The 288,358-nt window shown below is 43.0% G+C and overlaps 1 protein-coding gene across 1 annotated transcript; it reads right to left on the reverse strand.

Moving 5' to 3' along the window:
* Positions 1-42,695: 42,695 nt before the first annotated feature.
* On the reverse strand, positions 42,696-228,459 carry MAN1A1 (mannosidase alpha class 1A member 1). Its single transcript, XM_044291436.1, has 12 exons — positions 227,581-228,459; positions 168,177-168,273; positions 144,211-144,326; positions 129,721-129,801; positions 110,090-110,184; positions 81,518-81,641; positions 79,180-79,273; positions 72,699-72,814; positions 55,114-55,333; positions 52,598-52,770; positions 46,664-46,779; positions 42,696-43,050 (listed from the first exon to the last, which is right to left on the reverse strand). The coding sequence occupies exons 1-12, from the start codon at positions 228,139-228,141 to the stop codon at positions 42,927-42,929; spliced, it is 1,917 nt and encodes a 638-aa protein (XP_044147371.1). The 5' UTR covers positions 228,142-228,459; the 3' UTR covers positions 42,696-42,926.
* Positions 228,460-288,358: the final 59,899 nt, after the last annotated feature.

A 288,358-nucleotide genomic window follows, 5' to 3' on the forward strand; every position in this document is an offset into this window, starting at 1 on the left:
CCGGTCACCCACCCTCACGCAGAGCAGGGAATGAACCAGCTATCGCTTCCTGACCGATCGCAATCGTTCAGCCAAGCAACGATCAAAATGACCTTTCTCACACAATATGGTAATGTTACTCTCTTCCGAGACAGGATTCGTTAATTCCTTTGCTTAGAACAAGGAAGACTTAGCAAATAAGATTTTTCAATCTTTTAATAAAAGGTGAAAGGAAAAACAGTGCATATATATATATATATATATATATTTACACAAAAATTACTATTCTACATAATAATTCAAGGTAATAGTAATTCACAACAGTTAAAATAAAAGGGATAATGAATGAAAAGTATACTTAAGTTCCTCTGTTTCAGTCCTTGAAGCCGTTGTGCAATCTGATTGGTATAATATCAGTGGACCCTGAGCACTGACATTCAGAATGCGATACAAATCCAGGTGTTAAGGCAAAGCAGGGTTGCCATACAATGCCCTGACAGCATCTTATAACAGTTCTAAAACAGGAGGTGCCATCAGTTTTGCCCACCAAGGAGGTGTCAGCAAGGTTTATGACCCAGCTAAGGTCAGCCCAGAATGTCCTTATTCAGGCTGAGCCCACAGTTTTGTGGAACCACTAAATACAGCTATGACATTCATGTATTAATGACCCTTATGATTGTACGAGTCTAACAAGCTAGCTTTTCAGCCTTCCAAGGGCACAAGAACATACTGTTTGATATCTCCGTGATCGCACTGGTCCACAGAGGTTGCATGGCCTTAGCCAGTGCAGAATATGCCAATGACCAGTGATATGAAAAATGACTATGTTTGAGTCCCTCAAAGGTTCAATAGGTCGCTTTCCCATCTCTCTCTGGTCCCCTGCTGGGACTGTAGTCAGAATGTCTGGCTAATGTTATCCCAGGATCCAGTATTTTACGATGAGCCTCGGCAGGGGTGCTTTTGAAGCTCCCATCCTTATCTTTATGACGGGGGGAAGTGTCATTTTCAATTACTAGGACACAGCTCCAAGCAAGGGAATATTTCCATTTTAAAGCAGAATAAAGGGGGCTCTAGGCCTGTGAGTGTGTGTGTATTTAAAAAGGGGACTCTACTTGGGGTACCCTCGTCACAGAGTAGACACCTCAAAAACCAAGAAAGGTCTCTGGCTCCTCCTGCTTCCTCTTCTGCTGCAGTCTCGGCCTCTTCATCCCCCTCTGGAGTGGAGTGACAGTGGCACCTGCCACCCCGCAAACAGAGGATGTGCCATCAACACCACCACCTGGGTCACCAAGCATCTCCACAATGTCCCATGGACGCGTTCAGCTGTCTATCTCCCAAACACTGGAGCGAAAGAGGAAGTACCCCCCTACCCACCTGCGATCCCTGGCCCTGAATGCCAGCATTTCAAAATTCCTGGCCTTTGAAATGCTGTCATTCCGTCTGGTGGACATGGACAGTTTTAAGAATCTGATGGCGGTGGTTACAGGCAAGCCATCCCTTCCCTGCACAACTAAGTGGGGGACAAAATCGGGTGTGCACTGCGCAACGCCATCTGTGGCAAGGTCCACCTAACTAAGGATACGTGGACCAGTAAGCACGGTCAGGGACATTATATCTCCGTAACAGCACACTGGGTAAATGCTGTGGCGGCTGGGCCTGAGGCGGATAGCAGTTTGGCGCATGTCCTTCCACCACTGAGGATTGCAGGGTGTTTCTCTTTGCCTCCTGTTGCTTTCTCCTCCTACTCCGCTTCCTCATCCGGTCAGCGTAACACCTTCACCACCAACTTCAGCACAGCCAGGGGTAAATTACAGCAGGCAGTTTTGAAACTTATCTGTTTAGGGGACAAACCCCACACCACGCAGTAGCTGTGGACAGGCATGGAACAACAGACTGATAAGTGGTTGGTGCCAGTGTGCCTTAAGCCCGGCCTGGTGGTATGCGATAATGGGCGAAATCTCGTAGCAGCTTTGGGCCTAGATGGTTTGACGCACATCCCTTGACTGGCACATGTGCTGAATTTAATTTAATAACTTGTCCCGCATTTCCGCCAGATCACATTTCAGCCATTGACCTCCCTTGGATGTGGTATCCCTTTCTCAGGCTCCCTCTCCGGCATGAAACCTTGATTCCCCGTTACCTGTGATTACCATGGTAGGCGCATAAAAGAACATCGAAAGTTGATAGGAAAGATATCCAATTGGATCGTGGCCGTCACAGGGACGTGCGATCAGGCAGAAGTTATCTAGAGTCAACAAAGCGGCAGCAGGGCCTCTCCTGTATAATGTTTCCTAATCCAAAATACCGCAGTGACATTCCCTGTAATTTTTTAATACTCAATCCAATAACAGGGCATCTTAAAAGTCCTGTATTGTTATTTATCATCACTACCTCCCCGAGTCAGGAGTGGGTAATTGCCGCGCCCCCTCCTTTCATTCGATTCTTCCGCTTTAATAACTTGCCCCACATTTCCGCCATTGACCTCCCTTGGATGTGGTATCCCTTTCTCAGGCTCCCTCTCTGGCATAGAACCATGATTTCCTGTTACCTGTGATCACCATGGTAGGCGCATAAAAGAACATCGAAAGTTCATAGGGAAGATTTCCAATTAGATTGTGGACGTCACGGGGACGTGCGACATAGTGGAGCAGTATGTGTGCACACGCCTACACATACTGACTGATGGGTCTGCCCCCTTCAACTACTGGGTATCCAAATTGGGCACATGGCCTGAGCTTGCCTTTTACGCCTTGGAGGTGCTGGCCTTCCCTGCAGCCAGTGTATTGTCTGAACGTTTGTTTAGCACGGCAGGAGGGGGTTATCACAGACAAGCGCAGCCGCCTGTCCACAGCCAATGTGGACAAGCTCATGTTCATTAAAATGAACCAGACAGGGATCCCACAGGACTTGTCCGTACCTTGTGCAGAATAGACATGTATACCGGCCTCACCCAGCCATTGCTGTACTCCAGCTCACTTTCTCTTTGTTTTATTTTTTATATTTCCCAATGTTTTGGGGTGTACCCAAATTTAAACAAAAAAAAACAAACAAACAAAAAAAAAAAACTGTGTTGGCTACCTCCTCCACCACCGCTTCCACCTACACCACCACATCCACTGCCTCCTCAACCTCCTCCTCCTAGATCAAGATAATTTTATTTTTTTTTTACATATTTTATGTTATTTTAAGTCATTTCCCTATCCACATTTGTTTGCAGAGCACTTCCCATGCTCTTAACCACATTTAGCTGCCTTTTGCAGCCCTCTAGCCCTTTCCATAACTTTTTTTGGGGACCATTTTAGTGCTCCAAAGTTCGGGTCCCCATTGACTTCAATAAGAGCCGGGTTCGGGGTCAAGTTCGGGTCCCGAACTCGAACTTTTTTGCGAAGTTCGGACGAACCCGAACATCCAGGAGTCTGCTTAACGCCATCTGTAAGCCATAATCATCCAAATTTTACCAAATAAAGGCTTGAAATATCTCACTTTGCATGTAATGAGTCTATCTCATGTGTTATTTTCACTTTTTAAAGGGAACCTGTCAGCGGCAAAACCCATCCAAAACCGCCAGCAGTACCTCCAAGTAGCCAGCAGTGAGGTTCGAATTATGATTTTCTTACTGCATTCTGATGAGACAGAAGTATGAAAAACGATCTTTTATCCTCCGTCTGCGCTATTTTCCAGTCAGACTTGAAGTCAAGGGGGCAGCGATCTCTTTGCTTCTAGTCAAGGTAACTGCGCCCCCTTCTCCTGTGACTGACAGCCGGCTGTTCGGCAAAGCCAGCCAGCTATCGGGCATAAGCGCCGTCAGTCACAGCGAAGGGGCAGGAAAGGGGGCGCGGTTACCTTGACTTGATGCAAAGAGGCCGCTGCCCCCTTGACTTCAAGCCTGACTGGAAAATAGCGCGGACGGAGAATAAAAAAAACATTTTTCATACTTCTGCCTCATCAGAATGCGGTAAGAAAATCATAATTTGAAACTCACTGCCGGCTACTTGAAGGTAGTGCTGGCGGTTTGGGATGGGTTTTGCTGCTGACAGGTTCCCTTTAAGTTGCATTACTGAAATAAATGAACTTTGCACAATATTCAAATTTTTCAAATTTCACCTGTATGTTTTCTCTTGAGTTATCAAAATCATCAAATATAAAAGCAATGTTTTTGATGAAAAGTGTAGTCTAAAAACTGTAAATAAGGAATTTGTCAAAAGATGCATGGTTACTGCCCTCCTGCCATCTCCAGTATGAACAAAAATGAAGGAATGTTCATAACTGAGAAGTGATTCACTTTTAATCTAATTTTTATTGGGGAATATTTGCAACCTGGCAGTCCATGAGTCACGAAAAGAGAAGTGGCACAAAGGTTTAGTGTGCTGGAAGGTAAAGTGGCAAATTGCCTTCCTCATGCTTCAAATAGTGTGATACATAGCAGGGAGAAAAAGGGGCTTTACACCTCAGGACATGGACATATCTAGAAATAACATGTCTAGAAGGGGTGCCATATTATGTGCTATAGTAAACAGGTGCTTGTGCAAGTACTAAGCTGCTCGCTCTGTCACTAGGAAGGTTTTGTCTCCCACGCGGTTTTCTTTTGATGCAGTTCTTGAATCCAATACCAGGAACTCATTGTAAAGGGAGTAGAAACACATTGATAAATAGAATTGCAAAAATGTGATTTCTCTCTTTAAGCCACTACTAGTTCTAGCTTAGAAATCCTATATGTAAGAATGCACTCTAATGAATGTATAATGCAAAACAATGGGGACTACGCTTTAAGACTATGGACGCCTTTAAATGTATTTTTTATTATTTCATTGCACTAAAAAAGTCAGGCCGGACAGGAGCGCAGCGGTGGGGGAGGACGCGCATGAAGAGGCGTGGCGGCGAGGGAAAGGTGAGGTAAGGGTTAATATGTGCGGGGGGCGGAATCCAGTGGAGGCGCGAGTTGCCGAGGCAGCGGGGGGTGCGGCCGGAGCAGGGAAGGAGGAAGTGGGCGGAGCGGTGTGCAGTGCGGCCAGGGGAGCGAAACGGACGGCAAGATGTCTGCGCCTGTCCTGTCGGTCGATGCCATGCTTGAGCGGTTGCGGCGTGAGGCGGAGGTGCGGGGGCCTGGCTGGCTGCAGGAGCAGGTTGGTGCCTGTTTGGTGTCTCCTGCTCCTGAGATTACCCCCACAGTTCGGGCTGCCCGGCCGCGGCGTGGTGTGGTGTACCGCCGGCGCACCTAAGCCCTGAAGTCACCCCACGGGCCCGGCGCCGAGTAGGGAGCCCCTCTGTGGACCCTTCGCGGCGGAGAGCGGCCGCTCGGCCTTCTGCGAGTCGCTCACGCCGCAGGAGGAATCCCGTCACGCGGCGGGGCCCTGAGCGGAGCGGGACGCCCCTTCCCCCTCTCCCTGCGGCTGTGCTGGTGGATTCCGGACCGGGAACGGCGGACCGGCCCTGTCCCTCCTTAAGCGGGCGGTCCGCTCGGCTTCTGGACGACGTCGTGGTTCCTCGGGTTGCGCTGGGTGGTGACGGATGCCGGCGCAGGTCCAGAGAAGATGGGAGCAGCGCAGATGAGGATCCCCTTGCCGTGGGGGGCGCCGAGGTCTTTGCCCGGGGCCCGTCCAGTGTTGTGCAGAGGGTCGTGCAGGTGGTCCGGGATGAACAGCTGTCGACGTCCAGGATCCATGACGGTGAAGTGTCCGGTCGGCGGGAGTCAGGATCTGCGGCAGCAGGAGTCACAGCGCCCGCAGTGCCTGGTGATATTGCGTGGGGCTCCATGTTAGCGCAGGGTTTCCCGGTTGCTGGGGGGGGGGTCCATGGGGGAGTTTGGTAGGAGTTTGGGGCAGTTGTTGGGGGGTTTGGCGGGATGGTTATCGGGTATGGGGGCTGGTGCTGGGTCTCCGTTGCCGGGGTGGGGGGTGGTACCGGGGGCCGTGGCGGGGTCGCCGGGGGTTGTGGGGGGGGTTGGTGTCAGTGGAAACGCAGGCGGGGGGAGAGGAGGAGGTGCAGAGGTTGGATGATAGGGCGCGCAGTGAGGTGTACGTCTGTTTTGAGGGGCCGTTGGGGGCTCATTTGAAGCAGGAGGTGAGGGAGAAGATTTGGAAGGGGGAGTATGTGGAGATATTCTCGCTGCTTCCGTTGGAACGGTTTAACCTGGATAGGGGTAAGAAGGACGAGGGGAAGAAGGAGGATGAGGATAAGCGGCGGCATCGATTGATCCCGCGTACTTTTGCTAATTGGTTGCAGGCGTTTGCCATATTGGCGAGTGTCATTGGGGAGCGGTCGCCGGATTGTTGTTCGGCGCTGTTTTGCTACCAGGACGCAATTGGGGAAGCGTATAGGGTTTATGGGGGTATGGGTTGGCTCCGGTATGATGAGCAGTTCCGGCAGCGGAAAGCGGTTAGGCCCGATATCCGATGGGATCATAAGGACATTGGGTTGTGGTTGAGGGTGACGGCGCCTCCCAGGACTGGGCAGTCCTTTCGGGGGGAGTCCGGGGGGTCATCCCCGGGTGCCTTGGCAGCGGCATCGGCAAAGGGGTTGTGTTTCCTATTTAACGAGGGAAATTGCAGATTTGGGGCCAAGTGCAAATTTAAGCACGAGTGCACGGGGTGTGGGGGGGCCCATGGCGCTAACCGTTGCTTCAAAGGGGGCAGGAATAGGGGGGGGGATAGTGCTGGAAAAGGGACGGACGCCGGTGCGGTTGGAAGAGATGCAGGGGTTTCTAGATAGGTACCCGGATCGGGTTGCGGCTGTTTTGTTGGGGGATGGTTTTAGTTTTGGTTTTCAGATTCCGTCGGTTGTTACTGCGGGGCCTATTGTTCATAAGAATCTTAGGTCTGCGCTTGTTCATGCGGATGTGGTGACGGAGAAGTTGTGGAAGGAGGTGGAGTTGGGGCGGATGGCGGGTCCATTCAAGGAACCGCCGATCCCGGGGTTGAGGGTGTCTCCGCTGGGAGTGGTGCCGAAGAAGGAGCCGAATAAGTTTCGGCTCATTCATCACTTGTCTTACCCGAAAGGGGCGTCGGTCAATGATGGTATAGCTCCTGAACTTTGTTCGGTGGTCTATACGTCCTTTGATGCGGCTGTGAGATGGGTAAGGCGGTTGGGGCGGGGGACGTTGATGGCTAAGGTTGATGTGGAGGCGGCGTTTCGTTTGCTGCCGGTGCACGTGGAGAGCATGGGTTTGTTGGGCTGTTTTTGGGATGGGGAGTATTTTGTGGATAGGTGCTTGCCGATGGGGTGCTCTCTCTCATGTGCATATTTTGAGACTTTTAGCTCGTTTCTGGAATGGGTGGTGGTGGATGTTTCCGGTTGTTCATCCGTTATCCATTACTTGGATGATTTTTTGTGTTTGGGGGCGGCGAATTCACGGGTGTGTTCTTTGTTGCTGCACACGGTGCAGTCAGTTTTTGCGCGTTTTGGGGTACCGTTGGCGCGGGAGAAGACGGTTGGTCCGGTGACGGAATTGTGTTTTTTGGGGATTGTTATAGATACGGAGAGGATGGAGTGCAGACTTCCCCAGGATAAGTTGGTGGATTTGCGTCAGGAGATTGACAGGGCCATAGGGGGGGAGAAGATTAGGTTGCGGGCGTTGCAGTCATTGTTGGGAAAATTGAACTTTGCTTGTCAAATTATGCCAATGGGTAGGATTTTTTGTAGACGGTTGGCCGCGGCTACGGCGGGGGTGTCAGCGCCGCATCATTTTATCAGGTTGCGTAAGGAGTTGAAAGGGGATTTGAGGGTGTGGGCGGAGTTTTTAGGTCAGTACAATGGTAGGTCGTTGGTGATGGAGGAATTGTGTGATAGTGTGGAGTTGGAGTTATATACTGACGCGTCGGGGGGGGGTGGGTTTTGGGGCTTATTGCCAGGGTCAATGGTGCGCGGGCGTGTGGCCGGAGTCGTGGGTCAGTCGGGGGTGGGTGAGGAATGTGGCTTTGTTAGAGCTTTTTCCCATTGTGATGGCGGTGGTGTTGTGGGGGGAGATATTGGGGAACAGGAAGGTGCGCTTTCATTGCGACAATTTGGGGGTGGTTCAGGCTATCAACAGTTTGTCTGCATCTTCTCCGCCGGTGGTGCGGCTGTTGCAGTTTTTTGTGTTGCGCTGCTTGTCGATTAATGTGTGGGTGGTGGCGGAGCATGTGGCTGGTGTGTCTAATTCAGTGGCGGATTCTCTTTCTCGTTCGCAGTGGGAGCGGTTCCGGCTTCTAGCGCCAGAAGCGGAGGCGGAGGGTCTGGAGTGTCCGTCGTGGCTGTGGGGCATCTTGGAGGAGAAGTGATGGGGATGTTGAGGGATTCGTTGAGTCCGGGTACGTGGAGGGAATATGGTAAGGCGTGGGCGATCTGGGAGTCTTGGAATGGGGCTTGGGGGGCTGGGGGCGGTGATGGGGATGTGAGGTTGTTGATGTTGTTGGGGCAGCTGAAGGGCGAGGGGTGGTCGGTGTCAAAGGTGAACCATTTTATTGCAGGGGTCGAGTTCGGTTTTCGGCTGCGGGGGCTGCGGGATTTGACTAAGGAATTTTTGGTACGGCAGGTTTTGAAGGGTTGGCGGAGGGGCGCGTGCAGGGTGCCGGATTGTCGGAGGCCGGTGTCTTTTGAGTTGTTGGGGCGAATGGGTGACCAGTTGAGTGGGATTTGCAGTTCCGGGTGGGAGTTGGGGCTGTTTAGGGCTGCGTTTGCGTTGGCGTTTTTTGGCGCCTTTCGCTTGGGGGAGTTGGTGTGTGACAGTGTTCGTCGAGCGGGGGGGCTTAGGAGTGAGGATATCGAGTTGATGGGGGATAGGTTGTCTGTCCGGATTCGCAGGTCGAAAACGGATCAGGAGGGCAGGGGGCGCCGTTTCATGTTGTTTTCGGTGCCGGGGTGTAGTATGTGCCCGGTGCGGTGTGTGCGGTCTTATGGGGCGGGCCTGGAGAGGGATGGGGTTCCTTTCCTCAGGCATGAGGATGGTTCCTTTTTGTCTAGGTTTCAGTTTCTGGCGGTCTTTAGAAAATGTTTGAGGGTGTTGGGGGTGCCAGTCAAGGATTATTCTGGTCATTCGTTCCGGATTGGTGCGGCGACTGAGGCCGCCAGGCTGGGCGCCAGTGAAGAGGTGATTAGGAGGATTGGGGCGATGGGAGTCGGTGCGTTTTAAATCCTATGTGCGGCCTGCTTTGTTGTAATGGTACTGGGGGTGGTGGTTTGGTGTTAATTTTGTTCTTTTGTGTTCACAGGTCGGACGGCGGCGGCGTTGGTGTGGATTTTGGGGCACTCTTATGTGTTTTGGGGTGCGATCAGAGCGGATGTGCGGCCGAGTGGGCGACAGTTGGGTTTCAGTCCGGAGTTGGCTACGGTCAGGTGGTTAGGTGTGAGAGGTATGTTGTGGGGCGGGGTGATGAGGGAGGTGCATCATTTTGTGCGGTTGGACCGGCCCCCGGATGTGTTGGTTTTGCACGTGGGGGGGAATGACTTGGGCAAGCGGCCTTTTAGGGAATTGGTTCGCGATGTTAAGTTTGACTTGCTTAGGATTTGGGCTTTGTTTCCGGGGGTGATCACGGTCTGGTCTGACATTGTTCCGCGGAAGGCTTGGAGGGGTGCGAGGTCGGTGGAGAGTCTTAATAAGGCGCGGATCAAGGTGAATAGGGCGGTGGGCCGGTTCATGGCGCGGAATGGCGGGGTGGTGGTGGTGCAGCATGAGGTACTGGAGAAAGGGGAGGGTGCATTTTGGAGGGCTGATGGCGTGCACCTGAATGCGGTGGGGACGGATTTGTGGTCTCTGGGGCTCCAGAGTGGTGTGGAAATAGCGTTACGTATGTGGGGGGACGCGCAGGGTTGAGGTGGTCAAGCTGCGCGTTGTTGGAGGCGGGGGAGGTCCTTGAAGTGGAGGAATATGGTGGTACCTGAGGATGGGAGGGCCCCGCGGGAGGGGCTGGACTCTCATTGAGGAGCTGGTAGGAACTAATTACGCGTCCATCAGTTGCTGCCTCCGAGCTGGGTTCAACGGCTGGGGGTAAGATGGTGACGTAGGTGTTCCAGTGTTATTAAGTTATTGGGGCTTCTAGGACCTCCCTCGTCATTGGTTAACTTATGTTATTTAATTTGTATGTATTTCAATAAACGACTGCTGTGGCCGATTAAATCCAAGCAGTGGTGTGGTGTGTTTATTTCTTTGGGATTTGGGGGGAGGGGCTCGGTGTAAGGTGTTAGGTAATTGGGGAGGACCGAGCAAATAGCCAATGCCCTCTTCATGTTTATGCAATTTCTTTTCCAGTTGGCTTGCATTTACAATTTTCAACAGTTGTTGAAGGCATGAGAGTAAAATGCGCTTGTGGGGTAACTCCCTTAAAAGGGTTTTCTGGTAGTAAGATATTGATTGCCTATCCTCAGGCTAAGTCATCAATATCCTATCAGATAGGTTGGGGACCAACACCTGGCACCCCCACTGATCAGTGGTTTCAAAAAGCCACTGGTGCTGGGGTACAAAACACAATTGTCTCACTTCTACAAATAGCATTTATTATGTAGAGGAAGTTAATTCCCAATGTATTGTGATTGTCCACATTGCTTCCTTTGCTGGCTGGATTCATTTTTCCATCACATTATACACTGCTCATTTCAATGGTTACAGCCACCCTGCAATCCCAGCAGTGGTGGTCGTGCTTGCACACTATAGGAAAAAGCATCGGCCTCTCTGGTGGTTGGGACTGTGGGAGCGCGCATAGGCTACTGCTTTTTTCTATAGTGTGCAAGCACGGCCAATACTGCTGGATTACAGAGTGGTCGTGACCATGGAAATGAGCAGTCTATAATGTGATGGAGAAATGAATCCAGCCAGCAAAGGAGGCAATATGGATAATCACAAAACATTAGTAAGTGGCTTGTATTAACTTTCTCTACATGATAAATGTCACTTGCTGAAGTCAGACAACCCCTTTAAAGGGAACCTGTCACCGCCAACAAACATCCCAAGCCGGCAGCAGTACCTTAGAGTAGCCAGGGAGCTTGGGATGTTTGTTGGAGGTGACAGGTTCCCTTTAAGTATTTACACTGTTTCTATACAGCTATGTACATGTCTCTCCTCTACCGCTAGAAGTGCCCTAAACCAGGTGCAGTCCTGTGTATAGGTAGCTGTGCAGGCATATATGACCATTCCTATTTCCCCATGTAGTCTCTATAGATATTGCTACTACATCCATCCTCCCAATTGTCACTCAAAATTAAATTTTCATATGTGTTATTGCTGCTGTGGTGATAATCCATAATCACTAATTATTGTTTACCACTTGTTTAATAAGATTCCGTCCATAGCAACCGCTCCTCACAAGACTTCTTTCTATCTTCTCAAGATGGCCGCCGATGCCCTTAGCCCTCCTGCACACAAATGTGTGCCCCCCGCAAAATGCGGGCCGCAATGCACGAACACCGACCATGGGGCAGCCGGAGCAGATCGCGGAGCCATTCACTTTAATGGGTCTGCGATCTGGCCATTCCACAAAAAGATAGGACAATATCTATCTTTTTGCGGAACGGAAGTATGGGACGAAACCCCATGGAAGCACTCCGTAGTGCTTCCTTAGGGTTCTGTTCTGCACCATTCTGCATCTCTGGATTTGCGGACCTATTGAAGTGAACGGGTCCGCATCCGTCATGTGGAATGCACACGGAACGGTGCCCGTGTATTGCGGGTCCGCAATACGGCCATGGGACACCTACGGTCGTATGCAGGAGGCCTTCCCCTACGGCTAAGACCTCCCTCCCTAACTACCCACAATTCATTAGCTCATCTCGCGAAGGCGCAGCCTCACCCCAACCAATCGGCTTCCTTCTGAGTAGTTGATCGCAAATATTGTAATCGTGAATTTTTATCGCGAAAATTCTAATCGATAATTTTTATCACGAATATCAGCACTATCCCAGCCCGACGAGAGCACACACGCAGCGTTCGGGACTGCCCACTACTACGTCCTCCGTCCTCTGTATATAGAAGGTAGGAGGACACCTAGCAGCGCTGTTTTAGCCGCACCACTGAAATGCCTGGGGGAGGAAAGAACATGCGGCAATTACTAGGTAATTCAATACTTATACAAAAGAATTAACTAGGGAACTAAGGTAAACTTAGTCAGACCAATCAAATTACATAAAAAAAAAAATAATATATATATATATATATATATATATATATATATGAGTTACCCTTTAAGCCGCTGTGCTGGAAATCCCTCTAGCTCTGATACTATGTAGGTATTTGTACAGTGGAATAATTGGCATGATTGTGCAGCCCAGATGGACACAGCATATGTAGAACTTTTTATTTGTTCGACTGTTAATGTGTTTGTGTTGTTGTTTTTTGTGACTAATGCATATTTCTTTTCTTTTTATACCGTGTTCATACTAGAATTTTTAGTCTTCACATGAGATATGGATTGTTCGTGTTAAGAATAACAATCTACATCTAGCAACCATCCGTAAAAAAATGCATTGCATCCAGATGCCTTCTGTTTTTCCACACAAGCCCCATTCATTTCTAAGTGGCTGCGTGAAAAATGCACAATATAGAACATGCTGCGATTTTTACTGATCGCAGAGATAATGCATGATAAACGACGCTCATGTACACAGACCATTTGAAATAAATGGGTCAGGATGCAGTCCGGATGGTATGCATTCGCTACATGCATCCCATCCGGATGGAAAACTCGCTCGTGTGAAAGAGCCCTTAGGCTTTTAGTTATTAATTTTAGTAATATTGTAGTGTTGCACTAGTGCAGGCATGGCCAGCCTGTGGCTCTCCAGCTGTTGTAAAACTACACCTCCCACCATGCCCTGCTGTAGGCTGATAGCTGTAGACTGTCCGGGCATGATGGGAGTTGTAGTTTTGCAACAGCTGGAGAGCCTCAGGTTGGCCATCCCTGCACTAGTCTTAGACTTTTCATTTGTGTTCGTCACACATTTCATGTCTTTTCTAGGTTAATTGGTTCAGGGCTAATGATCAGGGATCATTACGGCAATGATTGGTGGAGTGCAGCTATTTTTGGGGAGTAGAGTAATTTCTCAACTTTTTTTTTTTACAGAACAAATGTTTTTTTCTTTGACTTTATTTTTATAGCCTGTCTCTCGAAACTGAAAAAAGACTACTGGGGGATCTAGTTAGGCCCATCAGCAGTCTCCTACTACACTTATGGTAAATATATAAGATTTGATAAAGATGTAGTAATTTCCATATTTAAATCAGTTAAAATAGCCTTATGAGAAACAATTAAAAGTTAAAGTTTATTAGATACACTAAGAAGTAGGTGATCAGCCAGGAATCACTTGGCATATATAACAAGGGCTACATACAGTTGTGTTCAAAATAATAGCAGTCAGACATCACTAACCTGATAAAACACTGTTTTTGGTCGAAATAATTTACTAGCAGGTGCAGTGGAGTAATAAAAACCCAACAGTTATGACATGCATGCTGCTGATTCTCTGTAATTCAATCACTTATTGAAAGGGACATGTTCAAAATAATAGCAGTGTGGAGTTCAATGAGTGAGGTCATTCATTCTTTGAAAAACAGGTGGCAATTATTGCCCTTATTTACGGAAGGAAGGCAGCAAATGTTGTACATGCTGGTTACAGTGCATTTCTCTCAAAAATGGGTTGTTCCAGACATTGTTCAGAAGAACAGCACTAGGCTGCTCGGCTAAAATGATTGCAAATGCTTTAAAATGGCAACCAAAACCTGAAAGACGTGGAAGAAAGCGAAAACCTACCATTCGAATGGATAGAAGAATAGACAAAATGGCAAGGACTCAGCCAACAATCAGCTCCAGGAAGATCAAAGAAGGTCTAAAGTTACCTGCGAGTACTGTTACAATTAGAAGACGCCTATGTGAAGCCAAGCTATCTGCAAGAAGCCCCCGCAAAGTCCCACTGTTGAAAAAAAGACCGACTGGCTTGAAGGAGACATTTTGTGGACTGATGAAAGTAAGATTGATCTTTTTGGGTCTAGTGGCCGGAGACAGTTTATCAGACAACCCCCAAACACTGAATTCAAGCCACAGTACACTGTGAAGACAGTGAAGCATGGTGGCACAAGCATCATGATATGGGGATGTTTCTCATACTACGGTGTTGGGCCTATTTATCGCATACCAGGGATCATGGATCAGTTTGGATACATCAGAATACTTGAAGAGGTCATGCTGCCTTATGCTGAAGAGGAAATGCCCTTGAAAGGGGTGTTCCAACAAGACAACGACCCCAAACACACCAGTAAACGTGCAACATCTTGGCTCCAGACCAACAAGATTGACGTTATGGATTGGTCAGCCCAATCCCCGGGTCTTAATCCAATAGAAAACTTGTGGGGTGACATCAAAAATTCAGTTTCTGAGGCAAAACCAAGAAATAGAGAAGAACTGTGGAATGTGGTCCAATCATCCTGGGCTGAAATACCTGTTCACGGGTGTCAGAAGTTGGTTGACTCCATGCAACACAGATGTACAGCAGTTCTCAGAAACAGTGGCTATACAACTAAATATTAGTTAAGTGATTCAAAGGAAAGCAAAATCTTCAAGCATTTTTCAGATTATACAGTGAATGTCTGAGTTTGTAAAGAAGAATACAAACACTGCTATTTTTTTGAACATCTCTAATATTCACTTTTTTTTCTCTCACAAATTTGATCTATTTTTCTTCATGTTTTGATTTGGAATAGAATGTGTAGTGTTCCCAATGCATTTGTGTGTATGGAAATAAAAGCTATTAGAAGGAGTTTGAGCTTTATTCACTTTTTAAACACACTGCTATTATTTTGAACACAACTGTATAAATGGGACAGACAAGCAATTGGTGTTGGAGACTTCAATGTCATACAGTATATTACAGATGTAGCAGAGCTAAAATTGACCGATAACATGTCACAGTTTTATCTTGTGACAAAAGCCATTGAAATACATTGAAATAGTTAACCTTTTTGTGTCATTTTTTTAATTAAAGGGGTTTTGTCACTTCAGTAAATAACTTTTTCTACAAAATAAATGCTAATACAAAAGACAGTTACCAATGTATTGTTATAGTCTATATTGCCTCCTGTGCTGGCTGGATTCATTTTTCTATAACATTATACACTGCTCATTTCCATGGTTACAGACCACTCTGCAATCCAAAGCACCAGCCTATGTGCACTTCTCAAGGTCCCGGTCACCAGAGTGGCCGACCATTTTTCCTATAGTGTACAAGCACAGGCCACCTCTGCGGGATTGCAGGGTGGTCATAACCCTGCAAACGAGCAGTGTATAATGCGATGGAAAAATGAATCCAGCCAGCAAAGGAAGCAATATGGACAATCACAGTACATTAGTAAGTGCCTTGCATTAATTTTCTCTACATGATAAATGCCACTTGCATAAGTGACAAAACCCCTTTAACGCATTAACCATCAAGTTTAGCTCAGCTACATCTGTACACTGAAATACAAAGTGAAATGGACACTTCCATACAACACAACAAGCATCTATTGCAGCACAGTAGTGCTAGATAATATTGTTGCACCTAACGGCCGAGACAGCAATTTACAAGGGGTTATGGAAAGTGTTGTCTAAATAGATAGGCAATGTTCATACAAGTTAGTTGCAGTCATTTTTCATACAAGCACTCATGGGAGTAAGAGGAGTCAACCAGACCCTCACCACTGGTGCAGCTTTACAACCATCAAGTAAGGGAGCAGGGACAATAAGGGGAGCATGCCTGGGGTTACTTGGGGGGATCCTTAGGCGGAGATGATGCCAAAAGAAATCCCTGACCATGAGAAGAAATAGAAATCACTGACATAGAACAATTAAGTATTTTTATTGGCATCAAAAATATACAGGATAATGAATACATCCATAAAAAGATTGCCAGATGAATCAAGTCCAATCCAATAATTTATATAGTGGCATCTAAAAACCCAATAATTATCCAGACGCGTTTCCCCAGTACAATTGGTTCATCAGGAGATTGGTACAATGTGGAGATTACTATATACACAATTAGCCATTCTGACACACACAATTGTAAGTATTAAGAGGGACTCAGACTCGACCTCCTTATTTTATATATATATATATATATATAGATATATATAAAACACAAATAATGCAGCAGCACAGTCAGAGCCAGTGGACTGGGTGCAAATCCCCACAGAGGCAGGCCGCTCCTCCACGGTATATAGAAAATGAAAGAACGAGGCAGCACTTCCAGCTTTTGGTGTACGGGTGAAGACCCCAAACTTTAATCCAAGCGACGTTTCGGCCTACTCAATGAGGCCTTTATCAAGCTACATAACAGTGCAAATAACTGGGTATATATACCCACACTACAATACAAGTGAGTGACAATCAGTGGTTACACCTGTTAACAATCAAGTCACATGACCTAAGACTACATCGTCACATGGTGTTCCAACGTAATAAACATAATACTTTTGCTCCTTTTTGTGCATCAAAAAGTGTTCATCTTATTAATAAGAACATAAGTAATGTGCGCAACAATTACAGTGCATATACAATACATCATATATAGAGGATCAAAGCCCCTTTTATAAAGTGAACCATTATGTAGTGCAGTACATAAAGAGTTAAAATCATCTGCTGCAGTTGCAGCTGTACCTTATTAAAAGTTGGACGGAGCTCACCATCTAAAGACATTTCACTTGTCCACATCACCATGCTGTCAGCGTTGGCGTCCCCCAGTCGGCGGTGCGCATGCGCCGGACCAGACGGCTCTGGCCCCGCCCCCGACAGCACCACGCCCCCACGTCACGCTCCAATGGACCGCAGCGTCATCCACCGGAACGCACGCAGGAGCCGCAGCTGCTGGGGGAGGGAGGCCAGACCATGTGGCTCAGTGCACGTCACATCGCAGGCGGGACCCAGCCGTCACCATGGCGATGTAAACAAGCTTAGACAGGCGGACGAGCCCAGCGCGGCCGTCTGGTCCGGCGCATGCGCACCGCCGACTGGGGGACGCCAACGCTGACAGCATGGTGATGTGGACAAGTGAAATGTCTTTAGATGGTGAGCTCCGTCCAACTTTTAATAAGGTACAGCTGCAACTGCAGCAGATGATTTTAACTCTTTATGTACTGCACTACATAATGGTTCACTTTATAAAAGGGGCTTTGATCCTCTATATATGATGTATTGTATATGCACTGTAATTGTTGCGCACATTACTTATGTTCTTATTAATAAGATGAACACTTTTTGATGCACAAAAAGGAGCAAAAGTATTATGTTTATTACGTTGGAACACCATGTGACGATGTAGTCTTAGGTCATGTGACTTGATTGTTAACAGGTGTAACCACTGATTGTCACTCACTTGTATTGTAGTGTGGGTATATATACCCAGTTATTTGCACTGTTATGTAGCTTGATAAAGGCCTCATTGAGTAGGCCGAAACGTCGCTTGGATTAAAGTTTGGGGTCTTCACCCGTACACCAAAAGCTGGAAGTGCTGCCTCGTTTTTTCATTTTCTATATATATATATATACCAGTATTTTTATGTAGAAGGATTCTCTCATAGTCCTATTTAGATGAGAGAAGATGGAAAATATTCTTTAAAAGTAGTTCGGGCTGAAATCCCAAAACATTTCAATTGAAGAACCAAATTTGTGTTAAAAAAAAAAAAAAAAAAGTGGTAAAGTCTCCTCCAAGATGAATGCTGAAGAGCAGGGAAGTCTAAGACGTTGATTCATTAAATGTTGTACTTTGTGATAATACGTTTCAGGGCCGGACCAAAGAGCAACAAAATGAATACCACCACCAAATAGAATGCATGTATTAGCAACCAGCCAAATTGACAAAATCAAACATTAAGACCAACATCAACACTGTCCAGTCGGTAAGGAGATGAGGCAAGATGAAAAGACTATGCAGCAGCCACCATGGAGCCGGTGTGGACACTTCTTGGCTATTTTTGATAAAAGGGGTGCTCGACCTAACAAAGGCTCAGAGCTACAGGTCGATGCCATGGTAATTTGTGAGGAAACACAGTGGGTAGCAGAGGATGAAAACTACTTTTAGAACTACTGAACGGCAAATATGCGAAACTTACATTATATTAGGTAATTAAAGCTAGTAGAGAGGGGTCATTGATCCAGGGAGTTATCTGATTGCCTGAATGGAGTCGGGAAGGAATTTTTTTCCCCTTAAGTGAGGAAATTTTTATTTATTTTTTCTGCTTTTCTCTGGATCAACTTGCAGGATGATAGGTCAAACTGGATGGACAAATGGACGATTGATGATGAAGAAGGCAAGTTTCACACTAGCGGCAGGGGAGTCCGGCAGGCTGTTCCAGTGGGTGAACAGCCTGTCGGATACATCCTGCCGCTAGTTCATGTGTGCCCCTGGACTACCGCTCTATCCCCATTGACTATAATGGGGGCGGGGGCGGAGTTCCGGGCAGCACGGTGAGGGGCAGCCGGACTAAAAGTACTGCTGTCGTAGTTTTAATACAGCCGCCTCTCGACGTGCGCTGCCGCCGGAACTCCGCCCCTGCCCCCATTATAGTCAATGGGAACGGAGTAGCAGTCCGGGGCACACGTGAACTAGCGGCAGGACGGATCCGACAGGCTGTTCACCCACCGGACTCACCTGCCGCTAATGTGAAAGTACCCTTAGTCTAAAACAAGTTATATTTAGGGTAACCGGAATACCCCTTTAATGCCCCCATTTGCAGCCCCCCCAGAATTTTTTGTGCCCCCATTAGAACCCACCTGTAATATTAATGCCCCCTTCTCTGCTTGTGCAAAAAAAAAAAAAATCACCTTATCCATTTGCGCCGCAGGTGAATACTCGCTGCTCACTGGAAGCTCAGGACAAGACCTGCACGCCAGCACTTGGATGTTTCGCAGGTCCTGCTGCTTCCAGTCAATGCTGTGAAACGTCATCACGCTGGAGCACAGGTCCTGACCCCAGTGCTATCAAATTAAATTATGGGCTTTGCCGGGTAACCCTAGATCAGGCATGTCCAAACTGCGGCCCTCCAGTTTGGACATGCCTGCCCTAGATACTTCTGAGGGTCACATGGTTGCTTACATGAGTGACTCCATGTTTAGTCCTTCCCTTTCATTAGAGCCGCCTACCTCAGTTTATCACTGCCTCTCTAACGTCCGCTCTCCTCAGCCAGATCCCGCGCGTGCGCACTAGGTATACCATGAGGAAAGCGGACGATTTCAGAGGCGGCGCTGATGTTAGAGAGGCAGCGATGAACTGAGGTAGGCGGCTCTAATGAAAGGGAGGGCGGCGATTTCAATTCAGAAGGCGGCACTGAGCACCGAAAGGGGATGGCTGTAGCTGGGCACCCTGTATCATGAGACATCCCCTTGGACACATTTGTGACGCGAGTGACAGGTTATATAAACCTGTTTTATATGATTATAGAGCCACAGGCGCATTTGATAAGGTCACTTTAGGATTCTGTGTATTAGTAGGGACCTCGCCAGATGTTTAGGTTATAGGCCTAAATTCTGATGACAGAATCCCTTGAATAGCAAAACAAACTTCAAAATGTATTACCCTGATTCTGCAGTTTACAGAAACATCCATTTTGTTACATAATTTTTTCCAGAGTACAAAAAAAATGCCAAGTGTGGTCATAAACTACTGTTTGGGCACACGGCAGGGTTCAGAAGAGAAAGACAGTCACTAGCATTTGAGGCTTAGTTTGGAGATTTAACCACCTCCGGACCGCCTAACGCACATGTGCGTTCCGGAGGTGGCAGCGCTGCGCACAGTCACGCATATACGCGTCATCTCGCGAGATGACGCGACTATGCGCGCGCGCATGCGCAGTTCGCGCCGGCATTTCGCACAGAAGTATTTCGTCAGCAACCTGCCAGCCAATGATCGTGGCTGGCAGGTTGCTGATTTTTAAAAAATCCAATCAAAGTGCCAGATAGCAGATCATATTAGTAAATATGATCTGTTATATGGCTGCCTGCTCCTCTGCTGGTTCTTTTCGTCGGTTGGATCCAGCAGAGGAGCAGGCTTCACAGTGAGTACACCAAACACTACACTATAGCCCCTGATCACCCCCCTGAACCCCAATTAACCCTTTGATCACCCCTGTCAATCACAAGTGAAAAGAAAAAAGTGATCAGTGCAAACTGTCACTTTTTTTTTTCACTGTTATTGACCGTTAGGTTTTAGGTATAGTTTAGGTCCCTTGGTTAGGTAGTTAGCGATCAGTTAGCGCCCAGCCCACCGCACCGCAGTCCGTTATTCGCTGATTAGCGTATCGCTAATCAGCATTTGTACTTTTATAGTATCTGGAAGTGATCAAAACTGATCACGGTCAGATCTATAATTGTATTAGTGTCACTTTAGTTCGCCCTCCACCCAAAACGCAGTGTTTGCCCGATCAGGCCTGATCGGTCGCCCACACCCGCCCCACCGCAGTGACAAAAAAAAAAATTTTTTTTGATCACTGCACATTCACTTTACACGCACTGCGGCGATAAAAAAATCAGTTTTGATATTTTTTATCAACCGCAGCGGCCTCCGGTACTTCGCTAGCCTCCCCTTTGTAAGACAGGCTTGCTTTTTTTTTCTTGGGTAGTCTCAGGGAATACCCCTAAATTTAGTTGCCCACATGTCTAACAGGGGGTATTCCTCTGAAGAGGCCTACAGGCTTCTGACCCAGTCGGATGAGGAGTGGGAACCCTCATCTGATGAATCCAGCGGGTCAGAATACGAACCTGTAGAAAGCAGTGGCTCTCTGACCCAAAGTTCGGACGAGGAGGCTGAGGTCCCTGATCCCACCAGGCGTACCCGGCCCCGTGTCGCTAGACCGCAGGTTGCGCAGGATCCGCTTCAAGAGCAGCAGAGTGGGGCTGGTGCTGTCGGATTACGTGGTGAGGCATACACCAGCAGCCCAGCCCTCCCTGGACCTAGTACCAGCACTGCCGTACAACCTGGTGAAGTAGCGAGCACCAGAAGGGCAGTTGAAGCTGGTACGGTGGCACGTGCAGTAGTGACCCCGTCGCAGCCACCGCAAAGACGTGCCCGTAGAGCCCCTAGAATCCCAGAGGTGCTGGCAAACCCTGATTGGCAGTCCCCAACTTCAGCCGCACCTGTAGTTTTCCCTTTCACTGCCCAGTCTGGAGTTCGGGTTGAGACGGCTCAGATCGGTTCGGCCCTGGGATTTTTTGAGCTGTTCTTGACTGCGGAGCTTTTAGACATAGTTGTGGCCGAAACAAACAGGTATGCCACACAATTTATCACCGCTAACCCGGGAAGCTTTTATGCCCAGCCTTTCCGGTGGAAACCAGTCCAAGTTTCCGAACTTAAAACTTTTCTGGGCCTCCTCCTCAACATGGGCCTGACAAAAAAGCATGAATTGCGGTCATATTGGTCCACGAACCCGATTCATCACATGCCCATGTTCTCTGCTGCCATGTCCAGGGCACGTTTTGAGGCCATCCTGCGGTTCCTGCACTTTAGTGACAACACCGCCTCCCGTCCCAGGGGCCACCCTGCTTTTGACCGGCTCCACAAAATTCGGCCCCTCATAGACCATTTCAACCAGAAATTTGCAGATATTTATACCCCAGAGCAAAACATCTGCATAGACGAGTCCCTGATACATTTTACCGGGCGCCTTGGCTTCAAACAATACATCCCAAGCAAGCGCGCCCGGTATGGGGTCAAATTGTATAAGCTCTGTGAAAGGGCCACAGGCTATACCCACAAATTTCGGGTCTATGAGGGAAAAGATCAGACCCTGGAGCCGGTCGGTTGCCCTGACTACCTGGGGAGCAGTGGGAAGACAGTTTGGGACTTGGTGTCACCCTTATTCGGCAAGGGGTACCATCTTTATGTGGACAATTTTTACACAAGTGTGGCCCTCTTTAGGCATTTGTTTCTAGAACGGATTGGCGCCTGTGGTACCGCGCGAACTAGTCGCGCGGGCTTCCCCCAACGGCTCGTTACCACCCGTCTTGCAAGGGGGCAGAGGGCCGCACTGTGTAACGAAGAACTGCTCGCGGTGAAATGGAGAGACAAGCGTGACGTTTACATGCTCTCCTCCATTCACGCAGACACGACAATACAAATTGAGCGAGCAACCCGTGTCATTGAAAAGCCCCTCTCAGTCCACGACTATAACCTCCACATGGGAGGGGTCGACTTCAATGACCAGATGTTGTCTCCGTATTTAGTTTCCCGACGCACCAGACGCTGGTATAAGAAGGTGTCTGTATATTTAATTCAATTGGCTCTGTACAATAGTTTTGTTCTCTACAGTAAGGCTGGGAGAACTGGATCCTTCCTCAAATTTCAGGAAGAGATCATTGAGAACCTCCTGTATCCAGGAGGTTCCGTGGCCCCAACCACCAGTGTAGTTAGCCGTCTACATGAGCGACATTTCCCCAATGTCGTTCCTGGTACCTCAACCCAACAGTCACCCCGAAAAAGATGTCGTGTCTGTAGCAGGAGTGGAATAAGGCGTGACACCCGCTATTTCTGTCCTGACTGTCCGGACCACCCTGCCCTATGCTTTGGAGAGTGTTTCCGGAAGTACCACTCACAGGTACACTATTAGCATAGGGATCATCTCACCAGGATAGGCACACAGGGCTATTAGGGCCCATTCACTCACTGCTGCTGCAAACGTCTCCTTTCACATGGGACAAAGTGCATAACGCACTTCGCCACATCTTTGGGCGATTTGCGCTTTGCACATTGACCCATGGGGAAGGAGAGGTTTGTTCTATAAAGGTAAAAAAAAACAAAAAAAAAAAACACACCAGTAAGCAAAAAGGTTAATGTTCAGTTAAAAAAGTTAAAGTTTATATGTTCTGTTGCAAAGTTAATAAAATTATTGCGTTGCGGCCTGGTTTTTTCTTTTTTTTTTTTCTTTTTTTACCTTCCAGGTGGACCAACCGATTGACTAGCTGCAGCACCGATGTGCATTCTGACAGAAGCATTGCGCTGCTGTCAGATTACACGCAAGTCGGTGTATGCGGCGCTGCAAGACGGGATTTTCTCCTCTGCAGTGACAGATACGTTTGCCAAGGCATACGAGCTGAGGAGGAGGCGGCGTTCCTATGCTTTGGCAAGCACTTTGTATATATATATATATATATATATATATATATATATATATATTAAAAAATAAAATAAAAATCCCGGCAATGATTTATTCATCCACATCGATTGATGTGAATGGAGAAATCTGGTTTGCCAGGGCATACGAGCTAAGTGGGTATGGATGTAGGGCGGAGCTCCTATGTCCTGGCAGATGCCTTTCCCCTCCATTTTTTTTTTTTGGCAGAGATTTTTTCATCCACATTGATCGATGCGAATGAAGAAATCTGTGCCGTTCATTTTTTTCTTTCAGCCCAGAGGCTGAACGGAAAAAAAAATCTCATTACCTGTATGCTCAATATAAGGAGAATAGCAGAAACTCCTAATGCTGGCCATACATGTAATGATTGCGGAGACCCTCAAATGCCAGGGCAGTACAAACACCCCACAACTGACCCCATTTTGGAAAGAAGACACCCCAAGGTATTTGCTGAGGGGCATATTGAGTCCATGAAAGATTTAAATTTTTGTCCTAAGTTAGCGGAAAGTGAGACTTTGTGAGAAAAAAAAAAATCAATTTCCGCTAACTTATGCAAAAAAAAAAATAAATTCTATGAACTTGCCAGGCCCCTCATTGGATACCTTGGGGTGTCTTCTTTCCAAAGTGGGGTCACATGTGGGGTATTTATACTGCCCTGGCTTTTTAGGGGCCCTAAAGCGTGAGAAGAAGTCTGGGATCCAAATGTCTAAAAATGCCCTCCTAAAAGGAATTTGGGCCCCTTTGCGCATCTAGGCTGCAAAAAAGTGTCACACATCTGGTATCGCCGTACTCAGGAGAAGTTGGGGAATGTGTTTCGGGGTGTCATTTTACATATACCCATGCTGGGTGAGAAAAATATCTTGGTCAAATGCCAACTTTGTATAAAAAAAATGGGAAAAGTTGTCTTTTGCCAAGATATTTCTCTCACCCAGCATGGGTATATGTAAAATGACACCCCAAAACACATTCCCCAACTTCTCCTGAGTACGGCGATACCAGATGTGTGACACTTTTTTGATGCCAAGGTGGGCAAAGGGGCACATATTCCAAAGTGCACCTTTCGGATTTCACCGGTCATTTTTTACAGATTTTGATTGCAAAGTACTTCTCACACATATGGGCCCCTAAATTGCCAGGGCAGTATAACTACGCCACAAGTGACCCCATTTTGGAAAGAAGACACCCCAAGGTATTCCGTGAGGGGCATGGCGAGTTCCTAGAATTTTTTATTTTTTGTCGCAAGTTAGTGGAATATGAGACTTTGTAAGGAAAAAAGAGAAAAAAAAAAAAATCATTTTCCGCTAACTTGTGACAAAAAATAAAAAATTCTAGGAACTCGCAGTGCCCCTCATGGAATACCTTGGGGTGTCTTCTTTCCAAAATGGGGTCACTTGTGGCGTAGTTATACTGCCCTGGCAATTTAGGGGCCCAAATGTGTGAGAAGTACCTTGCAATCAAAATGTGTAAAAAATGGCCTGCAAAATCTGAAAGGTGCACTTTGGAATATGTGCCCCTTTGCCCACCTTGGCAGCAAAAAAGTGTGACACATCTGGTATCGCCGTACTCAGGAGAAGTTGGGGAATGTGTTTTGGGGTGTCATTTTACATATACCGATGCTGGGCGAGAAAAATATCTTGGTCAAATGCCAACTTTGTATAAAAAAATGGGAAAAGTTGTCTTTTGCCAAGATATTTCTCTCATCCAGCATGGGTATATGTAAAATGACACCCCAAAACACATTCCCCAACTTCTCCTGAGTACGGCGATACCAGATGTGTCACACTTTTTTGCTGCCAAGGTGGGCAAAGGGGCACATATTCCAAAGTGCACCTTTTGGATTTCACCGGTCATTTTTTACACATTTTGATTGCAAAGTTCTTCTCACACATTTGGGCCCCTAAATTGCCAGGGCAGTATAACTACCCCACAAGTGACCCCATTTTGGAAAGAAGACACCCCAAGGTATTCCGTGAGGGGCATGGCGAGTTCCTAGAATTTTTTATTTTTTGTCGCAAGTTAGTGGAATATGAGACTTTGTAAGAAAAAATAAAAAAAATAAAATCATCATCATTTTCCGCTAACTTGTGACAAAAAATAAAAAGTTCTATGAACTCACTATGCCCATCAGCGAATACCTTAGGGTGTCTACTTTCCGAAATGGGGTCATTTGTGGGGTTTTTCTACTGTTTGGGCATTGTAGAACCTCAGGAAACATGACAGGTGCTCAGAAAGTCAGAGCTGTTTCAAAAAGCGGAAATTCACATTTTTGTACCATAGTTTGTAAATGCTATAACTTTTACCCAAACCATTTTTTTTTTTTGCCCAAACATTTTTTTTTTATCAAAGACATGTAGAACAATAAATTTGGCGAAAAATTTATATATGGATGTCGTTTTTTTTGCAAAATTTTACAGCCGAAAGTGAAAAATGTCATTTTTTTGCAAAAAAATCGTTACATTTTGATTAATAACAAAAAAAAGTAAAAATGCCAGCAGCAATGAAATACCACCAAATGAAAGCTCTATTAGTGAGAAGAAAAGGAGGTAAAATTCATTTGTATGGTAAGTTGCATGACCGAGCGATAAACGGTGAAAGTAGTGTAGTGCCGAAGTGTAAAAAGTGCTCTGGTCATGAAGGGGGTTTCACCTAGCGGGGCTGAAGTGGTTAAGCAGCACTGGCCGACAATTGCAGAGGCTCTGAGGTTGAATAAAAAAAAAGAAACACATAGAAGTTACCCCTTTTTTTTTTTTTTTAAACCACACCCTCACAAAAATTACCATGGGGTGTTGTGAGCATTTTGACTTCACGGGTGTTTAGAAAAAATGCACAGATGGTGCAATGTAAAAATTGCAGTTTTTTCACTTATATGGCCTTGCCCAATATATTGTTTCTATTGTGTGCCAGAGTGAAATGGAAGCCCTCTTTCTTATGCCGTTTCCTGGTTTTAGAAACACCCTACATGTGACCCTAATCTTTTGTCTGAACGTATGAGAGGGCTCAGGAGCAGAAGAGCACCATGCACATTTTGACAGCTATGGAGGCACTGGGGTGAAATAAATGGAACCCCTGAGAAGTGACCCCATTTTGTAATCTCTGCCCATCAAGGTATTAAGGGGTGGAGCGAGCATTCCGACGCATTAAGTATGATGCAGAAGTTAATGTACAGTGGATCATGCAAAATGAAAATTGCAATTTTCAAATATGGCATTTCAATCCCCAATTTGTTGTGTCCACCTCATGCCATCTGAGCCCTCATACCACTCTACCTGAATTCATAAGCAGGTTCTGATTGTAATGGTTGTGCTACAAATGTGGATGCTGTATGGGCACATGGTAGGGCTCAGAAGGGAAGGGGCTTTTAGAGTGTGTATTTTGCTGGAATGGTTTTTGGGTGCCACACCTAATTTGCAGAGCCCCAGAGTTACCTGTACAGTGAAATCCCCCCCAATAAGTGACCCCTCAAGTTATTTATCAAGGGGTGGAGTGACTATTTTGACACCACATGTATTCTGTAGAATGACTGTGAAAAATTAAAATTTTTAAAGTTTTACACACATGGCATTTGCCCAATATGCTATGCCCAGCTTGTGCCATCTGAGACATCCCACTCCTTTAGATAGACAGGTTCTACTGGGTATGGAAAGGCCATAAATGTGGATGTAAACTGCTGTTTGGGTACACCACAGAGCCCAGAAGGGAAAGACTACCTTTTGGCTTTTTGTAGTGCATATTTTAATGGATTAATTAACCAGCACCATATTGCTGTCAAACAGCCTCTGATATACCAGTACACCATTTTCTGACAAATGTGTGTGTCAACTTCAGTTTATTGTGTGCAGCACCTGGGGGGTTAATTGTGCGGATCACAGCCCCCTGTAAGAGATCGGGTGCTGCCAGGCAGCAGGGGGCAGTCATGTACACAATTCTTAGTATATTCTAACTTGAAGCGTCTCCATTACCATAGGAATGCCTCTGTGTTAGAATATACTGTCAGATCTGAGTTTTCACGATCTAACTCAAATCCGATGGTGATGGGGACGCTTCAAGTTAAAATATACCATCGGATTGGAGAAAACTCCGATCCGGTGGTATATTAATAGGAACTCCTGACTTTACATTGAAAGTCAATGGGGGACGGATCCGTTTGCAATTGCACCATATTGTGTAAACGTCAAACGGATCCGTCCCCATTGACTTGCATTGTAAGTCAGGACGGATCCGTTTGGCTCTGCACGGCCAGGCGGACACCAAAACGCTGCAAGCTGCGTTCGTGTGTCCGCCTGCTGAGCGGAATGGAGGCGAAACAGAGCCATAATGATGCATTCTGAGCGGATCCACATCCACTCAGAATGCATTGGGGCTGTACGGATCCGTTCGGGGCCGCTTGTGAGAGCCTTCAAACGGAACCCCGAACGCAAGTGTGAAAGTAGCCTAAGCTGTACGCTCCATAGAGTTGGGCTTTATGGCAGAGTTGCCAGAAGAAAGCCATTACTTTCAGCAAAAAACAAAAAGGCACATTTTGAGTTTGCGAAAAGGCATGTGGGAGACTCCCAAAACGTATGGAGGAAGGTGCTCTCGTCTGATCAGACTAAAATTGAACTTTTTGGACATGAAAGAAAATGCTATGTCTGGCGCAAACCCAACCCATCACATCACCCAAAGAACACCATCCCCACAGTGAAACGTGGTGGTGGCAGCATCATGCTGTGGGGATGTTATTCAGCAGCCAGGACTGGAAAACTGGTCAGAGTTAAGGGAAAGATGGATGGTGCTAAATACAGGGATATTCTTGAGCAAAACCTGTATCACTCTGTGCGTGATTTGAGGCTAGGACAGAGGTTCACCTTCCATCAGGACAATGACCCCAAACACACTGCTAAAGCAACACTTGAGTGGTTTAAGGGGAAACATGTAATTTTGTTGGAATGGCCTAGTCAAAGCCCAGATCTCAATCCAATAGAAAATCTGTGGTCAGACTTAAATATTGCTGTTCACAAGCGCAAACCATCCAACTTGAAGGAGCTGGAGCAGTTTTGCAAGGAGGAATGGGCAAAAATCCCAGTGGTAAGATGTGGCAAGACTTATCCAAAGTGACTTGGAGCTGTGATTGAATGCAGCGAAAGTTGGCTCTACAAAGTATTGACTTTAGTGGGTAAATAATTATGCACATTGACCTTTTCTGTTATTTTGTCCTATTTGTTGTTTGCTTCACAATAAAAAAAAAAAAAAAAAAACATCTTCGAAGTTGTGGGCATGTTCTGTAAATTATGCAAATCCTCAAACAATCTGTTAATTCCAGGTTGTGAGGCACCAAAATACAAAAGTTAAGGGGGCGAATACTTTTGCAAGGCACTATAATATATATATATATATATATATATATATATATATTTTACACTCACTGGTAATCCGGTTTCCTGGAAGTCTCCATGACACCACATCCTGAGGTTTAAAACCCCACCCCTTCCCTCCATCACCAGTGTATTTTAACGAGACAACCCGAGGACGAAGGTATAATGTAGTTTATATTAATGGAAAATTGTTTATCACTTCCAAAATTCATTTTGGCATGCTTGATGCAAGCGTTTCCATGAGATGAGTGGGAACATTTCTCCAAGTGGTGAAGACTGCTGCACGAAGGCCATCTACTGTCTGGAACGGTTGTGCATTTTTGTAAACTTCCCTTGCCATCCATCCCCAAAGGTTCTCAACTGGATTTAGATCAGGGGAACACGCAGGATGGGCCAAAAGAGTGTTCTCCTGGAAGAAGTCCCTTGTCCTGCGTACTGTAGCGTTGTCCTGTTGAAAAACCCAGTCGTTACCACACAGACGAGGGCCCTCAGTCATGAGGAATGCTCTCTGCAACATCTGGACATAGCCAGCGGCCGTTTGACGCCCCTGCACTTCCTGAAGCTCCATTGTTTACTGAAGGAAAAAGCACCCCAGACCATTATGGCGCCCCATCCCCCACTGTGGCAAGTAGAAAACATCTCAGGTGTGATCTGCTTGTCATGCCAGTAACGTTGAAAACCATCAGGACCATCAAGGTAAAACATTTTCTCATCAGAGAATAAAACTTTGTTCCACCTTTGAATGTCCCATGTTTGGTGCTCTCTTGCAAAGTCCAAACAAGCAGTTTTGTGGCGTTCAAGGAGACTAGGTCTTTGAAGACATTTTTTGTTTTTGAAGCCCTTCAGTCTCAGATTCAGTCTGATGGTTATGGGGCTGCAGTCAGCACCAGTAAGGGCCTTAATTTGGGTCGAGACTCGTCCAGTGTCTTGACTGACAGGCAATTGGATCCGCCGGCTCAGTGCTGATGAAATGTTTTTGGGTCTTCCACTCAACTTTTTTGTTCTATAACCCTCAGGATCATTTAAGAAATTCCAAATGACTGTCTTACTGCGTCCCACCTCAGCAGCGATGGCACGCTGTGAGAGACCCTGCTTATGCAGTTCAACAACCCGACCACGTTCAAAAAAGGGAGTTTTTTTGCCTTTGCCATCACAACGTGTGACTACCTGACAGAAAATGACAATGAATCCACATCTTTGCACAGATTTGGACTTTTAAAATGCATATGGTCCTAAAATTTGGATCAGCTGAAAAACAGCCCGTTTCAGTTTAATCGTTATTTTCAATTAATTGAATGCTCCAAAAAAATTTTGTCTCACTCATTTTTTTCTTGTTGCATGTTGAAGCTCTAACTTGGAACCTTGTTAAGATCCAACAATGTAAAATATGATTTTTTTTTGCCATTTTTCAAGTGCTCTTAAAGGGACACTGACAGGGCCAATAAGCATATTGAGGTATATATATGGCAGTACAGGTCTTATAATGGGTATTACAATCATATAAGTATCCCCCCTGTCCACATTATACATACAGTAAACTTTAAGTTTTATAACCTGCTCCAACGGTCTTCAATCTGCCCAAGGGGCGGCGTTTCACCTCTCTTGTGCCCAGCCAGCCTCCCCAACTGCCGCTTTGAAGCGCCGCCCAGCTCATGAATATTCAGTTTGCTGGGCGGCTTCTGCGGTCCCCGCTCTGAAGCGCTTCGCTTAACAGTGCCCGGCGCATGCGCCGGATCTTGTGAAGTCCGGTACAGTAAGCGCCGCCCAGCTCATCAATATTCACTTTGCTGGGCGGCCCTTACTGTCCCCGACTTCACAAGATCCGGCGCATGCGCAGGGCACTGTTCAGAGCAGCGCTTCAAAGCGGGGACCGCAGAAGCCGCCCAGCAAACTGAATATTCATGAGCTGGGCGGCGCTTCAAAGCGGCAGTTGGGGAGGCTGGCTGGGCACAAGAGAGGTGAAACGCCGCCCCTTGGGCAGATTGAAGACCGTTGGAGCAGGTTATAAAACTTAAAGTTTACTGTATGTATAATGTGGACAGGGGGGATACTTATATGATTGTAATACCCATTATAAGACCTGTACTGCCATATATATACCTCAATATGCTTATTGGCCCTGTCAGTGTCCCTTTAAACTTATGATCAGGACTGTATTTGGATGAGGAATGGCGCCTTGGTGTAGTAGATCCGACCTCAGAGGCAAAAGAAAGGGGGCTTCTAGGCTGAGTGACTTCATTAAAGCAAACCAGCTCCTTTTGGGCCAGAAGGGGGCCACCAAGATCAGGGTGCATTTATCTTTCAGGAATTTTTGAAGGAACCTGGGAATTAGAAGAATGGGTGGAAACGCATAGACTAGGCGTGTTGTCCAGTCTTGATTGAATGCGTCCACTGCTGTTGGGCAATCCCTCAGGTTGAGAGAAAATAATTGATTCACTTGGTGGTTTCCTCGTGATGCAAATAGATCTATTGGTGGCCTGCCCCACTTGTGTTATCTTCTGGAAAATCTTTGGGCATAAACTCCATTCCTCCTCTGGATCTAGAGTATGACGGCTCAAATAGTCAGCTTTTATGTTTAATGAACCTTTTAGGTGAACTGCTGATATTGACTGTATATTTTCCTCTGCCCACAAAAATATTTAGTTTGACAGATTTCTGAAGTAAATGATGTCTCATCCCTCATTGGTGCTGAATGAAGGACACTGCTGTTGAGTTGTCGGAGTAAATTTGGACGTGACGATGTGCTAACAGATGTTGTGTTTTCTTCAGAGGCTCGCAATTCCCTGAAATTTGAGGATTGCGGTCTTATGGAAACTGTCCATTTTCCCTGGTAGGTTTCGTGTTGAGTCACAGCTCCCGAGCCCTGAAGGTTGGAATCCGTTGTGATCACGAGGGGTCCATCTTAAATCCAAAATACAGAGTTTTAGATTGTTGTTTCCGAGTCACCAGTTTAGGGAATTTTTCACACTTACAACCAGGAAGATCTGTTTGTCCATAGTTGTCTGAGATCTGTTCCATCTGGATAATATGAGTTTTTGAAGGGGTCTTGAAATTGAGCCCAAGATACTGCCGGGATACATGAAGAAAGACCGCCTAGAACCTTCATTGCTGTTCGAATGGAGCAGAATTTCCTCTTTTTGAATAATTTTAATAGGTTTTGTAGCTTTTTTATTTTTTGCAGGTGGGAGGAACGATCTCTGAGAAAGAGTCGAGGGATATCCCTAGGAATGTTTTTTTGACTGCTTAGAGATAGGTCTGATTTCTCCCAGTTGATGATCCATCCTAGGGACTGGAGATGGTTTAGAACTATTTGTATGTGGTTCGACAATAGAACTTTGTTGTCTGCAACAACCAGAAGGTCGTCTAAATATGGGATGACGCTGAACTTTGTAAAGATTCTTGGCTCTGAGGAAATCTTGAAGGGGAGACACGTAAATTGGTAATGCAGAGTGTGATCCTTTGACTGGATTGCAAATCTCAGGAATTACCTCCATTTCCTGTGTATCAGGATGTGGTAGTACACATCTCTTAAATTGATAGAGGCCATTACTGCACCTTTTTATTAGTTTTACCGTCAAGCTTAGAGTTTCTATCTTCAATCTTTGATACGTGACGCATTTGTTTAAGGGTTTTAAGTTTATTATGACCCATGATTTCCCGTTTGTTTTTTCACTATGAATAAACGGGAGTAATAGCCCTGTCCTAGCTGATTTTCTGGGAACAGTTCTATTGCAGCTAAGTTTAGTAAATCTTGTATGTCTTCTTTTAAGGTACATAGCTGGGGGGGGGGGGGAGGAAAGGGTGGTGATGACCATTTTTTTTTAGAGGGGAAGAATCTAACTAACCCTCTTTTATGATGTCTAGCACCCATATATTTGATGTTACTTACTCCCATGTTTTTAGAAAGGAGCCGAGTCTCCCCCCCCCTACCTGTCTGGTGTCATTGTTTGGGGTTAGTAGAGGAGGATTCTCCTCTGTTGGGTTTGAAAAGAAAATTCCTTTCTCTCCCCCCCTTTTGCATAACCCCATCTCCCAGTTTTCGTTTTATTCCTCTTATTTTCCGTTTGATACTGTCTGTCACGAAAATGTTGTCTTTTTGACCAATATTTTTCTTCTGGGAAACCTTTCTTTTTATTAGTGGCAACATCTAAAATTTTGTCTAGGTCTGGTCACAAACATATTGGCCATGGAAAGGAAGGGAAATAAGCTTGTTTTTGGAGGACATACCCCCAGAACTTACCTTAAGCCATAAAGCCCGCCTCGCTGTGTTGGATAAGACTGTCGTACGGTCTGTGTGTTTCACGGATTCCGCAGCTGCGTCCGCTAAAAAACGTTGCCATTTTTAACAAGGGAATGCTCAAGGATTTGAAGCCTCTGTGTTTTATTGACCAGGTGAATTTCAAGTTGTTCTAACCATAAATTTAAAGGTTCTGGCTACGCATTTAGAGGCCATCCCAGGTTTAAGAAGGGCCGCTGTAGCCTCCCAGGTTTTTCTTAGAATGCTTTCTGCCTTCCTGTCCATAGGGTCCTTGAGTTGATTCCAATCTTCAAAGGGTATGGCAGTATGTCTTGCAACCTTTGCTACTGGGTTGTCCACTCTGGGGATAGATTCCCAATCTGTGCAATCTTCAACACTAAAAGGATATCGCCTCTTAATCCCTCTGGGAATAAAAGAACCCTTGTCTGGTTTTTCCAATTCCGATTTGATAAATTTTTGCACATTATCTGGTACCGGCAATACAAAATTTCTCTATCCCCCCCCAGCCCGCCAAATATTCCTTCCTGTGCAGTCTTTTTTTTTGGCACTTCCATTTGTATCATAGCTCCGATAGCTTTTATGAGCTCATCAATGTCATCCGGATTGAATAAATATATCTTTTATATTCAATGTCTTCGTCCGAAGATGCATATGGTTTTTGCATAGATTCAGAGTCTGAGCCGTCTAAGACCTCGGAGTCTAAGTCGGAAACCAGATTGCGTATCACGGATGCTTTGAGGAGGAATCCTAGTGGTTGCTGGATCCCTAAATGCTAAAGCGGACTGAACCTCCTCAACTAGTGTTCTGATATCTTCAAGTGTCAAAATACACTTTTGGGTCTGTTCTGGGGTCTAAATTCATTTTGGGGTGTGATAAAGAAGTTGTGTTCACGACTTGTGATTTAATTAGTGTTTGTGATATATGTAAATAGGGGGCATAGTGCATTACCTAACACATTATGAGCATCAGAATCTCCTTGATGTAACTAATGAATGATTGTGTGTGTGCGTTTATGCAGCAATTTACTCTACGCTCAGGTGCACCGAAGCCTTTCTGCTGCCTGAGGCAGCCACTCTGCCATTGCTTTTTGGGTTTTGTTATTGTGGCATACACCATGTTCCCATTGAAAGCAGCCTGTGCCATGTACAGTAGCCCATGCCCAGGACACCCTTTATATAAAATAAATAAATGGATGTTTTACATTTTATCGAATGGATTTGTTACACAGCAGTTCTGCAGAATAAAAAAAATGAAAAAAAGTACCAACATACCGGGACAGAACATAAATACTGTTATTTTTATAGTACCCTAAAGAGAAGACAATCAAGACATATTAACATTAACATAAAACATTAATAAAGACTTTACAAGTATTTCATGTAGAATAAAAGACTTTATTCACAATAGAATTTTACAAATATAATTATTATAAATTGTGCATTTTAGTCTATTTCATAACCCTCAACTTTAAGATTCTTATAAAGATGAAATGTAAAAAACTAATTTCAATGCAAAGAAAGACCCATATGGTGCCACTACCTAAACGGATTTGCCATTAACGGGAAAAAATAAAATGCTTAGTCATTAGTTTCAAATTCACTTACAAATTTACGGCCAAAAGATGGCAGCACTCCCAAAAGTTATTTCAGTGCAGCAAAGCTGGTAGTTTATTCACCAATGTGTGGGCAATGTTTCAGCTTGCACAGAGCCTATAGACTAGAAAAAAAAAGCTCTCTATGAGCCGAGATGTTGCACATATATAGGTGAACCAAGTACCAGCTTTGCGTCAAAATCATTTTTGAAGTGCTGCTACCTTCTGGGTTTTTTTGCACACTTTTTTCATATGTATGGTGCTGCTTTCTTATGCTTTCCACTTACAAATTTATGTAGGACCATACTTGGTTAAATTCAAAAGCAGTAAAAATAGACTTTGTGGCCCACTCTAATGTCTTTTAGGTCTGCCTCCTGTGTAGTTTTTGGGAAGTTTACATTTTATTAAAGGCCGTGCTCACATCACTCTCATGGTATTCATGAACTGTAGGATCACCCTGCCCTCCAAATGCTGATTGACAGATTTTTCTGTATGTGCAGTGGTAGGGAAAAAAAATGTCACTCAGCAGTGGAAGGGTGGGATAAGCAAACAATTCATGACGACCGCTATGAGCGCTGCAACTACTAAAGTGTTAACTGCTCATAAACTATACAACAGGCAGATATACGTGAAGGAGACAATACTGCAATCAGTGTCTGACACTAGAGCATGCTTAAGAGGAAAGCATAAAAGTGGTGACCGATTCCCCTTAAAGGGGTTGTTGATATTCCGGGGGTCTTTTGGCTGCCCCCCCATCATAGTCAGACCTAAGGTGTGAAGCATACTTGCCTCTACCCCAAACCACTGGGACCTTGCTCCTCCTCTTCCCGATTAATAGAACGCAAGGGGGGGGGGGGGGGGGGGTAGGTCAATGCTGCAGCAAACGAGAATTTGACAGCAAGGAACTCGAGCGCTGCAGTGACGGCAGGGGAGCAAACGAGCCTTACCCAAATTGGGGTGCAGGCAAGTATACTTCTTTCTGCAGGTCCAGCCATGAGGACGGGCCTCCCAAAAGAACCTCAGAAGATGAACAACCCATTTAATGCCACGCTGCTGCCAACCCAGAGATTGATGGCATTGAAACAAATATACATCCTTATATACTGTATTTGAAAAGGTTGCTGCATCAATTTACAAATTTTCTTTTGAAGGAAAACTATTTCATAAATGGGAGTATTAACGTGCAGAGCGGTGACTGCACGAACATCCTCCGTCAGAAATACAATGCAGGCTACCAAGATATGCTGGGGTATACATGAAACCGAGTCTGCAGTGAGAGGTCATTTCAGACAAGAGCATGAATCCTCCTGACAAGTCCACCAGGGAGAATGTTCAATAATATCACATGAAGAAAAATTCCTCTTTGTAAACTTTAAAGGGTAGACAATTTGTCATAATGTCACCGATTAGTCAGGCTTCAATTTACAGCGAAACCAAACTATTAAGTTAGTAATGTAATGCCTGGGGATACAATTATGGGATCTTGGACACTACTACTTGCAGATGACAAATCTAAAAGTACTTGTGCTTGTCATTTGGTTTGTTATAGCACTGAAGCAAGTAAACCATATATAGTTAATGTATAATAGACTAAAGTTCTATGCAAGAGCTACATACATCATGCCAAGAATCCGATCCCACCCTATGCCTTCTTGGCTCTAGGTATGTACAACTCATGCACTGAGCCATAATCCAGTTGTGTACACCAAGAAGACTAAGCATTATAATAAACAGCTGCTGCAAGGTAGAACATAAGCAGCAGAACCATTATAGAAGCGTATTACATGCCTCCTGCAGATTCTGTGAAGAGAGGTAAAATACCTCCCGAGGAAATCTTCTTTACACAATACAATCTTATTTCAGCTGCTATCACACAGAGCATGTTTCACAGACTGAACACTGACCTAAGGGTGTCTGCCCGCCATGCAGATTTATGTGCAGAAAACCCGCATGAAATCTGCACGAAACAAAAAAATACAAAAAATTTGGTATGGTTTTTGGTGCAGATTTTCTGTTTGATCTAACCCTTTCATTAAAAAGGGTGAAATGCGCACAAAAAATTATCCAACAACTGACATGCTGCAGATTTTGTGTTTTTCTGCATTGAAAAAATATGCGTAATCAACAACGGGTGCAGCCACCCTAAGGGTGGTGCCATACACAGCTTTTAGTGGAAGTTTTAGGGTACTTTCACACTAGCGTTAGAAGAATCTGTCAGGCAGTGCCGTTGCCGGAACTGCCTGCCGGATGCAGAAATCCGTATGCAAACGGGTATCATTTGTTACCGGAGCCATCTCTCCAGTGTCATCCGGAAAAACTGATCCGGTATTAATTTTTTTCACATTTTTAAAGGTCTGTCAACGTGGCAATTTCCTGAACACTTGGTACCAGATCTGGTGCACAATTCAATGGAAATTAATGCCGTTTTCTGGAATTTTGGACGGAGAAAATACTGCAATTTTTTCCGGCCAAATACCGTAAAAGGGACGGAACGAAAGACATCCTGATGCATACTGAACGGATTGCTTTCCATTCAGAATGCATTAGGACAAAACTGAAGTGTCCCCCCCCCCCCCGGTATTGAGCCCCTATGACGGAACTCAATACCGGAAAACTTTAACGCTAGTGTGAAATTGCCCTTAGATGCAGTGTTTTGAGCCCAAACCAGAAATGCGTCAATAGGGAATGAAAAAGATAAAGGGAGGGCTTCTCCTTTCCTGCTGGATCCAATTCTGACTTTGGCTCAAAAAATTGCCTCAAAAATTTGGACACCTCCATAAAGGTGCGCAAATATGGAGATGTCTGTAGGATTGTATTGCAAGTTGAATTTTACATGTAGCTCAATGCGCATTTTACAGCAATCCTGTGACCGTTGCACAGGAAATGAAGCGAATGAGACCACAGGACATGCCAGTCTTTTGACACAGATGGTTTTCTGAAACAGAAAAACAGGTCTGTGCCTTAATAGTCGGGACCTCATTGAATGGCATTGCAGGCCACAGGCTGTGCACCTCTGCTCTAGAGAAATAGGTTATATAACTCAAATCAAGAAACGGTCACATTGGTGATGAAACTCCGCACCTGGCCATAAACTGTCTTGCTAGCTGCTTATGATTTGGAAATACCAGAGCCTAACAGATCCAACCACAATATCATTTTATACAGGTTTCATTTGTGGAATGGATTGTACAAACTGATGGATTTTCATTTTTTTTTTTTGCATAATTTTTTTCTTTATTTTAGAAAAACACTGAACACCACCGAAGCCCATCGAGAATGTTTTGGGAACTGATTTGCCAGTTTCATCTGGCAAAAATGCCCACTTGGAGGTGTAAAGTAACATCAGCATGCTATAAAGGCAGGCTATAAAATAACTGAAGACAAACAGACATGACATTTGGAGCTTTCTTCTTTAAAGGTTAAGTTAATCATCACCAGCATAATTTGTATTAATATAAATTGAGGTAGAGGGGCAAGTCTCAGAAGGCAAAAGGGACCTTTCTAATATTGACCCCCCATCGATCAGATATTGATGACCTTATCCTAAACATAGTGCAAAAGAGAGTTAGGCTGGAATTAGACCAGCAGATGTGGCTGCTGGATGTTGGAAAGGAAACCTTGCTTCCCGCTCATCAGTGGAGGAGACCAATGCCATTATATGCAGCGATCTCCGCCACAGTATAGCCCGATTAACGAATGTTTGAACGTTCATTGGGTAATTGGCGGCACTTTTAGGGCTGTATTACACAAGCAGATCATCGCCAACGACTGTTACTACAAATGCTTGTTAGCGAGGATCTTCCGATCTGCAGGTGTAATACAGCCCTTAGACCAGCAACTCCATTCCATCTTTGTGCATAAAGCAGTGTGCTGTTACTTGTAGTCCTTGTTTGCTATCCTAAGGATAGGTCATCAATATTCTACTCCTGAAAAACACCTCAGGGTCCATTCACACATCCGTGTGTTTTGCGGCTCCACAATTGCGGACAAGAATAGGGCATGTTCTATTTTTTTCGGGAACAGAAATGCGGACCCGGAAGTGCAGGTCCACATTTCCGGATCAGGGCCGCACATCGTCCGGCCCCATAGAAATGAATGGGTCCGCAATTCCGTTCCACAAAATGCGAAACGGAATTGCAGATGTGTGAATGGAGCCTAAAGAAGGGGCTATGCATCCAATCACTTATAATTCTCTTGATTGATAAGACATATGGGGAGATTTAGGATCTCCCTTGTGCCTGAAAAGCAGCATTAAAGGGGTTATCTGACACCTGAAATGTCCCCCCATATGCCTGGGCCCTCACACACATTGTACTTACCTCGCTCCCAGGCACCTGTGTCGCTTCTAATGCCCGCACGGTCGCCACTGTGTGTGGATAAAAAAAATATCTGGCGTCGGGCGGGGTGCAGCAAATAGACGGTGACAAGCTACTCTAGCATTACCCGCTGTTGACCGCCACATTTCCCTCCCCCTTCTAGAGCCATGCGGGATCTAGAGGAGACATGGATGCCAAGGAGAAAGGTCAGTACATTGTGTCTGAGGGGTCCGGGTATATGGGGGGTGGGTGGCATTTCACTTTTTAACTCGGACTGCCGGAGGATAAATTTGGCGCATCCTCCACCAGTGCAGAGGATATCAAGATCGGCACAGAAAGCATAAGTCTTGATAAATCTCCCCCATAGTTTCCAAAGACAACTGGACTAGGTTAGCAGCAGTGTGTACTTTTGAATTCAAAGCATGTCACTTTCTGCCACAGATTTCACCCTTTTCAGTGTAGAGGGGGTAAAACCCACATACAGATTTTGCTGTGAAATCGGCTGGTGAATGTGTTGGATTTCTCCCCTGCGTGTCGAGATACGCTGTACAGAATGAAAACACAGATTTCAAAATACAATAAAGAGATGGCAATTATATTGCACAGCTGCTTCTTATGAATGTGGAAGTAATGAGATCACCCAAAAATTATCTATAAATTGTAAGGAATTTCATTAGATATTACTTTCTGCAGCTGATCCCATATCCCTATAATATAACTCCTTTAATAGATACACAAGATGATAACTTCATTAATTCAGTCTCCACTTAAAAGGGTTATCCGACTTTTTTTTTTTTTTTAAATCACCCTGCCGGCAACTGTGAAAATATTTAAAAAAGTATACTTGGGTGTTTTTTGCCCACTGCTCCAATCCTTCCTGCTGTTGCAGCTGTGATGTTATATTTGGTTACAGTGATAACATGCCCTTATACACTGAACCCTGCTGCAGCCAATCACTGGCATATAGCACATGACACAGAGGACAGTGATTGGCTGCAGTGGTCATGTGGAGTATACCAGCATGTCATCACTGCAGTCCAACAAACAAAGCTCATGCGGGGTGATCAAAGTGGAAACGTGCGAATCAGAGGATGATGAAAAGGGCAAGTATACAATTTTGAATTTTTGTCATAACTGCTGGCTGGAGGGATTTTGGTCAGTAACTCCAGGAGCCCCTTTAATATAAGTAAAAAAAAAGTGCATCACTCAATTTGGGCATCACTCTCCAATTTCAAGAACATATAACCTGATATTTGGGAGTATGCAGAGATTATCAGTTTAGCCAATAGCAGGCCGCGATGGGGACGAACTTCCCTAGCGCCAGAAGTGATGCAGGTGCCGGGTTAAGTATTACCTGTATGAGGTTCCCGGACATTTTGGGGGCCATTATAGGGGTTGGATAAACCCTTTAAGTAGCTACGATACAGAAATATTGCTTTTTCATTAGACTTAAGAACAGTGTGATAAATGAATAAGTAATCAGAGAAACTAATCTCACATTCTTTATGCAATTCATTGGTGTTAGGCTAACAGTGTTTAATAAATGAACAAAAAAGATGAGACAATCCATGGCTGCTGAAGGAAAAGGCTCTCCGCAAAGTTTATGTGCAGTGGTACTCTATTCTGTGGCTACCGTAGGGAGGGACACAGGCATGTTTTAATGCACTTTATATTGCAAAGCCCACTTATTCTTCAAGAACAAGAGGACTATACAAAAAATATAAGACCCAGAAACCCCTTTAATGGTTCAATGGAAGTTACACAGTAGCTGACTAGATTGCAATATATGCTGACAGAGGTTTAGGGTTTCTATTGTAAAGTGAAAGGGCCATGAGACAGTCTTAGGCTACATTCCCACGAATGTGTGCTATCCGCATCCGTATGTCTGTTCCGTAGCCTCGCAAAAAAATAAATAAAAATAATACGTCCTATTCTTGTCCGTTTTGCGGACAAGGATAGGCATGGTTACAATGGATGCGCAAAAAATTGGATGCCATACGGACGGGCGGATACTCTGGATTTTCCATTAAAATTTGGAAGGTGGAAAATGTGCAGCATATTACTAGTGATGACCGGCAGGGGCAATATTCAAATTTGCGATATTTCATGAATATTTGGTAGAATATTCGTCATATATTCGCGAATTCGAGATTATTTTCTTGATCGCGAAAAATCTGCAATATTTTATTCCGCGTGGGTCATTTTTGCTAATTTTTTCAAGCTGCTAGAAGTTTCCTGAGAATGGAGAAAATAGTTGGCACGGCAGAACATTAAAAATGGCTTTATATGCAGATAGAGTGCTCTGATATATTCGCGATTGCGAAATCAGCACTAATGATACGAATATTTTGGTGCAATACGTGCAACTTCACATTTTAACAGGTCTGATTACTTATTACTGATTGGTACACTAAGTATTGTTGTGAACTTGTGACATCACAGCTCTATGTATATATGTATGGACAGCAGAACCTATCAGCTACACTATATCACTATCTAACCTACACTGACTATCTGTATTATATATATTAACTAACTATGTAATGTAATGACACAGGAAAGCAGAGAGCACGGCAATAACACTGCTGTCTCTCTCAGATCTGCAAAATACTGCATACAAGGGCTGCTGGGGAGGTTCTTATATAGTAAGGGGTAGGCAACTTTCCTATTGGTTGCTAGGGATGTTGCTAAGCTTAGACAAAGACATTGCAGCCTTCTCATTGGCCCACAAGCAAGAACGGCGGTTACTGATGCAAAAAAAAATTGAATATTCAAAATTACGAATATATATCACTATATTCTAAATATTCGCAAATTCTCGAAGTGCCGATATTCGCTTTTCAAATATTCGTGCCCAACACTACATATTACAGTAGCAGCAAAGCAGATGAGATTTTAACTCTGCAGCATGTCAATTATGTTGCGGATTTTCACCCTTTGCAAAAATTTAACTCATGTGGATTTGCCACTCGATTTACATCTCTTGTGGAGTACCTTCTTATATAGTAGCAATGGTACTTACTCTCGAAGAGAGAATGGGCCAGTTGTACATCCACACCAGAAAGGACAACAGCCAAAACATAGTGGTTGAATTGGGATTACAATTTGTGAGAATGTTGCGACTATCCCTGACTCCCTGGTGACCCAGTTTCACTTACCCTTCTACAGTATTTAGGACACTATGGTGGTTTAGTTTTAACAGCTTCTATTGCCTCTGCTTCCTTCATGTACTAGAGAAAGTGAATATTCCCCGCTTCAGTAGAAGCACCTGCCAGCCCAATGACTGAAACAAATGCTTTTTATTCTATAAAGCAAATCAATATCACGGAAGCTGATTCAATGACACCAATGAGCGGTCAGTGAAAGGGAAAAATTCCCTTAAAAACATAATACAGACAGACATTTGGTTTCAGTAAGGCGGACATACTCGTCCATGGAATGTGGTCATGAAATTACCCAGATATTCGGCAAATCTGCAATACATATGTGTTCCGAAAACACCCCAGAACATAACCTCATAAACCTGGTTTACAAACTGTGAAAAATCACATGAAATAGTCTACTAGAAAGGACAAGCGACAGTTTGCCCTAAGAAAATAATCTGAACATTTTATTTTGCAACACCTGGATTGTCTATAGATCAGATATATATATATATATATATATATATATATATATATATATATATCTAGTCTTATAATCAAAATACTTTAAGAACAGCTTCATTGAACAGATTAGATGGCTATTAATTTAACACAGATTAATAACAAAAAAAAAACAAAAAAAGTTGGACCACTGCCAAAAAAATAGTCATGTCTGCATGGAACAAAGTCATCTCTATAGAAATTACAGTTCGGAATATTTTACCAAAGAAAACCCGCATAAGAGGAAGATGTCACAGTTACACAATTTGTCCTCCGTGAGACAAATCAGATTCACATATAACTGGAAAAGGAAAAGAAATCGCTCTTTATACTAATCATTATGGCTTTTTGCAACATGGCAAAATATTACAGCTTAAAGCAGACAATCTCCTCACAGAGGAGGAAGGATCTTTGCAGTCAAATGAAAGGAAAAAGGAGTTGGTAAAGAAAGGTGCAGACTGTTCTATTCTATATGGCCAAGGATGGTTGTCTAACTCTAAATGGAATGTCCAAGAAGAAAGGTGCTTTTAATTCACAGCAACTGGTTAGGTCACAAAGGAACGGCTCTAGAATCCCCCAGGAGTCCTAAAGTAAACGTGACAGACTGCAAAAGGTTTCTTCACAACTTCAGAAGAAAAATAAATGGTTAATAGACATGAAGAGTGCTCTGTCCTGATCGGACTGTTGCAGGAATGCAGTGAATTTCCGGTATATGAGGCAATTCGTGTCTCTTATTACTCTAGGGTTTCTATCGTTCTGTCAGCCTTTTGGATAATAGGGAGTGGATGTGCCTCAGTATTGAAAATCCAATGTTCTAACGGAAGAAGATCATCGTCGGAAAATAATAAGTAGAGATACCTGAAACGGCAAAGAAGGTTGTACATGTTAAGAGTGCCTCTATATATTTACATGGCATAATATAGAACGACTACCAATTCATAAACTACTGTATACAAATGCCATAATGGAACACTACACCATCAAGGGAGGCAGAGACAGGCTGAGAAGCTGGCCTCTACAATAAGCCATATTCAATAAAAGTCTAAAGACAGATTATTCTTAGCAACGCTCAATTTGAGTGTTGCTATGAGGACACTTTAGAGGCAGTTTTTATTTTATTAAATAAAATTACACAATTCTCAACCCCAATTGCAAAAATGTAGGGGTAAAATGTCAAATGCTGAAAAATTGAGACATTTTACCATTTCATGAAAAAAATGAACTCCTTTAGAACTTGATGGCAGAAATACATTAAAAAAAAAAAAGGTGTGAAAGGGCCGCATCTACCATTGTATAGCATTCCCTCTTTTGACAACCGTCTGCAAACATCTGGGAATGGAGGAGGCCAACAGTTGGAGTTTTGGGAGAGGAATATTGTCCCCTTCTTGTCCGATTTAGGATTCTAGCTGCTCAATATTCCTGGGTCGTCTTTGATGGAGTTCTTGTTTCAAGATGCAGAAAATGTTTTCTCTTGGTGAAAGGTCTGGACTGCAGGCAGGCCAGATCAGCGCCCAGACTCTTCTACTGCGAAGCCATGCTGTTGGGTAGGACGCAGTATGTGTTTTAGAATGGTCTTACTGAAATATGTAAGGCCTACCTTGAAAGAGACATTGTCTGGATGGCTGCATATGTTGTTCTAAAACCTCTATATATCATTTAGCACTGATGGTGCCTTTACAGATGCCCAAGCCAAAAGGCACTATTGCAACCCCATACCATCAGAGATGCAGGCTTTTGTACTGTGTGCCAATAAGAAGCTGGATGGTCTCTCTCCTCTTGATTTGAAATTTGAGAATTTCACATTTTGATCCAGTTTACCACTTTGCCTCAGTCAATTTTAAATGAGCTCTGGTCCAGAGAAGGTGGCAGTGTTTCTGGATTGTGATGACATATCTTTGCATTATACAGCTTTAGGCCTCTTTCACACAACATTTTTTTTTTTGTTTTGTTTTGCAGGCCGTTTTTTGCGTTCCGTATACAGAACCTTTCATTTCAATGGTTCCGGAAAAAAAAAAAAAACGGAATGCCCTCAGTCTGCATTTCGTTTCCGTATTTCCATTGCGTTGAAAGATAGAACATGTCCTATTATTGCCTGCAAATCATGTTCCGTGGCTCCATTCAAGTCAATGGGTCCGCAAAAAAACTGAACACATACGGAAATGCATCTGTATGTCTTCCGTATCCGTTCCGTTTTTGCGGAACCATTTATTAAAAATGTTTTGCCCAGCCCAATTTTTTCTATGTAATTACTGTATATGCTATACGGAAAAACAGAACGGAACAAAAAGGCAACGGAAACAAAAAAGCGGAAAGGATCCGTGAAAAACGGACCGCAAAACACTGAAATAGCCATACGGTAGTGTGAAAGAGGCCTTAGCTTGCATTTGTGGATTGCAAGTTGAACTGTGTTCATAGACAATGATTTCTGGACAGTTCCTGAGCCCACGCAGTGATTTCCAGTACCGAAACATGCCTGTTTTCAATGCAGTTCCACCTGCAGGCTTCCAATATTGACCATCAGCCGTTTGCATACATGTTATTCTCCAGATTCTCTTAATATTTTCATATCATGTACTGTGGATTGTAGGATATTGTCAGTCTTCTCAATTTTACATTGAGGAACATTTTTCTGAAACTCTGCCTCTCTAACATGCTTTTTTTATACCCAATCATGACACGCAGTTGCAAATAGCTTTTTTGTTGCCCCCTTTTTTTTTTTAGATACGTTGCTGCCATCAAGATCTAAATTAGTAAAAATGTTTTATGAAATGGTAAAAAGTCTTAATTTTCAACATCTGATATGTGTTATATGTTCCACTGTGAATAAAACATGGTTCTGTGAGATTTGCAATTCATTGGATTCGGTTTTCTTTGATTTACATTTTACATTGTCTCCCAACTTTTGGAATTGGGGTTGCATATTAAAAAAATTATTAACATGACCGCCCCCATTTTTTAAGTTGAAAATGACAGTTACAAGGTTGACCATCTCCCACAGCAATTTTACTTAAGGTCCCTCAAACGCTCAGCCTAAAAAAAAAGAAAAAAAAAGCCACTTATCCACTCACCAGCACTCTGTTCCAGCACTAAGGGTCCCATCCATCACATGCACTGCTACAGCCATTCACTGGCCTCCGCAGTCATGTGCTGCTTGGGGTCATATAATCGCTGAGGCCAATGAATGGACGCAACTATGCTGTGACTAGAAGCCGTGGAGGCGGGAGTCTCGGTGTTGAATGGCGCACTGGTGAATGGCTTATTTTTTTTAGGCTAAGCACTTGAAACTCACTTTATAAAGGAGAGCGTCACATTTGAACTTGACCACCTAAATGTTACATTTATATTGATTCATTAAATGGTGTGTTCCTAAACATACCTTATAGGACACAATCTAAAATACTGATGTAAAATATGGTCAGACTAACCACAACTCATAAAAGGGGGGTGGGGTGGTCATTCCATCAGATACCTTGCATTGGTCAAATGTGAGCATTTTCCAGGAAAACTGACAGGGACAAAAATGAAAACCACTAACTTTAATGCATCCTATTGTGAAGACCTGATTCTGACGGAATTGAGACTGCTCTATGCTGGAACCTCCCAGTATTGTCCTATTATCACATGTATGTGACCATCACACTCCATTGCAACCAATGCTGATCAAAGCTTGTAAGATAGCAGGAAAACCCCTACCAGGAAACAGGAGTTTGAGCTGTGTAACAGCTACAACTTCAGTGACTTATGTGGTTTTATCCTACCTACTGCAGCTGTGCTGTCGCCTAAGCTTTCTGATGTACAGGCATATTGTACATTGTCAGGCTATTCTTAGAAATGTCCCCTGATAAACGGTAACCTTGAGAAACTAATCAGGATGTAGGATTTACTGGAATATTGAGATCTGTTTTGTTGGATTTTTAATCTTGAATTGGACAGCCCAATTTTTTTTTTTTTCGGCCCTATATTGCACCTCTCATCATTCTTGCACGTGATAAGAGGGTCTATCATATGTCCACTTGGAGGTTCTAGCACGGGGCCATCCTCATCTGAAAGCACACTCCATCAGCATCAGGGTGCATTAGGGCCAGTGGTTCTCCATAGTTTTTGGGGACAGCAGGGGTTTTTAGATTAACGTTTGTGTCCTATGGTTAAATTTAAGAAATCAAAATAAATGATGTTTGCCAGTCAGTGCTTTAGCTGCATCAGTGATGTGTTACATTTGAATATATTTTAAAATTTGCTGTTTAAAATATAGAAAAAAAAAAAAGAAATACACAATTGACCTCCAATTAAAATGATTGCGAATACAACTTGTGCTGTCACCACGCTCAGTAGTCAATTGCTTCACATTATTCAACCCTTTTCCGCTCTAGTGTCATGAAACACTATTAGAATGTCAAGAGTGTTAATGGTCTGTGTTCATCTGCGCTGCTGCTTAGCATTAATTACCCTCTTGATCACTGTCCGTACTTACTTGAGGGTCTCCGCAAGGTAAAAACTTTGCTGCACATCATCATGAGCAGGATGGGGAGCATAAACATCCCGGATGCCAGAATAGCCGCCTTCCACTCTGCAGTACTTTTCCAATGCCTGACAAGCACAAGAAGACAATCACACTGCAGCACATGAATCTACTGTCAATGTTTCGATTAGCCTGAAAATCCAATTACCTTGCACATTTCTGCCAATTGAAAGCACCTTGTTGCAATGAATATGGGCATGGTTTCAATTTACAAAGACGGATAAGAAAGAGAGGAAGATGTATGCGGCTTCACTTTGGGCAGTGAGTCAATTAACATTGCCAGGTTTCGGTGACACTTTGGATTTACAGCTGTACATATTAGAGCATTAGTATAATAAGATTCACTGAAACGCATACAAGTTCCTATTAAAAAGCTAATTTTAAAATATTGAATCTCAATTTATGCACATGCCTATTGCTGAATATTTTGTCGTATGATTGAGAATATGTACCTTTACTTTGTACACAGTAAAATTTCACTCCAATTCTACAGCCTTATTTGTGCAAGACAAATAGAATTGCCGTTATAAAGGGGTTGTCAGTTATTTTTTTGTTCTTTGAAGGTTTCCAACTAGGAAAATGAAAGGACTTTACAATTGACTTACTTTATCGCCAGTTGCTGGTTTCTCAGATGTCACATGACCTGTGTCAGCTTCTCTCCCTGCTCTGATGATGTTTCGTGCACAAAGCCTGAGAGATCAGATGTGTCTGTACACCAGACCTCACTGGGCTGGCCACGGCCCCCCTGCTCTGCAGTCTGCTGCTCTCTGCCCTGCGTCTCCCTCCCACTGGATACTTCAGGAAAAAGATTAACCCCTTCAGGAGCACAGACTCAGGGCTGAAGGCTTTACTGAGTAGCTGCAGGCAGTGAGGAGACTAATGCTGGGCACAGGAGCTGACAGACTAGATGAGTTCTGCACAAGAACAAGTAGGGAGAAGATCCTGTGTGTATCAGCAGTGTCATTGTACAGCTGGGACTTGTAGTCCTACAAACACAACATGCTGCCGAGTCTCCCAGTAGGCAGACATGTCACTCAGGGCAGCACTTATATTCACTCCCTTTGCAGAGCAGGGGGAGGGGCAGAGATTGTTGTTATTGCAGGTAAACAAATGGCCAAAAGAGAACCAGGGAAATGAGGAAATATAATTGTTACCTAAAACCTGCTTGGCTTAGTTATATATTGCTGCCCATCAGATTTACAGTGCTATATATTTTTTCTTAACTCGGACAACCCCACTAACAAAAAAAGGGAAAAAAAATGAATGCTCTGTAATGCGAGTTAAAGGGGTTTTCCAGGAATGGTTTAAAATGGCCGCAAACAACCAGTCCTAGAATGTGAGGAGGACTGGTTGCCTCCACTTGTTGAGTTGCCTAAAGGGGGGAGGCAGCTGGCCCTCACTTCACAGCTCTACAATAGATGGTAATGTGATCCTGCCTGTGATATGCAATCATGGCAGAGCAGCCTGGAAATCTTACCAATAGGTAGTATATGCAACTGCCAAAGGGTAGTGAGGTTCCACCCCCTCACCTCGCCCTAGGCAGCTCTGAAAGTGGAGGTAACCAGTTCTCACATTTCTAGGACCGGTTGCTGGTTGGCATTTTAGATAATTCTTGGAGAACCGCTTTAACATTCTATAAACTATCCACTGCATCTATGATGGCACTTTAATAGAAAGCACCATTACAGACAACATCCAACATAATTAAATGGGCTACTCAGTTACTTCCAAAACAAGCAAATAAACTTGTATTTTATGTGTTGTAGAATATAAGTAAGCACTCAAAAGGTAGCACTTGGAGCTCTAATATTAGGATGAGCTTAAAGTGCATATTTTTTGGGGGGGACTTTTGATGTTAGAACCTGATGAATATGCAGTGATGCTACATAGGCACTGCTCATCTCTTCCTGTAGACGGGTTATCACCACTTTTGTAGGCTTTTAGTTCCTCTCTTTTGTTAGGTCTAGCAATAAACAAACAGTAATTTTGAACATACAGTATGCAATCTACTCAAAAGCACTAGGGTGCCTTTTCACATCTGTTCTAGTGTTTAAGAACATTAGGTTTATATAGGGAAATAGTCTACATAGAAAGTTGAGCAACCATGTACATTGTATTACTTATCTTGTGCTTCATTATTAATGTATATGGACACTTTGGGACAATTTTTATTGCCTTGCCTGTGTTATATGATAAAAACATAGTTGCATTCGTTTTTATTACAAATTATGCTCCATTTGTCTTCTGCAGCCTGTATGTATTGTTGTATGTATACATTGTAGGCTGCTCAGTCCTGTTCAGTGTAAAATCCATCAGAAGAGCTTACTGCTCAATCTGTAGCCTTTACTTCTGCTCTCCTGACCACATATCTCAGCTGACATGTTTATAACCAAATAAAATAAACCTAAAAGGGATGGCAACTTTATTAATATTCAGGAGAACAGAGAGGGGGCTGTCAGAGTTTGTATCAAAAAGTCACACTTAAAGAGGGTCCAGACACTATAAAATAAGTAGGGGTGTGTGTTGGGCATAGTTCCCCGCTGTGCCCCCCTTTTACTTTTCCCGCCTGGTATGGAAATGAATATAAATCGGTACAGGGTGGAGGAGACTGCCCTGTTTCTCAATAGGTGTCTCCATCTCCCTGGCTCGCTCTCCTCTGTGATTGGACTGCGCTACAGCCAGGGAGAAGGAGACACCTAGGGCTGCAACGATTACTCAATTAAATAGAGCAATTTAAAACAAAAAAATCCTTGATGCAAACTTTTCGCATCGAGGATTAGCTTGTGTCACGTGACCATGGAGCGAGAGTGAAGCGCTTGCTAATACTCCCGCTCCGTGGTCTCCCGCTGGCCCACAATGCGCTCGGAAAACTCGTCTTTCCAGTAGGGGGCCTCCGGACACTCCACAGCAGATCCATGTTCCCGTGCTGCACTGACCTCCTGACGTACACATGCCGTGACCCGACGCGCTGTGTGATGTCAGGCCCAGAGCAAAGCTATGTGTAGGCAGCTCCCCAGCTGGAAACACAAGTTGGTGACACCGAGGGAGTGGGTGCATCACTACGGCCGGGCGCTCGGAGTGCAGGCTGGGCTTTCACGGACCGTGTGTCCGTGGTTTAAAGTGTGGCCCGGCTTACGGGGACAGATGGCACAAGGGTGGGGGGGGACAGAGTTGATGCCACTGGGGGGGGGGCAGAGTTGATGGCATGGCACTGGGGGGGGAACGGAGTTGATGCCACTGGGGGGAACCTGATGCACTTGGGCTGATTGCACAGGGGGGAACAAAGGGTGTTGGGGACTGATGGCATGAGTTTTTATATAGGAAAACAGTCAATAAATTTTTTCTTACTAAAGTACCGAATTAACTAATAATCGGTAGAATACTCGATTGCTAAAATAATAGTTATCTGTAGCCCTAGAGACGCCAATGGAGAAACAGGGCAGTCTCCCTGTACGGGTGATATTCATTCCCATACCAGGTGGGAAAAGTAAAAAAAAAAAAAAGGGGGGGGGGGCTGGACTAAGCGGTCTGCAATGCAGAACACATGCAGGCTGCAGAAGACAAGTCAAAGTTTTTATCCCATAATACAGCAAAGGCAAAGAAAACTTAAAAAAAAAAAAACTAAAATGTTTTTATAGCCTTTAAAGCCCAGAACTACAGTCACAGTTCTGGTAGCTTCAGAGCTAAAATCCTCTATACCGTTTCTTGCTTAGTCAAAGCGTGCAGGGATATTTTCTGGTGATTGACATTTTAGGAAGTGTGTTCTTTATAGTCGGATGACAGGCAATGCAGTGTAAAACCAGGCATATGCTTAGTATTACACTGTAAAGACAAGCATGTGCTAGGTGTGATGCAGTCAGTTGTGGGGTATTCTGCAAACAAAATCACAGTAATAAATACTCCAGGGCAAACCATTTACTATATTTAAAAAAAAAAATAAGACGATTCGTGGATAAATCAATTTGGTGTCTGAAAAAATGTATACTTGTAAGCTTCTTGTGAGGCTCAGAGTTGGCAGAAAAACTTGCAAACAATAATCAGTTGAATGAATAAGAGGAAACAATTCATCCAGCAGGAAGCTTTCTGAGTGTGCGACTTCCAATCAGCATGAATTATTAACTAAGAAAGAGGAAGGCTCTTGATTTGTTGCCTTTTCAATTAGAAATTACATTAAATAAATCTAATTGAAATGTTACAGGGAATTGATTTCATAGCAATAAAGTTGAGTGTTCAAAGGTCTTGTCATTTGGCTGATAGAACGTAGATTCAGAGAATCTTCCTGTCTTCCTATTTTCACATCACATTAAAACAAGGATGATGGGAATGGCAAAGCGCTGATGATAAAGAGGCGATTTTAAGCAATCAATACACATCCACGGACAAGAGAAGAGCTGAAGAACCAGTCACACTTCTAACCTGAGATTAGATTGCATCAAGCAAATGCAGGCGGGTCTACATCATCCCTGTCTATTACACAGCCCTGAACAGATCATTTTACAGTAAGAGTGTGTGTTCTCAGGGCTCATGCACATGACAGAGTATTTTGCGGTCTGCAAATGGCGGAACCGCAAAACACAGATACCGGATGCGTGTATTCCGCATTTTGCGGAACAAAACAGACGGCCCCTAATACAACAGTCCTATTGTGCGTAATGTGGACAGTAGTAGGACATGTTCTATTTTTTTTGCAGAAGAGTCATGCGGACACGGAATGCACACCGAGTCATTTCAGGTTTTTTGCTGCCCCATTAAAGTGAATGGTTCTGTATAATGGCCATAAAAAAAAAAACTGAATTGACACGAGAAAACAAATCAGGGCAGGTTGCGAGAAAAATGTATTTCAATAGCCCATGTCACATAATACCTTGCTGTCATATTAGATATTGTATGTATACCTTAGAATGAACTACCCCACATGTGTCCTTTGTCCCAATACATATAGCATTCTCCTAAGATCCCTGTACCAGCAAATTGTGTACTAGAAAAAATAAATTAACATTCAATGGTATCCTGGCTCTGATTCTGTAAAGAAACATTACTGGAAATAATTGCTTTCTTTCAGTGATAGTAAGCAGAGATCTTGAAATTAGTGATGCATTAGTAAAACAGAATCAGTAATGTAACAATGGCAGAGCTTCTGTAGGTCTCAGAGTCTGATGTGCATAATGAGTTGCTAGACGCTGCAGCATCAACCACTGGCAAAAATTAATTAGGAAAAAGTAAAAGCCAAGCTTTAGAAAAAGGCAGGTCAGTCACTCGGGGAGTATAATGTGAAGGTTAATATGAGAAATATTGCAGCAGGCGACTAGTAGGAAAGTGTGGATCTGTCCGCAGACAACATGAATGGTGTGCATTGGTTTAGGCAGTATATGGACAACCCTAGCATATCACTTCAGTAACTAAGTATGTGAATATAGCAGATGGAATGTAATAAGTAAATGTGCGTTTAGTGAATTACACAATAACTCGGGAGGGCAATAACAGAACATTTGTTCAATAGAATAAGCTTATTGCTGTATAAAAGGTACAAGATAGCTTGAGATACTTGACCGGAAAACTTTAGGGTATATGCACACTGAGCGTACTACGCACACATTTCCATGCAAAGTAATACAGTACCAGCTAAGTAGATGAGATTTTCAAAATTTCATCTACATGGCGAGGAAATTATCATGATGGAAACTGAAATTTTACTGTGCATATTTTAGTAAAGTCTGGGGTAAACAACCCATGTCAAAATCTGCAAGTCACACAAGGGCATTTTGGTGCTGGTTTGGTTCAGAACTACAGCAAAAACTGCACAAAAATTGACACAGAAAATCCACTACACTGCTGTGTGCATTCATTCATTTACTATGGATCTGCATAGGTGTCAAACCTGCTTACCTGAACAGCTTCCCAGCCCCACTGTCGGTATTTTGGATCATGTGTAAATCTCCACATGTACATATAGGTTTCAATCACTTCAGGTCGTAAAATATAGTATTTCTCATTTTGTCTTGTAGCAATTGCTTCTACACCTCCATCAAACCTGAATGCTTCAGGTCCCAGTTTCATTGCTAATAATACAAAGGAAGCAATAAAAAAAAGTTACTGTGAATTCTATAAGCGATTATACAGGAAAAATACAATTTAAAATCAACTTTAGGATCAGCATACAAGGGCTACAAGCAGACTTTTCTCCCACGGAGTATTCAAAACATTACCAAGAGATACAAGAGTTCTAAGCAATTGTCATAATACCATATGGTGGAAGAAAGCTACTAAATTCCATCAAGCAAAAAGAACAAAAACTGCTTGATTGTAGCAATTTTCATAAGAATTTTATACAAACAACTTGAGTGATTTTTTTCCCCCCCCTAAGTAAGCCTTGCTTTACAGTTCTCAAGAAGGAAGCACAAATACATTTTAATATTGATGACCTATTGTCAGGATAGGTCATCTATATCAGATTGGCGGGGTCTGACACCCAGCACTCCCACTGATCTGCTGGTTGAAGAGAAGGCCGCGATCGGTACGAGCACTGCCTTCCCTTCATTGACAGCACAACGGTGAGCAGGTGTAACTACAAGCCGTCCCATTCACTTTTGTGGGACAGCTCGTTCGTATCCAAGTGAATAGGAAGGAGCTGTCCCATAGAAGTGAATGGCGAAGCTTCCTGTAGTTACACCTGTTCACCTATGTGATGTCGAAAGCAAAAAGATAAACAATGAAGGGAAGGCAGTGCTTCCACCAAGCACTGCCTTCTCTTCAACCAGATGATTGATGGGGGCGCGAGGTGTCCGATCTCTGCCGTTTTGATATTGATGACCTATCCCACAACCACAGCATGTTGCAATAAAAATAAAAAAATAAAACACACAGAAGGACCAAAAAACACTAGCACACGGTGTGAAAATACTACTTAACAGTTGTAATATGGCCATAGCAGATTTTTGGTCTAGTGTAAGCCTTTAAACAATAAAGGGTCATACACCGAGTTCTGCCTAGAGTTTTCATATACCTTAAGGCATTAAAGAGGTTGGTCAATGTATAAAAAAATTATAATAATAATAAATCCTCCCTGGCCAGCAATTCTGAGGGGAAAAAAAAAAAGATTGACGATGTACTGACTTTTACTATTGTTGCTTCCAGTTTGCCACGCTAAACATCCCCACTGGGCTTTGTTTGTCGGGTGCAGGGATGTGTCACAAACCAGCAGGTGTGAACCCACCTGTGCCACGTGTCCTACCTCCTCTAAGGGCGTTGTCTAAGTGAACCCTCAATTCTTCACAGTACCCCTGATGGTGGGGATAGACTTTCCCGAGGGGAACACTGGGTCCCTACCTCTTGAGGAGGATAGGCACACAAGGCAGATGGTCCAGGCGGACCAGGAGGTACCAGGGAAAGGTACCAGAAGCACAGGCGTAGTCAGGCAGGCAGAGTCGTTACCAGGAGAAACAGTGCAGGACTGAAGGATGAAGTAGAGAATTACTCAGACAGGTGAAAGGTAGGGGCAGGTGGTACAGGTACAGGTCAGGTAATCCGGGTCGGCAACAGGAGAGTCAGAGGCTAGCAGGCAGGAATACGACGGGTAGCAGAATCCAATAACACAAATACGAGTCAGGAACACAAGTGGTTATCAGGGGCCTTAGCAGCTCACAAGGACCTCGACGTGGAGGCATCTGGGAAGGGGGATGAGCCACTTATATATGCACAGGAGGGCTAGGATAGGTCAGCGAGGTCACATGACCTAAGCCACAAAGCCCAGGAAGTGACATGCCCCGGCCCTTAAGGAAGTGCAGCAGGAACAAACAGCAAGCATGCTGTGGCCAGCACTGAGAGCAAACTGTGCATCAGGTCCAGAACAGCAGCACCAAGACAGGACTGCAGCGGTGAAATGGGAAGCACCGGCCGCAGATCACGGCGCCCGCAACAGCAGCGCATAGCAGCCGCTGTTACAGGATGACATCTCTCTGTGACCACTGCAACAAATCACTAACCTCAGCCATCGTGCCAAATAATTGATTAGTTATTTGCAGTTAGATAGACAACTGAAAAACTGGCCTGGTAAGGAAGGGGGATAAACACTGCGTTAATGAAGTGGTTAAAGGGGTTAATACTGGTGGCCTATCCTCAGGATCTGATAGGTGGGGGTCTGACTCATGGCACCACTGCTAATAGGCTGTTTGAAGAAGCTACGGCACTCTGGTGAGTGTCGCAGTCTCTTCCTAGGCCAGCGACACCATGAATGGGGAAGAGTTACAATATCAGAACACACAAGCTATGCAATGGAGGTGGCTGTGCTTGGTAAGCTGTGAGGACGCTGTTTTGGCTTCTCAGATTAGTTGTCAGTATAAATAAAATAAATAAAAAGATTCTGAAAAAACCTTTAAACAGAGTATCACAAAAGTCTGACTTACTTGTTCTATCATAGGATTCATGGCAGGTCCTTGCAATCTCTGCAGCCAGTTCAATATGGTGCCCCGTTTTGTCCCCTGGTGCTCCATCTGCACCGAGGGCAAACATGCCACCGGCAAAACACGTCAAGTGTCCCATTTTATGCTCCAAAAGACCTCCTTTCCATTCAGCAATATATGTTAAGCCATTGCTTGACTTGCGCATTAAATGAGTCTCAATCGCCTTTAAAAGAAATCAAACCAGTAATGAAAGTTAGACTATTTTCTCACAATTATAAATCACAATAAAAACATGAAACAGTCTACTATATATATTACACGTTTTATAAACCACTCCACTAATGCCCGACAACTAGCCTATCGTTCTGTATAGTATAGATAAGGTTTTAATACTGTGACCACAGACGTCTATGGGGCCCTGCAGTAACCCAAGATGCTGTATACTATGAAGGTACTCTACCTTAGAAGAACAGCTTCTAGGGCTGAATTCCTGTAATACAGTGCCTTGTGAAGGTACTCTAATATAATGCAAAGTACATATGTTTCTGTAGTAAGGATTCATATTACACAGACTCAGGGAAGAAAGAATCTGTGTGACAACCATCTGTTACCCTGTACTAGGCACAACAGTTTACATTTTTACTTTAAAGGGGTATTCCAACCAGAAGAATTCATCACCTATTCAGTGAATAGTCGATATATACTACATTGTGCTCCAACCACAGGGACCCCCATCGATCAACAGAATAGAGGCTCTGGTCCCCAGTTCCAAGAGCCGCAAGACTGCTTCTTGGAGGAGTTTGAACGGAGCAGCATGCAAAGACGTGCCCAGCCGTTTCATTCAGTGCCATACAATTTGAGTGAGAGGACCCATGCACTACTGCTGTAACCGTGGTGTTGGGGCTGAGAGGTAGGACACTTGGGTTCCCCGTTCTGGTGAGTGGTGTGGGTCCCAGCGGTTGGACCCAATTGCTGCATGACCTATGCAATGGCTAGATAGCTTTGCTTTGCCTTCAAGGCTTTGAAACTTTTTTTCTCATTTGTGAGCAAGAACATGGGGTTAATAATCAATGAAAAGAGAACGACATCTGTAATATGCCTTTAACCATCACTACAAATGATGAAACCCATATGGCATAGAGCAAATAAATACGATTGATTAACGACTGAAGGCATTAGTGCCTAATGATTGCATGTTCTTCATCGGCTATAAACACTAATTACTCATATAACAAGTTATTAATTGTGATAAATGTCTTGGTTTTACATTGCTACAGAGGAGAAGCTGGAGCTCGCTCCTCTGGAATGTTTTAACACACCAAACACCATTAATATAATCAGCAAGATTTCCATTACTGCAAGTAATCACGCATTCATATTAGTGTAACTGCCGCTTTCTACAAAGGACCTTATTAAAATGGAAACTAATCCATCAGTAATTAGCACTTTACTAATCATTCATTGCTACGCCATAGCCCAATAGTCTGCCACTAGTCCTGACAAATGAAGCCATCAGAAATGTAATATGATCAAACATTTCGATTTTGCATATGAAAAAGGTCCAGATAATACACTAAAACAGATCAGTGGCATTGCCTGAGTCACCGCGGTATTATTAACTGACGCACGTGGACACAGATTTTAGAGCACAGTAATGAAGGGCTGTCAGTTCAGAAAAAACGGAGTGCCAGAAAGGCTGACTGCTTAATGAACGCGTACAGCGTGTGTGGAGAAGATATAAGCACATTACCCCGCAGAATAATTGTAGCAATTCATTCTGTGCGAGGAATCTGTTAACTTGCCAGAAATGATGGTTTGTAAATAGAAAATGAGTCCCTCTAAGACGGACGAACACTTTCTCCACAGCAGAAGTGAATGGCATACCCGCCTGCACTGTATGAAGTCAATCACACTCAAATGTCTTCACCAGTCTCCTTATATTTCCTGCAAATTGTCATTTTATTATTTTTAATGATGCATTAGTCATCAATTATAGTCAGCTCTTCCAGTTTCTGCTACTGAACTACCGGGACAAAAAAATGATGGCAGGCACCGGACAAGATGCAACTGGTGCCGTCTAAAGGGGTAAGTTAGGGTCGGCAGGATTTTACTCGGGTATAATCTGTCATCAGATATACAGGTGCAACTCGAAAAATTAAGATATTGTGCAAAGTTTATTTATTTCAGTAATGCAACTTAAAAGGAGAAACTAACATATGAGACTCGTTACATGCAAAGCGAGATATTTCAAGCCTTTATTTGGTATAATTTGGATGATTATGGCTTACAGCTTATGAAACCCCAAAGTCACAATTCTGAGGTACCCTTTGCTCAGGGGGTATGGATTAATTAGCTGACTAGAGTGTGACACTTTGAGCCTAGAATATTGAACCTTTTCACTAAATTCTAATTTTAAGCTGCATTAATGCAATTCCTTTTAATTTGAATTACTGAAATAAATGGACTTTTGCATGATATTCAAATTTTTCGAGTTTCACCTATAGATACCAGCAAGATATAGAAAACCAGGTTTTTTATGCTAATTCCAGTCTGGCAATATAGTTCAGGAAATAGATTTCTCGATGTCCTAATTAGAATAGTGTCTAATGCCTATACAGCACAACTATGAGAAGACATGTTCTACAGAAACTGGTAATTGCTCGACTATCCCAAAAAATACTATATAGAATCCATCAGTACAGGTTACATCCATTATTGAGTAATGGAGTAAAAGGTAAAGTAGTAGCTTACCTAGAAGTAAGCACTATGGGAAATCTCTAGTTGGAGACACTTATTTCTTCCAAAAACAGTGCCACCCTAGTCATCCGGTTGTGAGCAGCATTGCAGTTCTGCCTCATTCACCACATGGACTGCTCCTGCTCGATCCTGAACAACCCATTGGTGCCATCTGCCACATATGTCCAGGGCTAGGAGCTTGTACTTTGCACCCAGTACTGCGAGCTCAAAGCTCTGTTTAAAGCATCACAGTTGCCACTTGCCCGCAGCAACTGATGAGATGATTGAAAGCTCCAATACTGGCCTTTAAAGGTTACAGACACTTTTTTGTTTTAAATTATTGAATTATACTTATTTGGGGCTAAAATAATGTTTCCAATAGGTCTTTAATAAAAAGAAAAAAGAAAATTCCAGTTTCTGTGCCAGTGCTTCTCCTTCTCAGTGAATCTGTCAGAGTCCTGCTGTTGGCTCGATCTAGTTTCATAGAGAAGGTCATAAACACTCACTTAAAGAAGAACTCTTGCAAAAAATGTTATTCTCTGACCTGTTAGAAATGTACATGTAATCTTCTCACCAGTGTCTGTATTTGTGAGTTATAACCTCCATTCTGCTTCTCTGCTGTGTCATGTGACCAACACTCTGACTCTCCAAATAACACAGCATCTTATGTGTGGACAGAAGCCAGTTTCTCTATGTATTCCTATGGGAGCCTCACTCTCATAGGAATGAATAGAGAAGTTACTGACTTCCTGTCCTGTGTCAGTTGGAGATCAGCGAGTTTGTCACATGACATTACTTTCTAGCGGATCACAATAGATTTTTTGCCGGGAGTTCTACTTTAAGATAAATTCTTGCTAAACAATGAAAAACAAATACAAGCGCTCTGTAGTGTATGATGTAGGTGAATAAGGAGAGAGGGGGAACTGGATGTCCCTGAGGAAGGTGGTGGGTTGCCACCAAAACGAGCCACATGACTGTCCTCATATTTTACTTTTACTTTTATTTTAATAAATCTAGTCACTAGCAGCACTAAGTCTCTGAGGATACATTCTTATCAGTTTGATAAGAATTTAGCTTAAAGAGAACCTGTCACCACAAAATGCTGTGTAATGTGCTGGAGAAGCTGAGCAGACTGATATATAGTTTTGTGGAAAATCTCTCAGCTCTTTCTAAGCTATGTTGTACACGGGGGAGGTGTTCATCAGTGATGGCAAATTCTGTATATCTAGAATGTCATCAGTCAATCATTGATAAGATGGTCCCCGAGTACAAAAGAGCTTAGAAAGAGCAGAGATTTAAATATATAAATTACATGTTTTGCTGAATCTCCTCCTGCTCTATAACATGCTGCCTACACTGCATTTTGTAGTCATAGGTTTTCTTTAGCTTATTAGCTTTTTGGAAAGTAAATTTAAAGGGGTTATTCAACTCTAACTGGTTATCTATGCTCATACATATTCAGCCTCCTGCACATTATTCTCTCCTCCATAGATCCGCCCCCTCATACATATTCAGCCTCCTGCACATTATTCACTCCACCATAGATCCGCCCCCCTCATACATATTCAGCCTCCTGCACATTATTCACTCCTCCATAGATCCGCCCCCTCATACATATCCAGCCTCCTGCACATTATTCACTCCGCCATAGATCCGCCCCCCTCATACATATTCAGCCTCCTGCACATTATTCCCGCCGCCATAGATCTGCCCCCTCATACATATTCAGCCTCCTGCACATTATTCCCTCCGCCATAGATCTGCCCCCTCATACATATCCAGCCTCCTGCACATTATTCACTCCTCCATAGATCCGCCCCCTCATACATATTCAGCCTCCTGCACATTATTCCCGCCGCCATAGATCTGCCCCCTCATACATATTCAGCCTCCTGCACATTATTCACTCCTCCATAGATCCGCCCCCCTCATACATATTCAGCCTCCTGCACATTATTCACTCCTCCATAGATCCGCCCCCTCATACATATTCAGCCTCCTGCACATTATTCACTCCGCCATAGATCCGCCCCCTCATACATATTCAGCCTCCTGCACATTATTCCCGCCGCCATAGATCTGCCCCCTCATACATATTCAGCCTCCTGCACATTATTCCCTCCGCCATAGATCCGCCCCCTCATACATATTCAGCCTCCTGCACATTATTCCCTCCGCCATAGATCCGCCCCCTCATACATATTCAGCCTCCTGCACATTATTCCCTCCGCCATAGATCCGCCCCCTCATACATATTCAGCCTCCAGCCTCATATTCCTCCCCCATAAACTCCTCCTTGCAAATGTCATGTGCTCAGTGCTTGCAGAGCAGAGAGGCAGACAGTGAATCCACATACAGAATGGTACATCATTTATACTGCATTCCTTTTGTGTCCGTTTGTATTATCTTTACCTTAGCCAATGCGGATCCGCCTCGAACGCTATTGAAAGTCAATGGAGGACGGATCTTTTTTTATTGTGCCATGTCAGTGAAAACTGATCCGTCCCTATTGACTTACATTGTGTGTCAGGACAGATCCGTTTGGCTCAGTTTCGTCATGTGGACACCAAAACGCTGCAAGCAGCCTGCAGAGCAGAATGGTGACTGATCGTAGGCAAACATACATTCTGAGTGAATCCTTATCTATTCAGAATGCATTAGGGCAAAAGTGATCCGTTTTGGACCGCTTGTGTGATCCCCAGAACAGATCTCACAAACGGAAACCAAATCGCTAGTGTGAAAGTAGCCTTAGGCTACATGCACACAACAGTTGTTTGTTGCTGTCCGCAAATCTGGGATCAGCCAAAAAAAAGATAGCTGTTTTTTTACTCTGTAGGATCCGTTTTTTCACAGATCCCTTTAATAAATGCCTATCCTTGTCCGCAAATGAGAAAAAAGTCGGACATACATAATTTTTTTTTTTTTGCTTATGGAAACCACGGACAATGCAGAACACCTATAATTTTTTTATGACCCACTGAAGTGAATGGGTCCCCATCCTATCCGAAAAAAAACCCAGAACGGACTCCGGGAAAAACTGTCCGCATTGGCGGATCTGCAATATACGTGCACTGAAAGCATCACACTTTAAGGGCCACACTCCCACACCTATCTACAAACATCGCTGACAGCGTCACACTATAAAAAGACACGCTCCCACATCAATCCATAAACATCACTGACAGCATCACACTATAAGGGCCACACTCCCACATGAATCCATAAACATCACTGACAGCATCACAGCGTCACACTATAAGGGCCACGCTCCCACATCTATCCATAAACATCACTGACAGCATCAGAGCGTCACACTATAAGGGCCACGCTCCCACATCTATCCATAAACATCGCTGACAGCTTTACACAATATTATCATTTTTTAAACAAAAAAAATTGTTTTAGTGTCTCGATAGTCTGAGAGCCCTAGCTTTTTTATTTTTTGACAGATTGTCTTAGTAAGTTCTCATTTTTTGCGGGATGAGGTGACGGTGACCTTTTTGATCGCTCAGAGTTGCACTTTATGTGATGTTAGGTGCCAAAAAATAAATAAAAAATAAAATGGCTTTCTTGGTACTATTTTAAATTTTAACCAATTGGAGTGAGCGTGGGCAAGGGACCACTCTGATTGGTCCCTTGTCGGCACCCGGTGACGTCACCGGACTTGGAGGGGGCAAAGCTTAGCGGGATCTCGACCAGGTTAGTTACCGCCCCTCCAACACTTTTGCATAATTAACTAGGCTGGCAGTGACGTCAATGGGATCCCTGAACAGCGGAAGAGGAAGCTTTCCTCCTCTGCAAAGGACCCGGAATGTCACAGACTGAAAGAAAACCTTCACTTCCGGCAGAGAATTTATTGGAGCAAAAGGGGGCATTAGAAGTAAGTTCATCAGGTAGGAAATGGGTGTTGATGTGTGTGACACTGCAGTACTATAGGACAAAGGTCCCAAATCCCGGACAACCCCTTTAATTTCCATAGAGATCTAATAATGCCGGATCCGGTACCAAGTGCTCCGGAAATTGCCGCATCGCTTGATCCAGTTTTCCGGTCTGCGCATGCGCTTTTGATCTTTGAAAAAATTTAATACCGGATCCGTTATTCCGGATGACACGGATCCGGTATTTCACCGGATCCGTCTAACCGATCCGGAAAAAAAAGGCTATCAGTTTATACACGGCTTGCCGGATTGCAACAACGCTAGTGTGAAAGTACCCTTAGACAGATAGTAATGTCCCATAAAATAGTTATCAGTCATCATTTCCCATATGTCTACTTTATGTTAGTATAATTTTGTAAATGTCATTTTAGTTTTTTAGGACTTTAGATGGATTAGAAGTTTAGAAGCCATTTTTCTAATTAACAAAATTTCCCAAAAATGTTTTAACCCTTTCATGACCAAGGGTCATTGATGCCCCAGTGTCCAGGTCAAAATTTACAAATCTGACATGCGTCACTTTATGTGGTAATAGATTTGGAACACTTTTACTTATCCACGCCATTCTGAGATTGTTTTCTCGTGACACATTGTACTTCATGATAGTCATATATTTGAATCAATATATTTCACCTTTACTTCTGCTTCTAAAACAAAGTGATACCTAATAAAATATTTATTACTTAACATTCCCCTTATGTCTACTTTATTTTGGCATCATTTTGGAAATGTCATTTTATTTTTTTAGGATGTTAGAAGGCTTAGAAGTTTAGAAGCAATTCTTACAATTTAAGAACATTTCCAAAACGCACTTTTTAAGGACCAGTTCAGGTCTGAAGTCACTTTGTGGGGCTTACATAGTGGAAACACCCATAAATGACCCCATTGTAGAAACTACACCCCTCAAGTTACTCAAAACTGATTTTACAAACTTTGTTAACCCTTTAGGCGTTCCACAAGAATTAAAGGAAAATGGAGATGAAATTTCTAAGTTTAACTTTTTTGGCAGATTTTACATTTTATAATTTTTTTTTCTTTAACACATTGAGAGTTAACAGCCAAACAAAACTCAATATTTATTACCCCGATTCCGCGGTTTACATAAACACCCCACATGTGGTCGAAAACTGATGTACGGGCACACGGCAGGGCACAGAAGGAAAGGAATGCCATACGGTTTTTGGAAGGCAGATTGTGCTGGATTGGTTTTCGTCTTGTGCAGGGGCTTGTTTTTTGCAGAAAGAGTTGGTTTTTATTGGTACCATTTTTGGGTACATAGGATTTTTTGATCATTCATTATTACACTTTATGGGGCAATGTGACCCAAAAATTGGCTGTTTTGGAACAGTTCATTTATTTATTTTTACAGCGTTAATCTGAGGAGTTAGGTCATGTGATAGTTTTATAGAGAAGATCGTTACGGACGTGGCAATACCTAATATGTATACTTTTTCTTATTTATTTAAGTTTTACACAATAATAGCATTTCTGAAACCCCAAAAATGATGTTTTAGTCTCTCTATGGTCTGAGAGCCATAGCTTTTTTATTTTTTTGGCGATTGTCTTAAATAGGGTATAATTTTTTGCGGGACGAGGTGACTGTTTGATTGGTACTATTTTGGGGGTCATAAGCCTTTTTGATCGCTTGCTGTTGCACTTTTTGTGATGTAAGGTGACAAAAATAGCTTTTTTGGCACAGTTTTTTTTATTTTATTTTTATGGTGTTTATCGGACAGGGTCTATCATGCGATATATTTATAGAGACTGTTGTTACGGACGCGCTGACACCTAATATGTGTATTTTATTTTTTCTTTTTTTTATAGGAAAAGGCAATTTCTTTTTTTCATTTACATTTTTATTTATTTATTTTTACTTTTATTATTTTCACATTTTTTTTTTATCAGTTCCCTCTTGGATCTTGAAGATCCAGTGGGGCTGATAGTTGTTACTATACTTTGCAATGCTCTTGCATTCCAAAGTATAATACTTCCAGATGTCCTGTAGGTGGCAGCACTGGACACCTTTCCATGGCAACCATCTGGTGCTGCAATCACAGCGCTGCAGCCCCGATGGTTGAGAGAGGGAGCTTCCTCCCTCTGTTAACCCCATGGATGCCACAACCGCGGCATCTATGGGGTTACAGGAGAGTGTCAGCATAGAGCTGACACACACTGCTGATGGCGGCCAATATTGAGGGAGGCTGGGGCGGCTACAAAATGACTGCATGGGACGGGGAGGGGGCGGACCGCATCACGGCAGCTAGGAGTTGAGCTGCAGGCGGCACAGCCATAGATCGGGGGCAGTGTTTTACGAGGACACATTACCTGATTTCATGCTCTGATCTGCAGAGCGCAGATCAGAGCATGAAACCGGCATTTTTTCACTGCCGCAATCCAATTGGTTAGTCTGCACAGACTAACCAATCGGATCGATTGCCGGCAAGGGGCCACTCTGATTGGTCCCTTGCTGGCATTACTGCACTGTATGCTGTCCGTGACAGCATACAGGGCAGGGGCAGAAGCTTTGATCCAAGCGTTTAGCAGCGCTTGGATTAAAGAGCTGCCAGAACGTTTATATACGTGGTAGCTGCACGGGGTATGTGCAGCTATCACGTATATATACAAATTGCGGTTGTGAAAGGGTTAAGCACCAATTCAGATATAAAGTGATTTTGAGGGGCTTACGTGATGGAAACACCCCCATAAATGACCCCATTTTAGAAGCTACACCATTCAAATTATTCAAAACTGATGTTACAAACTTTGTTAACCCTTTAGGCGTTCCACAAGAAATAAAAGGAAAATATAGGCAAAATTTCATTTTGTTTTTTTGCAACATAGCAAGGGTTAACAGCAAACTAAACTTTAATATATATTACTCTGATTCTGCAGTTTACAGAAATACCCCATACGTGGTGGTTTCCTGCTCTATGGGCACATGTCAGTGGTCGGAAGGAAAGGAGCGCCATATGGATTTTGGAGTCAGATTTTGCTAGAATGGTTTTTAGGCACCATTTTGTATTTGAAGAGACCCTAACTTACTCTTAGGCCCCATGCACACGGCCGTGTTTCACAGCCATGTGCGGGCCGCGGGAACCGCGGCCTGGATCCCTCCTGAGAGCAGGAGCGCACGGCATCACTGGTTGCTATGACGCCGTGCGCTCCCTGCTGCCGCCGCAATACAGTAATACACTGGTATGATCTATACCAGTGTATTACTGTACTGTGCCGGCAGCAGGGAGCGCACGGCGTCATAGCAACCAGTGACGCCGTGCGCTCCTGCTCTCAGGAGGGATCCAGGCCGCGGTTCCACGGCCCGCACACGGCTGTGAAACACGGCCGTGTGCATGGGGCCTTACAGTGGGAACCCTCAAAAAGTGACCCCGTTTTGGAAACTACACCCTTCAAAGAATATATTAAAGAGGGTACTGAGCACTTTGACCCGCTAAGTGTTTTACGGAATTTGGAAACACTTGGCTGTGAAATTGAAAAGTTTCATTTCTTCCATTTTATTGCTTTAGCCCCACTTTTTTTTTATTTTCACAAGGGGCAACAGGAAAAAAAAATACACCCATAAAATAATTTGTTACCCATTTTCTCTTGAATACGGCAACACCCCATATGAGGTGGTAAACTGCTGTGGGGGCATATTTTGATGGATTGGTTTATGGGCGCCATTGGTTTTTATTTTTTGAGTGATCGTCTTATGTGGGGGCTCATTTTTTGCAAGAGGAGGTGAAATTTTCATTGATACCATTTTAGGGAACATAAGACTTTTTGATCGATTTATTTTTTACAGTATTCACTTGATGGGGTATATCATGTGATTTTTATAGAGCAGGTTGTTATGGACATGGCGATACCCAATGTGTCTATTATTTTTATAAAGTTTTACACAGTAAATTTCAATTTTGAACAGGATAAAATCTTGTTTTTGAGTTGCCATCTTCTGAGAGATTTTTTCTGGCGATTGTCTTAGGTAGGGTCTAATTTTTTGCGGGATGAGATGGTTTAATTGGTACCATTTTGGGGTACATACGCCTTTTTGATTGCTTGTTTTTATACTTTTTCGTGAGGGAAGGAAGAAAAACTGCTGTTGTGGAAGAGTTTTTTTTTATTTATTTTTTTACTGCGTTCACCTGACAGGGTGGATCATGTGATATTTTTATAGAGACGGTCGATACGGATGCGGCGATTCCCAATATGTATACTTTTCTTTTTTTCCTATTTTTTTTAATTACTTAATTATGGGAAAAGAACGCTTTTTTTTTTTTTTTTTTACTTGAAAGTTATTTTATTATGCAAAACTTTTTTTTCCCACAACTTTTGGGGGGTCAGATCACCTCTCCAATGCATTACAATACATCTGTATTATAATGCATTGGCTGTAAGTGTTTTACACAGTGTAATACACTTACAGCCTTCCTGCGTGTGAGATCCAGGGGGCTGGATCTTACAGGCTAACAGGGAAGGCTGCCACGATGCCTAAGGAAGGCATCAGGCTGCCTTCCCAGCCATCGGGTCCCCGTCAACACAGCACGGGGACCCGATGGGGAGGGAGCTACCTTCCTCAACACACCGTGCGGTCAGCGCTGACCACGGCATAGTGAGGGTTAATGAGCCGGCATGTGTGTTTTCACAGATGCTGGTGCATACAGTAGGGGGTCCGGCTAACGGAAACAGCCGGTCCCCTGCAGCTGATCGGGCGAACGCAGCTCCTGCACCTGCCCGATCAGCGTCTCATAGTACTACGGCGCTGGTTGGGAAAGGGTTAAGGAGAAACATATCTACTTACAGAGCATCAGTGAAAATTTGTTAGAAAAGTTGTGGGAAGAGATCAGTAGAAAACCTTTATGTGTAATAACTAAGCTCCAAATAGATGTACAGCACTGATCTAAGCCGATAATGAAGCTTTCAAACATTCTGGAGGCGCACAATACTTTGTCACCCCTTTACAGCCGCACAAATGTTTTGGTTTATTGGTAAATCGATAAGCAATGCAGTGAACACATTGCACAAACCCATGGAAAAAGGGACAATTCTAACAATGCTGGAAGCCACAATGTCGCCAAGCAAAGTCTTATACACCACAAATCCTATATCTGTAAGCACAAGTGCCCCTGTACAGAATTCCAATGATCAAGAAATATTACTGCCCGGTGGATATCCCCTTTAAAATGCCTTTTCTTTCATTTTCTTTGTGTAGCAGGATTTTAAATAAAAAGTCTATTAGATTAAAAGGAAGTTGTACCTATAAAAGAACACTCCAGGTAAAATAGATGTGTTGTGTAGTGTCCTCTGTAAACCTGTACATGACATATTGATTTAAAGGTGGTGTCCCACAAAAAATATTCTACAGTTTTCAAACCAGCACCTGGATCTGAATACTTTTGTAATTGCATGTAATTAAAAATGTAGAATAACTAGTGAGTTATTTGATAACATTTATCTGTATAGAGCCCCCTGCTCCTTGCTTTTTTTATTTCTCTGACCTGCTCACTGAGATGGCTGCACATGCTCAGTTTAATCCTTCAACTACCTCCTGATCTGTGATAGTGGGAGCATAGACACGCCTCCTGAGCAGTGATAGGGAGAGCACAGACACGCCCCCTTAGCTGCAGCAGAAAAGACACTCCCCTTGAGCTGTCAGCTTGATATAAATCAGAGCAATGACTGTGGAGATCTCTGGATCCTTGTGAGGTAAAGGGCTGGTTCTAGCTTTGCTAGAAAGAGGTTGTCGGATTTTCATTTTTTACATTAGTTATGGGATAACCCCTTTAAGCCCCTGACTTCTGCACCGCCTCTGCACTATGCATAATGCAATACATCTGTTATGGGTAGGTTCTGAACTGCAGCAGGAAACTCCTGCACTCTTTTCCGGCAGAGGCAAAAACTACAATTACCACCGGATCCTCATTCACTATAACTGTATCAGATAAGGTTTTTTAGTGGCTTTCCCGTTGGATCCCATTATAATGAAATGGGATCTCGCACTGCCCGGCTATGCCCGATACAGTAACTCCAGTAGTCTGCAACTCTGCCGGAACAGACTACTGGAGATCTCTGCAGCAGACAAGAACCTACCCTTACCTGGTGTGTTCCTTTACCTCCAACTGTTCCTTAACAGCAAGGTGATGGAGTTCCTCGGCCAGCAGGCAAAGAAACCGTGAAATCTATCACAATAGGTTTAACCCATGGTCATCCCTTGTCTGTCAGAGCTATTTTCAAGATGGAAGTCCCAATTGGGGGACCTATTACCTCCCTATATCCCAGAAGGGCATGTCTGCAGAGTAGAGTACATACTCTTTAAAGGGGTTCTCCAAGAATTAAGAAAATTAAAATTGGATTCTTATCCTGAATACAGCAGATAAGATCTTCAGCTGAATCTCTGTGGAAGTAGAGTTCATGAGGAGACATGAAGTACAGAGAGGAGGGTGGGGTGTGGATTATGAGCAGTCTGTCCTGTCCATCGGCTCTGTACTTCATGTCTCCTCATGAACTCCATTCCTACAGAGATTCAGCTGTATTCATAATCCCTGACAAGCAGAGCAGAGAAGAGGCTGTGGCAACTCTGTAGCTCAGTGTTGTGAAGGAACTTGCCCTCCTATGTGACTATGATAGGTTTTGTGTGTATTAATAGGACGGTAGCCATTTTATTTCTCCTAATGATTGTTTCCTAGACAAAACGAATCATAACTAATGAAAGGTATTTGGGAATATATTTATAATAAATATTTAAGTATTTTCATTTTCTTAATTCTGGGAGAACCCCATTAACCTGTCAAATCATGCTGCTTACCATAATGGAGCAGAATTACTAATCCTGTCTAAAATGTAGAAGTGTAAACTTAGGCTGTCTCTGCTGGACATTTTTGTCTAATTTTATATCACCTAATACTTGGCTTAGTTTGTAACAGAATTTTGTGCCCAAATATGCAAGAAGCCATAAATGTGTATATAGAGGCCAATATCTTTTTTGGTGGAACTATCGATTATATAGAGGGCAATTTGACAAAGTAAAGATCGTAGGTAGCAAGACTTGGACCAATAAAATGAGCTAAATTTGACAATGCAGTTAAAAATTTCTTAAAACATCTATTTATGTAAAAACTTTACTATACTTATTATGGAATAATCCTCATACAGTTTTGGACTGGATTCCCAAGAGCCCACCAGTAAAATTTATTCTGGTGATCCAATGTACAGCTGCATGCATGCAAATATTACCTGCCCCCACGGCGGCAGACAGCAGCAAGATGCTACAATATGACCGAATATGGGGGTCTCTGCAAGAACTTAAAAAGGTCGGTCATAGGGGAAAGAGGATACTGGCTGTCCTGTCTCTGTACCTAGAGGCCATTTTAACCTCCGGATGCGTCTATTATAATAATAAATAGGGATGAGCGAATCGACTCCGGATGAAACATCTGAAGTCAATTCGCATAAAACTTTGTTCTAATACTGTTCAGAGCAGGAGCTCCGTACAGTATTAGAATGTATTGGCTCCGATGAGTCAAAGTTATTGCTTGGAACCGAACCAGAGTTTGGGAAATGTTTTTTTTTACAGCACAAATTAAATTAAAGTTATTGCGCAAAGTCTCATCGCAGCCAATACATTCTAATACTGTACGGAGCTCCTGCTCCGTACAGTATTAGAACGAAGTTTTATGTGAATCGACTTCAGATGTTTCATCCGAAGTCGAATCGCTCGTCCCTAATAATAAACCGAGCAGTTTGTTAAGCAATCCTCCCAGTTTATTATATTGATATAGTTTGGTTGAAAAGCTGTGCTAGGGAATTGGGGGCCCACCAAGGGATTCATCTTTTTCCCTGTGGGCCAGCCAGAGCCTGTCTTCATATATACATAAAACTAACAATCAAGCTGTAAACCAGCAGAAACTAAAGGGTGTATTAGACAGCCTGATAACTGCAAGTGATTGTCAGGAGGGTAGCGTTCCCTCCCAGCAGTCGCCACTTAGCTAGCAGAGGACACCGCTGCAATTACATGCAGCGATGTTCTCCGTAGCATGGGAAGGAGCGATCGCTATGCCATGGCTCCTCTCCATGCAGGACAGCAGTGTGCAGGCGGCAGATTGCTATTACACAGCACGATCTGCCGCAGGCAAATCCAGATCTTTCACAATGCTGAAATAATTGCCTGATGAATGAGCGTTTGCTTGTTCATTGTGCAATCAGACGCAGTATTACACTGCAAGATGATCGCTAATGAGTGTTAGCAATTTATGGGGTTATATATACCTTTAAGACAGCACTTTTTGAGAGTCAACTTTTAGAAGAGAGAAGACCCGAGTTCACAACCACAACAATGCTATCTAAAAGTGCCTTCAGCGTTATCTGCAAAGCATTGAGCTGGATTCATCTGAGAGGACTACTTCAGTGCCTTATCTATTTCAGAAACTGATTTAGAGGTATCTATTTTAAAGTCAGTCAAGCGAATAAGCTAATCACAGGTCGCAAATATAGTTTCACAGAAGACTGAGTGAATAAAGGTTAAATCACAGAACAAAACTAAACGTCTGCTCAAAATACTGAACTACCGGTATATTTCAAGTTTAAAAAAAAAAAACTACTGACTGCAATGACAAGTAGCTCATTGATGTCTGCTGAGGCGATCATAAAGCAGTATGAGAACTGCACACAGAAATATTATATTTTCAGCTGGTTCAATAAGGTTTCAATATGGCTCCCTGAATCAACATTAATCCATATTAAAATGTAAAATCAACCATAAAAAGGGGGAAGCAATAGAAAAAAAAAAATATATGCCTTAAAATAATCTGGAGTCGGCCTATTAAAAAAAATAAACCACCTCTTGACCGCATGTTTCATTGTATAAGGCCTCATGCACACAGCCGTGCCTGCAAAGAGCAGGTCTACAATATACGGGCACCAGCCATGTACACACCGTATCACTGATGCAGGCCCATTCGCTTGAATGTGTCCGCAATTGGGGAGACGCATTGTGGAGCAGAGGCATGAATCGGAAGCCGAAGGAAGCACTATGGAGTGCTTCGGTGGGTTCTCTGTCCGTGCCCCCGCACCACAAAAAAGGTAGCGGAACATCGGATGTGGATCCTTTTCAAGTGAATGGGTCCACATCGGCAGAAAGCAGCCAGACTGTCGTCGGTGCCCGTGCATTGTGGACTGCAATTTGTGGTCCGCAGCATGGGCAAGGCCGGCACACGGTCGGGTGCATGAGGCGCAACACTGACTAATTGATTAAAAAGGGACCACCACCGAGTCACCTACATTCTCCATAACAATAATTAAGCACAAAATAATGGAATACGCCAAGTCAGTCAGTATTTAGTGGTGCAAATTTTGACAAAAAAAACTACAAAAACACGAAACGTCGCCTCACTGTGCCACTGTGGCCCAATAAATAATCTTTAATTGTACTACTGGAGTTGCTGTCAGTTTTCGTCTGTATACAAGGGTAAGCAGTGAATTCCCTGGACCAAGCACCCTCTCTTTTTGGTGTGAATTGGTGCTGCCATACGTTTTCTTTATATATATATATTATATATATATAAAAAATATCACAACCTCTCTCTCTGCACATGTGAATACTGAGTTAGTTCCCACTCTTTTGCTAAATTAACTCTTCAGGCTCAGTCTAGTTTCAAGACTAGCAACACATTTTTGACTAAATTAAAATCTAGACTTCAGAACAATCATACTGATGTTTTAAACCACTCCCAAAACACAGATCTGTGGCTGACAGCAGCAGATTCTCCCTCATGATTTCTGCAGGTACATTGAAGGGTATGTGAATGCCGCAGCCACCCCTTGAGTTTACAGAAGGTGAAGGAGTGTTTTATTGATGCGTCTATTGGCTCCTATGGAAAAGATACATATTTTTCAAATTTATTTTCAGACTTTTTCGCTTCACTATAGCCAAGATGCCTATATACAGGATCTTTTTTCTCTCCTTAAGGGTCCATTCACACGTCCGTTTTTTCTTTCCTGATCTGTTCCGTTTTTTGCGGAACAGATCAGGACCAGATCTGGACCCATTCATTTTCAATGGGTCCTGGAAAAAATCGGACAGCACAATGTGTGCTGTCAGTTTCCGTTGTTCCGTTCCGCATGTCCGTTTAAATATAAAACATGTCCTATTCTTGTCCGCAAAATTCGGATCCTGGTACAATACAAAGTCAATGGATCCGCAAAAAACGGAAGACATTCGGATGTCATTCCGTATGTCATCCGTTTTATGCGGAATCCGTTCCTGGAAACACAACAATTTTATTTATTTATTTATTTTTTTCAAAGAAATCCAAACAACTTTATTTGATTATTGAACTTTATACATGTTTCCGTTTTGTGCGGATCCGCAAAAAACGGATGACATACGGAAACATTTTCAGGAACAACGGATCCGCAAAAAACGGACCGAAAATCGGGATATAGGAAAATACTGACGTGTGAATGTAGCCTAATAGTGGCAAGTGGTTAAACAATTGAGAAACAGACAGTTTGTATGCAGTAATTCCCATGTAGATCACTTTGCAGATATTTATGGTTACTTAAAGGGAATTGGTCACCAGGATCTTGGACTCTAAAGAGTTATTTTTTGATTTTATTTCCCACAGCCCTTTGTTCCCCCGGTGTCAGCATTCAAAGCTGCACTGAAATACACTGTTGGGACTGCATTATATTACAACAGTACAGTGGTCCAGACTATTTCAGTGCAGCTTTGACCCTTGGGATGTGGGGGGCAGTAGGTGAAAAAAAAATAGTGATCTGGATTCCTTATCTGCACTACTAATGTATAATAAAGATCCCCTTAATTAAAGCCAACGTCACTCCATGCTGTTACACAAAAAACATATAGTAAGCACCAAACAATTAAAAACTCTGGGTTTTCCTTGAAAGGATTTGAGTTTCATTTACCTGAACGGCACTGTAATATAACGTCTTGGCGTCCTCATCAGTCTTGTCGGACATGAGCCATGCCTTCAGCAAATACTCATAGAAACTATCTCCTAGTCCTCCTACAGATACATGGTCTAAAAGACAAAACACAGATATAAATAGCAGCCATTTTTTAAAAACATACCATATTTCCAGTACTTGTCATCACAGACATGAGGGAGGCCCATCATCATTCTAAGACCTCCATACTTAAAGGGGCATGCCATGATTTAACACTTCTGTAGGAGCAACACTGCAGTAACCGGCTCGGTCCATATCACAATGAAAGGAGCTGGGGGGGTTTGGGGTGTCCATACCAAACCCCCTCCCCCCCCCTTAAATTGACATTGACCATAGATCATCTATTGTTAAATCCTGGAAACCATTTTACATTTCCCCATGCTGATAAAGAAATACATTTTACAAGTTGAAAAAAATATTGTAATTCAAGTTGGCCATTTCAGAAGAATATTTTAGTACAGTGCATGCTGTGGCAGAATGGTCACTGCGTCCAAGGTAAGCAAAATGGTGGCAGTCATGCGATTTTGGCCTCATGCATATGCCTGTTCAGTTTTTTGTAGTCCGCAAACCGCGGATCTGCAAAAAACGGGAGCCGCCCGTGTGCCTTAAGCAATTTGTAGCCCATTGTGGAAATGCCTATTCTTGTCTGTTATATGTTATATGCAGGGCCACGGAACGGAGCAACGGATGCCGACAGTACACGGAGTGCTGTCCGCATCTTTTGCGGCCTCATTGAAATGAATAGGTCCGCATCCGAGCCGCGACCCAAACAACGGCCGTGTGCATGAGGCCTTACTTGCATGACCAATTACTTTGCCATCTAGGGTTACTGTATCCTTTTCTGTGCAGGTGCTGAATCGGTTGCGGTCTATCGCCAGCACTGATTCCATCTCACCTCCATACTGTATATCTGTATTATAGGTGGTTGTCTTCCCCTATCGATACTTCATTCTGGGACTGTATATGCGCTCTTATTTCAGACCTATTGAGGATCTCTTCCCATAAGACATTGGCAGTTTCCCTTTTGGGACTCCAGGCTTAACCAATGCTAAAGTAAAACTAAGGCTACTTTCACACTGGTGTTTCTGGGTCCGCTTGTGAGATCTGTTTCAGGGGTCTCACAAGCGGCCCAAAACGGATCAGTTCAGCCCCAATGCATTCTGAATGGATAAGGATCTGTTCAGAATGCATCAGTTTGGCTGCGTTTGGTCTCCGTTTTTTAGACGGTCACTAAAACGCAACTTGCAGCCGTTTTGGTGACCATCTGACGATGCGGAGCCAAACTGATCCGTCCTGACTTACAATGTAAGTCAATGGGGACGGATCTGTTTTTCACTGACAATATGGTGCAATTGAAAACGGATCAGTCCCCCATTGACTTTCAATTTAAGTCAAGACGGATCCATTTTGACTTACTTTTTTTTTAATGAATAATGCAAACGGTTCAGTTATGAATGGACACAAGCGTTTGCATAATCGTTGCGGATCCGTCTGTGCAGATACAAGACGGATCCACACCGAACGCAGGTGTGAAAGTAGCCTTAAGTACATTTTGTTGTCAGCAAAGAGTGGTACTGTTTTTAAGTGGCAATGTGTCGCCTTTAGCTTTTAAGCTGTCATTGACAGGATTAGCTGTATTGTCACATATGAACGAATGGAGGCTATCTGATCTGATTCCTCTGAAGCTCTTCAGAAGCCCTGGCTTACCTCCTCCAACTCGCCAGACTTTCAATACGGTTTTAATCTGTAGTATGATTATTTCTATTCACCCTTATATTTACTGCCATTTTTTTTTTACTAAATGTCTTTTCAGTTTCTTAGGGATACCAAGTTAAGACAGTGCTCTTGATAGGCTGCCTGTGATTTTATTGAAGCAATGTATTAAATATTTTGTATATGTATTTTATTAGCTCATGTTCACGCATTTTATTGCCTTTTTGTTTCTTCTATTTTGTCGCTACTTTTTTCCCACCTCTCATTTCTTTCATTTATTTTTTCTAGTCCCTTGGCAAGGGAATAGTTTTATTGTATTTTTTGTACTTGTTGTTCCTGCTTGAAACCCAATACATACTCTTGGAAACATAAAGAGAACTGATCAGCATTCCTAACATGTCTAAATACTTGACTCCCATAAAATAATTTTTAGTTTTTAGAACTGTACACAATGCTGTTCCTTTGTTATTCCATCTAAAAACATAAATAAATTGACATCTGTGTGCTACCAGTATGGGGTGGGTCCCTACACACACTACACAGTATGATATAGTCAGAAATGAGTGGCAGCCCGCCCCACCTCTTGACAAGAACAATGTTGATGTCCACTGATCCAAGTACCATACCATATTCATAAGTTTCAAGGAGAAATAACCGAGGAACAACATAATGCAAAGTTAGGAGGAAACAAATGTTCCAAAATTATTTCATATGGAATAAAAGTATTTACCAGATAGGTGAAAGAGCATGTTTAGGTGTTCTCCTAGAATACACTATGACGTGACCTCCTATCAGCATAAAATGGAGATCATAGAGAGGGATATTCCATCTGGTAGCCTTCTCTTAAGTTAGCCCTACACCTTAGATATATAATGGCAGAACATCTAATATGTATGGTGGGCCTCCCAACATTCCCATGGCTAAAAATGTCAGGGGAGTAAAAAAAATAATAATGGGCAAATTAGATTTCAACTGCACAATCCATTTGTACTTTGAGTTAAGGCACAGTCAGGAATCTGGCAGCAGCTTCTGCCCGCTCTTCCTTCTTGAGAACAAATGCTCGCTTGGCCAAGCAGGCATCTGTATGAGGGGTTTGGGAGTGATAACTGTCTACCAACAGTTATCTTATGTGAATGGCTGGCCGTAGTCTCTGGGGCAGAGGAAAGCAGTTGTCGCTCTGCAGGAATAGACTGACCATTTATGTAATGTTACATGGTGTGGCTGCTCGCTTTCTGCAACAGAATCACCCTGTCTGGGATTTCACGAGTCAGACCTATGGCAATCAGCAGAAAACTGGAGTGGCTGTGACTTGAAAAGTAGTGAGGTTTTTTAGACAACGTTGTAATGGATGGCGACACCACCAAAGAGTGGAAGATCCAGAGATGCTGGTGGGCATCTGCTGATACTAGTTGGGATGCCGGAATTGTGTTACTAAAAAAATATATAAGGCACAAACTTCTTTGCATTGAAAGAAAAGTCACATAAACATATGCTTAACTTCTTCTGAGCAGACTTTGAAATGAAGGTTACCCATTGCGTGGTTCCTAATATACATCCACCCACCATTTGGGATTAGCTGGATGAGAGCCTCATGAATGCAGAGCTTGCTTTCACTTACAATGTGCTCTCCAGGATATACGGTAAATGTGTTTTTAAACCACCCACACTGTGGTGAATATTATCAGCCATCTACAAACGCATGCGGGAAAATTGTGTTCACCTGACAGGAGGTAGAATCAAGTATTCAAATGACACGAGAACAGTTCAGAACACAAATTACAAGGAATATACTGAAGCTTGAAGAAACTTCATGTCTGTGACCCAGAACAGTTTCCTTGGTGACTGCATACACTTGGACATGAGTGCCTAGTGTGCAGGCACCAGACATATTATGGAGCCTCAGGTGTTAGGTCACCATGTAAAACATATGCCAATCCAAAAACACTTATTCTAGATGAGGAGACAGGAGAAAGCCTCGTAACTTGTTAGAGGAACAAAGAATCTTTATTGGTCCCCTAGTTACTGGTCACAAGGCAGAAACATTTCTGCTGAGGCAATTACTATTATAGATGTAGTTAAGAGAGACAACGAGTGCATAAAAGGCACAAAAGTTTGCTTTGTTAACGGCTGTGTACTTTTTATCCCCCTGTATTCTTCTGCTTTGTGTGACTCATTATCTAGGAGCACGTACAGCCAGAGTGGCTTCACAATGTCTTGTTACTGTGTGAGATCATCATTCACGGCAAGCAGGATTTACAGGCTGGGAATCAAATGTTCTTTTCCTACCAAATACCACCACTGGCCAAGTCAGGACATTTTAGAAACAATAAAATACGGTAGTTTATTCAAAACCCTCTACCACAAGGCAGATATTTTTGCAATTGCATAAAATCTATTTAAGTTTATACGCAAATCTATGTGACGTCATTTAGTTGCTAGCCTGGTGTTGACCGCAAGTGGAAAGTTTCTGACCCAGGTGTCAATTGTCAAAGTTATGTCATCCTGGGTGTACACCAGGGATGCCCAACCTGCAACCCTCCAGCTGTTGCAAAACGACAACTCCCAGCATGCCTGGACAGCGTACAGCTTTCAGGGCATGCTGGGAGTTGTAGTTTCGCAACAGCTGGAGGGCCGCAGGTTGAGCATCCCTGGTGTACACAATAACAGCAAATCCATAAGTGGAGGCTACACAAACCATCCCATTCAGATGTATGAAGTGGACTTTTCAGTTGCAGAAATATGTGCAACAAATCTGCAGTGTGCAAACTTTCCCTAAGGCCTCCTGCACACATTGCGAAATACCGCAGTGTAGTACTGTACCTGCAAAGTGTATGAGATTAACCAATTTTTTTTCAAAAACCGCAGCATGTCATTTACGTTTGCGGTTTTAGCTGCAGATTTCACGCTTTTCAAATGAAGGGCGAGATCAGCAGCAAAACCGTATCAAATCCAAAAAGCCGCTATTACACATTGCAGTTTTTTTATTCGGTTTGGGTGCGGAAATGCACATAAAACCACACGGAAAGTACCGGTAGTTGTTGACCTTCACCCATGTGCAGGTACCCCAATAGTCTACTGTTTACAGCAGCCAAAAGTAAGGAAGCCACATAAGACTGATGGCCACAGATTAGGGAAAATACTTTATGTAATGCTGAGTACCCGTTATTACTCCCAGTCTTTTATTGCACTGTGCTGTATTCATTACTCTCCCAATTTCCTATGACCTAAGATCTGCTGGTTTGTTGGCCCACATTTAGGAATGTGAGGGCATCTAGATTTTAGCATAAATTGTGCCGATTTCGTGAAATTATCGGCGTCTGGTATGAGAAGGGGATGTGGCTTACTAGAAACTGGGTATGGCTTTGTGAGGAAAGAGGCATGGCCTAAGTTGGGCCATTATGCACCAAAATTTCTCCACAATTCTGCCGTAAAAATCTCTCTCAAAGTTGGTATACAGTCGGAAAAAAGGGTCTATTCCTGCACCACATATACCACCCAGCCTGAACCCCTGTGATAAATCCAGTGCAGACAGGCTGTCTACACCAGGTATATGATTAGTAAATATGCCCCACTCTCTTCGGAGAGCTAGCCAATACAACAGAGTACACTGGATTACAGGAGCTCAGACGTATGAGATTCTAAACAGGAAATAGCAGGATTATGAATGCAGCTCTGGAAAACAACATACTATTAGCCTTGATGTAATTCAAGCTGAGCAAAAGATAAAAGCAAAGAATTAACTAATTACTCGCCCTTTATATCTAGATCTAAGTGTGCAGAAAGACGTGCATACATTGCTAATATGAGCACAGGGATGAGCCCAGAAACATCAGACATGAGAATGCCTTTCTTCTGTAAGATCACACAGGCAGCTTCAGTGACCACGAGTTTCAGACCACTGCTTCACAGCAATATGAGGAAAGTGGCCGTAGACATCAGCACAGTCACAAAGTTCCACTACTTGTGATGTTACACATTTACTGTACATGCAGTGATCACCTCCACAGTATGAGAACAAGCAGACGCTATTGTGAGCCCTTGTCCTCTTACAGAATCATGGTTTATTTTAGACAGCACGATCTGCTCAGAAGCCATGATTGGTGGTGGCTGCACGAGCGACAGCATCACCCGATGAACGAGTGAAAAGCCTGAATGGGGTGCTCGGCGACACATTTAGACGTCTAGATGATCGGGAACAACCGCTTGAAGGAATGGTCATTCCCAATAATCTGGACAATTATTGGTGCATCTAAATGCACCTTAAGGCTCCATTCAAACGTGGGAGGACAAGTCCCCATTCTCATCCTCTGTCCTAGGAGATGACAGATGCTCCCCAAGTAACATTGGACCTAATTTATCAAGACCGGCATATGTGCTACGCCGGTGGCCCTGCCATCACTACACCACATGGCAGCATAAAAGTGCCATTTATGACTACAAAAGTTGCAATAACATTGAGTCATAAAACTGAGTTTTGATACTTTGTAACTAAAACTGATGTCTAAGGAAATGATAAATTGCCCCTAATATTATATGTAGTAAATAAGGCGGGTAATGTAGTCTGTACATATAAAGACTGTAGCATATCAAATACTAACAGACAAACCTCATGATAAATTGGGTAACTGCTTTAATAGGCTTATTGCAGTGGTCAGTTTACTGCCCACAGTGCTAACATACACACCACATTACTTTCTAATTAGCACTAATAAGGACGTATACTTACGCTGTCCCCATTGGCCACTGCTGGGATTCAGGTAGTTGGGATAAAGCCCTTGAGGTTTATCCAATCGACTTAACACTTTTCGAATATTCATCACCTAAAATAAGCATTGGTATTTGAGTATATTAACCAACAGAGTCCAGCATTATGTAAGCAGATAGACCATGCCTAGCAGAATACATATAGATTAGCTGCTGTGTACATGGGGAACACTCAGCTTTTAGAATAGATTTATTAGCCTTAGCGTTACATTTTAAAATTATTTTTCGTAATGATACCTCTAGGGAAAGAACAGAACTGTCGATTAGGAAGGAGTGTAAATCTTGCCTAAGCATCCCAATACTACAGCGCTGAATAAATGGTACAACATACAGCAATGGAGCTTTAGTTTCCCATCAATCTAGGACCTCATGCACCGAGTAGTATTATAGTAACGCCACTACTGCAATATGGAGCCCACAGATTTGTTTGGGATTTCTCATCAGGTCCTCAATTGTATGATTTTTCTGAATCAACACAATCTGACTGGAAGGGGCCATTCTAGTGTTCGGAAAGAAATCTGCAGTTTTGTTACATACACAGCAATAGCAGAACACTCAAGCTGCATTAAAAACATGCCCTTCAATTGTGCGAGGTCTGTTGGTCTGTGAAAATGGACAAAATAGGGCATGTAAAAAAAAAAACAAAAAAAAAAAAACAGCTATGTGAATAACCCCATAGACCACCATTGTTCTTAAAACAGACGCGTGACGGCAGTTGGGGAAAAAACAAAAAACAGCTGTAACACATCCTTATTCACTGTTGTGTGAACGTAGCCTAATATTACAGCCTAAGCTTGTGTAATTAGATTTTTTGTCACTATTGCTCCCTATGTGCTTCTCTTTCTGTCTTGTCTATGTGTGTAGCAGACTACAGTTCCCATCATGCATTGCTGATATCTATCCCAAGCTCCTCCCCCTGTATTCCCTCAGCTGCTCAAGAGCAAGCCTCTCCTCACTGCACAGCCTCTCAAATTAGTTCCCAGTTACCTCCAGTAACTCCTACTGCTGGAACTAGGCACGTGCGTGAACCCTGGGCAGCGAGTTATACATCAAGTATTGGCACAGAGGTGAGCAATTACATGAGAAACTACCGAAAAGATGTTATTACTATATACTAAAGGGGTCCCTGCAGGACCAGGAACTGCTTGGGTCCTAGACTGCTGCGACCAACCACATTACCACAGTGACGTACCATTCAAGCGGTTGTAATCGCTTAAGCCTGTGGCTGCAAATTATGTACTTTTTACATAATTTCAGTAGAAGTGAAGTCTTGTTTTCTAACTGGGGCAGGTACCATCTTGGATTGTGGGACAACATGGATACCGGCTTTTTCTAACTACTATTTTGACTGTTTTGGGTATAACTCACTTGGGGCCCGATTACTGTCGCATGCACTTTACTGCACAGTGAAATATACATATATACAGCCATTACTTCTAGCCCTATGTATCATGTGATAGGAGATTTTGTGTGCGATCTGGCAATTTTTTAATAGGTTATATAACTCTCAATCAGCTGTTTGAAGACCATTGCATCCTACTTACTTTATAAGCACAGTGCTACCCATTGTAGAGTGGTTGTGCTTAGTAAGGTCATCAATATTTCACTCTTGGAAAAACAGCTAAAAGAAGTAGCCAATGTCTGTGCCGGGGATGTGTCGGGGCAATTGAGAAACATGTTAATCTATAACAAGAACAGGAGAACTGCCAGAAGACGCGTATTACATCCTTTTCAGGGGAGGTGGAGTTACACCAGGCATGATGTCTGTAGGACTAGATCTGCTGAATGTAATGATACTTTCACTTAGTGATCTGTTGCTTTATTCTGTAAAACTACTTTTACTCCATATGCTAATGAGCAGTCATGTGCACTGAGGGCGGGTCCAAGACACACTGTGCACCCTTTCTCCTCCTGCTATAGTCCTGAATAGTCATTTCAACTGGTCCTGTCAATCAGGAAAAAAAGAAGAAACTGGCAGAGGAAGCAGGTGGAGCAAGGGTGGGAGAGGGGGAGGTTTGGGCCCCCATTGTAGCACTGCAGGTATTGTACCTGCTTTAACAGTGAATTTCCTTGTGATGGATTTCCTTTAAGGTACAGGTAGTTTGAAACTAGCTTCTCTTCCTTTGTCCCCATGAAAACCTTTGCCGTTACAGTACTGCATGCATGACCTTCACTATTCACTCGAGGGACTCCAGCACCTCTGTGTCTGGTGAATGAGAGGGTCCCAGGGGTCAGATCCTCCCCGATCAGATATGTGAAGTTATTATGTAAATGTACACCCAATGTGATAAAGTACTAACCTTTTCAGCAAAAACTGGATTTCCAGATATTTCACTTAAATGTACAAACTCCAAGTGCAGGGTTCCAAACTCAGCCAAGATACTGCTGCCTCCAGATGCCCATGGCCAATTTCGACCGATGCCACTAAAGAAATCCAAGAGGAGGGATACAGTGAGAGGCAGATAAAGGATTTTAAACAGAAAATGTAGTAATCTCAAACCATTGCTCACATAAAATGTCAGTTTTACACAAGTTGTAGTAAACACTATGGCAGCCTTATGTGAGGACTGCTTAACCTCTTGCATTTCACATAGACCTATAAAATGACTAGACAAACATCAACAAAGTATGCACTAATTCATATGTAGCAGGATATTTCTTCTTATATATGGTTTCATTCTAGTACATTTCAGAGGAAAATTGCCATGTTACATAGCTTAGCAGTATACATTTGTTATGTGTAAAGGACGTATTTTCTATATTATTAACTGGGCCCTAAAATCTGGACAGCTGCAACCTCTGTGCAGTAGGTTCTACCCTACATTTATGAGCAGAGTGGCTTCTAAAGACACTGAGCAAACCTACCAATTTCAGCGGGATCAGCCAACCATCTAATGTATATTGGGGTGACCTCCTGACTGATGTCCGGGGATAGAGGGAGACAAGCCACTGCCAGTACAGTATGACAGCGGCTTCCACTCTCTGTAAAAGGGATTGCATGACCAATATTTTTTACTAATTAAAATCAGATATGAATGCACATGAATGACTTTTTTTAAATCTGATTTATCATTGCATTCCACTGTAATTGTGTCCAGAGGACACATACAATTGAAAGCGGGACATGCAGGGGTCCGGACAGTTGAGTACGCCTTTTCTTTATGGTATTACACATCTTCTAGAAGAAATGGGCAAGAAGGAAAAGCCATGAACCATACAAAACAGATTTCTCCTAAAAAAACAAAAAAAAAACAAGGGCAGACAAGGGGGACCACTGGACTATTCTGGATAGTCACTGTAAAATAGCTGGTCTACTTGCAACCTCACTCCTTTCTATAAATGGAGGAGAATAAGACCAATGATCCATCCATGGAAATAAAACTAGAGGGCAGAAGAGCTCAATGGCATATATACCATACAGGGGTCCAGCCTGATGGTACTTACTTATCGGAAGCAATGCAGGGCCTTCGTCTCAAGAGGAACTGCGTTACTAGCAAGTAGGTGAGGCGTAGTCTCAGGGGTCATCCAAAAAGGAGGTAACAATCATCGGCCCTCCTATCCTAGGTGACGACACACAGCAGAAGTGTGCATATAGACAACAAGCAATGAAGTGACGTGAGGGCAGGGAAAACTCATATCCTTGGTTCTACTAATAATTGAATGCTGCCTAAAAAACAACTCCTATATGAGAGAGAGAGAGAAATAAAAGACAAAGAAACTGAAAGAGGCGCACAGAGAGAAGATAGAGATGATGTGGAAAGCAATGCATGGTATAAACATCGTACAAAACCAACTGCAACAAAACAATCAAACTTCTACCACTATCTGTAGCTGCAGGATCCAGTATCTTATCGCCCTATATTGTAAATGGCTGGCTATACAATGGCTCAGTTGTTGCCATTTAATAGCAATTTAGGGCTGTGCATTAAAATGGTGAGCGCTTTCTTGTGTATTAGACAATGGCTGGGAATCCAAGATAGAAAGAACAAGCTCCGCACTTGCCACATGCACGCTGCTAAATAATTTCACAATGAGGGAGCAGCTTTGTACGAGAGCTCGATTGCAATGTTTTGCCATGGTTCAGCTCTTATAAACTCATTCTTACAGAACTGGGAAACGGGCCAATCTACATCACGTGAAATATTCACAACAGCTTATTACTTACTACTTGTTGCTTTCCGTGCTGTTTATGGATTCTAGAAACCTCGAGAAAGCTTCAAATGCTAATCCCAAACTTACAGCCAAAACTACTTAATGAGGGATCATCTTTGATGATAAAGTTTGGCCACCCGAGCGAGTGGCATCTGCTGACTCAGCTCTGAACATTAAAATAACAGACGACGAGCGCCAAACAGATATTAACAAGTGATAAATCATTCAATCAGAGGTGGCACTTAGGACCTCGACAAGAGTCCAAGTTTCAGCAAATGCACTACCATAGTTGTATCCGGCAACAGCCTTGCCGTGTCAGAGCTCATTTAGTAAATTGTATACTATGAGAAGAGCGGGCACTATTCCAGGAAAAGAAAAAACATATACTCATGCCTTACAAACGGAGTAGGAGGATGATGGGATAAAGAAGAAAGGAGAAAAAAAATGGAGTCTCTCTTATTCAGCCACTTCTATGAGGACATTAAATTGGATTGTTTCTATTGTTCACATAAGACTCCTCAAATACGATTGACACTATTAAAGGGCATGACTCATTGTAAGAGGGAAAAATAACTACAGGTGAAACTCAAAAAATTAGAATATCGTGCAAAGTTCATTTATTTCAGTAATCCAACTTAAAAGGTGAAACTAATATATGAGATAGACTCATTACATGCAAAGCGAGATATTTCAAGCCTTTATTTGGTATAATTTGGATGATTATGGCTTACAGCTTATGAAACCACCAAAGTCACAATTTTGAGGTGCCCTTCGCTCAGGGGGTATGGATTAATTAGGTGACTAGAGTGTGACACTTTGAGCCTAGAATACTGAACCTTTTCATAATATTCTAATTTTAAGTTGCATTAATGCAATTCCTTTTAAATTGCATTACTGAAATAAATGGATTTTTGCAGGACATTCAAATTTTTCGAGTTTCACCTGTATATTGTGTGACAGTCTTCACGCTCATCTTCTGGAACTCAATCACCGCCTTGGTCTTGCAAGCAATTAAAAACAGATACACAGTGCATATTTGAAAACTGGATTTGTTTTCATTTTGCAATTCATTTTATTTGCTGAAACTAATGGAGATCTTGCTTCCTTTAACCACCTCCGGACCGCCTAACGCAGATCTGCGGTCCGGAGGTGGCAGCTGTGCGCTCAACGACGCATAGACGCAAGATTTCCTGTGAACGCGCGCACACAGGCGTGCGTGTTCACAGGAACGGAAGGTAAGAGAGTGGATCTCCAGCCTGCCAGCGGCGATCGTTCGCTGGCAGGCTGTAGATGTGATTTTTTTTTTAACCCCTAACAGGTATATTAGACGCTGTTTTGATAACAGCGTCTAATATACCTGCTACCTGGTCCTCTGGTGGTCCCTTTTGTTTGGATCGACCACCAGAGGACACCGGTAGCTGTGTAAAGTAGCACCAAACACCACTACACTAAAAAATTATTATTATTTTTTTCTAACCAAGTCTCATATTCCACTAACTTGTGTCAAAAAATAAAATCTCACATGAACTCGCCATACCCCTCACGGAATCCAAATGCGTAACAATTTTTAGACATTTATATTCCAGACTTCTTCTCACGCTTTAGGGCCCCTAAAATGCCAGGGCAGTATAAATACCCCACATATGACCCCATTTCGGAAAGAAGACACCCCAAGGTATTCCATAAGGGGCATATTGAGTCCATGAAAGATTGAAATTTTTGAGACTTTGTGAGAAAATACAAAAAAATAAATAATTTCCGCTAAAAATTCTAGGAACTCGCCAGCCCATGCCCCTCACGGAATACCTTGGGTGTCTTCTTTCCAAAATGGGGTCACATGTGGGGTATTTATACTGCCTGACATTTTAGGGGCCCGAAAGCGTGAGAAGAAATCTGGGATCCAAATGTCTAAAAATGCCCTCCTAAAAGGAATTTGGGCCGCTTTGCGCATCTAGGCTGCAAAAAAGTGTCACACATGTGGTATCGCCGTACTCAGGAGAAGTTGAGGAATGTGTTTTGGGGTGTCATTTTACATATACCCATGCTGGGTGAGATAAATATCTTGGTCAAATGCCAACTTTGTACAAAAAAAAAAAAAGGGAAAAGTTGTCTTTTGCCAAGATATTTCTCTCACCCAGCATGGGTATATGTAAAATGACACCCCAAAATACATTCCCCAACTTCTCCTGAGTACGGCGATACCACATGTGTGACACTTTTTTGCCGCCTAGGTGGGCAAAGGGGCACACATTCCAAAGAGCACCTTTCGGATTTCACTGGTCATTTTTTACAGATTTTGATTTCAAACTACTTCTCACGCATTTGGGCCCCTAAAATGCCAGGGCAGTATAACTACCCCACAAGTGACCCCATTATGGAAAGAAGACACCCCAAGGTATTTCGTGATGGGCATAGTGAGCTCATGGAAGTTTTTATTTTTTGTCACAAGTTAGTGGAATATGAGACTTTGTAAGAAAAAAAAAGAAAAGAAAAAAAATCATCATTTTCCGCTAACTTGTGACAAAAAATAAAAAGTTCTATGAACTCACTATGCCCATCAGTGAATACCTTAGGGTGTCTACTTTCCGAAATGGGGTCATTTGTGGGGTGTTGGTACTGTCTGGGCATTGTAGAACCTCAGGAAACATGACAGGTGCTCAGAAAGTCAGAGCTGCTTCAAAAAGCGGAAATTCACATTTTTGTACCATAGTTTGTAAACGCTATAACTTTTACCCAAACCATTTTTTTTTTACCCAAACATTTTTTTTATCAAAGACATGTAGAACAATAAATTTAGCGAAAAATTTATACATGGATGTCGTTTTTTTTGCAAAATTTTACAACTGAAAGTGAAAAGTCATTTTTTTTTGCAAAAAAAATCGTTAAATTTCGATTAATAGCAAAAAAAGTAAAAATGTCAGCAGCAATGAAATACCACCAAATGAAAGCTCTATTAGTGAGAAGAAAAGGAGGTAAAATTCATTTGGGTGGTAAGTTGCATGACCGAGCAATAAACAGTGAAAGTAGTGTAGTGCAGAAGTGTAAAAAGTGGCCTGGTCATTAAGGGGGTTTCAGCTAGCGGGGTTGAAGTGGTTAAAGGGGTTGTCTCTAATCTCGCTGGTACTAAGGCGAGATGAGTCTTAGGATCCTTTTACGTGTACTGATCTGTCAGACTATCGGGGAAGAGCCTTTGTATAAACGCTGGTTCACGATAACCTGCCAGTGTATGGGTTTCTGTCTCACTGGAAGCCAGCACTCATTCTGGAAATGGTCCAGAACCCATTACAGTCAATGGATTCCAGTGGAGAACAGCAGTATCCGGCTAGGCCAGATATGGCGAACTCCGGCAGGCTGTTGTCTGCTAGAGCAGTCTCCCGGATCAGTTAAATGGAGATGTGAACCTATCCTTAAGGCTGGGTTCAGACCTGAGCGTTTTACAGCGCGTTCCTATGCGCTGTAAAACGCTCAACAGGCAAGAACCAATGATTCCCTATGGGAATGGTTCTCACCTGAGCGTTTTACAGCGCATACGATCGCGCTGTAAAACGCCCGACGCCCCCAAGAAGTACAGGAGCTTCTTTGGGGCGTCTTGTCGCGCGTTCCCGTACATAGACTTCAGCGGGAATGCACGACAATGGGCGTTCGCTTGTTGCGGAGCCGCGACTGTAAACGTGCATACAATCGCGCATACAGAGCGCTCCATCCCGAACGCTCAGGTCTGAACCCAGCCTAAAGGTGCTGGCAAACACTCATTTATCTCATTTATCGGTTGATTGTGTTGTTCAAGCGACACATAAAATCATCTTTCCTGTGCAGCAAATCCTGGAGTATAAAACGACAATCTATTGAGCTGGAACTATGCTTTTCTATGGGGACAAGACACTGCTGCATCGATTGCTTGTCCCCATACAGGGGAGGTGACAGCTGCATATACATCTCCACTTATTTCATTTCCAATAATCTGAAAGATCATCAGTCTGTGTAAAAGGACCTCAAGTCCCAACCACCAAGTGATCGGCAAACAACGGAGCTGACCGGCGCTCCACTATTTCCGTAGCTCTCATTGCCGTGCATGCACAGACATCTATGCCGCTTCCCAACTCTCTAAACCAGGGATCAGCAACCTTCGGCACTCCAGCTGTTGTGAAACTACAATTCCCAGCATGCTCCATTCATTTCGATGAGAGTTCTTAGAAGAGCAGAGCAAGTATGCCTGATGGGAGTTGTAGTTTCCCAACAGCTGGAGTGCCGGGGGCTGCCTACCCCTGCTCTAAACTGTCAGCAGTGCGGGGGTGCCATTACATGTTTTTTCTACCTTAAAAAATAAATACATTTGCTTTTGTGATATCACATTCAGAGCGCCAAAATGTTCTTTTATTCTTCTATCATGTGGGACAAGTTGTAGTTTTAATTTCAGTGTACGCTGGACTATCTCCTCCTTTTTGGTAGCGTGGGATGACCAGAGAGCATTTCTATTTTTTCTACTGTAGTTTAATAGTATGTTTTGGCATAGCAATAACAGTAATATATACATAATATAGTATTTTGTAAGGATTAAAAGTTTGTGTTTTTAACTTTGGATATTTTATTTCTGGTTCTAGATTTCCTCTTAAATTTAATTTAGAGAACCTGACCTTGAAATTGCTTGATAGCTTTAATCACACACCACAGTGATTCTGTATTGCCATGTATTATGGCCTGCCTGGCCTCTGGGCACTGGTCCCCACTACTGGTAACTAAATGGACAGTTAGCGAAATTACATATGAATACTGCGTGAATACTTTTGTAGGCAGCACAGTGAAAGCAAGAGGCACTGCACAGTGATCTGACACTGTACTCAGACTGGCAACAGAACTCTCCAGGGTCCATCTATTTATAACTCCGCCAATACAGAAGAACTCTGCTTCAGACTCTGGAGCGACTCATTTTTCCTGCCTCCAGTAATTACATGGTGCTGGAGAGCTATGGTTCAGATGGTCCTATAAGTGCCGGGTTTCCATTAGCTGGCAGCAGTGCCACTTTATTTACAGACATGCATCATCATAGCAGCAGACAAGTCGAAGCATTTTGTAAGCTGGCAGCACTGGACAGACCCAGTAACATTTTCTTTGCGTTATTTTTTATGGCAGTAATTCGAAGAGGCTTCATATACCTCTGTAAATCTACAGAGTAAAAATGGAGGAGCTAGAAATGCCACAATTCTACAAGGAAAGGGTATTAGGACTTGCAGCCATTAGCAAGATATACAGCCGGGAGCTTCGAGGACTATCTGCACAAATAATTTCATTACCCACGAAAGGCTTCAGCAGACTGCATGGCACCTACGCATCGTATTACAGCATAAGATGTGGAAAGGAATAAATTGAGATCAGAGCCACTCTCACAGCCGAAAACCATCCACCCCTCAGCTTCATCTTGGAGCTTCTAAAGAGTTCATTATTCTAATGGTTAGAAATGATATTTGGATAAATTGCTCTGCTTGTTATTTTCAATGTGTACTGTATTCCACATGCTGAGAAGGAAACAATATTGATATGTCAATTAGACAATTCACTTTTTCCTCCTGGATTATCGAAGTTTAGCTATAAAGTATAAAGAAAAGCCACCTATAATCACAGATGGAATTTGTACATATTCTTTAAATCCAAAAGCCTTATCTCCACTTCCTGCAGTCCGATACAATGCCGGCATGCAACGCAACAAGGTTTTCGAAAGGACTGCAAAAATTGACTAATGAATTTTTTAAAATATATTCTGAAATGACTGCTGATTGTAGATGGAATAGTCCTTCAAAAACTATGCAGATTTGCATGTTGACGTGGATTCTGCCCATATGGCGGTCATGTTTCTAGTTACTGTTTTACTTTAGACATTTATTTGGTGACTTGAGGCTTCTGACCTTCAAACAGATCTGCGGGCATGGCAAAAGTGAATGTGGTCTGTGGAATGTGGGGAAGATGCCACTTTCTCCTGACTATGATTCACCTCTAAGTTTTATGTATTTAAATGTCCAGTACTACGGATAAATGAAAACATTATAAAGCCTCATTCACATATCAGTGTTTTGGTCAGCGATTTCCATCAGTGATTCGCCTCATGCACACAACCGTGGTTTTGGCCCACATCTGAGCCGTAGTTTTCGCGGCTTGGATGCAGCCCTATTGAAGTAGATGGGTCCGCATCAAAGCCGCAAAAACTGTGGCTCGGATGCGGACCAAAATGTGCTGTCCGCATCTTTTTCTCGGTCTGCAAAAAATAAAATAAAAATAATAAAAATATATATTATATATACACATACACACACATATACACACACATATACACACACACACACACACACACAACCTGTCCTATTCTTGTCCATTTTGCAGATAAGAATAGGCACTTATATCAATGGCTGTACGTGCCGCTCCGCAAATTGCGGAATGTACACGGACGCCATCCGCGTTTTGTGGACTGCAAAACACACAACGATCGTGTGCATGAGGCCATTGTGAGCCAAAACCGGGATTGGAGCCTCCACAGACATAAGGGAAAGATCTGCTCCTGATCGGTTTAGAGCTGCATCACCTGGTTTGGGCTCAAAATCACTGATGGAAATCACTGACCGAACACTGACGTGTGAATGAGGCATAACAAGTATGTTTCAACCAACTAACATCTGACAAACATGTACAGTGGTGTTCAAAATAATAGCAGTCAGACATCACTAACCTGATCAATCACTGTTTTTGGTAGAAATGATATTTCTACATGGCAAATAATTTACTAGCAGGTGTAGTAGAAACCCAACAGTCATGACATGCATGCTGCTGATTCTCTGAAATTAAATCACTAATTGAAAGGGGCATGTTCAAAATAATAGTGTGGAGTTCAATGAGTGAGGTCATTCATTCTTTGAAAGACAGGTGGCAATTATTGCCCTTATTTAAGGAAGGCAGCAAATGTTGTACATGCTGGTTACAGTGCATTTGTCTCAAATTGTGAGAAAAATAGGTCGTTCCAGACATTGTTCAGAAGAACACCGTACCTTGATTAAAAAGTTGATTGGAGAGGGGAAAACATATAAAGTACAGAAAATGATAGGCTGCTCAGCTAAAATGATTGTAAATGCTTTAATATGGCAACCAAAACCTGAAAGAAGTGGAAGAAAGCGAAAAACTACCATTCCAATGGATAGAAGAATAGCCAAAATGGCAAGGACTCAGCCAACATTTTTTTTAGACGCCTATGTGAAGCCGATCTATCTGCAAGAAGCCCCACTGTTGAAAAAAAAGACATGTGCTGAAGAGGTTACAGTTTGCCAAACAGCACATTGAGATATGTTGTGGACTGATGAAAGTAAGATTGTTCTTTTTGGGTCTAGTGGCTGGAGACCGTTCGTCAGATGACCCCCCCCCCCCCCCCCCCCCCAAACACTGAATTCAAGCCACAGTACACTGTGAAGCATGGTGGCACAAGCATCATGATATGGGGATGTTTCTCATACTACGGTTTTATTTATCGCATACCAGGGATCATGGATCAGTTTGAATACATCAGAATACTTGAAGAGGTCATGCTGCCTTATGCTGTAGAGGAAACGGCCTTGAAATGGGTGTTCCAACAAGACAACGACCCCAAACACACCAGTAAACGTGCAACATCTTGGCTCCAGGCCAACAAGATTGACGTTATGGAGTGGCCAGCCCAATCCTTGGATCTTAATCCAATAGACAACTTGTGGGGTGACATAAAAAATGCAGTTTGAGGCAAAACCAAGAAATAGAGAAGAACTGTGGAATGTAGTCCAATCATCCTGGGCTGGAATACCTGCTCACAGGTACCAGAAGTTGGTTGACTCCATGCAACACAGATGTACAGCAGTTCTCAGAAACAGTGGCTATACAACTAAATATAAGTTACGTGATTCAAAGGAAAACAAAATCTTCAAGCATTTTTCAGTTTATATAGTGAATGTCTGAGTTTGTAAAGAAAAATACAATACAAAACACTGCTATTTTTTTGAACAGTCTAATATTCACTTTTCTTCAATTTTTTTTGAGGAACAACACTAATTTGATATATTTTTATTCATGTTTGGATTTGGAATAGAATGTGCAGTGTTCCCAATGCATTTGTGTTATTCACTTTTTTATTCTCCCAAAGTGGGGAAAATTGGCTTCTACCACAGTTTTTTTTTTTTTGCCTTCCTCTGGATCGACTTGCAGGATGACAGGCCGAACTGGATGGACAAAAGTTTTTTTGGCCTTATGTACCATGTTACTTTTCTAAACACACTGCTATTATTTTGAACACAACTGTATGTCAATGCTGGAAGGGGTATATAGTGGCATATATAGTGGCTGTGTAAGAGCTGGCACCTGCCTATATGTCTAGAATTGGAGCTAACTCCCCAAGGACTAGAATTTTTTTTTTATAATTATGTTCAGTAAAGTTTTTTTTTTTTTTTACTATTTAAAAAAATAAGTGACGTAGTGCTCATGTGCTGTCCTGCTGCCAACAATTCCTATTGTGCCTCTGACGCTTCCTATCTAAGGCTACTTTCACACTTGCGTTTTGGGCGGATCCGTCGTGGATCTGCAAAAACTGATCCGTTACATCTGTAACATAGCCAAGACAGATCCATCATGAACTCCATTGAAAGTCAATGGGAGACTGATCCGTTTTCTATTGTGCCAGACTGTCAGAGAAAACTGATCTTATGTTGACTTAAATTGTGTGCCAGGATGGATCAGTTTGGCTCAGTTTCGTCAAGCAGGCAGCGTTTTGGTGTCCGCCTCCAGAGCGGAATGAAGACTGATTGGAGGCAAACTGATGAATTCTGAGCGGATCCTTTTCCATTCAGAATGCATTAGGGAAAAACTGATCCGTTTTGGACCGCTTGTGAGAGCCCATGATGGATCTCACAAATGGAAAGCCAAAACACAAGTGTGAAAGTAGCCTTAGCATTTTGTACCCCAAAAAAGTGTTTCTTTACTTTCCAAAATATGCTGCAAACAGCACATAAAGCAACATACTAACATAATGTATGCTTAACATCTGCAACGGTTCCCTGCTTTGAAAACAGCGGCCTGATGATTTAATGCAGCTCCATACACCCTGTGAGCTGCATTCCTATCCCAGTATGGCCGCAGATGGAGGGACATGTGACCTGATAGGTCTATCATTGGCCATCACTGAGCTGTGCACAATGCTACGCATGCAGCAGTTTCCCATGTAGTGGGCAGTACAGTGGAGGCCACCGATGGATGCACCAGTCCGTCAATGACCACTGAGAGCAGAATGCTGCCTAGCCATGGATGCGGACATATGTAAACCATTGGGCAGGGGCTTCCAAAGCAGGAAACCAAACAGGTTGCTTTTTGTGCTGTTTCCAGCACATTGTGAAAAATAATTACAAAATCATCCAAGCACGTAAAAATTTGTGACTGACAGTGAAAAATAATTTCTATAGGACCTGTTTGGGTCATTAGATATAATTGCAGTAAGATCTGATCACACATGGATAACCAAACTGGATATCAATAGGGGTATTGTGCCATATCACTAGACGTTAAGTCAGTGATGAGAAAGAAAGAAAAACTGGGCAAAATATATGATTAACCATTCGGTTATACACTTGAGATCCTGACAGTCATATTAATTTGCAAAGGCTGCAATAACTATAATTTGCCTGTGCAAATCCATGACATTATAGATTGTTGATTTGAGTGGGTTTTGCAGATTGTAATAGTTTCTGGTTATATTTTGCAGACTTGCTCTCAAACCTAAAACATGCAATTTCTTTTATTTAAAGCGTTTGCATATGCTCACAAAAAGCTTTTACACTCCAACGTGCACGCAGACAATAGACTGTCAATAGTTGTGGGTATATTACTGTATCAAACCGTCTCATCGCTAAGGTGTTCTAGTTATCAAGCATTTAAGTCAAATGCTCTCATATTAAGAAATCTAAAACTACTGAATTACTTCAATGTGTTTTAATAGAAGCATAGACTGAAATCATGATGCAGTGCTGGTCACGTCAGGAACCCCACTAGGTCATATTAAAGGTCCTTCCGCGGCTTTGTGGAGAATAGCACTGCATGCTGCCCTTTTCTTCCCATCAAATATTTTTCATACCTTTGGTCCCTAGTCCTGGCAGAAAAAACACGTGTGTGAATCTGGGCTAAAACCACCACCAACACATAGGGGGAAATTTAGCATCTCCCTTCGCCAGTTTTCTGATGGAAAAAAGTTGCAAACACCGTTTGCGATTTTTTTTTTAACACAGTTGTGTCAGAATATTGTCTCAAGGGGCGTTTGCATGCTACCCTCGCCGGTTTCTGAAGAAAGAGCGTGGGGAGGGGCAAACAGCCAGGCCAATTTATCTTCATTTATGCCAGTTTTCGGGTGCAAATAAAGTCATAAATCTATGGCAGCTCAGGGCTTCTATAGATTTCTGTCTGGCACATGGGCTACCAGAGAATGCGCCTAATTTATGCTGAGGCCTGCACCTCCCCCATGCAGTTTATAGAAAATATATGATCCAGTTAAATTATAAATGGAAACTGCTTCTTAGCTAGAGTCCTTCAAAATATATATATTTTTTTCAAAGTAGTTATTTGCATCCGAGACACGTAAAGGGTTTGTCTGGGCTCCAGAAATGGATAAGTTATCAGTATCAAATAAGTAGGGATCCAATACCTGTCACCCCACCAATCTGCCTGAAACAGCTGATCGGTATGGTTGCCAATCTGCTATTCATAACCTATTCTGAGGATACACCATTTTAGATGTAGAGATGAACCAATCTATTCCTACAAACTAATTTGTTAATTAGAAAAAGACTTAGTCTTGTCATAAGACTATGAATCCAATAGATGGGGCTGTTCATGACTACTGAATGCGAATAATCGGCAATGTAATAATCGCGTAATGCGAATTCATGACACGAAATAAAAGGCGTGAGTCACTTTGGCTAAATTTTTCAAGCTGGTATAAGTTTCCTGAGACTGGAGTTCTGCTGGTTGGCACAGCAGAACATTAGAATAGCTTTATATGCAGATAGTCAAGTGCTCCAATATATTCACAATTGCGCTAATCAGCAGGGATTAGAATATTTTATTGCACTACGTGCAACTTCACATTTTAGCAGATCTGACTTAATCTCGAATTCTCAAAATTCGCGAATATGATTAATATTCTACAAAATATTTGTTAAATATCGCAAATGCGAATATAGCCCCTGCCGCTCATCAGTACGAGTAGTGTAGATCGTGAATATACTAATCACGAATTTTCCATGCAAAAGGTTACACGAATAGTCTTGTCATAAGTCTATGAAACCAATAGATGGCGCTGTTCATGTAGTGTAGATCGCAAATTTTCCATGCAAATGGTTTTTCAGCTGAAAAACAAGGCAGATTCTGCTCATTTGCATGTCTTTCCCATATGCCCATGATTATGCAAATTTGTTTTTACATGACAAAACTGTATAAAAAAAGGTTATTGAATATTATGTTAGGACAATCAGAAAACGTTGTCTCCCTAACGATATTGATCTAGATGCGCAGGTCAACCCAAGCCATCCAACAGATCTAAAGTAACTGAGGTTTACTGGCTCTCAGGCAGATGAGATGTGTTTTGGAATGTCTCATAGTGCACAAGGCTGCCATTGTAAGGTATGCTGACTCATTGATAGATTGATGGCTTGTATATAGCCTGTGTGTGGTTGTATGTCATAGATAATAGGAGTCCAAAATGCATCCAGCCATCCTCTTAATGCCGGTTCCAAACCATTTTGATGGGGTTTCCATCAATTTCTAACCTTTTTTTGTGAACCAGACACCCTCTCTTCTTCAGAGCAGGGGGTGCCTGGTTTGATGCTCGGGTCTCCCATGGACTTTCATTGTATTAAATTGTACTCTAGCACCCACAGTATTCGGCCGAGCATGCTCGCTTAACACTAACAGATAGACAAGGCAGATATAGTCTGCCAAATCATTGCTAAGAAGCGTTCACAGTAACACTCATTAGCGATGATCTGGCAGTGTAATACAGCCGCCGATTACCCAAATGCTGTACAAACACTTGTTCGCAATAATCTGTCGGTGTAAAGATGCCATCGATTTCCAGATTAACAATGAAAACGGTAAATTATAGGGTAATAGTATTGTCCGTGCAGACACCTAAATCATTGTTTGTGGGCAGGAGTTTGTGCTATCTAAGCATACTCTGGTGCCGGCAAACAATGTTTCTGTATGGGGGCAAGCAATGGCATTAGCGATCATCACTCCACCCCATACTGTGGAGGAGATCGCTGCATATAAAGGCAGCGGTCTCCTTTACTGGCGAGCGAGCAATTGTCAGGAAGGAACACTTCAGATGTAATAGCTGCAATGATCTCCTATGTATCTAGACAAACAATTGCTACCCAGCACACTTGTTTATATAGGGCAACGTACTGCTTAAAAATCTAATAGGCATGGATGAAGAAAAGGACTTTTTTTTCTTGCAGGGCCACAGAACGGTGTAAGTGAATGGGTCCGTATCTGAGCTGCAAAAAAAATAATGTATGCCGCTCGGATGCGGACCAAAACAATGTGTGTGTGCATGAGGCCTTATCTTTTAGTTCTCAGAGAGAAAAAAAAAAAAAAACACTGCCAGAGAAATCTGGCACAGGCTTTCTTTCCTGCCCCATTAACATTAAAAAAATATACAGTGGTCCTTCAAGTTTCAATAATAATGGGCTCTGGGATGACCATTGTAAGTTGAAACTAGAGATGAGCAAACCTGGCAAGATTTGGTTTGTTTCAAGTTTGCCAAATAAAAAATAAAATAAAAAAAACATGATCCAAATGAGAGCGCTCTCTTTCGTTCGCCCGAAACAAACCACAAAAAAAACACCAGTTTGCTCTTCCTTAGGGCTCATGCACACGACCGTTGTTCCGTATCAGATTTTTTTTCTCTGTTTTGTGGCCACATCTGTTCTGTTATGCCACAAAACATATCCGTATGGCTTCCGTATGCGATCTGTTTTTTGTGGATCGCAAATGGAAACAGGAAGTTTGTTATTACCGTAATGTACTGTAATGTTTGCAAACAGTAAACACATGGGCAAAGTGGGCATGGATCTGCAAAATATGGATGACATACGGATGTGTTCCGTATGCATTGCATATTTTTTGCGGACCCATTGACTTGAATGGAGCCACGGACTTGAATGGAGCCACGGACTTGAATGGAGCCACGGACTTGAATGGAGCCACGGACTTGAATGGAGCCACGGACTTGAATGGAGCCACGGACTTATTTACGGTGAAAAATAATAGGACATGCACTATTTTGCAGAACGGCCAAGCGGACATATGGAAACTGATACGGTCCGCAAAAAAAACCAAAAAAAAAAAAAAACAGAACGGACATGGAAAGAAAATATGCTCGTGTGCATGAGCCCTTAGTCGAAACCATTCTAACTTGAGTCCATAACTCTAGTGAAAATACGTTATTGGTACCAAAGCCCAAAAATGTCAACCCAAAATACGAAAAGGTGATGTTTTATGAAAAATAAGCAGCTAACCAAGCCAGACAATACAAGTCCCTAAATATAACAGACAGGAACAGATGCCGGAAGTTGTAAACAAATGTCTATGGTGAGGGCAGGAGAGTCTTCAGATCTTGCATAGGACATACAAGCACCAGAAAAATAAATAAAACCTGGTGTCCAACTGAGCAGCTCATCCTGTCAGACAGGTAGTACAGCAGAAGAGCTACTAGACAACCAGTAAAGGTGTTTTACCAATGAAATGTCCAAGTTGATTGGTTCTGAGTGAGTCATTGTGTGTAGAGTCCAGTTTCAACTTACGATGGCCCAGAAGAGACCAGAAAATATTTTATCCTATTCCTATCTTGGTCTTCCCTTTACATCCTTTGACATCTGCCGAGCTGTTATATGGGACTGCCCCACAAACACGTTAAATAATATCTATCAGTTATTCATACAGGATCCATGCAATGTATCTACATGGAGAAATATTACACTGCCTTCATTTATGTTTAGTGGTCTTCCAAAATTTCTTCACTCCACTCAAAAATCTGCCATCAATTAGCTAATTGACTCTGTGCATAAGACCACAAAGGAAATATATTACTTGCATCCATTATGGTAGAGAACGAAATTAATGGATTAGAATAAATGACTTCATGAAGGAGGAAGGGGGGAGTGAAGGATTCCTTGCTGGAGAACGTTTTCAGATACATTTTCCAACTGTGAGCTAGTTAGAGCTGCAATCCTCCACAATCCCCACTGTTTGTTAGTTACATGAGCAGCTTCAGACCAATATGAAGTCATTGTGAAATGCAAATTTGTAGCATTAAGAAAGTTTTTCTGTAGGAATAAGTGCACTTAGAAATCACAAACTGATGAAGTCTGAGAATGCCAAGCAGTTTTCCTATAATTATGTACTTTAGAGAAGGGATGAGCAACTAGGGATTCCGGTAAATAACAACGGTAATGACGCTAAATGCAGAGGAGGGGAGGGTTTGAGACAATTATTTTCTTAGTATGATATATGGCGTACAGAACATTACATTTGACTGACTTGCACACAATTATTTGCACTACTGGAAGAAAAATATATTAATCTATATTTTTTCGTCCTGTTAAAACCAGATCGTGACAATTTTTTTTCTAATATGTTTTTATTTTATGATTTTAGATAATTTTATTATTTTTCCTGTAGAGGATTATGGAGGCTGTCATCTTGTCCATTTACGCCGATTTCTATGGGAGAGTTTTGTAAACCTGCTGTGACCTGTGCAGAGGTCATGAGGGAGGAGATGAGCTGTGATATCACCTATTGTACATGGTGGCTCCTGTGTTATCTATACAGAGGTGATAATCCTGCCTGTGATAATGAGGAAAAGTGATTTGTATAGCGCAAGAGGTGGTGCCTGTTACCAGGTTTAAAATTAAAAAATTTTAGGATTTTTTTTTATATGGATAGTGACATGAATTTTAAAAATAACCACCAAAACATGTTTTAACTTTCCCTTAACGGTTTAATTGATATTCAGATGCATCAGCTCAGTCTATTGGGAAGATGCTGAAGATGATAATTTGGTTCTCAGATAATTTGGTTCTTCACCAAAATATATGAATGAAACTGACAAGTTTGCAGGTTTTAATATGTAAAGAAGCTAAACCTTAAAGTGTACTGTCATATTTTTTTTTATTTGCTAGTTTATTAGAGCTAGGCATGTACACCCGAGTTAGTCTGTCAATGATTGTCAAAAGATTTGTAATTACCTTATAATAACAGCTTTCTTTAATGTCCTCTGTCCCTTTCCACTGCTCCCTTAAAAGACCGTTGCTAAGGCTTGTCTGTCTTCCTTTTAGTATAAGCAGAAGACGGAGGGGCGGTCCTTCACACTGCATGCCTGCAATAGGCTTCAGAGTGAGGAGGCGTGTCTTTCAGTTATCCAATCTGATTGGCTGGCAGGGAGCTGCCTGCTACACCAAGTGTGTATGGGAAGTGAGGGAAAGCAGTTTTGGCCTCAGAGAACTGGCAGAGAGGCCATCTTGCAAAGGTCCTCATATTGTAAATGTTTAAACAGCCATAACTAAGGGAAAAACTCAAGGAAAACAGTGGTATGTGAAGAAACTAAAGATTGCTTTATGCAGCTGCTGCAGCAGTAACATGCTAAAATTGATTTTTTTTTTTAAAACATGACAGTTATCCTTTAAGGCACTGTGTAAACTTTAATCTTCAGTAACCTGTAAAAATTGGTGTCTAGTATCATTAGAGGTAGAATTTGAGCTACAGTTGCAATCCAAATTATTGAACCCCCATTGCAAATTGTTTTCTTTAGCCAAAGGTTCACAAATTTTCATCTTTTTGCAATACATCAAACCAAACAAGAAAAATGTAACCCCTTCAGGGCCAGCTAGTTTTATTTTTAGATTCTGGAAGGATGGAAAGGAGCTGACCTCATTGACTTATATGGGAGAGTTTCTAGGTATGCTTTGTCGCCTGTGCAGAGGTCAGGAAGGAGCTGATAAGCTGACAATCATCTATTGTGAACGGCAGATCCTGTGTAATCTGTGTATATGGGTGATATGTGTTATTCTAATCCTGCCTGAAGAAAAGTGATCTGCAGGCCAACACAAATATCCTACATACAGGACTACTTTCTTTGCTAAAATTCTGGACTCCAGAAAGGAACCCATTATAATCAGTGGGTTCTGTTTGGCGCCATTCAGGTAGCGAAAGCCAGCGGTTCTACAATGGAAATAAACAGCGGTCATATGAAAGCAGTTTACAGTGCTGGTGCACCGATTCTTCGGATTCTAGGGTTTGTGGCAATCTCCAACAGTCCATAGAGAATTAATAAGGCATGAGCGCGATTGAACTGTTGCTCCCTTTAAATGGGGGAACAGGACCCCCTTTTTGGGGATTGTAGAGGTCCCAAAAGGTCAAAACCTACCAATCAGATAATTATCCCCCATCCCGTAACGCAGGGGCAATTTTTTTGCAAACAATTCCAACTGAAAATGCTAAGTATAATCAACGCGGTAATGTATTTATTTGTGGGGGAAAAACCCTTTAACACATGAAATCTCTTTAGTTCATGACTTTGCCCAAACAGGCTTTTCTAGTACACTTTGTACCATGTTTCAAAAGAGTCTCTTATGCTTCGGGGGAAGAAATAAACAACAACTTTTAAGCTGAAGCTGGCATAGATAAATAGTTAATTAAAGCAATTAATAAAACTGAAAAATAGCAGGTTTCCATGAGAAATCTCAGTAAAACAGCATGTAGACCAAAAAACCCAAGCAGAATACAGCAGAGGAAGTCTTGCATTGCCTAATGATGAATATATCAGGCCTGGGGGCTATGGAACCTTTATAATATTCAAGGCAAAGAGTGTTCACACATTAAAACAAAGCTCAACTTTAGTAGAAGTAATTGAGTTTAGAAGGCTTGAAGTGTATTCATTGTCACCTAATTACTTCACTGCTAGACAAGTTTACAGATTCATTACGTATTAGAGGAAAAATGTATTAATAACTTGAGAGTAAAACATTTCCTCCCGATGCACACGGCATTGTACAGAAATCCAGAGTGTGGATTTAATATGTATAACTGCTTGCGCTTTTCACCAGTACACTGCACAAATGAACTTCTTTCTATAAGACCTTATTCACATAACTGTCAGATTTTCCATGCTCAAAAAATGGATCTGTGAAAAGACAGTTTTGCGCAGGCCACCAATAGTAATAGCTGTTCTGATCTGCAAAAACAGACCAGAATAGGACATGGGAAGAGATTCTCGGATCGGGCATACAGATCTGGTAATAAAACTGATGTGTAAACTCCTCTATTGACTTGCATGGGCCCATGTGCCATCTAGCCTGGAATCATACAGACCTGTTTTGTGGCAGTTTTTTCATGCAGGATTTTTATTGTTTTAAAGGGAACCTGTTAAAATGAACATGAACAAGGTCTGAGCAGATTGATATATAGTTTTATGGGGAAAGATTCAGTAAAACTTGTATTCCATTCATTTACATTCCCTGCTCTTTCTGGGCTCTGAAGTCAAGGAGGAGGTCCTATTAGTGATTGACAGCCTTCTCTCTATGACTGTGTATACAGAGACAGCTGTCAATCACCGATAGGACCGCCTCCTGGAATTCAAACCCCCAGAATGAGTATCAATTGAAAGTCATAAATTACAAGTGTTGCTGAATCTTTTCCTATAAAACTACATAATCTGCTCAGCTCCTCCTGCTTTATAACATGTTGCATTCAGCTCATACATCATGACAGGTTCCCTTTAAGCCAGAGGAGTCAATTCAACAGGTATGGAAAATAAGAGACCTACATTTCTTCTTCCTGCTAGACCCACTTCTAGCTTTGGATTAAAAACTGCATCAAAACTGTGTGTGCGTTTCCAGCTTTAAAAGGGAACCTGTCACCAGTTTTATGGTGTCCTAACTAAGGGTAACATAAATAAGTGACTGATTCGCTTAGCAAAATGCTGGGTCACTTTCTTTAATTGACCCAGTCAATCTGCCAACATCTTGTATTGAAAAGCTCCAGCTGGTAATGATGAGTCCTGAATATTCATGAGTTCCTGACTCTCCCCTGCCTACCTGCTGCTGAATGACAGTTATTTTCCATATGAATCAGCAGCAGGTGGGCAGGGGAGTGGCTATAGCTCTGAATTAAATATACGCTGAACTCACTGACATCACGCTGGACTCAAATCAGCTCATTATCATGCGGCATCTTTGTGTATATTATAAGGTAACCATCTGTCACACCAGTAAGTGAATACATCCAAGGCACTTTTTAGTAGTTAATGATTGTATATAATTAGTTAGATTATAATCAAATATCCACATGACAGGTTCCCTTTAAGTACAATTTAATCTTCATCCTTCACTTGGAGGACACACATTTTATAAGCTCTTTCTTTTTTCAGTATAGACAACATATAGTCTTCTAGTCTAAGGGTGGATCGTTTAATATTGGGTAAATGCAGTAAAACAATTAACTGTTGAGAGGCACACAATTTGGCCTTTCCTGCAAGAGTCAGGCAAACAACGAGTTGGACAGGCTATCAATATTAGATTGGTGAGGCTACAACTCATGACACACTTGCTCATCTGCTAACTAAGGCCTCATGCACACGGCCGTTGCTGGACGTGGCCCGTATTGCACCCGGCAAACAGCGGGTCCGCAATATGTGGGACCAGCTGGGTGCTCACAGCATTACGGATGCGGATCCATTCACTTGAATGGGTCCGCAATCCGGATCTGCAGTGCGTAATGGAGGCATGTAACCCCGCGGAAGCACTATGGAGTGCTTCCTTGGGGTTTCTGTTAGTGTCTCTGCACCGCAAAAAAAAATAGAACTTGTTCTATTTTTTTTTTTTTTTTTTTTTGGTGCGGACGGATCATTGACCCATTCAAGTTGAATGGAACTGGATCCGTTGCGGCAGCTACACTGATGGTACCAGTGTATTGGGGACCGCACATTGTGGTCCCCAATGCACGAAACGTCCGAATAACAGCTGCGGGCAAGAGGGCCTAAGGCTGTGCCTAGCTCAGTTCAGCCTTTTCCTTAAGTGAATGTGACTGAGATGCAATACCAGACACAGTGGATACCAAAACAATAAAAAAAGATGCAACATCACAGGCCCTTCAGTCAGCTCATTTATGCAGTGCTGGGAGTGTGACCAACACATGTCGTTAAAGGGTTGTCTCCCTTCAGAAAGTGGCATTTATCATGTAGAGAAAGTCAATACAGGGCACTTACTAATGAAGTCTGGGGCTATTTTCATTTTTGCATTTTAGATTTTTTCCTCCCCCACGTTCCAATAGCCATAACTTTATTTTTCCATTCAAATAGCAATAGGAGAGCTTATTTCTTGCTGAATATGCATTTTTTTTATACCAAAATTTAATTTACCATGTCTTGTATTGGAAAATACGAAAAAAGTTCTTTGCAGGGCACAACTGGAAAAAAAACAAAACAAATTCTGCAAAGGTTTTGGGGACTTTGACATAACAGTTCACTGCGCTAAAAATGATATCCCTTATTCTGCAGTTTAGTACGATTACAGCGATACAAAAAAAATAAATTATCGTTTTTCTTTTCATTACTTTAAAAACTAAAAACCTTTGACAAAAAAATGTTCTTTGAATCACCATTTTCAGACAGCTATAACTTTTTTATATTTCGGTCTACAGAGCTATACGTGGGCTTGTTTTTTTGCAACTCAAGATGACAAAAAAGAGTGGCTAATGATGCGTTTTTTCATTTTTTTTATTCACATTTTTTCACCGCCCATAACATTTTTAAAAATATTTTAATGGTTCAGACATTTTTGGACACTGATACTTGATGTTTATTTTTTTATTGTTCACATATTTTTATATGTAATACTGGGAAAGTGTGATCATGGCATCTAAAAGAATTCAATAGATATAGTATTATACTAGATGTACTAGAAATATTGTATAAAAGAAAGCATTGTAGCCTCCTAAAGAGTCTACAAAAACAGTTAAATATAAAAAAATTTTTTATCACCCCCTTTCCTTAGAATAAAAAATCCCACAAATAAAAAATATAAATATTATGGGCATCACTGTGTCTGAAAACGACCATACTATTAAAAAGGACCTTTCACCGCTCTTGACATGTCTGTTTTAATAGCTGCATGCATTCCCCACGTACTAACAATTCTGAAGCATCTATTCTTATGTGTCTATGTTGTGCCCTTCCTCTGTTATTTCTACTAGAAGGTATGAATGAATTGCATTAGCCCTCAGTAAGGGTACAGAGGGGTGGTAACCAGTTGGGGGGTGTACCTGCACAGTCTGACTATCCAATCGGTGCTGCCATTTTAAGACTGTGCAGGTACACCCCCCCCCCCCCCCCAACTGGTTACCACACCTTTGTACCCTTACTGAAAGCTAATGCAATTCATTCATAACTTCTAGTAGAAATAGAGGAATGGGACAACAGGCATCAGAATAAATGCTCCAGAATTATTACATGGGGAATGCATGGAGCTATTAAAACAGGAATGTCAGCAGTGGTGAAAGGTCCTTTTTAAAAATAATTGTTACAATACAGTGAATGACAATGGAAAAAAAAAAAAAAAAAAGTATCCAAATGGCTTATTCACAATTTTTTTCAATACAAATACAATATACAAAAGTTATGGGGGTCAGAACATTGTGATATGAATTTCTTTCTTCAGTATTTTAGACATACAAAAGAGAATGGTGGCATTAGAAGGTATAACTTTTCCCACAAAAAACAAGCCCTAATATGGAAAAGTGAACAAAAAAAAAGTTATGGCTCCAGGAAAACAGGGAAGAAAAATGAAACCGCAAAAACCTCTGGTATCCTAGGGGTTAAAATGTCCAAACTTGCACAAGAGGAATACCTTAGGGAGTAGATATAAAAAAGTCACTTTGAAGGAGTTTCTAATGTTTTGGCGCTGGTTAAATATTGAAATCTTCTGTAAAAGAAAAAAGGGGGCAGCAGAGTCCCTTCCTACAGTGAACATGTAGATATACATTTTAGAAAAAATATCCTTTTTATATTGCTGTTTTTCTTTTTTAACAGGTTTCATGTTCATATATGATTTTGTGTATCTTCCTACTGGAGAGCTTCTTTACTAATGCTGTCTTACATCTGTTTTCACCCCCCTACAAGGACCCATGGCACAATTTATTGGATCACCGGCGCCAAAGACAAAACCAGAGGATGGAAATGTTATATTATGTTCTCTTTCCCTCCTCCCTTCCCCTTTTCTCATTTGACTCACTGTCTTTATATTTTTCCCAATAATCATACAACTATTATATGATTATTATTATTTAAAAAATTGTTCACGTCTTACTCTGTTCACTTATGTACTTAAGTGACCTTTGACTCATTTTATGTATCATATTATAATTTGTAATTGATTCACTAGTAGTATTGTGTATGGGTGCACCGCACCTAATACAGTATATATCAATTATGTCATTTCACCCACTTGGTTGTGACTCGCGGTCATGTGATCTCCCTCTGTTAGGTCTTCACCTTCCGGCCGTTGTGCCATCAGGAGATCATGTGATCACGACTTTATTTAATTTTTTTGCACTTAATCACCAATTCACTATTATCATGTATGAAGGCATCGCACCCCCATGGGGTATATAGTTGCATCATTCATGCTATTTCACTCACTTGTTCGTGATTCACGATCATGTGATTTCCTCCAGCTGTTGCGCTGTTGGAGATCATGTGATCACAATCTGCGATCATGTGACCCATCCCCCTAATTTCGCCAGCCACGTGACTGGCCATCACGTGACCGCCGAACATCTCGCGGGACTATGACGTCACTGAAGGTCCTTGACTGGTAGGTGCAGCTGCACTCCCGTGACTGGCCACCGCGCGGTTCATCTTTGCCTTTACCTCTAGAAGGACGGCAATAGGATAGCTAACCTCATGGATACCACGTGTTTGATTAGCGTGTCCTGATTGGTGGAACATTTATTTAAGTATGACCTCTTCAGTAGGAAGACTGTACCCCCAGAGGAAGGTTTCAATCGAAACGCACGTCAGGGTGTGCAGTCTTCCTGTGGATCTGTTACCTTTAAGACACGGTAAGTGACCTCACTTTCCGCTTGTTTGATGTACTTCCTTGCGGTTCTGGCCTTCTGAACAAATACTTACCATGTTTCCCTGCCATCTTGTGTGGTTTGCACATGCACTTTGTTATGGTATTCTGCTGCATTCGACTGGATAGAGATTATATATATATATATATATATATATATATATATATATATATATATATATATATATATATATATATATATATATATATACACATACATACATATATATATATATATACACACACACACACATACATACATATAGAGAGAGAGAGTTGCCATCCTTTCTTTTGCTTACATCGCAGTTTGCACTTGCACTTTACACTTGATATTATTTGCACTCTCATGGATAGTGGATACCTTATTAATATATATCTTATATGGCAGCTTTCTCGTTCATAGGCTTTTATGTTTAGATCACTTGCCTCATTATATTGTTGTACTCTATAAATTCTCCCAGGATTGTACTGCACTTTTTGCATTTGTCTGTCATCTCTTTTGTATGTTTTAAATCATGTATCCAATAAAATAATATTTTTATAGCTTAGTAGCTCTCAGTGTCTGTTTATAGGTTCTCTAGTTGTTTCTGAGTTAAAGGGAACCTGTCACCAGGATTTTTTGCATAGAGCTGGGGACATGGGCTGCTAGATGGCCGCTAGCACATCTGCAGTACCCAGGTCCCATAGCTCTCTGCACTTTTATTGTGTTAAAAAACAGTTTTGATTGATATGCAAATGACCTGATACGAGTCCGCTCCAGCTCTGTGACGTCAGCCAGAAAGGAGGAGATTCGGAGGACGCGGGCGGTGCTGGGCTCCTTTCCGCTTGACTCATCTCCGGCTACAGGACTCATATCAGGTCATTTGCATATCAATCAAAACATTTTTTTTTAACACAATAAAAGCGCAGAGAGCTATGGGACCTGGGTACTGCAGATATGCTAGCGGCCATCTAGCAGCCCATGTCCCCATCTCTATGCGCAAAATCCTGGTGACAGGTTCCCTTTAAGCTCTTGTGAGGGGCTTTTTTTGCCATACTGTTGCTTCACGCAAAGAAAATTTGTAACCTATTTCTGTATCTAATCTGTTTATGCAGAGCATTTAGATCTATACATCAGAAAAACAAAACCGTGAATTGCAAAGGTGTATTCAAAAATATGGCAGGTGTTATTTCTTCCTACCTCCCAAATTTGACAGTGGTTCATCACTTGGTAGCACTACAGGCAAAGAAAGGACTAGACTAGTCTCCTGTTGTGCAGATTGTGCCACATCTGATTGAAGCTGCCTTGAACTAGCAGATATGCTAACTTCTAACCATATATAAAACTATAGTAAATACAGCCATAATGATTTCCTGTAAATATTTTGTTTGCTTGCTCTGCAGTCCCAGCAGATGATCATCTTCCCATTTGCCACTTTGTTTGCAAGCGCTAGCTCTTTTATTTGCAAGACTGCCACAGGAAAATGTAAAAAGGTCAGAATACAATTTTCTCTTTTAGGCTTAGTTGTGCTTTAACAAAATAATAAGCCAGGGCGCAAAAAAAATAAAACAAAAAAAAAACATTAACCATCTCACACAGAAAGGTCATCAAATAACCTCACAGTAAATAACTAGTACCATATATCTTCTACAAAGCCACATGCCATAGAAAGGCTATTAATGACAACCAGTAAAACTATACTTTTAAACCTAATTACCAGTGCATCAAAAATGTTCATTAAAAACAATTATATATGCATTTAAAACCAAAATGCAATCCCTTTTAGGGCCTGTGACAAACCATTTGACATGACACCCAATCTCTAAGTGACCTTCAGGCATCCTGAACGGCTAGATTTACAGAAACAATTAAAGCATTGCTGGTAGGAAATGGCTTTTTAAAGATGTCTAATAATGGATGTTTCAAAGAGTTTTGAGGACAAATGCAATTAGAAATGCTGTAAACTGGGAAAGGTAAAGTGAAACATTAATTTAGGAACAGGCCACTTTAATAGCCTTGCTTATGCTACTGCCAAACTGTCTGCCAATGCCATACTGTTAAGTTCTCAAGAGGTTCAAAATGAAATTTGGCTGTGGGTTTTAACTAAATTGTAACTGGAAAAAGGAAGTAGTCAAACCGAATTAGTCGAGATATTTTGGCATATATGAAGATTACATATAAACACAAGAATACTTTGTAAAATGGAAAATGCTAAGGCTGTTTAAAAGATATAAAGGCTGTTTAAAAGAAATAAATAAATATAAATGTATATGTATGTATATATAACTAAAAATATATAATCATCTTTTTCACTTCAGAGTTTATTCCTTTTTTCAGCCTAAAATCTAGAGAAGAGAAGTATAGAGAAAATCTAGAGAAGTAGAGCATTTATTGTCAACATGCATTGGTCAACCATTAGCTACATAAATCACTAATATAAAATGTTCTGCAAATTTCTGTAACAAAAAATAAAATAAATGAACACGCTCAACCACCCCGGGTACTGTCGTTCCTGGTCATATAAGACATGGCTTCCTCTCCCTATTCTCAACATGGCTTAGATTGCATGTACATGGGGTAATCGAGAGAACCATTAAAAATAGCACATCTTAGGAAGACCATGTGGCAAGAAATACGAGCTTTCCCCTTCCGTCTCAAAATCTTAAGTTACTTATAAGAGCATTGGGCTCATTTTTCATTGCCGCCTCAATACCAACTCCCAATTCATATTCCAAGCAGGACATAGCTGCTTAGAGAGCTTATGTATACAAGAACCTCCTTGAGATAAATGGATTTAGACAGCATTATGTATCACAAACAATTTGCCTATATGGGTGTTAAGCCTAGAACACAAATACACAGTGCTGTCTATAAGATAAGATGTTATTCAGACCAAACCGGATCCACAAGGAATACTGTCTGCTTTGTACTGACAAATGTATGTATGTGAAATTAGATTAGCGAAAGAGATATGGTGTTATTCAGGGAAACTGGAGCTGGACAGAATGTAAAGACCACCCATTGTCTGTCCAACTTCACAACTGGCATTAAAAACTGCATTACCTCATCCCAAACCTCAAAGCTACTTTTTTCCTAAAACAGGCTGGATGCACATGAGGTACTGTTGTCTACTGCAAGTGATTTTGTTTTGCACAGTGCATCAGTAGTTAAAGGATGTGAAAATAACTCCCATATGCAGTGAATAGAAATTCTGTGTGCAATATTTCTAGAATGTAGGAGAGCCATTAAGAGGCAAGGAATATATGGCAGCCTCCAAGGACAACAACAGGATAACATGGAGAGATCGGGCTTCCTGTGCTGTAGATTCCAGGTGGACAATGACCAGGCATTTATCATTTCATTCAGCTAAGCAAATGAATAGGAATGGCTCCATCTGCACAAGCCAATGAGGTTACCTACTAAACGTAGAAAGCTTTAGGTTTATAAGTAGACTGATGTTGTCAAGACTGGCTGGCCATCTAATGCATTTGGTAGTCCCCGACAGCTGATGTCGGGGAAGAATAGGATTCACAATGGTGTCTGCCACCACTTAAAGTGGATTTAGACAAACCAATAATCGTTCAGATTAGAGGAAACGACCGTTGGTGTGAACGACAGTTCCCGATAATCTGGCCAGCTACATGTGCTGCTGACCACCCGATAAACAAGCAAAACGCTCTTTATCAGGTAGTCCCGTTATTCGCGCAGGCACATAAATCATCGTTTCTGGGCAGCTGATCGTGTTGTCTATACAGAGATCTTCTGCCCAGAATCAATGATTCTGTATGAGGACGAGGGATCGCAATAGCAACAGCTTGTTCTCATACTGTAGAGGTGATCGCTGCATGTAAATGCAGCGGTCTCCTCCACTGAACGAGCAGCCGACTGTTGGGAAGGAACGCTTCCTCCACGACAATCGGCAGCTCCTGCGGCCTGTCTAAACCTGCCTTTACTCCACTCTCCTTATTGATAACACTTGAGCATGTCATTGGGAAGGGATGGGGGAGTTGGAGATATAGCTGTTGGCCAAACATGACTGCTACCTAAAAGGCAAGGCCAGCATTAGATACCCCATGTATGTAAACTACCAAGTTTTTCCTTGTCCTCTCAGTGGATAAGGGACACGCAAAACTCTGCTCTGCAACTTTTAAAATGTACAAATGAACACTTAGAACATTTTAATTGCCTGAGTTACAAAGATAAGAGCTATGAAATGTATATCACTCAGTGCACAAACGCTAATGTCTCAAGTGCTCATCTTCCCTAGTATCGTCATGACATAATTCCGCCACTCTAGACCAGCTTGAAGCAGGCCGACACTCGCATGCCACAAAGGAAATCACAGCTGGCAGATTGCCGGAAAATATTCCAGTAGCCCTTTAGCAGCGTGAGATGTGTGCCTCATACTGTACATTAATGAACTACCTTTCCATTTTCTTTTATAGTGACGCTTGATCAAAAGGAATTTTAACCATCACACAATAGAAAGCAAAAAATATATAAAAACCACAAACAAATCATTATAATTTAACACAAATATGAAATACATACACAGAATTATTTACCTCTTCATGTTTAACAGAGCCCAAGGAATTCCAGTTGGTGTATTGAAAGCAGGCAACAGTTTCTCTCCGAGTTCCACTGCTTTTCTTCTAAAGATCTATTTTAACAATAAAAACAATCTTTCAGTTGGCGATTACTACTCGTGAAGAAGACAACTGATGGACATCAGTCCAGGATCAGGCCTCATGTACACAACCGTATTTTTCATCCATGCGCTATTTGACAGATCGTACACTGACCCATTAATTTCTACGAGACCTGGCACACATCTGTATGTATGGCGGCGCTGTGTGGCCATTCTGCAAATTATAGCCTAGATCTTATTATTGTCCATATTGCAGACAAGAATAGGTCTTCCTATTGACGGGAGTGAGAAAAATATGCAATGCGCACAGAAGGCGTCTATATTTTGCGGGCATAAATACAGATAAGGTTGTGTGCATGATGCCCAATATTAACAACTGGGAATATTATTTTTAGTTAAAGTGGTATTCTTATCACAGATAATGGGGGCATATCGCTAGGGAATGGAGTGGGGAGAGTGGTGGCTGGAGGACTCCGGGTTTCCCAGGGTCCATCCACCGCCAAGCGCTCTCCCCATACAAGTGAATGGGAATGCACCGTGCTTGCACGGCCACCACTTCCATTCATATCTATGGGGCCAACGGAAAAAGCCGTACTAGCACTTGGCTATTTTCGGCAGCCCCATAGAAATGAATGCATGCGCGGTGCGCCCTCTGTCACCTTCCCCTATCTGTTCTCAGGACACGCACCAATCAGACAATGGGGACATATCCTAGCACGCATACACAGCAGCTTCCATCCCGGCCACCTTGTATCTGCGCTGCAGCAGGGGCCGTAACCCATGTATACGAGCAGTGTATAATGCAATCGGAAAATAAATCAAGCAAGTGAATTAGTAAGTGCCTTGTAGTAAGTTTGCCTACATGAAAAATGACATTTGCTGAAGTGAAATAACCACTTTAAAGATAGAAATTTTAATTTAAACATGTACCATGTGCAGCTTACTTAAGAGAGGTATCTGAACTGACCACCCCTGTCCATCTGACCTGTCCGGGATCCCTCTGTCGGCCATTAGAGTCACTGCAAAGTCACTTATTGAGGATGAGCCCTATATAGGGGTGCAGCTGATCACCCAATGAATGAGAAAACACTGATCGTATCTTTTGACTGATACCCAAAATCAGGGCTGCCAAAAGGAATTAAAAAAAAAAGAGAACCCGTCACCTCTACTATGCTACCCTCACTGAGCGTTTCTAATGTTCTTGGCAGTCAGTAAGTAATCATATCTAACTTGTGGCTACTGTTTAAAGTATTCCAATCATTTTAAATCTAGCGCTGTACTACTTACAACTAACTTCTTAGCAGTCAGGAGGCCGGGCGGGCGCTCGTAGCAGAGCTCACTGCGCCGCCCACTTTATGAATGAAGCAGGCGGCGCAGGTGCAGTGAGCTACGCTATAAGCGCCCACCCGGCCTCCTGACTGCTAAGAAGTTAGTTGTAAGTAGTACAGCGCTAGATTTGAAATGATTGGAATACTTTAAACAATAGCCACAAGTTAGATATGATTACCGTATACTACAGAGAGCGGGGCCCAGTGTTGTAGAATACAGTGACTGAACTGGGCCCCGTTGCCATTACAGAAACAGATGCCAGCCCCCATTCACTACACAGGGACACTGTTATGGGGGGGATCTGTGGATGACACATAAGATGCCCCCATAACAGTGCCATCCACAGATGCCCCCACAATGATGCCCCATAACAGTGCCATCCACATATGCCCCCATAACAGTGCCATCCACAGACCACCATTAAAGTAGTTCAAAACCCACCAAAAGCACACCTTTATTTTTTTCTTATTTTCCTCCTCAAAAACCCAGGGTCTTATGGGCAGGTGCGTCTTATAGGGCGAAAAATACAGTATGTAATTCTAGACAAGATAAACTTTAATTTACACCTGCACATAGGTTTTTAGCCTCTAGATCCTAAAGAGGCAATAACTTTCCAAACAACTTCTTCTCAGAGGTCACTTTAGGTGAGCCTAAACAAACGTGTAAATCACTTTGATTAAAATTTTTCGTTATCCACCCTAAAACCCCATCTAGCAATTTTGCCATCCACTCATTGTTACTAGGTGAAGACCATCCTTGGCAGCACAGAGGGACTGAAGGAAGTGGGTGCGTTTTTCTTCACTGGCTGTCTCTGGATCTCAGTGAGCTTCTGAGCTCCGTGCAGAGGCCCCTTCCCCATCCAGGGCTCAATGCTGCAGATGCTCAGAATCTCAAACTGCTGTTTTTCTGTGTAGAACAGCCACATCTTCCCTCCAATACACAGTAATTGCATTTCTTACACCAGTCATAACAGAGTTCATTTATGAAGTGCTTGAGTGCCTCTGCATGTGCTGGTGTTAGCTTAGTCAGCATCCCACGATGGACTGACTGCATCAGTTTACATAGTCCTTGGGTCTGTGTTTTAATCAATGTGTCCTTGTGTTCTTGATATTTCCCCTCAAATGGTGTTCTGTGACCTACAGTTATTTTTCCCACTCTATGCTGTCATGATAATGTGTGTTCCGAGTCCTATTTCTGTGTGCTTTGCGCATAAACGGTCTCTTACATACCATATATGCTGGGGATAGGGGCAAGGATTAGTATAGGCCTCACTTGTGATTTGCCTAGAAGCATGGGAAAGGAAGTCTAGAGTAGTGTAGTACTGGCAGACTGCCTATATGAGGACACACCTCCAGGCTGGAGAACAACTGCTGAATGCAGGAGGAGCAGTCTGGGTCAGCTAGAAGTCAATATAAGCAGACCAGAGCACTGGGGAAAGTTGGAACGGATACTCACACTCTCCCCAGCAGAAGCGGAATAAGTTTATGATAAGCTTTAAAAGTCAGTTACCCTTTAAATAACGAATGTTCTCATTTGCCACAGCAAAGAGCTTAAAATATTGAGGAACCGAAACAGTATATATTAGAAAGCTAAATATATCCAATGGTTACACACCAGTTACAAAACAAAGAACCCCCCTTTTTACTCCTGGATGTAAGATCACTAGACATGAGCAAATGTCCTATTTTGAAATTCGTTCACTCTTCGTTTACTGGTAAAAGGTGAATTGCGTTATGGATTCCGTTACCAGGGACCATAACGCAATTCTATGACAGAATGCCTTTAGAGGCAGTCATAATAGAAGTCTATGGGCTGCAAAATGGATTGTCCCGTTTTCGTTATGCAGAGGAGTCCTCTCCTGCATAACGGAAACAGGGCGGATCTGTAATGCAGCCCATAGACTATTATGACGGAACGAATAACGGAATGCCGCGGTAACGGAATCCATAACACAATTCACCTTTTACCAGTAAACGAAGTGTGAACGAATTTCATAACCTGAAATTCACTCATCTCTAAAGATGACTACTTAATTGAACTGAATCTGAACGTATGAACTGATCACAAAAATCCATGGTTTAATGAGTTCAACGATATCCACATTTACAAACTACCAAAAATAAAATAAAAATAAGTATATATTACAAAGTGACAAGATTTTATATTTTGACGATTTTGCAGGATTAAGTTGGAGATGGTGCTTCACTTTGATAACAAGAAGGTCCTCCTGAAGGCTACGATTGCCTTATTTTAGCTTAGCCAAGGTCAACAGCTACAGATCTGCCAAACATATTGCTTTGTGCAGAATTTCCCCTGAAATGTTTGGCTGCAGATTTCAGAAAATGAACACTTCTTCGTTCTAAAAGTTTGTTCGGCATGTATACTAGTAGGAGAATGCACTGAAGGCTATTCAGAATGCAGTCACAGTACTTCACTGTATGGAGGAGATGAATTATTCATTTTAACTTCTGAATTTGCAATTTGCTTTCTTAACACAACCTACATGACTTTGTTACTGCTAGTTGGTGTGATACCCGACGGATACTAAAGACTACTAACAAACAGGTTTCCATGGACAGAACATGTAGTTCTTTGGTGAGGATATTTTAAATGCGCTATACCCCCAAGAACGGGGGTCCCATTTCTCCGATCTGATGGGGCAGCTGGTCAGGCATGCACCCTGCCACTCCATTCTCTAACAGGCGGAAATAGCCAAGCACTGTACTCCACTATCTGACAGTTCTCTACAGAATTAATGGCGCACCAGGGTGCATGCCCGACCTGCCACTCTGTCTCCGCTATCAGTTTCTTATCCCCATGGCACATCCCCTTTAAGGCTCCTGGATGCGCAGATGTCAAAATAGAAAACTTGCTGTGTCCTCAATGCACAAAATAGCTGCAGCCTTGAGGGGTTAAAGGGGTTTTCCAATAATTTCTTACCAATGACCTATCCTCAATATCTGATCGGTGGCGGTCCAACACCCAGGACCCCCACAGATCAGCTGTTTGGGAAGGCACTGGCGCTCCTATGTGAGCGCTGTGGCCTTCTTTCTGCTTTTCCTAGGCCAAGTGACATGTTCATGTGTAAAGTGGCCTAGGAGCAGCTCGGCCCCATAGAAGTGAATGGGCTGAGTGCAATACCAAGCACAGCCACTACACAATGTAAAACACTGTGCTTGGTAAGCACCGCTACCTTATCAAACAGCTGATCGACGGGTGTCCTGAGTGTCGGACCCCCACCGATCAGATACTGATGACCTATCCAGAGGATTGGTTCATCAGTAAAAATCCTGGAAAACGCTTTTAAACAATAATCTAGAGATGCACCATATCAAAGTGACTCAGTAAATCATGACATTTAGAACCCCTCCAATGCCGATACATATAGACTTTCCTTCAATACTTCCACATGACTGGCATGTTATATTTCAAATTGCAAACTAACATTGGGCCTAGTATAAAAATAGAGCTCAATCTGCTCTATATATAGCCAGTAAACTTGCTTTAATTTTTCATGTATGAAACCACTAGGTAGTTTAAAAAAATATATATATATATAATATTTTACAAATCTGAAGTAATTTTTTTTTTTTTTTTTTTTTTAGCAATTTACGATTACAAACTGTGGACATTAGCAAGAACATTATCCACATGCTACCAATAGTTTTTCCAATAAATGCCTGACCTGCTTCAGACCAAGACAGCACACAGGAAAAAAATAACCAGCAGTACGCAAACACAGAGAAAAGGTCATCCTTATTTAGACTATAGTCCAGAAGACAGCAGCTGCCTGTTCTGAGCACAATCCCCAGATCCGCTGCTAATCGCAAGCATCTTTTATCACACCCTCTGCTAAGCTTCAAGCATCTGCTTCCCAATTTTCCTATTACATCCAGCACTGTGTATGGAACAGAAACTAGAGCAGCAAATAACCATTGTATTCATGTGAGCTCAAGCATGAACAAAAAGTACTACTTTACATATAAACTATCCCGTGAGCACGGATTTGCAGACGGCTGCTGGATAGGAGGAAAAAACAAACAAAAAAAACGCTCAAATGCGAGACACTGCGTAATTAGACACTCATCACAGGAAACTACAGGCACAATATCGGTAATCAATATCTGATCGGTGGTGTTCAACACCTGGTAGCCCCGCCGATCAGCTGTTTGAAGAGGAGGCGGAGCTATTCATATTAATTACACTGCTTATTGTCTAGGAAGTTCCGGAGCTAGCAATTGTAATTACACTACCCCACCGCTCAAGAGGAGACTACGCATAGTGTAATGAACAGGAAGCAGGAGCACCATCTCTTCTTCAAACAGCTGATCGCTGGGGGTGCCAGTTGTTAGACCCCCACTGATCAGATATTGATGGCCTATCCTGAGGATAGGTCATCAATTTATATATTGCTGCACAACCCCTTTAAGAGGGTGACTACACCAAGACTTAAACAATTTGAAGTAGGTTAGTAGTAGTAAAAGGGACAACTAAAACGCTATACATTTTGGGGCAAATTCTGGGAAGACAGATTAAAGGTGCTTCCCAGTTTAGACATTTATGGCATAAACAAAGGATCATAAATGTCAAAAAAAAAGGTGGGGTCCCACGTCTGAGACCCCTATCCAATGGGAGTACCTCAGCAGCCACTATGACAAACTGCGTGCACATTTAGACAAGCAATATTAAATGCAAAAACAAAAAAAACGTACAGAGTAGTGGGATGCAGTGCGACTTGAATGGCGGATTCTTAAGCAAAAATTGGCCCGTGTGGAAAATTAACATGTGAATTGGCCCTCTGACTATAATAGGTCAGCAATCAGTCTGTGTGCTGTCTGTTCTATGCTTGGACAGCATAAGTGAACACCGCTGGTCTGAAGAAGCCACAACTGGTAGCGGTATCCTGGAGGAGACACTCATGTGTTCACATCTAAGGGAGTCTCCGCCATCTCTCCATTTAGTCTCCAGGTGCCATTAGCCTGCACAATGGGTAAGAAGTCTGGAGGCAGGACTTGTACAGAGATTTTTGGTGCGCGCTATAGGTATGCCATAAATGACTAATTAGGTAAACACATTCCAAAGGCATTGAATTAACACTCAATTATATTTCTGAATGCATCAAAAAGATTCAATCAGCATTTGAAAAAAATGATGCCCGGCAAAGTAATGGATGCCGTGTACCCAGGGACATCAAACAGCTAACCCCAGTAATGTCATTGAACAGCTAAAGTAGTAAACCACAGAAGGAAGTGTACTCATTGCAGCAGTGAAATCCCAGCTGCGCTCATCTATTACAGCATCCTCATACTGATTTAAATGTAAATCTAAGTGACAGTAAGGCCCTTAGCTTGGGATATCATTCGACTGTCACAATCAATCTCTTCCAGATTAAGGCGGCAGTGACACATACTTTCTGGGATCATGTAGTTATTTTAGTAATCAACAGATGTCAAGGTTTACTTTACTTGCTCTGTTTAAACCAGGCAGAATAAACTGAATTCATTATTTTACATCTCCTAGCCTATAGTACTATGTCCACAAAATAACTCTGCACTCTCACAACCTAACATTTTCTATAATTACATAATATTACCCATGATCATAGAACATACATCTTAAGGATATTTAAAAAAAAAAAAAACAATTATACAGCTAGAATCAGTTTTCACACCAGTACAGTATAGTCCTAAATGGAATAGGACTAGATACATATTGTCCATTCATAGGCAAGGATTTAAACTATGGGGAATCTAAAGGATCGTTCTGTCTTATTTTGGTCCTACAGGCAGACTTCTACACTTGTGTAGGGGAAGCCTTTAGTAATAATTCTAGGATAACTAGCTCGAATTAGTTTTGGACAGTGTTTAGATTTATATCTATGCTCATCCAATGTAGGGTCTAGTAATGTATGGTATTGGGCAGTTGATCTGCAGTGCCTGGTTTCCTTCAGAAATTATGCTTAAAACCTAGGCCAAGAAGTTCAATCTTGGTTTTATAAGACCAGAGAATCTGGTTTCTCAGTCAGAGTCCTTTAGGTGCTTTTTTTTTTTTGTTTACAAACTTCAGGTGGGCTTTCATCCGTCTTATTAAGGAGAGGCTAACCTGCCATAAAGCCCAGATTGGAGTGCTGGTTGACCACCTGGAAGTTTTTCCCAGCTGCATACAGGATCTTTGGAAATCCGCTTGAGTGACCATTGGGTTCTTAGCCCTACTAATTTTGCAAACATTTCGAAAATTCTACTTTCACTTTTTCATTATGGGGTGTTTAGTGCAGATTGATGGGGGAATTTTTTTTTTATTTCAGCACAAGTCTGCAACATATCAAAATCTGAAAAAGTGTGTAAGGATCTGAAGACTTTTTTCAAATGCATTGTAGTTTGGTCAAGTGTATGGGTCCACAAGTAAAACAGGCAGCGAGAAAAATATAGTACACGGTGCTCGTTGAAATGAATAGGTGACTATGTAGTCCATGCTTTTGTTGAGTCTGCCAAAGTTGGAACAGTTCTCTTTCCTCTTATTTCATTGCTTATACAGCGCCAACGTAATCAGAAGTGCTTTACAGACATCATCATCATCACTGATCAGTTGGTCATCATAATCTAGATTCTCTATCAGTACGTCTTTGGAGTGTGAGAGAAAACCGGAGCACCCTGAGGTAACCCGCACAAACACAGAACATACAAACTCTGTAAAGATGTTGCCCATGGTCAGATTTGACGCAATGCTAACCAGAGTCACCATGTTGGTGGACAAATATCGAACATGAGACTCCTAATGATGTGCATATGACCCAAAAAGGACACATGGAAAACAGATAAACACATGAATTTGGATTTGTTTTGAATTTTTGTAAAGGGCAGCAAAACTAAAAATCATGAATGACATAACTGATGTGATGAATAACCATGGTCCAACTGTGGTGACATTTACCAGTCATTCACAAATGCATGTCTTCTAGTGTTTGTGTGTGGGGCTAAGTGATACCTAGCTGCTTGAGAGGGTTCTGAGTGCTGCAAAACATAGCATGCAATTCAAGTCTACAAAGCTTCTAAAGTAAGCAAATCTAGATTTCTATAGCTACAAACCTACATAAGCACACATTGATTCCATGATTTAAATAAAAAGCTTTCCAATTCCATGCCTGGAGCAAGACATAACGATTGTAACTTACCCACTTCCTATGCAGATTACCCTCACATTGAGCTGTAAAGGATAATGAGTGCATACCAGAGGAGTGCTGCTATAACCTGAAGCATTCCTCTCACCCACCTGCATTATTATGTATGCATAGTATGTCTGCATGGAGATGTGTAGCTGTTTTCCTGTATGAACATCTGTCTTCTGAAGAAGTAACAGTAGGTGGCGCCTCTGTTAACAGATTTGTCCTCAGACTTGGTAGGTCACAAGGAAATCTTTACAATATATAAATCTTTTATAGATCTCCCTAAATAAATGTGTAGTTGACAGTTTCTCCCTGGATAGGAATGGTGCGGTCTAAAATATTTTACAGCATTGAAATACAGTTTCTGCATTAAACACTTATGTCATCCACTTTCATCCGTAGCAGCATGTGCACAGAGATAAAAACATATTTAAAACGGAAAAAAACTAGTAAAAAGATAACTGCAAAATGGAAGGAGCTGTACATTATCAAAAGTGAGGCAGTATAAAAGTACTGCTGACCATGCAAAGGGCAAATCAGCTTTCTTATCGGATGACCGGCTGACATTCAGTTGGTGGATGGGTCGAGAAAAAAAAAAAAAAAAGCTTTCAGCAGTCATGTTGGAAAATTTCTGTATGATGAAACTAATCCACATCTTTTCTCAAACTAAGGGACGTGTTCTGTGCTCAAGACAACTCCTAGGAAACTGGACCCTATACCGAAATTCCTGTGCTTCCATATTTGTGGAGCTCATCCGTCATTCATTTAGATTGTACACATTTCTGTTCAAATCTTTATCATACCAAACCCACTATGTTCATGTATTCACCATTTCGTGTTCAGCTTTAGTGACGTAATCTTGCACGTTTACAATGATAGAAGACCATTTACTAACAAATGCTTCACTTTATGTTGGCATTCGGATATCGCAATGGACATAATATCAGATGTTGTCACAACCGAATTATCTAATAGAGCACAAATCCATATTCAGTGAACATGTGTGAAACACGCAGTAAAAATATCTACAAATAGAAGAGTAAAAACCAGATTAAAAAAAAAAAACAACACCAGACAACAAGACCAAGCAATTGGCTGGCTTTACTTTATCATGTAGAAATTTAAGGGAATGGTATGTATGTGAAGTGTCAGCAGAGGACAATGCCAGAGGAAAAGGTGGTCTTATCAGATCACAATTCTATATATGTGTCTGATGGCTGCCACACAAAACGGACAATGTAATCCATTATTTTCCCCTAACCATTAAATTTAATGGGGAAAATAACAGATAACGGAAGATTCAGACAGCAGAAACGTAGGTAGAAGACATCAAATTTATCACAGAGGTGCACACTGCATGATAGATAAGGTTTCTTACACCGCCTTTTATTTGGCTTACTTTAGACCAATATCTTGAGGCAGCATTATGGAGCATGTCATTAATAAATCTGGTACATATTAAAACTCTACTTTTCAAAATGTTATAGTGAGTTGCAAATATGGCTAAATTCATAATAAATCTGCCACAAGTCACATATATTAGCTTTCTGGCTCAAACTCAAAATTCCAGTGCAACTTGATCAGTAATTGCTGCTTAAAGGGGTTATCCCATCTTAGACAATGGGGGCATATCGCTAGGATATGCCCCCATTGTCCGATAGGTGCGGGTCCCACCTCTGGGACCCGCACCTACAAGGAGAACGGAGCCGGGGAGAGTTGTGGCTGGAGGACCCTGGATTTACCGGGGTCCGTCCACCACCAGGCGCAGCTCCCCGCCTCTCCCAAGTGAATGGGAGCGCACCGCGCATGTGTGGCCACCGCTCCCATTCATTTCTATGGGGCCGACGGAAATAGCCGAGCCAGCACTCTGCGACAGACTTCCCTGTCACACATCCCTGCTCCGCCTCTCAGACTTCACATGTGCCTGCTGTGAGAGCTGTGCCCTGCCAGAAAGTGATCCATAAGGTACCCCTAATGACCCCAATCCTAATAAAGTGATCTCACTCCTAATAAGGCTACTTTCACACTTGCGGCACAGTGAACTACCGGATCAGGCAATCTGCATGCAAATGGACAGCATTTGTAGATGGATGTGGATCAGTCTTACAAATGCATTGCATAAACGGATCTGTCTCTCCAGATGTCCCCCGGAGAAACTGATCAGTTATATATTTTTTTCACATGATTACCGGTCTGCGCATGCGAAGGTCGGGTCCGGCATTGCAGCATTTTTTTATGCCGGATCCGGCACTAATACATTTCAAATGTAATAATACATTTCAAATGTAATACATTTGCAACTGATCCGGGATTTTGGACGGAGATAATACCGCAGCATGCTGCGGTATTTCCTCCATCCAAAACGCTGTTCAGTGACTGAACTGATGACATCCTGAACAGATTTCTCTCCATTCAGAATGCACGGGGATAAAACGGATCAGTTATTTTCAGGTATTGAGCCCCTATGACAGAACGCCGTGCCGGAAAAGAAAAACGCTAGTGTAAAAATTACCCTAAAGTAACCCCCCCTAATAAAATGACCCTCTCTAATAAAGTGACTAGAGATGAGCGAATTTCATATTTAGAAATTTGCTCATGCTTCATTTGGTGGTAAAAGCAGAAGTGCGTTAGATTCTTTTAGCACGGACCATAACGCAATTCTGTGATGGAATGCATAACGGAATGCCTTTAGAGGCATTCCGTTATTCATTTCGTGATAATAGAAGTCTATGGCCTTCCTAACGGATCCGTCCCTTTTCCGTTATGCAGGGGAACCCAAATATTTTTTTTCCCCATTTTCACCCTCTAAAACCTAGGTGCGTCTTAGGGGCAGGTGCGTCTTATGGGGGGGAAAATACGGTATATTAATAGTCAATATCTAGAAGACACAGCTAGTGGTGTTTATAGGTAATCTGAACTGTATACAGCAAATACAACAGATATGGGCTCCATACATCCATCATGGCTCCTGAAGCTGATCATGTCCAGGACATTTTAATAAAATGAAGACATCATGTAATGTCATGTTAAATAGAGTAGCAACCGTGGGTTTCAGTTGTGTGTAGGTGTCCAAGTAGAAAATGCAGCTAGTGCAAATGCTTCTGTGTAGTGCATGAGGTTTAGACATCCCTAACCATGCGTGCTGCAGATGGATTGTAGTCTCTTAAATAGCTGTCGTTTCAACTTCCCGTATTACAACCTGCCTAATCCAATCAATACTTGGTGACTGATGAGATGAATCCTTCTCTAGACAAGGTTCTTTCCCTATGCAGGAATAACGTCCTTAGGAATGCTTGTTGTTAAATATTGCATGGAAAAGGAGATGTAAAGGGTGAATGCATATGGAAGGCAGAGGGCATTAAACATCCATAATACCCAAATTATAAAACACACAGAAGGGTAAACACTTGAAAGTAAATGAAGCTAAGAGCAGAGAAATCAGCATATGAAGAACCCAAGGGAGCATATCATGTACAACTGAAGATACTGCTGTCCACATACCTTACAATAATCATGTATCAAACATAAATGTTTTCAGGGTATTAGAGCAGAGATCCTGAACTTTTTGTAGGTCACAAGCTGCTGGTTAAAAAGGATTTAAAGGCCACGGACACCTTTTTACCAATTGCTCTTTATTAAAAAAATAAATAGCCCCTCTCTGTATAGTGTTGAGATTAATTCTCTATTAGCAGGCTCTGTGTTTATACTTTGCCCCATTGGGGCACTCAGCTGATGGCTCAAGTGAAGCTCATCTCTGATCGCCAGATTAACAACACATTATGGGTTAAATAAGTGCATATGAGCTGTTAGTAGTTCAGAGATAAGGGCTCTACATAGCCGTCAGATGATAGCTCAAAGTGAAAGTGCTCACACCTAAGCTGAAACTTAAGCCTTTATGACAAAAGCTGCTGATTATTTTTTAACAAAGATCAATTGAAAAATGTTTAGCCCAAAATGAGTAGAATGCAATATAAAATTGCCTGCAAAAGGTTCTCAATCTTTAAAGTCACCAAACCTCCTCCAAACTGTTAACCAAGATGGTAACAGGTTCACTGTGATGTTCTTCTATATTGTGGTGAATATAGCACTTTGACCGCTATATTCAAATGACCTGAAAGGGGACACATGAAGCCACTCCTCAGAGAAGTCCAGTTTGATTGATTGCCACAGGCTGGGTACATCATCACAAGCCACCCCCAGCAGAATCCAGCACCTGAGCAATGAAACAAGGTCTACTGGCATCTGCTTCATATGCACAATACAAATGACACGGATTCCTCTGGAGCCAGTGCGACTCTTCTGCGTGACTCTACCCCCATGACTCTGTACACATTGTTTTTCTGCACTCTGCAGAATCTCCCAGAATACAGGAGTCCATCACTGTAAAAACCGTCCGCATAACAGCTTGGTGGTTATTTTGAGGCCTAAATCCTCATAAAAGTTTATATTTTTAAAATGCAAAACACTGGATCAATACAGAGTCATAAGCCATAATTTTTATTACAATATACATAAAAAGTATTCAAGAAAAAAAAAAAAAAAAAAATTCTACCTTAAGACCATCTTTGACCAACATTTCAAACGGATTGACCCATCAAAAATATTCTATTCTACAGTTTTCAAACCAGCACCTGGATCTGAATACTTTTGTAATTGCATGTAATTAGAAATTTAGCATAGCTACTGAATTATTCAATAAAAAGTATCTGTATAGCGCCACCTGCTGTTTGTCTTTTTTCTTATTTCTTTGACCTGCTCACTGAGAGGACTGAACATGCTCAATTCCATCCTTCAGTTGCCTCCTGAGCTGTGATAGGGAGAGCATGGACACGCCCCCTGAGCTGTGATAGGGAGAGCTGAGACACGCCCCCTTACCAGCAGCTGAAAAGACACTCCCCTTGAGCTGCCAGCTTAATATAAATCTAGCAGAGCAATGAATGTGGAGATCTCTGGATCCATGTGAGGTACAGGGCTGGTTCTAGCTTTGTTAGAAAGGTATCGTCATGTATTATATGATGTCTGATCTTCATTTTTACATTAATCATGGGATAACCCCTTTAAATCTCACCACCCTTTGGTATAACAATATATGTGTGCTTCCCATGTGGCCTCCGTTCTGTGATTCAGACGTATCCTCAGATTAGTGAGCATTTAAAGACTCATCTCCATCAGTTTGTCCCTACTGTATATAAACTTTCTTGAAATGACAGAACCCATTTACACATAGCTCCAAAATGCACTGTGTGAATTGAGAGGTCTGTGCTGCTAATGTTAATGTAGTTCACATTCCAGCTTGTATACAGCCAGAAGCAGTCCATTTCTCTTTCAGCTCACAACCATTATTCGGAAATCAATACGCCGCTTAAGATTTCATCATGCTTACACAGTAGAAATGATTTAGGATTCCAAAACTGTAGATCCAAAATGTGATTCTAATTAACCCGAGTGTGTGACAATGATAATTAGGTTCTGTCATGTGCCCTTAAATCTGAGAGCTCCAAGACCAAACAGATTGTTATGCCCGGTTGAAAGGTGTTCAGCCTGACTTTTGCAATCAACTCTTTCGGGGGAGGGTTGAAAACGGCTTGTGCAGCACCTGTCACCTCAGATGACAAACCATTTCTCATAAGGCTTCCTCATGTCTCATTTACGACAAAAAACTGACAGAAGGAACATTTTCACAACTTTACAAATATTACAGTGTGTCAAAAACAGGTCAAGATCAGAATTCTCAAGTGCATTTCTAGTTATTTTTTCAAAGATAAATGACTATATTGCACATGTTAAGGGTCCATTCACACATTCGCTAAATGGGTCCGCATACGTTCCGCAACTTAATTTTTAATGGTGCCGGAATGTGCAGTCCGCATTTGCAGATCCACACTTCCGCATCCGTACTTCTGTTTCCGCAAAAAAATAGAACATGTCCTATTCTTGTCCGCAATTGCGGACAAGATTAGGCATTTTCTATTATAGTGCCGGCGATGTGTGGTCCGCAAATTGCAGAATGCACATTGCCAGTGTGTGTTTTGCGGATCCGCAGAACACTTAGACGTGTAAATGGCCCCTAACATTGCAGATTATTTGCTCCAAGTCGTACCATCCAATAAAATGAATGGAAACACTTGGGGGTCCTTAGAAGGTAAGTTTAGACTTTCAGGTGGGTGCTCCAATCACCATGTAAGAGTGCTATCCTCATATGTGCCAAACTCCGAGACCACAACAGGTACTGAAGTAACAAACAAAACATTGACATGAAAGGGGGGGGGGGACTTATGCAGATGGCTGACTCCAAATATAGCGGACTACAGTTGCAACTTCATATAAGAGCAGATTTTGTGCTTAAAGGGGTTCTGTACCTTTATCTTACTGAAGATAAAGGATAGATTATCAGCATCTGATTGGGACCCCCAACAATCAGCTGCTTGAGAAGGCAAGGGGCTCGCAGTAGCACCGTTCCCTACAGGTCAGTGACGTCATAACCATGTATGTGGCCAGGGCGTGGCTTAGTATCATTGAAGTGGATGGGGTTAAGCTACACACAGGCCAGTGAAACAGTTGTGATGACATTTGTCTGCAGTAAAAAGCGAGAAGCTTTCTCAAAGCAGCTGATCGGCGGGGATACCAAGCGTTGGACCCCCGCCAATCAGATGCGGATGATCTACCCAAAGGATAGATCATCAGTAATAAAAAGATGTAAGGTGTAAGTACTTTTAAAGGGTTATTCCAATAACTGCAAGTTATCCCCTATCCATTGGATAGGGGTAACCTTTAGATCGGTGGTGGTACAACCGCTGGGACCACCAGTGATCATAAGAACAGGGGTCATGTCTCCTACATTTCAATAAAGCAGTGGTTGAGAATGTGAACCAGCACTTTATTCAAAGTATGGTATTGCTAAAGATAGCTACTGTAAGTGCAGCACCATCTTCAAGAGTCCCATAGACTTTGAACAGAAAGACTACCACTATTCAAACATGGGAGACATGGAACCCCCAATTATCATGGTCAGTAGGGGTCCAGCAGTAAGACCCCTACCATATAACAGTTATCCCCAATTGAGTTAAGATAACTCTTTAAATCCAACAGTACTTTGTGCATTCTAGCTTGTAAGGACAATGTTTAGAACCAAACTTACATCCGACAGGTCCTTTTGCATGTTTTGTACCACTGTATTAAAGCATATTGGTCATAAAAGATATGGTACCCTCATTAGCATGATAGAATTGACTAGATATTATACGAAATTGCACAAATCATCAATAATTCATTGTTTAGTACAAAAAACAAAAAAATCACATCACATATGCTGAATTATGAACATTAGGCAAACTCCAGCCTGTACACCTGGCAAACAAGGACTGGAGACACCAATCGCAGCACAGAGAGTAAAAACCTCCCTGGCTGTGACGCTCTGCGTTGCGACTGGACGGCGCTACAGCCAGGGAGAAGGAGACACCCATTAAGAAACCCTGGCGTCGTCTCCTCCCTGTTCTGATGCTCAGTATTAACATACTGAGCGGGAAAACTACAGGAGGGCACAGCAGGCATATTTTTTTTTAAATCAAGCAGGGTGGCAGAATCAGCCGGGGGTACCCCGCAAGTACAGGCATATATCTCCCTTAATAAAATTGCATGAAAGGTCCTCTTTAAACTTCAATTTTTGTCTTTGCCATTTACAGCATTTAAAGCTCATTTATTGGATTTTGTTACGCACTTTATGTATTGCTTTACTATTCTGATTGTCATGTCATTTACTTCCTGTCAACAGCCACAAACTGAACTGCCCTATCAACAAAAACTGATTGTACAGCAAAAGCCTTGTTTTGTAGCATATCAGAATAGTGAAGGGCACAGAGATCCTTCTTCATAGAATGGGAGAGGCATCTTTCTTCCTCCAGGCCACTGTCAGATATAAGCACAGCAGCCAAAGAGTATTGCACAAACCCAAAATTAATATGACAGATTTCCTCCACTGATGTTTGGCCAAACAGGAGCATTTTTACTGGAGGCATCTTATAGTTTGTGTACAAAAGCTGGGTTTCAGAAACATGCAGACTGCTTAATAGCAAGAAGAGCTTCTTCTGCCTGAACATTGCTGCTAGAGAACTAAAATAATAAAAATAAAATAAAAAATACTTTGCTTGAACAAGGTATGAAAAAAAATAAAATAAAATATATATATATATATATATATATATATATATATATATATATATATATATATATATATATATATATATATACACTGAATAAATCCCCATGTTTACAGAGCTCAGTGCCAATGGAGGCAATTTTAAAATCCCTAGATTAGCAGGGCAGATGCTCCAACATGACAAAGGTCCAGAGCACTGTGAATCAGGTTTTCATTAAAGGGGTTGGCCATTTTTTTTCTCCATAGTTTGGTTTCCAACAAGTGTACATGTATACATTAATACGATAATCCAATAATCAGGGGTAGTTGTGCGAGTAATATTCAAATAATTTCAATTAAACCCCCCACATTGTGCCCCTAGAGTTCAAGTCCCCCTATACGGAGAGCATGAACCTCAAATAAACCTCAGAAAACTGACAAAATCCCCCTTCTATACCCCCCACCATTCTCAGAAACTAACCCCAAGTCCCTTACCCAGCTCAAAGCAACCTCTGTTGGATTACCCTCACTGCAGCCTCTCCTTGCGCACAGCAGCCGTTCCACAGGCCCCCCCAACAACGTATATTTTAACAATCAATGTATAATCGCTTTATATCATGGATCATATTCTAGATGTCTAAGAACTTTAATGGCACCAAAGTGCCTTTCAAATCCTCTGTCAAGTACCAAGATGAGAGCTTGAAGGGTCCCATCACCCGTGGATAGTCCGAATATGGGACATATTCCAAGATAAACTGTCTCCATGTGTGGAATAATTTTTTCCCCAGTGTCTCGACTTGTTTAGGAGAATAAAGCCACTCTAAGTGAAATGTATTCTTGAGATGTCCTATTATTGCTTCAATGGCCGGTATATCTAGTCTCAACCATTGTCCCAGTAAACATCTTTTAGCAATCACAAAAAGCCGAAGACCAAAAGGTGGACGGTCCCTGCTCCTTCTACATCCGCCTCCACAATCATCCAACCCCTCCTCCGCGCGCAAAGTGGCAAGAGATGGCGTCAAGACTCACTGGAAGCTGACAATTTTATTCAGAACAATTCCCATTTGTGCCCAGAAACCTCTTAGGTTTGAGCAATCATACAGACCATGGTATAAGTCAGTGCATGGTTTTGCGCATCTGGGACACGCTACTAGTATATCTGGCTTTTCAGGGGAACTAGGAAGATCAAATGCATAGATCGCATGATGTAATATTTTAATGCGTTCTTCCCTCCAATTCTCATTCACTACGGCTCTATATAGGACCACCAAGCCTCTGCGAACTGTGGGTGTAATCTCCTCGATTCCCAATATCTGCCCCCATTTTTTAAAATACACTTTTGCGGTCCTTGCCACTAAAGCGATCTCTCATTGTCTGGTATAGAGAGGCTATTGATAGGCCTACCTGGGCATTTACGAAGGGGTTGGCCATAAGATGACTATATGACACTACTATAGGCTGTTTATTTCCTGTACCGATTACTATATTTCACAAGTCATGTCACCTTGCTGGGCAAATCTTTTGTGCCGTCGACCCAGAAGACCTGTCCATAAGATGGCCGCTGATTGAGGGTCATGTGACCAGGTAAAACACTCTCAGCCTTCTCTACTCACATAGACCACATCTTCCATTTGCAATGTTGAAAGTTTAGAGCAGGTGCAATTTATTTGAATGGAGGAGACTAAGTAATTTGCCTGGTCACATAACCCTCCATCGGCAGCCATTTGTTTCTCACATACTGAGAGTCCTTTATTTAGTTGCTTTTTTTATGCAAACTCTAGGCAAGTTTCCGTGTGTCTTTTATTGAGGAGAGGCTTCTTTCTGGTCACTCCGCTATAAAGGCCAAATTGGTGGATGGTTGCAGAGAGGGTTGAGCATCTGAAAGTTTCTCCCATCTACACACAGGATCTTTGGAGCTCAGCCAGAGTGAACATTGGGGTCTTGGTCACCACAATTACCAAGGCCCTTCTCCGCCGTTACTTAGTTTGGTAAGGTGCCTTCCATTTAATAATTATAGAGGTCACTGTGCTCTTGGGAACTTTCAGTGCAACATAAATGTTTTGGTCCCGTTTCCAAATATGTGCCTCCACACCATCCTGTCTCTGAGCTCTTGGATTTTGAACGGATATGAACTGTCAGCTGTAAGATCTTGTATAGACGGTGGTATGTTCTTCCAAATCATGACCAATCAACTGAATTTACCACTGGTGGACGCCAATCAAGGTGTAAAAACATCTCAAAGAGGATCAAGAGAAATGGGAGGCACCCAGAGCGTCATGTGTCATGGCAAAGAGTGTGAATAATTATGTCCATACCAAATTTTAGTTTTTACCTTATAAAACATTTGCAAAAAATTAAAACTTTTTCTGTTTGCACAAAGCCATAATATAAAATGTGAAAAACGTGGAATGGTCTGAAGACTTTCTGAATGCATTGCACACTTATAACTCCTACATGCAGTGTAATGAATGACACAAACAGAAATTGCACGGCAAATACTACTTGACTGCTTTCCCAGCAAATGTCACACACATGGGTTTGCGGCTTTAAGAGACAGAATCCACACGGACAATATCTTGTGGCTGATGTGTCCCTGACATTTTCCTACAACCGACTCCAGTAATGCTTTTCAAAGCTAAAATGATTTAAGCAGCATTAGATAACATGGCACATAGAAAACATCATTGTAGAAGATCATCCTTCAGGATAATTATTACAGTGAAAGAATCACATCCTTGTGTGGGTAGGCAGAAATATGTAATTCTGATAAAATGGAAGGATTTTAATTTGAACTCGCTACATTGCTTTGTGTTTGTATTTTCTATTATAAATCAGTACATTGAGGGTGGAAAAATGTTGTCCATCTCATTCCTTGCATTTAAGTGGAGCAATCTGCCAGAGAATGGGGCTGCAAAACCCTTACCTCTTCTCCAGAAAGGTAATATGCAGATAAAAGGCCACCAACAAAACGAATGTTCACTTCAAAAACTGACACCTCAGCATTCTAAAAGAAAGAGAAACACAAATATTACAAAAACTTTACAATTACAGTGACAACCCTAAAACATAAGGAAACAAACATGTCCTACTTGAGCGGGCCATCGCGGTGATGCTTGCTATCCCCAGAGACGCAAACATTTTATTAAGTTTCTCTGCGTTTTATAATATGCTTTATTTGCCCATTTGTAAAGTTGAATCTGGGAAATAAAAGCCATAGATCTTATAGAAAAGGAATTTACTGGTTTACAGCAGGATTGAAACAGCAACAATCAGTTCTGGAGTAGGACCACAATAGATGATCTCCATTAATTAGACCGATCCAAATGGGTATTTAGTAAGGGATTTCCTACCATAGTCTAACCCTTTACCCTACCAGCACAACAAAATTGAGACCTCACACCCCTTAGGCACAGAGTGGCTGTAACCAAGCAGATGCGCAGTTTTAGTTACTCATCATTAGCGGACACACAAATTTGCAGGTGATCAGCAGTTTTGCCTTAAAACACCGCTAACATTTTATAGGGATTCTGTCATGAGATTTTACCCCTATAACCTAAACTTATGCCCATACTAATAACATGAACCCTAAACTGGCCTTAATAAACCTGCTTGCGGCTCTATTAGCCCAAAAAACAGGTTTTTATTACCTGTCAACCACCTACCTAAGGTGCCCAAGGGGACGTCCGTTAATACAGGGTGCCCAGCCGCACCCATCGCCGTCTGGTGCCCAGCGCCACCCTCCCTGTCTGCAGTGCCGCCTTCTACACCTCAGCGGCGCCTCTGCAATCCTCCCGTCCCTCTGCCAGATCCCGCGCGTGCGCACTAGGCTCAGCCTGATGCGCCGTGCGGACTGACTGCGGTTTCGTTGAGCGAAGTGCGCATGCGTCTGCCTGATGCACATGCACACTTCGCTCAACAAAGCCACTGCCAGGAGTTCGCACGGGTGCATCAGGCTGAGCCTAGTGCGCACGCGCAGGACCTGGCAGAGGGAGGATTGCAGAGGCGGCACCGAGGTGAGGAAGACGGCACTGCAGACAGGGAAGGCGGCACTGGGCACCAGACGATAGGTGCGGCCGGGCACCCTGTATTAATGGACGTCCCCCTTGGGCACCTTCGGTAGGTGATTGACAGGTTATAAAAAACAGTTTTTTGGGCTAATAGAGCCACAAACAGTTTTAATAAGGCCAGCTTAGGATTCATGTTATTAGGACGGACATGGGCATATGTTTAGGTTATAGGGGTAAAATCTCATGACAGAATCCCTTTAGAGACTGCGCTGATTTGCAGCAAAGTCGCATGTTTTGGCCACATCACAGCTGCTTCTCAGCGGAGCCATGCCGACAGTGCGAGGACCCAGCTTTAGTCAATCACATTCCCCTACAGACTGAGAAATAATTCCATTTTGAGCTTTGTCCAAGTTAGAATCCGCTTGCATTTGCAGCTTCGCTCTTTAATATTTGAAACTTTTTTCGTATATGAATAGACCTGAATGCTGTATACGTACACACAGGAATGCTGACTCAGTATAGACAGATTTGTATGGAAATACACTTTAAGAGGTCTGTTCATCTTCATTGGTTTTTGAGAAAGCACAGTCAGATTTCACATTCAGCAGATGGATCCTTTTATGTCAAAAGCATTTTAGTGAAAAGATATATAAGCCATTTTCTTTCTAAAACAGGTAAACTACTTTATTGTACATTCAGCGGATGGATCTTATTGTATCAAATGCATTTTAATAAAAATATACATAAGCTATAATCTTTTTTATAAACAAGTGAACTTGCTATTTCAGTCTACATCGATCATATGCATATGTGCACAGATATAGATAGATAGATATATATATATATATATATTATCCAGTGTTAAAGGGAACCTGTCTCCATGAATATGGAGTGTGATCTGCCAGCTGTACGTTACAGAACAGGAGGCACTAAGCAGATTAATATGCAGTTTTGTGGAAAAAGAATTAGTAAAACATATATTTCATTTATTTCAATTCCTGCTCATTCTGAGCTTTGAAGTCAAGGAGGCGGTCCTATCAGTGATTGACAGCCTTCTATCTATGACTGTGTATACAGAGACAGCTGTCAATCACTGATAGGACCGCCTCCTTGACTTCAAAGCTCAGAATGAGCAGGAATATGAATGAATAAAACATACGTTATACTGGATCTTTTTTTTTATAAAACTAGGCATCAATCTGCTCGGCTCCTCCTGCTGTATATAACATGCTGCCTGCAGCTCAAACACCATGTTCAACTTCTAAATGGAAAACACTAGCACAAAAACTTTAAATTATAAAGAATAAAAAATGGCTAATATACTTTATTCCTGAAAGAGCTTTACATCTTAAAATTATAGATAAATTGAGAGGATAATCCAAAAACAGAGTTAATTGAAATCTACCAAAGATGAATAAACACAATACAAAGCTTTGGAAACTTTGGTGAACTTTTGTAACCTTAAAATAGACATCTAGGTCTTTAAAAAGATAACGGCAATTAGCTATCACTTAAATCTTACAGTGAAATGAGAAAAGACTGAAATACAATTACCTTGGAAGAGACAAGTCTGATCTTGGTACAAATGCATGGCAAGATAATGAAAACATACTTTTGAATACTTTGAATTACAAAGATATGAAATATTAAAAAACTAATTAAAATATGCACATATCAATTTACACCATATTTTCTTACAGATTCTCTTCTGAAAACAAATTATATTTAAAGTATAACTGCCATGTTTTCATAAAAATAAAAAATAAAATCAATTTTAGCATATGTTACTGCTGCTGCAATCTTTAGTTTCTTTCCCTACCACTGTTTTCCTTGAGTTTTTCCTAGTTACGGCTGTTTAAACATTTACAATATGAGGGCCTTATCAAGATTAGTGATGAGCGGCAGGGGCAATATTCGAATTCGCGATATTTCGCGAATATTTGGGCGAATATTCGCTATATTCGAGAATTCGCGAATTCATGATCTCCAGGTATTATTTTCTTGATTGCGAAAATTCGCATAAAATTTGCATACAAATTTTCGCATAAAAATTCGCATGAACTGGTATTTTCCCAAAAATCGAATATTCGTAATTACGAATATATTTTGCGAAATTCGAAATATTCGCGAATTCTCGAAGTGCCGATATTCGCGATTAAAATTCGCAATTCGAATATTCGTGATCAACACTAATCAAGATGGGTCATTTGCCAGTTCTGAGGCCAAAACTGCTTTCCCTCACTTCCCATACACACTTGGTGTAGCAGGCAGCCCCCTGCCAGCCAATCAGATTGGATAACTGAAAGACACGCCTCCTCACTCTGAAGCCTATTGCAGGCCTGCAGTGTGAAGGACCACCCCTCCGTCTTCTGTTTATACTAACAGGAAGACAGACAAGCCCTAGCATGATGGGCATGCTTGCACACTATAGGAAAAAGCGCCAACCTCTGATGGCCAGGAGCGTGGAAGCGCCGATAAGCTAGCACTTTTCCCTATTGTGTGCAAGCATGACCACCATTGATGGATTGCAGGGTATTGGTAACTTTGGAAACGAGCAGTGTATAATGTAATGGAAAAATGAATCCAGCCAGAAAAGGAAGCAATATGGGACAGTCACAATACATTAGTAAGTGGCTTGTATTGACTTCCTCTACATAATAAATGTTATTTGCTGAAGTGAGACAACCCCTTTAAAGTGGTTTTCCGATGACCTATCCCTGTGATAGACAACCTCAGGCACTCCAGATGGGGTAAAGCTACAACTCCCAAGTTGCACACTTGCTTGGCTGTTCCCAGAACTCCATAGAAATAAATTGAGCATGCTTGGAGTTGTAGTTCACCACAGCTGGAGTGCCGGAGGTTAGCCATCACTAACCTATCCTTTGGATAGGTCATCAGCATCTGATTGGTGGGGGTCCAACACCCAGGACCCTCACTGATCAGCTGTTTGAGAAGGCACTGATGCTCTCAGTAGCGCAACTGCCTTTTCGCCGCTTTTCCTAGACCAGTGACATCACGATCATTGGTCACATTGCTTAGAGGCAGCTCAGCCCCATTGAAGTGAAAGGTGGCTGAGCTGAAATACCAAGCACAGCCACTATACAATGTACAGCGCTGTGCTTGTTGAGCAGAGACAAGGCCGCAGCCTTCTCAAACAGCTGAAAACTGACAGTTACAGAAAGAGAGCTGGAGCAGAAAGGACACACCTCATATCTACCAGCCTGAAGGCTGTGACGTACTATATTAATATCCAATTGTCATCATGGCACAACCCCTTTAACCCTTCCTTGTCCTACAGTCCAAATAAGATAACAGCACACAAAAATGCCAAAGAAAAAACATTTCCCAAAACCTTAGTTATATCCCTATGAAAGGTTTAATCGTACAGCAGACTTCGTACAGTTACTTTTATAAAGTCTTTAGGAAGAAAAACTTAAATCAGAGCCTTTGATTTAAAAACCCTCAATGCTTTATTAAAATAGTGTTTAATCTGCCCAAAGTGAATTCTAAGCTTTTAGCTTTCAGCCATTGAGGTGCCACAAGCACTACGACAGTCCCTTTGGTGCAGCTTCAAAGACTTCCACTACTCTGCCCACCTAGTCTTTAGGGGAATTTGAAAATATAACCAAGAACAAGGGAACGGAGTCAAGCTTTTGGCTTTGGAATGGCACAGAAAGAAGACCGAAATGTAATTAAATGTTGTTAAGATTCTAAGGTTTTACACAAATGTATTTTATTTGACATTGCTCAAATGTTTTTTTTCACACTAGGTATTGCACTTTACAGGGGGGGTTACAGCCACTGCTGCAGTGCAGATACGAGGTGGCCGGGACGGGAGCTGCTGCGCAGAGTCTCCAGCAGTTTTTTTCCTCAAGTGTGCAAGCACAACCACCACTGCTGGATTACAGGGTGGTCGTAACCCCTGGATAAAAGCAGTGTATAATATGATAAAAAGAGGCAATATATACAATCACAAGACATTAGTAAGTGCCTTGTATTAACTTTCTCTACATGATCAATGCCATTTACTGAAGTGAGACAACCCTTTAATTCTTTCACTCCAATCTCCAAACTAGTGTTCCATCCAGCCAGTATGGAAATCTGATACTAGGTGGAAATTTATGAAGATTATCCTTTAAGTTCTTCTGCAAAACCATAGTTCCATGTCATCCTCTAATTTTGCCTTTACTGAAATACTGTAGGTAAATGATGAACCTCAGCAAAAAAAGAACTGCGCCTCTGCAATTTAAATCATTCTTAAAGGCTATGGCCACCTTTGTGCACTAAAAACACAATAACCCCATATCTTACTGTAATGCGGCACATAACATTTCACTTGTTTGTTTACTGGTATCAGCTTTGCTTCACATGCTCTCAGAAATGCTCCGATTTTTACTAAAGGCTGTCATCTCTTGCGATACTCTGTGGGCGTTCCTGTGGAGGTTACATGCCCCAGCACAAGCTCTGCTGCCCCGCCCCCACATCCTGTTACTGGGCACAGCTCTGCTGCCCGGCCCCACATCCTGTTACTGGGCACAGCTCTGCTGCCCCGCCCCCACATGCTGTTACTGGGCACAGCTCTGCTGCCCCGCCCCCACATGCTGTTACTGGGCACAGCTCTGCTGCCCCGCCCCCACGTCCTGTTACTGGGCACAGCTCTGCTGCCCCGCCCCCACGTCCTGTTACTGGGCACAGCTCTGCTGCCCCGCCCCCACGTCCTGTTACTGGGCACAGCTCTGCTGCCCCGCCCCCACGTCCTGTTACTGGGCACAGCAGCCACTTACATACAGACTGTTTACAATTCTGTAGAAAGTCCATTATTTGTAACATAGTACATAAGGCAGAAAAAAGACATTTGTCCATCAAGTGTGGCCTGTTATTCTGCAAGACAATAGATATTTCTGCTGATAACGTTAGTGTAGCGATCTACAGACCGAACCATGGTGTTATAAGCAGGATATAGATCTCATTACTGACCGCTCTCACTACCTGCACTCTTCTGAATACAGTATTGTCCGGTCAGAGATCGGTCACTTTCCCCATACAGATTAGTACAGTGTGACACAACACACAATGCTATGTACACATACAACTACAGTGGAGGAAATTTATCAAAACTGGTGTAAAGTAGAACTGGCTTAGTTGCCCATAGCAACCAGAGTCCTTTTCCATTTTCCAATAAAACTGAAAAATAAAAGGTGGAATCGGATTGGTTGCTAGTTGTTTACACCAGTTTGAGATAGATAGATATATATATATATTTATTATCATATCTATCTCATTCACAGAGTGTTTGTGAAGCTATGATCTAAAATGTTGCGCCTATTGAGTGAACTTGTGTTTCAAGTTCGGTGTACAAGGTTCAGGTTATCTATGAATTCCGTTATGGACTCCGCTACCACGACCATAAGGGTCCAATTCATATGTCCGCAACTATCCGCAAAACACGGACACCGGCCAGAGTAGATAATGTGATATTTTTATACAGCAGGTCGTAACGATGCAGCAATACCTAATATGTCTATTTTTATTTTAGCTGGTTCCTACAATTGTAGGCTTAGGTAAGTCCAAGAGATGCAGTTCTGTTAGTGTTAGGAACCCATCTACGGAAGCCACCTTGATGCCTGGTAGATGGGCCTGACACGTTTGATCAAAAATGTGCGCAAAGAGCTTCTATTTTTTTTTAATTTCTAGTAGGTATAATACCACATTAATTTTGAATGATTTTTTCCATAAAATAAATAAGTGTAATTTTTATTTTTGTTTACAAAAGGTGTTCGTATGCTTTAAATAAACTGGTAGTAACATTTTATGACTGGCCTCTGTCAGCAGTTTTGACCTCTCAAAACTGCTGACAATGTTAGAGATGGTCCTGCAGGTTTCCGAACCAAGAAATCCCTTCAGCATCATGATAAGTGCCAAGGGAGTGGCCCCTTTGTGCCCAGTGGCCTTGACTCTGTGCAGACTGCTCCTCAACCCCTCTCCTCTGGTGAGCAATGGCTCTACAGTAGAAGTCAGCCATAACTTAAAGCTAAGGGAGAAGGTACCACCTCTATGACACTAGCAATCGAGATGCCAAGGGGATGAGAAGCTGGATTTTTGGTCATGCAGCCTCTATGTCCATCACTCCAGGTATGAGTATGCTACTCCCCGAGTCACCTATATAACACTGACAGCCGTTCTGAGGGTTTACAAGCTCCCTTTATCTGGTTGTCATCCTTGCTTAGAATTCAGATTATTGGGCAGTTCTAGAAGAAATCCTTGGTTCCATGTACCCTAGTTAGACAACACAGAATACCTCCACATTACACTACAGAAGCTACTGATTGCATTCTGGAAAACTCTTTTCCTGAAGCGAAATGAAGAATCATTTTCACACCAGCACAGATTTCATGGCTGATTTACAAAGTAGCTCCAAGGTATTAAACAACGACAAAGAACATTAGAATCATGGGAAAACTCTCCAAAGACTGCGGACCAAATTAATCCACATTACTCTGCTTACTGGAGCAACGCTTTAAAGTCCTTCTAAATCCGAGAAGGTCTCCCATAAGCCAAGTGCAATCAAATGCATAGTAATCGCTCAATAGTCACTGTTCAGGCTGTCACTAAGAGTCCCTCTGCACAGGCCGATGCGTGGGGCAATTATCGGGAAGGAGCATCCTAGGAATACTTTTTCCCAATAAATGCCCTGTGTAAAGGTGTCGCTCACCCGACAAACAAGCAAACACTTAGTTTATGTGGACGGTCAGATTTGTCTACGCACACACTAAATACACTGACAATTTGTACAGGCACTTGATAGGAATGCCGCCACAAAGTATGCTTGCTCTTGCCAGGCTTTCTAAATGTGATGCACATTGGAAATAGTTTAGAATCTTAGAAAATATATATATATAAAAAAATAAAAAAAAAAAAGATAGATCATAAATATAGCACACGTGACTGAACCAATTCCATGCCTAATTTTAGAAATCTGCTCATGATCATGAAAGATTATGAAATTCCATATGTATGAGAATTTATAGCAAACCGTAAATCTGAACCTGGCCTCTGCTCAATTCAGACATTCCCTATTTCTTGAACACTCATTTTTTATTTAGCTTCTCAGGAGCAGACAGAATAGAGAAACAGAATTGAAAGCAAAGATGAAATGCTGCACAGAGGTTTAGCCTGCTTGCTTTAATTGATGGAAAGTGGGTACTAGAGATGCACACAATACAGTGCACACACGACAGTTGCTGTTCGCTGCTTTTATATCTGTAACATTGGCGTTTTAAGAGCTTGTCATTCAAATAGAATATGGAAGTATATGTTTCAATGTGTAAAATAAAGAATATATGTTATGGTATAGTAAAAAGCAGATACAAATATTTTCTGATGATCTAGTCCTTTAATATCACGGGACTCTGGTTTCATAGATCTGCAAATCTTTTTGAACTGCAGTTTTTGAGCCAATGTCAGGAGTGGCTCCAGCAGGTAAATGTTTGCTTTATGCTTCTCACCAATTCCACTCCTGGCCTTTTCTCAAAAAAACTGCATCAAAGTCCTGTGTCGTTTTCCCCCAAAATACTCCTTAAATATTTTTATTTTTTATTTTTTATTTTTTACTATTGATGACCTATCCTCAGGATAGGTCATAGATACCAGATCTGCGGGGTCTGATTCCCAGCGCCATCACCATTCACACGAGCGCTGCATGCTCTGCTCTCTTAACCTGCTCGTCAGCGGGTGTAATTACAAGCATGGCGTCCCCATTTACTTCTATGGGACAGCTATGTCTGTTCAAGTGAATATTACAGAACTGTCCCATAAAAGTGAGAGGGGATGCCATTTCACACCAGTGCAAGGAGATCAAGACTGGTGCATGGATACGCCAGTCTTGATAAATGTCTCATAGGCTTCTTAAGGGGGAGAAAAAAATTTTATGAACTTTTAGTAATTTAGAGATAAGGGTTATTAGATGACCGGCACAAAGTGAGAGTAAAAAAAAAAAAAGTATGATTCACACAGCTAGGTAAACAGTTAATCCTTTGCGATACGATGACTTCTAAATTTTTAATAAAGACCATGTGAAAAAAATGATCTTTAGCCCAAAATTAGTAAAATGCAATAAAAAAAAAGTCCTGCTGACTGTCTGAGCTGGAGTGCCATCTACAGGAGCTCTCCTTTGTTTTACGTTTCAACAATCCCCTTAAAATAATATAAATCAAGTACAAAAGGGACTCTGGTTTTAATTACTTTAATTTGTAGTTGTCATTTATCTTTTATTATCTATTCTCTATCAAGCCCTGCAATATCCCACAGCATTGCATGTACAGTTGTGGGCAAAAGTTTAGAGAATCACACAAGTCTGCTACTTTAGTTTTGATGGTGCCAATTTGTATTAACTCTAGATTGTAATTTGTTAAGAGTGATCGCATAAATTGCAAAATCGTTCCTTGAAGAAAAAAATTAAGAAAACATTTGAAAGGGGTTATCTCCAGGAGAAGATGGTCCTAACTTAGCCTTAAGATATGTCATCAATATCAGATCTGCAGGGATGCCTCACCCGGGAACCCCGCCTCTTCCTAGGCCAGTGACATCACCGTACATTGCTCACATGGCATAGTTGCAGCTCAGCCCTATTCAAGTCAATGGGGCTGAGCTGCAATTCCAAGCACTGCCAATATACAATGTATGGCGGGGGTGGTGCTGCTTTGAACCATTGTCTTCTTCTATTAACTATGGTTGCCACAAAGGAAATACATGCAGTCATCACAGGCTTTGTATGAAAAAAACATTTTCACAGGCAAGGACACTGTTGCTTCTAAGGGCTCTTTCACACTTGCGTTATTTTCTTCCGGCATAGAGTTCCGTCGTCGGGGCTCTATGCCGGAAGAATCCTGATCAGGATTATCCCCATGCATTCTGAATGGAGAGAAATCCGTTCAGGATGCATCAGGATGTCTTCAGTTCCGGACCGGAACTTTTTTTGCCGGAGAAGATACCGCAGCATGCTGCGCTTTTTGCTCCGGCCAAAAATCCTGAACACTTGCAGCAAGGCCGGATCCGGAATTAATGCCCATTGAAAGGCATTAATCCGGCCTTAAGCTAAACATCGTTTCGACGCATTACCGGATCCGACGTTTAGCTTTTTCTGAATAGCGTCCTGGCAGCCATGGTAACCAAAGTCCTGTTTGCCATGGTAAAGTGTAGTGGGGAGCAGTATACTTACCGTCCATGCAGCTCACTGGGCACTCCAGAGTGACGTCAGGGCACCCCCACGCGCATGGATGACATGACACGTCATCCATGCGCATGGGGCGCTCTGACGTCATTCTGGAGAGCCCCGGGAGCCGCACGCACGGTAAGTATACTGCTCCCCACTACTACTATGGCAACCAGAACTTTAATAGCGTCCTGGTTGCCATAGTAACACTGAACGCACTGACTGAGCCGTCTTCAAATGCTTTCAGTTCACTTGCGTTTTTCCGGATCCGGCGTGTAATTCCGGCAAATGGAGTACACAACGGATCCGGACAACGCAAGTGTGAAAGAGCCCTAAGACTGCACCTAAATCAACTATTTATTGGCTCTTTAAAAACCTCAGCAATTGAACCCTTTACCCTGGAAAAAAAGCTTCAGGATGCCCAGCTGCATCTCATCTCTACAGAGTTTGTAACACAGACACGGACTTCTCAATTTTTCCATCAACCTCTCCATCCCGGTATTCCCAGTGTCATCCTGCTGCGACCCCCAATACCTGTGCCCCCAATGCCCCAGGTACTATACTGCTGAAAAAATAGTGCCCCTAATAGACATAATTGGAGTCCATTATCAAACTGGTGTAAAGTAGAACTAGATTTCCCCCAAAAATATGAAAGGTGGAATCTGATTGGTTGCTATGGGCAACTAAGCCAGTTCTACTTTACAACAGTTTGATAAATGACCCCAAATGTTCCTATAGTGTCTACAGCAGCTATAACGTCCCCTAGAATGCCCCCAGTAATAATAACACCCTATATTGTGCTCCAGGTAATCACTGTATAGTGTCCCCAGAAATAATAGCAAGGCCCCCCCCCCCCCCACACACCGTAGTGGCCCCCACATTGCCATCCCTCTCATAATAAATTGCCCCCCACCGTGCCACACAGTATCCCACCATATTCCCCCAACGTCCTCCTGTGTGCACCCCCCTCATATCCCCCAAAGTTGCCACATTATAAAATAAAAAGTTTGCCCCCACATGTCCTCTGTCCACCCCGGCCCCCTCATGTTAAGTTGGCACATTCAAAAAAAAGGAAACCCTAAAAGCCAAATACTTACCTGCTTTCGCTTGCAGAGTCCCGACACTGTGCTGCTGAGTCCCGGCACAGACGCGCGCGATGACGTCATCATGCTCGCCTGTGCCGGGAGTTCACTACCGCATATGCTTCAGGCCTACTAGGCCTGAAGCCTATGACTGTGATCGGCGACGGGGCAGGGAACTGTGCGCTCCACTCCCTGCCCTACCGCAGTATGTGGGAATGGGTCACGGGTGTCAGCGCTTCTGCAATGAGCACTACCATCTGTATCGATTGCTTCCGCTTCTGGGCCTGCTGGGACCCCCGTCAGAGCCGGCACCACCCGGATTGGACAATTGTGATAAAACTCCAAGCACTGATTAATGGGTTGCCATCAGACATGATTTGGCCCAGAAGCCGATATCCAGCATGCCAGGGAGAATTGCAGAAGACTTGGAAAAGAAGGGTCAACTTTGGAAATATTTACTTTTTGTATAAATGTGATGTACAGTGAGGAACAGAAGTATTTGAACACCCTGTGATTTTGCAAGTTCTCCCCCTTAGAAAACATGGAAACAAAGGCTTCTGTACCAAACATTAACACTGATTTTATCAGGTGTTCAAATACTTACGTTCAGCAGTGCAAGACAAATAAATTCTTAAAAAAAAAATAAAAAATCATACAATGTGATTTTCAGATTATTATTTATTTTATTTATTATTATTCTGTATGAGTGGGAATGCACCTACAATGTGAATTTCAGACCCCTCCATGATTTCTAAGAGGGAGATCTTGCAAAATCGCAGGGTGTTCAAATACTTCTGTTCCTCACTGTATTTGTTAATAAAAGGTAATAGACTTAGGAAATGCTTATAATTGTACTTCAGTATACCATAGGAATATCTGACAAAAAAAAAGATCTAAAAACACAAGCAGCAAATTCAGTGAAAACCGAAATTTGTGTCACACAAAAAAATAAAAATCAGATTGCCACACTGAGTAATAGGAATCTCAAGCAATAAGGCCCCTTTCACCCAGGCGAGTTTTCCGTGCATTCTGAATACAGAATGCATAGTACAATAGGGCTGGAGGGGATAAAAAAATAAATTAAAAAAATTAACTTGCCTTAATCCACTTGTTCGCACAGGCGGCATCTCTTCTGCCTTGTTCTATGAGGAATAGGACCTTTGATGACGTCACTACGTTCATCACATGGTTCGTCACATGATCCATCACCATGGTAAAAGATCATGTGACGGACCATGTGATGAGCGTAGCGACAGTCAAAAGTCCTATTCCTCACAGAACAAGAGAAGAGATGGCGGCTGCGTGAACAAGTGGATTAAGGCGAGTTAATTTTTTATTTTTATTTTTTTAACCCCTCCGGCCCTATTGTATTATGCATTCTGTATTCAGAATGCTATTATTTTCCCTTATAACCATGTTATAAGGGAAAATAATACAATCTACACAACCTTGAACCCAAACCTGAACTTCTGTGAAGAAGTTCAGGTCTGGATACCACATTCAGTTTTTTATCACGCGCGTGCAAATCATTGCTCCCGCGCGATAAAAACTGAACGGAACGCAATCAAAACTGACTGCAATTGGGTATCTACTCGCGCAGGTTTGCCACAACACATCTGGACACGCTCGTGTGAAAGAGGCCTAAGAAGCATACACGCCTAGGCAAAAATGAGAGAAAAATAAACCAAATCAACACTCAAACACCGGAAGAACACAGATTCCATGGAGATGCCCCTGGTGGCATAAACAGGTTACACAAAGGTTAAAAGGGATTGACTTTTGATCACTTTTTAAAAAAAAATTGCAAGGGGTGAATAGGCCCCACAAAAATACGGAGACTCAGCCATTTTGACAGTGTTTTTTTTTTTTCCCCCATAAAAACATACTGTAGGTTAAATTGCATCAGATAATTAAAGGGATTTTCTGGGACTTAAATACTGATATCCTATCCCTCAGGAAAGTTCATGAATACCAGACCAGTGGGGGCCTGACTCCCAGCACCTACACCATTTGAAGAAGCCGTAGTATTCAGAGGAGTGCTGCAGCCTCTTCAACCTGTAACATCCTTCAATAGGTTACATGGCCTTTGTGCAGCTCAGTCTCCTTCAAGTTAGGCATCATGCACACAAACATTCCATTTTTTGCGGTCCGCAAAAAACAGAAGCCGCCTTTGTGCCTTCCGCAATTTGCAGAATGGAACAGGCGGCCCATTGTAGAAATGCCCATTCTTAACACAAAACTGACAAGAATAAGACATGCTATATTTTTTATTTATTTTTTTGGGTGGGGAGTGCTGTCCGCATCTTTTGCTGCCCCATCGAAGTGAATGGGTCCGCCCCCAAGCCGCAAAAAAATGCGTCTCGGATGCGAACCACAACAACGGCCGTGTGCATGAGGCCTTAATGAGATTTAGCTACTATACCAAGCACAACCATTATCAATATATGGTGCTGTGCTTGGTACACAATGAAGAAGCTTTAATAGCTAAACGGACGGGGTGCTGAGTGGATCCTCATTGATCAGATACTGATAACCTATCCTGAGAATTGGTCATCAATATTTCATTCCCAGAAACATTTTTAAACTTTGTATGTGTCAGGCTACTTTCACACCGGCGTTTTGGCTTTCCGTTTGTGAGAGCCATTCAGGGCTTTCACAAGCGGTCCAAAACGGATCAGTTTTGCCCTAATGCATTCTGAATGGAAAAGGATTCGCTCAGAACGTATCAGTTTGCCTCCGTTCCATCTCTATTCCGCTTTGGAGGCGGATACCAAGCGTTATGGTGTCCGTCTGACGAAACTGAGCCAAACGGATCTATTCTGATACACAATAAGTCAATGGGGACGGATCCGTTTTCACTGACACAATCTGGCACAATAGAAAACAGATCAGTCCTCGATTGACTTTCAGTGGTGTTAAAGACGGATCTGTCTTGGCTATGTTACAGATAATACAAACGGATCCGTTCTGAACGGATGCAGACGGTTGTATTATCTGAACTGATCCGTCTGTGCAGATCCATGACGGATCTGCACCAAAGGAGAGTGTGAAAGTAGCCTAACAATGACAGACTTAAAACAACACTAAATGGGGAACCTAAAAATCAAACTCACCACATTGAAATCTAGGTTCTTGTCCACCCATTCTTTAGCATCCTTGAATTCATCCTTCATTCCCATGACAAACAAAGTATCAAGAGAATCTATAATTGTTGCACCTTGGATGTTACCTTAAATTAAGATATAAAAACACCAGTTAGTATCTAGAATATATTCATACATACACACGTTATATGGGCCCTAAACCTTCATTGAAACCACAAAGGTAATCTGTATCTTTGGCTGTCATTGGCTTTACCCAGCTTTTCCAGCATATGGTTCCATATACTTTCTATGGATGAATGGGTCCGCCCCCAAGCCGCAAAAAAATGCGTCTCGGATGCGAACCACAACAACGGCCGTGTGCATGAGGCCTTAATGAGATTTAGCTACTATACCAAGCACAACCATTATCAATATATGGTGCTGTGCTTGGTACCCCCCCCCCCTAAAATTGGAAAAGCAAAGCATAACTGAGGAAAGCTTAATATTAAGAGTGCTCTGAGAAGTGGTACTACACAGTTGGTTTCCGTAAAGGTTTAGGTTCCCTTTAAACGGCTATTTTGCTAAATAAATTTCCTGAAACTAGATCAGACACCATACAAAGCAACATGACAAATTATCAACAGTGGCCAAAAATAGTCCTCCTGATTCCAGAAGCAAATTCTAAAAAGCTTTGTGTATATATGATGGGGGAGATTTATCAGGTTTAGAGGACCACATTGACCAGTGACAATGACTGCAAAAATATCATATATCCATTTAGGTATGACCAGTCAGGTTTCCTGATGCCGTTTTGAAGCCCAAAAGCAGGGGTAAATCAAAAAGTAGCAGCAGTCAGATCTGTTCTTAAAGTGTTTGCTTGCCGTTTTATATTAACCTCTCCTGCTAGAACCCCTGGAGACCGTGCTCGTACAGGCGCTGCCTTCTCTTCATTGTTTACTTGCTTGCGCAATGTCGACAGTGAGCAGGTAAACAGAAGAGAACGCAGCGCTGGTATGAGCACTGTGGTCTCTAAACAGCTGATCTGCAGAGGTGCTGACAGTCGGCGCTCCGCTGATCTGATATTGATGACCCATCCTGAAGATAGGTCATCAATAAAATAAACTCTCGCTTTTATGATTCACTCCTGATTTTGTCTTCCAAAGCTGCATCAGGATAACTGACAGACTTGTACATTAGACTTATACTAAAAATATATGTAAAATATAACACAACTGGAAGCTTTAAAAGCTGGTGTGCCAAGAGAAAGTTGCAACCCATTTCCCAGATATGTGGCTTCCTTACCATCTTGATTTCTATGCACACATGTAGGTTCTACATAATACACAAGCACTAATTTAGACGTTTATAGATCCATTCAAAACAGTTATGTGTATGTATGCAATATTGTGCTTTTATACTCATCCCTTATCCCCACCACCAAAAATAAAGTGATAGGCATACAAATGCTTTATATGCATTCCGACTCATTGATTTCTATGTATAAGTGACCTTGGCTGCGGACTAATGGAAAGACGTGAGCATATGTATACAACCTCCTCCAATAATCAATTCTAGTAAGAAGTGTCTGGATGTACAGATTAGCATTAGCCTATATTTTCTTTTATAGTGAAGCATGCAGTTAGCCTTAGCCACCTAGGAAACCCCCAGGCATTAACCACATTAGGATCCTTCCCAGGAGCAAAATGCTGTAAGGACCGCGAAAGTGAACTGCAGAAAAACATTTCACGAAACTGAACTACAGGTATATTACTTGTAGGAAGCAGGTATTTAACTTGAGTGGCTGAATTAACACTGCCTAGTAGGTAAAGCACGCATATCCTTTTTCTGTATACATGCATTTTATTTCATATTGCACAGGTTCCCTTTTAAGCAAGGATATAATGATTAAAGGTTATTTTTAGGCAAGTGAAAATAGGTGGCAGTGGGCTCAGAGGAGATTAAAACAAGAAACTGATTCCAAGCCGCTGCCACGCTCTCCACTAGCTGTCCTGGCCCAACATGCCAAAAAAAAGGCCGGAAAGTCGTGCTCTGCCAATCACTAGCTATTAATATTTGAAAGCATCATTAATTCCATGGTTCTGTACATCAAGAGGGGGTTACACTTGCATACTGCTACAGAGGGGGAGAGGACCCTGCCCGCAAGAGCTTACAGTCTACAAGGGAAGGGTGTAGAACACAGTAGGTGAGGGTAAAGCCTGCTTACCTGGCTGTGGGTGACGGCATGCTCTTAGCAGGTGGTAGGCTTTAATGGAGAGGTGGGTTTTCAGGTTGCTTTTGAAGGTTTGGATGTTAGGGGACAGTCTGATGTGCGGGGGTAGCGAGTTCCAGAGTATCGGGGATGCACATGAGAAATCTTATAGATTTACTGTGTGAAGAACAGAGGAGAGCAGAGAAGGAGGTCCTGTGAAGATCAGAGATCACATGTGAGGATGTATGGGTAAAGAAGGTCAGAGATGTAAGGAGGGGACTGGTTGTGGATGGCCTTATATGTAGTGGTTAGTATTTTAAACTGAATTCGCTGGGCAATGGGGAACCAGTGAAGGGATTGGCAGAGGAGAAACAAGGGGAGAGGTGGATATACCGGGCAGCACAGTTGGGAATAGATTGGAGGGAAGCGACAGTGCTAGATGGGAGGCCACAGGGGAGGTTGTTGCAGTAGTCCAGGCAGGAGATTACTAGAGCATGTACTAGCATTTAGTTGACTCAGGGGTGAGGAAGGCACAAATACAAGATATGTTCTCAAAAGGGGTTATCTGATTTCAGAAACATCCCCTTGTGCCAGGCCTCTCACAGGTAATATACTTGCCCCATAAAATTAGAGTATGCGGCACCGCTCAGTGTATATCCCGCAGATAGTGTGCCCTCCCATATCCCGTCCCTGTGTAGTGATCGTGGTGCTCAGCCCAGATGCTAGACATCAAATGATTTGATTGTAGATAAAAAGTAAAGAAGGCGGCACTCCCCACTAAAGTAGTAAATCTTTATTTTTCCATGTAGATACAGATAAAATCGTGCTGGGGCGGACTTGCCATTTTACAGAACGCCAAGTAGCAACGGTCATTGACAATGAGTGGCCTGAGGAAGCGCAAAACGGCCGTCGCTACTTGGCATTCTGTGAGATAGCAAGTCAGTCCCATCCCGATTTTATGTGTATCTACATGGAAAAATAAAGATTAACTACTTTTAGTGGTGAGTGCCGCCTTCTTTCCTTTTTATCTACAATCAAATCATATACTTACCCTGCTCAGCTCCTGGTCCCCACACAGTCACTGCTGCTCCCTGTACACCGAGGGGAGAAGCCAATGACAGGCGGGAATGGGGATGAGCCTCCCTAGCGTCATCCATGATGCCATGCTATTAACTGTAATGGATAGGTCAGGTAGGGGGGCTGAGTGACATGGAGGAAATACAATGAATTCAGTTTTCTCCATGTTGAGTTTTATGAAGCGCGAAGAGAAGAATGAAGATAGCTGACGGACACGCTGGGATTCTGGATAACAGGGGAGGGACAGTGAGGGGTAGATGGCAGTGTTGTCAGCATAGCTAACTGAGGTGGATCACTGTGTAGAGCCAGGACAGGAGCAGCATCAGATCTGTACCAGTGGGAAATCAGTGAGGGTGATTATCCTTTTATTTTTGTTTTTAAGCCCCTCAATTCTCACCAACACCAATTTTTATTTGACAAGAAAATCCCTTTAATCAATATATCCTTGATTAGGCTAGTACTACAACTGCAATATATATATGGTATAATGGGATCCGGTCAGTTTCCATCATGAGCATTGGACCCCATTATCATTCCCTGGCAGTGAACAGCAGTATTCATCTAGGCCAGAGACTGAACTCCGGCAGTTTGTCCTCTGCCGGAACTGCCTGCCGGATAGCTTTACTGTAGGTGTGGGACTAGCGCTGCAAGAAAACCAAAGCAATAATCAAGAGGAACAGGCACCTATCGAATCCCATCTTCAGTACATGCATCGTCAGAATCTGTTCTGTAGTTCTACTTGGAGTAATGGGTAAATAAAAACCAGTTCGGGGGGGGGAGTGATGAGTCTACAAATAAAAAAATAACACTCTAGAAATGTAGAAAATACATCTATTCATCAAGTCCGCACCAACCCATCAAGTTTCCATAAGCAGCACTTTCCGTTTGCCATTACAAAAGTCCTAAAAATCTGTGTAATCCTATGAGAACTATTTCTGATATATTTGTGCTGAAAGAACAAATCTACCTCCGTATTTTATTTCAAGGTAATATTTACTGTATGTAATTCTTTATGCTGTGCACTCCTGGCACTCAACCTGCTCTAATTTATGGCTCTAAAGCAAAGAAATTCTTTGTGTGAGGGAAGGAGGCAATATTTATGCTGCATGCACAAGAAATGACCGGTCAGGCCATCACTGGCTGGTAACCACTGCAGCCAAGGATTGACAAAGAGGTCATCTCGAGTGTATTGATCGGGAGCAGAAAGTAAAACCCAGCAGGTGCCAGTGAAGCATCAGAATAAAAGCAAGGGCTGATCTGGGAGGAGGACTCCTTTATGCTGCTTTCTGACCTCTGAAAATGTAATAAGAAAATGTTATTGGATGGACAACCTCTTTCATTCACTGTAATGTACTCTATTGTATGCAATTATGCTCCTCTAGAAGCACTGCTTTTCCATATATAGTACTTACATGACCCATCATGAAACACAAATAGTGACTGAATCAGTAAGTAAAATTGTAGTCAAGTCTTCCCTCTTTGCTTAAAGGGATCCCCCAGGAATAATGTGTGTCCATGGTTCCAGCATGTCACATGCTCCACTATAGCCAATGACTAGGTTCAACTGTGACATGGCCACAAGCAGCATGTCACCGCTGAATCCAGTGATTTGCTTGCAGTGGAGCATTTGACCATGCCCATGCTGCACCAGATGTCAAAACTGTGGGGAACGGAACATGGGCACACCGATAGCAAGTTGGTAAGCATAAATCTTCTGTTTGGAGAGGCAGTCTGTGGGCACTTGCTAAAAAATGCATGGTTCCCATAGAACCCATTTAAGTAAATCATAGATTAAGTCCTCCTTCCTTCTATAGCAGTTAAACCTTTCTTCATTATTCCGCACAGCGCCCTAACATGACTATGTTCAGAACTCCCACAGAAGCTATTGGAGACATGGCAACATCCCCATTCACAACGGCTGTGAGATGCACCTATCGACCAATTATAGCACAATAGCACATCCTGTGGATATCCCATGAATGTTGAAAGGAAAGTACCCTTTTAATGGCGCTTTAAAATAAATTACAATCAGCATGTTTTACAGCATCGCTAATCTTGGGGATAATTTACCTAGGACACTGATCACAAGTAAGATTTTGGAGGCAGCTGATGGGTTACCTAATCCTGAAAAAACGGAGTCCTAATATTAAAAGATAATTCTTAATATAAATAAATTATATATATATATATATATATATATATATATATATATATATATATGGGTCTGCTTTCCCTTTCAGCCCCCACACGACCCAAAAATATTACACAAACTGGGATGTTTGTCCAAAAGTTCCATGATAATATTTTGCTATGTGAAACAATCCCAATAAGTGGAATAATATAATAAATGGAAGAGTCTCTAACATGTTTTCAGTTATTCTACGCCTAGTGTCATTTAGTTGTATCGTAAACCTGCTAAATCTCTGGAATTGATTTGTAACCTAGCTCTGAAGGCATCACAGAGGTTCAGGAGAGATACTGAATGCTTGTGTCAATACATCAATGATGTTGGCCTATGCAGGGATAACAAGACTCAGTCGCAAGGGGAGAAAGACATTCCAATCCGTCTCGAGTTTCCTTGTAGAAAGCTCATCGTTTTCTTGTTTCGCTCTCTATGTCTCGTAAAGGAAAGGTGTCAGCAAAAATATCTGCCAGTTATAACCAGATAGCAACACATCCTTTTTTTTTTATAATCTTATTTTGCCGATTACAGATTTATTCATTCTATTTCCTGAACATGATTATAGAGGTAGCCATCTTGTCTGAGCTGTTCTTAACAGTATTTACACAGCATTAAAAAAATTGCTTTATGGCAGCCCCATGGGCCACAGACACAATGGTCTGGAGAGGACCTCACTGACTTCTATGGGAGAGATTTCTAGGCATGCTCTGTAACCTGTGCAGAGGTCATTGTCAAAGCTTATCTATTCTTTCAATAGATCACCTATTGTCCAGTCTTATCTATACATAGGTGATATAATTACAGGCAGGATTAGAATGACATAAGCAGGTAAAAATCAAAAGGTCTTAAAAATATATTAAACTTAAAATGTGATTTAAAAACAATAGGCGATTTCATGTTTGACTGTGTTTGAAGCGCTTGTTCCACGGTATTACTCTGCGACGATTGTCTTGATGGCAGTAATAAAATTGAAGGCAGTGTTCCTACAGCTTCATGAGAGCAAACATGACTGTACATAGTTACGAATTAGGACAAGCTGGCAAATCGTTAAACTGGCCCCTAATAAAAGGGGGCAGGTTACATGTGAGGTGACTATAAAATCAGGGTCATGCGATTCTTTATTACAGCTATAAAGATGGAAACATTAAAATGTATGTGGAAACTTGTTTCACATTTTAAAGGGCTTCTGTCACCCCACTAAACGTTTTTGTTTTTTTTGTTTACTTCTAATCCCTATAGTGTGATTTCTGCATACATAAGCTAAATAATCATTTCGGTCCAGTATAATTTGTTAAAAACGTAATTTTAAAATATGCTAATTACCTTGCTACCAGCAAGTAGGGCGGCTACTTGCTGGTAGCAGCCGCATCCTCTGATCCTAAAGACGCCCCCTCCGCATGTTGATTGACAGGGCCAGGGAACTGGATCGTCCTCTGCTGGCCCTGTTTGAATTCAAAATATCTCGCCTGAGCCGTACCGGTCTTCAATCGGCGCAGGCGCACTGAGAGGTGGCCGCTCGCTCGGCAGCTCCATCCTCAATGCGCCTGTGCAGGGTGTAGATGTGACGTCATCGGCTGTCTTTAGGATCGGAGGATGCAGCTGCTACCAGCAAGTAGCCGCCCTACTTGCTGGTAGCAAGGTAATTAGCATATTTTAAAATTAAGTTTTTAACAAATTCGACTGGACCGAAATGATTATTTAGCTTATGTATGCAGAAATGGCACTACAGGGATTATAAGTAGACCAAAAAAAAAGGTTTAGTGGGGTGACAGAAGCCCTTTAAGTGCCATTAATGCAAAGGAAGAACAATAAACAATGCCCTATCCCTGTAAAGTTACAAGTGGAAGCCTTGAGATATTCTTTAAAATGGACTTGCAATGCAATGCAATCTGAAAGCAGCATGTTATAGAGCAGGAGGAGCTGAGCAGATTTCTATACAGTTTTGTGGTAAAAGATTCAGTAAAACCTATAATTTACACATTTATATATATTTGCCTTTTCCACTTCCTAAGAACAGCTATTGGTACAGGGAGGAGGTGTCATCAGTGACCAAGTGATTCCCGGGATAATCTTGTGTTTGGACCCGCACCCATCAGACAATGGGGGCATATCCTAGTGATATGCCCCCATTGTCTCAGATGAGAGAACCCCTTTAAAACTTCATATCTTTATTTCTTGCGCTTAAAAATATCTCACAGTACAAAAAAGCTATGTGTTTCAGATGAAACATCATCCTTCATGGCAATCATGAGGAACAATGATGTGTTTCACCTGAAACACTGCTTTTTGTTTAGGTTTTTGCCTTTCAATGTTTATTTAATTAGCCAAGTATTCTGCAGTAGGGGTTAAATTAACCTACCATGCTCTCAGTTGGACTTCCCGAGAGGCTCAGGTAAGGTGAGCTTTGACAATTGTTCACATGGTGCGGTGCTGCACGGGGGCCACTGTGCTGTTTTTCTGGCTGGTTGGTGGGGCCCAGTACTAGGTATGGCATGGTCAGGCAGCAAGGGTGCTATTTGGCTGCTGGGTCCCGCCGCCGGCCAGGATGGCGCCGCGCCAATTTTAGGTTAGGACCTACTCATAGGATGCAACCTTGGCGTGGTGAGTGGGCTTATGCCTTTTGATCAAAATGTACACTAATGCCTCATTTAGCATGTAGCATAGGAAGCGGTACACATGCGCTATTTAGTGCTGTCTTCCACTAAAGTAGCAGGGATGAGATCAAAGCATAGCAGCTAGATGTGCAATTCATTTCTTTTCTTCCTTTTTTTTTTTTCAATATTTCATTGTTTATTGGTTTATAACTCTCTAACCAAACAGCAATTGACTAGTGGCTTCTACCAGATATTAACAAAGCCACAGGACCAAAATTTAAAATTTGATAGCTTCCAGAGGGTGTGGATCGTGTATCTCTTATTGTTTACAACTGAAAACAGCACAAGTGACGTAGATGAGGGCAAAATTTTAGTAGTTTCCAAAATTTTGTCATATACCCACTAAGGCTCAGTTTACATGCATTGGAGTCCCAAAGACCCAACTGTAAATCTATGGGGCTTTGTTGGCACCGGTGGCATCACATGTACAACAGATGCAAAACTTTCTCAAAGCCTTTACACTGCTGCAGCAGCATTATGCATAAAGCAATCTTTAGTTTCTTTACATACCACTGTTTTCCTTGAGTTTTTCCCTTCGTTATGGCTGTTTGAACATTTACATTATGAGGACCTTCTCAAGATGGCTCTTCTGCCAGTTCTCTGAGGCCAAAACCGCTTTCCCTCCCTTCCCATACAAACTTGCTATAGCCAGCAGCTGTTATCATAAGGCAATTACAGATCTTTTGACAATCATTGACAGACTAACTCAGGTATACATGCCTAGCTCTAATAAACTAGCAAAAAATATATATACACATGACAGGTACTCTTTAACACAATGTGAAGACTGGTGAGCAATTCTAAGCCATCTCTGTCAAGGGTTAGCTTGAATTTGCTTTACTCTAGCATTTGGAACTGGCAGTTTGCTTTAATGAAGCACACAGACTAGATGTTTTCATGAAATCAATGCAATTAATCAGTAAGATTACAAACTGCAGACAAACCCGAATATGATGAATGGAATCCATCTACAAGGCAAGGATATATATTCACTTTATCATTAACATGCACGTTATGTAGCACACACCGTTCTCCACAAATATTAGTGAATAGAAATGCCTCAAGTGCAATAAAAATACTTCTCAAACCCTGCATTTCAAAAAGGACAGTTGGGAACGCTTTGAAGGTCAGCAAGCATCATGTAACCAGTACGTTATGAAATGAACACATCACAAGGAGGAATTTACAGCTTAAAAACTGTATAACTGCAGGGAACAAGAGAAAATGGAGAAAACACCATAACTTAAGATCAGGAGTTTTCTTAGAGAGTATACGTATAGGTTATACTGCTTAAAGACCTTAATGGCAATTCTACTTTTAAAAGAATTTCATATCTTAAGCCTACATAAAAAAGTTACAGCACTTTACAAACACTCTAGGGCTTTTGTACAGATCTTGAGTTATTTCTTGTCGTTTTCCCCCATTTCCATACATAACTGCTTTCACAACTCTGCTGGCTGTCCTTAGAGATTTGATTACCTCCACTTTGCTGTCAGACACTGTATAACCTGAAGAATTCAGAATTACTGGAGTTCTAGATGTTAAGAAACAACTCCAAGAGAAAACTAGTAAAAAGTAAATCATAGTAGTTAAAATTGAAGAAAAGCTTAAGGTGTCATGCACATGGCAGGGTCCGTATTTTGCTCAGCAAACAGATCCACAAAATAGGGATACCTTCCGTGTGCATTATTTTCAAGCCCATCAGGGGAAATTACCGTTTTCATCCATGATATGGAAAACAGGCCATATTCTCTTATGTGCAGAACGGCAACACAGTTCCACAATAAATATGGATGTGTGCATGGCCCCATAGAAAGGAATGGGTCAGTGGGCCATCTACAAAATATACAGCTAGCAAACAGATGAAAAATATAGGTCAAGTGTAGGCGGCATAACTTTGTGATCGTTTTAACTTTTGATTAACCCCTTCCCGACCAACATACGGCTATTTACGTCAGCGGTCAGGAGTTTGAAGATGGCACCATCTCCTTGGCAGAGAGAGTGCCATAGCCGCCCGGTGCCCACGGCTAATGTCAGTGACCGGTGGTAATGCCGATTGCGGACATTTAACACTTCAGATATTGTGGTCAATCCTCACCACCAGCATCTGAATGCTAAAAACCCAGAAGTGTGTGCTTCTGGATGTGCTCCAGCACCCCCAGTGGGGATCAAGGGACCAGGAGTGTGTAAGCAGCAGCCCCTGTGACAATAGGCTGCTGCATAGTAATTTCTATGGTGCCCCTTGCCCGTAGCAGGGCTCCATAAAAATACGGTAAAATCCTCAGATTCCAATGCTAATGTATACGTTATTGCTTGTTAGTGTTCCTTATGGAAACTATAAATAAAAAAAAGTGTAAAAAAAGTTTATAAAAAAATTTAAAATTCTAAATCCCCAAAATGAAAAAAAAAAAAAAAAAAAAAAAAAAAAAGGATCCCAGCGTGCAAAAATGCCAGTACTATAGATTTAAAAAATGTAATCCCATACGAATAATGGGGAAAAAATGGCCGATTTGTCATTTTTCAGTCGCTTCTCCTTCCACAAAAAATGAAATAAAAAGTGATCAAGTCTCACATCGCAAAAATTGTATCACTGAAAAGTACTGATCGCGGCGCAAAAAATACACAAATGCAAAAAAAAGTTAGTGGTCAGAATATGGAAACTAAAAGATTTTTTTTTTCCCCTAAGGTTATTTATTTATTTTTCCAGTCCAAAAAATATAAAAAAATTATACGTGTGGCATTGCCAGATTTGTACTGACCTGGAGAATGAAAGTAATTGGTCAATTTTATGGTAAAGGGAATGCTGTAAAACCAACACAACACTGCATCATACAGCTATGCGAACAAAAAAAAAAAAAAAAAAAAAAAAAAGCTTTGGGAGGAAAAAACAAAAACTGAAAAAAAAGCACCAGATGCCGTACTTAGATTTATATAGCCTCAAAATATTCCACAGCGTTTTACAATCGGGGGTTCATGTAGAAACACAGTCATAAATAACATAGCAACAAACAAGTCAATAATTATGAAGGAGCGTTAGATGAGGGGATGTGATAGGCCAACCTAAAAATGTCGATTTAAAAATTAACCTAATTGCTTGGGGTAGGGCATTCTAGGAAAATGGGGCAGCTCGGGAGAAGTCTTGGAGATGGGAGTGAAGATGGTAGAGATGTAAAGTATAGCAGCACTGTAGAGAGTTTTGTGGGGAAGAATGAGCAGTTTTAATTAGAGTGGTGGTTAGATAGATAGATGAGCCTGAGGGCTGCATTCAGGATATATTGGAGAGGAGAGAGTCTGGTGAGGGGGGAGACCAATTAGTAATGAGTTACAGTAATCAACACGGGAACTGATCAGGGCAACAATGAGTTTTTGTTTCCACAGTAAGAAAGGGGCGATTTCTAGAGATGTTTTTGACGTGCAAGAGGCATAAGCAGGCAAGCGATTGAATATAGGAGGTAAAGGAAAGATCAGAGACAAACATAACACAAAGACAGTGGGCGTGCTGCCAAGGTATGATGGTAGTGCCACACACCAAGATGGAGATATCATGGAGTGCTTGTTGTAGGGCAAGAAGGAGAGAGGAGCCTTGAGACTTCTTAACCCATCCATGCAGCTATGTAATAAAATTCATTCTGCGGCAACCCCAACTTGGAGAAGCTTAAAGTATACAAATTCATAAAGCTCCTACTGAACACAATACAACAGCCCCAACAATTGCAATATTAGGTTTCCTAGTTTTTATGTAGTTTAACAGGGTTTTTATAGACACTGAGTGAGATTTATAAAATGGTCTAGAAGAAAAACTTGTTGCCCATAGAAATGACAATACAAAGACCATTTTAAACAGGTTCAGAAATCTGCAACAAAGAGTGCAAAATACATACTTTATAAACTCGTCTTTCAGGACACATTTTTATCCTCTGTTAAAGGAAACCTGCCAACTACAAAATGCACTAAAAACCGCAAGCATTAACTTACAGATAAAGACATGGTTTTTGTCTTATATATCCGATGTGAAGGTTCGCTGAAAAGGTACTGATTTAAATGAAGTCAGTGAGGGCAGGAGGTTTCTCACTGGATGCCAAGCTTGTGGTGCCCACTTCCCACCTCTTGACATTTGATTGATGGTCCTTGGTATACTGTCAGACGCAATTACGTCCTTATATCTTTCTTCTGACACCTGTGCATTGATCCCTACCGCAGTGTACTTGGCTTTATGCGCGGCATTGTTCTGTGGTGCACTTGCGAGTCTGCGCATGTGCATTGACCTGCTGAAGCCAAATACGCAGCAGCCGGGATTAATAAGCAGGCACTGGAAACGACGTCATGCGGCACAATGTGCAAGATCGGAGAAAGGAATTGAGCCTAAAAGTATACCAAAAGGCCATCAATCAAATACAAACTTCACATACAGCCTGCAGAGGGATAAAAGTCATTTTTCAGCAATCATGTGCATCAGACATCTAAGACAAAAACATCTTTAGAAACATATCAACATCTGTAAGTTAATGTGGTTTATAGTTATTTTGTAGCACTTTTTTTTACCCAAGAAACTGATGCATTCCAATCCCCCCAAAAAAGAAAAACAATTTAACACCTTAAGGACACAGCTTTATTTCACTTTAAAGACAAGGCCATTTTTTGCAAATCTGACCAGTGTCACTTTAACCCCTTAGTGACCACCCATACGTGTTTTTACAGCAGTCACTAAGGGGCCTTAGGCTGGGCCGCCGCGTTTTTACGGCAGCCCAGTCTAAGCGCTGCTCTAACAGCCCTGAACAGCAGAAGGGCCGATCCGAGCTGTTTAACCCTTTACATGCCGGGCGCAATGGCGCCTGCTGCATGTAAAGTGGTGACAGAGGGAGCGGACTCCCTCTGTCTCCCATCAGCACCCCGAAAATGCGATTGCTGTTGCGATTACTGTTGTACGGGCAGACAGCAGGGCGCAGAAGGAAAGGAATGCCATACGGTTTTTGGAAGGCAGGTTTTGCTGGACTGGTTTTTCTGACACCATGCCCCATTTGAAGTCCCCCTGATGCACCCCTAGAGTAGAAACTCCAAAAAAGTGACACTATTTTAGAAACTACGGGATAGGGTGGAAGTTTTGTTGGTACTAGTTTAGGGTACATATGATTTTTGGTTGCTCTATATTACACTTTTTGTGAGGCAAGGTAACAAGAAATAGCTGTTTTGGCACAGTTTTTATTTTTTGTTATTTACAACATTCATGAGTAGGGTATGATTTTTGCGGGATGAGATGACGGTTTGATTGGCACTATTTTGGGGTGCGTGACTTTTTGATCGCTTGCCATTAAATTTTTTGTGCTGTAAGGTAAAAAAAATTGTTTATTTAGCACAGTTTTTACGGTGTTCATCTGAGGGGTTAGGTCATGTGATATTTTTATAGAGCCGGTCGATACAGATGCGGCGATGCATAAATAAGAAAAAGTATACATATTAGGTAAGTTTTACACAATATAAAAAAAAAAATAATAATTATGTTTTAGGGTCTCCATATTCTGAGAGCCATAGTTTTTTCAGTTTTTGGGAGACCCAATGGCACGCCCGATCACCGCTGCAACCACAGGTAAAAGCCGCAAACCGCAGGGGCATCTTGGCATTTAGCCAAGGTGTCGATCGTCGACACTTGGCATTTAGCCAAGGTGCCTGCTCAATGATTTGAGCAGGCACCGGGTTCCAATCACCACCCGCCGGCGGTGATCGGAACTGTGTCCGGAATAGGTTAAGGAATGATAGGAGGATTTATGAAAATGGATCTGTCGTAAAAAGACATCACCACAGACATCTCCAAGTATTTTTGGAATGGAGCCAGGAAAAAAAAAAATATTTCCCTCCTGGAATCATAGCCTACTCAGGTTAAATAAGACAGCAATACATCGTGCTTATTAATCACTTTGGCTGACAATATATTCTTTTTCATTATAGCCAAAAAGTTAAAGAGGACCTGTTACCCCTCCTGACATGCCTGTTTTAATAGCTCTATGCATTCCCCATGTAACAATAATTCTGGAACATCTATTCTTGTGACTATGTTGTGCCATTCCTGTATTATTTCTACTAGAAGTTATGAATGAATTGCTATTAGCCTTTAGTAAAAGGTACAGAGGAGAGGTAACCAGTTGAGGGCGTGTACCTGCACAGTCTGACTCTATCCAATCAGTGCTGCCATATTCAGACTCTGCAGGTACACGCCCCCAACTGGTTACCTCCCCTCTGTACCCTTACTGCAGACTGCTAGCAATTCATTCATAACTTCTAGCAGGAATAATAAAGGAATGGCACAACATACAGACATCAGAACAGATGCCCCAGAATTGTTATTACATGGGGAATGCACGGAGCTATTAAAACAGGCAGGTCAGGAGGGGTAACAGGTCCTCTTTAACAAGAGTATGCAATAACAGGTAAAGGAGAATGATGAAGGTTTCCAGTATACTCTAATTGACCCAAACCATGTATTGTCTTATTACATAGGGCTTGTCAGACTTTGCTGTCAGTGGGAGACAGTTTTTTTATATTATTTTTTTTTTATTAAAATGAAGATGAGAGTTATATAACAAGCTCTTTGCCATTTGTTCCATTTAAAGGGAACCTGTCACCTCGAAAACCCATCTGAAGCCACCAGCAGTACCCGATGCGCTTCTCTAGAAATGCTTGAAGTCAAGGAGGCAGCGGCCTCCTTGCTTCAAGTCAAAGTAACCACGCCCCCTTCCCCGTGACTGACAGACGGCTGTTTGGCGGGCTTTGCCAAACGCTCGTGCATAAGCGCTGTCAGTCACAGTGAAGAGGCAGGGGTGTTACCTTGACTTGAAGCAAGGAGGCCTTCAAGCATGTCTAGAGAAGCGCGCCAGCAGGGGATAAAGGAACGTTTTCAGAGCTTTTGCCGCATTTGCCTTCAGAAAGAAAACTATTGTCAGAAACACTGCCGGCTACTCTGGTACTGCTGGCGGCTTGGGATGGTTTTTGGAGGTGACAGGTTCCCTTTAAGAGAGAATACTGCAGATTTACTAACGCTACAAAAGATGTAGACATGCGGCTGGGTAATAAATGTGATGCATGGCTGGGTACTACTGTATAACTATCCCAACTATTGGCTGGCTTATATTGCAACACAATTTTACACCTGATGCACGTCTGCGCAATGAAGCCACCTTATCGGGCTGGGTACAAAGAATTGCTCAAAACTCTAGAAGCGCCAAACTGTGCCACAATTTAGAGCAAATTTAAAAGTAGGGAAGAAGGGTGACTGCATTAGGAGGAATGTTTTCAATAGTAATAGCGGTAGAGCTGGTGTAGGTTATTTCCAGTAAAGACAAATAAGCACAAATACGTTACATATATAAAGTCAGAAAAAACTGCTGGAGGCTTCAAATCTTTATGTAAAGGACAGAAGTTATGCTCAAAATACACACAGGGGGTCTTTGTTAAGACATGCATTTTTTAAGTATTAGGGTGCATTCACACAGCCATATGTATTTTGCGGTCCACAAAAAATATGGATAACGTCCGTGATGCATCTTTTTTTCTGCAGATCCATTATAACGATGCCTATCCTTGTCTGAAAAACGGACAAGAATGGGACATTTTCTATCTTCTTTGCGGGGCTGTGGAATAGACATACGTTTTACGGGACCCATTTAAGTGAATGGGTTTGCTTCCTATCTGCAAAAAAATGCGGATTGGATGTTGACAAAAATACAGCCATGTGAATAGGGCCTTAAGCTGTTGATGCTCTAAAAATTCTGCCGAGGGCCAAGGAAACTTTACTGACTTGCTCACTTCAGTGTCCCCGCTAATCTATATTTCTGATGCTGAAGGGATGACATGCTCGACTACTCCATGTGACCACTGAAACCCCATTGCTGACTTCAGTGGTCACCTGGGACAGTCAGGCACATGATCACTGCTCTGGTCTCACTACCGAACACACTCATCTGACCGCTACTGACTGGCTGCTTCAGTCACATGGCGTAGTGAGGCACCTCAACACTGCAGCATCTGAAGTAGGGCTGCACGATATATCGAAAAAATAATCGAATCGCGATAATCGCCAAATGCGATATGGCGATTTGTCCGACCCGAAAATGCTGCGATTATATATGAAGGTGCCCCGCGTACATAACTGGCTTTTTGTGTAAAGTATTTTACTACTGTGTGAAACAAGCTCTCTCCGATTCCTATTGATAAAATGGCCAGCCTCTGTACTCACTATTACGATGAATGCACTGCAGCGAACGGGCCGGCCGGCGCGTGACTGATGTCACTTAGTAACGCTCCTGCTTGCTGAAGTGGGAGGAGCGCTACTAAGTGACGTCAGTCACGCGCCGGCCAGCTCGCTGCAGTGCATTCATAGTACTGTGACAGTGAGTACAGACTACAGAGGCTGGCCATTTTATCAATAGGAGAGAGCTTGTTTCACACAGTAGTAAAATACTTTACACACAAAGCCAGTTATGTGCGCAGTTTAGGACACATAGGGCCATGAGGGGGACCAGCATAAGATGCTATATGTGTGTCATAGCACACATCCCCCATGACAGCTATGAACACACTTTTTTTTGTTATAACATTCCCAAGTCTTGAGCAAAAGTTTTAGGGTCCTTTAAAACCCAGGTAGAGATTAACTTAACATTATATTCAGAAATTCTCAGTCACAAAGTATGACCCAATTCAGCCAGTAATTGGCTAGGTGGTGAATTCTTAGGTTTTGAGAAAGACCAGGACGTAGAATGGCCCTTATAACCCATTTGCTGTATATGCAATATATAAACCGCTGTTTTAAATCGGATGAGATATGCACCTGCAAGTAGAAAACTTCAAAAAGGATATTCTTGCAGATTGCAAACAGCCTTCACAATGTGCCACACTGGTAAAGCCAACATATACTCCTCCTTTAAGGAAAACAAGACGTTGTGTTCCAAGTAAAGTACCTCCAGGCAACAAAAACAGCAAACATGAAGAGACATCTGCAAACAGTGATCACGTCCCGTTAAGTCAATGAAATGTGCATCTCAGTGAGTGCTCAAGTAACATGGCTTTCCAGAACACTGACGGATGACAATTCTACATTATATTGATGAGGAGGGGGGAGGGGAGCCTGTCTACAAATCTACATCAGAGTTGATGCCATTTTTTATTAGATACTGTGGTAACTTCTAAAAAGGTTGCTGCACACGTAAACCCCATTTTTTATTTTCTTGTCTGGATCAAAGGAATAAAAACTTTCACACATAATAATTGACTATCAGGTAATATACATTGGTGTTGGAATGTTTGTGAAACCTTCAAAATTTTATATTTTTTTGTATAAATTGGATGTAAAACTACATCAGATTTTCACAGAAGGTCTAAAAGTACACCGGCGATCAAAATTAGAGAACAATTTGTGAACACTTGATTTTTTCAGAAATAATGTAATCTACATCGATTATGCTTTGAAGGATTTTGTGTAAGGGTACACCATGCCATTAGAACAATAACCACTAGTCTCTCACACACTGCTCTCGTGGGATTTTGATCCACTCTTCTTCCAGTCTCTTCAACAGTTCTGTGACTGTTGTGGGTTTCTTGACCATAACTTTGTCACCAAGGATTTTCCAGAGGTTTTCTAATAGGTTTAGATCAGGACTCTGGGCTGACCATCTCATTGTTTTAATGTTTTCAGTTTCAAGGAACTGCGTCACCCGTTTTGCTGTGTGACGGGGTATTGTCCTGCATGAAAATTGCTGACTGAGTGATGAACACAAGGAAGGAACCATGTGTTGTCGAAGAAGGTTCTGATATACACACTTGCATTCACTCTGCCATGTAGCTGTATGAGAGGTCCAACTCCTGGTGCAGAAAACATTCCCCAAACCATGACACTTCCTCCTCCACCTTTCACTGACTTCTTTACACACTTTGGGTGCAGTCTTTCCCCAGTTTGTTGACGAACATAATGTTTCCCATCAGACCCAAATAAATTAAACTTGCTTTCATCACTAAAATGAACTCTGGACCGCTTCTCCTCTGTCCACACAGCATACTCCTCAGCAAAGGTGAGTCTAGCCTTTTGATTCTTTCTGCTAATGAGAGGTTTGGTCACTGCAGAGTGGGCTTTCAGTCCAAATGCTCCTAAACATTGAGACAATGTATGACGAGACAGATCCTTACCCTGTTCAGTGCTTAACTGGCAAGCAATTCCAGCTGCAGTGTTAAAACGATTACCCAGGGAGATTCTCCGCATTATCCTGTCCTCTCTTGCATTTGTCTTTTGAGGGAAACCAGCCTTCTTGGGGGACTTGAATGAGTTTGTGATGTTTTAAAGATGCATTATTCTAGAAATCACAGATTTGGCAGGACCAACTTCTCTTGCTATGGCTGATAGGGTCATCCCTTTGGCCTTCATCTGGACAACCTGTTGCCGGAGGGTTTCAGTCACTTTGGAACGGCACAACATTTTGGCAAAGTCAGTGAAAAATGGAAAGTTAGGCTGCCAGTTTAAATAGGGTTTGTCAGATCATTAAGGAAATTAGCACCAGTTGCCAGATTAACACCAATAACTTGCAAAGTGTTCTCTAATTTTGATCAGTGTTCTTTTTCAATTATCTCATTTACATTTTTATACTTTGCTTTAGAATAAATACAAATTATGAAATATTAAAATACTGCCATTTTACTCATGTTCGGATAAATTCACATAGGACTACATATGACCTTGACATTTCGGAAATTGTGTGTTCTCAAATATTTATCGCCTTTGCAGATAGAGATAAACAAATGAGTCAAATATATTAGACTTAGGCCCCATGCACACGGCCGTGTTTCATAGCCGTGTGCGGGCCGTGGAACCGCGGCCTGGATCCCTCCTGAGAGCAGGAGCGCACGGCGTCACTGGTTGCTATGACGCCGCGCGCTCCCTGCTGCCGGCACAGTACAGTAATACACTGGTATAGATCATACCAGTGTATTACTTTTTTGCAGAACGGAAATACGGAATGCTCACTGAGCATCTTCCGGAAGCAGAAAGAAAATACGTTCGCGTGCATGAGCCCTAAGGCCCCATGCACACGGCCGTGTTTCACAGCCGTGTGCGGGCCGTGGAACCGCGGCCTGGATCCCTCCTGAGAGCAGGAGCGCACGGCGTCACTGGTTGCTATGACGCCGCGCGCTCCCTGCTGCCGGCACAGTACAGTAATACACTGGTATAGATCATACCAGTGTATTAAAGTATTGCGGCGGCGGCAGCAGGGAGCGCACGGCGTCATAGCAACCAGTGACGCCGTGCGCTCCTGCTCTCAGGAGGGATCCAGGCCGCGGTTCCACGGTGAAACACGGCCGTGTGCATGGGGCCTTAGGGCTCATGCACGCGAACGTATTTTCTTTCTGCTTCCGGAAGATGCTCAGTGAGCATTCCGTATTTCCGTTCTGCAAAAAAGTAGTGCATGTCCTATTATTGGCTGCAAATCATGGTCCGAGGCCCCATTCAAGTGAATGGGTCAGCAAAAAAATAAAATTAAAATTAAATATGGAACTCACACAGAACACATCCGTATGTCATCCGTATTTTGCGGATCCATACTGCAGAAATGCTATGCCCAGCCCATATTGCTCTAGTGTTTGGTGATTAATAAGTTACCGTTTCCGATCCACAAAAAAAACTGATCGCATACGGAAAACATACGGATATGTTTTGTGGAATAACTGAACTGAGGACTTAAATCGGAGAGAAAAAAAAAAAAAAAAAAAACCTTGAATACGGAACGGATCTGTGAAAAACGGACCGCAAAACAACGGTCGTGTGCATGAGCCCTTAGTCATTCCTTAATTATTAAGGAAAATGATCCAATACCATATCTGTTAGTGGCAAAAGTATGTGAACCTTCTTTTACTTTCAGCATCTGGTGTTACCACTTGTGCAGCAATAACTGCAACTGAACTTTCAAAACTTCGGATTAATGCTGTACAGAGATACGTCTCCATACAGCATTAAAATGCGAAGAACATAGACATTCGGTATCTCTTTTTAAACTATGGCTTTCAGAATATGTAAAACTGATACAACAAAAAAAAAAAGTCAAATTTGGTATAGTCGCGTCCGTAACAACCTGCTCTATAAAAATGCCAAATGATCTAACCTGTCAGATGAACATTGTAAATAAAAAAAAAACGGTGTTAACACAGCTATTTTTTGTTACCTTGCCTCACAAAACGTGTAATATAGAGCAACCAAAAATCACATGTAACCTAAAATAGTACCAACAAAACTGCCACCTTATCCAAAACTACAGCATCAGGGCAATAAATATTGAGTTTTGTTTGGCTGTTAACCCTTGCTTTGCTACTGGAAAAAGTGGATTAAAATGGAAACTGCCAAAAAAAGTAAAATTCTGAAATTTCATCTCCATTTTCCATGAATTTTTGTGGAACACCTAAAGGGTTAACAAAGTTTGTAAAAAATCAGTTTTTAATACCTTGAGGGGTGTAGTTTCGAAAATGGGGTCATTTTTGTGTGGTTTCTATTATGTAAGCCTCACTTCAGACATGGACTGGACCTTAAAAAGTGGGTTTTGGAAATTTTCACAAAAATTTCAAGATTTGCTTCTAAACTTCTAAGCTTTCTAACGTCCCCAAAAAATAAAATGGCATTCACAAAATGATCAAATCATGAAGTAGACATATGGGGAATGTAAAGTAATAACTATTTTGGAGTTATTACTATCTATTATAAAAGTAGAGAAATTGAAAATGTTGAATAATTTTTCAGAATTTCTGGTAAATTTGGTATTTTTTTTATAAATAAAAATGAAGTACAATATGTGACGGAGAAAACCATCTCTGAATGGCCTGGATAAGTAAAAGCGTTTTAAAGTTATTACCACTTAAAGTGACATTTTAGTCAGATTTGCAAAAAAAAAGATGGCCTGGGCAGACAGGTGAAAAATAGCCTGATTCTTAAAGGGTTAATGCTGTACGGAGACTACCTCCGTACAGCATTAATCAGAAGTTTTGAGCGAAGCGACTTCGCATCTAGGATCCGATGATCACTTCGCTCAACACTAATGCACACCACTGTTGTTCAGTGTTCTTCTGTTGGTGGAATCATGAACATTAAAGTGTATCTAAACCTTTACCCTTTTTTAACTGTGTAAAAGGTCTAAAACATTTTAATATTTTATTTATTTATTTTTTAACAAAGCAAGGTCCTGAAGTTGGGCCCCTTCTGTAGACTTTCACTGTAGCACATAGAGATTTACATGCAGTATATGGATTCTGTGTACTACAATATGTGCTGCAGTGCACCAAGCAAACATCGCTGCTCTTATCTGATCCACACTAGGCCTGGCATAGCACATGGGTGCAGGGCAATCTTTGCACCATTATGCAGACCTGTCAGATCACCAATGTGCTGTGCAGAGTTCCTGCCTGTGCCCGCTCCACTGACAGGTCTGTTTAGTACTACGCCAGGCCTAGGGGAGCAAAGGCATAGCACCATGGGGTCCTAACAATTTTGACAGGATCTTTAGGTCTATGGGGAGAGCCCAACATGTGGTTTTGCTGTGACTTGTGCATGGTCTTTACTAAGCAGTTATGGGCTATTCAACCAAATTGTTACTAAAAGCTTTCTTAATGCAAGAGACTAAGGGGCTAGTCATACGACCATGTCAAAAAAATTTATCCGTAAAAACAGATCCGTTTGCATGCCATCTTTTCTAACTCCCATAAATAGAATAAGACTATGCTGATCTCCCCCCAAAAATACAATAGAGCCTGCAGTGAGACTCTTGGAAACAAAAAGGGATGTGAATAGCCACACTGAATTATGAGTGTGTGTGCTCATGTATCAGTCGGCATTCATGGCCAGCAGTGGTTAGGTATTCCGCTAAATTAAAGGGGTTGTCTCACCATGGACAATGGGGGCATATCGCTAGGATATATGCCCCCATCGTCTTAAAGGTGCGGGTCCCAGCGCTGGGACTTGCACCTATATCGAGAAACGAAGCCTCGCAGGGTGGTGGCTGGAGGACTCAGGTCTGGCCACTGCCAAGCCAGCATCCCATAAAAGTGAATGGGAGCGTGCCACGCATGCGCAGCCCCCTCTCCCATTTATTTCATTGTGCTGTCCGATTTTTTTCAGGACCCATTGAAAATGAATGGGTCCAGATCTGGTCCAGATCTGTTCAGCAAAAAACGGAACAGATCAGGAAAGAAACAACGGACGTGTGAATGGACCCTAACTAACAGTTTACCTATACAGTCACCTGAATGTCATCCCTGGCAGCATCATGGCATTTCTTCACATGGGGAACTGCAGATATGAATACATTTTCAAACGGATCCCATTAACTATTAATTGGGTCCCTCAGGCTGCTGTCTAGTTATTTTCCTTGCAATCAAAAATACCTCACACTTCTTGCTGTAAAAATACAGGAGCCACTGAAAAATGCAAGAACACAAAATTACAGTCAGCCAGGAGTCCTCTCGATGTGTGCAAGCTCTTGATGTTCATGAGCAGTCTACCCCCCATCCCACTGACTGCTGATTGACAGTGTTCTCACTAGAACCCATCCTACTGAAGAATAAAAATTAAATAAAAATAAGTAAATGGCAGTGTAAAACACAGCATAAAACCGGTGACAAATACCCTTGGTTGTTTCAGGTAATTAAAAAATAAAATAAAAAAAATTCCGTTTTATTTTGTGGACCCATTGTAACAATGCCTAAAACAGACAAGCATACATGTTCTATTTTTTTTTACGGGGCTACGGAACGGACATACTGATGCTGACAGCTGTTCGCATTTTTTTGCGGACCCATGATATGAATGAGTCCGCATTCTATCCGCAAAAAAAAAAAAAAACGGAAAGGACATGGAAACAATGTTCATGTGTGTGTAACCCAATTCTAATTTTTTTCGGAGCTAGTTAGTGGAGACTAACTGGTTTCATGTCTGCCCATAAACAGGACATGGAGAAACAGGAGATTCTGCTCTCTGTAGTAGAACTGAGCAGTTCAGATGTGAATCCAGCAGTTTATTAAGACAGTACATCACTTACTAGCAAGCAACAGTCGCTCCCCCATCCACTCCCTCCATAGACTTCTACAGATTCAGATCCTTCAATGAGCAGGCAGCCCATTTCACTAAGGGCTCATGCACACGACCATGTGCTGCCCGTGGCTGTATTGCAGCCCACATACGGCAGGTCTGCAATACACTGGCACCGGCCGTGTGCATCCCGATCCGCGAGATGCGGAACGGAGGCACAGAACAGAAGCACTACAGAGTGCTTCCGTGGGTTTTCTATCCCTGCCTCCTCACCGCAAAAATGTAGTGCATGCACAACTTTTTTACGGTACGGACAGATCACGGACCCATTCAAGTTGAATGGGTCTGGATCCGTCTGCGGCCGATGCACGGATGTTGCCGTGCATTGGGTACTGCAAATTGCGGTCCCAATGCACAGAACGGCCAGCACGCGGTCGTGTGCATGTGCCCTAAAGCAGATCCTGAGCAGTGACTTGAGAGACAGTGAGGGGAGCCTGGTATGAGGAAGGAAGCATTTGTCTCCGATAAAATATACTAATTTCTTATACTCGACAAAAAAAATATGACCGTTAAATTTTTACCTCTATAAAACAGGGAGATTGATCAAAACTGATGCAAAGGAAAACTGGCTTATTTGATCATAACCAGATTGATCCATTCAGTTTCCAAAAGAGCTCTGAAAATGAAAGGTGGAATCTGATTGGTTGCTATGGGAAACTAACCCAGTTTTCCTTTACGCCAGTATTAATAAAATTTCCCAAAATGCCATTAAAACCACCACTCACATTCTGCAACTTGTTGCATTTGCTTCATAAAGTGGAATTTACTTACCAAATAAATTACTTGAATGTCCTTGTTTTTGAATAGGTTTCAGTTCATTTAATCCCCATGCATATCGCTTATAATTATCCCAGGCAAACTTCATCATCTGTACAGGTGGGGAAAAAAGGAAAGCAAGTTGAAAATTTAATTTTTATTTTACAATATGTTGTAATACAAGACTAAGAACAGATTTACTACTCTGCAGCATCTCACATGTGTCAATGATTACCACCACTAGGGGGAGAATTTATCATAGCTGTCTTATGCTACTTTTAGGGGACTTTTTGACAGATTTGGCACATCCAAGTACAAAGGCTTCACCAACCGCCATAAGTCATCTGAGCATATTTAAATGGTCAATAACTTTTCACCTTTCAACTTCACATATATCAACAGTAAAAGCGACCACAAGAAACTCTGTAATGTCTTCTCAGTGAGACCTGTCTAGTGCTGTTGTTATCAGCCATCTACATGTGTAATTTTTTGGGTAAATAAATTCCATTAATCCATTCACAATTTCATGCTCTTCCAGAGGTTTTTGTAAGATTATGGGGCAGTTTCTCTGCCTACAAGATATTATCACAGATGCTTGGTTTACTTTTGCAGTTCTCAAAACTGAATTTGACTCAGCAGAGATCACATGCCTCTTCTTCACAGCAAAAATGTTCTAACATGAACAGCGTTGAGAAAAAGACCTTAATCCTAACTTCTACAAACCTATGAATGCAGAATCAACCTAATCAAACTAATATGAAAAGTTGTTATTCTAAAAATCTGCATCTACTTGCATATTATAAGTTAGGCTACTTTCACACTAGCGTTCGGGTTTCCGTTCGTGAGCTCCGTTTGAAGGAGCTCACGAGCGGACCCGAACGCAGCCGTCCAGCCCTGATGCAGTCTGAATGGAGGCGGATCCGCTCAGACTGCATCAGTCTGGCGGCGTTCAGCCTCCGCTCCGCTCGCCTCCGCACGGACAGGCGGACAGCTGAACGCTGCTTGCAGCGTTCGGGTGTCCGCCTGGCCGTGCGGAGGCGTGCGGATCCGTGCGGATCCGTCCAGACTTTCAATGTAAGTCAATGGGGACGGATCCGTTTGAAGATGCCACAATGTGGCTCAATCTTCAAGCGGATCCGTCCCCCATTGACTTTACATTGAAAGTCTGGACGGATCCGTACGAGGCTATTTTCACACTTAGCTGTTCTATGCTAAAAATAATGCAGACGGATCCGTACTGAACGGAGCCTCCGTCTGCATTATTATGGGCGGATCCGTTCAGAACGGATCCGCCCGAACGCTAGTGTGAAAGTAGCCTTACACCAGCAAGAATTAGTCTTTATGTAGAAAACTAGGATTTAAATCAAGCCTTACTGACTAGTGATTTAAATCAAATCCACCCTGGTTGTAAGGGTATTTTTAAAGTACTGATTGGTAATATCCCCTATAATTCTGTCCCTTTTATTGGCACTCATCCAATTTTCCAAGCGGTCTAACTCTATCCTACATTAACTACGTTATCTCTGTATCAGAACTAACATTCTAGAGAATATACAAAAGTTCACTAACTTTTCACAAAACTACCAACAGCTTCCAGTCTTCATTAGGCTACTTTCACACCTGCGTTAGGGTGCGGATCAGTCTGGTATCTGCACAGACGGATCTGCACCTATAAGGCAAACGCTGGTATCTGTTCAGAACGGATCCGTTTGCATTACCATGAAGAAGAAAAAAAATTGTGTTTATTTTTTTTTGTTCATGATAATGCAAACAGATCAGTTTTCAATTCCACCATATTGTGTCTGTGAAAACTGATCTGTTCCCATTAACTTACATTGTAAGTCAGGATGGATCCGTTTGGCTCAGTTTCATCAGACGGGCAGCGTTTTGGGTCCGCCTCCAGAGCGGAATGGAGGCTGAACGGAGGCAAACTGATGCATTCTGAACGGATCCTTATCCATTCAGAATGCATTGGGGCTGAAGTGATCCGTTTTGGGCCGCTTGTGAGAGCCCCAAAACTGATCTCACAAACGCCAGTGTGAAAGTAGCCTTAAAGGGCTTCTGTCACCCCACTAAAGTGATATTTGTTTTTTGGGCTAGTGAAATTCGTTATATTGCGATATATGACAATATAATTGTGTTACTTACTTTGAGCCAGCAGTTTCTGCAAAAAACGAAGTTTTAATATATGTAAATTCGGTCTCTACCAGCAAGTAGGGCGTCTACTTGCTGGTAGCTGCTGCAGAAATCCGCCCCCTCGTCGTGTTGATTGACAGGGCCAGCCGGGATCTCCTCCTCCGGCCAGCCCTGTCGGCATTTCAAAAATCGCGCGCCTGTGTTGATTCGGCGCAGGCGCTCTGAGATGAGGAGGCTCGTCTCCTCAGAACTCCCTCAGTGCGCCTGCGCCGATGACATCACCGAAATAGAAGACGTCATCGGCGCAGGCGCACTGAGGGAGTGCTGAGGAGACGAGCCTCCTCATCTCAGAGCGCCTGCGCCGAATCAACACAGGCGCGCGATTTTTGAAATGCCGACAGGGCTGGCCGGAGGAGGAGATCCCGGCTGGCCCTGTCAATCAACACGACGAGGGGGCGGATTTCTGCAGCAGCTACCAGCAAGTAGCCGCCCTACTTGCTGGTAGAGACCGAATTTACATATTATAAAACTTTGTTTTTTGCTGAAACTGCTGGATCAAAGTAAGTAACACAATTATAATGTCATATATCGCAATATAACGAATTTCACTAGCCCAAAAAAAAACAAAAAAAAAAACACTTTAGTGGGGTGACAGAAGCCCTTTAAGTTACTTACTAAAAAGTGTGGGGGGGGGGGGGGGGTAACAGATGACTACGTAATCAAACTTCCATATTCTGTACAATGATATTCCTTGAACATACACAACCCCCCTCAATTCAATCCATATTGTACTGAGAAAGGCAAATGCCTTGGTGGTCATCTCAGAGACATGAGTGCTGCACACTGGAGGAGGGGCTGATGGGTATAAACCTGGCAAACAGACATTTATTTGGCACTTCATTGAAGAAATCATCCAGGTAAGAAGAATTGATATCCCATCATGGGGTGTCGGCCCAGTGCTATTACATGGCGGACTCAGAGTCCCCTCCATATTGAATGTGTAGGCCAGTGATGAATATTCACTTTCTACTACTCTGTATGTAATTTGTCTGTTTTACCTTATATTTAATTACCGTAAGCTTTGGAAATATTTAATTCACTTAGCCAATGTTCGCTTATTCATTCTCAAATCGTCGAATTTACATAAAAACACACTCCAGAACCGATCATCTCAGCAGGAGGATCATATTACACATATCAATGCAAGTCTATAGGGAGAGTACGTGGGAGGTGTAACCAGGAACTCAGACAAGCACTGACAGACTGCACAGCTCAGGACATGAGCTTCATTCACAACCATACAGATCAGTACTTCCCTGCTTCCTTGTAATGTCCTCCATTATCCTGGGGCTGCTTCTAAAACAGTCAGGAAAAAGATTTGCCTCTATTTTCTGTGTGCAGCTTTTTATATATACACTGGTATATTATATTTATTTTAATATATACATTTTATTTTTTATTGTTTAAGTACTTTGATTTTGAGGTGATTAGAATTTTTGTAATATTTTTTAAAAACTTGTTTTTACAGTTTACGTTTTTTTTTTTTAGGTCCCCAACTAGACCACAACATGCAATCAGAGGTATTTTCTCCATTATCCTATACAGAAATGGCTATATTAAAATTCAGTGCTGCCATATGCTGGCCTGCATTGTAATATACAATTCTGGAAGCCTAGCACAGGCTCACTACTTATCTGGAATGCCTTCAACAATCTCTGCATGGGGGAGTTTATCCTGGCCGAGAAGAGCATGCTTCTAGGTTTCTGGCCTCTTAGATGCCGTGGTCACATTTGACCATGGTATCTGAGGGGTTAAATGTCCAATCAGAGTTACAGCCGATCGTGTATGAAACAGCAGACACCCGATAGCTATGGTGCTTGCTTCGGAGAGGGTGCCATCTCAAAAGATCCCACTTCCGCCGTACATATATAGCGGATGTCAGGAAGGGGTTAATGCAAAGTTTGTTGAAAGCTTAGTGACTAATAATATTGGCACGCAAAACAATCTAACACACTTACTTCCACAATACAAAACCAGTAAAAGATGCAAATGATACATTCCCCCTATATTTTATATTTTCCCATCTAATTTGGATGGCATATACAAAAAAAAAAAAAACTCTGGTCATACACAGGTAAAGTAAGTACATCATCAGTGGGGCTAGAGGGAAAAAAAAGGTTAAACCGATAACCCCCCCAAAAAAAGGGGTTGTGCACCTTTGGGAGAGGGGCAATTATATGGAACATTACATGGTGCCATTAAATAATGCAACTCATCTCAAAATAAACTCTTAGAAAGCTATGTAGACTAACAATAATAGGTCTCTTGGAAAGCATGCTTAAAAAAAAAAAAAATCTGAATAATCACTGCCGAACAAAACACTACTAGTTGCATTTTGGAAACAGATATTTTTATATTCCATTATATTACACACAATATTCATTCTGAACCTCTATAAACTTCTTAGGCTACTTTCACACTAGCGTTCGATCGGATCCGTTCTGAACGGATCCGATCATAATAATGCAGACGGAGGCTCCGTTCAGAACGGATCCGTCTGCATTATTTTTAGCATATAACAGCTAAGTGTGAAAATAGCCTCGTACGGATCCGTCCAGACTTTCAATGTAAAGTCAATGGGGGACGGATCCGCCTGAAGATTGAGCCACATTGTGGCATCTTCAAACGGATCCGTCCCCATTGACTTACATTGTAAGTCTGGACGGATCCGCACGGATCCGCACGGCCAGGCGGACACCCGAACGCTGCAAGCAGCGTTCAGCTGTCCGCCTGTCCGTGCGGAGGCGAGCGGAGCGGAGGCTGAACGCCGCCAGACTGATGCAGTCTGAGCGGATCCGCTCCATTCAGACTGCATCAGGGCTGGACGGCTGCGTTCGGGTCCGCTCGTGAGCCCCTTCAAACGGAGCTCACGAGCGGACCGACGAACGCTAGTGTGAAAGTAGCCTTACTTGACATAAATGGGAAAATAAATAAACACTAAAAATATGCAACATTTGTAAACGTACCTCAAACCAAGAAATGGCATAAAGTATGCTTATTCCTCCAAATGTGCCAAACATGCCCGCTTACTACAACATGACAGGTCTACCCCATGTGTTATCCCGTCGCACATATGATTCCAGCTAGCTATTCCCCAACATCACTGGGCACAAAACCAGTATCAGACATATGTTGTACAAATTTTCAATGGCTTTTGGCAGAGATCAAAAAAGGTACAGTAGTTATAGACTGAAGGATTAGTTGTATTCTCATTATCGGAAAAGCAGCATTTTGTGATTATATTATGAATATCTCCACTGTTCTAGTGAAGAGAACATGGTGCACGCAGAGAGCGGCGCGTGCCATGTTCTCTATGAGGCTGCGCAGCCGCTTCCCAGCTCCACCGCTAGACCCACAATTGAAGCGGCAAAGAGATGCGGGTCGGCCACCCCTGTGGTAAGCCTAATGTTGGCGCTCATCCAATCCTATATTAACTACATAACATCTCTGTACCAGAATTGTAACATTCTAGAGAATATTCAAAAGTTTACTAACTTTTCACAAAAATATCAACCGCTTCCATTCTTCATTAGTTACTTACTTAAAAGTGGGGGCGTAACAGATGACTATGTAATCAGACTACGCAGATGAGTTGTTTGTAGTCCAACCATTGAGCTCACATCAACTGTATGCAAGTAATCTCAAAATAGCCTAGTGTTTTTTACAAAGTTTTTTAAAGGTTTACGATATAGCAGTGAAATATACATCACAAAAGGTATACATAAGCTTTTAAAACGTACCTAAACATACAGCATATGAAAGACCTGTTTAACTAGTGTTCTGTGAATACAATTTATTGAAACATGCTCCTAGATATCCTATCTTGCAAGCTATACTTGAATCCAATGATTATTCAAAAAAATCCCTCTATCCTATCTGGGGCTAAGTGATTAATCAAGTTAAAATTTCACCAATTTGCCCTTTAAGAGCACAATAATTTTTTTTCTGTTTGGAGTGTTATACCTGTGCAACTAAGATGTTTAGTGTGTTTGGTCCATTAGCCCTGAGAAGATATCCAGTTCCGGTACTGGATATGCGAGACAATAAATGGGTGTGGAGAAAATGGGGTCCACAGTTTGATACCTCCTGGCGCAATAACACGACCTCAAGTAGTTGAAAAATATTTTTTATTTAGATATAGATGACAACGAAGGAATCATCTTCAACTGCTTGAGTTAGTGTTCGTGCGCCAGCAGGTATCCAAAACCGTGGACCCCATTTTCTCCACACCCATTTATTGTTTCTCATATCACTACTCTTGTGGAGTTGCCAATCCTCCAGTGAGGAGTGAACGATACTGGCAGCACCGACCATCATCCAAATATACGCCTACACTAGCGTTGTGCCTATGTTTGCACATCACCAAAAGGTGAGCCTAACCAGCTTTTCTTTCAATTCATTGATAAAAACCTACTCTCTCTTCTGTTAAGCTGTAAGAAGTTCCACTAGGTTAGGCTTCAATCACATGGTTGTATGAGATACAGGCCATCAAAATGAAAAATCACACACAACCCCTTTAATGTATACAACAGGAGATCTTCTCAGCTATGTGGCATTTAACCCAACTGACAGAAGAGGACAATTTAGGTACTTTAAAGTAGGGATCGAACGATATTGATTTTTTAGGGCCGATACCGATAATTTGTGAACTTTCAGGCCGATAGCCGATAATTTATACAGATATTCTGGGAATTTTCATTTTTGAAAAAAAAAAAAAAAAAATCCCACAAATCTGCTGAAAATTAATGTTTATTGTTAATGTGTTTTTTTTTTTTTTTTTGTAAACCTTTCTTTTTCATTTATATTTAATATTTTGGTGTTTTTATTATTTTTTTTTTAAACTAACTTTTAGCCCCCTTAGGGACTAGAACCCTTGTCCTATTCACCCTGATAGATCTCTATCAGGGTGAATAGGAGCTCACACTGTCCCTGCTGCTGTGTGCTTTGTGCACACAGCAGCATGGAGCTTATCATGGCAGCCAGGGCTTCAATAGCGTCCTGGCTGCCATGGTAACCGATCGGAGCCCCAGCATTACACTGCTGGGGCTCCGATCGGAGGAGCAGAGGAGGAGGGGATCCTGTGGAGGGGCGCACTGCGACTGGGGTAGGGGGGGCCCTATGCGCCACCACTGCTTAATACTGGGGGGGAGGGGGGGCGCACTGCGCCACCAATGCTTAATACTGGGGGGGCTTGGGGGGGAGGCGCACTGCGCCACCAATGTTTAATACTGGGGGGGGGGGGGCGCACTGCGCCACCAATGTCTGATACTGGGGGGCTTGGGGGGGGGGCGCACTGCGCCACCAATGAAGCTAAATCTCACATTTATTCATATACAGGAGGCGGGAGCTGCAGGATCACATAGCCGGCTCCCGACCTCTATGAGCGGTAGCTGCGATCCGCGGCACCTGAGGAGTTAACTACCGCGGATCGCAGCTACCTGCTCATAGAGGTCGGGAGCCGGCTATGTGATCCTGCAGCTCCCGCCTCCTGTATATGAATGAATGATAGATTAATCTTCATTGGTGGAGCAGTGGCCATAGCTCCTCCCCTCCTCCTGTCCCCTGTCCTCTCATTGGCGGCAGCGGCAGCAGCACAGGGGGAGGAGACACTGCTTCCTTCTCCCCTGTGCTGCTAAGGGGAACACGGAGAGCGCTGTCAGCAGCGCGATCTGTGTTCCCCATACACTATCGGAATATCGGCAAAATAGATGCCGATACCGATAGTGTTCAAAATCCTGAATATCGGCCGATAATATCGGTAAATCCGATAATCGGTCGATCCCTACTTTAAAGCAAAGGTGTCATCAGAAATTGACCTAAATGTTTAAATCACGTTTGGTTTCAAATCATTTTTATTTTCCATGTCAATATCTAGGTTTAAACAATACTGCAGTTTTTGCACTGGCTACTAAGGCTAATAGGCATCACTTCTTAGTCTATAGAGAACACTTTACTGCAGTTACCTGCTTATCTGTCATTGTAATCCTGCCTGTAACAATATCAACTCTGTATAGATAAGGATCCTCCATTCACAATAGGCAATTGTCGAAGCTTCTCTATTCTTCCCTTGTATAATGACCTCTGCACAGGGCACACAGCATGCCTATAAAACGCTCACATGTAAGTCAATAGTGTCCCTTCCTGTCCATTGTGTCTATGGACCATGGGGCTGCCATAAAGCTATTTTCTTAATGCTTTGTAAATGCTGTTAACAGCAGTTCAGGCAAGATGGCACCCCCATAATCATGTTCAGCAGTTAGACTAAATCTGCAAATCAGAAAATAAAACCAGAATGGGGGGGGAGATATGTGCCGCTATCTGGTTTTAACTGGCAGAAAAAATTAATAAAATATTGTTGACAAATTTCCTTTAAAGTATATTCACTTCATCAGGGGGAGGCGGGGAAACAAAACAAAAAAACTGTACATGCTTTACAATACGTTACTAGAAACCTTACAAAGGCTGACATTTTCTGATCAAGTCCCCTCTTCTATCATTGCTGAAGGCAATAAGGCAATTAAAAAAGGGCACGTTTGCTAATTATAATTGTGTCCAGCAGAAGCTGTGGGCTGCTTAACCGCGCCAGTAAAAAAAATGGAAACCCGCCATGTGACAGTTACTTGTTTTATGCTGGTCAGCGGGGCATCTGTAGGGGGGGCGGATACTGATTTAGCACTCTTTGTCAAGTTCCTATTTAGCCACACAAAGGTGCTAACATGGTCCCTGTAGTTCCCTTTTGTTACTATTATTAGAGAAAACCATTAAAAATAAGTTACCAGCAAAAGGGGAACGATTTAAATTCACAAAACATCACATTACAAACCAGGCTGACAAACAGGGGAAAACTAATTGTGGAACGCTCGGGATTATTTAGTATTTCAGCATGAGAGGACTCCCACTGACTGCACATTCTCACAAGCACCAGGTACAGCACATATGATTAAGAGAACATTTCAAATATGCACAAGTGACAGAAATGTGTTGGAATAACTGAGGAATTGAACAATCCGAGTACTTTTTTAATTACAGCCAATGATATGGTCGCACTCTACCCCACATCTCAAGCCAAAAGCTTGGAGATCAAGTTTCTGAAGACCACTGCTCTTTGTGGGTTTAAGAGAGACCACTGGTCGCAGCTGCCCTGCTGAAAAGACCCAAACTTCAGTTGTATGGGGTCCGAAAATTCCTTAACGCAGCCTAGCGAAATGGCACCTGTGACATAGATAAAACCCATATGAACTGATGAGAACTTTACACTGTAGTGAAGGAAAACACGCTTTCAGGCCAGAAGATGGATGACCAACACTGGAAGTGGCTACAGGTTAACTTGTTCTATAGCAAGAAGCTATTTTGCCAGAAGAATGCCCGCAGTTTAGACATTAATGGCTGTGTGTTGAGTTGTTGAGGGCGCACCACTGTTACACAAGCTGTACACTGACTACTTTACATTGTATCTTCAGTGTTGTTATAATAAAATATTTACAATTAAGTGAGGGGTGTACTCACTTTTATGAGATACTGTATATGACAATCTTGGTATACTCCCTAAGTGTATACATTTCCAGAGAACATATTTCATAGTGGTAAAATGTGCGAGAGATACATGTCGGTTTGTAGTGGATTTCACAATTGACATGTTGCATATCCATATCAATACATATCATACATAGGTTAACCGCTTTGCTGCTACTGTAAACTCTGGAATTCTATGGTGAAATGTCCACAGTGTCTCAGCCCTATGGGAACATACCCACAGTCTATGCCTGTAGTCACACAGCACATTTACACCCGCATTACGCAGTACCGGCAGCACGGACAATCCTAGTAGTATTCCCTTCATATAGACTGTAATATGAATGAGAAAACAAGATAGCGCTTATTGTATAAGAGGTCTGGTCTGTTCTACATGGGAGAAAGTCAATTTAGTAAGGATTTAAATACTGCTTGTAAGCTTTCCTAACCTGATTATGACATCACTGTTTCCACGCTGCTTAATACCTTATCTGTCAAACACGGACGCTCCCAGATATAACAAACTGCCATGTGGGCAGTTTTAAAGCATAAACAGCATGAACACACAGGAACGCTTTGCAAGGTCAGAGGAGGAGAATCTGTTGAGAGAAGGGGCACTTCCTTCCTCCTACAAAAATCAGCCTTCAAGGCACTTCATACAGGACTGAAGACAAAACTTATGATGACCCTATAAATGAAAGCCCTGCTGCAGTCTATGTGGAATTCATTCAGCAGTCCACAAAGCGCTAAGGGCTGTATTAAACTGGCCAATGGTCGGCCACATTATCGTTTACCTGTGTAGAAGTGCCACCGATTACCCAACGAACAAGCAATCAAGATTTTTAAGCACGCTGTATGTAATGGATCTAGTATGCAGGAATGCTGTATGTAATACAGTCCTAACACAAGACCATAGCCTTACATTTAGGAGAGGCCTGTGATATCACAGAAATAAACTGTACTGTATGGCTTCACACGCATCCAGATAGGGCTCACTAGATAACACCGAATTAAAACCCAATAGTCTCTGCTTCCATACGGGTCAAAAAAGGCTGGGATGCCAAAATTACTAATACCCTATACCAGGCATGCTCAACCTGCGGCCTTCCAGCTGTTTTAAAACTACAACTCACACAATGCCCTGCTGTAGGCTGTTCAAGCATGCTGGGAGTTGTAGTTTTGCAACAGCTGGAGGGCCGCAGGTTGAGAATGCCTGCCCTATACGGTTTTTATTTTCTGACTGGGTGCATGGCCAGCCATGGAGGAGCGAGGACGTGCTCTGTGTGAGCCCCACTGCATCCCTGATATTCTCAAGTGCCTACCAGCTGCTGATCATGGAGAAAACAGCCACAAAAAAAAAAAAAAAACCTGCTCCCCTGGACTCTTATTTCACCAGGCAATCCGTCCCAACAGATGACACCCTGTCTGGCGCACAGCTCCCAAAATGGCGGTAGCGCTTCCACCACAAGGCGCACTGCATCTCCTCCTCCTCAGTTAGAGGCCTCACACCTACAGCTGAGGGGACGCGCTCCCAATCCGTCCCCTCTCTGCTCCTACACTGCCAGGTACTTAGCCGCTGACACCGGTCCCTTTGGGAGTCGTGGGTCACCGCCAGCAAAGTGGACCACTGCACATGCTGCTGCAGGCGATTTATATAGCTGTGGCCTCTGACTCACTGGCCCATACAGACGCTCCCGTCTCAGATGCAGGCCGCACGTGATCACCTGGACTACAGCAAGTGTCCTCCCTTTCAGAATCCACTTCAGCCGCTTTGCTCTCCGTTACTCCCCATAGCAGCCCAGACTTCACCCTGAGGCCCACTGTCAGCCCCTTCTGGCCACAGGGAACCCTCCATACTTCACTGGGCTCTACTCCCTCAGAATTACAAGCCCCACAGTACGAGTCCCTGGTCCTGCGGGGAGATCCACGCACAGGGATCAATACCACCCAGCTGCAGCAAAACCCAGACCTCATCAGTGACACCAATCTTCCTGTGACATGGGAAAGGGGCCCCCTCTCTCCACCTTCCTAATATGGTCCTTCCCTGGGGGCCTCCCCCCATTGGGTCATCATGGGACAGATCTCATCCACTGGCACCTGGACATGTAACTGTCCCCTTGTCTGGCCCGAGGGTCCCACTCCTTTCAGTCTCCACTTCCTCTTCTGAAATGCCAACCAGTCACTGGTCTTGCGCAGTCCGCGAATGACGAGGACTCTATACTATGGCGGATTTACATGCTCTTATTTACCCTTTACACTCGAAAGAAGATCCAGTTTTGTGGCTAATATTTAGCAAAAATGTAAGCAGGAATTCTCTCCGCACAGACCTATCCATCCTCACTAAAAGTGTGGACTATCACACAGGACCATACGGCACTAGTGGCAGATGTTAAGGCCCTACAAACTGTGGCTCAATCTAAGGAGGCTCATATCTATGCCCTTCAATCCCACTTGGACGATGTGGAAAATGGCAGACATCGCAACAATCTCCGTATAAGGGGCCTCCCGGAATCAGTCTCTACTGCCCACTATTGTAGGAATATTCAATGGTATTCTGGAGCATCCCCATATAGAGATTGACAGGGTACACAGAGCGCTACAGCCTCCAACCCCCAACGGTTCCGGACCGAGAGACGTGATCTGCCAGATCCATTTCTACGCCAAAGAGCAAATTCTGAATAAAGCCTGCCAGCAATCTTCTGTCCTTTGAAGGGACTCCCATTATGTTACTACAGGACTTATCAAGCTATACTCTTGCCCAGCGGGGTGCTCTGAGGCTTCTCCTGAACCTTCTCCAGGGTAGAGGATTCCCCCTTTGCTCTAATTTCTGGTCATAAGGGACATGCCGCTACTCTACAGTGTGTAGCTGATTTCCTATGTTTCCTCCAAATCCTTGACCTGCCCACAGTGGAGCTGGGCCCATGTCCTTTGATACTTCCACCTGCTTCTCCGTCTCTACAGCGTTTACCACCACCTCAGGCTTCACGGAGTAGGGATCCTGGACCGCCCTCCCGGCCATCACGAGGACGACGTCCAACTGGCCCGCTGCGGAACTCACAATCAGCACCCTTAACCTGAGGACTTCCTGTTGGAGTCTGGCATAACTCCCATTTTTCCATGACGTATTTTCCCTTGTGGGTTTGTGATGTTTATTTTCTCCATTTAGCAGGTGACTTCTCTTCATCACTTGTACTTAAAGGGATAGTGGTGGACTCTCTTCTCCCTGACTGCTACCTTTCCCACGTAGTGTGAGAGACTCCCTTGGGAATATCTATCCCTGGTGACACTCTTTTGACCTATTGGTCCATTTCTAGTATATTATTGTTACAGCTCAATAGATTTGTTTTGCTGTCACCAGTTTTGTAGCTCTAACCTATTTTCTGATTGTAGATTTTTTTTAATTCTCTTTTCTGTAGAGTATTTTGAGGACAGCCATCTGCTTTAGATATGCTTTACAGCAGCCACACAGGACAGATGAATAAATAGCTGGCTTCTATGAGAGAGTGTTCTGTGACCTGTTCCGAGGAAGACCATAGCAGAGGTCATAGGGCATGGAGGGGGAGCAAGTGAGCTGTGACCATCACCTATTGGGAATGGTGTGACCCTGTGTTATCCATTGTTATAATCCTCTCAGCAATGATAATAAATGACAGCTGAGAAAGAATCTGCACAAAACAGAAGGGTCAGTCAGTCAATTAGATTGGCCAGAGTAAAGATGGCAATATTTTTACAGACACTACCATCCCGTTTCCAACTGCGCATTCAACATCTGCGCAGTACAAACCATTCTTGCCTCCAGTGTCCCATCCTTAGAGCGCAGCTGCAGGATGGGAGCATGCGGTGGCGGTAACATTGGGGAACCTATACAGCCATTTGCTATGTTACGGGGTCAGTGCTCAAGAAATGGTGCACAGGCACTGTTTACAGGAGCAGGTACCTGGGCCTAAACTAGTAGCAAAGAGACAACATGAAAACCAGTGAGTAAACTAAAAATATTGCAAACGAGCCAACCCCTTTATGGAAACAGTCAGGGAGGTCTGGCACTACTGGAAAACACTGTGGACTACAAGACACTTTTTAGCAATAATTTGTCTCGACTTTGCTCAAATTGCCCCAGTCTACAGAACAAAGCCGACAGGTGAGCTGCATAAACAAAGTACCAGGCTACTGTGTCTGCTCGAATAGCCAGTGTGAAGACTGGAATACGTCTTCATATTAAAATCACATAAGCCAAAACAAAAATTGGAATTAAACGAAAAAACTGTTCTTTTTAATTACATATTACATCTGCATTGTGTAAGACTGTGCTATGGTCCCTCTCAGAAAGCAGCATCAGAAAGAATACTTATATTTTAGCCAATGGTGCAATTCAGACTCTTTTAGCTAATGCAAAGATTATTATTTTTTACATTATATTACATATAGAAATCTATACACAAAATTTGTGAAGGGAAAGGCACCTACAGGATAATTTACATTTTCTTTTTCTATCTTTTAGCCAACAGTACCAAATGCTAAAAAGACTAAGGGTTTGTTCACAAAGCAGAATTTGCAGTCGGAATTTTGGCCCGAACACCACACCAAAATTCTGGTGTAGGCCACATGGTGTCTGCCTCCCATAGCAAGGGTTTAAAGTCATGACTGCACCAAGAAGACCCGTCCCTTGTTGGCACGGTGATCAGAGAGCCACTACTTGAAGCCGCAGCGGGTGTGCACTCGCAGTTAGCTACATATAACCAAAGTGAACAACTGCGACAGCAGCTGTACCGATTTCTGACGTAGTATGCACCACATGTGACATACGCTGTAGATTTTCTGGTGTGAAATTGCGACCTGAAAATCCGTAGTATTGTAGAGCAGCTGAACCATGTGTTGTGTAAAAAAATGAAATAATAAAATCTGCAGCATAAATAGACCTGCAGTGCGAATTTTAAATCTGGAGTATATCAAATTACACAGTAAATTTCCACCGTAGATTTCACCCTTTGCAGTGCATAGTGTTAAACCCAAGCTTCAAAATAAAGTCTCGCATAACAACAACTGCCGCTGTACTCAAGTGCCTAGACAAAACATGCATTTTATCACGTAGTATGTGACATCGCTCATAGCTAGAAGCAAACATCCTGCAATCCTCACAATCTCCTGGTTTTTCAGCTTCACTCACTATTGCTCCATGTAAATGACCACTGAAGGGGTTGGCCCACATATGGAAATTAAAGGGGTTACCCGATTTCTGAAACATCCCCCCATGTGCCAGGCCCCTGGTCCTCGCACCGCCATGACTACTCCCTGCACACGGATGAACCTCCTTAGCAGTGTTCTTTCGATTACCACTGATGGCAATTTAAATTCCAGCTCATTCATAGCAGTCAGTCACCGATAGAACAGCCAGACTTCAAAGCCCAGAATGCCCTGGCTGCCATGGTAATCTCCCTGCTGCTGTGTGCACTATGCCCAGGGCAGCAGGGAGAGTGAGAGATCCTATTCACCCTAATAGAGCTCTATTAGGATGAATAGGACAAGGGATTAAAAGATCACAGGTTCTTGCCCCTAAGGGGGTTAATAGTAAGGCTACCTTCACACTAGCGGCAGGACGGATCCGACAGGCTGTTTACCCTGTCGGATCCGTCCTTCCACTATTTCGCCATGCCGCCAGACTTCCTGCTCCGTCCCCATTGACTTTACCGTAGTTAATGGGGACGGAGCGGCAGTCCAGATCCAACAGGGTGAACAGCCGCTAGTGTGAAAGTACCCAAAGCAAAAAAAAAAAAAAAAAAAAAGTATAAAAAAAATGTTAATTACTAAAAAGTTTAAATCACCCCCTTTCCCAATTTTACACACAAAATATATAAATAAAAAAATAAACATATTACATATCGCCACGCCCGAAAAAGTGTGAACTATTAAAATATTTAATATTTGCCATTTTTTTTGTCACCTTGTCCTCCCCAAAAATAGGATAGGCCTGTTGTCCAGATGTTCCATAAAATGCGTAATGCACGCAGCTTTTTTGGTGTTTTTTTTTTATCATCAAGTATCGCAATACTTTTTTATGGCATCAAAATCTAAAAAATTTTGGCATTGTGAAAACCCTAGGTAAGACATCTTTTTTAAAAATTATACCTTAATTATATGTATTTTAAATTTGGCAACTAAAAAGTTCCAATGGCTCTTTGATATTTTTGTTAGTCTGGAGCGCTGCAAGTTATGTTGAACCTTTTTCCCATAAAACTATATATCAATCTGCTCAGCTCCTCCTGCTCTAATAAATACTGCTTGCAGCTCAAATACCATGTTAAATAGGAGAGGTTCCCCTTAAGGGCTCATGTACATGACCGTAAGCCCTCCCAGACATACAGTCCATGAGCGGACCATATGCATGCCCCTGAGCGGCATACATTGTGTGCACAAAAGTGCACAGAATCATAGGCTACTATAATGCTGTGCGCATCGGGCTGCCCGTGGGGCTATTGTCCCATATTGTCATATGTCATATGAGAGCAGGAAAATAGTCTAACAATGACTATCCTTGTCCATAAGGCTGAGAAGAATAGGACATGTTTTCTTATTTGCAGGGTTATGGAACGGACATATGGATGTGGACAGCACGTGGTGCAAAAAAAATGTAGATGAGATATGGACCGAAAAAAGGGTTGTGTGAATGCGGCCTAAGTGTCTTATTGATGGAGGCATCTACAGTGTCTGCTAAAGGATTGCAAGCCGGAGGTGTGATGCGTATGGCTACCTGGCAGAGTAGAGTAAAGAGCAGAGGTGGTGTGTGCATCAAAATAAGATATGGCCTGCTTACTTGGGGTTGAGCTCTACCAATATACAAAAATGTAAAAGGCAATGTTAAAATGAAGTGCTCAAAGCATAAAACAGCAATATACTGCACAAAATCATGAACTAAAATGCAAAAAGAGAAAAAAAAATGCTACAGCTCAGTTAAACAGTGTTTTACAGGTCTACACAAATGAAATAATGGCGGAAGTGTTAAAAAGATAACTAAATAAGTGTGAAAAGGTCGACAAGTCACCAGTCAGCTACAACTGTCATGTGCTGGTATCTGTATTGTCAGTCTGTCTTCTGAAACAGGTTCTTCTACAACTATATGGAATCTGGATATTCAGGAAAAACAAGTGAATGGACCACTGAAGACTACACATTACCCAGATTGTGTCTCTTCGCCCCGTAATAGGTTTTACTGGTGAGACAATACATCTTTGTTACAAATGATTACGTGTAGGTCAGGTCAGTTTCAGAAGTTGACTATATCAGACACCTGTAAATGATTTACCATTTCCACGAAGACCAAATTTTTAAATCTTATAAGATTTGTGGGTACACCCAGTGAAATGAATGGGTTGTATCTGAGATTAAAACATGCAGACACAGAGCCACATTTGTCCATGCCTGAGAGTGGCATTTAGGTGAATGGAGCTGAGCTGCACTATCAGACGTAGCCTATGGACAAGAGTGGAACGAGTTCTGGAAGACAGCAGCCATGTTCTTCTAACCTAATACACAAGGACTGATGAGTACGGTTAAGTTTTTGGCTGGAGAGACCCTGCTAAATATTAAATTGACCTATTGATACAAAGCAATTATTTGCAAAATGAAAATAATGATCAAATCCAAGTGTAGGCAGTAACAGTCAGGACGTTTATCACGTAGGATGTGACATCACTCATAGCTACAAGCAGAAATCCTGCAATCCTGACAACTTCCTAATCTTTCATCGTTCACTCACTATTGTACCATGTAAATTGCCACTGAAGAGGTTGGCCCACATAGGAATGCTAATTTACAATGTTAGATCATGCAAAACATAATTTTTCAGCTGTAATTTTATTTATTTTTTAAATGCTCCTGTGTCTAGATATTACAGTTCTATATTTAATATGGCGCCCCCTAGTGTTTTTTCGACTACCACCGATGGTCAGACTGAGCCTGACCAACTAGATCCTCTCAAATGACTGCTGCGGTAATAAACCAATAAGCACTGGTGCACAAGACGCATGCTTTTCTTACCATCATTTAACACACTGGTATTTCTAGAGAAGAATTTGGGTGTACTTGTAGATCATACACTAAATAACAGCATACAATGTGAATCAGCAGCTACTAAGGCCACCAGGATATTGTCATGTATTAAACAATGGACTCGCAGGGCAGGGATGCAATATTACCACTTTACAAAGCGTTGGTGCGGCCTCATCTGGAATATGCAGTTCAGTTCTGGGCACTGCTCTGGATCTGGAAAAAGTATGTACGTTTCACAAAATGCACTTCTTCCGGGGGGGGGGGGGCATACGTTGGGCTTTTGGCTCTCCCCAAAACTGGTTGGTATTTGCTATTGTTGGTAATTTGCCTTTTAGGATTTGTGTCTAGGGGTTGCTGGCCGTGTTGGGTGTTTGCCATGCCACCACTTTTACCATGTCCTTCACATAGGATCTTTTCTGATCGGAAATACAGATATACGTTGGCTGGGGGGGATTAGTCTTGGATGACGATATGGTTTAATTTATGGGGTTGATTATCAATTTTTTGCCATCACCCCAAAATTAATACCTGGTGTGAGGAATATGGATCATTATTTAATACCAGCCATAATATTCATCGGATTCACCTTTGTCCGTGTACCTGCTAAATAAGTTCACTCCAACCATCTGCTTGTCAGATAAGCAGAGGTAGTGAAATCCACAGGGGTTCTGGCTTCAAGCAGGCCACATGCATACAAATTCACATCTCAACCAGCCAGTATGGAGGCCAGCTAATCCTACAGGAAAACCTCTCTTTAGGGGGTTTCAGCCATTGCCTGGATCTATCATTTCCCCCCAGACATCACGGAACCGGCGGTTCATAAGAAATTATGAATCGCCCGTCCATCCCAGACAGAAGTCAAATATATTTATGCGATCCTGGGGCAAAGACGAACATGCCCATGGTCATAGGTTGGAGGTAGAGTGCCAGGGAAGGGAGGTATACATATCTCCCCACAGAAACCCAATAACGGTACCATGCTTGGACACTACTTGTAGCCGGAACCCAGGTGGGTCTGTTGGTCCCAGAACCATCTCCCTGTGACCTTCTAGTCTGGAGTTATGAACCCTAAAGTGTTTTGTGGGTCATTGAGCTGCCAGGATCAGCAGGGAGGGGGGGGGGACCCTTCACAGAGGCGGGAAGAGGAGGGGCCAGCTACAGGTTAAAAGGCTTGTGCCAGCAAGCGGGCGACTCTGAAGGAGGGTCACATCATGCCATGTGCTTAGAGGGACCTGCAACCTGACATGACTGCCCTTCATGTGAATACAGCCAAGTACCCATTACAACCTAAAAACAACAACATTTAAATGGCAGCAGTCTTTCCGGGCTGAGAACTAGGGATCGACCGATTATCAGCATTTATTTTGCCGATATTCCGATAGCGTATGGGGAACACAGATCGCGCTGCTGACAGCGCTCTCCGTGTTCCCTCAGCAGCAGCACAGGGGAGAAGGAGCAGTGTCTCCTCCCCCTGTGCTGCTGCTGCCGCCAATAAAAGGACAGGGGACAAGAGGAGGGGAGGAGCTATGGCCACTGCGCCACCAATGAAGCTTAATCTCTCATTTATTCATATACAGGAGGCGGGAGCTGCAGAATCAAATAGCCGGCTCCCGACCTCTATGAGCTGTAGCTGCGATCTGCGGTAGTTAACTCCTCAGGTGCCGCGGATCGCAGCTACTGCTCATAGAGGTCGGGAGCCGGCTATGTGATCCTGCAGCCAGCTCCCGCCTCCTGTATATGAATAAATTAGAGATTAAGCTTCATTGGTGGCGCAGTGCGCCCCCCCTAGCCCCCCAGTATCAGACATTGGTGGCGCAGTGCGCCCCCCCCCTCCCCCCCAGGTATTAAGCATTGGTGGCGCAGTGCGCCTCCCCCCCCAAGCCCCCCCAGTATTAAGCATTGGTGGCGCAGTGCGCCTCCCCCCCCAAGCCCCCCCAGTATTAAGCATTGGTGGCGCAGTGCGCCCCCCCTCCCCCCCAGTATTAAGCAGTGGTGGCGCATAGGGCCCCCCCACCCCAGTCGCAGTGCGCCCCCCCCCACAGGATTCCCTCTCCCCTGCTCCTCCGATCTGAGCCCCAGCAGTGTAATGCTGGGGCTCCGATCGGTTACCATGGCAGCCAGGACGCTATTGAAGCCCTGGCTGCCATGATAAGCTCCATGCTGCTGTGTGCACAAAGCAAAGAGCAGCAGGGACAGTGTGAGGTCCTATTCACCCTAATAGAGCTCCATCAGGGTGAATAGGACAAGGGTTCTAGTCCCTAAGGGGGCTAAAAGTTAGTTAAACAAAAAAAATAAAAACACCAAAATATTAAATAAAATGAAAAATAAAGATTTACAAAAAAAAAAAAAATACACATTAACAATAAACATTAATTTACAGCAGATTTGTGGGAATTTTTTATTTTTTTTCAAAAATGAAAATTCCCAGAATATCGGTATAAATTATCGGCCTGAAAGTTCACAAATTATCGGTATCGGCCCTAAAAAATCAATATCGGTCGATCCCTACTGAGAACGCGCTGTTTCACTGGGGCAGTGAAAAGGCTCTCAGCTTGTTGCCTCTCTGTACCCGTGTGGACAGGAGGAGTCTGAAAACTGTACCAAGCTGACCTTACCCACTCCTCCAGGAGGGCATAACGTCACGCTTTGGTAACCAGTGACCATACTGTTTCTCGTGAGCGCGACGTAGTTGACATCCGGCGTCTGTCTGGGCACGAGGGGTGGTATCCCTCACACCTGGTACACCCCATGTACTGCTACTGTGTGTTACCTATCTGACCAGTATATCCTGTGTTTGACCAGTGACACAATATGTTTTCATTCTATGGCTATATACCTATGAAATAATGTATTACCACTACTCATTGTTTAGAGACTTGCTTGTTACTCTACATTTCAACACTCCCTGCATTTTATTTATTTGTTAGATTGATTAATAAAGATGGTATTTTTGTACTTCTATGTGTGGCTTTAATTATTCTTTAGTTTTCTGATATGATCCCACACATGCTATGTTATATTGTGTATCTGTGGATATCACTCATCAATGGCAACAGTTCCCCGGTCAATCAAAAAACTAGCAAACGCTTGCTTTTGGGCTGATCACATCTTTCATGTGATGTTAAAAATGATTACTTTTAAGCAGCACTAAAACAGTGCATTAGACTCATCTACTGGCATCAAACAGATCAAGAGAGAGGATCAAGTTCGACTGCATTGCAAAATCTTTCTAGCTGATACAGAATTAACCCAACATTCAGCTTTCTATGAAAAACACGTTAAAACATTTCCGAGATCTTAAAGTCAATCCTTTATCGCCTACAGAATAGCAGGTCCTTATTGTTACAAGTGAATTGGCAAGAAATGTATGTGTAGCATGCTTACATGTAGACTGTCTGCCGCCGATTCCTTATGGATGTTAGGTAAAGATTTTAACAGTAAGACGTCTTAAGGATGTGTGGGAGAAGAAACGGCACAGAATAGAAAGCCTCAGCTAATGCCCATCTTGGCAGTGCTAATGTTATTACATAATCAGGGCTCATCAGAAGCCACAAATTATTTGCTGGTACGAGAAGCAGCCCATTTTATCCAAGCATGCTCAATGCCAAAATACTTAGATTCTTCTCTGCAAAGTCATTTACTAGGCAACTCATTTCAGCAGTGACAATACACACTGCATGACTGCCGTACCCTGCACTGGTATGCCTTAAAGGGGACCTGTCTGCGCTCATGACAGGTCTGTTCTGGTGAATACCTTAAATGTTCATGAAATAATTATGGATATAAAAAAAAATGAAAAAAAAAAACAAAAACAAACACACACACACACACAACTGTGTTGTGGTGAAGTCTTATCCCTCCTTGAAATATTCAAATTAATCTGAAACTCTGTTATCACCTCCTGTGTCAATGGGATATGCTCCTAGACAGCGCTGATTAGATAGTGTCAGCATGTGGACACGACATAACCCATTAATAAGGTGAATGGACAAGTTGCAAGTTATTTATACATTTTCAGGAGGAATAGCAAAGGAACACCACCACAGTTATATGAAAAGACGCACCAGAAGAATACAAGTATTTACTGAAACAGAAATCGGGAGAGATGACAGGTGCTCTGTACACAAGGGACACGTCACATAGGGCTTTTTATGTTTATTTATTTTTTTTTTACACAATATTCAAAGAAAACAATTTTTTATGAATACTTTGCCGTTTCTTTTTTTTTTCATTTAGTTAAATACAAAATGAAAATTAAATATAAATACAAAATCATTCTGTAGCAGTCAATACAAATGATAAGACCTCCTAATACAGATAAGTAATCCACTGTCAGTATATGGCTGCTATAAGGGGAAGATGCTATCCGCAAGAATGACATTAGGCATAGAATTGGGATAACAGTATGACAGTTCTACTTTTCCCTTGATAGGTTTAGATAAAATCGTTCACAGAAGAGCACTGAACTTATCAGTATAATGTGCGCTGATCTAATAGAGTCACTACATGGGGGCTAACAGATCCAAAGAGGAAGGACGAGTGTACATAACTTCAAAAAGTGATATCCAGAAAACAAATTAATATTTTAAAAATGATGGTGTCCATTTAAACCAGAGATGACTTCTAGATTTCCAGCAAATACATGGATTAAATTTAATTCATCATAGGTAGTGTGGTAATGTGAACAGAATATATGGTAACGTCCTGGAAGGGGTGTATATCTCACCCAGGTTCCTCAACTGGGTGAGGTAAGCAAGATCCAGGATGGTGGTGGCTTCAGCAAACAGTTGCTGAAGCTATTTTCTTTAGTAATTCATGGGCTGGATTTGATTAGACTGGGGAAGGTAGGTTTGGTAGCGGGACCTCCCCAGTCCACCGCATTCCAGGGAGTGTTTTCCCCTAGCCTGATAGATCTCCAGCTGCAGTCATCTGGGATCGTCAAGGGGAAATAAAACACGTACCAGGCTCTCAGTCTGGTGTGTGATGTCTGGAGACCAGTCCAGGAGGCTGGAGGGCCCTCCTGATGCTCAGTGTGACCTGTGTTTAGTAGGTGAGCCAGATACTGACCTGTATTAGTTAGTGCTCAGACTAGCAGGATTTTGTTTTGCAGTTTTTGCCTGAACTGTAAAGGCTATTTAATTTTGCTGTTTGTACCACAATAAAGTTGAACCTTATTTAAACTTTATCCTGTGGTCTGCACAAGAATCTGTCATCACCACCCTGCTTGAGAGCAATCCTTGACAGTGGAGATGGCGATAGAAAAAATAATTTGGATAGAATTATGCGTACAACAGAAGGCCTTTTTAGAAATTAATTCTGGTAGGTCTCCTTTAAGATGTTCAGTCTTACTGTGGTTGAGGACTAATTACTGTGGGTAGGCAGATGATCAACAAGGAAAACAAAGTCCTAGCTGGCACTGAGCCACACACCATTTACTCAGTAGTAATAAGTACTCGGTCAGCACAAGCTATGCGTTTTTAGTGTAATGCCTGCATCCTACAATCATGTCTACTTTATAAGAGCTTGTCCAACCATGTGGGTGGACCATTGGGACCCTCAATGATCACGAGAAAGGGGTTTCAGCTCCCCCGAATGAATGCAGTTATTGTCACTCATGGAACTGATTAAGATAGCTAAAATAGCCAACAGGAACAACTGTACCTGTAATTTGTACGATGGTACCCTGACTTGTTCCTCATGGCAAATGGCTAACTATCCACAACTAAACGTAAAGAAAACTAAGGAGTTGGTGGCGATTTATAGCAGGAGAAAGATTGAATATTTACCCGTCACTATTGAGGGTCAGGAAGTGGAGCAGGAAGAGAGAGACAAATATTTGGGGGTCTACTCTGGCAGCAAACTAGACTGGAGGGGCAATACGTAGAGGGTTCACAAAAAGGGGTGAGCAGAGTGTACTTCCTACGGAAACTAAGGTAGTTTCATGTGTGAGGCAAAACGTTAGAAATGTTCTACCAGTTTCTGGGGGGGAGCCTAGTGCCATCTTTTTTTAAATCATATGCTGGGGAAGTAGTGTGCGGGTGGCTGACGCTAATAAGATCATCAGGAAGGCAAGCTCAGTAGTTGGTTGCTATCTTGACACTGAGGAGGTAGTGGAGGAAAGAATTTGAAAGAAGTGTATGGCGATTATGAAGAACAATGCTCACCCATTATATGGGCCGTTTATGAGGCAGAGGAGCAGCTTCAGTAACAGTCTTCTCCTACTAAGGTGTAAAAAAGAAAGACACAGGAAATAGTTTGTGCCGACTGCTATGAGAATGTATAACAACTACCCAAGTGTGAAGTGTTGTATTACTGCTGTACCAATGGTGTATTGTAATGTATTGGATTATACTGTCAATTGTCTACTGTGACCCATGTCTATGTTGTGCTGCTGTGATACACTATTGATCACGAGGGAAATTTCAGTATCGTATCGTAAAGACGGAAAGGTCTTGAGCGATGTCAAGATGCTGGATCCATTGTCCTTATTGGATATGTATACAGCAAACCTCGTATAGATACAAATCTCCTCGAGGGACGTATCTGGAATGTCCCTCCTCCATAGTGTATGTGTGGAGGTGCTGGCTAAAGTGTCCCCCCACCTTCAAGGGGATGTGCAGGCAGTATGTATTGATGACCTATCCTCAGGGAGATGACGTGTAGTGTAATGGAGAGGAAGCGGTGCTCGCACAGAGCGTCACCTCTCTCCAGATGATCAGCGGGGGTGCCAGGTGTCAGACTCGATCAGATGTTGATGACCTATGGGGTTATTCACATGGTTGATACTTTGTCAGTTTTCACTAAGCGACAGCTCCCATACAACTGAAGGGGCCGTTTTAACATGCATTTCTCAGAAAAATATCAATTAATAAAAAAATAACCATTTAGCTAACAACCATCGTGTGAATGTAGACTTGGGCTACTTTCACACTGGCGTGGCGGAACAGTCTGCTGGATCCGTAACTACAGTGTACATCCGTGAGCTGCCGGAAGTCTGCCTGGCCCCATTCACTATAACAGGGAGAGGCGTAGATCCGGCCGTAGCACGGCAAACATGCAAAGAGGTGGCCGGACAAATACCACTGCAAGTAATCTAAGCAGAAATCGACCTGGGGCGGGGCATGCAGGGAGTTTTAACCACTTAAGGACCACAGGTTTATACCCCCCTAGTGACCAGGCCCTTTTTTACAAAACGGCACTCCACAACTTTAGCGGTTTATTGCTCGGTCATGCAACTTACCACCCAAATGAATTTTACCTCCTTTTCTTCTCACTAATAGAGCTTTCATTTGGTGGTATTTCATTGCCGCTGACATTTTTACTTTTTTTGTTATTAATCGAAATTTAACGATTTTTTTGCAAAAAAATGACATTTTTCACTTTCAGCTGTAAAATTTTGCAAAAAAAACGACATCCATATATACATTTTTCGCCAAATTTATTGTTCTACATGTCTTTGATAAAAAAAAAATGTTTGGGCAAAAAAAAAAATGGTTTGGGTAAAAGTTATAGCATTTGCAAACTATGGTACAAAAATGTGAATTTCCGCTTTTTGAAACAGCTCTGACTTTCTGAGCACCTGTCATGATTCCTGAGGTTCTACAATGCCCAAACAGTAGAAAACCCCCACAAATGACCCCATTTCGGAAAGTAGACACCCTAAGGTATTCGCTGATGGGCATAGTGAGTTCATAGAACTTTTTATTTTTTGTCACAAGTTAGCGGAAAATGATGATGATTTTATTTTTTCTTACAAAGTCTCATATTCCACTAACTTGCGACAAAAAATAAAAAATTCTAAAAACTTGCCATGCCCCTCACGGAATACCTTGGGGTGTCTTCTTTCCAAAATGGGGTCACTTGTGGCGTAGGTATACTGCCCTGGCAATTTAGGGGCCCAAATGTGTGAGAAGAACTTTGCAATCAAAATGTGTAAAAAATGACCGGTGAAATCCAAAAGGTGCACTTTGGAATATGTGCCCCTTTGCCCACCTTGGCAGCAAAAAAATGTGACACATCTGGTATCGCCGTACTCAGGAGAAGTTGGGGAATGTGTTTTGGGGTGTCATTTTACATATACCCATGCTGGGTGAGAAAAATATCTTGGTCAAATGCCAACTTTGTATAAAAAAAAATGGGAAAAGTTGTCTTTTGCCAAGATATTTCTCTCACCCAGCATGGGTATATGTAAAAGACACCCCAAAACACATTCCCCAACTTCTCCTGAGTACGGCGATACCAGATGTGTCACACTTTTTTGCTGCCAAGGTGGGCAAAGGGGCACATATTCCAAAGTGCACCTTTCAGATTTTGCAGGCCATTTTTTACACATTTTGATTGCAAGGTACTTCTCACACATTTGGGCCCCTAAATTGCCAGGGCAGTATAACTACCCCACAAGTGACCCCATTTTGGAAAGAAGACACCCCAAGGTATTCCGTGAGGGGCATGGCGAGTTCCTAGAATTTTTTATTTTTTGTCACAAGTTAGCGGAAAATGATGATTTTTTTTTTTTTTTATCTTTTTTCCTTACAAAGTCTCATATTCCACTAACTTGCGACAAAAAATAAAAAATTCTAGGAACTCGCCATGCCCCTCACGGAATACCTTGGGGTGTCTTCTTTCCAAAGTGGGGTCACATGTGGGGTATTTATACTGCCCTGGCTTTTTAGGGGCCCGAAAGTGTGAGAAGAAGTCTGGGATCCAAATGTCTAAAAATGCCCTCCTAAAAGGAATTTGGGCCCCTTTGCGCATCTAGGCTGCAAAAAAGTGTGACACATCTGGTATCGCCGTACTCAGGAGAAGTTGGGGAATGTGTTTTGGGGTGTCATTTTACATATACCCATGCTGGGTGAGAGAAATATCTTGGCAAAAGACAACTTTTCCCATTTTTTTATACAAAGTTGGCATTTGACCAAGATATTTTTCTCACCCAGCATGGGTATATGTAAAATGACACCCCAAAACACATTCCCCAACTTCTCCTGAGTACGGCGATACCACATGTGTGACACTTTTTTGCAGCCTAGATGCGCAAAGGGGCCCAAATTCCTTTTAGGAGGGCATTTTTAGACATTTGGATCCCAGACTTCTTCTCACACTTTCGGGCCCCTAAAAAGCCAGGGCAGTATAAATACCCCACATGTGACCCCACTTTGGAAAGAAGACACCCCAAGGTATTCAATGAGGGGCATGGCGAGTTCCTAGAATTTTTTTTTTTTTTTGCATAAGTTAGCGGATATTGATTTTTTTTTGTTTTTTTCTCACAAAGTCTCACTTTCCGCTAACTTAGGACAAAAATTTCAATCTTTCATGGACTCAATATGCCCCTCACGGAATACCTTGGGGTGTCTTCTTTCCAAAATGGGGTCACATGTGGGGTATTTATACTGCCCTGGCTTTTTAGGGGCCCTAAAGCGTGAGAAGAAGTCTGGAATATAAATGTCTAAAAATGTTTACGCATTTGGATTCCGTGAGGGGTATGGTGCGTCCATGTGAGATTTTATTTTTTGACACAAGTTAGTGGAATATGAGACTTTGTAAGAAAAACAAAACAAAAACAAACAAAAAATTTCCGCTAACTTGTGCCAAAAAAAATGTCTGAATGGAGCCTTACCAAGGGGGGGGGGGGGGGGGGGGGTGATCAATGACGGGGGGGTGATCACCCATATAGACTCCCTGATCACCCCCCTGTCACTGATCACCCCCCTGTAAGGCTCCATTCAGACATCCGCATGATTTTTTACGGATCCATGGATACATGTATCGGATCCACAAAACGCATGCGGACGTCTGAATGGAGCCTTACAGGGGGGTTATCAATGACAGGGGGTGATCAGGGTAATCAGGGTGATCACCCCCTGTCACTGATCACCCCCCCCTGTAAGGCTCCATTCAGACATCCGCATGATTTTTTACGGATCCATGGATACATGTATCGGATCCACAGAACGCATGCGGACGTCTGAATGGAGCCTTACAGGGGGGTTATCAATGACAGGGGGTGATCAGGGTAATCACCCCCCTGTCACTGATCACCCCCCCTGTAAGGCTCCATTCAGACATCCGCATGATTTTTTACGGATCCATGGATACATGTATCGGATCCACAGAACGCATGCGGACGTCTGAATGGAGCCTTACAGGGGGGTTATCAATGACAGGGGGTGATCAGGGTAATCAGGGTGATCACCCCCCTGTCACTGATCACCCCCCCTGTAGGGCTCCATTCAGACATCCGCATGATTTTTTACGGATCCATGGATACATGTATCGGATCCACAAAACGCATGCGGACGTCTGAATGGAGCCTTACAGGGGGGTTATCAATGACAGGGGATGATCAGGGTGATCACCCCCCTGTCACTGATCACCCCCCCTGTAAGGCTTCATTGAGACATCCGCATGATTTTTTACGGATCCATGGATACATGGATCGGATCCACAAAACGCATGCGGACGTCTGAATGGAGCCTTACAGGGGGGTTATCAATGACAGGGGGTGATCAGGGTAATCACCCCCCTGTCACTGATCACCCCCCCTGTAAGGCTCCATTCAGACATCCGCATGATTTTTTACGGATCCATGGATACATGGATCGGATCCACAAAACGCATGCGGACGTCTGAATGGAGCCTTACAGGGGGGTTATCAATGACAGGGGGTGATCAGGGTAATCACCCCCCTGTCACTGATCACCCCCCCTGTAGGGCTCCATTCAGACATCCGCATGATTTTTTACGGATCCATGGATACATGTATCGGATCCACAAAACGCATGCGGACGTCTGAATGGAGCCTTACAGGGGGGTTATCAATGACAGGGGATGATCAGGGTGATCACCCCCCTGTCACTGATCACCCCCCCTGTAAGGCTTCATTGAGACATCCGCATGATTTTTTACGGATCCATGGATACATGGATCGGATCCACAAAACGCATGCGGACGTCTGAATGGAGCCTTACAGGGGGGTTATCAATGACAGGGGGTGATCAGGGTAATCACCCCCCTGTCACTGATCACCCCCCCTGTAAGGCTCCATTCAGACATCCGCATGATTTTTTACGGATCCATGGATACATGGATCGGATCCACAAAACGCATGCGGACGTCTGAATGGAGCCTTACAGGGGGGTTATCAATGACAGGGGGTGATCAGGGTAATCACCCCCCTGTCACTGATCACCCCCCCTGTAAGGCTCCATTCAGACGTCCGCATGATTTTTTACGGATCCATGGATACATGGATCGGATCCACAGAACGCATGCGAACGTCTGAATGGATCCTTACAGGGGGGTTATCAATGACAGGGGGTGATCAGGGTAATCGGGGTGATCACCCCCCTGTCACTGATCACCCCCCCTGTAAGGCTCCAATCAGACATGCGCATGATTTTTTACGGATCCATGGATACATGGATCGGATCCACAAAACGCATGCGGACGTCTGAATGGAGCCTTGCAGGGGGGTTATCAATGACAGGGGGGTGATCAGGGAGTGTATATGGGTGATCACCCGCCTGTCATTGATCACCCCCTGTAAGGCTCCATTCAGACGTCCGCATGTGTTTTGCGGATCCGATCCATGTATCCGTAAAAATCATGCGGACGTCTGAATGGAGCCTTACAGGGGAGTGATCAATGACAGGGGGTGATCAGGGAGTGTATATGGGTGATCACCCGCCTGTCATTGATCACCCCCCTGTAAGGCTCCATTCAGACGTCCGTATGCTTTTTGCGGATCCGATCCATGTATCCGTAAAAATCATACGGACGTCTGAACGGAGCCTGACAGGGGGGTGATCAATGACAGGGCGGTGATCAATGACAGGGGGGTGATCAGGGAGTTTATATGGGGTGATCATGGGTGATCAGGGGTTTATAAGGGGTTAATAAGTGACGGGGGGGGGGGTGTAGTGTAGTGTAGTGTGGTGTTTGGTGCGACTGTACTGACCTACCTGAGTCCTCTGGTGGTCGATCCTAACAAAAGGGACCACCAGAGGACCAGGTAGGAGGTATATTAGACGCTGTTATGAAAACAGCGTCTAATATACCTGTTAGGGGTTAAAAAATTCGGATCTCCAGCCTGCCAGCGAGCGATCGCCGCTGGCAGGCTGGAGATCCACTCGCTTACCTTCCGTTCCTGTGAGCGCGCGCGCCTGTGTGCGCGCGTTCACAGGAAATCTCGCGTCTCGCGAGATGACGCCTATTGGCGTTAGTGTGACCTGGGAGCGCCGCAGCATTGACGCCTTTCGGCGTTAGTGTGACGGGAGGAGGTTAAAAGGCTTTTCTGAGATTATTATACTGATCACCCATAATCAGGATAGGTCATCAGCATCTGATCAGTGGGGGGCCGACACCTGGGACTCCACTTATCAGCTAGTTGAGAAAGCAGCAGAGCTCCTGTGTTCACCACAGCCTTCTCTCTGCTCACCAGGCACAGGTCTGTACATAGTATAGTGGCTGTGCTTGGTATAGCGCTCATTTAAATTGGTGGAGCTGCACCTAGGTCATGTGACTTGTCACTGGCCTAGGAGAAGCTACCGCGAGCGCTGCTGCCTTATGAAACAGCTGTTTGACGGAGGTCCCATGTGCTGGATCTCCACCAAGAGGATAGGTCATCAGTATAAAAAAAAAAAATAAAAAAAAAAAATTAAAATCAACTGTCTACTAGTTTATATTGCAGATTTTCTCACTCTTTACAATGTATAGTGTGAAATCTGTGGCACGTTCACATGTAAAATATGCAGACTTTGCCACCAATTCAACAAAGAATCAAAATAAATATTTTCCACTGCAAACTGTCTCACGTGGCCATATCCTTAGGGCGCATTCACATGGGACAGATCACAGAAAGTTTTGCAAACATTCCAGAAATCTGTACTTAGTGTGGAAGTGACCCCATTCAGATATATGGAGCAGATTATTAGTGACCAATGTGAGCATGAAGAGCAAGGCCTGATGCCCCCGCTTCATAAACAGCCTCTACACAAGCAGAAATTAGGCTACTTTCACAGTCATGTTTTGTGCGGATCAGTCAAGGACGGACGGATGCGTTCATATAATACAACCGTCTGCATCCGTTCAGAACGGATCAGTTTGTATTATCTTTAACATCGCTAAGACGGATCCGTCTTGAACACCACTGAAAGTCAATGGAGGACGGATCCGTTTTCTATTGTGCCAGATTGTGTCTTACATTGTGTGTCAGAACGGATCCATTTGGATCAGTTTCATCAGCGTTTTGGTGTCCGCCTCCAGAGCGGAATGGAGAAGGAACGGAGGCAAACCGAAGCATTCTGAGCGGATCCTTTTCCATTCAGAATGCATTGGGGCTGAACTGATCCGTTTTGGGCCGCTTGTGAGAGCCCTGAACGGATCTCACAAATGGAAAGCCAGAACGCCAGTAGCCTGACTGGACATATGTTTGAAACCTGCAATAACAGATTTGTAAACTGCACAGGGACAAAATGTAAAACAAAAGACAAAGTGGACAAGAGGAAACCTAACAGGAAAGCTGGAAACTGACAGATGAACAGGAAACGAAAGGACTAGAGATAAATTACAGGAAGCTCTGAATGCCAAATGGAACATGTCTACAATACGCTCCGGACAAGAGAGAAGCAGCTCATCCTGAGAGTGAAAGCAATTGTGAAGATGTAGGGGCTGATGGGCTGTCAGACTCAGCACGTCACCGTAGGAAATCATGGACATTACTGCACAGCACTGATGGCCCAGGGGGCGCCTGTGTGTGGTGGGGCGGTTTTCAACAACACTAAATGGCAGGATGTGGTCTGTGTGCCTGTCATAACATGGATTTGCTGGAATTCAAATGTCACATTTCCATTTTAAATTAAGCTGTGCCTTCTGAGATTAATCTCCCCATCACCACTATCCCACCCCATCACCTACCTGTACTTCTGCTGGAGTTTCCACGCCAATAATCTGCAACAAATCATACCGCTTGTGCCTAAAGGTATACAGGAGAAACCAGCAGAGTGTACTCTGCAATCCTAAATATTTCAAAGCCACATAATGGGCCGCCAGTAGGAGCACAGGAAATCAGGAAAAGCTTTCCCACGTAAATTATTTCTCAAACTGGAACAAAAAGATATGGATTGTATGGCTGCCAAGGAACTTTGCCCCTATTATGCCCCTGCTCAGTGCCAATCCAACTGCGATTGGAAGACCTGAGCACACTGATCCGCTGTATGCTGGGGGCATGTCCCCCGACAACTCCATGCAAAAGACTGGTTGTTAGGCATCGGAAAAAGAAGAGGTCTCAAAAATGGAGTTGGGCTGGAGCCTGGCCGTAAGGCGGGAGTCTGTTTTAATCTATGAGATGTTAATTTAAAGGGCATATGTCAGGAGATTTGTATCTATTAAATGTGCACTTGGCAGCTGAAGGCACCTGTGTTGGTCCTATGTTGCATTTATAAAAAATGATGTTTTATTATATGCAGATGAGCCTCTAAGAGCAACGAGGGCGTTGCTGTTACACTTAGAGGCTCTGCTCTCTTTGCAACTGCAGCGCTCACTGCAGTTTGATTGAGGGGGCTAGGTGTGATAATCTTTATACTGTCTGGTCCTGTCAAACGGCAGAGGACTTGGCAGTTGCAAAGAGCTGAGCCTATAGGTGTAACAGCAACACACCCATTGCTCCTAGAGGCTCATTTGCATATATTAGAACATAATTTTTCTCAGCAATGCAAACGCATATGAAGATGGGACCAACACAGATGCCTTCAGCTGCCAAGCGCACGTTTAACAGGTCAGCCAGTTTTATAGCTACAAATATGCTGACAGATGCCCTTTAAAGTTCTGAGTACCTAATAAACCTGGCCACAAAAGAGACTGGCTAACATAGAGAACACTTCCAAAGTATGGATTGTTTGAATAACAAACTCTGTGTGAACTGGGTCTTAATGAACATCCCGGATGCAAGTATTTGGATCCATATTCAGACGTCCGTAGTGCATTGCGGATCCGCAATACACCCGGCCGGCACCACCATAGAAATTCCTATTCTTGTCCTCTATTGCGGACAAAAATAGGACATGCTCTATTTTATTGCGGAGCTGCGGACCAGAAGATCGGGGCTGCGCTCCGGAAATGCGGAGAGCACAGAGAATGAATGGGTCCGCACCAGTTCTGGATAATTGCGGAACGGATGTGGACCCATTCTACAGACTTCTGAATTGAGCCCTAGACTTGAGTCAAGTGCCCCAGTTATCCTCCAGCACAGACATCATGATAAATATCACACATTTATCCTGTCTACAAATTACACAGGATTAGTAAATGTAGGCCAATGTACACAACAAAATAAGTAAAAGTGTGCAGTTAATGGTCCATGTTCCAGTAAAGAAATATACGCACGGTGTACACGTGGATCTATATCTCCTCTCTCAATGCCACCTGATAGACGTGTTTGACGTGCGGAGACGCCTTTTCAGAGCACAAACTAGAACAAACACTGAACAGCAAAATGTTATTTTCCATTACTGACTAGAAATCACTCCCCCAAACAGAGGAAAGCTCAAGCACCGTGTAAGAAAAGGGAGCGCTGAATACTTGATTTTGTAGACAGAAAAAGGCCTAGTAATTGATGCAGATGCAACAGATAGAATTCCCCTGGAGGGCATCGAGAAGTAGGAAGCCGTCTTTGAAGTCACTCTCCTAAAACTTTGATGGAAGGAAGTAAAGAGACCTGGCTGCCCGAACCAAACTGTGTATTTGGCAAAGACAACTGAAGAAAATCCCGCTTGAGCTCACACAACTGGCAGCCATTTACAGAAAATGATTTTGTGCCTTAAAGGCAACAATGAATAATTCTACTTAGTCTTCTGACAGTCCTTCATACTGAAACTCAGGGGACATGCGCTCCATGAAAACTGCTACTGCTGCCTCAGTAAATGGCTGTCTTCAGATAATTCCACCGCTCTTCCAGCATGACATTGCTACATGGGGCACAATAACCAGCGGAGCAATTAGCTTCACCTTCCTGCAAAAGACGTAAACCTGTCACTACTGAAATAAAACGGAATACTATAAGAACTTGCCAGGTCAAGGGGATTTATTGTCAAAATTACGAATACAAAAAAACAAAAAATAAATAAATATATTATATATATATATAAAATAGAGATAGATATTAGATAGATAGAGATAGATATTAGATAGATAGAGATAGATATTAGATAGATAGAGATAGATATTAGATAGATAGAGATAGATATTAGATAGATAGATAGATAGATATCTATATATACACGGTGTTGGACCCCCTTTTGCCTTCAGAACTGCCTTAATTCTACGTGGCATTGATTCAACAAGGGGCTGATAGCATTCTTTAGAAATGTTGGCCCATATTGATAGGATAGCATCTTGCAGTTGATGGAGATTTGAGGGATGCACATCCAGGCCACGAAGCTCCCGTTCCACCACATCCCAAAGATGCTCTATTGGGTTGAGATCTGGTGACCATTTTAGTACAGTGAACTCATTGTCATGTTCAAGAAACCAATTTGAAATGATTCAAGCTTTGTGACATGGTGCATTATCCTGCTGGAAGTAGCCATCAGAGGATGGGTACATGGTGGTCATGAAGGGATGGACATGGTCAGAAACAATGCTCAGGTAGCCTGTGGCATTTAAACCATGGCCAATTGGCACTAAGGGGCCTAAAGTGTGCCCAGAAAACATCCCCCACACCATTATACCCCCACCACCAGCCTGCACAGTGGTAACAAGGCATGATGGGTACATGTTCTCATTCTGTTTACGACAAATTCGGACTCTACCATTTGAATGTCTCAACAGAAATCGAGACTCAGACCAGGCAACAGACTGTCTTCAACAGTCCAATTTTGGTGAGCTTGTGCAAATTGTAGCCTCTTTTTCCTATTTGTAGTAGAGATGAGTGGTACCCAGTGGGGTCTTCTGCTGTTGTATCCCACCTTTCTTTCTCATTCTGACATTCAGTTTGGAGTTCAGGAGATTGTCTTGACCAGGACCACAACCCTACATGCATTGAAGCAACTGCCATGTGATTGGTTGACTAGATAATCGCATTAATGAGAAATAGAACAGGTGTTCCTAATAATTCTTTAAGCGAATATCTATCTATATCTGCAAAGATCTCAAAAACACTCAATACAGAAATGCGCCATAAGATCTCAAAAACACGCAATACAGATGCGCCAATGTACAGAATATAAACCAAACAGACATTGAACACCTGCACACATCGGTCTTTTACAAACTTAGCAATTTATTGAAGATATCATAAAAATATCTAAGCAACATTAGTATTATTATTAAAGAATGATATCAAACATATAGAACAGCATAATTAAATACTAGAGTAAGCAGCGGATAAGGACAGACCGTAAAGGACTAATGGACCCAGGGGAGGGACAAGGGGTCGGCCACAGCAAAGATTCTGGCTAAAAATAAAGTGAAAATAATAATAGTAATAAACAAGACTGCCAGCAAGAGGCAAAAAAAGAGTTTAAACTCTTTTTTTGCCTCTCGCTGGCAGTCTTGTTTATTACTATTATTATTTTCACTTTATTTTTAGCCAGAATCTTTGCTGTGGCCGACCCCTTGGTCCATCAGTCCTTTACGGTCTGTTCTTATCTGCTGCTTACCCTAGTATTTAATTATGCTGTTCTATATGTTTGATATCATTCTTTAATAAAAATGTTGCTTAGATATTTGCCCTGTGTACCACAGTCTGCTGTTGCAGATATTTTTTTTATGATATCTTCAATAAATTACTAAGTTGTAAAATACCTATATGTGGAGGTGTTCAATGTCTGTTTGATTTAGTGACTATGTATTTTGTCCTCCAGACATTATTACACATGTATATAATTGCCCAGCCTTTCTAATAGGTGTGTTGTCAATGTACAGTATATGCCACACATGCCCATACATATTGCACATATATGTCAGGATGCTTTTTAAGGGACTTTTCACACGGATTGATAAAGCGGGCAATGGATTGCTCGTTCCCCATCAGTGCCCCCTCGTTAGCTGCATTTACATGTATGCGGATGAACGACCATTACTGTGATCGTCCATCCCCATTCTCCTTGTTTGTTGAAAATACACTGCCACCTATAAAAGGGCAAACAGAACCTTTTCATAGGGTAATTACTGGGAAAATGTGCATGTCCTTGATAATTGCCTCAGTCCTCAGCTCGTGTAAAAGGGTCTTAGTTTTCTTAGGGTACTTTCACACTAGCGTTTAAGTTTTCCGGTATTGAGATCAGTCATAGTTATTTGTCGCAATTCATTGTCAATGGGGACAAAACTGAACTGAACAGAATGCTCCAAAATGCATTCCATTCCGTTTAGTTGCGTTCCCATACCGGAGAGCAAACCGCAACATGTTGTAGTTTGCTTTCCGTCCTGGGATGTGGAGCAAGATCCGGCATGACCCCCAATGCAAGTCAATGGGGACGGATCAGTTTTATCTGCCACAATAGAAAACGGACCTGTCCCCCATTGACTTTCAATGGAGTTCAGGACAGCTCCGTCTTGGCTATGTTAAAGAGAATACAACCGTATCCGCTCATAACGGATGCAGGTGGTTGCATTATCAGTAACTGAAGTGGTTTTGCTGAACCCTACCAGATCCAGTAAAAACGTTAGTGTGAAAGCTGCCTTACACAGACTTGCATCTAATTAATGAAATCAACCCCAAACATCCAACACGTGCCCCGTAGCATTTGAGATGCTTATCACTCTAGCATTACATAATACCAGCCTTTAATCAAGGTTATTACATGCAGTTATAATATCATTTACTAGAAACTTTCAGAAAAATATATTATATATTACAGACCAAAAGTTTGGACACACCTTCTCATTTAAAGAGTTTTCTTGTAGATTCACACTGAAGGCATCAAAACTATGAATTAACACGTGGAATTATATACATAACAAAAAAGTGTGAAACAACTGAAAATATGTCATATTCTAGGTTCTTCAAAGTAGCCACCTTTTGCTTTGATTACTGCTTTGCACAGTCTGGGCATTCTCTTGATGAGCTTCAAGAGGTAGTCACCTGAAAACAGTCTTGAAGAAGTTCCCAGAGATGCTTAGCACTTGTTGTCCCTTTTGCCTTCACTCTGCGGTCCAGATCACCCCCAAACCATCTCGATTGGGTTCAGGTCCAGTGACTGTGGAGGCCAGGTCATCTGGCGCAGCACCCCATCACTCTCCTTCATGGTCAAATAGCCCTTACACAGCTTGGAGGTGTGCTTGGGGTTATTGTCCTGTTGAAAAATAAATGATGATCCAACTAAACGCAAACCGGATGGAATAGCATGCCACTGCAAGATGCTGTGGTAGCCATGCTGGTTCAGTATGCCTTCAATTTTGAATAAATCCACAACAGTGTCACCAGCACAGCACCCCCACACCATCACACCTCCTCCATGCTTCACGGTGGGAACCAGGCATGTAGAGTCCATCCGTTCACCTTTTCTGCGTCTCACAAAGATACGGTGGTTGGAACCAAAGATCTCAAATTTGTACTCATCAGACCAAAGCACAGCTTTCCACTGGTCTAATGTCCATTCCTTGTGTTCTTTAGCCCAAACAAGTCTCTTCTGCTTGTTGCCTGTCCTTAGCAGTGGTTTCCTAGCAGATATTCTACCATGAAGGCCTGATTCACACAGTCTCCTCTTAACAGTTGTTCTAGAGATGTGTCTGCTGCTAGAACTGTGTCGCATTGACGTGGTCTCTAATCTGAGCTGCTATTAACCTGCGATTTCTGAGGCTGGTGACTCGGATGAACTTATCCTCCGCAGCAGAGGTGACTCCTGGTCTTCCTTTACGGGGGCAGTACGCACGGGAGCCAGTTTCTTTGTAGCGCTTGATGGTTTTTGTGACTGCACTTGGGGGCACTTTCAAAGTTTTCCCAATTTTTCGGACTGACTGACCTTAATTTCTTAAAGTAATGATGGCCACTCGTTTTTCTTTACTTAGCTGCTTTTTTCTTGCCATAATACAAATTCTAACAGTCTATTCAGTAGGACTATCAGCTGTGTATCCACCTGACTTCTCCCCAACGCAACTGATGGTCCCAACCCCATTTATAAGGCAAGAAATCCCACTTATTAAAGGTGGCTACTTTGAAGAACCTAGAATATGACATATTTTCAGTTGTTTCACACTTTTTTGTTTATATATATATATATATATATATATATATATATATATATATATATATATATATATATACACACACACACACACACACACACATACTCACACACACGATATATAGATAGAGAAAATATATATACGACCCTACATGTAATGCTACTGCCTAAAGTATTGCACGTGGCAAGTACAGCTCAAAAACTCAAGATTTCAAAACTAGTGGGGGGACTTTGTCAGCAGTGACAGCACCAGAGGGACTGTGGCGCGCCGAGTAACCATAGCTTTATCAGAGCTTTTATGAACAGCAGGAATAAAGGCGCACTTAATACTGCCCAATTGTCGGTCAGATTATCGAGAACGAACGTTTGTTCCCGATAAGCTCCCAGTGTAAAGGTGCCGCAGATAACCAGATTTTAGACCAACGATTGTCAGATTCCCAGCACCCTGGTGATCAGCTATTAGAAGGGAAGTGCCGCTCAAGCAAGTGCTACTTCTTCAAAATGATCTTGTCCCATTCTTTTGGATAGGATGGAGCAGCTGCAATTACACTACACTGCCTCTACAAGAGAGTCAACACACAGGCAATTTTGAAGTGGTAACAGGACTCACACGAGCGCTAGACCCCGCCAATCTGATATAGATGATCTATCCTAAGGTTTGGTCATCAATATCTTTGCCCATCACAACGTGACTGGGCCTGTGTAGGAAATCATACTACCTAATCCCCACTGCTGGGTTCAGGCTCCTTCACTCCCCTGCCACAGATGCAGATCTCTGGTTTCCTCTCATCAACATCTAGTTTGACGCTAGTAAGCCACATGAGCCAATGACCGGCCGCTGTGGCCAGTGGGTCACATGGGAGACACGTCACCACCGCAGCGGCCACATGACCTAGATGCAGTCTTGGCAAGTCTGAAGATTTACAGCTGTGGCAGGACAGCAAAGGAGCCGGACTCTAGTAGCGGGGGATCAGATACGATTCCCTCCACAGGTCTGGCCATCCAGAAATTCCTGCAACAAAAAAGTTTGAGGGCCCCCTAAAGCTACCTCCACAAAAAGTGTAGTTTTCAAACAGAACTTCCAAACAGATTTCTCTACCAAAATGTTGATGTGGATCTGCTCCAATCTGCCCCTATGCATTCGCAAAAGGTGAAATCTGCACTAAAAATCTGCAGAAACAATTGACATGAAACATTGAGTTGAGTTTCAAGATCTGCATGGCAGGTCAATTTCTACACGGAAAAGTAAGTGTACATGAAATTTGTTAAATGCCATTTACTTTGCCGGCACGGTTTTACACTGGTTTCTCGATACCTGTGTAATTACCCCAAAACTCAGTTTTTCAGTCCTGCCTATAAAACAAGCACATTGATGAAGGTTTGTTTAACCAGCTAGCTGTGGCCCCTGCCTAGCGCTGTCAGCAGTCTTGCAGGGTCAACACCGTTGACAGACTCCCTTCAAACAAATTTTTTAAAAATACACACATTCAAAAATGGTAGGCTCACCAGAAAATAACGCTCCGGAGCTCTGCCTGCCTTCTACCAAAAGGTCTTAAAGGGGTTGTCTCATAGACAATGGGGGGCATATCGCTAGCATATGCCTCCATTGTCTTATAGGTGCAGGTCCCATATATGCACCTATATAGAGAACGGAGCTCCACGAGGTGGTGGCTGGAGTACTCCGGTCCGGCCACCACCAAACCTGCTCCCAATAGAAGTGAATGGGAGCGTCCCGTGCATGTGCGGCCCCAGCTCCCATTCATTTCCATGGGGTCCAACGGAAAAAGCGCTCGGCTATTTTCGCTGGCCCCATAGAAAATGAATGGAGGGCGGCTGCGCATGCGCAGTGCAACCTCCTTCACTCACAGGGCTCCGTTCTCGATATAGGCATGTGTCCCAGCACCTATAAGACAATGGGGGCATATCCTAGTGATATGCCCCCATTGTCCATGATGAGACACCCCCTTTAAAGTAGTCCCAAGAAAAATATATATAATTGGCCAGCTCACGGTAGAAAATTACATTTAATATATTGTTAAAAGACATGTAAATACATTGAGATCTCAAAAAATATATACATCCCAATAAAGAGATCTCAATGTATTGTATCTTAGTTTGTTTACTATAATCAGTATAATAAGGGTACATGTCTTAGGCCTCTTTCACACTTGCGTTGTCCGGATCCGGCGTGTACTCCACTTGCCGGAATTACACGCCGGATCCGTCTTCAAAATGCTTTCAGTGTTATTATGGCAGCCAGGACGCTATTAAAGTCCTGGTTGCCATAGTAGTAGAGCGGGGAAGCGGTATACTTACAGTCCGTGCGGCTCCCGGGGCACTCCAAAATGACGTCAAAGCGCCCCGTGCACATGGATGACGTGCCATGCGATCACGTGATCCATGCGCTTGGGGCGCCCTGACGTCACTCTGGAGCGCCCCGGGAGCCGCACGGATGGTAAGTATACTGCTCCCCCGCTCCCCACTACACTTTACCATGGCTGCCAGGACTTTAGCAGTCCCGGCAGCCATGGTAACCATTCAGAAAAAGCTAAACGTCGGATCCGACAATGCGCCGAAACGACGTTTAGCTTAAGGCCGGATCAATGCCTTTCAATGGGCATTTATTCCGGATCCGGCAAGTCTTAGGGATTTTTGGCCGGAGCAAAAAGCGCAGCATGCTGCGGTATTTTCTCTGGCCAAAAAAACGTTCCGGTACGGAACTGAAGACATCCTGATGCATCCTGAACGGATTTCACTCCATTCAGAATGCAGGATTCTTCCGGCATAGAGCCCCGACGACGGAACTCTATGCCGGAAGAAAAGAACGCAGGTGTGAAAGAGCCCTTAATATATTAAATGTAATTTTCTATCTTGAGCCGGCCAATTATATATTTTTCTTGAGGGGGGAAATAAAAAAATAAAAAAAAAGTGAGAAAGTTTGTTGGAAGAACGAGTGAAATGTTTTCAAGAAATCTACAGTACGTCCAGTTGCCTTGATTTATTCTTTACATGTGGTCTTTTTGCCCATTCTCCCACTTTTCCCCATTTTACCACACTGGAGAATATCCATTCGTATGAAGAATCCAGTGATAAAACTATTCCAGTACATTAAAATCAAGACAGAGGCTGACGCATTTTATTGGCAGCAACAAACTAAATCAATTAAAAATGTCTGAATTGTCACTGGCTGCTACCCAAAACCTGCTCTGTTCCACAATTAGATTAAAACTGATCACGTCGCTTTAAGGGATTCATAAAGTTAAACACCAGAGAATTCAGTATTTGCAAAACAGGGTGTCAGGAAAATAGGAATGTACAAAAAGTCTAGTAATCATTACAAATCAGATTTTATTTTCTTAGGCCACAGCTGGAGGGCGCAGGTTGGGCATACCTGATCTAGATGCAGTATACTCTACCGCAAACAGTAAAAAAACATATATAGCCTAACTGTATGCCAAAAACATTGTGTGACCCAGCCTTATTTACTCACTGTACTCATGTTTTCACCACAATTTTCCAAAACTGGGGCAAAAGCACAACATTTTGGTTGGTTTTGTAAAACTGTGGAAAAATAAGCATCATATAAACTTATATTATATAAGTTGCTTCATAGCAATTTTTTGTGCTCTTCAGTCCATGATGCAAAACCCTCTTCTAGGCAAAATGGCTTCATATTGGGTACAATACGTTGCGCTGTATTTCAAATTTTCTGCATTTCTAAAGGAGAATAAAGCACACGATGGAGCATGAAATTTTATAGATACACGGACACAACTGCCATCCACTCAAAATAAGACAAGAGGATGAGATCTAACATAACTGTATTGTCTACCTCCAGAGAACGAACTACCAACGTCTTCAAATTTCCTTCATGTTAGCGAACGAATACTGGGAGCTGCTGACCTTTCCGCGGCATGCAGCTTATTTCCCATCTCATATTAAGCAAACAAACAGAGCCTTAGACAAGGTGTCTGAAAGGGTCAATCACCCAAACTAAAGGACTGGCAAATTGTATTAACCTATTCCATGTGAGATTTTTTTCACTTGGTAAAAAAAAAAAAAAAAAAAAAAACACCACAAAAAAAACACTGCCTATAGAGTGCCTTACTAATGAACTATCGCCTACAAGATCAGGAACAGAAATCTGGAATTGCTGGGTTTGACATATGCCGAATACCACTGGAGCCCATAGGACTCCATTGACTACAATGGGGCCCATCAGTTTCCTGGCTCCTGTCAGGACCCCGGCCGCAGATGTGGACCTAGCCTAAAACACTCTTTGATCTCAGACGTTAGAGGAGGGTACAGTGCACGTTGTCTGGTGTCTCCTTCCTGCAGCATAATACATTCCTACATACACTCTGGCACAGATCTTCAATGAGTTAAAGGGAACCTGTCACCTCCAACAAACATCCCAAGCCGGCAGCAGTACCTTAGAGTAGCCAGCAGCATGTTTGTAACAATCATGTTCTTCCTGCAGGCAGAGAAGCAAAAGCTGCAAAAACGATCTTTAATCCCCTGCCGGCGCGCTTCTCTAGTCAGGCTTGAAGTTACGGAGGCAGCGGCCTTGCTTCATGTCACGGTAACCGTGCCCCCTTCCCTGCGATTGACTGCGCTTATGCACGACAGTTTGGCTGGCTTTGCCGAACTGCCGGCTGTCAGTCACAGGGAAGAGGGAGTGGTTACCGTGACTTGAAGCAAGGAGGCCGCTGCCTCCGTGACGTCAAGCCTGACTAGAGAAGCGCGCCGGCAGGGGATTAAAGATCGTTTTTGCAGCTTTTGCTTCTATGCCTGCAGGAAGAACATGATCGTTACAAACACACTGCTGGCTAGTCTAAGGTACTGCTGCCGGCTTGGGATGTCTGGTGGAGGTGACAGGTTCCCTTTAAAATATGCAGGTATAAAAATGCCACACACCAGAACAGACGCAGGAAAGAAAAAAAAAATTAAAAAAAATAAATAAAAAAAAGAGAAAAAAAAAGCTGATGTAGTATTACTATAATTAAATCAGTAATACTATTACCTCCAGGGTACCCCACCGATTGCTGCTTCCTGATCTCTGACAACATGGACACAAGACCGCTGTAGTCCATCACTGGTCCCATCTACAGACAATGGTGTCGAGAGGCAGTAAAACATTCTGGGTGCCTGGACAACCCATGGTCCACACCACTTAAACCTGGAAATCCAGAGGTGATCACCGAGAGGCAGCTAAAGCAGTTTGGAGACCTTACCAGGCTCTTACTGCACCCCAGCGGTCACACTTGGATTTTGTAGGCTGAGAGAACAGTAAGGGTAGATTTATGGAAGACTTTAAAAGACTGTAAAAAACCATGCAAATGCTGCAAAAAGCACAAGGATCATTAGTCACAGAAATTTCTACAGCAAATCTGCCACATGTGAACATGCTCTTAGGCTTTCAGCAGATGTAGATTGCTGAAGGGACAGTTAACCTTGAGCAGTTCTTTATCTTTACAGTGATTTTAAAATGCTAGAAAGGCTTCTGCAGAAATATGTCAACCATATAGCTGGTGGCAGAGATCTAACAGCTATGCTAATGAGGACAATTAATCTAGTCTGTAGCAATGTATACCCGCAGGGAGATTTCCACAACACATTCCCTGTATATGCAGGTGAACACTTCACCCTCACCTGGCTTAGAAAGATCTGCTTGCAAACATCTTTCATAGGTTACATTGAGTGAGGAACGGTGTATTTGGTGCCACACCAAGGCTACTTTCACACTAGCGGTTTTTGCAGATCAGTCACGGATCTGCAAAACCGCTTCCGTTACAATAATACAACCACATGCATCCGTCATGAACGAATCCGGTTGTATTAGGTCTTCTACACCCATGACGGGTTCCTCAAACACCATTAAAAGTCAAAGGGGGGCGGATCAGTTTTCTATTGTGTCAGAGAAAATGGATCAGTCCCCATTGACTTACATTGTGCTTGGTATTGCAGCTCAGCCCCAATGACTTCAATGGGGCTGAGATGCAAGTAGACCACATGACCTATTAAAGGTGATGTCACATGGTCCAGGAAGAGGCTGCGGTGTTCACAGAGCGACGGCCTCTTCTAACAGCTGATTGGTGGGGGTCCACCGAACTGATGACTAGGGATGAGCGAATGGACTTCGGATGAAACATCCAAAGTCGATTTGCATAAAACTTAGTTTCAATACTGTACGGAGAGAGCGTTCTGTACAGTATTAGAATGTATTGGCTCTGATGAGCCAAATTTATTGCTTCCCGAAGTCTCGTAATAACTTCATAAACCAATTGGTACGGTAAAAAAAAAAAAACATTTCTCAAACTCTGGTTCGGTTTCACTGCTCTGTACATTATTAGAACGAAGTTTTATGCGAATCGACCCTACTGATGACCCTTGCGGTTCTCAGGTACTGCAGATTAGCATAGAGAATGGGTAAATTATATTCTCACACAAAATATACAAAAAAAGGAAAGGTGTGCGTGGCAATGAGCAGGTGGGTATCCCAAATATGGAGGTCTTGCAGCTACATGGCATGAAGTATGGGCTGTCATTTACTTATGTTTTCAGGGATTGCTCAAGGGGTTATGGTGCACCTGCACACGAACAGCAGCTAGTAAGATATTTTTTTAAGTTATTTATTAAGTAAACTAGGAAAGCTCCATTTTAGATAGACCCTGCCGACTTCAGCCCAGGCGGACACTTCTAATGGAAGTCATCTACAGGTCAATTCCAGGTGCTGAAGTCGGGAGCTTTTCTGGAATTTTCCGCACCAACTGCAAATGTTAAAACGTATTTCATGACTATTGCCAATTGTGTGGAACAAGTGTTCATACCAACCTTCATTCCCGACAACCCACCCACATAGTCACGCAGCCGAGCAAACCCTTGTTGTGTTGGCTGATAGCCATCTTTCATCAGGATGAGAGATGCCCCATTACGGGCAGCACATCTCCCTGTGTAATCAGGGCTGTGCTGCCTATGATCCTTTTTGCCACATTCAGCTTTCATCAGTCCTATATATGCGCACTCATTCATCGGTGCCCGGACGTTGTAAGTGTAATAAGGCCTCGGGTATATGGTTGGGTAGCTCTAAGTGGACCGTAAAATTGGCGTTTGTTGGTCACTTGGCACAATGCATAGGTTAGGTTCTGATCATACTACAGACATACAAACACTAATGTACAAACAGCTAAAAAGCATAATCTGTACCAAAAATGCATCAAGTCAACAAATCCTTAAAAGACCCCCCCCCCCCATCTTTCAAAACGAACGTCTAAAATTCACAAATTAGCATATTCTCTGGTATTTTACACAGTTTGGGCAGTCTGTAGAAAATCAGCAGCCGCTCAGTCCACTAGATGTATTTTTACTTTGCACTAGAAGTTTTTTCTTTACTATAACCTTTTTCCTTTATAAAGTCATGGAAACTTAAAATGACTAAGAACATAACATATTTTACTGGATTGCTTGAACAATAAATGGCAAACATTTAGTAGAGATGGAGCAGTTCTAAGCTTTAGGGCTCATGCACACGACAGTGTCGTTTTTTTGCAGTCCGCATATTGGGTATCCGCTAAAAACAGATGCCGCCGGTGTGCCTTCCGCGATTTATGAAACAGAAGGCCCAATATAGAAATGCCTAACAGACAAGAATAGGACATGCCTCAATTTTTGCAAGGCCACGGAACGGAGCAACGGAAGTGGACAGCGCACAAAGTGCTGTCTGTATCTTTTGCGGACCCACTGAAATGAATGGTTCCGTATACGGAATCAAAATACGGCCCGTATACAGAACCCAAAAAATGTTTGCGTGCATGAACCCTGAATCAAGACGAGGATCGCTACATCTACTTCACAGGTCAGAGGCTGTGACAAACAGCTTAGTAAATGCGGGCAACACCTTATCCGCCTTCTAGTCATTCTTACAAGGGTTCAAGAAAACAAAAGGAGCTCATCACCGTTTCCAATGGAAATGAATACTATGAACGCATTAACGAAACCTGAAGCTGCTACATAGCTGTGCATTTACCGGGTGTGACCATCGTCTCCTCAGGAACATAAGTAATGGTTAGATGCAACTGAAGGACACTTCTGTAAGGGTTTTTTTCTCAATGCAATGTTCATCCCAAACCAATATTTTTTTATTTTTTTTTGAAGATCTGGTCTTTTTTATCATTTCAGCAGTACTGTGCCATTGAAAATGAAGCACAAAATGCTGTCCTTCTGTAGCAGTCGGAAAAGAGATAAAACTCCTGTATTAAAAGGTAATCCACTATCAGTTTATCGCTGCTGTGAGGTGGATATGCTATCTGAGGAAGTGTAGAATTGGAAAGCCAATATGACGGCTCTTCATAGGCATAGAGAGATGCCCACAGAAGAGCACCGCACTTATTACTGTAATGTGTGATGCTGTAATTGAGTCACTATAGGGGAGGGGAGGGATAGGGTGGAGTCATGGTCTGATCGAGAGAGTTAAGGCCCCTTTCACACGGGCGAGTTTTCCGTGCGGGTGCGATGCGTGCGGTGAACGTATTGCACCCGCACTGAATCCGGACCCATTCATTTCTATGGGGCTGTGCACATGAGCGGTGATTTCCACGCATCACTTGTGCGTTGAGTGAAAATCGCAGCATGCTCTATATTGTCCGATTTTGACGCGACGCAGGCCCCATAGAAGTGAATGGGAAGCGTGAAAATCGCATAGCATCCGCAAGCAAGTACGGATGCAGTGCGATTTTCACGCACGGTTGCTAGGAGACGATCGGGATGGAGACCCGATCATTATTATTTTCCCTTATAACATGGTTATAAGGGAAAATAATAGCATTCTGAATACAGAATGCATAGTAAAACAGCGCTAGAGGGGTTAAAAAAAATAAAAAAATAATTTAACTCACCTTAGTCCACTTGATCGCGAAGCCGGCATCTCCTTGTGTCTCCTCTGCGCTGAACAGGACCTGGGGTGAGCTGCTGCATTAACCACCTCAGGACCGCCGCACGCAGGATTGCGTCCTGCCGGCGGTCCTGCTCTTCTGGGTGGACGCGTATACGCGTCCTCCCGCGAGAGCCGAGATTTCCTGTGAACGCGTGCACACAGGCACGCGCGCTCACAGGAACGGAAGGTAAGCGAGTGGATCTCCAGCCTGCCAGCGGCGATCGCTCGCTGGCAGGCTGGAGATCCGAATTTTTTTAACCCCTAACAGGTATATTAGACGCTGTTTTGATAACAGCATCTAATATACCTCCTACCTGGTCCTCTGGTGGTCCCTTTTGTTAGGATCGACCACCAGAGGACACAGGTAGGTCAGTAAAGTCGCACCAAACACTACACTACACTACACCACCCCCGTCACTTATTAACCCTTTATGATCACCCCCCTGTCATTGATCACCCCCCCTGTCAGGCTCCGTTCAGACGTCCGTATGATTTTTACGGATCCACGGATAAATGGATCGGATCCGCAAAACACATGCGGACGTCTGAATGGAGCCTTACAGGGGGGTGATCAATGACAGGCGGGTGATCACCCATATACACTCCCTGATCACCCCCCTGTCATTGATCACCCCCCCTGTAAGGCTCCATTCAGACGTCCGCATGTGTTTTGTGGATCCGATTCATGTATCCATGGATCCGTAAAAATCATGCGGACGTCTAAATGGAGCCTTACAGGGGGGTGATCAATGACAGGCGGGTGATCACCCATATACACTCCCTGATCACCCCCCTGTCATTGATCACCCCCCTGTAAGGCTCCATTCAGACGTCCGCATGATTTTTACGGATACATGGATCGGATCCACAAAACACATGCGGACGTCTGAATGGAGCCTTACAGGGGGTGATCAATGACAGGCGGGTGATCACCTATATACACTCCCTGATCTCCCCCCTGTCATTGATCACCCCCTTGTAAGGCTCCATTCAGACGTCCGCATGTGTTTTGTGGATCCGATCCATGTATCCATGGATCCGTAAAAATCATGCGGACGTCTAAATGGAGCCTTACAGGGGGGTGATCAATGACAGGCGGGTGATCACCCATATACACTCCCTGATCACCCCCCTGTCATTGATCACCCCCCTGTCATTGATCACCCCCCTGTCATTGATCACCCCCCTGTAAGGCTCCATTCAGACGTCCGCATGTGTTTTGTGGATCCGATCCATGTATCCATGGATCCGTGGATCCGTAAAAATCATGCGGACGTCTGAATGGAGCCTTACAGGGGGGTGATCAATGACAGGCGGGTGATCACCCATATACACTCCCTGATCACCCCCTGTCATTGATCACCCCCCTGTCATTGATCACCCCCCTGTCATTGATCACCCCCCTGTAAGGCTCCATTCAGACGTCCGCATGTGTTTTGTGGATCCGATCCATGTATCCATGGATCCGTAAAAATCATGCGGACGTCTGAATGGAGCCTTACAGGGGGGGTGATCAGTGACAGGGGGGTGATCACCCTGATTACCCTGATCACCCCCTGTCATTGATAACCCCCCTGTAAGGCTCCATTCAGACGTCCGCATGTGTTTTGCGGATCCGATCCATGGATCCGTAAAAATTATACGGACGTCTGAATGGAGCCTTACAGGGGGGGTGATCAATGACAGGGGGGTGATCAGGGAGTCTATATGGGTGATCACCCCCCTGTCATTGATCACCCCCCTGTCATTGATCACCCCCCTGTCATTGATCACCCCCCTGTCATTGATCACCCCCCTGTCATTGATCACCCCCCTGTCATTGATCACCCCCCTGTCATGCTCCATTCAGACATTTTTTTTGGCACAAGTTAGCGGAAATTTTTTGTTTGTTTTTTCTTACAAAGTCTCATATTCCACTAACTTGTGTCAAAAAATAAAATCTCACATGAACTCACCATACCCCTCACGGAATCCAAATGCGTAACATTTTTAGACATTTATATTCCAGACTTCTTCTCACGCTTTAGGGCCCCTAAAAAGCCAGGGCAGTATAAATACCCCACATGTGACCCCATTTCGGAAAGAAGACACCCCAAGGTATTCCGTGAGGGGCATATTGAGTCCATGAAAGATTGAAATTTTTGTCCTAAGTTAGCGGAAAGTGATGATTTTTCTTTTTTCCTTACAAAGTCTCATATTCCACTAACTTGCGACAAAAAATAAAAAATTCTAGGAACTCGCCATGCCCCTCACGGAATACCTTAGGGTGTCTTCTTTCCAAAATGGGGTCACTTGTGGCGTAGTTATACTGCCCTGGCAATTTAGGGGCCCAAATGTGTGAGAAGAACTTTGCAATCGAAATGTGTAAAAAATGACCGGTGAAATCCGAAAGGTGCACTTTGGAATATGTGCCCCTTTGCCCACCTTGGCTGCAAAAAAGTGTCACACATGTGGTATCGCCGTACTCAGGAGAAGTTGGGCAATGTGTTTTGGGGTGTCATTTTACATATACCCATGCTGGGTGAGAAAAATATCTTGGTCAAATGCCAACTTTGTATAAAAAATGGGAAAAGTTGTCTTTTGCCAAGATATTTCTCTCACCCAGCATGGGTATATGTAAAATGACACCCCAAAACACATTCCCCAACTTCTCCTGAGTACGGCGATACCAGATGTGTGACACTTTTTTGCAGCCAAGGTGGGCAAAGGGGCACATATTCCAAAGTGCACCTTTCGGATTTCACCGGTCATTTTTTACACATTTCGATTGCAAAGTTCTTCTCACACATTTGGGCCCCTAAATTGCCAGGGCAGTATAACTACGCCACAAGTGACCCCATTTTGGAAAGAAGACACCACAAGGTATTCCGTGAGGGGCATGGCGAGTTCCTAAAATTTTTTATTTTTTGTCGCAAGTTTGTAAGAAAAAAATAAAAATAAAAAATCATCATCATTTTCCGCTAACTTGTGACAAAAAATAAAAAGTTCTATGAACTCACTATGCCCATCAGCGAATACCTTAGGGTGTCTACTTTCCGAAATGGGGTCATTTGTGGGGTTTTTCTACTGTTTGGGCATTGTAGAACCTCAGGAATCATGACAGGTGCTCAGAAAGTCAGAGCTGCTTCAAAAAGCGGAAATTCACATTTTTGTACCATAGTTTGTAAACGCTATAACTTTTACCCAAACCATTTTTTTTTTGCCCAAACATTTTTTTTTTAAAGACATGTAGAACTATAAATTTAGCGAAAAATTTATATATGGATGTCGTTTTTTTTGCAAAATTTTACAGCTGAAAGTGAAAAATGTCATTTTTTTGCAAAAAAATCGTTACATTTCGATTAATAACAAAAAAAGTAAAAATGTCAGCAGCAATAAAATACCACCAAATGAAAGCTCCATTAGTGAGAAGAAAAGGAGGTAAAATTCATTTGGGTGGTAAGTTGCATGACCGAGCGATAAACGGTGAAAGGAGTGTAGTGCCGAAGGGTAAAAAGTGCTCTGGTCATGAAGGGGGTTTCAGCTAGCGGGGCTGAAGTGGTTAAATACCGGTTAAGGACCTTTGATGACGTCACTCCGGTCATCACATGGTCTTTTACCATGGTGAATCACCATGGTAAAAGATCATGTGACGTACCATGTGATGACCGGAGTGACGTCATCAAAGGTCCTTAACCGGTATTTAATGCAGCAGCTCACCCCAGGTCCTGTTCAGCGCAGAGGAGACACAAGGAGATGCCGGCTTCGCGATCAAGTGGACTAAGGTGAGTTAAATTATTTTTAATTTTTTTTTTTAACCCCTCTAGCACTGTTTTACTATGCATTCTGTATTAAGAATGCTATTATTTTCCCTTATAACCATGTTATAAGGGAAAATAATACAATCTACAGAACATCAATCCCAAGCCCGAACTTCTGTGAAGAAGTTCGGGTTTGGGTACCAAACATGCGCGATTTCTCTCACGCGAGTGCAATGCATGACAATGTTTTGCACTCGCGCGGAAAAATCGCGCATTTTCCCGCAAAGCACCCGGCTCTTATCCGGGCAAAAAAAAACTGACGTCCGTGTGAAAGAGTCCTTAAGAGTTGTGTGGGATCCTGTCATTTAATGGTGCAAATCTTGTCTAGTCTCTGACACAGCATAATAGTGCACCTGTCAACTTTTCCTGAGGGTACTTTCACACTTGCGGCAGAGGGATCCGGTAAGCAGTTCCGTCACCGGAACTGCCTGCCGGATGCGCCAAAACGTATGGGGCAACTGATGGCATGTGTAAGACTGATCAGGATCCTGATCCGTATGACAACTGCATTGAAATGCCAGATCCGTCTCTCCGGTGTCATCCTGAAAAACTGATCCGGCATTTATTTTTCACATTTTTTGCAGTCTGAGCATGCGCAGACCGCAATGCCAGATTCAGCATTAATGCATTTCAAATCGGAAAAAATGTCAGATCTGGCATTCCAGCAAGTGTTCCAGAAATTTGGACGGAGATAAAACCATAGCATGCTGCGGTATCATCTCCGTCCTGAACACAAAGACTGAACTGAAGACGTCCTGATGCATCCTGAACGGATAGCTCTGCATCCAGAATGTATGGGGATAAAACTGATCAGTTCTTTTCCGGTACTGAGCCCCTAGGACAGAACTCAATGCCAGAAAAGAATAGCGCTAGTGTGAAAGTACCCCGAGTCTTCACTTCAGTCTCCATGATGCCGCTGCACTCCATTGTTTACATCCTGAACTTCCAGGTTGTGGGTGCAGATGAGATGCAGCCACAACACTTCCCATAGTGCCGTGTGCTGACAGATCATCCAGAAACGTAAACGCCTAATACACCCTTCCGTGGAGCGAAAACTCCACCCTTCATCATCCCCTTGTTGTAGCCCATTCCAAGATCACATGGGTTGACCATTCGGGAGGGGATTCTGACAGAGGGGGGGGGTCACGTGACCAATCTCTGGAGCGAGACAGAAAGAGTAAAACAAGTATATTAGTAGGTTGCAAGGCCTGGCGGGGAAACAGGGAAAATTTATTCCCGGAAAACCCTTTTAAATTAGAATGTTTATAATGCCAAAAATCTAAAGAAAGAAGAAGTTAAAAAGGTTGTGCCAAACAACTTTTCACTGTAAAGTTTATTTTCATCAATTACTCTAGCTCCCATTCCTCTTTGGATTTTTTTTATTTTTCTCTTACCCCCTATGCTTGACCTCGCCTGGGAGAGGTGTCCTGATATCAGATCATGTGACACTAACCCCACCTCCTGTTCTTATCAATGCCGCTTCCTATGTCCTACGTTACAAGGCTCCAATGCAGGATGTAGCCTACAGCAACTATTAAACTAGATTTTCCACAGGGCGCAATGGTAAGCTAATAACTTTAGAATAAGGCTAAATCCCTTGTCCTATTCACCCTAATAGAGCTCTATTAGGGTGAATAGGACTTCACACTCTCCCTGCTGCCCTGGGCATAGTGCACAGAGCAGCAGGGAGTTTACCATGGCAGCCAGGGCTTCAGTAGCATCCTGGCTGCCGTGGTAACCTATCGGAGCCCCAGGATTACACAGATGAGGCTCCAATCAGAAGTTGCCATTGGACCACCAATGAGAAGGAGGGGAGGGGACCATGTGGCCACTGCCACCAATGATTTCAATACTTGGGGGGAGGGGGGGCACTGCGCCAACAATGATTTTAATACTGGGGGGAGGGGAGGAGGCGCACTGCCGCTGATCGCAGCTCCCCGCCCCTCTCTCCTCATTGGTGACAGCAGCGGCACAGAGGGGAGGAGACTGCTTCCTTCTCCCCTGTGCTGCTGAGAACACAGAGGGCGCTCAGAGCAGCGCACTCCATGTTCTCTGATACTACACTGCGCAATAACGAAGCCTAGTATCGAAAAAAGGCAAATCCCGGTATCGAGGTCGATACCAGACAAAAGTATCGATTGGGTATTGAAAATTCGATACCAGAAACAACCCTAGTTGGGACAGCAGTCAGCTTCTCTACACCCCAGCGATCAGCTGCTATCCACAGGTTTGGTTATACATTTCCCCTGTATAAGACGCTGCAGTTGAAGCATTACATGACGGCCAATCAAATGCTTACAGAGCGAATGTCAGTTTTGGCACATGGAGGGGGTCCTCAAGCAGGGAAAGTGTGTGACACACTGTGACATCACAACATAACATCTAATAAAGATAATATACTGACCTAACATATGTGTGCACAAGATATATCCTTTGATGCATGTCAGCCTGCAATAATGCAGCATGATACAATGGATGCAATCCATGGGATGGGAATAACTATTCTGATGACCACCGTAGGCCCTTCATTTTGTTGAAAGGCAGAAGTCTGAGACGCCGAAACCTCAACTTGTCAAACATGGAAGACCTATCCTGGAAAACCCCTATCACCCCAATGTACAACTGTAAAACATAAGCAGCATGCTGACAAAGTTTGTGTGGGGGAGGGGGCATTACAGCCCGAGTGACAAGCAGGCATTCTGGTGGAATTTCTGCTGAGTGAATAAGAAGTTTCATCACGTTCCTGGAGCAGATTTCTTCATTACATCTCTATCTGTGGGAAGTGGAATAGGGAAAGGTCACAGGAGCCTGCACAATGTAAGTAGCTGCTTATAGCTAATGAGAACTGCCATACAGCAAGTAATGACAAGGTGAAGCCTCCACAACACATGTAAAGCTGGGCAGACATTTCAGATAGCCATCGGACGGCCGCCTAGCTAAGGGGGAGGGTCTGTGCCAGGCACCTCTGGATGTGGCTTATCTACAGGAGGGGAACAAATATATATAAAAGGATTGGGCATGTTGAAATACCACTGCTCAAAGGTGACATCAGCCACTGGTGAAGAGCCAGGACAACCCCACACACCACAGATGGTTAATGTACGGCCATCTTTAGTCTAAGGGCCCTTTGACACGTACAGAGGAGGTGAGGGCTGAATTTACATGCAGCAATCACCTCCACTGTACAGGGGACAAGTAATCCATATAGCAATCGCTTGTCCCCCTAGAAAATCCTTGTTCCTGCACAGCAGATTGTCATTTATCAGATCAATGGCGGTCCGACACCACTGCCATTCAGCTGACTGAAGAGACCGCAACACCTATACGAGCGCTGCCTTCTCCGCACTGTAATTACATCTCAGCCGCCCCCATTCACTTCAATGGGACAGCTCCGTCCTATACACTTGAACAGGAAGGAGCCGTCCCATTGAAGTGTACGGGACGGCTGAGATGTAATTACACCTGCTCATCTCTGCGACTGACGGCAAGCAGGTAAACAATGATAGACAGACGGCTAGGTCATCAATGTAAAAGAAAAATGGACTACCCCCTTTAGAGGGGTTCTGCACTTTGTTTAAACTGATGATCTATACTCCCGCCGATCAGCTGTTTGAGAAGGCAGTGGCACTCCAGGAGCACCACAGCCTTATCACTGTTTACCGCCGGCCCACTGACGTCACGACTTGTATCAACTAGCCTGGATGTGGATAAGCTCTGTTCACGTGAATGGAGCTTGGCCCCGCACAGGCCAGTTGATACTAGTCATTACGTCACTCGGCCAGCGGCAAACAGTGAGAAGGCCGCTGCGCTGCTATAGCGGTAAACAGCTGATCGCAGGGGGTCCTGGGTGTCGGACCCCTGCCGATCAGATGCTGATGATCTATCCAGAGGATAGATCAGTTCAAACAAAGTGCTGAACCCCTTTAAGTTCACATACTGATCCAAACTCTGAATACATCCTATAGGCCCCCATTCCACCACCAGATGCAAAAATGTGTCCTTCTGGTATCTGTATACTTTGTTTTACGGAGCGTGGCCCACGACAAAAAGAAACAAACATATATTTTTTTTTATAACAGAAAGCGAGTAAATGCAGGGATCTGAGTCATCAGTGCACCTAGAGCTCAGGCAGAAATGACAGCTCACAGAGAACAATAGCTTATACAGTGATCCCTCAAGATACAATGGCCTCAGGATACAATATTTTCGGCATACAATGGTTAGATCCAACTAATCAAGGCCACTTCTCTGGTAAAATAGCTGTATTAGTTGCTAGTTATCAGCCATTCCTGACTGTTTTAGGTTTTATGTAAGGACTTGTTTTATCTGTTTAAGTTATCTGCTTATTTTTCTTAAATCTTCATTTTCTCTCATCTTGGATGACAATTTGGGGCTTTGAAACCAATTACTCAAGTTACAATGGTTTAGACCTACAATGGTCGTCCTGGAACCAATTAATATTGTAACTTGAGGGATTCACTGTATTCAGCGGCATAGTAAATGCAGACACACAACACAACATGAAGGGGTGAGGAGGCTCAGCTCTACCTGGCTGTTAGCAAGGACTCTGCACTGAAGGTCTGCGTTTGCTGCCCCTGCAGAAAGGGAATATCAAGGTAATCTCTTACATGGCTACACTGTTCCTCTTTAACCCCTTCCCGACATATGACATAATAGTAAGTCATGGTGCTGCCGCATTTTGACGTACTATTATGCCAGGGTGATCGGACGGGCACCGGAGCAGGGCGCACCCGATCACTGCAGGGGCCCAGCAGTACCTGATAGCCGGGCCCCTGCTCTATCAGCTAGCATCGCTGTAAAAGCCAATGCTGGCCGATTAACCCCTTATATGCCATTTTTACTTCAATCTTATGGATTCCGTTATTTTCCGCTATATAACCATGTTATAACGTAAACCCATGACGGAACCCAGAACACAGGTGTGAACCCACCCTAAATTATAAGAGCCCTCAAGACAAGTTGAGCACATGGACACAGGAAAAATGAAATAGCTCATTATTTTACTAGACAGCGGGTGAATTCTCAAGTATCATGGCATTACCAGTGACACATCTGAACACATTGCACCGGATCATGTCACTTCTGCACTCACGGGTGAAGTAAAAATAATTAACATAATAAAGAATAACGGGGCAGATTTCTCAATGCATTTATGGCAAAACCATTCAAAGGCCAGATTTATGAAGCCCCTGCGACACTTCAACAAATACCAATGGCAAGCCCCCTGCAGAGACACTGGCCTCCTGCTCAGAGGGCATAGCGGTATTAGGCCTCACGCACACAACCATGTATTTCGTCAGCGTGCAGTCCACATTTCTGTAGACATGATCTTGATTGTGGATTTTAGCACATGACCCAGTCTGGTCCAAACTGTGGATGAGAATACTTATTTGTACTGATTGGAGTGAGAACACCACCGGAATCTAAAAATACTTTAATTGTATGTAATTGAAAAATGAATATAGCCAATGAGATATTCAATAAAATATATTTGTATAGCGCCACCTGCTGTTTGTTCTTTTCTTTTTTTTCTGTCCGCTTCATTTTAAATGGTCACTAACTTTTCACACAACTCTGCATAAATCAATAGTACAAGCGACCATAAGAAACTTTGTAAAATATCTTATCAGTGAGAGGTTAGAAAGCGGATTCTCCTCTACTTTCTGTGTGCAGTGGGTGGCATCTAATCTCTACCCACCAGATATGGGTGAACTACAAACTAGACATTGAGCACACATAGGGGAAAACTGCTACAAAAAAAAAAAAAAAAAAAAAAAAAAAAAAAAAAAAGCCACATACAAGTCATATAGTGCCAAGCAGGGGTGTATCTATCACAAGGCAAACAAGGCATTTGCCTAAGGCGGCACTTGCCAATGGGGCGGCAAAATGCCTTGTTTGCTTAGTGATAGTTACACAATATGCTAAATATTTTCATTGCTCCTTGTCCGATCCAATCCTTCACTATGCAAACGGTATCGCCGGTGCCACATAGTGAAGGAGTTGAAAGACTTACTTCCTCCTCCTCCTGACTTCCTCCAGACCTAGTCCCCTGCCTTTTGTGTCCGCGCGTTGCCGTCCAAGTGCAGAACGGATCCTACACATGGTCACCCTGAACACTGAGGCCAGGCCCTGGCCAGCAAGCACTGATCCCTGAGCCTGCTGTCTCAAAAAAAAAAAAACTGTAAAAAAAACTAAGTACTTAAATTACAGTAATTCACAAAAAATCTATTACTTAGTTGTTTTATGGGGTAAGGGGGTTGGGACCCGTTGAGTGGTTAGAGGGGGTAGAAGGGGTGGGTCAAATTTATATTAGTAGGGTGTCCGAGTTTAGTCTCGCCTAGGGCAGCACAAAACCAAGATACACCACTGGTGCCAAGATATAGGGTTATTCCTCATGTATACACACGGTACTATCAAACCCTTCCCAACATCCTCCATACATGGATGGGGTAAGTTGGGTCTTTAAACAGAAGCTGAGGACTGTTCGCTCAAGCACTGCGTTACTGGGGCTCAAACGTCTGCCCTCCGCAGAGATCGGGGGAGCTGTTCAATTGCAGTGGCAGACTTGGCCCTTCTTAATGCTGTGAGCCCTGCCTGTGATCAAGATCCTGGTAGCCAGTTAGAAACTTAGTTAAGTTGTTTTTGACAGCTGATTAGTTTTTATTGACTAGCCACTAAAAAGGCAGGTTTGCCACCCTGGTCATACTGCCTACATGGAAAAGAACATGTCCTTTAATGCACCTCTGCTGCTAGCAAACATAGCTTCTAAGGCTAGTTTCACACTAGCAGCAGGGGAGTCCGACAGGCTGTTCAGGCAGGTGAACAGCCTGCCGCACTCCCCTGCCGCTAATGCGAAAGTACCCTAACCTACCAGTCTCAGGTTATGATAAAATACTAATACTTGCCTCGATTTGGCACAAATAGGGTCTCTACATTATTTTTTATTTGCTCAAAAGAGGTGGGCTTATCGGCAAGAGAGTGGAACGTCAAGGGAAAGGGGTGTGGCATAAGATGTTACATACCGCACCAAAATGGCGCCACAATTCTGGCAATAAATTCTGTGTCAAAGTAATCCAACCAATACTTGTTATATAGTTAGACAACGGTATCTACCCTGGTGTACCAGGTATAGTTCTAGAAATCCTGTCTAAGCTTATGCCATCTACAGGCTTAGTAAACCTGGGATGGAGATATAATATAAATAAATATATAATTTTATATTATTTATTTTATTTTTTACAGACACATAGCAGGAATGGGGAAGAGAGTCATAGGGCAGCTCCCCGTCGGTTTGACCACATTGACAGAGCTCACCTTATTAGAGTATCTGCCAATATAGCTGAGCTGGGTCAGAGGAGTCGGTGAGGAGCTGTCCAGAAGACTTCTCTCTGTTCTTGGCTCACTTATAAAATCTTTACTGAGAAAAGTAGCAGTGTTTAAGAGTAAACCACCCGGAATGAGGAAGCCTATCAAAATGTCATGCTGAACATGGTTCACGCAGCCTGAATTTCCTGACAATCTCACTTTAAGACTTTAACCTTAAACTTTCCTTCACCTGAAAAATACATAAAATGTATTAAGCAGAAGGCGATCAAACTGCTCAAAAAGCACTGGAATAATGAGTACGCTACTTTAAATATTTACCCCCAAAAATATATATAAAAAACTCTCACTTCAATGTGGTATTAGAGACCCACAATCAATGAGATCTAATAGGAAGACATAAATGAAAAGCAGGGAACTACTGGCTGAAGCCTTCCCTCAGATGTCCAAGATCTTATGTTTCCCTCAAGATCTTCTGAAAGACATGTCATTCAGCTTGACATGGACACTATTTGTATTGGAGTTACAAAAGGAAGTGACAGAAGTTGACAAAAGCTGCCCTAACAAGTGACCAAAGATCAAGAAGCCAGTACAATGTGAGAACCTGACTCCTGCCTTCTGGACTGAGCAGATCCTGTCTGTAGAAAACTGCCATTCTAACAATGAAGGTGGCGTCATGCGTGTGGACAGTTAAAGGGCCACTGCAAATTAGAAACCGGAACTGATGGTTTAAAGACCAGAAGAGACAAATAGGCTTAGAAGCCAGTCTAACCACTCCAGGAACCAGTCCGAGAACGAGACCTTCCAAAAAATTAAAAAGCCCAAAACAATGAGGTAGCAGGATCCAATCTCTAGGCACACCAGCTGCCTGGCGCTTGTTTACCCCATGTAATGGGTTACCTTCTTAGAAGGAAATGTGAAAACCTAGAGATATGTTGGAGCCATCAAGAAACCCTGTCAAACATGTCAGCATTCCATGAATGTCTTGTAGGGGAGGGAAACTTCATCTCTACCCAAGACTTCAGGGGTCAAATGGATTCCATATGTACTGTGTGATGGCCTGGCATGTTGACACCGACCAAGGAGGTTGCCCTTGGCATTGAGATGAAGACACTATTGCCATGTCTTTAGGTATTACTAATATGATGGGTAGACAGAGAGAGCTAATCCTTATACCTTGGCACTAAGCCATAAGCAGCATCATGCCTGGTAGATGCCAGCTACCACAATAAGCTGCATAACCCGCATACCGCTGTAAACTGGCACCGAGCCCTGATACCCACATGTAAACCAGGACATACAGTGCACCCTCCTCAGCACCAGTGAGACCTGTCATCCTCCAGTGCCAGGACAGGGTACCAGCAGTGGCTGGCATCACCTGTTACACCAGCCCCGCTCCCCAGGCTCCTCACCTCCTTGATCTTGTCCCGCTTCTGCTTGACATCAGGATCCACGGGCTCCTTGCCCACCACCCCGATAGGCTCTTTGAAGGGCCGGGGATTTAACCTGCCCGCGGCCGTGCCCTTGCCCTGCGCCCGCAGCCGGTCCTTCTCCTCCTGGATCTCCCCCTTGATCTGCTCGGGCGGCCGGTTCAGCGTGTCCTTGGCTTCCCGCAGAGCCCTCTCGTGTTCCTCCCGGATCCGGGCGAGGCGCCCCCCGTCCTCCTCATCCTGCAGCCCGGTACCAAAGGGGGTGCGCTGCGGAGGCTGCTGGAAGAACACTCCACTCAGCAGCTTGGGGGAGTCGGGGAGGAAGAAGATGGCCCCGAAACACAAGGTGATGAAGCCGCTGAACACGAGAAGGAGCACGAACTTCTCAGTCAGCCGAAATCCGGAGAGCTTCCGTCCCGCGGGGCCCAACCAGTGCAACCCAGACACCCCGCCTCCGGGGGCCAATCCGCCCGGTCCGGCCCCCACTCCGCTCCCCGTCCCCAGCGGGGACACACTGAAAGGCAGCAGGCTGCCGACCGGCATGGCACCTGGGCGCGCGCACAAAGTTTCCCTCAGCGGAGTGCAGCCGCGAGCAGCGTGTTCCGGCGGCTCAGCTCCGTCTCGCTGCCACTTCTCGGGCTGTTTGTCAGAGTTTATCGGAGGGGAGGGGCGAGGGAAGTGCGGGGGGCGGGAGCCCACTGTGCGGGAATCCCAGTTACTAGTGAATTAGAAGGCTGGCCCGCTCACTCCCCCTGGCCGGGGCGGGGAGCACGCGCCAGGTGACCGCACGCACTACAGACACACGTCCATCCATAGCGCTGCCTCTACCCGGCACTGACTGAACCCCGGGGCATCTGCACGGAGGAGGTATCCGCCCTCCCGCGCAGACCACGCCCCTTCAGGTCGCCTATTGGCTGGGTGCTAATGCGCTGGAGGCTAGGAGGCTCCGTTATGTGAGGGGCGCCCACTTGTAGTCGCCCGCTGCCTGCAGTTGTAGCCTGTGTGAACACGGCGCAGAGAGCAGCGGGTGTGCCGGGGATGCTGGAACTGTCAGGGCCGTGTTCCCCCTCACTGTGGGTGCGAGTTCTCAGGAACTGCCGACTTCTCGTACGTTACAGGGAAGTCCGGGGCTGGCCAGTCCCAGGCGTTGTCCGGCTTAACCCCTTCATGTCAAGCGATAGTTCACAGGTAATGCATTCACTGCACCGATACTGTGAATGCATTGTGTTCCTCCCCTAGGGGCCAATGCAGCAAACCCTTTCCAGTTTGGCTGGTCCTGCAGAGACAATCCTACAGGCGCATCTCAATAAATTACAATATCATTGAAAGTTAACTAAGGCAGCTTTCACACTAGCGGTTTTCTACGGTTCAGCCAACGCTTCCGTTACTGATAATACAACCGCCTGGATCCGTTACGAACGGATACGATTGTATTATCTTTAACATAGCAATGATGGACCCGTCATGAACTCCATTGAAAGTCAATAGGGGACGGATCCGTTTTCTATTGTGGCACATTGGGTCAGAGAAAATGGATCCGTCCCCATTGACTTGCATTGTGGGTCATGACGGATCCGTTTTTGCTCCGCATCCCAGGACAGAAAGCAAACAGCAGCATGCTCTTCTCTCCGGTATGAGAACAGAATGCATTTTGGAGCACTCCGTTCTGTTCAGTTACGTTTTGTCCCCATTGACAATGAATGAAGACAAAACGGAAGCGTTTTATTCAGGTATTGAGACCCTATGACGGATCTCAATACTGGAAAATATTAACGCTAGTGTGAAAGTAGCCTTATTTCAGTAATTCATTTCAAAAAGTGAACTCATAAATGATATTCATTACACAGAGGGATCTGTTTTAAGTGTTTACGTCTTTTAATGTTGATGATTATGGCTTAAAGCTAATGAAAACCCAGAAGTCAGTATCTCAGAAAGAGTTCTATATTGTGGACTCCTGGTGTCACACTCTAATCAGACAATCAACACAAAGCACCTGCAAAGGTTTCCTAAACCTTTAAAGCCTCATTCACACGTCAGTGTTCGGTCAGTGATTTCCATCAGTGATTTTTCAGCCAAAACCAGGTGCGGCTCTAAATACAGAACAGGTGCAGATCTTTCCCCTATAGCTTAAGGGCATATGCACACGAACGTATTTTCTTTCTGTGTCCTTTCCGTTTTTTTTGCGGAACCATTCACTTCAATGGGTCCGGGAAAAAAAACAGAAGTTACTCCGTGTGCATTCTGTTTCATTATGTCCGTATTTCCTTTCTGCTAAAAAATAGAACATGTCCTATTATTGTCTGCATTACAGACAAGAATAGGACTGTTCTATGAAGGGCCAGCTGTTCCGTTCTGCAAAATACAGAATGCACACAGATGTCATCTGTATTTTTTGCGCACCGCAAATAACATACGGTTGTGTACCAGGCGTAAAATATGGTAAATGTGTCAGGCCCGATGTCCAGTCCCCGAGCCAGCCTGCTCCATGCCCCCATGTCTTCCCTTCTACTCCCAATTGGCAAGGGCAGCACAAAAACGCCTTTATGCTAAAATATTGTCGCACAAGCATTAAAAAAGGCGCTTTTATTTATGACTTTTTTACACCTAAAACAGATGTAGCACACTTACTAAATGACCCCCAATGAGCGCTATGCAGTGAATAGAGGAAGCAACTACGCTGCTTTCTTTAGTGGACCTGGTGATCACCAGGTGAGCAGAGCTGCTGGGTCTTAGAAGACCCTAATCAGTTCTGTCTGTGTAAAAAGGCGCATGTCTACAAGTTAGAGGGGGAGGCGGCGCAATACTTGGCTTGCCCCGGGCGCTGGCATCCCACGCTACGCCACTGCTCCCACCGCCCTACTCAATACCTAGGGCTTATTTCAGGGTAAGCCAGGGACAAGGCACGTGATCGGAGTACGGGTTAGCAGCCCATCTAGGGAGGTCAGGGCAGCCAGGTGCCAGTCCTAGGTGAGTTAGGGGTCACCACTCCTCCCTCTCCCTAGTGAAAGGGTACTCTCCTTCCCTCTGAGCCTGACGTCTGTTACCTGCCATATCAGATGTGATAAACTAGACCCAACAACACAGACGAGCTGAAGTCTGCTATGAAGACAGACAGGGATTCCATAACATCGGCAGTGCCACCGGCTGATCGCCTTGATGCCATGGCACATTGATGCAGTAATTCATGCAAAAGGAGCAGCTACCAAGTACCGAGGACATATACTGTACATATGTTTCAGTAGGCAAATATTTCTGAATTAAAAGTCATTTTTTTAATTGGTCTTATATATTATTCTATTGTCTTTTGGGTTTTCATTAGCTGTAAGCCATACTCATCAACATTAACAGAAATACACGTGAAATAGCTCACTCTGTGTAATGAATCTATAGAATATGAGTTCACTTTTTGAATTAAATTACTGAAATAAATGAACTCTTTGATGATATTCTAATTTATTGAGACACACCTGTATGTATTCGATCCCCACTGCTGGGATCTAGTTCCTTCACTCCTTGCCACAGATCTCAGGTCTCCTTGTGTCAACATCCAGTTTGACGCGGGTCACGTAGCTCGGGCAGCCAATGACTGCCCACAGTGGTGATGTGTCACGTGGTGACCTAGTGATATGACGAATGGGGGACACATCACAATTGCGAGCAGTCAGCCAAGATCTGCATCGGGTGCAAATGATAGGTGATAAAGTGGGGTCTGACTGCAGGTACCCCACTGATCATCATAATGGGGGTCCTGTGTCCACTGTTTGAATGGAGCAGCGGTTGAGATGGGACTATACCTTGACTATGTCTGGCAGTCCCAAAGAGCTTGATTGGGCTGGTGGTGCTCACACATGACCAACACTTTAGGTAAACCAGGGACACAGTTCCCTCACTTTTATTTTAATACAATGCACCAAGTGAACTTAATTCCACCTGTGGACTAGGCATAATAAAATATAACTTTTACTAATTTGTCTTCTAAAAGCATAGGTGGTTGCAGTTTTGTTTCGTCCCACTGCAACCACCTATGCTTTAGAAGATAAATTAGTAAAAGTTATATTTTATTATGCCTAGTCCACAAGTGGAATTAAGTTCATTTGAGGTGTGACCTACAGACGTGGACAAAATTGTTGGTACCCTTTGGTCAATGAAAGAAAAAGTCACAATGGTCACAGAAATAACTTTAATCTGACAAAAGTAATAATAAATTAAAATTCTATAAATGTTAACCAATGAAAGTCAGACATTGTTTTTCAACCATGCTTCAACAGAATTATGTAAAAAAATAAACTCATGAAACAGGCATGGACAAAAATGATGGTACCCCTAGAAAACACAGAACATAATGTGACCAAAGGGACATGTTAATTCAAGGTGTGTCCACTAATTAGCATCACAGGTGTCTACAACCTTGTAATCAGCCATTGGGCCTATATATGGCTCCAGGTAATCACTGTGTTGTTTGGTGATATGGTGTGTACCACACTCGACATGGACCAGAGGAAGCAAAGGAAAGAGCTGTCTCAAGAGATCAGAAAGAAAATTATAGACAAGCATGTTAAAGGTAAAGGCTATAAGACCATCTCCAAGCAACTAGATGTTCCTGTGAGTACAGTTGCACATATTATTCATAAGTTTAAGATCCATGGGACTGTAGCCAACCTCCCTGGACGTGGCCGCAGGAGGAAAATTGATGACAAATCTAAGAGACGGATAATCCGAATGGTAACAAAAGAGCCTAGAAAGACTTCTAAAGAGATTCAAGGTGAACTTCATGCTCAAGGAACATCAGTGTCAGATCGCACCATCCGTCGTTGTTTGAGCCAAAGTGGACTACATGGGAGACGACCAAGGAGGACACCATTGTTGAAAACGAATCATAAAAAAGCAAGACTGGAATATGCCAAACTACATGTTGACAAGCCACAAAGCTTCTGGGAGAATGTCCTGTGGACAGATGAGACAAAAATCGAAGTTTTTGCCAAGGCACATCAGCTGTATGTTCACAGACGAAAAAATGAAGCATATCAAGAAAAGAACACTGTCCCTACTGTGAAACATGGAGGAGGCTCTGTTATGTTCTGGGGCTGCTTTGCTGCGTCTGGCACAGGGTGTCTTGAATCTGTGCAGGGTACAATGAAATCTCAAGACTATCAAGGAATTCTAGAGAGAAATGTACTAGCCAGTGTCAGAAAGCTTGGTCTCAGTCGCAGGTCATGGGTCTTGCAACAGGACAATGACCCAAAACACACCGCTAAAAACACCCAAGAATGGCTAAGAGGAAAAAATTGGACTATTCTAAAGTGGCCTTCTATGAGCCCTGACCTCAATCCTATTGAGCATCTTTGGAAGGAGCTGAAACATGCAGTCTGGAAAAGGCACCCTTCAAACCGGACACAACTGGAGCAGTTTGCTCATGAGGAGTGGGCCAAAATACCTGCTGAGAGGTGCAGATGTCTCATTGACAGTTACAGGAAGCGTTTGATTGCAGTGATTGCCTCAAAAGGTTGCGCAACAAAATATTAAGTTAGGGGTACCATCATTTTTGTCCATGCCTGTTTCATGAGTTTATTTTTTTACATAATTCTGTTGAAGCATGGTTGAAAAACAATGTCTGACTTTCATTGGTTAACATTTATAGAATTTTAATTTATTATTACTTTTGTCAGATTAAAGTTATTTCTGTGACCATTGTGACTTTTTCTTTCATTGACCAAAGGGTACCAACAATTTTGTCCACGTCTGTATATCTCTGCACATATTGGTATTATTGTGTGTAAGTTTAATGCACCAAATGACTTTTGAAGTTATATACTTAAACTAAAAAGGGTTTTCCAGGAGTTAAATGGGGTATTCCCATCTGGGACATTTATGGCATGGCAATGGGAACCCACTGGGACCCACTTCTGTCTCAAGAATGGCATCAAGGATGTAAATGGAGAGCCGTTCACAGTGAGGATCACGTTCTTGAGATAAGAACAGGTGCCAGATGCCATAAATGTTGATGTTGGACATCTTGGGATAGGTCATCAGTACACGACCTGTGCTCGGTATTGCACTTTAAATGGGTATTCTGGTTAGATTAAGTTATCCCCTATCCGCAGGATAGGCAATAACTATTATATCTGTGGGGTTCTACCGGTGGGACCCCCACGATCATGATTACAGGGGCCCCTTACCTCCTGCAGCCACCCTGAAATAAACAGAGCGGCTGGTCACACATGCACATGGCCATTCCTTGCATTTCTACGGGAGTTCCAGAGATAGCAGAGTACAGCGCTCAGCTTTCTCCGGCCTTCCCATAGAAATGAAAGGAGCGGCCGCATACATGACCGGCCGGCCGCTCTGTTCTTTTCAGGGAGGCTGCATGGTACAGGGGGCCTTCATTCTCGTGATCTGGGGGGGTCCCAGTGGTAGGACCCCCCACCAATCTAATAGTTATCCCCTATCCTATGGATAAGGAATAACTTAATCTAACCAGAATACCCGTTTAATCCCACTCTCTTAAATCGGGGTTAGCTGCACAAAGGCCATGTGACCAATACATGTGGCATCACAGTCACCAGCTGGACGGCGGGATTGCTCACGTATTGTGCTTGTGTCCTGTATGCAATACATTTTAGAACCAGTAAAGGGGTTCCTCAGGGCTTCACAATGGATGACCTGTGCCTAGGATAGAAGAAAAACTAACATGTGTCTGGTCATGATGGGGGTAAAATGGCCCAGTCTTGGACTGGCTGAAGGGCTTGTGCAGTGCTAGTATATTGATGACCTGCTTTCGGGATAGGCCATCAATATCAGACCAGTGGACGTCCCACTCCCTACAATCCCACCAATCAGCTGTTTAAAGAGGCCATGGTGCTTGTGCCAGTGCTGTATCCTCTTTTGGGTCCATGCAAATGAACATGTGGCCTGCCTATTCGCAATCCGATCCGCGATCTGTCGATTTTTTTTGCTGTGCGGAGGCACCGACTGAAATGCCACGGAAGAGCGCCATAGTTCTTCCCTGGCCTTCCGCTCCGTGTCTTCCAGATTGCCGACCCATTCAAGTGAATGGGTCCACATCCGTGATACGATGCGCACACAGCCAGTGCCTGTATATTGTGTACCCGCTGTTTGCAGACCGCAATACGGACACGGCTGGCACATGTTCGTGTGCATGAGCCCTTACTGCTGTCTAACTGATAGCAGTGGTGCAGTGTAATAAAGTAAACGGGACACTGCCAGGGGTGTATCTATCACAAGGCAAACAAGGCATTTGCCTAGGGCGGCAAAATGCCTTGTTTGCTTAGTGATAGTTACACAATATGCTAAATATTTTAATTGCTCCTTGTCCGATCCAATCCTTCACTATGCAAACGGTATCGCCGGTGCCGCATAGTGAAGGAGTTGAAAGACTTACTTCCTCCTCCTCCTGACTTCCTCCAGACCTCCCCTGCCTTTTGTGTCCGCGCGTTGCCGTCCAAGTGCAGAACGGATCCTACACATGGTCATCCTGAACACTGAGGCCAGGCCCCGGCCACCAATGCACCGATCCCTGAGCCTGCTGTCTTCAAAAACTGTAAGCACTTAAATTACAGTAATTCACAAAAAATCTATTACTTAGGCTACTTTCACACTTGCGGCAGTGTGATCCGGCGGGCAGTTCCGTCGTCGGAACTGGCCGCCGGATCCGCCGATCTGCTGCTGCCTGAAAGCATTTGTGAGACGGATCCGGATGCGGATCCGTCTCACAAATGCATTGCAAGGACGGATCCGTCTCTCCGCTTGTCATGCGGACCGACGGATCTGTCTTGTACATTTTTCTCATTTTTACCGATCTGCGCATGCGCATGCCGGAACGACGGATCCGGCATTCCGGTATTCTGAATGCCGGATCCGGCGCTAATACATTCCTATGGGGAAAAATGCCAGATCCGGCGTTCAGGCATGTCTTCAGTTTTTTTGGCCGGAGAGAAAACCGTAGCATGCTGCGGTTTTCTCTTTTGCCTGATCAGTCAAAACGACTGAACTGAAGACATCCTGATGCAAACTGAACGGATTACTCTCCATTCAGAATGCATGGGGATATGCCTGATCAGTTCTTTTCCGGTATAGAGCCCCTGTGACGGAACTCTATGCCGGAAAAGAAAAACGCTAGTGTGAAAGTACCCTTAGTTGTTTTATGGGGTAAGGGGGTTGGGACCCGTTGAGTGGTTAGAGGGGGGAGAAGGGGTGGGTCAAATTTATATTAGGGGGGTGCCCGAGTTTAGTCTCGCCTAGGGCAGCACAAAACCAAGATACACCACTGGACACTGCACTGTAATTACAAGTTAGATGGCATGCAGTTATACAGCAAAGAAGACAAAGCGCTCACATGAGCACCGCAGCCTCTTGAACAGCTGATCGGCGGGGTTGTCAGGAGTGGGACCCCCGCTGATCTTGAGCACAGATCATCATTATACTAGCACTGTACAACCCCTTTAATGCTTTTTCATGTTCGGACAAACTAAAATGAGACTTTCAATAAATGATAAAAGCTCTGGGAGTGGATTCTAATCCGTTTCAGTGTCTCGGTCTGAGTGTATTTTCAGTTTGAATGGATGCCCTGACAATGAACGTGCCTGTAGGAGATTGTAACAGTGACTGTGGAGGAGACATACATAAGAAGGTCATTATGAGCCATACTCCGAGGTATTACATGGAAGAAGGTGAGAGTGTTATGTGTTGGCTGTCTCATGCACTCGTACATGGAAATCCCATGTCTTCAATTACTCTGCTCTCTTCCCTGCAGCTGTCAAATCATTCTTGCAGAGTTTCCAGCGAGTGCTGTCTGGTGGGAAAGGTGATTACCATGGTTATATAAAGCATTTTGTGGAGTGGGAATCTAGTCTTTGGTACAATCCAATGACATCTAAAAATAAAATAAATAAATAAAAAGACACAAGAATTTGATAAAGTACACAAGTCTTCATCCATTGGAAAATATATGCAAAACTGTCAGTAATGCTATAAAATAGCCCCCAGGTCTTGTCGGTCTACTTCACAAAAGACATTCATAGCAAATATGTTTCCTTCACGTAGCAATGCTTTGAGTTCTGAATGTCAGTGTCATCATCATCATCATCATCACTGCAGCTGCTTTGGAGACTACGGTTCTACAATATAGAGCAGGCATCCTCAAACTGCGGCCCTCCAGCTGTTGTAAAACTACAAATCCCACAATGCCCTGCTGTAGGCTGATACCTGTAGGCTGTTCGGGCATGCTGGGAGTTGTAGTTTTGCAACAGCTGGAGGGCCGCAATTTGAGGATGCCTGATATAGAGGCTGATCGAAATGGGTTTGTCTGCCAGAAGGTGCAAGAAAGTGTGCTCTCTGCGCAACTTGAATTGCTGACGGACTGGACAGGATCATACGCCCACATATTTGGCTGTTTTCTAGTTTTATTCAGTTGACTGGAAACACCTGAATAGACGGTGTACCTTCTTGTGGCACCTCAAAACAAGTAGGAGCATCAATCCGTATTTTTGTAGGCTCATTCACACGACCGTGGTTTGATTCCGCATCTGAGCCACATTTTTTGCGGCTCGGGTGCGGACCCATTCACTTCAATGGGGCCGCAAAAGATGCGTGTGCTGTCCGCATCCGTTGCTTTGTTCCGTGGTCAGTTTTGCGGACAAGAATAGGCATTTCTATAAAGGGCCGTCCATTTCGTTCCGCAAATTGCGGAAGGCACACGGGCGGCATCCGTGTTTTGCGGACCGCAAAACACGCCACTGTCGTGTGAACAAACCCTAAATTAAAGTGCCTTATCTGGTGACATACTCCCTTTAAAAGTGCTTCATCATCTCAAAAGGGTTGTCCGAGATTTTTTATTTGCTCACAAAATACAAGGACATTCTAAGTATTAGGCCTCATGCACTCGACCGTTCCATTTTTTGCAGTCCACAAACCTCAAAAAACGGAAGCCGCCCGTGTGCCTTTACGCAATTCGCGAAACGGAACGGGCGTTCCATTGTAGAAATGCCTATTGTCCGCAAAACGGACAAGAATAGGACATGTTATATTTTTTTTGCATGGTTACGGAACGGAGCAACGGATGCGGACAGCAAAAACTGCTGCTCGGATGCGGACCAAAACAACGGTCGTGTGCATGAGGCCTTAGGAAAAGAATACTTACCATTCTGAACCCCTCTGTTTGACACTGCTCCGTCCTCCCTGCCCAGCTCTGTTGTTCTGACTGCAGCAGTGATGTGCCCGTGTATGGCGTGTGACCACTGCAGCCAATCACTGGCATCAGCGGTCTTATGCCACATACCGCTGAGGCCAGTGATTGGATACAGTGGTCACATGTTGTTGTATACAACATGCCAAAGGATGACATCACTGCAGAGGTGGGGGCGGAGTGGCATCGCAGGAACAGAACGGTTTCAGTACAGTAATTGTAATTTTTATAATTAATATTATTATAAGAGTGTCCCTGCACTTTGTAAAGAAAACCCTTGAAACAACTCCTTTAGGCTAGGGCTACACTGTGACTTTGTTGCGCGACTAATTTTAACATTCAGTTGACCGCAGCTGTCATTCAATAGTTAAAATCAATCAGTTGTGCTACAAAAAGTAGCAGTGTAGCCCTAGCCTTAGGCCCCTTGCAGACGAGCATGTCCGGATAAGGTCCGGATGCGTCGCATTTGCCATCAGGGAAAATTGTGCGAATAGGTAAGCAATTGCAGTCAGTTTTCACTGCGATTGCGTTCCGATGTTCAGTTTTTATTGCGCGGGTGCAATGCATTTTGCACGTGCGTAATAAAAAAACTGAATGTGGTACCTAGACCCGAACCCGGACTTCTTCACTAAAGTTTGGGTTTGGGTTAGGTGTTCTGTATATTTTATTATTTTCCCTTATAACATGGTTAACATGGTTATAAGGAAAAATAATAGCATTCTTAATACAAAAATGCTTACTAAAATGTGGCTTTAGGGGTTAAAAAGTAAAAAAAAAAAGTTAACTCACCTCATCCTGTTGTTCGCGCAGCGGCATCGTCTTCTTTCAGGACCTCCCAAAGGACCTTTGATGACGTAATTGCGCTCACCACGTGGTGAGCATGGTGATGTCAGCGCAGGTCCTGCTGAATAAAGATAGAAATCTTCTATCTTCATTCAGCAGGACCTGCGCTGACGTCACCATGCTCACCACGTGGTGAGCGCGATTAAGTCATCAAAGGTCCTTTGGCAGGTCCTGAAAGAAGATGATGCCGGCTGCGCGAACAACAGGATGAGGTGAGTTAATATTTTTTTATTTTTTAACCCCTAAAGCCACATTTTAGTAAGCATTCTGTATTAAGAATGCTATTATTTTCGCTTATAACCATGCTATAAGGGAAAATAATACAGTAAATTACTTTTATCAGTTTACTTACATCATCTCCTAGCAACCAATGCGTGAAAATCGCACCGCATCTGTACTTGCTTGCGGATGCTTGTGATTTTCACGCAGACCCATTCATTTCTATGGGGCCTGCGTTGCGTGAAAAACGCTGAATATAGAACATGCTGCGATTTTCACGCAACGCACAAGTGATGCGTGAAAATCACCACTCATCTGCGCAGCCCCATTGAAGTTAATGGGTCCGCATTGCACTCACATGGAATTCTCAAAAGGGGCTTTAGCCTTTCCTTTGCTGTTTGGACCTTCCTCCAAAGGTCCTGTCTTCTACCGATACAGAACCTGTATTTGTAGATGTGTGACAAGCAGCCATATAGCCCACACTCAGGTACTGATACAGGACTCGTTCACATTTTTGTTTTTTACAGACAACACATGTAGCTATTGATTTTAATGTTTGGTCCACATCACAGACCAAGGTAGTGCACGTCTCTGTGATTCCCAGTGACCCACTGTCAGTGGAAAACTACTGATGTGTGAACAAACACATCCCAGTCCATGGGTCCGTGAAAAACGACTGACACAACGCATATGTCATCCATGCTCTGTCAGTGTTTCACGGACAACTGGTGGAAATTAATTTAAGTCTCCATTGAATGCACGTGAAATACAGAGCGCAAAAAACAGACACACAAACCAAATTCTTCATGGACATTAAACGGGGAATTTTAATGAGGACATAGGCTTTATTCACACGTCCGTATTAGGGGTCCGCAAATTGGGGAACGGGTGTGTTGAGGAGGGGTTGAGATGTATGCATATATATATCCATACATGCATGCAAATACGTGCGTGCATGTGTGATATATATGCATGCACTGACTGCCACATCATAGGATGATGTGCGCAGGTGTGCCCAGCATCTACGCACGTCTGCCCCTAGTGGTCCACAGGGACTCATTGTGGCCCCTGTGGAAAATATGTTCCCCTTAAATAGGTATTTTTATATATACAGGTCCTTTTCAAAAAATTAGCATATTGTGATAAAGTTCATTATTTTCTGTAATGTACTGATAAACATTAGACTTTCGTATATTTTAGATTCAGTACACACCAACTGAAGTAGTTCAAGCCTTTTATTGTTTTAATATTGATGATTTTGGCATACAGCTCATGAAAACCCAAATTTCCTATCTCAAAAAATTAGCATATTTCATCCGACTAATAAAAGAAAAGTGTTTTTAATACAAAAAAAGTCAACCTTCAAATAATTATGTTCAGTTATGCACTCAATACTTGGTCGGGAATCCTTTTGCAGAAATGACTGCTTCAATGCGGCGTGGCATGGAGGCAATCAGCCTGTGGCACTGCTGAGGTGTTATGGAGGCCCAGGAGGCTTCGATAGCGGCCTTAAGCTCATCCAGAGTGTTGGGTCTTGCGTCTATCAACTTTCTCTTCTCAATATCCCATAGATTCTCTATGGGGTTCAGGTCAGGAGAGTTGGCAGGCCAATTGAGCACAGTAATACCATGGTCAGTAAACCATTTACCAGTGGTTTTGGCACTGTGAGCAGGTGCCAGGTCGTGCTGAAAAATGAAATCTTCATCTCCATAAAGCTTTTCAGCAGATGGAAGCATGGAGTGCTCCAAAATCTCCTGATAGCTAGCTGCACTGACCCTGCCCTTGATAAAACACAGTGGACCAACACCAGCAGCTGACATGGCACCCCAGACCATCACTGACTGTGGGTACTTGACACTGGACTTCAGGCATTTTGGCATTTCCCTCTCCCCAGTCTTCCTCCAGACTCTGGCACCTTGATTTCCGAATGACATGCAACAGTCCAGTGCTGCTTCTCTGTAGCCCAGGTCAGGCGCTTCTGCCGCTGTTTCTGGTTCAAAAGTGGCTTGACCTGGGGAATGCGGCACCTGTAGCCCATTTCCTGCACACGCCTGTACACGGTGGCTCTGGATGTTTCTACTCCAGACTCAGTCCACTGCTTCCGCAGGTCCCCCAAGGTCTGGAATCGGTCTTTCTCCACAATCTTCCTCAGGGTCCGGTCACCTCTTCTCGTTGTGCAGCGTTTTCTGCACACTTTTTCCTTCCCACAGACTTCCCACTGAGGTGCCTTGATACAGCACTCTGGGAACAGCCTATTCGTTCAGAAATTTCTTTCTGTGTCTTACCCTCTTGCTTGAGGGTGTCAATGATGGCCTTCTGGACAGCAGTCAGGTCGGCAGTCTTACCCATGATTGCGGTTTTGAGTAATGAACCAGGCTGGGAGTTTTTAAAAGCCTCAGGAATCTTTTGCAGGTGTTTAGAGTTAATTAGTTGATTCAGATGATTAGGTTAAAAGCTCGTTTAGAGAACGTTTTCATGATATGCTAATTTTTTGAGATAGGAATTTTGGGTTTTCATGAGCTGTATGCCAAAATCATCAATATTAAAACAATAAAAGGCTTGAACTACTTTAGTTGGTGTGTAATGAATCTAAAATATATGAAAGTCTAATGTTTATCAGTACATTACAGAAAATAATGAACTTTATCGCAATATGCTAATTTTTTGAGAAGGACCTGTATATATATATATATATATATATATATATATATATATGTAAATATATACATATATGTATATATATATGTGTATATATTTATATATGTAGAGGGAAGTGTATTCAATTCTACTCTTATTAATAGTTCATCCCCCATGTTTAGAGTAAAACTTGTGCTGATAGCCTGTAGGATAACAGCTGATTAGTATCTAGTCCTCTTTTGTTCAGGCCCCAAACAATCAGACTCTCTGGCACTGTTCGTCAGGGGGCTTTCTAATCAAAGACATCATAAACCTGTTTTCCACACCTCTGCCCCATGGCTCCATGCTGCCCCTACTCCCAGCATTTTGGGACTAGGGGGGAGGACTCTGGGGATTTGAGGAAGGCACACTATGATGTCACATGCCTGATGAGGGGGGAGGTGGGCTGTTTTTGAGGCTGATATAGGAGCCCCAAGCAAGGAACAGGAGTCTCTTGCAACCAGACTAGAATCAGAGACACATGGGAGAGAGCAGCTCCATGATGACCACCTGGAAAAAGCCTACTAACGCTACCTGTGTAGCCCCTACCTACCCCTCACATACCCCCTATATCCAACCCCTTGCCTGCCACCAACACATCCCATTGCAATCCCTATCCCTGCAGACCCTGTCCCACTAACTATACCCATACCCCCTACAACCTCTTGCCCATAACTCACCACCCTATGATCCCTCTCCCTGTCATCCACTCCTACCATTGCCCTGTACCTCCTCAATCACTTGTAAGGTATTAACCCTGGCATTACTGAATCCCTAACCACTTAACAGGAGCATCCCTGTTATCACTTGCAAGATATTAACCCTTGCATTGCTGTCCTAACAGGAGCGTCCCTGTTATCACTTGCAAGGTATTAACCCTTGCATTGCTGGATCCAACCCTTGCATTGCTGGATCCCTACCCTTTAGTTCCCCTTAATACTTGCAAGGTATTAACCCTTGTATTGCTGGACCCCTACCCAATGTCTGTGGCTTACATACACCCCTGTAGTACCATAGTTAACCCTCGTCGTACCTTAGGGATAGAATTAGTCAGGTGGGGTGGGCTGCTAATACTTGTATGTGTGAACTGTATAGTTAGTTTATGGGTGGAATTTGGGAACGTGTAGTGTAGTTTAGTACTGTATATTTAGTGCTGTATTGTTAGTGTATTGCATGCTTAGTGTATTAGGTATTAATAAATACTGTGTTTTATGTACAACTATCTGTGGAACGTGTAGTTATTAGCGATAGTTTAGTAAGGCGCATGCAGCTAGCATAGTGATTAGTGTAAGGCAAAGTATTGTATTGTTGTTATATAAAGGTATAAATAGGCGGGGTCATCAACAGACGGCTCCTCCTATTTATGAATATTAATTATCAATATTTGCATAAACATTGGTGATTAATATTCCCCCTTTACAGGGTGCGAACCCATTCATTCTCTATGGAGACGGAATGGATGCAGAGAGCACACTATGTGCTCTTCACATCTGCCTTTCTGGAGCGCGCCCCCGAACTTCTGGTCCACGGCTCCAGAAAAAAATAGAACATGTCCTATTCTTGTCCACAATTGCGGACAGGAATAGGAAGTTCTATGGGGGTGCCGGCCGGGTGTATTGCGGATCCGTAATGCACTATTGACGTCTGAACGGAGCCTAAATGTGTCTATTTCTGTATTATACTGGATGAGCTAAACTAGTTCTTCTCATCCTGCGGTACAACTACACTAGGGGAGCACTCCTCCTGAGGACGCAGAACGGCGATACGTACGTCGAGGAGATAATATTCACCTATCTTTCTGGTACGATCTTTACTCTGTCTCTGGCTACTCTTTTAGGAAATTTTATATTTTACCTTGTTATCCTTGATGCTGCTCAGGGAAGGGGATGCATTGACCTGGTACTGAGCAATACACAGAGGGTGATTGCCCTTATCAGGCTCAATACACATCAAGTCCACAGCACCTCCCTTCCCTGGTACTAGCAATTTCCCATAGACTTCTCACCCTTAAGAGCAGTATACATATTGAGTATAGGTGTTATTATTAATTGGACATATTCACTATATGCTTATTAATTATATGTAATATTATTATTTGGATTATGTTTAAATTGTGATTATTTTGAATAAAGACTACAAATCTTTAAACCTATGGGATGTGTATTTACTCTTTTCAGTGTGGTATACACTAGGGGGTATGCACCAAAGCTTCAGGGGTTAAAACTGCCCTAATGTCCGGCAATGTTTCATTGCTGATTGCTAGAGCAATTACATGCGAACCACGTGGGCACAGTTACTGCACTTCCAGTGACTTGCAATGGGGTAGCAAGTGATATGCTCCACTAACGGTTCTGCTCTCTATTGGGCTGCATTGCATGGATACCCAGTCATACATACGTATATTTTATTTCCATATGGCCATGTATTTATTGCACACAGCATTCAAAAGTTGCTGCAATATGCTATCTGTAAAAAGATAAAATATCAGTTACTATGCAGAGATATTAGCATTACCAGTCATGATTCCATTAAATTGCATTAATATGCAAATTTATGAGTCCTTTCCATTATAGCTACAATATAACTTGCAATTCTGGGGCCATCATGATACCACTACTCTCTGCCTATATCCAGATCCTAACTACTTGCAGGCATTTTAGCTTGACAGCAACTTGTCTGTCTCACATTTTCACATGCAGAAAATGTTATATGCCTCATGAAAAAGCAATTCTTGTCCTAGGTGTCTTCTTTCCATATTGCTGAATTCTGAAATGGGCAGAAATGTGTTATACAGTACCAAAATAGTCCTTGAGCCGATGGTGATTAGCATGCTTATGAAATTGTTCCAAGAATGAAAAATGTTGAATGCAAAGTTGCAATTAGTCCAAAAGATGCTGTGGATATTACACTGAACAACAAGGACATCAATAACTCTGACATTTAGGAAGCCTGAGCTAAATTGTCACCTCTCATGGCTGAATTTTAATAGCTATGGTCATAAAGACCATTTACTTTTACTTCACTTGTTCTGAACAAGAACAAATGTGATCCCCATGATCCTTTCTAGTTAATTCTCTATCCTCGGGAACCCAGCAGTGGATGGAGCTTTCTGCTTCTGTCTCCTAACACTGTGCTATTTGAATGAATGGTTATGGTGTCAGACCCCCCCCCAGTGATCTGAAATTGATTGTCTATCCTAAGTGTACCCTCAAGGGGTATCCTACAAAAAATATAGGGCATTTCAAATAAACTATTATCGCAATATAGTGTACATAAATAAAATAATTGTTCATGTTTTCATTTTCTTCTCTAGTAGTGATCCCCTGCTGTTCATCCTTCTGGTCCACCTTTACCTGCATTCAGAGGTGAACTAACATACTCAATGGGAGAATTATGGTAAAATGCACCAAAAATAATGGCATTTTGATTTGCGCCAAATATATCAACAGTTTTCTCCTTATCTGCCTCTGGGGAAGGCTGTCAATCACTGATAGGACCTCCTCCTTGACTTTCAAATCTCATAATGAGCAGGAATTTAAAAGGGTTTTCCAAGTTTTTTTTTGCTGATGACCTATCCACAGGATAGGTCATCAGTATATAATCATAGGGGCCTGACACCCAGGACCCCCACTTTCAGCAGTTTGAGAAGGCAGCGACACTCCTGTGAGCGCCGCAGCCTTTTCACAGCTTACCAAGCACACCGCTGTACATCGTATAGCGGCTATGCTTGGTATTGCAGCTCAGCCCCATTCACTTGAATGGGACTGAACTGCTCCTAGACCACTTGATTGTGACGTGTCTTCACTCGGCCTAGGAACCCCTGACAGAATGCCGCGGTGCTCACAAAAGCGCTGGTGCCTCCTCAAACAGCTGATCGGCGGGGTTTCCAGGTGTTGGACCCTCACCAATCAGATACTAATGACCTATTCAGAGGATAGGTCATCCATAAAAAATCTTGGAAAAACCCTTTAAATGAATCTTGTCCCACAATCAGCTCACCTCCTCCTGCTCTATAGCATGCTGCCTGCAGCTCAAACACCATGTTCAGCCTGACAGGTTCCCTTTAAAGTTTTTATCGGGCTTGAAACCATCGCTCTGATAACAGTAATAGTATGAACCACCTATGAAGGTTGACATGGTTGTAATGCTACTGTACTTTTACAACTAGAGGAAAAATAGTCACCTTCATGGCACTGATATCACATCCAGCACCATAAAGCTATTCTCCCTATATAGGGAGTCCCATAGTGTGCAAGCATGACCACCACTGATGGATTGCATGACCACCACTGACCATGGAAACGAACAGTGTATAATGTGATGGAAAAATAAATCCAGTCAGCATAGGAGGCAATATGGACAATCACAATACATTAGTAAGTGGCATGGATTAACTTTCTCTACATGATAAATGCCACTTGCTGACGTGAGACAACCCCTTTAAGCCTCTGTTTAAACTGTTGGCCAGAACATTGAGTCTCCCTAGAATTTACCTTGCCCACCTAAGGAGGTGTCTCTGTTCATCCTGTGGGCTGTTTCCAAGTCCACCGACTGGATTAAGTAGATTTTAGCAATGAGAAGGCATCACTGACTTTGAATGCACTTGGCCAAATGAAGGTGCCATCTCTTCAACTTATGGGCTGTCTCCGTCCTATGACTGGATTAAGTAGACATTAAGGCTACATGCACATTTTTAGCACCAGTGAAAGTCTATAGGGCTATTCACATGGCCATTCTTTTAACAGCCAGTGAATAGCGTCCGTCCAAAAATAGGACATGTCCTATCTTTGGCCATTTTCACGGCCGGACAGACCCCATTGAAATCAATGGGACAATTTTTAAACGCCGATTGACAGGAGTGCACCCGTCTAACGGCCGTTAAAAATGGGTACACAGGCCATTTAGGGGTTAAAAACAAAACTCACCTCATCCACTTGCTCGCGGTGCAGCAGTCTCTTCTCTCTTCATTGAGCAGGACCTGCTGAAGGACCTGTGATCTGCGTGGTGACGTAACCATGTGGGAGCGCGCAGTGACGTCATCGCGCACCTTCGGCAGGTCCTGTTCTGTGAAGAGAGAAGAGACTGCTGCAGCGCGAGCAAGTGGATAAGGTGAGGGTTTGTTGTTGTTTTTTTTTTGGGTTGCAGGACACTATGGGGGCATTATATAAACCATGGGGGACATTATAAAGCTGGGGGCCCTGAAAAAAAGAAACACACTATGGGGGACATTATTTAAGATGGGGCCCTACATTGGGGGCATTATTAAAGCTAGGGGCGGTTAAAATGATATACACTGTGGGGAACATTTATTTAGCTGGGGGCCTACATGGGGACATTATTAAAGCTGGGGGCAGAAAAAAATAAAATTATATACACTGTGGGGGACATTTAGCTGGGGGCCTACATGGGGGCATTATTAAAGCTTGGGGCAGCAAAAAAATAATAATTATATACACTGTAGCTGGGGGCCTGTGTCTAGAAATAACTGCCAATCAAATTCATCCATTTTTCATGTCCGTTTTTAATGGACATTAAAAATGGACACACGGACAGAAAATGGATGCACACACTGATGCAAAATGGCCATGAAAAACTGACAATGTGTTAGTTTTTAACAGACATGAGGCCTAAAGCTGAGAAGGGATCATCCACTTTGAAGGACCTTGTCCTTCTAAAGGTGTCATTTCTCTTCTCTCCATCTGGACTGTGTCCAAGTCCTGTGATTGTTTTAGGTAGAATTGAGAACTGAGGGTATCATCCCCTTTGAAGGGCCCCAGTCATCCAAATGTTGTGTCTTCACCCTCTGGGCTTAATCAAAGTCCTGTGATTGGATTAAGATTAAGTAGACCTTAAAGCTGAGCTGGAATCATCCACCTTGAAGACCTTTAGTTATCTAAATGTGGCATATCTTTTACCTCTAAACTGTCAACAAATTCTATGACTGGATTAAGTAGACATTAATGCTGATATGGTATCTTTCACTTTAAATGCTGTTGGCCACCCAAAGATGGCATCTCTAAACGTTATCTGTACTGTCTCAAAGTCCTTTGACTAGATTAACCCCTTAGGGACGCATGACGTACCGGTACGCCATGTTTCCCGAGACCTTAAGGACCCATGACGTACCGGTACGTCATGAGTTTAAAATGAGATTGCGGCGCTTAATCCGAACAGGATGCCGGCTGAAATCATTCAGCCGGCATCCTGTCCCCCCCCCCGTATCGGCGATCGCAGCAAACCGCAGGTCAATTCAGACCTGCGGTTTGCTGCACTTTCTGCCGATTCTGATCAATCTTAAAAATGCCCCAAATAAAGTTTTATTCACCCCCCTGCACCCCTGAATGATTTTATGTGGGCAGGTGGTGCAGGAGGGGTGTTGCGGGCGGTGCGGCAGGCGGGATCGCGATCCCCCGCCCACCTCCCCTTGAATAATCGTTGGTGGCCAGTGGGTATACCAGGGTGTCAGCACATTGCTGACACTCTGGTATAAACGGCTGACATCTGTGATGCGATGTCAGCCGTTTAACCCTTTCCATACCGCGGTCTGTACAGACTGCTGTATGGAAAAGGTTAACAGCTCAGGGAGCTCCCTCCCTCTCCCATCGGGGGGCTGCTGTGCCTTTGCAGCCCCCTGATGGAGAGGGAGAGAGCCCCCAGACAGCCCCCCTCCTTACCCTTCCCCGTCTGCGAAGTTGTGGCCACAACTGAGCAGACGGGGAAGCTTCCCATGGCAACAGGACGCCTTCTCAGGCATCCTGCTGTCCATGGTGCTGAACAGATCTGTGCTAAAGGCATAGATCTGTTCAGACAAAGTGTAAGTAAAATACAGTACAATACCCTATATAGTGTACTGTACTGTATTATACAGACATCAGACCCACTGGATCTTCAAGAACCAAGTGGGTCTGGGTCAAAAAAATGAAAATAAAAAGTGAAAAAAGTTAAGATAAAAAAAACCACATTTATCACTGAATAAAAATTTTAAAAATAAAATACACTACACATATTAGGTATTGCCGCGTCCGTAACGACCTGATCTATAAAACAGTCATGTTACTTCCCCCGCACGGTGAACGCCATAAAAAAAAAAAAACTATGAGGAAATTGAAATTTTGCCCACCTTACTTCCCAAAAAAGGAAATAAAAGTGATCAAAAAAGTTGCATGTACGCCAAAATAGTACCAATCAAACCGTCATCTCATTTTGCAAAAATCATACCCTACCCAAGATAATCGCCCAAAAAACTGAAAAAACTATGGCTCTTAGACTATGGAGACACTAAAACATTTTTTTTGTTTTAAAAATGAAATCATTGTGTAAAACTTACATAAATAAAAAAAAAATTGTATACATATTAGGTTATCGCCGCGTCCGTGACAACCTGCTCTATAAAATTACCACATGATCAAACCTGTCAGATGAATGTTGTAAATAGCAAAAAAAAAAGTGCCAAAAAAGCTATTTCTTGTTACCTTGCCGCACAAAAAGTGTAATATAGAGCAACCAAAAATCATATGTACCCTAAACTAGTACCAACAAAACTGCCACCCTATCCTGTAGTTTCTAAAATGGGGTCACTTTTTTGGAGTTTCTACTCTAGGGGTGCATCAGGGGGGCTTCAAATGGGACATGGTGTCAAAAAACCGGTGCAGCAAAATATGGCTTCCAAAAACCATACGGCGCACCTTTCCCTCTACACCCTACTGTGTGCCCGTACAGTAGTTTATGGCCACATATGGTGTGTTTCTGTAAACGGCACAGTCAGGGCAATAAAGATACAGTCTTGTTTGGCTGTTAACCCTTGCTTTGTTAGTGGAAAAAATGGGTTAAAATGGAAAATTTGGCAAAAAAATTTAATTCTCAAATTTCATCCCCATTTGCCGATAACTCTTGTGCAACACCTAAAGGGTTAACAAAGTTTGTAAAATCAGTTTTGAATACCTTGAGGGGTGTACTTTATAGAATGGGGTCATTTTTGGGCGGTTTCTATTATGTAAGTCTCGCAAAGTGACTTCAGAACTGTAGTGGTCCCTAAAAATTGGGTTTTTGTAAATTTCTGAAAAATTTCAAGATTTGCTTCTAAACTTCTAAGCCTTGTAACATCCCCAAAAAATAAAATATCATTCCCAAAATAATTCAAACATGAAGTAGACATATGGGGAATGTAAAGTCATCACAATTTATGGGGGTATTACTATGTATTACAGAAGTAGAGAAACTGAAACTTAGAAATTTGCAAATTTTTCAAAATTTTTGGTAAATTAGGTATTTTTTATGCAAAAAAAATAATTTTTGGGACTTCATTTTACCAATGTCATGAAGTACAATATGTGGTGAAAAAACAATCTCAGAATGGCCTGGATAAGTCAAAGTGTTTTAAAGTTATCAGCACTTAAAGTGACACTGGTCAGATTTGCAAAAAATGGCCAAATCCTTAAGGTGAAATAGGGTATTATCATCTTAATGATCACTGTTAAATCTGTTAATGATTTAACAGTCATCATTTTTCTAAATATATTTCATTAACAAATCCCCACCCCTTAGAAAAAAATAAACCTATACTTACCTGACTGTTGTCTTCCGTCTCCCCTGGTTACGGCCACCGCTCTTCTCAGGAATCGCGGTGGCCGTGCGTGCGCCGACGACTTATTTTCTTCTCCCGGCCGTGCATGCGCAGACGACTTATTTTCTTCTCCCGGCCGGCCGCGCGCTGTACTGAACGCGCACGCCAAGTCCGCGCATGCGCCCTGGTATCCTTTACTGGCCAGGAAGAAGTCACCAGGGCGCATGCGCGGACTCGGCGTGCGCGTTCAGTACAGCGCGCGGCCCGGCCGGGAGAAGACATCAGTGAAGATGGAGCCCGCCCCCTGCCGAAACCAGGAAGCGGACGGCGCGCCGGGAGCAGGTAAGCATAAAACTGCGTCTTGAGAAAACGCCTTTAAGGGGTTAAATAGACATCCAGATGGCAATGAGCTGAGGGAAGACCCTTGGCCCCCTAGCGGTCGTTTTGCTGTTCTCCACTGGGCGTTCTCCTGGTACTCAGACCGGATTGCCTGGAGCACAGAAGAGGGATTTAAGGTCAACAGTCTCTGTTACCAGTTGAACATACTTGCATATTATGGAGATGGAAATTTGTTACAACATCTGCAACATTGTCCTACTAGTTGGGAAAAAAAACGTCATATTGGATGAGGCTGATTCATGCTTGGGCAACAGAAGCCTGGTAACTGTTGAGGTACACTCTACTATCCATTGGTTCTTTTTAACTTTGTAGCATCCTCTGAAGGCATTATGGACCTCCTGGATAGTATGCAATAGCCACATGCACTTTTGGAGCAACAGCCATAGTAGCTCCTTTTTCTGTGAGAGAGGAAATATCTGCTTAAACCATTTGTTAAAATGGGAGCCTTATGAGGTACGTTATAATTCAGTGACAACATAGCTGGGAGGGAGACATCCATTTAAAAAGCCCTGGGCGCCCTAGAGATAGAGTCTGAGCAATCCTCCAGGCGGTCTCCTGGTCCTCATACTGGATTGCCAAAACAAGCTTTAGGTAGCTTCTCATTGTCCAGCAATCGAAGCTTTCAATGTTCATCGCTTATTGCAAACATGTCCACAAATTGGCTACCACAATAGAGCATAAAACACATTGGGGGACATTTATCAAAAGTGGTGTAAAGAAAAACTCATCCTTCATTTTTCAGAGGAGCTCTGATTGAATCTAATTGATTACTATGGACAATTAAGCCAGTTTTCTTTTACACCCGTTTTGACAAATCTCCCTCTATGTGCTTTAGTTTGTCTATTTCTCTCACTGAGTAGATTATTTATCAAATGTTTAGGTTTCAATACAATAATCTATGAATTGCCGTGGTTACATAATAATGTAAATATTGTTAATCTCTGTAATTTCCGGTAGTTAGCGCTTTAGATATGACTTATTTTATCTGCAGTGTAGATATAAAAATGACCTTTGAAATCCAGAAAGTCACCATTTTCCAGGTATCTATATGAGGCAAATATTTATCCCCAAGGGTTGACATACCACAACCTGTGCAGCTGCCTAGGGACCCAGTAAGTAAGGGGGCCCACAGCCACTCTACCTAGGAGAGTAATGACAGCTGAAACAGATATTAAAAGTCCACATGACAGGTCTGATCACGCTCTGCAGCTATTAGGGTATGCATGGAAATGATTAAGTTGAATAGTATCTTTACACGTATAGACTTTTCTCTTTGATCTAAAATTCTGTTTTTAAAAGTAGTGACAGTTCCCGGTTGCGACATTTCACCATATATCTTACAATTATTAGTGATGGTAATTCTGTAAAGTAAGGCCTCATGCACACGGCCGTGCCGTTTTTTGCTGTCCGCAAACCGCGGATCCGCAAAAAACAGAATAGGACATGTTATATTTTTTTAACGGAGTCACGGATGCGAACAGCACACGGAGTGCTGTCTGCATCTTTTGCGGCCCCATTGAAGTGAATCAGCGATAATCGGCAGTCTTCTCTTCCAGGTGTAGTGTGACGTAATCGGCGCAGGTGCACTGAGGAAGGAGCTGGCAAGCGCGCGTCCTTCACTCAGTACGCCTGCGTCGATCGAGGAACGTTACGGCACAGGCTCGGGAATTCAGCAGCAGACGGGGCCAACGGGAGGAGGAGAGCGCTCGCTGGCCTGTCTATCAAGAGGAGATGGGGCGTGTCTAGAAGCGGCTACCAGCAAGTACACGCCCAACTTGCTGGTAGTGAAGAAATTTGCATATGATAAAAGTATGATTTTTACAAGAAATAAGCCACAGACAAAGGTAGGACATGTATGATTGCACTCAGCTGACATTAGCAAGTAGCTAATGTCGGCTAATGAAAATTGAACAATGGGGGGTGACAGAAGCCCTTTAAGGCCTCTTTCACACGGGCGTTGCGGGAAAATGTGCGGGTGCGTTGCGGGAACACTCGCAATTTTTCCGCGCGAGTGCAAAACACGCATCGCATCCGCGCGGAATACTCGCCCGTGTGAAAGGGGCCTAATGCATTCTGAGGGTCCTCCTGGTTTACTCTTGGCCATACAATGTAGAATAACAACTTGAATATTGCAGCTATTTCGGAGGTAACTCATGTAATGCAGAACAGGATAGGATACTTTTGGTCCGCTAGAGAATAAGACTCTTTGTAACCCCTCTCCATGCCAAGGAATGAGGATGCTGAACAGGGCGCCCCCTATATTAAATCAAAATTTATGAGACAACCCCTTTCAGAATGGAATGCAGGTTCTGCTCCCAGTCTACCTGACAAATGGTTGATTTTGCCTGGGGAACTTGTGGCCAGCCAGGCATTTAGTATTACATGGCAGCCATTAAGACATCATGTAATGTAAAGACATCTCAAGTCCACTGATGCTTGTACATACTGTAGCAGCTCTCCTTTCTATCTCGTAGAAACGAGGGTCCTGAGTGTGGGGATTCCGCCCTCTATGTTGTCTATATGTTCTTGTAGGGAATATGGACTGGGGTTTTGGTGTGTATGACTTTTTGATCACTTTTTATTACATTGTCAATTATTCAAAACAGCAAATATTTTTTTTCCTGTTATGCCGATATAAATGTATTAAATATTTGAATAGTACTGTACCCTTTTTGGCATGCAGCAATGCAAATTATTATTATTATTATTATATTGTTATTTTTTATTATTTATTTTGATTTTGAATTTGGGGGGGGGGGGTGATTTGAATTTAAATTATTATTATTATTTTTTATTTTATTTTTATTTATTTTTTATTTGTCCTCAAGTGGACCACAACTTGTAATCATCAGATACAGAATAATGGAATTTGCTCTATTAGGGCTCATGCACACAAACGATTTTTTTCAGTTTCCGTTCCACTTTTTTACAGGTCCGTATGTGGAACCATTCACTTCAATGGGGCTTTAAAAAAAAAGTATATGGAAATGACTCTGTATGCATTCCATGTCCGTATATCCGCAAAATTAAATAAAACATGTCCTATTCTTGTCCATTTTGATGTTAAGGACAGGCATTGCAAAAAAGGATCCGCAAAAAAAAAACAATGCAAAACGGTCATCACATGGATGTCCGTGTGTAGCGGACCACAAAAAGAAAAACGGATGACATCTGTATTGCATGAGCCCTTATTCTGTACAGAAATCGTTATATCCCAGTTTAGTCCTGCCACCTAGTGGCCTGAATTGGGATGTACTAATAATGAGCCTGGAAGCTTAGTGCAGGTTCCGGCTCAATATTAGAACAGGGCGCTTTCCCCAATCTCCTCTGGGGAAAAGCGCACCTGATCTGGAAGCACACGCTTCTAGGATTAAGCCCTCTTAGACGTCATAGTCACATTTGCCCTAGCATCTGAGGCTATAAATGTCTGCGGTCAGTATTAACGCTGATGGCGAACATTAGCTGTGGGTGCCTGCATGAAACAGCAGGTACCCGGCAGCTATGGTGCTCGCTCCACACCGGAGCTGGCGTCATCTTTAAAGATGTACGGCAGATGTTGGGAAGGGGTTAAGAAAGATGTTCCATATTGTTTATTAATTCATATGAAGCTTCTTTTCTGCTTGCAGTTTTTAAAACTACACTATACATCCAGAATTCCAATTGAAAAGGGCAGGATCAAAAACCAAGTCAAAACTGCATAAAAAAATGCATGAAAAAACGCTCCTAAATGAAAACCGCATCCTAAAAAGATCACAAGGAATCCTGAAGTCGATTCTGAATCAGGTTTTTTTCAGCAAAGAAAAAGCACCCAATGTGAACATACCCTAAGTGGGTGGACTCCTGTAAAAGCTTTCAGACGAGCGGGTGTCACGCTGCGGACTCAAAGGCCTCTTTCACACGGGCGTCATATTTTTGGCCCGGATAAGAGGCGGGTGCGTTGCGGGAAAATGCACGATTTTTCTGCGCGAGTGCAAAACATTGTAATGCGTTTTGCACTCGCGTGAGAAAAATCACGCATGTTTGGTACCCAAACCTGAACTTCTTCACAGAAGTTCGGGCTTGGGATTGATGTTCTGAAGATTGTATTATTTTCCCTCATAACATGGTTATAAGGGAAAATAATAGCATTCTGAAAACAGAATGCATAGTATAATAGTGCTGGAGGGGTTAAATAATAAATAAAAAAAAGTTAACTCACCTTCTCCTCTTGATCGCATAGTTCCCGATCTCTTTACTTCTTGAATGATGAGCTGTGGGCTAAATGACCTGTGGTGACGTCAGATCACATGCTCCAATCACATGGTCCATCACCGTGGTGATGGAGCATGTGATCTGACGTCACCACAGGTCCTTTAGCCCACAGCTCATCATTAAAGAAGTAAAGAGACCGGGAACTACGCGATCAAGAGGAGAAGGTGAGTTAACTTTTTTTTTTTTTTTTTAACCCCTCCAGCACTATTATACTATGCATTCTGTATTCAGAATGCTATTATTTTCCCTTATAACCATGTTATAAGGGAAAATAATACAGTGAATAGACTGTCACCTAGCAACCATGCGTGAAAATCGCACCACATCCGCATTTGCTTGCGGATGCAATGCGATTTTCACGCACCCCATTCACTTCTATGGGGCCTGCGTTGCGTGACAATCGCAGAATATAGAGCATGCTGCGATTTTCACTCAACGCACAAGTGATGCGTGAAAATCACCGCTCATGTGCACAGCCCCATAGAAATGAATGGGTCAGGATTCAGTGCGGGTGCAATGCGTTCACCTCACGCATTGCACCCGCACGGAAAACTCGCCCGTGTGAAAGGGGCCAAAGTGCAGCACCCGTCCTGAACTTCCAGCACTGCTGGGGTCACATAGCATTATATTGATTTATGATGGTATGTAACCCTTAGGCCTCTTTCACATGGGCGTCATGTTTTTTGCCCGGATAAGATGCGTGTGCATTGCGGGCAAATGCGCGATTTTTCCACGCAAGTGCAAAACATTGTAATGCGTTTTCCTTGTGCGTGAGAAAAATCTGCATGTTTGGTACCCAGACCCGAACCTGGACTTCTTCACAGAAGTTCGGGTTTGGGTTAGGTGTTCTGTAGATTGTGTTATTTTCCCTTATAACATGGTTCTTAATACAGAATGCGTAGTACAATAGAGCTGGATGGATTAAATTTTTTTTTTTTTTAACTCACCTTAATCCACTTGATCGTGCAGCCCGGCTTCTCTTTTGTCTTCATCTTTGCTGTGCACAGGAAAAGGACCTGTGATGACGTCACTGCGCTCATCACATGATCTTTTACCATGGTGATGGATCATGTGACGGACCATGTTATGAGGCCCCATAGAAGTGAATGGGGCTGCGTGAAAATCGCAAGCATCCGCAAGCAAGTGCGGATGCGGTGCGATTTTCACGCACGGTTGCTAGGAGATGATCGGCATAGAGACCCGATCATTATTTTCCCTTATAACATGGTTATAAGGGAAAATAATAGCATTCTTAATACAGAATGCATAGTACAGTAGAGCTGGAGGGGTTACAGTGGAAAAATCGCGCATGTTCCCGCAACGCACCCGCATCTTTTTCCGCAACGCCCGTGTGAAACCAGCCTTACAGTACTGGAATGTATTGTATAACACTGACAGCAATATGTCAGTGTCATCTAATACATCCCAGAACTCTAAGGCCCCTTTCACACGGGCGAGTATTCCGCGCGGATGCGATGTGTGAGTTGAACGCATTGCACCCGCACTGAATCCGGACCCATTCATTTCTATGGGGCTGTTCACATGAGCGGTGATTTTCACGCATCACTTATGCATTGCATGAAAATCGCAGCATGTTCTATATTCTGCGTTTTTCACGTAACGCAGGCCCCATAGAAATGAATGGGGTTGCGTGAAAATCGCAAGCATCCGCAAACAAGTGCGGATGCGGTGCGATTTTCATGCATGGTTTCTAGGTAACATGGTTATAAGGGAAATAATAGCATTCTGAATACAGAATGCATAGTATAATAGTGCTGGAGGGGTTAAAAATAAATAAAAAAAGTTAACTCACCTTCTCCTCTTGATCACGTAGTTCCCGATCTCTTTACTTCTTTAATGATGAGCTGTGGGCTAAAGGACCTGTGGTGATGTCAGATCACATGCTCCATCACCACGGTGATGGACCATGTGATTGGAGCATGTGATCTGACGTCACCACAGGTCCTTTAGCCCACAGCTCATCATTAAAGAAGTAAAGAGATCGGGAACTACGCGATCAAGAGGAGAAGGTGAGTTAACTTTTCTATTTATTTTTTAACCCCTCCAGCACTATTTTACTATGCATTCTGTATTCAGAATGCTATTATTTTCCCTTATAATCATGTTATAAGGGAAAATAATACAATCTTCAGAACATCAATCCCAAGCCCGAACTTCTGTGAAGAAGTTCGGGTTTGGGTACCAAATATGCGCGATTTTTCTCACGCAAGTGCAAAACGCATTACAATGTTTTGCACTCGCACGGAAAAATTGCGTGTGTTCCCGCAACGCACCCGCCTCTTATCCGGGCCAAAAATATGACGACCGTGTGAAAGAGGCCTAAGGCCCCTTTCACAAGGGCGAGTATTCCGCGTGGGTGCAATGCGTGACGTGAACGCATTGCAACCACACTGAATCCTGACCCATTAATTTCAATAGGGCTGTGTATATGAGCGTTGTTTTTCACGCATCAAATCGCAGCAGGTTCTATATTCTGCATTTTTCACGCAATGCAGGCCTCATAGAAGTGAATGGGTCTGCTTGAAAATCGCATAGCATCCGCAAGCAAGTGTGGATGCAATGCGATTTTCACAGATGGTTGCTAAGGAGATCATAATAAATAGGGATGAGATCCATTCGCTTTATTATTTTCCATTAAACCATGGTTATAATAGAAAATAATAGCATTCTTTAGCAATGCTAAGTAAAATGTCCCTTGAGGGTTAAAAAAATAATAAAAAAATTATTCACCTCCTCCATTTAATCGCGATCGTCTTTTTTCTTCTTCTTGCAGTACCTGCAAAAGGACCTGCGCTGACGTCATTGTGCTTACCACGTGGTGAGCGCAGTTACGTCAGTGCAGGTCCTGCTGAATGAAGATAGAAGGATTTTCTATCTTCATTCATCAGAACCTGCGCTGACATCACCACGTGGTAAGCGCAATGACGTCAGCGCAGGTCCTTTTGCAGGTACTGCAAGAAGAAGAAAAAAGACGATCGCGATCAAATGGAGGAGGTGAATAATTTTTTTATAATTTTTTTAACCCTCAAGGGACATTTTACTTAGCATTTTGTATTAAAGAATGCTATTATTTTCCATTATAACCATGTTATAATGGAAAATAATAAAATCTACACAACACCGAACCTAAACCTGAACTTCAGTGAGCGCAATCGCAGACAAAACTGACTGAAAATGGTGCAGGTTTCACTGAACGCACCCTGAACGCATCCGGAGCCAATCCGTCACGCTTGTGTGAAAGATGCCTAAGGGTCTTTTTATCTACAAAAGTGGTTGTAAACTCTGGACAAATACACAGATTAGGCTTAGAGTTCACATCTCCATTTAGTTTTGCATTCTTGTGATCCATCAGAAGAACAGAAAAACAAACAAACAAATACCCCTGTATTTTAAAGGGGTTCTGCAGTTTGTTTAAACTGATGATCTATCCTCTGGATGGATTATCAGAATCTGATCAGCAGGGGTCCGACACCTGGGACCCCCGCCGATCAGCTGTTAGAGATGACAGCGGCCTTCTCACTGTTTACCGCCGGCCCACTGACGTCACGACTAGTATAAACTGGCCTAGGCGGGGATAAGCTCCATTCAAGTGAACAGAGCTTAGCCGCGCCCAGGCCAGTTGATGCTAGTCGTGACGTCACTGAGCCTGTGGTAAACAGTGAGAAGGCCGCTGGAGCGCCACTGCCTTCTCAAACAGCTGATCGGCAGAGGTCCGGGTGTCGGACCCCCGTGATCAGATGCTGATGATCTATCCAGAGAATAGATCATCAGTTTAAACAAAGTGCAGAACCCCTTTAAGCACCCTTTATGCTCAGTTATGCGCATTTTGCATCCGTTGTAGCCATTTCCATCTGAGATTCGTTATTTAATACACAAAGTATTTTTCGTCTAAAATAATGGTTCTCTGACAGAAATGGCTGAAACAGATGTAAAATGCGCATAACTGAGCATAACGGATGCTTAAAATAAAGGATCATTTTTTTCTTTATTTTTTTTTTCTTCTTCTGGCGGATCAGAAGAACGGAAAAACTGAATGGTGATGTGAACTTGCTCTTTCTGATCATCACGGCTAATAATAACAAAGTCTTATAGTGTGTGCAGTTTATAGAAGGAGATTATGAACTTGCTCTATTATAATCCATATAACCTGTGAGATACAGATGTGGTATTTCTAAAGCTGCCTTTAATGGATAAGAGTAAAGTATTTCAAATATGTACCTTTAGCGATAAAAAAAAAGTCTTACTATAGATCAACCAATTCAGCCCATTTGGTATTTGCACTTGTATTTTTTATGTTATTTACCGTATTGTTTACATTTCATTAATATTTCTTTCTGAAGGACATGTGATATTTAATTTTTGTATGAGCACGGAATCAAAATCTGGTCGTTTACTGCTCATTACTTTTTTTTCTAAAACCTTCCTTTTTTTTGCAGGTAGGATGCGGACCCGTTCATTTCAATGCTGTCTGCATTAGTATGTCCGTTCCTGTTCGTTCCTATGTTCCTAGTCTTGTTCGTTTTAGGCATTGTTACTATGGATCCGCAAAAAAAACGGATGGCATACAGATGTCATCCATTTTTTTTTTGCGGATCCGCAATTTGTGGACCGCAAAACACGGGCGTGTGCATTTAGCCTAATTCAAACATCAGTGATTTGGTCAGTGATTTCCATCAGTGATTGTGAGCCAAAACCAGGATTGGAGCCTCCACAGACATAATGTATAAGGGAAAGATCTGCATCTGTTCTGTGTTTAGAGCTGCACCTGATTTTGGCTCAAAATCACTGATGGAAATCACTGACCAAACACTGACGTGTGAATTAGGGCTTGTCACGGTTCACTATCCCAAACACCAACTTTCACCTTCACACTTTGGCCATGTCTATATGCTTGCTTCCCTGTGGGTTGATATAGAAGGATGTCCCCAGAGTAGCACAGGCTATACCAAGCTAGATACAGTCCTCTATCCTATGGGACCCCACCCTTATCTGCTAGGACTCCTGCCTATGCTAGGACTATCCCACTCACTGTGCAGCAACTGCAGCCAAACCAGTACACTGCTGTACATGCAGTAGAGTACAATACTAACTATAACTGGGTTCCATCAACAGGACAGCACAACAGCTACTAAACTTAAGGGTTTAATATGATTTAACAACAGTGCATACAAGTTACCGTTACAGACAATACAAAGGTAGGTAAACTCATATCCCTAAAGATAGTTAGGAGCTTGGCGTTTTCATAGTCATCTCATCCAGGGAGCTGTGTCCTGATGTTATGCCATGGCTCCACACACAGTCACTCCCCCACTTGACTACATGGGTTTTTTAAAACTTTGCCTATGCAGGGGTTTGAGACATCTTTACTTTCTTCAAACAAAGACTATATGGTGCCCAGCCATCCCATAATCCTCCACTGTCTTTCTCAGAAGGAATGAAAGGTCGTAAACCACACCTCACAGCCAACACACTACAACCCAACAACTCTTTGAAAATGTAAGCATGCATATAGGATATACAAAAAGTCACGTACAAATTTCTTAGGTTGTCACAGGGCTCATGCATTCGGCTGTTGACATTTTTGCGGTCTGCTAATTGTGGATCCGCAAAACACAGGTACTGGCCCTATGTGTTCTGTATTTTGCAGAACGGAATGTCCTGCCCTCTATAGAACTGTCCGATCCTTGTCCGTAAAACGGACAACAATAGGACATGTTCTATACACGCTCTTGTCGTCTGCACCTCAAGAATATCGCCAGAATCCGCCCTTTTCTTACGGTGGAAACGGCAAAAACTCGGTCTCCCTCTCACTAAACTCTCCCCCCTTTAGTCTGTTCTAAATACTGTAGCCAGGCTCATCTATCCATCCAACCACTACACTGATGCTACTAGTCTGTGCCAGTCACTTCACTGGTTGCCCATCCACCACAGAATACAGTTCATACTTCTCACCCTCACCCACAAAGCTCTCCACAGTGCTGCACCTCCATACATCTCCTCCCTCATCTCCTTCTACCACCCTACTCATGCTCTCCGTTCTGTTAGCGACCCAAGATTAACATCCTCCATAATTCGTACCTCTCACTCCCGTCTTCAAGACTTTTCTCGAGCTGCACCTACTCTCTGGAATACTCTGCCCCGGAATACTAGGTCAATCCACAACTTCTCCACCTTCAAACGTGCCTTAAAAAGACATTTTTTCAGGCAGGCTTATCAAGCTACCTAAAATGACTTTTCCCCGACTAAACCTTTCCCTCCTCTGGCCTAAACTCGATCCTCTAGTAGTCCCAAACCTAAATCAGATCGGCCGGCACCACTCCTGTCAGTTCAATAATGGCTTAAATCCTACTTATCACAATCAACTACCTTCTGTGTCACCCCCAATTCCTCATAGATTGTAAGCTCTTGCGAGCAGGGCCCTGACTCCTAGTGTTTCAGTTGCATATTAGCCAATTAATTTAGTTTTGTACACGAACCCTATGAATTTGTAAAGCGCTGTGGAATATGGTGGCGCTATATAAATACATTTTACTATTATAATGTCAGAGTTACACTAACATACAGTCCACAACACATTTTGCAAGACCAAGAAGAACAAGCTGTAAGGTTATGCAAATCAAGGAAGTTGCATGTGTTGCTAAGGTCTACTGAACATTAAATTTTTAAGCAACTAGCTCTAATTTGCAGCATGTGAGAGGGGCATAAAAGCCAGATTGAAAGCAAAGTTTTTTAGCCACATGAAACCTCAAAAATCTGTTCAAGTTGTGTGGCATAATTGTGTGATGCCTCCTGATCATTATCGCCATTTGTCACAAACTGAGAGGGACAGAATCCTTGAACTGAGAGACCTTGGTTTACCACTCCAGCAGATTGCTACGCACTTAGGCCTAGTTCACACGAACGTTTTTTTTGCGGGTGTACGGGCCGTTTTTTTGTGTTCCGTATACGGTCCGTATACGGAACCATTCATTTCAATGGTTCCGCAAAAAAAAACGGAATGTGTTCCGTATGCCTTCCGTTTCCGTTTTTCCGTTCCGTTGAAAGATAGAGCTTGTCCTATATTTGGCCGTAAATCACCGGTCGTGGCTCCATTCAAGTCAATGGATCCGCAAAAAAAACGGAACACATACGGAAATGCATCCGCATGTCTTCCGTTTCCGTTCCGTTTTTTCTGAACCATCTATTGAAAATGTTATGGCCAGCCCAATTTTTCCTATGTAATTACTGTAAACTGTACATGGCATACGGAAAAACGGAACGGAACAACGGAACGGAAACGGAAACACAACGGAACTCAAAAACGGAACAACGGATCTGTGAAAAACGGACCGCAAAAAACTATAAAAGCCATACGTTCGTGTGAACTAGGCCTTAAGCAGAGATGTCAGCATTGTTCAACATTGCATGTCCCGTTGGTTGGGAGAATAATGGTGAACTGGAATGATATGAAGAGGTGCACAGAGGTGATCCTCTGCACAGTTAGATCGTCTGATTAGAAGAATGGCGCTTAGTAATCCATATTGGAGGTCACATTCGAAGCCTAGGGCAGCAAACAGTGTCTACGCAAACCAACTGGTGGATACGGCCCCTGCTCCTCCTCCTGCTTTTGCACAACATTGGGCTATGAGACAGACATCCAGATACAGGTGTCCCAATGTCCTGACGTCACCACCCTTAAAGGTTATCATGGTGCACAGCAAGACAGCAATGGAGGCTGGAATGGAGGTTTATCCTCTTAAGTCTCGCTTTTGTCATGGATGCAATAATAGCCAGATATTGGTCTGGAGACAATGTGGGCAACGCCATGAAGAGGCCTTCACAAGGGAATGTCACACTGACTCCACTCCAAGAATTATGGTTTGGGGTGGCATAATGTAAGGTAGCTGGACCCCTCAAGTCTTCATTTCAGGTAGACTAACAGTTCGGAGTTACATTGATTTGGTTATGGAACCAGTGGCACTGCCATTTCTCCAATAGGTGCCAGGAGCCCTTTTTCAACAGGATAACTTCAGGACGAAATGTTGCTCATGCTGGTATGTGAGCAGCCTGCATGGACTAAACGTGCTACCATGGCCTGCAGTGTCTCTGGACTTATCTCCCATTGAGCTCATCTGGGACTTTATTGGTCAGCAATTGCAAAGAGAGCTACCAGCGTGGATCTTGAAAATTTTTGTGCCCAAGTGCATTCAGCATGGCAGAACATTCCTCAGACAATCATTAAGAAGTTAATTGCATGCCAAATTGTGTAAGCGTAGGTATTTTTGCATGTGGTGCTCATACTTTATTCTGAATAAAGAGATGTTTAGAATATTTTGGGAGTCATTTATTATACTGAAATAAGCCTATATTGGGAACTATTATTGTGCATGCACAAAATAAAAATAGAAAACTGCACATATTAGGTATCCATAAGACCATAATAGCCTAAATAATTTTTCACAGGTTATTTAATTTGAAACGTGAAGGAAATGAAAATAAATGGAAAATATACACAAAATGTATTCTCACTGTATTTCCACAGCAAACATTTTTTATATAAATCACATAATTTTATATATACATAAACAACGGCAAGAAATAATAACATTTCTCCTACATTAAACGAGGCCTCAGACAGCCAGGTCAATGAAAAAGTAAAGCAATTATGGCTGCTGAAATGTAGAGTGGCAAAAATGAAAAAAAAAATAAAAATGCTGGTCATAAGTGCCTTTTCAGGCCTAGACATTAAGGGGTCAAAGAAACACTCAAGAAACATTTTTCATCTTTTCCCTGGGGCCTCCACAACTGCACTCTCAGGAGAGTGTCCCTGCCTCCCCAGGACAGGAAACAACGTAGAAGCTCAAGTTTAAAAGGCCCCCTCCCTTTAGCTGCTTCAGTTGTTGTTTCCTGTCCTCGGGATCGCATGGAAGCCACTCCTGCAGTGTCAGTTTAAGTAATTTTTGCATGGCCTATTATTATTTCCCCATCCTGGGAGGGCTGGTGCAGAGGACAGGTACAGAAGTGGTCTGGAGCCTCTATCCTCATTCCTTAGGCATAATCCCTTCAGTGAAGGCAGCCCCGGGCATCCGTTATCCTGCTTCATCTCACGGCGGGGAACGAGGTATTGCGTGCATGTGTGCATGCGCAAGCAGGCCGGAGCTCTCTAGGGCTGAGAGTTCAGTTTTCCAGGCTTCTGTGCGTCACTTCACATGACATCAGAGGCCTGGCAGATATCAGGGGAGATGTCGGCAGGAAGGAGCGCTGCAGTCCTATCGTCTTCCTGTCATGTGCAGCATGTCAGCTCCACTGGATGTGCCAGATATGTCCCGCAAGCCTGTGGATTCTTCTGCCGCCCAGAGCCCAGTAGGCCTACTTCCAAATATTGTGCTACATGTGTTAATCCTGCTGCAAGGGGGGGAGACAATTTAAATTATCCCCCCACTGGTGTGGTGCTGGTCACAAGTTAGAGTTATGGCCACTAGCCCTGATTTATATTATTACCTTGTAGGGTAGGGAGACCAGCACCATTATTAAATCCTTTGGAGGAGAATTGGGGCAGAAAAAATTTGCAATCTGCAAAAAATCCCTGTCGTCAAAGACTAAAAGGCGCTCTGTCCCAGATATACTGACAAAGTAGTGACCGAAGAGTCTCCTTCCTTCCTAGAATCTATAAGAAATATGATCAAGGAAGAAGTAAAGACAGTGATAGACTCAATACCACCACCATGTTCCCCCCCAACCATCCACCTCTCAAAGATCACAGACGTCGGAATTCCAAGTTGAACCTGACTCTGATGATGGGGAAATATTCTCAGATGTAGGTTCTGAGTCCTCTGAGGATGATTCAAGAAGCCCTTCTGTACCCCTGAGGACACAGGAAAATTATTGAGAACTATAAGAGCCACTATAAAAATTGAGGAAGTAAAAGAGCCCCAGTCTATTCAAGATAGAATGTTCCAGGGACTGGGTGAAAAGAGAAGAAAGGTTTTTCACATTCAAAACAATATAAAAATGCTAATCGCTAAGCAATGGAAACAGAGACGGTCCTTTCGTAACCAAAGGAGACCTAGATCTGACCAGAAGAGGAAAGAGAGCTCAGGAAAATGGCAGCCTTCTAGAGGGAAGGGAAGAGGATTCCTATTCACCCCAGAAACCTCTGCAAAAACCTCACAATGACGCCGGGTCTCAGGTAGGAGGCAGACTAACAAGATTTGTCTTGGCCTGGGAAATTATTTCTACCTCTCCTTGGGTAATAGGCACTATAAGAGAAGACTACAAGCTCGAGTTCAGTACACCTCTTCCAAATTATTTCATGCTCAACAAACCATTACTCCAGAAGGAAAAACAGCAGGCACTAGAATCCGAGATATGCTGTCTCCTACAAAAACAGGTCTTAATCCTGGTTCCAAGAGATCAGGAGGGAACAGGGTTTTATTCTCCCATCCTTCTCATCCAAAAACCAAACAAATCCTTCAGATTAATAATAAACCTAAAAAAGTTGAACAAAAACATATTTTACAAGAAATTCAAAATGGAGAGAAAAAAGAAATTGACAGTAAATCTCTTGACCTGCGTTTGCTACATGATAACTATGGATCTCTCTGATGCATACTACCATGTTCCCATGCACAGACAGTATCAAAAATATCTCAGAATTGCTATTTTTTTTGAAGGGGAGAAAATATTACTTCCAGTTTCAAGTCCTTCCCTTCGGGTTGTCGTCAGCCCCCAGGGTCTTTTCAAAAATGATGGCAGAGGTAACGAGCTCTTTTCATCTCTAGGGAATAATAATCATTACATATTTGGATGTCTTTCTGGTGGCAGCTCCATCCCTCCAAGATCTCCAAGCTCATTTACGGGTTGTGAAAGAAAAATTACTGGAACTAGGCTGGTTAATAAACAGAGAAGAGAAGTCAGACCTAGTTCCCAGTCAACAAAAGGTATTTTTGGGAGTCATGCTAGATTCCCACAATCTTATGTCCTTCCTCCCGCAAGAAAAGCAAAACTCTCTCTCTCAAAAGGTGGCGCTATTCTGCGAGTCCATCAGAGATATCATGACGGTGTTAGGCCATTTAACTTCTGCAATCCCTGCAGTCAGGTGGGCCCAGCATCATACAAGAATGCTACAGATGTTCCTCTTAAAGTCCTGGGATGGAAAGCAGGAGACTTTAGACAAAAGAATAAAAATCCCTCTAAGTGTAAAACAGTCTCTCCTTTGGTGGAGAATAAAGAAAAATCTTCAAAGAGGTGTGTTCTGGCGACATACAAATCAGATAGTTATTACAACCGACGCCATCGGTCGAGGTTGGGGAGGCCACACCCAAGATCAAGCAGTACAGGGTGTTTGGAGTCAAAAAATGGCAGAAGCATCTTCAAACCTAAAAGAACTCATGGCGGTATACAAAGTACTACTTTGTCTTCAGTCAACCATAAGATTTCAATATGTAAAAGTTCTGTCTGACACTACCTTGGCTTATTTAAATCGGCAAGGGGGTACACAAAGCAGGGCACTACAAGATCTTTAAAGAAGAATTTTTTTGCGGGGCCGAAAATAACCTAAAGACCCTGACAGCAGTTCATCTAAGAGGCAAGGAAAAAACAGTAGCAGACTATCTCAGCAGGAAAAGTCTGAAAGAAGGAGCATGGTCGCTAGACCCAGAAATGTTCAAACAAATATCAGAAAGGTGGGGAAACCCAATCATAGACGTTTTTTGCGGATCGAAAAAACAGACAAGTTGAGAAATTTGGTTCCCTCTCCGTTTGGGATCAGCCTCTGATTATAGACGCTCTGTCTTCCCCATGGCCAAAGGGTCTTCTTTCCGCTTTTCAGCCTTTCAGTCTAATTCCAAGGGTATTGATGAAGGCAATGGAGGAAAAGGCACAATTGATACTGATCACCCCCTTCTGGCCGATAAGTTATTGGTTTCTTCTCCTGTTGGATCTGGCGGGGGGAATTCTGGTCCCTGCCATCCTATCCAGGTCCACTGCGTCAGGGCCCAGTGTTCCATCCAAGTGTATACCAGTTGCACCTAACAGTCTGGAAAATGAACAAGTTCTACTTAAACGAAAGGGTCTGTCAGAACAGGTAATTTCCACTCTTTTTTATAGTAAAAAAGTTACAACTTCTAAAATCTATTCAAGAACATGGCAAACCTTCTTAAGATTTGCAGGGGATAGATGGAATCTCAGTCAAGATCCCGACATTCCCCTTATATTGGATTTTCTTCAGTCTGGTCTAGACAAGGGGCTCAGACCAAGCATCTTTAAAGTGCAGATCTCGGCACTAAGCAATTTTTTTTAATTAAAACTGGCAGATCTACCTCTGATAAAGAGATTTCTGAAAGATGCAACAAGAAAATTCCTGTTTGTTCATTGCACTATTCCACCTTGGGATTTGAACCTAGTTCTGGAAGTTCTGATGGATGTGCCTTTTGAACCCTTACAGACTATGGCTACTTTCACACTCGTTTTGTGTGGATCAGTCGTGGACGGATCCGTTCAGATAATACAACCAACCGTCTGCATCCGTTCAGAACGGATCCATTTGTATTATCTTTAACATAGCCAAGACAGTTCAATCTTAAACACCACTGAAAGTCAATGGAGGACGTATCCGTTTTCGATTGTGTCATAGAAAACGGATCCGTTCCCATTGATTTACATTGTGTGCCAGGACGGATCCGTTTGGCTCAGTTTCATCAGACGGACACCAAAACGCTGCAAGCAGCGTATTGGTGTCCGTCTCCAAAGCGGAATAGAGACTGAACTGATGCGAACTGATGCAAACTGATGCGAACTGATGCAAACTGATGCATTCTGAGCGGATCCTTATCCATTCAGAATGCATTAGAATGCAAACTGATCCATTGTGGACCGCTTGTGCGAGCCCGAAAGCCAAAATGCGAGTGTGAAAGTAGACTATCCCGCTAAAACCTTTAACATTAAAAAAAAAAATGGTGTCATAGAAAACGGATCCGTTCCCATTGATTTACATTGTGTGCCAGGATGGATCCGTTTGGCTCAGTTTCATCAGACGGACACCAAAACGCTGCAAGCAGCGTATTGGTGTCCGTCTCCAAAGCGGAATAGAGACTGAACTGATGCAAACTGATGCATTCTGAGCGGATCCTTATCCATTCAGAATGCATTAGAATGCAAACTGATCCATTGTGGACCGCTTGTGCGAGCCCCGAAAGCCAAAATGCGAGTGTGAAAGTAGACTATCCCGCTAAAACCTTTAACATTAAAAAAAAAAATTATTGGCAATTACGTCAGCCAGAAAGGTGGGGGAGATGCAAGCCTTTTCCTGTAAGGCACCTTACGGTGTTGGAGGACAGTATTATGTTACTACCTAAGCTGGCTTCAAAATTTTGTCACCAGGAAGTATCCCTTCCATCCCTTTGCCCCAATCCATCTTCAAAATGGAGGAAAAATATCATAACCTGGATGTAAGACGGTGTATATTAACCTACCTGGATGTCTCCAAAGAGTTCAGGAGCTCAGATCACCTTCCTCTTCAATATCAAGGTCAGCATAAAGGATCAGCAGCAAACAAGAGTACCATCGCACGGTGGATCAGCAATACCATCGAATTCTATCGTCACAAAGACTTGACTCCCCCTCTGGGGATTAAAGCTCACTCCACCAGGGCAATGTCGGCCTCATGGGCAGAAAATGCGTCTGCATCGGTGGAACAGATATGCATGGCAGCCACGTGGGTAAACCCAAATACCTTCAAAAACTATAAGTTGGATGTACTCCATAACTATGATTTATCTTTTGGCAGAAAAGTATTATCTGCGGTAGTCCCACCATAAAAGACTTTTGTTTCTCTGTTACTCCTCCTGAGAGTGCCGTTGTGGAGGCGCAGGGGAAAAGGGTTAATTTCTATTACCGGTAATTGGATTTTCCAATAGCCTCCACAACAGCGCTGGAGTTTCCCAACCCTTATTATTTCACGTAAATCATGTTGTGTTATATTGTTAAATATTCAATACGCTTCTTGCTCTACTAACGAGTCCTATGTCATTAACTGAAGCAGGTAAAGGGAGGGGGCCTTTTAAACTTGAGCTTCTATGTTGTTTATTGTCCTGGGGAGGTGGGGACACCCTCCTGAGAGTGCCGTTGTGGAGTCCTTTTTCTACCAGTGGCTTTATTTGTTCCTGTTGTACCATGTGACCCATGTGACTATCCAAATCCGCAGCATCCTCAGTGTATGTATTCCCTTAAGGCCTCTTTTACACGAACGTGTGATGGCCGTGCCCGTGCTGGGGACCGCAAAATGCAGTCCGCAATGCACAGGCACCGACTGTGGGCCACCCGAAAGCGGAGTGCAGACTTATTCACTTGAATGGGGTCCGCGATCCGTCCGTTCCGCAAAAAGATAGAACAAGTTCTCTCTTTTTGTGGAACAGAAGCATGGAACGGAACCCCACGAAAGCACTCTGTAGTGCTTCCTTTCCGCGGTTCCGTTCCGCACTGCGTCTCCAATCAAGTGAATGGGTCCACATCCGTGATGAGGAATGCACACGGCTGGTGCCCCGTGTATTGCAGACCCGCCGTATGCGGTCCACAGCACGGGCACCGAGCCCTTACATTCGTGGGCAAGAGGCCTAAAACTGACATTGAGACTCTGATAGGAATGCAGAGAAACTGATATCTGGTCCACCCTAAATAAGCTAAGTATCTGGAGAATCAAAGCACAGGTCATGCAGATTACGGTATATCCAAAAGGAACACATTTGGGGTGCTTCTATAAAGTCTATAGCATTAAAGCCTGTAACTATTCAGGCAGTATCGCCACACTGCACTACTTCACAAGAGCGGCAGCCCGTTTCATTATGGTAAGTCTGCATTGTGCAGGTTGCAGTGAATTACATGACACTTTTCTGCCATTGGGCACCAATTGCGACATAATGGTATTTCTAAACTCTAGGTCTTTGTGATATAAAACAACTGACATGAGCTGACCTTTTTCAGCAGTATTTGCTGAATGTCAGGCTACAGCAATGCTGCCTCTTCACTTCGCTCTGAGGCAAATAGATTTGAGAAGGCTTTTAATATCAATTTTAATTCTCTATAGTCCTACGCATGTTAGGAAGTCGACAGAAAGCTTTACTTTAACAAAAACTATTAGATTCAATCAAAGTATTTTTTTGACCCACAGAGTCAAGCGGACATGAGACAGAACATCTTAGGAATATGCCTATAATATTATGAGTATTCATTATTTTTGATGTTTGCATATAATATATATAATATTGTACATTCTATTTGTCGTGAAGATGGTTACAACTTACAAGCAACCCTTCATTTCTGAATCTTAAACCAGAAAACCTCTAAATGCAGTAGTAACACATAGAGGCCTATCATCAGTGTGGTTCGCTTTCCATTTATCACCTTCTATCCCTTGTGTAGCAGTTCATGACCCTAAATGAGTGTTTCATACACTTCTAAAGAGTCATAAATGGTTTGGGTGGGTGTTGAAATGAAGACCTGTGAGGATCTAGGTTACATGAGTAGTATCATCTTACAAGAAAACACAAAGCACTTGGATTCCACTGATATAGCTGCTTCCCCGGCCTTTGTGTATAACTGTGACAGTGACAAAAAACTCATTATCACTGTGACCTAATTGAGTAGGTAAAACTAATCTCTGTGTCTCTCCTGAGCTTTCCATTATTATGCATTTATTTTTGTAATCTTATTTAAATATATAGTCATAGTCTAAACTGAGGACATGCAACATGTAAGTCATTGTGGATTAAACTATTAAATATTAAAAGGCCTGTTGAGTGGACCTGGGCTGTAATACCCTCCACAGCCACTATGCAGTGTATGGTGCTATGCTTGGTATGCTATGAGGAGGCCGCAGTGCTCACCAGAATGCATTGGCCTGTTCAAACAATTGAAAGTTGGAAGTACCAGGAATTGGACCTCCATCAATTAGATATTGATGACCTATTCTGAGGATAGGCCATCAATATCGAACTCCTGGAAAACCACTTTATTAGTAGTTGTGGTTAGCTATAGCTATCCAAGGCATGGCAAACGTCTTATATACATAGGACACCGCAAAAAATACAGAAACAGAATGTAAGTCAAATTTTCTAATATCTTATCTGTACATAACCACGTAATGAGTGTTTTTGTAGCGTTTTTAATGGCATTTTTTACTTGAAGGACATTAAAAACCCTCAAATCGCAACAGAAAATTATCCTACCAAAAATTCTTTATATGTTTAATTTCATAATGCACTATAGACTTTAAACTAAAAGCTAGTCACATTAAAAAGCAAAAGATGATTTAAAAAAATATCGACATAGAGATTCAACACTAAAAAAATATCGACATAAGTGGTAGAAAATGCCCAAGAAACCCCCATGTTTGAAACCACTATAATATTCACATGTGGCTTAAAAAAGCCTTGCAGCAAAGTAGATTTGGTGCAATGGAATTGCATGTGGCAAACACTGAAGTCTCATCCACATTTCCGTGTCAGTAACACATCCGTGAAAAAAAAGCGTACGTGTTTAATCCGTGAAGATGTACGTGAAGGATCCACGGTTGGTCTGGGTGTCCGTTTTTACCATCCGCGTGTCATCCGTAATTCACTGACGTTGCTCAGCAAAAAATACATTTTCAAAGAACCTTCTATCTGTCTTCAGTGAAAAACGGACGCACCATGGATACTATTTGTGGCGTGTCCGTGATTTTCACGGACCAATACACTTCATGGGTGTGCTTGGTCCGCATCATGGATCAAAGTTGTGCATGTCTCCGTGATCTTTTTTTACTGACCCATGGTCAGTAAAAAAATACTAAAATGTGGACACATTTAAATCAATGGGTATGTGTGCTGTCCGTGGAAAATGCAGACAGCACACGTCATGGAAAAGCCTGACTGTGTGAACTAGGCCTTAGGCACCACTTTCAAGCAGAATCACTTTCTAGTCTGGAATGTTGTGGCACTACTGCTGGGTTCTCAGCACCACAGGGTTTTGCGGCACCTTGATTGGAAATCTCTTCTGTAGTCAACAACAAATTACTTCATTTCTCCTTGAAGGTAGACCATAAAGAGGTTGCAAGTTCTAAACTTATCCCCTGTGCCCTATCTGATCAGAGGGCGTTCTGTGCCTCTATACAAATGGAGCAGAGTTGTGCCTGCGTGCTGACGCTCCAGTCATTCTCCATGAGACTTGAGACATCTGGAAATATCATTGCACAGCACTCCAGAAATCCCATAGAGAATGGAGTGGCAACGTGTATGCATGTCCTGTTCTATTCAAGGGGGCACAGGACCCTTACTGATCAGATACTTATCCCCTGGCTAATTTTGCTGCATTTATGTGACAAATTCCTGGCAAAAACCACACGTTACATTTGGATTATGTTGCGAGTTTGCTGCACATTTTACCCTGTGCATTACATAAGCTGAAATTCACAATAAAAATGTGCCGAAAGAATCGCAGCATGCTACAGATTTCAAAATCTATGCCACAAGTCAATGAGTGGAACATTTGTACAGTATATGAGGTTTTAGAACCTAATCTTGTTAGTTTGTACTGTATTTTACAGCAGATTTTCTGGATGCAAATTTGCTAGAAACACGCAACATGTGCATGTGGCTCAAGAGTGTTATATCCGTATGCTTCTGTTAACATTTTTTATTGTGAGAGCTCATGCACATGGCTGTAAGTGTTTTGCGGTCTGCATATCGCAGACCCGGAAAACACAGATACTGGCCGAATGCATGCCTTCATTTTTTTATACTCCTGCAGAAATGTCTTCAAGAATATGACATGTTCTAGTCTTTTTGCGGGACCGCGGAACAGAATTACGGATCCGGATAGCACATGGGTGTGCTATCCGCATCGTTTGCAGCCCCGCTGAGATGAATGGGTCCGCACCTGATCCACAAAAAAAGTAGATCAGACGTGGACCAAAACTACGACCGTGTGCATGAACCCTTATCGTTCTATAACCTAGAAATGTTTCTACCTGTATTCAGTTTCTTATTTATAGCTGAACACTTTATTTCGGTCCTTGGCTGTAAGGAATGCTGTATTAGTCCCACTTGTCCTAAGAGCTGGATAGGGACCTGGAGCTTGGGTTTGGGAAGAATGCTAGGATCATGAAAATCCCATTTGGGGGGATCTTCATGGGATTATGATTATCCCAAGGGCTAGTATGGAGTTTTTGGGCGGGAGATTTTCTCGCCTGGATGGTTTCCCGTCAAGAAATCCAGTGGCCAAGGTGGATAAATTTAGCTTTGTTGCTAGGTGGACGGAAGATTGAGGGTGATTGGCTGGGTAAGGATCCTATGGGTGAATTGTTGCTGGGGCTGGGAAGTTTTGGGTCCCCCAGCAACAGGTTAGGCATTGGAGGAGCGGTTTGGGGTGGTGGGGTTGATTCTGTATATAAGATGAGGTGGCCGGTATCTGGCTGGCTGCCAAGCTGCGTTTAGGATCCAGCTGCCCTCCTGCTGCCGGTCAAGACTGCCCGCCTGCCCCTGTGTGGACTGCTTCCCTGCCTTCGGTCGGACATCTCACTTACCATGGAGGAGTTTATTGCGGAGCTCAAGCGGCAGGCGGAGGACGGAAAGACAGCTGCCTGGTGGGATGCCTCCCTGTTGGACCTCTCTTCCTCTGCGCCAGATGTTTTGGAGCCATGCGATGTGGTCCCGGCGCCTGGATCAGCGGCTGTTTCGGCGGTAGATGCGGTGACTCCAGCTGTCTCTCCTGCGCTACGCTCCTCGCAGCGTGAGAAGAGGAGGTGCACAATTATCTCTCCCACCCTCTGCAGGTCCTCACCTGATCAGCGTGCTGCGGAGAAGCGACCGGCGTCGGCTGCCAGAACAGGAAGTAGCCTCAAGCGATGACGTCAGTTCAGGTTGCGCACCACAGTTCAGGGTCCTTCGGACAGATAGGTCGGTCGGAAACTTCGGACAGAACATTGGTTCCGGTCGGCCTGCTGGGAGAAGAGGTTCCCAGCCATCTCTGCAGGACGGCTGTTCTTCTGTTGCACCGCACCGTAAGAAGAACCGGCAGCGCAGGAGTCGGGTTCCCCAGCGTTGAGCAGCTGGGTGATGCGTGCCAAAAAGATTCCTTTCAGCTACCTGACAATTCCGGCCCATCTTCAGATCAACCGGGGGCTGCGTCTGGGGGTGAGTGTGTCACTGGTTTAGCACCTGTCTTAGCATCTTTGTCAAAAGATTTGTCTTCCTTGCAGAGTTTGGTGCCCCCTTTACCTGCGCCTGTGGGTCCGCCCGCCTTGGCGGGTAACGTTACTGATGCCTGGTGTGCAGGTGATCAGGGGAGGGGGGGACGGGGCTCGGATAGTGAGGACTCCCTTCCTTTGCTGTTACCTTCTAGGGGGAAAGGGGTGGCTGAGATTTCTTATAAAGAGCCGCTCCCTTGTGATGTCTCACCTCTGGGTTTTCATTTGTCCATGTCTGTAAAAGAAAAGATATGGAGGAATGAATTCGTAGACGTTTTATCTTTGTTGCCAGCATCAAAGGAATTTATTGCTAAGTTAGATAGGCGGGATGATAAGACGGAGGAGGATAGAAGGCGTCCGATCCCTCGGACGTTTAATAATTGGTTACAGGCTTATTGTATATTTTGCAGCGTGATGGGTGAGAAGTTCGGGTTTATTTTAGCATTTAGACAATGTGTTAGAAGCCTACAGGAATTTTGGTGGGTTGGTTTGCTTATGATGAGGGTGTTAGGCAGCGGCTGGCGGTTTACCCTAGCATGCGATGGGGCACAAAGGATGTGGGGTTGTGGCTGAATTTGTTGGTTCCACAGCGTACATCTTTTTCTGCACCTAAGCAGCAGCCAGCAGTGACAGGGCAACAATCCGGGCTGAGAAAAGGCACGTGCTTTGCGTTTAATGAAACGCAGTGTCGATGGCCTTCGTCCTGTAAATACAAGCATGAATGTACATTCTGTGGGGGTAGCCACCCCATGGTCCGTTGTTTTAAGAGAGCCAATTTACCCAATATGCCTTCTACCAGGGAATTTATTGCAAAGAGCATGGACGCCAGTAAAGTTGGAGAGCATGCATCCTTGGCTAGGGCAATACCCAAATCGCATGATGGCGGCTCTGCTCCTTGAGGGTTTTTGGGTAGGATTTCAGTTACTGGTTTTCTCTGAATTGGGTTGTTTATGGAGGAATAACTTATCTTCGGTTGCACAGTTGCCACTGGTGGTCCAGGCGAAATTGGAGTTGGCATTGGATCGAATTGCTGGTCCTTTCCCATCCCCTCCTTTTGCTAATTTCCGTATTTCCCCGTTAGGGGTGGTACCGAAAAAAGAGCCGGGTGCTTATTGTTTAATTCTTTGTTTGTCATTTCCTTTTATAGGGCATCGCTGAATGATGAAATTGATAAGGCATTGTGCTCAGTTAAGTGTGCAACTTTTGATTCAGCAGTGAGTCTGGTGCATAGCTATGGCAACGGGGCTTTGATGGCGAAAGCAGCTATCCAGTTCGCTTTTCGCCTATTACCGATCCACCCATCTGCTTTTAGTTCTTTGGGTTTTCATTTTCAGGGTTTGTTTTATTTTGATAAGTGTCTACCAATGGGGTGTTCGTTATCTTGTTTTTATTTAGAGTTTTTTTCTTCCTTCCTTGAGTGGGTAGTGGCGGCTAAAAGCATGCAGGGTGCTGTTACACATTATTTAGACGATTTCAGGTTTTTCGCGCATTGGCAAGGGGGGCCGACCTAGAGGGCGAGGAATGTCCTCTTTATCTTTGGAATCTGATTTGGTCCTAGGTATGTCCTATCTGAGGTCGTCTTTGGCCCCAGCTACTTGGTCAGATTATGTCCGATCATGGGGTAAGTGGTGCCATTTTGTGAAGTTTATGGGATGGTCCCCTTTTGTAGGTGATAAAAGTTTGGCCTTATCCTTTTGTTTGTATCTTTTTAAGGAGCAGTTAGCGCATGCAACGGTGGTGCGGGTTTTGGCAGGCGTGTCCTTTTTTCTTAGAGGGTTGGGTGTTCCTGTGTTTTTAGATTACTTTATGGTGAAGCAGGTTCTGAAGGGTTACAAAGTGGGTAATTGTTTTCCGAATAATAGGTGTCCTATTTCTCCCGGTTTATTGTCGTCGTTATGTTAGGTAACGTCGCTGATCTGCGTTAATGCTTATGAGTCGTTGCTCTTTTCTTCAGTCTTTGCATGCATGTTTTTTAGTGCGTTCAGGATCGGTGAGATCTTACCTAAAAGTGGTACATCTGATGCGGGTTTGGCTTGGTCGAACGTGAGTGTGCATAGTAATTATATTTAGTTTTTTCTTTCTCGTTCAAAGACTAATCCTGCGGGTAAGGGTTCTTGGATCCGAGTGGGCAGAGTCCAGTTGGGTGATATCTGCCCTGTAAGTATTCTGTTACGCTAATGGCATTGTAGGCCGGCAGGTGGGGGTTTGTTTTTTGTTCATGTTGATTCCTCTCCAGTAACGCAGTATCAATTTAGAGCAGTTTTGAGTAAATGCTTGAAGGAATTGGGTCTGGAGGATTTTAAAATCACGTCACATTAATTTAGGATTGGGGTTGCGACTACAGCAGCCTGTTTGGGGATGAGTAAGGCTCGGATTAAAAGGTTGGGAAGGTAGTCTTCTAATCGTTTTCAGCTCTATATCAGACCGTCACTTCAGGTTATTTAATGCTGTTTGTTTCTCTTTATAGTTTTTACAGGAAGCACCGTATGGATCATCGGCCATTCCTTCATGCACTGGGCCCATAGAAGAGCATTAGGAAGATCATACGGTAACAACCTTTCCTGGTCTACAGATGATGTTTGAATTTTTTGGAACAGGGTTAGAGGATTGCGTTGGGAAGGGGTGTTAGATGTAATCCTCGAGATGTGTTCTTTATATCCTGATCCGGATGTTATTATTTTTCATGCAGGTGGTAATGACGTGGGTAAGGTAGGCACTATTGAGTTGGCATTTAGTATGAAACAGACCTTAGTCAGAGTTAGGCGGTTGTTTCCGGACGCTCGTCTGATTTTTTCGGAAATGGTGCCGAGATTGTTTTGGCTGTCTCATGCGAATTTTAAGTTTTGGGATAAATTAGAATTCGCGTGAACAGGATCATGGCTCGTTTTTACCGCTGGTTTGGGGTTTTTCTTTTAGGCACATGGACTTGGAAGGAGGTTTGCCCGGCCTTTATTTTTCAGATAAAATTCATCTTTCAGAGATTGGCCTGGATATTTTGGATTTGGATTTGCAGACCATGATCGAATTAGCTTTGGATGGGGTGGGGCATGGTCTTTTGGGTAAGGTCACTCGCCAATAAGTGGCAAGCGGACAAGTTGATTCAGGTATTTAGGTCGAGCTTATGGCTGGCCTAATCAGTGTTTTTTATGATTGTTATTTATTATTATTGGAATTTTATGGTTATTTAATATTAAGCTGTTCTTTAATAAAGTTGGCCGTGGCCTATTTTTATCCATTATATAATGTGTCCATGTGTCTCTTTAAATTTTTAGTTTCTGGTGCCTAGGATAGTATAATCTATAATCCCATGCTAGGATCACGAAAATCCCATTTGGAGGGATCTTCATGGGATTATGATTATCCCAAGGGCTAGTATGGAGTTTTTGGGCAGGAGATTTTCTCGCCTGGATGGTTTCCCGCCAAGAAATCCAGTGGCCAAGGTGGCTAAATTTAGCTTTGTTGCTAGGTGGAGGGAAGATTGAGGGTGATTGGCTGGGTAAGGATCCTATGGGTGAATTGTTGCTGGGGCTGGGAAGTTTTGGGTCCCCCAGCAACAGGTTAGACATTGGAGGAGCCGTTTGGGGTCGTGGGGTTGATTCTGTATATAAGATGAGGTGGCCTGGTATCTGGCTGGCTGCCAAGCTGCGTTTAGGATCCAGCTTCCCTGCCCTCTCTCCCCTTTATGGTTGCTTGTCATGGTCACTTTATTAGAAGGAGGGGTAAGGTCGCTCGCCAATAAGTGGCAAGCAGACGAATTGATTCAGGTATTTAGGTCGATCTTATGGCTGGCCTAATCAGTGGTTATTATGATTGTTATTTATTATTATTGGAATTTTAGGGTTATTTAATATTAAGCTGTTCTTTAATAAAGTTGGCCGTGGCCTATTTTGATCCATTATATAATGTGTCCATGTGTCTCTTTTAATTTTATGGTAATAGGATTCTGGTGCCTAGGATAGTATAATCTATAATCCCATATTTCACCCTGTAACCATGCACAGCCATCCTGTAAAAAAAAACTAAAAAAAAAACTGGGTTGGTCTTTTGACAACTATGTCCAAAAAAACACTGGGCTCACTGGCTCACAATATCTAGATAGAAAAGAGCACACATTGGTATGTTGGAGCCTAATCAGAAGACAGTATATGGCAAATATAGTAAATTCTAGAACATATAATTATTCATAAGCAGCTATTATTACCTTCGCTTACAGAATAGATGATTGCTGCATGTATAGTCACCTCTGCTCACAGTCAGGCAGTTATCAGGAATGTTTGGGTTGTTCTGGGTAATTACCCAGGCTTTAGTCCATGCAAAAGAGTCTTTAATCATTTAGTTTGGTGGGAAGATTCACACATGCAGTTTACAACACTGCTGACAGAATGCATTATTTTATGGATGGGCCTCCATACACCTAATTTAAAAGAGGCTATCTTCCTAGCAAGTTGATCTATTACTAAAGTAACATATTGTGAAACCTGCCTTAGCTTATTCCTTTGAAGAGGCAGACAAATACATCAAATTGCCTGAAATGATAGGGAAAGATGATAGAAGGATGATAGGGAATATGCCTTTGCTGTGCATATTATCTTATGTTCAAGGAATTGTATATTGTATCCACACTGCAGAAGTGTATCAGCATCTATTCTATGCACAGCTAGAGATGAGTGAATTTCCTAAAATTTCCGGTTCTATTGATTCCTCCATTAGACTTAATTTGGTCAGAATAGATTGAACCCGAATCAAAAGTGCTCTAATTGACCTGAAAAGTCATGTATGACACTAGGGGGTTTTCTAGAACTATATTCAAACCCTATCAAGCATTTTAATGTCAAGACAGCATTAATAATGTCCAAGTTACAGCAACATATATGGCCATAGGTAAACAGATGGTAACCAGTAGTAACAAACAGCCTGTTTCAAATCACACTGCACAGTTTTTTTGTTCTCCACCCTGGACTGCAATGTTTGTTCATGGCCAGCGTCATCATCATTATCATATGTGCCACAATAAACATCAGCCTCATCCTCAGTGATGATCGTGGGCACTTCAAATTTCTGTAAATGCCTATCTAATGTATTGCTGTATATATCTGTAAATTCCTTATAACAGGCTGTTAGCGTGTCATTACAACTATTCGCCCCTAGGTGGTGCTGGCATCATTTACTTAAAGCTGAGGGTGTGCTAATACAAGAGAGAACAGAGAGGAAGTAAGCTGAGTAGAAGGAAGGAAGTTAATGGAGGAGGTGAACAGCAAAAGTCCAGTATGTAGCTGCCACTTTAGCCCATTGGCCCTGATCAAGCCGAGGGAGTGTGGAAAAATCTCTTACAGCTACCTAGCACAGACCAGAGAGTCAATGTCTGGATATAGAGCAAGTCTACTGGAGGTAGAAGCAGCATTAGTTTATGGACTCCACAGCACCAGTGACCGGGAGAAGCCCAAAAGCACCTGGACACAGACGGACGACTAAGCTCAAAGTTGTCCAATCCCACATGCCTCTATGGACATTGTGGACCTGAGTTTATTTAAGCATCCTGTACAAATAATGGAGCAGAAGGTTTCTGCCTGCCGTTAGGGAGACCGCCCTGTGGAGTGCTAATTATAAGTATAAAGTTATTACATCCAATACCTGAGTGCTAGAGTGTGGACAAAGTATAGACAGATATAGAAAGAAGGAAAACTCCTCAAATTGCAATTGCCAAGCCTGTTACAAGGATTAGAGCTGAACTAATATTTGGATTATTACTTATGCTATCTACATGAACTTCACTCACTACCCTGAGACAATTGATGAAGTAAAAGTTCTGTTGTTTAAAACAATTGACTCCTCATCCTTTCTACCACCTTCATTTGCACCTAATGGTGCTGGTGTCACGAACACCAGGGACGCTGCCGCCAAGGCACTCAAAGCATCTATACCATCAAGGGCACCTATACTTCCATCTGGCTGGGGATCCCTGGACAAATAGAGATTACCCGAGGGATTTTGTGCTGACCTTCCCTTCACTGCACGCAGGCCCAGGGAGCTCTGCTAACCGTGAATAAATCAACTACTACCCCCATCGGCCCACCGTACCTCAGTTGCTGCCCCTGCGGACTCGGTCGCTGCACTTCTTCTCATTGTCCTCAAATCCTAGATCTTCATCCTTCCCCAACAGCCACATGGCAGAAAGCAAGATGTCGAAGCTGTTCTTCTTTCGCCATACCTTGTTGCATTAGTATGAGTGTTTGCTGCAATATAAATATCTGGGGTATGACAATATTGATACTGCTGTTGTCCCTATTCACAAATATTGTGCCCTCTGTATATGTTCCCCAAATGCAGCACAGCCATAATGTTCCCACCATTGTTGTTGAATGTGTTGCCCATTTCTAGTTGGAGGGGACATATTCAACAGGAATTTTTCTGATTGATTTACAATAGCAGCTGATCTGCTATGTGCCTTCTCTTGCCCATCAGTTGTAAGACAGAATGGCAATACTTCAACTGACATATATGAAAGGAGGAAGAGGGAGTGTAAGTAACAATCAGCCCTCTTTCTGTTAGGGATGGGAGGATATCCATTCGGAAGTACATGAAGGAGGTGGATTAACACCTGATGTGTCAAGCAGATTTGCACAACTATGGAGCTGTCAGTAGCACCTGGCCTTGTTACAGTAGTGTATTGTCACAACTATAGTCGTGGCAGAAACAAACCGGTATACCACTCAATTTATAGCCGCCAACCCAGAAAGCTTTTATGCCCAGTCTTACCGGGGAAAACCCGTCCAAGTTTCTGAATTCAAAACTTTTCTGGGCGTTCTCCTCAACATGGGCCTGACAAAAAAGCATAAATTGCGGTCATATTGGTCCACGAACCCAATTCATCACATGCCCATGTTCTTTGCTGCCATGTCCAGGACACGATTTGAGACCATCCTGCGTTTCCTGCACTTTAGTGATAATAGCACCTCTCGTCCCAGAGGTCACCCAGCTTTTGACCAACTCCACAAAATTCGGCCCCTCATAGACCACTTTAACACCAAATTTGCAGATTTGTATGCCCCTGAGCAAAACATCTGCATAGACGAGTCCCTGATACATTTTACCGGGCGCCTTGGCTTCAAACAATACATCCCAAGCAAGCGTGCCCGGTATAGGGTCAAATTGTTCAAGCTCTGTGAAAGGGCCACAGGCTATACGCACAAATTTCGTGTCTATGAGGGTAAAAATCAGACCCTGGAGCCGGTCGGTTGCCCTGACTACCTGGGGAGCAGTGGGAAGACAGTGGGACCTGGTGTCACCCTTATTTGGCAGGGGTACCATCTTTATGTGGACAATTTCTACACAAGTGTGCCCCTCTTCAGGCATTTGTTTCTAGAACAGATTGGCTGCTGTGGCACTGCGCGACCTAGTTGCCGTGGCTTCCCCCAACGGCTCGTTACAACCCGTCTTGCAAGGGGGGAGAGGGCTGTCTTGTGTAACGAAGAACTGCTCGCGGTGTAATGGAGAGACAAGCGTGATGTTTACATGCTCTCCTCCATTCACGCAGACACGACAATCCAAATTGAACGAGCAACTGGAGTCGTTGAAAAGCCCCTCTGTGTCCACAACTATAATTTGCTCATGGGAGGGGTGGACTTCAATGACCAGATGTTGGCTCCTTATTTACTCTCCTGCAGGACCCGACGCTGGTATAAGAAGGTGTCTGTATATCTAATTCAATTGGCTATGTACAATAGTTTTGTTCTCTACAGTAAGGCTGGGAGAACAGGATCCTTCCTCAAATTTCAGGAAGAGATCATCGAGAACCTCCTGTATCCAGGAGGTTCCGTGGCCCCAACCACCAGTGTAGTGAGCCGTATACACGAGCGACATTTCCCCAATGTCGTTGCTGGTACCTCAAACCAAGCGCCACCCCGAAAAAGATGTTGTGTCTGTAGCAGGAGTGGAATAAGGCGTGACACCCGCTATTTCTGTCCTGACTGCTCTGACCACCCTGCCCTATGCTTAGGGGAGTGTTTCCGGAAGTAACACACACAGGTAGACTTGCTACATCTCTGGGCGCTTTGCGCTTTGCACATTGTCCCATGGGGAAGGAGAGGTTTGTCCTATAAAGGTAAAAAAAAAAAAAAAATCACAGGTAAGCAAAAAAGTTTATGTTCCAAAAGTTCAATAAACTTTATAAATTTAATGTTCTGTTTGAAATGTTATATAAAGTTAATGTTAATACATTTATTGCATTGCGGCCATGTTTTTTTTTTTTTTTATTTTTTTTACCTTCTAGGTGGACCAACCGATCAACCAGCTGCAGCACTGTTGTGCATTCTGACAGAAGCATTGCGCTGCTGTCAGATTACACAAAAGTCGGTGTATGCGGCGCTGCAAAACGAGATTTCTCCTCTGCAGTAAAAAAGATACAGTACAGACCAAAAGTTTGGACACACCTTCTCATTCAAAGAGTTTTCTTTATTTTCATGACTATGAAGGCATCAAAACTATGAATTAACACATGTGGAATTATATACATAACAAAAAAGTGTGAAACAACTGAAAATATGTCATATTCTAGGTTCTTCAAAGTAGCCACCTTTTGCTTTGATTACTGCTTTGCACACTCTTGGCATTCTCTTTATGAGCTTCAAGAGGTAGTCACCTGAAATGGTCTTCCAACAGTCTTGAAGGAGTTCCCAGAGATGCTTAGCACTTGTTGGCCCTTTTGGCTTCACTCTGCGGTCCAGCTCACCCCAAACCATCTCAATTGGGTTCAGGTCCGGTGATTGTGGAGGCCAGGTCATCTGGCGCAGCACCCCATCACTCTCCTTCATGGTCAAATAGCCCTTACTTTCAAAGTTTTCCCAATTTTTCGGACTGACTGACCTTCATTTCTTAAAGTAATGATGGGCACTCGTTTTTCTTTACTTAGCTGCTTTTTTCTTGCCATAATACAAATTCTAACAGTCTATTCAGTAGGACTATCAGCTGTGTATCCACCTGACTTCTCCTCAATGCAACTGATGGTCCCAACCCCATTTATAAGGCAAGAAATCCCACTTATTAAACCTGACAGGGCATACCTGTGAAGTGAAAACCATTTCAGGTGACTACCTCTTTAAGCTCATCAAGAGAATGCCAAGAGTGTGCAAAGCAGTAATCAAAGCAAAAGGTGGCTACTTTGAAGAACCTAGAATATGACATATTTTCAGTTGTTTCACACTTTTTTGTTATGTATATAATTCCACATGTGTTAATTCATAGTTTTGATGCCTTCAGTGTGAATCTACAATTTTCATAGTCATGAAAATAAAGAAAACTCTTTGAATGAGAAGGTGTGTCCAAACTTTTGGTCTGTACTGTACGTTTGCCGAGACTTATGAGCTGAGGGGTGGTGTTCATATGCTTTGGCAAACACTTTGTATATAAAAACAATGATTTATTCATCCACATCGATTGATGTGAATGGAGAAATCGGGTTTGACAGGGCATACGGGCTGAGTGTCACCACCAGACATCTGAGAAGCTCTGACAGATGCCTTTCAGAACCTCCTCCTTGAGCTTCCTTTTGTTTTGCTTTCATTTTCTCATCTCGTTAGTCTCTCTCAGCTGTCATGTAGTTGCACTGATTGCATCCCTTTAAATCCCTTCCCAGACTGCTTCACTTTGCGGTTTATATTCCTTCCTGGAGTGTGTGCATGCTGATCCTACTTCAGAGTCTTCTACAGATAAGTTTTGTTCATTCATTTGTGTTTTTCTGTTTGCTGGATCCCAGGTGACCCTGACTCCCTCTGTATCAAGTGTAGGGAGCTGGTGGCCGTGTCCCCTCACTATTATAGGGTGTTCAGGTGTTATACAGTCGAGGTACGACGGTTATGCGATCATCTACCATTGGGATTTTCGCATAGGCTGAGCAGTCAGGGAGAGAGCTAGGTCTGATGCAGGGCTCTCCCTTTTGTTCCTTAGTTTTGGATCCAGTGAGTCGGATATTTATTTTGTGTCTTCTAGTTTCCTGTACACCTTCCGTGACACTGAGTGGGTTTGAATGTTGGGCGGAGCTCCTATGTCCTGGCAGACGCCTTTCCCCTCCTTTTTTTTTTTTGCACATTTTTTGGCAGAGATTTTTTCATCCACATCGATCGATGCGAATGAAGAAATCTGTGCCGTTCATTTTTTCTTTCAGCCCAGAGGCTGAACGGAAAAAAAAATCTCATTACCCGTATGCTCAATATAAGGAGAATAGCAGAAACTCCTAATGCTGGCCATACATGTAATGATTGTGGAGACCCTCAAATTCCAGGGCAGTGCAAACACCCCACAAATGACCCCATTTTGGAAAGTAGACACCCCAAGGTATTCGCTGAGGGGCATATTGAGTCCATGAAAGATTGAACTTTTTGTCCCAAGTTAGCGGAAAGGGAGACTTTGTGAGAAAAAACAAAAAAAAACTATTTCCGCTAACTTGTGCCCCAGATTATTTTTTTTATATGAACTCGCCATGCCCCTCACGGAATACCTTGGGGTGTCTTCTTTCCAAAATGGGGTCACACGTGGGGTATTTATACTGCCCTGGCATTTTAGGGGCCCTAAAGCGTGAGAAAAAGTCTGGAATCCAAATGTCTAAAAATGCCCTCCTAAAAGGTACTCATTGGAATTTGGGCCCCTTTGTGCACCTAGGCTGCAAAAAGTGTCACACATGTGGTATTGCCGTACTCATGAGAAGTAGGGTAATGTGTTTTGGGGTGTATTTTTACATATACCCATGCTGGGTGAAAGAAATATCTCTGTAAAATGACAACTTTGTATAAAAAAAAATGGGAAAAGTTATCTTTTACAGAGATATTTATCTCACCCAGCATGGGTATATGTAAAAATACACCCAAAAACACATTGCCCTACTTCTTCTGAGTACGGCGATACCACATGTGTGACACTTTTTTGCAGCCTAGGTGCGCAAAGGTGCCCAAATTCCAATGAGTACTTTTAGAATTTCACAGGGCATTTTTAAGCATTTGGATTCCAAACTACTTCTCACGCTTTAGGGCCCCTAAAATGCAAGGGCAGTATAAATACCCCACATGTGACCCCATTTTGGAAAGAAGACACCCCAAGGTTTTCTGTGAGGGGTATGGTGAGTTCATGTAAAATTTTATTTTTTGTCACAAGTTAGTGGAATATGAGACTTTGTAAGAAAAAAAAAAATCAATAAATCATATTCTGCTAACTTGTGACAAAAAAATAAAAGCTTCCATGAGCTCACTATGCCCATCAGCGAAAACCTCAGGAAACATGACAGGTGCTCAGAAAGTCAAAGTGCGTAAATAATTTTTTTTTGCACCATAGTTTGTACATAGTTTGTAAACGCTATAACTTTTACCCAAACCAATAAATATACACTTATTGCATTTTTTTTTATCAAAGACATGTAGAACAATAAAGTTAGAGAAAAATTTATATAGAAATTTGGTTTTATTTGAAAAATTTTGAAAGTAAAAGTGAAAAATGTCATTTTTTTGGGAAAAAATTTGGTCAATTTTGATTCATATAAAAAAAAGTAAAAATGTCAGCAGCAATGAAATACCACCAAATGAAAGCTCTATTCGGGTGGTAAGTTGTATGACTGAGCAATAAACCGTGAACGTAGTGTAGTGCAGAATTGCAAAAAGTGGTCTGGTCATTAAGGTTGTTTAAGCTAGGGGAGCTGAGGTGGTTAAAGAGGAATAAGGGAGAAGTTATAGTTGACGATGAGGAGAAAGCAAATTTATTAAATATTTTCTCTACTGTATTCACTGAGGAAAATAAAATGTCAGAAGAAAAGAAGAGTGTCAAAGTTAACTCCACATTAAATGTGGCCTGTTTGACCCAGAAAGAAGTGCAGTAACGTCTTAAAAAGATTACAATAGAAAAATCACCAGGTCCAGATGATATACAAAATTGGTGCATAGCAAATGTGGTACCACAGAAAAAAGACAACTAAGGGGAGATCTAATAACTACACCCTGTTCCAAATTATTATGCAAATTCTATTTAAGTGTCACAAAGATTAAATATTTTGTTTTTCAGTGTAACTCATGGATGGCATTGTGTCTCAGGGCTCTTTTGATCACTGAAAACAATCTCTGACACCTGTGATAATTAGATTGGTAGGTGAGCCCAATTTAAGGAAAAACTACTAAATGAGGGTGTTCCACATTATTAAGCAGTGCACCATTTTCAAGCAATATGGAGAAGAAAAAGGATCTCTCTGCTGCCGAAGAGTGAAATAATTCAATTCCTTGGATGATGTATGAAAACATTGGATATTTCACGAAGACTGAAGCGTGATCATTGCACTATTAAGAGATTTGTGGCTGATTCAGAGCACAGACAGGTTTGTGCAGATATAGGCACATTGAGGAAGATTTCTGCCAGATCCATGCATCGGATCAAAAGAGCAGCTGCTAAAATACCATTACCTAGCAGCAAACAGATATTTGAAGCTGCTAGTGCCTCTGGAGTCCCGCAGACATCAAGGTGTAGAGTCCTCCAGAGTCTTGCATATATGCATAAACCTTCTATTCGGACACCACTAACCAACGCTCACAAGCAGAAACTGCTGCATTGGGCAGAAAAATACATGAAGACTAATTATCAAACAGTCCTGTTCACTGATGAGTGGCGTGCAACCCTAGATGGTCCAGATGGATCGAGTAGTGGATGGCTAGTGAACGGCCACCCTGTTCCAACAAGGCTGCGACGTCAGCAAGGCGGTGGTGGAGTCATGTTTTGGGCCGGAATCATGGGAAGAGAGCTGCTCGGCCCCTTTACGGTCCCCGAAGGTGTAAAGATGACCTCTGCAAAGTATGCTGAGTTTCTGACTGACCACTTTCTATGCTTTCCGTAACAAAATCATCTTCATACATGACAATGCACCATCTCATGCTGCAAAAAATACCTCTGCATCAATGGCTGCTATGGGGATAAAAAGGAGAGAAAGTCATGGTGTGGCCTCCATCCTCCCCTAACCTCAATCCTGTTCAGAACCTTTGGAGCATCCTCAAGCAAAAGATCTATGAGGGGGGAGGCAGTTTACATCCAAACAGCAGCTCTGGGAAGCTATTCTGACATCTTGCAAACAAATTCAAGCAGAAACTGTCCAAAAACTTACAGTGAAGCTGCTATCAAATAAGTGGTCCTATGTTAAAATGTAATGTGACCTGTTAAAATGTTGGAAAAGTTAAAATGTTGTTAAAAGTTTGATTGAAATAGCTTTTGATTTCAGTAAATATGCTGCAAACACAATAAATTACTAATTTTCAGTTCTTTACAACCTATAAAGTGTTTTGAAACTTGCGTAATAATTTTGAACAGTGCATGGTAAGTTTTTTATGTAAAAAAATAAATACTGTTATCATTAGGAGGTTTGTTCAATAAAATTTGAATTGTACTCCTAATAGTCGATAACATAAGAATTGTGTTGACTGTTATTTACATAAATTATTTAGGTAAATGAGAAAAATATAATATACATAATAATTTGGAACTGGGTATATGTATAACTATATCAGTGGTCAGTACAGAGATCTCTCCCATGATCTATTTATTCCCAGGACTGTAGCTGTGAAAAGGGGACATCCCCTATATCTAGAGGAAAGAAGGTTTATACACAAACATAGAAGAGGATTCTTTATAGTAAGAGCAGTGAGCCTATGGGACTCTCTGTCTGAGGAAGTGGTGATGGTGAATTCACTAAAAGAGTTCAAGAGGGGCTTGGATGTATTTATGGAGTGTAATAATATTACAGGTTATAGTTATTAGACGTCCCACCTCCTCTAAGGGCCTTGTCTAAGTGTACCCCTCAATTCTTCACAGTACCCCTGATAGTGGGGATAGACTTTCCCAATGGGAACACCAGGTGGCTACCTCTTGAGGAGGGAAGGCACACAAGGCATCTGGTCCAGGTGGACCAGAAGAAACCCGGGTAGGTACCAGAAGTACAAGCATAGTCAGGCAGGCGGGGTCGTTACCCAGGAGCAACAGAGCAGGTCCGAAGGATGAGGCAGAGGCGTAGTCAGACAGACAAAAGGTCAGGGCAGGCAGCACAGGAACAGGTCAGGCAATCTGGATTAGCAACAGGAGAGTCAAGGCAAGCCGGCAGGGATCAGACAAGTAGCAGAATCCAGGAACAAAGTATAGGTCAGGAGCACACAAGAGTATCAGGAACTTTGCAAACACAAGGACCTTGACACTGAGGCATGGTCAGAGAGGTCACATGACCCAACCCATGCAGTCCGGGGAGTGATGCGTGCAGCCCCTAGGGCAGTGTAATACGAAACCAGCAGCAAGCATGCATGGCCATGGCTGAGTGGAACCTGTGGAGCGGAATCCTCAGCACCACAGCGACAGAGCCCAGGACTGCAGCGGTGGATGGAAG

This window comes from Bufo gargarizans, chromosome 4 (genome assembly GCF_014858855.1).
Source record: "Bufo gargarizans isolate SCDJY-AF-19 chromosome 4, ASM1485885v1, whole genome shotgun sequence".
NCBI lineage: Eukaryota > Metazoa > Chordata > Amphibia > Anura > Bufonidae > Bufo > Bufo gargarizans.

What these genes read in the sequence shown, in the direction of transcription:
- MAN1A1 (XM_044291436.1), bottom strand. Translation starts at nt 228,141, where the DNA reads ATGCCGGTCGGCAGCCTGCTGCCTTTCAGTGTGTCCCCGCTGGGGACG. An exon ending in ACATTCAAGTAATTTATTTG is followed by an intron (nt 144,327 to 168,176) that starts GTAAGTAAATTC and finishes TCTTAATTTAAG; the next exon opens with GTAACATCCAAGGTGCAACA. An exon ending in ATTACCTTTCTGGAGAAGAG is followed by an intron (nt 110,185 to 129,720) that starts GTAAGGGTTTTG and finishes TTGTTAAAATAG; the next exon opens with ATCTTTAGAAGAAAAGCAGT.